Here is a 258,285-nt window from a genome sequence, read left to right as displayed (position 1 = left end):
GTGCTCAATTCTATGTGTGAAGGGTCAGTTTCCTTCCCTTCTAACCTACTGAAAAAAACTTGGTATATCTACTGTGTTCGATGTTTGATAAATACTTCGTTTTTTCTTAGTGTATGATTGTTTGATACTCTCTTTGTAAAGGATTTATCTCATGCTTCCCCTGCAAACAAGATCTACGAGCAGAGGTTCATGTGAGGATTTCATGTGAGAAACTGTTGGCAAGAAACACTGATTTGATTTGACTGCAGTGTTTATTGGGGTGCCAAACATTACGTAGGCTACAAGAAGATACTTCGGGCTGTGGTTTCAAACTAATCTAACTTGCTAATATTACTCTCTTCTGAGGCATATAGGAGTGCGATTTGCATTTAATTTAATCAAAGTACTAGCCTCACTGGGTGTGGAAAAAAAACGCATGACCACTGACCACGTGTTTCCAGTAGTTGCTCAGAGATATAGATTGGGAAGATTTAAGTGCTAAACCACCCCCAGGCTACTTTTGCCACGTCTTATTTCATCGGTCGCCTTGCTAAGTAATTCAGGGGACGATTTGCCTAGTATGATTCAAGACCATGACATGCAAAACAGAACTGTAGGTCTAGAAACTTTTATGAAGAAATATAAAGTATTGTTCAACAGGTTCTGGGGTCACTACAATTTACTAATATAGGCCGCAAAAAAATGGAAGTTGGAGAATAATCCATTTACGCAAGGAAGTTTATAACGCTGACTTGGAGCACAAAAGTAAAATAAGAGAATAAGAATGCGGCAGACTGCATTTAGCAGGCACCCCCAGATCTACAATGAGAGCAAACAAGTATTCCTCTACAAAATGTTCGCAATAGTTTTATCACTTCTCTATTGACATATGACGCGCAACTTGAATGCTAACAAAAAAGGTTCAAATTAATATTGTGGACAACGCCGCTACCTATGGATTGGAAAATGATGGGCGTAGGTTTCAGAGAAAGGAAGAGGGTGCAATGAGTGAGGAAAATATGCGAGTTATTAATAACGCAGGTGAAATCAAGCAGGAAACTTGTGCTTCGGCGGAGCATGCCGTTAAGTAAATTAGAAAGTTGGGCTAGTTGGCAACTATCCATCAAAAAACGGCGCACAAGAAACATGAAAAACACAGAGATAACAAGACGGAAAAGAGCTCACTAGCAACTGATGCGTGGTCGAAGAAACACCTCTCACTAAGTGAGCATGCGCACTGAGTGAAACCACGCATCAGTTGCTAGTGCGGTCTTTCCGTCCTGTTCTACGTGTGTTTATCATGTCTTTAGTGCGCTGTTTTTTGATGGAGCATGCAGTGAGAAGGCAATAATTCTGATGGTACCTTGGGGTAACGATGTGAATTCCAAGAGAAGGCAAACGGAGCGGGGGGTGACAAAAAGTAAGGTCTGCGGATGAGGTTAGAGAGTTGGCGAGGCAAAGGTGGCCGCAGCTAGCACGGGACAGGGTTAATTGGAGGAATATGAGAGAGGTAATCGTCCTGCAGCCGACGTTGTTAGGATGAGGATGACTGATTACACTCCGTCGTGATAACGTTTTAATGTGGATAGGTTTCTTGTCACTAATGTCAGGTTGTTTCGAAAGCGCTACTTTAGATATTTCTGAAATTATTTTGCATAAAGTACTGTGCTGCCAGACTTATATACCGTAGACAATGTTATGTTGCGCAGGAAAACTCACCTGGTTTGGAAGAGCGACATGCGTCCGTGTCCTTAAAACATTCAGTAGCTTCCAAACAAAATTGGTGTCTTAGACAAAGGATTGACCTTAAATTTGCTATAGATACAAGACAATGAATATTTACAGCGCTAGCTCTTAGAGCCTAGCTTCCCCGGCTTCGCACAGTTGTTAGCGTCCGCTCCTCGTCCCGCATCCGTCAACTGATCGCCTTCGAGCACTCAATATCTGACAGTACGTGGCACGGTCTCCTGCAGCCCCTGACGATCCCTTTCTTTTACTTGACTGCCTTCAAGCGGCCAATTTGCGGCTGTGTGTTGCACACACTTGCTGCACCGCCGAAGTTCTTTTATCCTCTACCAGTAGCACCGTGTGACAGTGCTTAACGAGTGACAGGCATCATGTGGAAGCGTGGCACCTGCTGACATCCAATGGTATGACATGTGCAAGATACAATCACACGGCGCCCTTGTGGTCGCAAGCTTTTCTGGCGCTGTTCCGCTGTAGCATTATCGAGCGACCTAACGACTTTGCGTGTCAAACTGAGAATGCCGACGTGGTCATCGGCGACGATCAGGGTGATATTTAGACACAGTCGACGCCGGCCGAGGCGGATCGGCATGTGGAAGAGTTCGAGCACAGGATGCTGTGGGAAGGCGGGAGACCAATGCCTGAAAGCTTGCTTCGCACCGCAGAGACCCAAGAACGGGCTGAGGACGCAGTTATCAAACATGCGACTTCTAAGGCAAAGTGAGCAGAACTGTAATTGAGCAGAACTGTGTGTTGACGAAGCGGCAAGCGGATCTTCTTATCTCAGTCACGATCACCTTGAATCATTGCCTAACTCCTTATATATTGCGACATAATTTCGTCATTATTCCGGACCTCTTTCCACTTGATGAACCGTTGGGACACGCGGCAATCATTTTTTGCCTGCCGTCCTGCCCCATTTTCGCGGGGCAATTTTATTGTCATTAAAGACCTTCTGCAGAAATGTGAAAATTAGTTTTTTTTAGGCTGATACATAAATTGCGTTGTTCCATGCAATACTAGGCAATTGATATTAATTCAGGGCGGCATTTTTAACAAATATTTTGTATTTATTCTTTGGTTGCCCTTGTTTTGTTGTGTAAGGACCAGTAAGTATTTTTCTTTTGAAGCCCTTTATGATAAAAATAACCGAAAACAAAACTGATAAAGCTCAAAAAGATCCCTTTATTTATATCTTGGCTAACTTTTCGCGCTGTCGTCCTTTCTTTTGTGATAAAAAAACGAGGAAAACGGCCGACAGCACAAAACAGAGCCGTAACGTGATATACATATTCGGATGTCGTTCATTTACTAGCTATAGGTTTCAGCATAATTAGATTTTTCTACACTTTTCCCAGAATTACTTGTGGCAACAAAAACACTATAGCGACTCCATCGGAATGAAAATACAGTGCACAAATCTTAAGCTGGGCTCTCTTCAAGACGTTTGTGACCAGTGATCACTGCGTCATGCAAGTTAAGCTATAAGAGGCCTGTCCCTAAATAATTGTTGGCAATCCTTTTGGCGAACGAAAATTTATTCAGTGCCGTTTCTTCTATATGCCGACATACCGGTATATATTCATGGAAGCAGAATTTGGACAAGATAAAGAATTCGCAGGTGTGGAACTTGAGAAACCGAAAGCCATACGGACAAAAGAGAGATATGCAGAGGTGCCGCCGCGGTGGCTGAGTGGTTACGGCGCTCGGCTGCTGGCCCGAAAGACGCGGGCTCGAATCCGGCCGCGGCGGTCGAATTTCGATGGAGGCGAAATTCTAGAGGCCCGTGTGCTGTGCGATGCCAGTGCACGTTTAAGAGCCCCAGGTGGTCGAAATTTCCGGAGCCCTTCACTACGGCGTCCCTCATAGCCTGAGTCACGTTGGGACGTTAAACCCCTATAAACCAAACCAAACCAGATATGTGGAGGTATAAGTAGGTGAAAACGGTAAAGTACAAAGCTGCGCTTCCTCGCAACGGCCCCGACGGCATTAGGAAGCCTGTAGGCGTATTGGCCACTATAATAGAACGCAATGCCATGCTTGCAAAGCCGACCACAGCGCATGTAAGCTGCTCATGTCTGTTGAGCCAGCTGCTTATCAATCGCGTCCTCATATACGGCTGCTTTAAAAGAGTTAAAAGAAGCTGGTCCACACAAATACGCTATGATGGCCTTAAGAGCAGGATTTAAACGAAGGCTTTTGTCACTATTGTTCGAAGTACACGTGTACATGTGCCTATCGGCACATAATGCATTAGTATTTTGGTCCATAATCCCTGCTTGCTCTTGCTTTCGTGCCTCCGGCTGTTATGATACGATTAAGAATTGTTTTTTCCATAACCGAAATGCAACTACTCTGAGGCGATGTGGATGACAGTCTCAATTCTGACAGTGTTTTAAATGTCATTAGACGGTGGTTTCTTTCAAGAGAGCCCTGCAGCGCCAACGGCTGTTTAATTTCTACTCCCAAATCATGCTCACGTGCAAGCGTTAGACAGATCAAAAGACAGGCTCTAAAAGCCGATGACATCAAGAAGATTAATCGCGAGCTTATGAATTAAAAAGGTATACTTGAGTTAAGGTCACTTGTCTCCGAACGAAAGTCTAAAGCCATCACTCAGTTCAAGGCAGGAATGACAAGCTAACAACAGTCATATACGATATTGACCACACTATTTACTGCCTCTTGCGCAGTTTGGACGAATACAAACGCCCATCGCGATGCAACAGTCTGGTCTTACGCAAGCGCTCTCATATTAAAAATATATGAAAACACGATGATGCAACGACCATCGGCAGAGTGACCAAGAAAAGAGATAACGCTGTCACCTTTCTTGCTCTCGTTCCCCATCACATCATGCCAACTCGCCAAACTATTCTAATTAAAGATTTTATGGGAACAACCCTTAGCAAGATAATTTAGACCCTGGGCTCCATTATTAGCCTTTTCCTGCGACCATGCAACCTTTTCACGTGTGAAGTCTATTCTCCTCACTGTGAACTTTCTAAATGTCAAACTAAACACAGCCACGCTCACCAGTCCAGAGTAACTCCGCACGAGTCTTCCCTTTAGAGGTGCCCGCTGAGGTGCTCAAATTTGCAACTTTTGACGCATCATTCCTTCCGATCTTCGCCGCAAACTGGAAGTATTCCATACTATGTCGTCTCATTCACCTGCGAGTTTTCGTTTTTCAGCCCTATAGCGTCTATATTTGACCATAATGCTATGGGTTTGTCTAGACAACGGTTATTGAGGTGCCATGACCATTTTTGGTTTTCGGTGACATTTTTGTACGTGATGGGAAACTTTCGGGACACAAGGGAATCACACTTAGTTTTGCAAGAAACGCTGCAGCTTTGGAGTAAAACATCGTATGTCACTGTAAGTGGAAAACGTCGACTCTTCGATTGAGAAAATCGCTAGTTTGGATCCTTCAAGAAAAGAAAATAAATTTTGTGGAGCCGGATTATTTTTCTTAATAAGTGTATGCAGACTTCTTTGTTTAAAGCAAATCCAAATATTTTTGTTCGTATAATTTTTCAGCGAAAAAATCGCAAACATTGCTGAAAAATTAAGGCATTCTAATAACAGGTGTTTTTTAGGAGAATAATGGGACATGGAGGAGTAAGAACTTGAGGCCAGAAATTTTATCCATATTAATCCGTTAATCTTATTGTCGTTCACAAAATTTGTGTTTCTAGATGGTGCAGACGATTTTAACTATACGTCTAAATCATCTAGAATTCGGGAAAGTCTAAAAACGGTGAACTTTGACGGGGATTTTAAAAGAAACAACTTCTGTGATTATCCCTTTTTATTTCCTTAAATTTCTCTGTAACATCTTCAGCACGCGTTACTTCTTGACCAAGAAGAAAGTGGCAGATTATATGGTTTTAAACTATACAAATAAAGGCATGACACGGGCCATATTTCGTTCACTCACCACTACTGACTATTGTGTGTTAAAAAGAGCAACATTCATGAATCCGACCTGGAACTGAGCGCATGTAGTGCATTTTATTAGTCACAATCACAAAGTCTATGAAGATACCATGAAACCCGGTTTTGCTTGTAAGCCTTGTTTTAATAAGCAAGATCAAGAACACGTTTCCTTCTTCACGTGGGTTCTATACGTCTGGCTAATGGAATTGTGAATATTGCCCTGCTTGAAAGCAATTAATGACCATTTGGTTTGAAATCAGATTTCTAAAGCACCCGCCTAACACTTTCATATAATTTACGCCAACGGTAGTTCGTTGAATTCAACTACAGCTAAAAACTGCTCGAAATGGTTAGCATTGCCTTGTGCTTTTGGTACTCCAAAGTGAGCCAAGAAAACCCCTTTGTGTCAGAAACATGAATATTTTGTGCATACATTGGCAAGCTAGTGCCGTCTGTGCCTTCGATAAGGACAAGAATTGCCGAAATAACGACTTTCGCCACAAAAAAAAGAAATTGAATTTTGTAGAGAGCACGAAAACCAAACGGCAGCTTCCGAGTCTCGCTTAGATGGTTGAATAGCTTAGAGTTCTTTATTGGTATCGCAGTAACTTTTAAGGAAGGCCTCTTAATTACAGCCCACCAGTGCACCAGACCTATTCCAACAGGATGGACGAAGGAAGGAAACCAGAGCAGTAAGTAGAAAATATAATTTTTTATTTTCGCTTCGTATAATACTGAACAGTTGGATTTACAAATGCACTCAAAAGCATACCATTGCGAAAAAACTTACCTTTCTTCACATGCATTTGCAATTAAAAAAACCTCCCGCTGTGGCTCATGGTTATGGCACTAGGCTACTGATCCGAAACAGGCGGGTTTGATCCCGGCCACGGCGGTTGAATTTCAATAAAGGCGAAAATCTAGAGGCCCATGTACTATGCGATGTCAGTGCACTTGAAAGAACTCAAGTTGGTCGAAATTTCGGGAGCCCTTCACTACAGCGTCCCTTATAGCCTGAGTCGCTTTGCTGCGTTAAGCCCCATAAATATACCAAGACCTAAGACAAATCGAAAAACGAAAAAAAAGGACACTCGGCGCCGTGATGCGTAATCATTTCCGACCAGCTGTCTGACTGCCCGGCACGTACACAGCGGGTTCCTTCTAAAACCAAGGGGCAACATGCATTAACACAGCCTGTCTATGTACCGGGTGTTTCCACGATCACTTCCAAAAGTTCTGAAAAATATGTTTTTTAGTGTAAAAATATGGCTTTGGGGTAAAGTATGACTAAAGTTGGCCAAAACTGGTAATAATAAGCCACAAAACCCATCTTTTTACCCCAAAAAGCATAGTTTTGAAAATTTTCGAAAGTGTTCGCTGTAACAACCAATATATGCTAAGGCATTTTTTTGCCATTTTTAAGGATTCCCAGTACCTTTCAGAGTAAATATTATCTGCACGGACTCAAACTCACAAGTAATAACATATAACAAATCGCATGTTTCCAGCCACAGGGCACAGCACAAGTGCGTGCCAAGGACATGTTGGCCCAGTTCGGAAACGCTGCTCACCTTTATCTTGATTGGAAATGAGGACATTGAAAAGCCAGTGGCATTATTCGCGTACTCAAAGGAAGACTGGGCGCGGCGAGAGCTTTGGAACCATGCGTCTAAAGAATCCGTTCTTGCTCGTGATATAAGCTGTGATTTGCATCAACTACAGCGATGCAGCCTCGGTTACGGAGTGCAACAAAGATACGGTGAAGCTGACGGAATTAATTGCACCGCCACCATTGCAATGCATCCACAAGCTTTTCCGCTGACGACACGCCGAGTCCGCGCAGCTGGACGACGCATTTGGACGGACACCGAGCGCCACAATCCACTACGTCACCACTGTCAGAGCGTATAAAAGCAACCTAATAGTGACAGCCGACCAGTGGGAGCGGAGAGAGCTTTGGAACCATGCGTCTAAAGAATCCGTTCTTGCTCGTCATATAAGCTGTGAGTTGCATCAGCTACTTTGATGCTGCCTCAGCTACGGTTTGCGACCCAGCTACGGTGAAGCTGACGGAATTAACTGCACCGCCACCAGCGCAATACATCCACAGGCTTTTCCGCTGACGACACGCCGGGTCCTCGCAGCTGGACGACGCATTTGGACGGACACCAAGCGCAACCATCCACTACGTCACCACTGTCAGAGAGTATAAAAGCAACCCAATAGTGACAGCCGACCAGTGGGAGCGGCGAGAGCTTTGGAACCATGCATCTAAAGAATCCCTTCTTGTTCTTGATACAGACGAGAGACTACCACCACGATTCTGGCTACAGTGGTGAAAATGTGGGCCTTTTGCTCTTGCCGCGCCCACGGCCATGCATTGATGCGTTAAAAATGCGTACCATTGTTTTGTTAACTGAGTAGCTTCCTGCGGGGACGTTGAATTGAATACAGGCCCCTCTATCGAAATCATGCTGCAATCAATTATGGACGATTGAGAGAAGCGTTGCCATAACAAACCGGTGCCAAGATGAAAGCATTGACAAGTTGGCTTCCATTGGCCGAAAAGTGGAAGTTATTTCGTCTATTGTTAAGACCTACACAGACAAGGTAGACGACCTGCAGAAAGCTGTTGACAGCCTACTGTTGAAAGTAGATAACCTCGAAAACCGAACCCGAAGGAACAATTTAATACTTTATTGTTTACCGAAACCAATGAAAGAGCCATCCCAATCTTTGGAACATGTGGTTTCGACAAAAATCCTTGATAACATACTAAAATTAAATTTACAAATGGTTCAGTTCAGCGCGTGCAACGAATAGGGAACTCTAGGGACGACAAATGTCGCACAGTAATATTCAGGCTTGTAAACTATCCAGAAAAGTTTAAAATACTGAAGGAGTGCAAAGCTTTCAAAAATTGGCGGTGGTTTAGCTCTGCTCAGACCTGGAGTGATGCGATAGCTACAGGTGGCCGAGTGGAACTTGGTCACGTGACCAACCCACGTGACGAACCACATGCTAAGCCACATCGCCGCGCCGCCGGCAGCTGCTCCGCACCACGTGACACCGGGACGGCGCAGCCACAGGGTGGCGGCGCCGCCACCGCCACAGCGCCGCCTCACTGGAGGCTCGAAATGCTACCGTAATGTATCCATCGCTACAAATACACTCCATGCAGCACTCCAGAGGACTTCTCTCCTAGGACCCAATCTATAAGAAAAAAACTTTGGACCTGGACATAAAAAAACCGAGACAGGAGCGACAAGATAATTCACCCTTCGATAAGGTTATAATCGATGATAAAAAAAAATTGGAGGATGCTTAAGCTTCGTCTTTAAGAGTGAGACGCGACAGCGTGTTGAAGCGGTGCCAAGGAGTGCACGGAACGCCATCGCCCGTTCGGCGCGACGCGTGGCCGGTTGGACATTTTAAGGAAAGGACGCCTCTCTCACATATTTCGGTGGACACCCGAACCGGGCCGTAAGGGAAGAAAAATGGAATGAAAATTGCTTTTAAGGAAAGGAAATGACGCCTGTCTCACAATTCTGGCTGGACACCCGTACCGCGCCGTATGGGAAGGAAAATTTCTTCTCTTACAGCGCCGTTCAGGTGTCGGCCGAGATGCGCCATTTTTCGCTCACGGATAATGGCGCCGACGACACCGGCTTTTCTGCAACACGAGCTCCTTAACGCTGTCGCGTTAAAATTTTCATATGTGACGAGTGGACAAGGCAGTTCCCTCAGCAACAAATGGACATATCCGGTCTATTTCTACTGAAAAAGAGCACAAAAGTAAAAGTAAATCTCAAGTCTTAGCACCATCCCACGTCTTCAGTCCGCTAACTCTTCTAAATGTCAACATCCGGAGCGTTGTGAATAAGTCTGGGGACCTTGAAAGACGCTTTCTTAGTTACAATCCTGACATCACGCTTCTAACGGAAACGTGGCTTCGTGATGGTGTCCCGGACCCTGACACAATACCCGGCGCGTACAACATAATTTGCTCCAACCGTGGCTGGAGAGGGGGAGGTGTCGCGGCCATCAAAAACTGCATTCCATTCACATACATTCCACACAATACTTGTGTTGAAATGGTTAGGATTGTAGTGCCGTTTTTGAAATGTAACGTTCCAATGGGTGTAGTACACAAGACTCCGTAAGCAGACATTTTGGAACCACTGCACGATTTTCTTTACGCCCATAGTAAACGTTACGCTCATATCTTATGCGGTGACTTTAGACTACTGGTGATCAACTGCAACGATCTGTGTGCCCGGCCTTCTTGTCAGCACGCTGAATTACTGCTCGATTTCGCGTTTTCTTTTAGTGTAAAAGAAGCAGCACGAACACCTGCACCTGTTACTTGAAGCTCAATAACTATCCTCGAACTTGTTTTTATCTCTGAAACAGTCAGTAAAACCGTATTCACAGTAGAAGTTTTACCAGGTACATCTGATCATGAAGAGATCATGTTTAAAGAAATTCTACAGCAAAAAATTATGCGTTGTCCAGACAAGGAATTCTTGGATTTTAGGAAAGCGGCTGATGAAAGTGTACTCGACTGCTTAGAACAAGATTTCGACACTTTTCTTCAAAAATCACTTCAGGATGTGTACAGTGTCAATGATTCATGGTTTCAACTTAAAGACGCACTGCAGGAATGCATGCACAGGTACATTACAACTGTTGTGTATCGGTCGGACGCCAGGCTGGAACAGAACAACGTTTATTGAAGCAATGCCTTTTTATAGGCCGATGAACATGTGATCTGCCGACGGATGCTTGCGTGTATGATAAGTGATACATAAAAAATGCAGCGTGCAAAACATGCGCATGCGCTATCAGTACACCACACTCCTTTCTCCTAGGATTATTTGCACAATTCAAAACTGACTGGCTAAGCATCACTGTCATAACGCATGACAGGTCGTCGAAAACGTGATCTTCGCGGCTCGACCGGTACTTGGGTGGCTTTGCCCGGACTTGCCCCTGGGTTTGCTCCTGGGCTTGCAGAAAGCGGCTGTGGCTGCCTGGCTGTAGGAGGAAGCCTGACGTGGTAGTTCTCACTTGTGACTGGGTGAACTTCGAGCCGTGTCCAGCGCTCCTCAACTGGTTGCGGTGCCTGTGATGACGCTCGCCGTTGTTAAGGGGTTCCACAAACGACACTCGACCTCGGACTGCCACAACCCTGGAAGCCTTCCACCCTGGACCTGGACAAAATCTTTTAGCGTAGACCGCGTCACCGACAAGAAACCTCTGTCTCCGGTCGTTGTAGCTCAGGCGCGTGTTGCCGGTCCGGATGGAGTATGCCTATAATGCGGACCTAAGTCCTCGTCCAAACAATAACTCTGCCGGAGCGTTTCCCTTGACCCAAAGTGCCGTCGTGTGTTGCTTAAAGAGAAACCGGGAAATCTTGCACTGCGTCGAACCTTCATGCTGCTCCTTCAATGTTTCTTTAACTTCTCCTACCATCCTCTCCGCCCTACCATTGCTGGCTGGATGATAACGTGCAGTGAAAATAGCACACACGCCATTACACTTCAAAAACATTTACAACTTTGTGCTAGTGAAAGCCGTGCCTTTATCTGAAACGATAACGTCTGGTACAACACATGCCGCAAACATCGTCCTTAAGCTGTTGGCGGCAGCCGTAGCTTTCATGGATGACATGACTTCGACTTTAGGCCAATTGCTATACGAGTATACCACGACTACGAATACTTATCCTTTTACTGGGCCAGCGAAATCAATTTGCAGTCGACAACATGGCAAATCTGGCTTAATTCAAAAATGCACTGAGCCTTGGGATTGCTTTGGCGGTTAAACTCCTTAATTTCGTGGTCCATCCTCGGCCACCACAAGAGTCCTCTAGCCGATGATTTCATGGCACTCATCCCTGGATGATTTGCATGCTGGAGTCGAAGCACATTCTCTCTTGCTGCGGTTGGAAGTATGACGCTATTCCCCCACAGTATGCAATCACGATGCAATGACAACTCCGACTTTCACACCTCACAAGACACAAACTTGCTGTCCACTTGTGTTGACGACCAACGGCTGAGCAGCCATTCCTTTACCACAGATAGAACTTTGTCCTTTTTGAGCAGCGCGGCAATGGCCGCCGCTTGCAGCGGTGCGCAGTCGACCGCTTCCAACGACAGCACGTACACAGGTGGTCTTGGCTCGTCCTCGTCTCCCGGAGCTGGCAGAGGACTCAGTGCATCGGCCTTGGAGTTGCCTTGACCTTGTCTGTACTCAAGTTGGTAGTTATACGCAGACAACAGTAAAATCCAACGAAGCATTCTGGGCGACGCAACTTCGGGTATTCGCTTGTCCGTATTAAACAGGCCCAGTAATGGCTAGTGGTCTGTTATCACTGTAAATTGTCTGCCAGCCAGGTACTGGTGGAACTTTTTTGCGCCAAACACCACAGCCAAACCCTCTTTATGAATCCGAGCATAATTACGTTCACTGATCCCGAGAGTGCGAGAAGCGTGAGCTATGGGCTGCTCCTTCGCGTCATCCGCACGATGAGCTATCAGTGCCCCTACCCCTACCGGAGATGCGTCGCAGCACAAAATTAAAGGACTCTTGCTAACATAGGCCACAAGTATGGAGTATGAGCTAAGTAAATTCTTTAGTCTCTCAAAAGCCCGCTGATGCTCACCTGTCCATTTCCATTCGTGGTCATTGTCGAGCAGTCGATAAAGCGGTTCTGCCGCTTCAGTATTGCCCTTGAGGAAACTGCTGTAAATATTCAGCAACCCCAAAAAGGCTTGCAGCTCATTTTTGCTTGCGTGCGCAGGCGCTTGCTGGATGGCGTCCGTCTTGCTTCGGCTCGGATGTATTTCTGCGTCACCAATCCTGTGACCCAGGAATTCGATGCTCGTCTTGTTAAATTCGCACTTGTCCTTGTTTATTAGTAACGGTCTCTAATCTCTCGGCGTGCTCTTGTGCGTTACATCCAGAGGTTAGTATGTCATCCAGATGAGCTTTCACTCCAGGGATGCCTGCTAACAGCGTGTCTATGACTCGTTGAAACACCCAAGGTGCCACCTAAATGCCAAACGGCAGCCATTTAACCTTGTACAATTCTTTTATCGTGCTAACTGTGAGCACCTCAGCCGACTAGTCGTCTAGCGTAAGCTGCTGATAAGCTTGGGCTAGATGCAACTTGGCAAAAAAACTTGCTTGAACCTAGAGCTGTGAGCATTTCAGCTGTAGTGGGCAGAGGGTATTCACTGATTTTAATAGCTTTGTTTACGGTGCTGCGATAGTCACCGCAAAGACGTAATGTTCCGTCTTTTTTTCTTACCACTGCCAGTGGTGTTACCTAGTTGGAATAGGCGATGGGCTCTCATACCCCTTGTTGCACCAAGCGTTCCACTTCTTTGGCCACGTCGTCCTTGAGGGCCAGTGGAACTGGTCGACTCTTGAAGTACACCGGTTGGGCGTCATCTTTCAGTTCGATGTGAACTGGCGGTCCGGTGAAGCCAGGAAGGTCCCTGCGAAACACTTCGAAAAATCGTGAAGGCACGTCCTCCACGTTTACTTGCTGTATTCCTCACAAGCCAATGCCGAACGGTTTAAACCAGTTTCGCCCAATCAGGCTTTTGCCTTGCTTCTGCACTACGAGCAAAGGCAGCTTTGCCTTCCTGCCTTCGAATTCCACCAAGACAGTAGTTCGACCCAGCACGGGCAACGCCTCCTTTGACCACGTTATAATAGTTGTTCCAGAATCTTGCAATGGTACTTTACTGTGATTCCCCTCAATAACACGGATCAGCTCTTCACTCACAATTGAGCACGACGCGCCAGAAGCAACCTCTATGGGAACTTCTTGCCCTTCAATCACTACTTTAACCATGAACTTCTGTTCTTGCTCATTTACTTCGCACAGGGAAAACAGTGCACTCATTTCGTACACACCTTTGCTCTTATCTCCTTTTTCCTTTTGCTCATACGCTCTCTTACGAGCCGTTCTACTATCGCCTTTCGATTGACAAGCCTTACCTATATGTCCACCCCTTTTGCAGTTGAGGCATGTCGCCTTTCTAAAACGGCATAAATGCGGAGCGTGCTTACCGTTGCACAGGTAACAGCCGGACCCCTCCGCTGGGGTATCTTGCTTCATACGGGTTCCTTGTATCATGTCCTGCCAGCCAGTCTCGCATCGGCCGTGCTTACGTATGTCTCGTTGTAGCTTGGCGGTCGCTCCTGCAGTTGTGGCCAAGTCATACGCAACCTTAAACGTAACGTTGTGCTCTGCGAGAAGTCGCTGTTGAACCCCTTCGTACCGGAGTCCGCATAGGAAACGATCCCGCATCATGATGTCCAACGGGAGCTGGGCGCTGCCAAAACCGCAGTCTTCAGCTAGCTGCTGAAGCGCTGTAACGTAGTCCGCAACCAATTCTTCGGCAGCCTGGTTTTGCCTGTAGAACAAAATCCTTGCATACAGATCCAATGGCTTTGGATGCAGGTGTTTGCGAACAGCCGTCTTGATTTCTTTGTAGGTTGCTGCTGTCGGTCTTTCTGGCTGCACCAAAGTTACGATTAGCCCGTACACTTCTTCGCCGCAACAGGACTGCTCTTTTCTGCTCTTCTTTTGTCATCTGGTTCGCTTCGCAGAACATTTCCAGGAGCTCGACGTATCCGTCCCATGACGCGTTCATGCCGAGACGATACTCGCTGATCCTGACGATGGCCATGGCCGTCGCTGCCTCGTCGTCTACTGTCGTGTATCGGTCGGACGCCAGGCTGGAGCAGAACAACGTTTATTGCTGCAGTGCCTTTCTATAGGCCGATGAACATATGATCGGCCGACGGCTGCTTGCGTGGCTGATAACCGATACATGAAAAATGCAGTGCGTAAAACATGCGCATGCGCTATCAGTACACCACTTAGCAAAACGCAAGAGAATGGCCCGCAATAATCATTGGATCACTCGTGACATACTGCAGCTAAAGCGCCGCTTAAACGCTTGTCATGCTCGAATAGTTGTATCGATCGTTCTCTGCTACCGTCAGTGCGTGCCGAACTTAGGAAAAAATAAAAAGACTCAAAGTAGCAGTTTTTCAGTGTTAAGCTACAACATTTTTTTTTTATCGCGCCAGAAAAGTTTTGGATTGAGTAATACCCATTAAAAAATACTTTTTAGATTAGAATAAAAAGTTCGGATTGAATAATACCAAGACAATATTTAACCAGAATATTGCGGAAGCGTTCGACGAGTACATGGCTTCGGTATACGACGGCAGTATAGAATTTTAAAGTTCTGAGATTGAACTTAAGGACCTTTTTGTTTCCAAAGAAGGTATTCATTCGTCCCTAGTAAACATACACATAAAGGAATCTGCTGGTCCCGATGGCATACCAAATAAATTTCGTTTTAGGTATCCGGAGTGGCGCACAAAGTATCTGCTTATAATATTTAACGAAAGTCTAAAGCAAGATGTCCTTCCTAACGATTGGAAAGCAGCAAAGGTAATTCCAATCTAAAAGTCCGGAGATAAACTCAGTATTACTATCACAGACCCGTCTCGCTTCTCTGAACCGCTAGTAAGGTGATAGAGCACTTCATTTCGAAACACTTGTGCTTAATAGTTTCTTTTCCGAAAAATAACATGGAATTCTCCGTGGCCTATTTGCAGTTACTGAGCTTCTACATGTTACCAATGAAGTCATGGCAGCACTTGAGCGTGGCGGGCAAATAGTTATGCTCTTTCTTGATTTTCAGAAATCATGTAACCGTTTTTGTCACTAAAGACTAGAGCTGAAGCTACAATGTGCGTTAAAAAATGAGCAAATTCTTCGCTGGCTTGATTCTTATTTAACTAACCGAACAGAATATCTCCTAATAGAATCTATATTTCTTCACCTGCTCCCGTATTTTCTGGTGTACCGCCAGGTTCAGTACTTGGAACTCTTCTCTTTTTGATTTATCCAATAATTGGACCTTTGATCCCCCGGTACGATGCCGGTTCTTTTCTGATGATTGCACTGTGTACCACAATACTCAATCAATCCATTATCAGATTGCGATACATGATTACCTTAATGCAACCGATAATTGGTGTCAATACTGGCGTATGAACTTAAACGCCTCAAAATGCCCTCAAATGATGATGACAAGAAAGAAAACACTATTAGTTTCTACATATAAAATCAACAATGTAGCAGTTAAGACGGTGGACAGATTTAAATACCTGGGTGTAGTCACTGACTCGAAGCCAACCTGGAACGCTCATGTCCAATTCGTCGCTCCGGCGTCGCTAAGGAAGCTATGGCTAATTAAACACCGGCTGAAAGGTTGCACCAGTAGGGTTAAACTCGCTGCCTATACGACACACATTAGACCATTGATTGATTATGATTATGCCGATGCTGTGTGGGATCCCCACACAAAGACCGACGTCAAGAACATTGAAAGCGTGTAAAAGGAAGCCCTTAGATTTGTTTATAACATTTATAGTAGACGAACTTCGACCACTAATCTCAGAGCATGGTGTGGCCTCCCATAGCTAAAATTTCGCCGCAGACTACATCCCTTACAAACTGCGTTGAATATTGTTAATAAACGAACATAAATAGAATTGATATATACATCAATTTCAAAGAAACAAGAGAACCAGAGGCAAGCACAGCAAAACAATTGTGATGCTACAGAATAACCATATTGCTTATCGCTTCTCGTTTTTCTCTAGAACTATAGCAGAGTGGAATGCTCTACCGTTAGAAGTCGCTAGTATGTCCGCGATCTAATCCTTTGTCTCTGCCGTGCAACCTTTTCAATGAAGCGCGATTGTTTTAGAGTCACCAGTTTCCTGTTTTTTAAACTATGCAATGAAGTGCTGCTTCTTTTTCCTTCTTTTCATGATGTTAGTGTCTGTTTTATTGTAATTTTGTATAAGCTGCCTTTACCGACGCAATAGTCTGTTTTTCTAAGCATTTCTCATGGTTCCTTGTAACTCACGTTTTTGTTATTTTGACTTGCAGTGCCGACATTGTACTCGCTCACTCCTTCCTGGACTGCCAAAAGGCAATCGACAGTATTGAATAAATAAATAAACAAATAAATAACTAAATAAATAAATAAATGATATTAGCATTCAGGACCTTCAGCGTAGCCAGCTTACTCATTTTCAGGACACTATGGAAGAGAGCTGAGAAACTATGAAAAGGAGCAGCACCAAAGCATCCACCCCAGACGAAGAAAGGACAAGACACAAGCTCTTGTATCTTGACCTTTCTTCGTCTGGGGTGGATGCTTTGGCGCTGCTCCTTTTCATAGTTTCTCAGCTCTCTTGCATAGTGTGGATTGGTGGATTTCGCACCAAGGAAAAAAATCAGCGCCAAAGCAGGCAACTACAGACGAAGAAAGGACAAGGCACAAGCTCTTGTGTCTTGTCCTTTCTTCGTCTGTAGTTTCCTGCTTTGGCGCTGATTTTTTTTCTTGGTGCGAAATCCACCAATTAGCCCAAGAAGAAGTCGTACCAGAGATGAGAAAGTACACGTGAACCATATGTATCCAGTGTAAACGTGCTGAATGCAATTTAGGCAATGCGTAGGTGGCCTACACCGCTTTTCCAAAGTGAAATCATTTCTGTACTAATGTACCGTTTGGTGCAGGGCCACGTCGTGTGGGTATACCGAAATTAATGGTTCCCGTTTTTTTAGTATTACATTTTACGGAAACTGAGCCATGCGCCTGAAAAGCCTTTTTATTTGCAGAAGTCCCCGCTTAGATTAAGACATTGAAATAGAAATGATTACTCCAGTATAAGATACATTTTGTACACACATGCTGTATGCGCTAGAGACGACAGCGTTATTCGACGAATGCCCGCTGCGATTTTCCTGTGCAAAGAAAGCCCATGGAGCAATTAAGGCCACTCTTGGCTTGTACTTCAGCGTAAATAAACTCGCCAGCTAAAAGATTCTTTTCACATAAAGGTACCGATATTTACGTTTGAAAAAGTTGTCCGTCTTAAAACGCGCAAAATAATACTTTCTGTGGGCTACCGGTGGTCGTATACCACTCGTTTTATTATAAGTATGATATATAATGTCTTTACACTGCTCGTAATACCCAAAGAAGAATAAAATGCTTTTATATGATTCTAGTTAGGAAGGACGGGATATAACTTTACTGGCATAGGGAGACCTTGAGAGAATATTGCGTGTCAAGTTTTTTATTTGTTTTAACGTCCGTACGCGACTCAGGCTATTTGGGACGCCGTAGTGGAGAGCTCCAGAAATTTTGACTACCTCGATTTCTTTAACTTGCACTGACATCGCACAGAACACGGGCCTCTAGAATTTCGCCGCCATCTAGATTCGACCGCCGTGGCTGGGGTCGAACCAGCGTTTTTCGGGTCAACAGCCGAGCGCCACAATAACTGAGCCACCGCGGCAGCTATTACTGCGTATAAATAAAATACTTATATTAGCGTTCAACGTGATTAAAATTGAGCTTACAAGCAAAAAGATGTTTACGAGACATTTGCTGAGGCTTTGAAATTGTGATAAATAAATAGCGAACACATGCGCTCAGTAGTAGTAGTAGTAGTAGTATGTTTATTTGGACATATTATATACAATATGCCCTCGAGGTGAGAAAAAAGGAGGCTGACCAAGCATACCTCCTGACAAGGCCTACACCCCGATCACACATCATGGAAAACGGGGGCCGAATGGACAAAAGATAAAAAAACAAAGAGCAAACATGATCACAATAGAAAATAGTTAATGATAGACAATAATAAATATCAATTAACAATAAACGACACATTTCATAATATGCACATTCAAAAAAATAATAAAGGAAACAGAACACAAACACACACTCAAAAAAAAAAAAAAACAAGTATGCAGAATTAGCTGAAATTTAACCGGGGGGGAAAAGAATCGTCAGTTTTTTCTTGAATGCAGACACACTATAACTTTCTAAAGCAATCTGAGTAAGATACTGGTAGGCATTACACAATGTTATAATTTGATAATCAGTTGTTTGTTTACCATAATTTGTTCTGGGTCTTGCAGTAGATAGGGCAACGGAACGTAGACCATACGCAACGTTTCTTGAATTATAAGTATTAGAAAAAGAGCTAAAGTCATGCTTGACTTTATAAAAAATGTGAAGAGCCAAACTAAAATTGTATGAATTAAAGAAATTGCGAACATGAAATGTTTCAAAAAGATTTGCTTCAACAGATGAACTTGCACTTAATAAATGTAGAGCTCTTTTCTGGAGAGAAAGCAATTTGTATGAATCAGTTTTGTTGCATGTACCCCAGACTAGGTTGCAATACACCAGGTGAGAATGAACAAGGGCAAAATATAACTGTTTTTTAACTTGTAACGGGAGGAGATGTCTAACACGATAAATAACATAAATAGATCTGGCCATTTTTAGTCTAATGTAGTTTATATGATCACTCCAACCCAAATCGCTACGAAAAAACACACCAAGGAACCGGCAACTATGAACTTGCTCGATGTTAAAGTCATTAAAAAATAGTTTGATGTGATGATCTAATGGTTTGTTTTTTGGATGGAAGAGCATAAACTTTGTTTTGTTTACGTTTAATTGAAGTTGATTTACATAGAGCCAAACCGCTAACTCCTCAAGCCAGGCATTACATTGGTGTTCAATTACTTGGAGACTGGAGCCGGAAAAAAAGACATTAGTATCGTCGGCATACATCATGATATTAGGAGTTAATGGAATGTTTACAATGTCATTAATATAGAGAATAAATAAAAGTGGTCCCAAAATCGAACCCTGAGGAACACCGAATTTTATCATACCAAAACTGGATTTTACATCATGAATCTTAGTGTACTGTATCCGTGCAGTTAGATAACTTTCCAAAAGTGAATTTGCCACTCCACGGATCCCGTAAGTCTTTAATTTATGGAGCAGTATTGTATGTTGCACAGAATCGAAAGCTTTGCGTAGGTCAAGAAAAATTCCAACAGAAAAAAGCTTAGTTTCAAAATTGTTAATTATAGAGTTTTTAATATCTAACAGAGCAGATTCTGTTGATTTACCGGCCTGAAAGCCATACTGTTGGGGGCAGATAAGATGTTTAGCTTGTAAGAAATTGTTTAGTCGCCTATAGAGTACACGCTCAGCTAACTTCAAAAACAGTGGCAATACCGAAATAGGACGGTAATTATTTGGGTCATTTTTGTTGCCTCCTTTGAATAAAACGGTAACGCGCGCGACTTTTAATTTGCTAGGGAATACACCAGAAAGTAGCATTCTGTTACAAATATGCGTAAGAGGGCCAGCAATAATATTTACAGCACATTTGATAGGAAAAGCAGCAACTTCGTCATCTCCAGGTGAGCAGGTGTTCCTAAATGAATTAATGATAGAAATAACTTCATCCACTGAAGTAGGGGACAAAAATATAGATTCAGTACTGCAAGAGGGTAAGTATGAGTCGACAGTCCGGGTTGAATGACAGCTAGCAGAAGGTCGGTATGCTCCGGCAGCTAAAAAGTGTTCATTCAGCATATTGGCAAGTGAAACTCCAGCATAATTCACCCCATTGACTTTCAGCTCAGAGGGAAGACAATTCTTCCTGTTCCCTATAATAACGTTAATACCTTGCCAAAGTAATTTAGGATTGTGTAAGATTGACGAAAACTTATTAATATAAAAAAAAGATTTAGCTTTCTTTAGATCTGAGTTTAATTTATTTCGAAACTTCTTAAACTTAACTAAATCATCCGGGCATCGCGTTTCCAAAAAACGAGAGAACATTTTGTTCTTTTCTTTAATTTGTTTCAAAAGTGCTCCTGTCATCCATTCTTTTCTAGCCTTTCTATGTTTTTTTATAGTTTGAGTTGGGAACGCGGCGTAATAACATTTAAGCAGCTTCTGAATAAATATATCATAAGCACGGGACGAGTCATTTTCACCATATACATCTACCCAATTAATTGTAGACAACAAGTGACAAAATCTGGAGATGCTCTTTTCATCATTAACTCTACGAGCGTGAACGGGTTTATTCAATTTGGTCGTATCAGGAAAAAGTGAAAAGAAAGGCAAGTGATCACTAATACCAGAAGAAAAAACACCGGATATGCAACTCTGAGGTGGGAAATTAGTGAAGCACAAATCAATTAATGTTTCAGAGTGCAAGGATATGCGAGTAGGCAATTCAATAGTATTGTCACACCCATTAGACAGCATTATTTCATTTAAATTAATCTTCAGAGCGTTATCCTCCAAAAAGTTAATATTGAAGTCACCTAGCACAATGATACGCCAGTTGTTTTGGTTTGCAAACTTCAGAAAACAATCAATGAAGCGAAAAAAATTGTCAGAATTTCCTTGAGGGGGGCGATACACATCCATAATAGCAACTCTATGAAAAACAATGCAGACAGTTTCAAAATCAGTACAAACAAGTGAATAATCCGACAAGACCTCAAAGCACAAATAATTTTGCGCATATAAAGATACACCACCACCACGCTTTCCATCTCGAAATACTGAAATGGGTTTGTAACCAGGAAACTCGCTGACATCTGCATTTGAGGTAAACCATGTTTCAGTGAAGGCAATAAGGTCAAAATTAAAGTTCAGTTTAGTTAATTCAGCTTCTACTTCTTCTGATTTATTTTTTAGGCTTTGACAGTTCAAGTGGTAAAGAGATAGTGTGTTGCGAGGATTGTAAGCACCGTCCTTTAGAAATTCGGTGAATGACTCGGCAGTAAAATAAGCCATTGTTGAGCAGGCGTACTACGCAGACTCGCAGCAACAGTGATTAAACCATCTTATCAATGTCCTCCTCACAAGCGATCCTGATGGCTCGTGCACCAGGTTGCTTTCGAGCATAGATCTTTCCTTCCTTAGACCAGACGAAAGCGTACTTCATTTCCTTAGCCTTCATTTTAGCGAGCCACAGTAAATTCCTGCTAGAAGCCGTCAGGTTATCAAAGAATCGAATGTCATCTTCGCATTCTTTGCGCTTTGAAATCCAGTCTGTTTTTGTGGATCGGTTGGCAAAACGGATCAAAACCACAGGCACCTTATCTGGTTGAGATGGAAGGCGGTGTAGCCCTTCAATGTCCTTTGCAACAAGTGTGGGCAAGTTATTGGAACTTTACAATCCTGGCCTGCGTTACGCCTTAAATTTTATAGTTTAAAACAATAGTATGCAAACTTGTTTCTTAATATAGGTTTACTAGGCACAGAAGCTGTTCCAGAGAAATGTTAAGGAAAATCGACAAGGAAGTTTTTTTATCTCTGTCAAAAGTGGCCTTTCTTCGAAGTTCTCAAATTCTAGATGATTTCAACGCGTAGTTCAATTTCATCTGAGCGTTATAGAAGTGAATATTTTGTCCGGCTGTAGAAAAAGAAAGGATTAAGACTGAAAAATTTCATGCTCAGGATCTGACACTTTCTTGTCCCATTATCGTCCTTAAGAGTGCCCCTGTTGGAGTGCCCTACGTGTTCAGATATGTTTGTCATTTCTCTGGTGCAGAACTAAAGGAGCCAAAATATATGTTTGCATCCCATGCAACATAAACGTTTTCATACAATTACTGAAAAAATAATCATGGTCCACAAAGCTTTATTTCGCTTTCTGCAGAGATCCAAACTAACATGTTTTCGAAATCGCAAAATGGACGTTTTCCGTGTAACGTAATACACATAATTAAAAAAACTAGGCCGTTTCTTGCGCAACTATAACTCGCTTGTGTTGACACATTCGCAGGCATTCAATCATAATGCCTAGGGCTGAGAAGCCGAATACCACAGCCACTAAACCACAAAGGCAAGTGTACTCAATTTCATTTAAAAATAAAATGGCCATCGTGAGGAGCATCAGACCACGATTACAGTCCTTATCTAAAAACACCAGTATATTTGTTTAATTTATATCTATTTATGTTACCCACCTCTTATGCAATACTCCAAAATAGCGTGACTTTAAGGTAATAAACTCAAGCCAATTCATTGAAATTGATTGCGAAACAATGAAAGAATGTTAATCCCTTCTTGATTACCCGATAAAATAAATTATTCGTCGGAGGTCAACCCACTCCTTCTCGCTTCTTAGTCAGCCACAAAGAAAATAGTTTGAAGGGACAAATGCAGCGCTTCCAGTCGCAGCTCTTATAGTGAATACAGTGCATATACAGTCGAGTCATAGATAAGGAAGGATCCCTTTATTCATCAGTTGGCTGTACCACATATTTAGACCTTGATATTATCGATGGAAACTGTTTTTTTTTCTGCCTCTGAGCATTTATCTTCAGTTTCAGTTTTTACTTGTAATGAAATGCTATGTGGATTTGAAAGCCCCACATACACGTACCCTGTACATCTGATACGAGAGACGCTGTAGGGTTCAACTCCGTAGCAATTTCGTCCATTTCAGGTTGTTTAACGGGCAGAAACTTCCCACAAAACGAGGGCGTTTTTGATATCGAATGCATCGAACGTCGACCGTCGCAACAGGCATTCAATCATGATGCCTAGGGCTGAGAATCCGAATACCACAGCCACTAAACCACAAAGGCAAGTGTACTCAGATGGCTGCTTCACTTCTGATTTATTTAAAATAATCCTGTTTCTTACAGGAAACGGCAGGACTGGGGGCATGTTTGTATTTCAATGTGACAAAAATAAATGTAACAAAATAAAATATTTGAACTCCTGAAATCTGAGAATACTACTTCCCACAAAACTTAATCGAACGTGAACACTTTCGCTAAAACGGAAACAAGTACGAATCGAATAGTCAGCGACCGAGTTCAAACACTAAAGTGTTCAAGAAAATTCGCGGCATGTGCGAATATTCCTACAAGAGTAATGATCGCGAAAAAATGAGGATTGGGAGAAGCGATTCGGCGGAACGGCGTATTTGAGTCACAAGTTCTGTTATGAAGAGACGCAACGCTGAATGATTGATTTCCGCAAGTGGGGTACGCGACCCGTTATCAGTGTATTCATGTAATGACCGTCATCCACTATACAGAAAATAATTACACGAAGGGCTCTTCTCAACACACAAAAAAAATGTAATGAGTGGTGGAGCGGAGCCCGAGTGCGCCAGTCAACGTTTCGACATGGGGACCTGTCTGCGCCTGGGCAAGTGCCGTCATCATGGTCACAGAACTCATGCATGCGGCTTTCACTCCAAGGAGGAAGCTGCCATGCATCTTAGGTCAACATCCTTACCCCCTGACCGCTGCTTCCTCCTCAGTGTTAATGCTCTACTTCATCATCATCATCGTCAGCCTAATGATGTCCAGTGCTTTGCAAAGACCACAACCATATCCGTCCAATTAAGCATGTCCTGTAACAGCTACGGGACCCTGTCCTCGGATAATTGAATATTTCATCCTCTCCTATTTTTACCATCACTTGCTTACGTTTGCCTTATCTTGTTATCGAGTCAGCTACCTTTAACGACCATCGGTTTACACCATCATTACATGTACCTCTATAGAAAACCCCAGCGTATTTCAGAGCGAAACCGGCATATTTCGATTACTAGGTCTTCGAGGAGATACTAGAGCACTTTTAATTTCGCAGTGACGCTTCTGTATTTTTGGGTCACAGTGGACTAGACGTGATTTTGGTGGGACCGCAATAAACCGCAGTACGTACGTCGCGTGTTAACCGCACTGCTAGGCGGCAGGCCTGCGCCGGTCGTGGCCGCAGTGTCTGGAAATTTGAGGTGGAAATTGCCCACTTACCCACAGCACCAACCTGATTGCTTGCAGTTACCCGCAAGAGGTGTTTCAGCTGTGTAAATAATGTGTTCTCTACTGTACCGGCTGCGGATTTACTTGCGACCGCTGGTCAGGGCAACACGATGACCCCTCTGTTGACACCTCGTAGGTTCTTCGCTTCCTATTGATAGTATCGTATTTTCACATGTAATCATTGCCTGGTTTTGAAACTCTTATGTGAAAGCGCGTTCCGTGACCGTTTGAGTTAATTAAGTTGCCATAATTTCGTGTCCACATGTGACGTGCCAGGGACTTTCCCCGCCCGGCATTATCAATTCTTGGCAGACCGGATCGCTGCGCCTAGCATCGGTGCTAGCAACTAATTTATGTACACTCAGCGATCTAAGCGATCTAGTCCAGGTTACTGTTTCCAACACTACGCTTGATGGGTATTTATTCTCTAAAACTTGTAAATTCAATCTCCACAACTGGCTATACGGTAAACCTGAACTCTTCGGATTCGCTCGTACATCCATTCAAAGAAGGGGCCAGCGCCCGCTTAACTTCGGGTAGATTGTTTCTGCTGCTGGGCTTGGAAGTGCAATGTATGATACGTAGTCGGTTGTTTAACTTATCAGCATTATACTTAAGGTAGAGACGAGCGGTGCTATTCTAGCCGGGGTCTCAACAACGTGAACTTTTCACTCGGCCCCTGAGGGCGCCGGCCGGCCGTATGCTTAGCAGTTTCACAGGCGCAGCTGGCCTATAAAGCTGTCATTATGACGTCGCCGCTGCAAATACTGAGTGGAAATGCGTCATAATAAACCTGAAGTCTAAGCAGCAAGTAAAAAATATACCTGCACAGAAAACAGCTGTTGCGATTGGCCGAAACGATTGGTACATGTCGTGAAAGATCGATTCATAGCCAAACTCCTTCCGAGATTAGCGAACGCGTTTAGAAACGAAAATTAGTGTCACAATAACAATGAAACATGTTCAGCGCACAATGCGCAAGATTACAGCGAAAAATGTTGCCGAAAATTTTGACAACACAAATTCAAGCCCAAAACACTTGCGCTTACGATGGTTAGCAACCGATCGCATATCGTGGTAACTGCTTTGTTTTAGAGGGCAGCTCTTATGCTCCCGTTCCCCGGGTTCAGCGTAGCTTCTCACGGACACGGCGACACCGGAAAAGAGCGCGAGGAAGAAAGCGGATGACGATGTTTCTTTTTTATTTTTGAAGCAAGGGCATTAAGGCCAAAGGCCTCCAAACACAAGGCTTTTGGTCGACTCAATTTTAAAAACGGCACATGTTTTATTCTACACCGGGTGTACAAGGCCCAGGAGTATTGATTATGTGTATGATTTTAGTGTGTCCAGAGGGTGTATTAGTCGGTTGGAATGTCCTAGAGTGGTGTATAGCATACAAAAATTGTGGTAAGACTCTTTACATATAAAAGACGAAGCCAGACAGCCTTAACCACAATCCTTGCTTCGGCAAAAAGGGCGAGGCATCTGGCAGCTAAGGCGAAGCTGAGCATTCTCCTCAGGAATGAGGAGACACCGAGGCTACTTGGAATAACAGATCTCTGAGAAACAAATTAAAAATCCCATCTGATGACAACATGCGGTCATAACCTAAAACTAACGAAGGGTGCAATGGTATTTTAAATCTGTATAATTCTGCGAAGTGCTGACGCCTCTCTCCTCTAATCTCGAGCACATGATTGATATGTGAGCAAGTGAAGTGTCGGCTCCGCATTTCGCGCATTTTGGTGTAGCTGTATCCTTTAAAAGATACGAGTGTGGATGCATGTATGTTCTATCTTTTTGTCTGCAGAGCACAACTTCATTGAATATATTTTGTTTTTCTGTGGCATACCTTGCAATCCTTGGTTTTATTGTGTGCAGCTTGTTTTCTGTTTGTTTGTCCCAGTCCTGCTGCCACTCTTTGCAGAGTGCAGTCCTTATATGTGGCTTGAGGCTCCGGTATGGAAGTAGGTTTACATCGATACGAATCAGTTCGGCAGCTGACGCAGCAAGCCTATCAGCTTCCTCATTTCCATCTATGCCACAGGGACCTGGTACCCAACATATTGTAATTTTAAGGTTCAATGTGCGTGCAGACATCAGACACTTCAGCAGGAATTTCGCTACAGGGTTTTTGTAGGGTTTCCCCGAGGACGGGTCCATAACCACACCTAAGGAATCTGAGTAAATAAAAGAGGTTAGGATTTTCCTTTGGAGGATAGATCTAACAGCGAACAGGATACCATGACATCCTTTGTTAAATATGCTTGTCGGTCAATTTATTGATTTTGTTTCGGAAAATTGACAGCTGTGAACTGCACATGAAAGTGACGACGTCTTGCAGGCATCAGTGTAAAACTCGGTGCACTAATACTTTGCTTGTAGCGACCTGAAATGCTCTTTAGGTAAACAGGCGACCCATGCTTGCCAGCCTCTCCAAAAGATATGTCACAGTCGACGGGATGCACTTCCCAGGGAGCAATTATGCCTTTAAAAGAAGTCTCCAGAATGTTGGAGACTGGTATGTTTTTGTCTTGGACAAGTTCGGCGACTCTAATGGGTAAAGGTGGGGTTTCAGACGGTCGGTTTGAAAACGGTAGTCTAATGGTTAGGTTTCTCAATAGCGCGTTGCATGGGTGGTCAGCATGAAATAGTACCTCCATAACGTAGGATATACTTTTTAAACTTCCGCCTTCGTTAATGTGACCATCGGTCCACCTTAACGTACCAACTGGCTTGTTCGGAAAGCAAAAGTAGGCGACCGCAGCCCCAGGTGGTGCACTGCTTCGAGCATTTTTAAGGTTCTTTTTCGTGCTGACTTGTACACTACTGAGCCGCAGTCTATGCGTGATAGAACTACGCTATTTAAAAGACTAAGCAGGCAATCTCAACCTGTTTCCGAAGACTGGCGTGGCAGGATCCTTAGAAGGTTCATTGCCTTCATGCACTTAAGTTTTGACTGCTTAATGTTTGTGATGAATGTAAGTTTGCCATTGGCTACGTCGCCAAGAAATCTGTGCTCTTTTTGGACAGCAATACTCGGCCTGTTAAGTGTGATATCGGGTTTACGTCTAACATCACATCGTTTTGTGAAGAATACACTGACTGTATTCTATGAGTTGAGTCTACATCAATTTTCGTCTGCCCATGTTGCTACTTTATTTACTCCAAGCTGAATTTGCCGCTCACAGTTGCACAAATTGCATCACTTGTAGCCTATTTGTACATCGTCCACATAAACAGAGTAGGATACAGATCTAGGTAGGACGCTTTTCAGCGAGTTCAATTTTGAGCATGAAAAGCTGAAGCTAAGAACTCCGACTTGAGGGAAACCATTCTCTTGTAAGAATTGCTTAGATAATGAATACTCTTCGCGGGCCTTGAATGTTCGTTCACACAGATTACCCTGAATGGTGGTCAGTATATTACCCGAGATCACAAAGACGAACAGGTCACGGATGATACCGTAGCTCCATGTTTTACCGTATGCTTTCTCTAGATCAAAGAAAACAGACAAACAGTGATGCTTATTCAGAAAGGCGCCCCTTGCGTAAAATTCGAAGGCAACGAGCTGGTCAGTGGTTGACCAGTTAGCCCTAAATTCACCTTGGTGCTGATCAAGAGGACCGTTGAATTCAAGAAAATGCACAAGGCGACGATTGATCATTTTTTTGGAAAAGCTGACAAAAAGAGCTTGTTAGGGCAATTCGCCGATAACTGGCCGCAAGTGTGGCTTCTTTGCCTTGCTTTAATACCGGGATTATAATCGCTTGTTTCCAGGATTTTGGAAGCCCTTATCTTATTAAACAGGCACAGGAGAGTTTCAAGGGTTTCTTAATGCAGGCGCCTGAGCATTCCATATGTGACCCTGTCAGGGCCTGCTGCTGTTGAGTTGCCGCATGTGCCTATGGCAACTGTCAACTCTTGTAAAGTAAATTGGCTATTGTGTCCTCCTACAGATGGCCTTTCATCGTAAATAGGTTTCCGCTCCTCAGCTAGTTTGTATCGCAAGAAGGAATCGCTGTTATGCGCTGAGCTAAAAGTGTGCTCGAATTGTTTTCCTTGTGCATCTGCCTGGTGCTCCAGTGTATCGCCAGCAGTGCTAAGAGGAAGTGGATGTGTATTATGACCTTTACGTACTTTTAGTCTACTGTACACCTAGAATTTACAGAAGAAACTAGTATGGCATGCAGCAATGAAGGCAGAAATTAGTTCCAAACAACGCGTGACAGAAGGATAGATTGCAGTGCTCAAGGATACAGTATATGAGGAAGGCTGGACCATTAGGAACATAATCATAGCGGTTAAAGAACTGCACGACCGGAGTGTTGATTTATAAAACAGAAGCCGCAGAAAAAACCTAGTTTTTTATCGCGGCAAGGATAGCGAACCGGAAACGTGGGAGCAGTCTGAATAGTTGCTCAAGAACATTTGTAAAGATAACTTAGACATTGACTTGCAGTCAGTGGAAGGAGCGCACCGTATAAGTCTCTGTGAAGAAATGGAGAAACAGCCGATCATCTTAAATTTGGCTCCTACAAAGAAAACTCTAACGTTCTCTCTAATGCTAAGAAGTTCAAAGGAGCTTCATACAGCATCGACTAAGATTATTCACCTGAAACAAGATATATTCATAAGAGGGTTTAGCAGTATGCGAAGGTTATTAAAGTGAATGGAGAGACTTGAGTTGAACTAAGCATCGTTGAAGTGGTTGTTAAGGACAGGACGTTTAGGTGGGACAGAGAAAAAGAAGTCCTTGAAATTGTATAAAATAAATGACCCACACATGAAAAAAATGGGGGCGAAAATTGCTATCTGGCTACAATAACAGTGAATTGCAGAAGCGTCGTTAAGAAAGCTGAAGACCTTGCTGCTCCTATCGACTCTGTGATGGCCTATATAAACTTTGGGACTGAATCGTGGCTAGACCCTTCCATTAGCGATAGTGAATTGTTTCCCGATGACTTTATTGCATATCAGAAAGACAGATACCGTGTTGGTGACGGCGTCTTTCATCTAGTTCGCGGCTCTTTACACTCATGTGAACTAGACATAGGTCAGGAGGCTGGGGAAACAGTATCGCGAAAAATTACCTTGCCAGACAGTTCTTCATTTGAAGACAATGCCTTTTACCGGCCACCAAAATCGACCGTCGACATACTTGCGATTTTACATGATATCGTTTCCGAGGCCTCTTTTAATACGTTTTTACTGGTAGGCGACTTGAACTTGCCTGACCTTAAGTCGCACTACAGAACTTGTGAGCACACAGCGGGTGGAAGCTTAAATTTGGAGATGAAAAGACTTACTGATTCTTTTGAACTAAAGCAGTACGTCGTTGATCCAACTCGTGAAACTAACATATTAGATTTGATTTTTTTGTAACTCGCCAAATTTTGTAAATTTCGTAGCGATAGCTACATTACGGTAGCATTTCGAGCCTTCAGCATGGGGGCGCCGTGATGGTCGCGGCGCCGCTACCCTGTGGTTACGCCGACACGCCTTGGCTGCGCTGCCACGCTGTCACGTGGTTTGTCACGTGGTGCGGAGCAGCTGCCGGCGGCCCGGTGCCGTAGCTGATCACGTGGTTCGTCACAGGGTTGGTCGCGTGCCCTAGTTTCACTCGGCCAGCTATAGCTATCGCGTCACTCCTGGTTTAACCAAAGCTAAACCGCCACCAATTTTTATGTATGTGTCATTCCGGGAATATGCGACCATCATGCTCTCGTCGCAAGTATTAAAGCAAGAAGTAGCAGGCAAAGGAAAAAAGAAACCGGAAAAGTGTACCTATATGAGCGAGAGGATTATGCTAGCATATCAATGAAGCTTTTTGATCATCTGCCAGTTTTTGAATGCCTTTCTGATGACTGCGACGTTCAGAAATTTTGGAATAACTTTCAAGAAAAACTCAAGGAGCATATCAATGCCAACATTCCTAGCATCGAGCACAGTAAACTTAAAAAGCGTAACAAACCGTGGATGACGGCGCGTACCTTAAGAATAGTTCAGAAAAGAACGCATATATTTTTAAAATGGCACTGTACTAAGAGTAATTGTCACTTGGATAATCTGCGTGTTATAACCCCCGAATACATGAAAATATAAAGGCAGCTAAGAGGGCGCTATTTGGAAAAACTCGGCAGTAAAAAAAAACGAATGGCAAGGCGTTCTGCCAACATATGAAAGGATGCGGAGGAAAGCCGGCTGGCATCACCGAAATAATAAGTCATTATTAGCCGACAGTGAGAAGGCTGCTTGTATAAATCACTGCTTTCGTTAAGTATAATTACAAAAACAAAGCAATAGTCCATTATCATACGTAAGTTCAGTCCCGACTATGGATGCAGTAGAGCTAAATGAGAATGGAATCAGAGCATTACTAAACAAAATTAGCTATGGTAAGGCAGTTAGACCTGACGGAATTTCTCCTAAAATTATAAAGAGATGTGCGGAACCAATTACATTTTATCTCTATGTAATCTACACCTAGTCTCTCTATTTCGGTACCCTTCCAGACGACTGATAATGTGCACATGTTGTTCAAATTTATAAAGTGGGTCAAAAAAGGATGTAGTTAACTACAGACCAGTTTCGCTTACGTCCATACCGTGTAGAATTTCGGAACACATTCTATAGGAAGAGATACCTATTTACAAACAACTTGCTGGCTTCACAGCAACAAGTTTCCGTAAGGATTTATCTTGCACAACACAAATGATTGAATTTTATTATGACCTCGCATCTGATATGGACAATGGTGGACAAATAAATTGAATTTTCCTGGACTTCCACAGCGCGTCTGATACTGTTTCCCACTCTTTGATTTTAAATAAACTTGTCGCACTAAGTATTGACCGTACAGTTCTTGCCTGCATTGAAAACTAACTATCGTTTGGCGGACAGTGCGTGTTATTGAACGGAAACCAATCCGATTTTGTAGAAGTTACATGAGGTGTCCCACAGGGCTCAGTTCTGGGGCAAGTTTTGTTTTTAGTTTACATAAACGGCATCTGTTCAGGGATCAGTTCTAATATACGGTTGTTTGATGATGATTGTGTTTTATACAGAAGAATTATAAATGAATGTGATGTTACCCAGTTACAAAGTGATTTATCATGTGGGCTGAATGGTGCTCGAGATAGAGACTGAAATTAAACAACAAAAAGTTGGTTCATGTTATCTTCACACGTAAAAAAAACGAGTTAACATCTCTGTACATCATCAACAACAATACACTGGCGCAAAAATTACGCTCTAAATATTTGGGTGTGATATTCTCGGCCGATTGTTCTTGGAATACTCATATTGACACGGCCGTCGCGATGGGTGCAAGGACCCTAAGCTTTTTATAACGAAACCTGGGTCACGCGCCGCCTCCCCTAAAATAAACTGCTTTTGTCACATACGTTCGACCCGTGCTCGAATAGGCATGTGCAGTGTGGGACCCCTGGCAAATAACACTGAGCAATAAGCCTGAAAAAATCCAATACAGAGCTGCAAGTTTCGCCCTATGTCGATACTCCAGAGATGGTAGCTGCACCAACATGAAAAACGAGTTTGGGTGGGAATGTCTTTCTTCTCAAAGAAGAAAATTGCGCCTTAAACTGCTGTATCAACCATTTCATGATAAAACTGGCATTCAAAAGAAAAAGCATTTACACAGGCCTCATTATGTTTTTTCTCGTACTAATCACTGCTTTAAGATTTTGGAATACCGTACCAGAACTAATATGTATGCAATTTTTTTTTGTACGTTCTATCAGTGAATGGAATCGCCTTTCAGGTCAGCAAGTGTGCTGTATGAATAAATATGTGTTTTTTCCTCATTGCAACCCCCTGCTGTAGTGCCTTCAGGCTAAAAGGGGTAAAATTGAATAAGTAATTAAGAATAAAGCTTTTTCGTTTAGATATACGTCGAGTACACCTGCCATTTGCTTTAGGACGCTTAAAGATTATTAAGTTGTTGACCGTAGGATAAGGAAGGAAATTTGACCATGCTTTATTTTGGTTCTGCCAAGCTTTCTTGCACTGCGCTTTCCACCATGGTTTTGTTTTCATTTTACCTGATGTCTGTGGAATGGATTTCTGTGCAGTGTCTATGATACGAATTTTGACCAAGGAAGTAAGAAGCGAGAGCTCCTTCCGGGCTTCAGAGAATGTTATGTTTACAGTTACTCTGATCTGAATTACTTTCTTCTCATTCTTGAAGGCCTGACATGTTCGTGAGCACGCGGCGTGTGGCCCACGATAATAGGGACATTTTGCTTGAGCAGCACTGCATTTATCAGTTGGGTGCTCATGGGCACCTCTCTTTGCACAGCAGAGTTTTGCACGGCATGTTTTATATCCTTGTCCGTACTTTTGGCAGTAGAAGGTCTTCTCGGGTTTGGGATATAGGGACCGTCTTTGCAGTGAATGAATTTTGCTTTGACAGCATCTGGTAGACGGGACATCTCAAATTTTAAGACGATATGGGGTGTCACTACCGCTTCATCATTTCGCCTTATTGTGGTGTGGCGAAGGGTAGTGACACCCTGATCTCGGAAGCCTTCCAGGAGATCAGATTGTTTCGCGGATCAGATCGCATTCTTATATGACACTTTGTACGCTGTTTAGGTTTCGGTGCGGGTGATGGTCACCAGGAGATGAAAGCTCATTTTGTTTTAGAAGGGTGGCAGAGTGGTCTTTTTGCGAAACTTCAACAAGAAGATCTCCGGATGAGAGTTTTTTGCTTTGTAATTTTTTCCAATAATATTCGCAAGAGTCCTAGCGATGACAAAAACTGACATTGTAGCTACTGGTTCCTTATCTACTAGACAGTGAATAAGCTAGAAATGAGGAAAGTGATCACCGTCAGACCGAGTACTGGTGAAGCTCTATTCGGTGCAGTGCCTTATCAAGGACCGATTAGGTTTTTTGGAAGAAGTACTCATGGGATGTGGGTGTTCTGAGGGTCCCTAAAATGTCGCCTGTGTTTCACCGTCTTGTTCACAGGAACGTACCGGAGCCCCCTGACTGGTCGGGTGGCTCCGGGACGATGGCCCCGACCGCCACAGTTCATGGTTTCTACTCTTCACCTTAAAACCTTTCGCCACAGTATGAATGACAGATTCGGTAATGGGCCTAAGGGTCAGGGCTGGCGCTATGCACCGTCCCCTTGAGACTCAGAGTGCTCTTGCGAGAAGCGGAGGACGAAGGTGGCAGTAGCCTGAAGGAGCTTGCGCAGCAGCGACCCATGGCCCCTGAGTAGCGCTCGCCGTAGTGTGGTCCTCGATATCATCATCGTTAATGTATGAGTCACTCGCGATATGGTGCCAGAGTAACGCGGGCTGCAAGCGCGCTGGCCGTTCACTCGAAGCGAGGCTCATTGGTGGCGGAGCGCTGTAACCACTGCCCAAGTGGAAACCAAGAGCTGCCTCCATTCGACACTGTGTGTTCGGTATGTGGTCGCTTACGGTTCGAATACCGCCGGAGATACGCCGATACGTCGTATTATCGAGGAGCGTAATTGCAAGCAAATTTTTCCTTCATTAAAGGGTCCCTGAAATGGATGTTTGAGGCTGCCTATAAAATGCTTGCCTTATGTCGAGTACAGGCCGCCGAGCGTTCATGCCACGTACAAAACCTCAAAAGCGAGCCGACTATTTACAACATAATTTTAAAAACACCGCTTCCGCGCGACCAGCAGGCGGCATGTAGCGCTCGTTACGTCATCAGTGGACTGCTAACATTGATTCACCGTGACAGCTCCACCATACGCCAAACCTGTTTATGAGGCGTTGGCTCCGCCTCCTGTGGAATCCGCGTGAGCGTAGACGGCCGGTGGAGGGTCCGAGAGGAGAGGGAAAGGTGCGTAGACGCAGAAATTCAAATTTTGACTGTATACAACTCAGCTTTCACAAAACCCATAAAAAAGTTTTTCCTCGGGGCTATTTGTGGCGCTCAGTCCTTTAGCATCCTAGACATATCGCATCTTTATTGAGACCCACTTTCACATCCCCTTCTAGAAAGGCAACAAAATCGTGGTGACCAGGGAAGGTAGTGGGTTTTAATCTCCCGGCAGTACGTATTTTGTTTATATTCTATTGAATATCGCATGGTATAGTTTTCCTTTCTCGTTTAATTACAAAGTGCATAGCTATAAAACAAATTCGGTTTTTTCGTCCTCTACAATGTCCATTCTCTATAGCACACATTCCCACTGCAAGTACCCGCGCCACACTGGCCCGATAATCATGTATGGCACGCATTGGCTCTGAGTGGTGCTGGTTTCGAGCAGCCCTTGTCGTTCTCATTTCTTCTTGATTTCGAGTAGGATGTCCTAATCAGATGTGCCTGCACTGTTAAATGTTGTTGAAGTCATATGCCTTCTTGCCCAGCTAATCTGCAGTGTACATGAGTTATCCAGCATGTTCTGTCGTTTTCATAGTATTTTCCCTTCTACAACGGGGCCCGGGCGGCTTCAAGTGAAACTTGTTTAAATTTTTTGCCCGGGCCTAGATGTATCCTAATAATTTAAATAAAGACGACTTGAACTCGCGTTAGTTCCTTCACCAACACTGCTCTCTTCCAATCTCTCAACGTTGCACCTACCATAATATTTTGCATAGCTCGCTCAGTTGTACTTAAATCAAGTTCATCGCTTTTCGATACCTTCGCGTTTCGGCCCCACTGCTGTGAATCGGTAAGGTACCGCATTTATGCATGGTGTTTCACGTAAGACTTTGAACAATCTTTAAAAGTAGGCTTTTTGAGTTAGAAGAGCGCGTTTTTTCACATAGCATTGCAATCGATGTAGCACATCAGAACACAGCTAAGACATGCTAACTAGCAGGCTGGCGAACTATTATAGTATAGTTAACTTTTCAACTATTTATGCTTGGTTAATTAGTGAGAGGCGTGTAGCCGACAGTGAGTAATATCTATATCAGTTCGTAGAATTTCGAAGACGCGGTTACCTCGGGCGCTGTGAGGTTACAAATTTTACTTGCATCGCGGAAAATACGTGCGCTTTCGAGAATGATTGCAGGCAAAATAACCTCTTCAGTGCACATAACTCGTCGAAATAGCCAAAATTTGCTGGGCCACGACGCCGAGGGTAATCGCATTGTGGAAATTATAAAAACTGATATGGATATTACTTATGGTGGGCTACACGGCTCTTAATAATTATGAAGTCTAACATTGATATTTAAAAAAATTAATTGTTCAATATTAAAAACCGGCCTTCTAGTTGGCACGTCTTAGCTGTATTGTTATGTACTTAACCGATGATTTTGCTATGGCGAAAAAAGCGCTCTTCCCAAGCAGCACAAGTAATTGGCCCAACATTGGAACTGTATTGGCAAAGCTGGCCCTACAATGGACCAGGATGGGACCATCCTCTTGCAATATTGGGCTGATGACCTGTGCTGCTTGGGAAATAACTAAGAAAGTCTGTTAAAAAAAGTCTCAAACCTTAGGTAAACACCCAGTATAGTTGCCGCTTGAGGAATATTGGTAAAGTACTATTCATCACCAAATAGTGCTGGCCAAAACCCCTCAATCTCATTCTTTCTCTCCTAATTATTTCACTTGAGTGGTTCGGATGTGGCGTCATTACCTACCATAAGTAGATGTGATGTTTTGTCAATTAAAACGCTTCGCTCCCTATCGTGGACCTTTTGAAGATTACTTTGGAAAGCCCTATTCATCACCTGCAAATGATGAGCGGAGTTGACCAGACAAAGACAATCCTCGTCGAAACGTTGGCTAGCGGACTGGAGCTTCGCCCGACCTTAGTTTCACTTTGTGTTGTTATGTATGCGACCATCGTGCTAAAGCTGCAGGAAAAATACCGTTTGCTGCTCATAATTAAAGGGAACAATTTAACGCACATCTCAGTAGGTAAGAGGGACGAGAGCGTTTTATGAACTGTTGTTTGTAGGATCAGCCTGCACAGCAGGGTTTGCTAAACCTGCCCGAGCCGTGCCCGACCACCCAATTTAGGACGCCATGTATGAGCATTATAAATATTACACGACTCGAGTAGGCGGCGTAGCCCGGCTGATTCCCACATTCCCAGCAGACCGATTCAAGCAGCATGTTTGCGACGTCGCAGTTAACGCTGGTTTGGAATAGTACTCGAATAAAACGACGCCATGTCATGTTAGAACTTCGCACCAATTGTTCGAAAATCATTAGAAAGTGTCAGAACGCATTCGACTCGTTTGCAATAATTTTTGCCACGCATGGTTTCATTTCTTTCAAAGAATACAATAGGAGACGTAGGGGTGGATGAGCCAGCACCTGGTGCGTGGAACGGTGGGAAGAAATATAGCAATCCTTCGACCTATTTGCCTATGTGGGAAGCGGGACCGGTGAGAGGCGTCACCGTGCGGCCGGATGTCAACGGTGCGTCAAAGGTCAAGACCATTGACTTTGTGCCTGTAAACCGAATAGCCCCCTCGACCGGCCACGTCCCCTTCAATGAAGCCGCTAGCAGCAGCGGGGCGGAACAATAAACCCCTTCCCTCCCCTTCCAAGTGGAGACTCCATGAAGGTGCCTTTCCGACCCTTTGGAATGTCTCAAGCGTGGGAGCTGCACGCGGGTTATAGCTGGTTGTTCAAGGGAGGCGCCGGATTGACACCTCCGGAAAGGGACTCCGCTTCCGTCTAGTTTGCGTTCGTTTGTGTTTGTTTTACCTTGAGAGAGGGTCTGACATGTACCATCAAGGTTGTAGGGCGGGACGCGCGATTCGGAGAGCCAATCGCTTTTGCGAAGATCGCTCTGTGCATCGCATTTTGTAAATAAATTGATTATTTTTTTGGGTTTCATGTTTTAGGAAAGAGTGTTAATATGGTCAAAGTTGAAGGGGGCAGCAAGCAACAAGCCACCAATTGTGTTGATGCTTCCTGCTACTGGAGGCTTCTTAAGCCCGAGAGGGACTCCAGGGGGTTTAAAACCGAGCCCGGGAGCCCAATCCGTCGTTCTTGGCTATGTTTAGACTCTCTGCATCTTAGACTATGCCGAGGAGGAAAGATTTCCCTCTTAGCCAGTTTCATCATAATTGCCACTGTGTGTAAGTATGCTGTTCTTGTAAATAATATGTATTAAATTCAAGTTCGTTTTCTCGTGAACTTCCGCCGTCGCAAGTCATCATTTCCTCGGTCACCGGCGGAGCACTTCAGGTGCGACTAGCCTTTCTCTTCACGAAACCGTCTCGGACGGCGCACCTCAGAGGCAAGCAAAAGGACCTAGCAACAAACTTTACTGGTGGATATGCAATTTGCAATTTTAAAAATTCGAGTATTTGTAAACCTTTGTGTAACGAAAGTCATACGTAAGTGGGCGTTTAACGAACTCTTCGATTTTCAGTGAGTTTATACAACTATCTAGGTGGTCGGTTAGTAAATTGGTTGCGACACAATCTGAATATTTTGTGTATGTGCATGCGTGTATGTCTATAATGCATGTGTCTCTCTAAAAGAACAATGTTCAACGTGTTATTTCATTTCGTCGAGTTGCGCGCACTGAGAGAGACAAGAGCTAAGGCTGCTTGGATGTGCCACGGGACAGGTTAAAGACCTCGTGCAGCATGACGTGGTCGGACGTGCGTCTATTTTTCAAAGCGTAGCGCGAGATAGCGTAACAATGTGATCATGTTGAGAAACTGCGGCCACAACATGTCTTTCTTGTCGACATCTTCACTTGACTTTTAGCCCACATGTTCGTCTGTATGCACCTCTGTCTGCCCATATACCCCCAGTAGTAAAAGAGCCGGCAAAATAACTACGCTTCATAAAGATGTAGGTTTCAGTAGGATTCAAACCAACGCCTCTTTGGTAAGCAACTAAAAGTGTACTAACGGGACTTTTGAATGCGAAAGCATTATATGGCTCACCGGCATCGAAACTCGGCGTCACCGCTGAGCAGCAGTGGTGGTCCCAAATATCTCAGATGTCACAGCGCTATCAATGGAAAATAAAATACGTGCTCAAGGTCAGCGGAACTCCCCTACACGCTACAAAACCAAGTTGTTCCTTTGGCGAACAAAGGCGGACCTATTACATGCGTTGCCTTAAAACTGTACGCTAATGATAGGTGTGCCATTAGAAAAGAATGTAAGCCACTTGGAAATGAAAATAAGACAAAATAAGTACAGTGCTTTCGCATTCAAAGCACGTAAGTAGTCTTAAGTGCCCTCACTATCTCAACAGTCAGCAACCTCCGCCAGGAGAGCGCTGATGTTTCTGTTTGGCGGTTTTATTGCGGTATAATTTATTTCCAATGCGTCTTTAGAAGTGAACAAAGTATTCGGTTAAATAGAGCGCTCATTACCCAACGACGACTTGACGTGCTTTTGCGATACAGCGCTAAAGCGTTTTCCATTTCTCGGTTTGCCGAGACCACGCATCACGAAAACTGTGTCTGGCGAGATGTTTATTGATAAGCGGTAAAGGAAACCCGAGGATACAAAACGCAAAAGGATGCGACGCTGTAGCCAACATGTTTAATTACTCTCTTGTGGCGGAGACCTGGAGTTTTACCTTCCATGATGCTTGCTAACAATGCCATATACTAAATGCACCAGTCGTCATTCTGCACTCTACCCTTTTCCTCTCTTGGCGGAACAGCTGGGTCCTTGAACTACACTACTCAATCCTAATAAGTATCCTTACCTACGTTAGCATAGCATGTCTGTAAAAAAAAAAGAAAATGTGCTTTATGTTTAAATGTCGCTGCGTTTACCATTTTAAGGAGTTTAGGAAAGCAACACATGATAAAGCGCGCTAATACAAGCACGAACTCTGGCTGACACTTTAATTTATGATAGACCGTTCGTGGTTGTTATCTTGCTTTTTCGCCACTTTACATTGGGTTTACTTTGTGTTTAGAGGAGACAGTAATCGTTGGGGAAAAGTGGATCTGACACACCGTGCGCTTTCCATTTTTCAGCAAAAAAAGTTCTTTTCTCAGTACCGAGAGAAGGGCTCCCCCGTGATATTTTTAAAAGAGGTGTACAAGAAAGGCCAATGTCCGCTCTCTTGAAATGTGAAAGCGTTTAAAATTTCCGACACCACCGGACAACTCGAAAGGTGAAATAGCGACAAAGCACGGTTGAGCGAAAGGACGAGCATGCACGCGCCGTGCTGACGTCTTAAACCGTTCGCGGTTGTTGTTTTTTTTTGCTCCGCCGCTGCTATAGGTCACTTTTTTAACTTTACGCTTAAAGTCAAATAAATCGCTTAATGTGCAACACAGAAAAGACTGAACATTAATATTATTCCTGCTTCGAGGGTTACAGGAGACTGAGTCAAGTAATTTATCGTTTATGTATTATAAGGGTTTGACGTCCCTAAGCGACTCAGGCTATGAGTGACGCCGTAGTGAAGGGCTCCGGAAATTTCGACCATCTGGGCTTCTTTAACGTGCACGTACATCAAACAGCACACGGGCCTGCGCGATGTCAGAGCAGGTTAAAGTAAGTTTTGGAGAATGCTGGCAACGGCGTCATCACCATTAGGCGGAGCTTCCCCGGTGCCGCCCGATCCGCAAGATCACAGGATCGTCAGGCTTGTTCTATCTATGGCACCTGGAGAGGCGAAAAGGTTTTCGCGAGGCAGATTTATCCTGGCGCTCGTGGAACGACTTCGATTGAGTTTCGCCCCCGAAGATGACGCCGGCTAGCGTTCCTTGCGGTCGTGCCGTAATTAGCTAAACCAATGACGCGTCTTAAGCACAAAAAGTAACACTGTCGACATCCGCGGAAGATTCTACTACTACGGCAGATCGGCGGAACTGCGCGGTACGCATGCGTTCTATAAGTGATGGGTTTATGCCAAGAGCGCGTTGAGATGCATTTTTTTAGGTTGAATTTGAAATGTTGTATGAAACGGTAATTAGAAAAATTTATAGGTGTCATTCAATATGGGCCGCCCAAAAAATAACAATTTTTACATTTGCCGGGATCCACGTTCATTGTCTCATATTCATTCATATTCATTCATATTCATTGTCTCATATTCATTGTCTCATATTCATTGTCTCACGTTCATATTCCTCATCGATGGACCTCAAGAGCGGCTACTGGCAAATTGAGGTCGACGAAAGGGATCGCGAGAAGACAGCCTTCGTCACTCCGGATGGGCAGTTTGAGTTCAATGTGATGCCATTTAATCTCTGTTCCGCACCAGCGACGTTTCAGCGAGTAATGGATACAGTACTGGCAGGCCCGGAGTGGCAAATTTGTCTGGTATATTTAGATGACGTCTTTGTCTTCGCCTCGAACTTTGAAGAGCACCTCAAAAGACATCGAACAGTACTAGACGCCATCAAGTTGTCTGGCTTAACCTTGAATACATAGAAGTGCCACTTTGCATACGAAGAGCTGGTGTTTCTAGGCCACATCGTTAGCAAGGAGGTAGTACCCCCAGACCCGCAGAAAACAGCTGCTATTGAACAGTTTCCACCGCCGGCCAATAAGAAAGCAGTGCGCAGATTTCTCGGGCTGTGCCCATATTACCGACGATTTGTCAAATACTTTTCGCGCATCGCCGAGCCCCTGAATCAACTGACGAAGGCAGACGTGCCGTTTAAATGGGAAGCGCCGCAAGCATAAGCCTTCAAGGAACTTCAGCGTCGTTTACTGTCCCCGCCGATTTTCGCTCATTTTGATGAAAACGCCGATACTGAAGTTCACAACAACGAAAGCAGTGTGGGCCTAGACACCGTCCTCGTTCAAAAAAGCGAGGGGCTAGAGAAAGTCATCACATACGCTAGCCGTGCCGTTTCCAAGGCCGAGCCAGCTATTCGAGAAATGAGGAGTGCCTTGCCATCATCTGGCCTATGTAAAAATTCCGCCCCTACCTGTACGGACGACCGTTCAAGGTGGTCAGCAATCACCACGCGCTGTGCTGCCTTGCCAATCTGAAGGACCCTTCAGGTCGACTCGCTTGATGGAGTCTACATCTCCAGGAGTTTAACGTCACCGTTGTTTACAAGTCCGGACGCAAGCACTCTAATGCCGATTGATTCTCACGAGCCCCTGTAGATACACCGCTGTCGGACGACGATAAGGACACCTTCCTGGGACCCATCAGCCCCAGCCCTTTTACTCACCAGCAACGCTTGGACCCAGACCTAAAACGCCTCATCGAGTACCTGGAAGGCAAGGTTTCTGAACACGCCGCTTCATTCAAGCGAGGACTGTCTTCCTTCTGTGTGCAGAATGAGGTCCTTGTGAAGAACTTTGTAGCAAGCAAAACAGCCTACCTCCTTGTTGTACTTGCTTGTCTCCGCGAAGTTCTACACACTTCACAAGACGAGCCGACAGCTGGACATCTCGGGTTTACTCGCACCCTCCGCCGCATTCATGACAAGTATTACTAGCCCCGACTGTTTGCCGATGTCGCACATTATGTGCAAACCTGCCGAGGTTGTCAGCGACCAAGGACACCTCCCACTGAACCAGCAGGATTCCTGAACCTCATTGAACCTCCCTCAAGGCCCTTTCAGCAGATCGGCATGGAGTTTTTTGGCCCTTTTTCAACGTCGACGTCTGGAAATAAGTGGATCATCATAGCGACCAACTACCTCACCCGCTACGCCCAGGCGAAAGCCCTACCGAACATAACAGCAGAAGTCGCCAAATTTTGTGTGGAGTGCATTCGTCTTCGACAAAGCGCCCTAGATGTGCTCATCACGGACAGAAGAACAGCATTCATGGAGGAACTAACGCAAGCCATCCTGCTTTACATCCAAACCAGCCACCGGAGGACAACTGCATACCATCCGCAGACCAGCAGACTGACCTAGCGCTTGAACAAAATCATCGCCGATATGCTCGCCATGTATATCGATGCTGAACACAAAACCTGGGTTGTCATCCTGCTACGTCGTCTTCGCCTACAACACCGGCAGTGCAGGAGACCACCCAGATGATACCTTTTAGGCTCGACCATGGCAGGGAGGCCACGACCATGCTGGACGCCATGCTTCCCAACGTTACACAAGAAGAGAACGTCGACGTTACCACCTACCTTCAACGCGCAGAAGCTCGAAGGTTTGCCCGATTTCGGATCAAAGGTCAGCAGCGGTCTGACGCCAGACGCTACAGCCTACGAAGACACAATGCGGAATAAAAGCCATGAGACCAAGTCTAGGTTTGGACGCCCATTCGCCGCCGTGGATTGAGTGAAAAGCTTTTGCGCCGCTATTTCAGCCCGTAGAAGGTTGTTCGTCGGCTAGGTGAACTGGATTTTGAAGTCATCCCTGACGCAATGAGTGCATCCCAGCGACGCCGCGTACGACCAGAAATTGTCCATTTAGTCCGTCTGAAGCCGTATTATGGGCGCTAAAGGCCGCGGCATTTCTATACTCTGTTTTCGCAAGATCAGGTTTATCTCTTACTAGTTGCATTATTTGTTTTAGTGCATCGGGTCGGTGCTTCTTCGAGAGGGGAGTAATGCCGCGAGTATTTGCAGTGTTTGTTCTTCAAATCTGCCGCCACACCACTTTACCGCTTTGTTTTCGACGCAAGACGCGACTAGATTTATCTCGATTGATCACAGCCAGGCAGAGCTGATTCTACATTCTTCCGGAATGTTCTAGTAAATTTGCACGCTTTATCTCGAAAGTTCACTATCACCATCAAATTGAGCATGGCCGACAGCGGCGGGCATTCTGTTCGACGACCGCTGAGCACGCTTGTCGCCTCGCCACCGCCGAGTGTTTCAATCCATTGTGGGCGCACGTCAGCCCAATAAACAATTTTCTTTTAGAACACCTTTTGTCCGTTTTCATCGCTCCTTCGACTGCCGTCAACACGACGTGACAATATGCATACGGTATTCTGAGACATGTTCTTGCGCGTAAAAGCAACAAGCACGCGCGTTTCGGTTGAAATCTGTAGGCTTCTCGGGTAGAGGTAGGCTTCCTGAATACTTGACGCCTTTTGAAGTCTCGCTCGAGCTTGTGGGCGCGTAACTCCGGATTCCCAGATACAGATGTCGTCCGCATAGACTGAGAGTTGCGACGACTGTGGTAGTACGTAGACAATCCCAATAAGTGTAAGGCAGAACAGCGTTCTGCTAAGCACTTCACCCTGCGGGACTCCACGGGAAGTGAAATGAGCTGTTGTGCCATTCTCAGTCTTCACAATGAGAGATCTGTTGGATAGACAACTTCGCATCCTGAAGAATACGCGGCCGTCATGTTCGGCAGCTTCCAGAGCGTCCAAAGAGACTGGTGAGTTAGATTGTCGCATGCGCCCTTTATATCCAGGAACATTGCCGCGGTCAAGCACTTCAAATGTTTATGGCGCTGGACGGATGACACCAGGTCGACCACGTCTGAGGCTCGTCCATGGCAGCTCCGGTACACGCTCGCGACAGCCGGTCTATATATGCCCATACGACTATGTCCCTATCAAAAAATCTCGTATGATTTCAGATGTGTCTCGTATGAATTCATATGCGCTACATACGAGCTATAAGTGTCCATATGTGTCCCGTATGAGCTCATTTGGGGAGCATAGGAGTTACAAGTGTCAAAATATGTCTCGTATGAACACATATATGCTTCATACGAGTTCATATGTGTCGCAAATGTGTCTCGTATGAGCTCAATGGGCAGCATTGAGCTATATGTGTCTGGATATGTGCCTCGTAAGAATACATATATGGTTCATACGAGGCCCTATGTGTCAAAAATGTCTCATATGAACCCGTATTAAATATATGTGTCGAGAAACGCGCCTCGTATGAACACATATTCATACTAGTCCATATGTGTTAGAGATGTGCATCGTATGAACTCATATTGGTTCAATACGAGTTCATACGCGTTGCGAATGTCTATGCTGAACACATATGTCTCGGGTGAATACACGTACGGGGCAGTCGTGCGCAGACAGGAGCTCCGATGTGCAGCGGATCAGCCTACATCTACCTCCTGGAAACAATAATTGTCGTTCATGAGTGCCTCGTATACAGTCGGGTGTGCTTCGTGAAATGCTCGGAAATGTAGCGACCAAAAAACAAATAACAAATTCGACCCAGACCATGAAAAAGACAGAAAGAAAACGCTTGGCCTGTTTAACACAATTTTGTCCTTGTCTCACTATTTGTACCCTCTATCTTGCTTTGAACACCAGTTACCGAAGCTGTCTGTCGTTCGGCGTTTTCAATGTGCCCGGATACGCGTTTAGTTGGCAGGTAAATATGGCATTCCCTGCTTTGCTGAGCCGCTGTAAAGCTACGGAACGAATAACGAGGTATTTCTTCGGCAGAGCTCCGGGTGTAGAAAAAAATACTTGCGGGTGAGAAAAACATGTTGCAATGCTTATCGCAGTACACATCAAGTTTCACAGTATTGGTGGAGAACCAGTTCTCTAGATTTGTTCCTTCAATGTACAAATGTTAGCTCAAAAATAAGAGACAATCACAAGAAATGTGGACAAGACAACGCGCGTTGTCTTGTCCACCTTTCTTGTGATTGTATCTTATTTTTGCGCTAACATTAGTACATAGAACTATGCACCAACTAGCCCCACAACAAGTGTTCCTTGTTCCGTCAACCAGGCAAATAATCACTTCACCTCACACCATACACTGCCGTTGCAACGTAATGAAAAGGACAGCGTGAGCTTTCTCATACAAAAATAACGCAATAGTTACATGCGACAGTCGTGGATTAAAATCTTTGTTTAGCGAGCAATGCGTTCTGGTGCTCAGAGCATGTGTTGCTCTGGAAGAGCCGCCTAGCTGGCGCCCTTAATTGGATGCATGTGTGTGCCTCCCAGACTTTCGATTTTTTCGATGGTGGGGTTGTGCATGGTTATTGTAGCCTAGTGTTTTGTGGCGTAAGCTTGCTTAGATTTTTCTTTTCGGCATTATTTTCATGCACTAAAAAAATTCCCCAGTCCTGGAGCAGTGGTTAACGTTGTGTGCTGCGGATGTGGAGGATGGTGCTTCGAATCCTGTTCAGCACGGTGTTTGTTTTTTGCCCAGTATCTTTTTAACTTATTTAGTTTCATAAATTGTATGGCAGCTATTTTATGGTTCCCATCTTTTCAATTCCAGCCCAGCGTTTCTCGGTCCGGATTGATTTATATACGAAACACATGACACGCACGACATATGGGCACATATTGCTTATGTGGGCACATATGATACACATTTCATAATGTCGTATGGGCTAGACACATACTACATATATATACGAGATTTTTCAACAGGGGTGGCTATAATGTGGTATCACTACCTATGGCATCCCCATCGGATGTCATCACGTGGCTTCACATCACTCCATTGGATGTTCTTAAGGTCAATGGTATACCCAAATATCACCCACTGTCTAAGGTCAAAGGCCGACTAAAGGTTATGAGTCAAGGTCAGGGGTCAAGCGTTCGACACCACAACTGCCCCACATATGGTCATACACGGCTATCCCTATCTTGGCTGAATGTCGCCCACGGTCGCTGTGCTTCCTACCCGAAGACTGATTTACCTAGCGTAGTCAAGCTTTTGGCTTCAAAATTCAACTACACAGACCGTGCTGACTTATATCTCAATGCTTTTGAAATAAGAATCTGTAAAAGTTAACAACAAAACATCCCAAAAATTCTTGCCAACGTGCACCATGTCTACAGCACCCATCGTAGGCTTCAGAGATTTGAAAACGGGTGTTTGATGTATCATATTATTGATGACAGAGACACACTTGTTTAGAACGACCACGAAGTAGACGAAAAATGAAATTCACATGTGGTCGTCTATTCTTGTCTTGTAATCAAATACGCTGTAATAAAAATATTACGCTACTAATCTATTGATCTGCAACACGCAAAAAATTAAAAACATTCGCCTGCTCTTGTCCTGGGTTTAATGACTGTCGGCTTCCTTCATATGTATATTGTGACATTATTCCATTTTTCTTAACCTCGTCTATTGAATACCATTTTCATGATCGCTTCTAGGGAGGTGGGAGTTCCACGGTGTGGCCCAGAGTGCACGACATAATATCCTCGAGCGCCTAGTGTTTGCCATATAATTGGCGCACATATCTGTGCCTGCGTATGCAGACGAGATCAAAATTAACGGGCCACCGTTAGTTGCGATTCCACTATTCACGTGAGCTGACCTCTTTGCCCAACTTCATTATGCTGTTACTCATAACTGAAACTGTTTAGTGCATATCTTCGACTGATGCTCAAAGCATTTTTATAGTCTGTTCCTGACTGAACATAATAAAACACACTGGTTTGTGTCTATTAAAGGCCGGATCGGCACCCGTCGCGGTTAACCTGCCTCCTAAGCCCAGTGGCCTACGCTTCCCGACTGTGCTTTGCTGACAGCTGCGAAATGAATAGCCATTGTCTCATATATGCGTCGGGAGCTTGCATGTCAAGAACCTCTTGCAATTGAAAGTTGAGCTCCATGACACACTGAGTGGAAAGGTCCGGTTCAGAAAGGTCAGAAGTGTGTCCTCTTGAAATGCAAATATACCACCGTCACTGCAACTGCGCCGCACATCATCGGTCACTTGGAAAACGAGAAATAAAGAGCACGGGGCAGGAGACAGTTGAGAAGCAAGTGTACGTGAAGGGAAATATTATGCAAGGCAGATTTTTCTCTCCCATGCTTGAGTCGATAGGAGGACTCTCGTCTCCCTCAACCATGGCCTATGACGTGGATGGACGCGCAACCGTCTGGTCAGCTCAGTGCCGTCACATAGTATCAGAGCAAAGAGCTGCCGGTGTACTAGCGACGGCACATATGACAGAAATGCCATTGTTCAGAGGAAGTCATTACTTTCCCACTTTTATTACGCTGTTCAATATAGGACAAGGTTTTGCGATCGAAAGGCAGCGTCACCGTCTATTACCTTGAAGCTTGACCGTCACCTTTCTCGGCTGCCTCAATCTTTTTGAGAATGTTTGTGTCATGAAATATGCCGGCTGCACATTTTGCGGTGCATGTTCCACGTGTCAAAGCCGAAGATAAGTCAGGAAGCACGAACAGGAATAACGTTAAGTCAATATGTGAGCAGTGAGCAATCTGAACTTTGTAACAGGCGTCCAAATATTCGTTCTTCGCCTTGCGGCCTTATTTACAGCTAGTAGCTGTGCTATTGGCAAGAAATATCACTGTTGTCCCCCTTAAGGCCAATTCCGCTAGATAGAAGCCAGGCGCGGCGCAAGTTGAGTTGTGCACACTGGCCATGATGCCAACATAGCTGTTGGAGGTATTATCTATAAGTCAAGAAGCGTCGCCGTGCACGTTGGTCATGGTATGACGTCTCCGAAAGCGCAAGGAATCACTTGCAGGCTATATGCAATCTAATTTAAGCTGCACTTAGCAACAAGAAACAAATAGGCAGGTATGTGCCTTGTACCTATTGTTTTCGCTACTAGATTCGGGAAAAAAATCACCGAGATTTCTCCACATGTTGCTTATAGACATGCAGGTAATGATTTCTCATAGCATCTAAAAAAAGTATGAAGCGCATTCAATATGTATTTAGATAGCTTTTTCCTATTGATAAATGCTGAGGAACAGCAGTGCAGATCGGCTATTACTGCGAAAGACAGAAATCACGGCTCCCAGAATGAGGTTTTCTGCGCCTTCGTTACTGAATTGTGAGCAATCAGAAGCAGCGATGGCAGACAGTCTCATTAGAAGAATATCCATGCGAATGGAGATTTGAAGGCTTGTTGTCGTCCACTTGCTCTGGTAGACAACATCATCTATGTCAGTTTACCGCTGGGTAACCACAGCCATGGGTGGCCGCACAGCACATGATCTTTTTCATGGCGTGCTTACTTAGAACCTAACTCTCTTCGGAAATCCATGAGATTATCAGATGACGCATCTAGTCCTCTGCATTGTCCTTGGGTTCCATGATTTGAATAGTGGAGCAGATACCATCACTAGTTAAATTTTTATTTTTATTTAGTTCAATACATACAAATAGGACTATTTGGCATTCGTATACAAGCCCAAAGAGCTGCAAATGCGCTGTGAACAAGACTATACCCGGACAGATCCAGCAGGAGCAGCAGCAGCAGCATCAGCAGCAGCAGCATCAGCAGCAGCAGCAGCAGCAGCAGCGGCGGCAGCGGCAGCGGCGGCGGCAGCGGCAGCAGAGAAAGCAGCAGTAGCAGCAGCGGCAGCGGTGGTGGCGGCGGCTGCGGTAGCAGCAGCGGCAGCAGAGCAAGCAGCAGCAGCAGCGGCGGCGGCGGCGGCGGCAGCGGCTGCAACTTGCAGAGACACTCAGGGACAAATATCTCTGCTGCAAAGAGGACCTTCGCGGTCAGGAGTATCTTTACGCAGGCAAGGATAATCCTGAGTTGGAACAACCATTCCAATTATTTGATCTCAAGGCAGCCCTGACCAAAATGAGGAGAGGCACTGCGCCTGGACGGGACAAAGTCACAGTTAAGCTGCTGGCCAATCTCCCTGACCAGGCATATGAGGCCCTTCTGAAATACATCAACACTATATGGAAGGGCGAGAACCCGCTCACCCTTGATTGGAAAACAGCTCTAGTAACCTTCATCCACAAGGCGGGAAAGGAAATCAACACAGGCAACTTGATGCCTTTCTCGCTCACCTCGTGTGTGGGCAAGCTGATGGAAACCATGGTGCGGGATAAGCTCTCCGAATACTTGGAACAACGAAACACATTTCCAGACAGTATGCTCGGCTTTCGCCTGCATAAGTCGGCACAGGACGTACTCCTCTAACTCAACAGAGACCTAATACAACCAGTCGAACACCCACATAATGGCAAGGTCCTCCTGGCCTTGTACTTGAAAGGAACCTTCGACAACATCAAACACAGCGTCATACTGACACACCTCAATGAAACAAACTGTGGCCGCAAAAATTTCAACTATGTCAAAGACTTCCTGACCGATCGAGCCGCACTAATCAGAATCCAAGAGGCAGAATTTGGTCTGTATCAAATGGGTACGCGGGGGACACCACACGGCGCGGTGCTATCTCCCCTACTCTTTAATTTGGCGATGCTCCATCTCCTGGACCAGTTGAATGGTATCGAAGGCATACGGCATGCGCTGTATTCCGATGATATCACGATCTGGGCCAGAAAGGGAAACTTAGGGCGCATGGAGGAATGCCTGCAAACAGCCGCTCACGTATTGGATCGCTATGCAGGGTACTGTGGTCACCAATGCGCACCCAACAAGTGTGAATTTTTGCACCTTAGGGCATCCCCTAAGGACACTACCCAAATACATCTCTCCTTAACAAGTGGCCTCATACACGAGACGCCGCGGCCCGAGCATTCATTCACCGGGCGTTCCCATTGGCTCCTGAGCACCTGGAACTTGAAGGTAGCTGCTTACTCTCCTTCAAAGCTATCAGATCCTATTATAAGGATAGGCATCGCCTCTACCAGGCCCCTGCAAAGAGACTGGGGAAAGCAAACGAACGCGTTCTACTCCGATTATTCACGAACACAATGCTGTGCCCGGCAGTACTAAAACACTTCGATCCCGCGTTCACTGGCAGGTGCAAACAATGTGGGGAGGTGGCCGACACCTACCACATGGTTTGGGCTTGTCAGCGTAACTCAGCTCTCTCCCCACTCCCCAACCCTACCAGAGAGGAAAGGGAGGCAGCCCCGCTTGGCTGTTCGAACCTTCAGGCCCAAACGGCTTTGGTCAAGAGGGCTAAGCTCGCGACTTCGACTAATGGAGTCCCGGAATAAGGACTCCACCCATTGCGGGGCTCTTTGAGAGCCTCACCTCTTTCTTTCAATTAAGGCTTTTCACCACCACTGGCAGCGGCGGTGGTCGCAGCAGCAGCGCAGCAGCCGAAGCAGTAGCTACAAGAACATGAAAAACAATTCGGAAGCAATCGCACCGAATATGTACTGCAAAAGACGACCTATGGCAGAAGGTCAGTTCTTGAAGCAGTGCCAGCCAAGGGCTGCGGCAAATGGGTGCACATAGCCATTGGTGAAAAGTGCAATATACACTCGATGTTTGGGTAGTTTGAGTGCGCAGTGTGTAAGAACGCATTTCTTTACTGTAAAGCGGGATCCTCAGTACATTAACTCCAAACGCATTGCAAGACATATTGAGTGTGATAATACAACGCCTGTAAAATATGCAATGTTGACTGCAGACTTGCAAAACTGTAATCAAGTGTTAAATACAAGATAAGGGAAACAGTGACTGGGATATTGTTAGGTGGGTAGTTCAGCAGCAGGAAAGACAGGGCTCACACACATTGAACGCCAAAAACCCAGTCACTCAAGCACTAGCTGCAGCGTCCTCGTCGTCGTCGTCAACTGCCCAGCGAAAGAACAATATCCCCTTCGCTTCGTTACTGTGCACCGTAACACTACCCCCCCCCCGCACTCTGCTCCGCGGGCGAAGGCACAGTCCCGGGGTGGCCTAAGGGGGTGGGTTCGAGTGGTAGGGTCTAAGCCGGGCGACATGCACAAGCTGTGGGGAGGGGACGGCGGAAGAAGACATCGGGTGCAGCGCCGTGAGTTCCTAGGTCACATAGCGCAGTTGCCTCAAGACGCGGTAAGGACAGACGTAACGAGGCAGAAGCTTGTCACACAGGCCCACATTGCATGCAGGGAGCCAGAGGAGTGCCAGGGAGACGGGAGAGTAGTGGACGTCAGGAGGATAAAGGTCTTAAGGACGCTTTCGAGCTGTCTGAAAAGCGTGGAGACGATTCCTAGTGATTTCGGGGGCGACGTCAGCACAGGCAATGGCATCACAAGTATAACTGCTGGTGGAAGGGTCAGAAGGCAGTAAGCTGTCAAAGGTTAGCAACGGGTCACGACCAAAGAGCAGATAGGAGGGAGAGTATCAGGTGGTATCAAGGCGTGAGGAATTATAGGCGAACGTGACGTAAGGTAAACTGACGTCCCAGTCAGCATGGTGGTCAGAGACATACATAGCATGTCCGTCGAGGTGCTTTTAATGCGCCCCCTAGGGCCGTTTGTTTGGGGACGTTAGGCAGTCGTGAACTTGTGACGGGTGAAGCAGGAGCGGAGAAAGTCGTGGACCCGTTCAGAAAGAAAGCAGGGGCTTCGATCTGTAAAAAGTTGACGAGGAGCGCCGTGAAGCAGGACGACGTCATGGAGGAGAAAGTCGGTGACATCGGACGCAGAGTTGGTTGGAATAGCGCGCGTGATAGTACCGGGTAGTGCAATTTGTCGCAACGGCAATCCACGTGTTCCAGGAAGTTGATGTGGGGAAAGATCTGAGCAGATCGAGACCAATACGAAAAAATAGGTCAGTCGGAATGCCGACGAGCTGAAGCTGGCCACTATGCAGGAGTGGGGATGTTTTGCAGCGCTGACATTGATGGCAGGCAGCAACGTAACCACGGAGAGAGCAGTAAAGGCTAGGCCAGAAGAACCACCGGCGCACGCCGTTCTACGTGCGGGACACGCCGAAATGCCCGGCAGCAGGAGCGTGATGAAGCTTGGCAAGTACTGTGGAGCGGAGATGCGTTAGGACGACGAAAAAGAGGTCAACGCCATCAGGGTCATATTGCGACGGCTCAGAATATCGTAATGCAGCACAAGCATGCTCACACACAGCAGGATCGGAAGCGGCGCTTCGGAGACGGTCGATTATGGGGCGCAGAGATAGATCACGGCGCTGCTCGATGCCGATGTGTAGAATGTCCGAGACGGACAAAACACAGTCGTCGGTACCATGGTTGTGGGAATAAAGAGAATCCACAGGATGGCGGGACAGCCAGCGTCTTGGTGCAACTGTCCGGACTTGTAGACAACAGTAAATGTGTATTCCTGAAAGCGCAAGGACCAGCGACCGAGTCGGCCTGTGGCGTCTTTAGGAGAGGACAGCCTACACAAGACATGGTGGTCCGTAACTACGCGGAAGGGCCTCCCATACAAATAAGGGCGGAATTTTGTTAACGCCCAAATAAGTGCAAGGCACTCCCGCTCAGTAGTGGAATATTTACGTTTGGAGGGAGATATATAGCATGCGGCTCGCGTAGGCAATGCCACGATAGTGGTCGTGCTGGCTCTGCGCAAGGATGGCGCCAATACCATGGCCACTGGCTTCAGTGCGAAGTTCCTTAGGCGCAGAAGAGTTAAAATGGGCGAGCACTGGTGGAGCAGTGAGCACCGCAACAAGGGCGGTGAAGGCGCGAGCTTGGCCAAGACCCCAGGAGAAAGGCACACTTGTCTTCAGGAAGGTGGTAAGAGGACGGGCCGTGTCGATGAAGTTCGGAATAAACCGGCGGGTTATCCTGGCGGGAACACGAGCAGAGCCTGAGGAAACTACGCACATCGCTTGAGGAACGGGGTGTGGGGACTCACGAACGGCACGAACTTTGTCAGGGTCGGGCTTCACACCAGAAGCATCAACCAAGTGGCCGAGGACCTTAATTCGGCGCTGGCTGAAGCTGCAATTCTTGGAGTTGAGTTGGGGACCAGCACGGCGGAAGCCGAAGCTGTAGTTCTTGGAGTTGAGTTGGAGACCAGCACGGCGGAAGATGACAAGGATAGTAGAAATACGGTGTAGGTGTGTTTCGAAAGTTGGGGAGAAAACGACAACACTATGCGGGTTGCACGTCGTCCATTGAAGCCACACAGGAGTGAGTCCATCATACGCTCGAAGGTGGCAGGAGCTTTGCATAGGCCGAAAGGCATGACTTTGAATTGGATCAGGCCATCCTGGGTAACCAAGGCAGTCTTCTCACAATCCCGTTGAAGGCTCGATGATGTTATTCGCTAGCATCTTGTCCACCTCTGTCTGCATGACACGGCGCTCAGGGAGCGAGACACCATAGGGCCTTCTGTGTATGGGGCTGGCATCGACAGTACATATGCGATGCGTAACGACTGTAGTTTGGCCGAGAGGCCGAGTCCCGAAAACGAAGACGTCACTATAGAAACTTAAATCGGTGGTCGAAAAATTAATTTTACCAGCCGAAAAAAGACGAGGCACCAGAGAGAACTACATGGGACAAGGCTGGACTATCAATTGACATCTTTATTGTGCACATTCCTTCGAGTAACCGTCACGCATGCGCCAAGCCAAAGCAGACAACTTATGATTAATCGTCCAAAAATCAACCTTATTCGTTGTCAGTCCAATAGATGGAGAACTGAAGCAAGCATCACCATGTTTATCTAACAGATAGGCCTCAAGAGATTCACGTGCCTTTCTTGTTTTTCCGTGGCCTAAAATAGTTACATGGTTGAAACGAGAGGAAGACTTACCGGGCCATCTACTACAATGCAAGGCGGAGAGTGCGCTGGAGTGCTCATGTGCCAACCCGCCGCGATCATTGCAGAAGTAAGGTCCGCGCGTGAAGTGGCCGAGCGGGGGTTATGGAGACCAGAATGAGGCTCAGCGGGGAGATCAAAAACTGTGCATTCGGCCAAAGAAAATCGTTCAGCGAGTGCCACGCCACAGGATAAAACTTGAGTAGAAAGGCTGAAGTTTAGAATCGGAAAATAGGTGCGGTCTTCGCAAACGGTCAGGACGGTGTGTGGAAGGATGATGTGACGCTGAAGGACAACGTCCTTGATTGGGTAAGTGACGTAGGCACCATCAGAAACAGGGGGAACCGGGGACATTGGAACATAGACTGCATCATCGCGCGGCAGCCGGGTAAATTCAGCGGCACGTAAGCGGGGCGGCTTGGAATCAGCGCTTTAAGAGCAGAGCGGCAGGGCCAAGTGAAGAAGGCCAGTAGAGCAATCAATTAACGCGCGTGGCTTGTAAAAATTCGATGCTGAGGACCACATCGTGGGGACAGTGGTCGAGGACCGTGAAAAAAACGGCTGTAGTACGACCGGTAATTGAAACACGCGTAGTAGTGCACAATCCAACGACGGTAGCAGCACTGCCGTCACTGTTGTCCCCCTTAAGGCCAATTCCGCTAGATAGAAGCCAGGCGCGGCGCAAGTTGAGTTGTGCACACTGGCCATGATGCCAACATAGCTGTTGGAGGTATTATCTATAAGTCAAGAAGCGTCGCCGTGCACGTTGGTCATGGTATGACGTCTCCGAAAGCGCAAGGAATCACTTGCAGGCTATATGCAATCTAATTTAAGCTGCACTTAGCAACAAGAAACAAATAGGCAGGTATGTGCCTTGTACCTATTGTTTTCGCTACTAGATTCGGGAAAAAAATCACCGAGATTTCTCCACATGTTGCTTATAGACATGCAGGTAATGATTTCTCATAGCATCTAAAAAAAGTATGAAGCGCATTCAATATGTATTTAGATAGCTTTTTCCTATTGATAAATGCTGAGGAACAGCAGTGCAGATCGGCTATTACTGCGAAAGACAGAAATCACGGCTCCCAGAATGAGGTTTTCTGCGCCTTCGTTACTGAATTGTGAGCAATCAGAAGCAGCGATGGCAGACAGTCTCATTAGAAGAATATCCATGCGAATGGAGATTTGAAGGCTTGTTGTCGTCCACTTGCTCTGGTAGACAACATCATCTATGTCAGTTTACCGCTGGGTAACCACAGCCATGGGTGGCCGCACAGCACATGATCTTTTTCATGGCGTGCTTACTTAGAACCTAACTCTCTTCGGAAATCCATGAGATTATCAGATGACGCATCTAGTCCTCTGCATTGTCCTTGGGTTCCATGATTTGAATAGTGGAGCAGATACCATCACTAGTTAAATTTTTATTTTTATTTAGTTCAATACATACAAATAGGACTATTTGGCATTCGTATACAAGCCCAAAGAGCTGCAAATGCGCTGTGAACAAGACTATACCCGGACAGATCCAGCAGGAGCAGCAGCAGCAGCATCAGCAGCAGCAGCATCAGCAGCAGCAGCAGCAGCAGCAGCGGCGGCAGCGGCAGCGGCGGCGGCAGCGGCAGCAGAGAAAGCAGCAGTAGCAGCAGCGGCAGCGGTGGTGGCGGCGGCTGCGGTAGCAGCAGCGGCAGCAGAGCAAGCAGCAGCAGCAGCGGCGGCGGCGGCGGCGGCAGCGGCTGCAACTTGCAGAGACACTCAGGGACAAATATCTCTGCTGCAAAGAGGACCTTCGCGGTCAGGAGTATCTTTACGCAGGCAAGGATAATCCTGAGTTGGAACAACCATTCCAATTATTTGATCTCAAGGCAGCCCTGACCAAAATGAGGAGAGGCACTGCGCCTGGACGGGACAAAGTCACAGTTAAGCTGCTGGCCAATCTCCCTGACCAGGCATATGAGGCCCTTCTGAAATACATCAACACTATATGGAAGGGCGAGAACCCGCTCACCCTTGATTGGAAACAGCTCTAGTAACCTTCATCCACAAGGCGGGAAAGGAAATCAACACAGGCAACTTGATGCCTTTCTCGCTCACCTCGTGTGTGGGCAAGCTGATGGAAACCATGGTGCGGGATAAGCTCTCCGAATACTTGGAACAACGAAACACATTTCCAGACAGTATGCTCGGCTTTCGCCTGCATAAGTCGGCACAGGACGTACTCCTCTAACTCAACAGAGACCTAATACAACCAGTCGAACACCCACATAATGACAAGGTCCTCCTGGCCTTGTACTTGAAAGGAACCTTCGACAACATCAAACACAGCGTCATACTGACACACCTCAATGAAACAAACTGTGGCCGCAAAAATTTCAACTATGTCAAAGACTTCCTGACCGATCGAGCCGCACTAATCAGAATCCAAGAGGCAGAATTTGGTCTGTATCAAATGGGTACGCGGGGGACACCACACGGCGCGGTGCTATCTCCCCTACTCTTTAATTTGGCGATGCTCCATCTCCTGGACCAGTTGAATGGTATCGAAGGCATACGGCATGCGCTGTATTCCGATGATATCACGATCTGGGCCAGAAAGGGAAACTTAGGGCGCATGGAGGAATGCCTGCAAACAGCCGCTCACGTATTGGATCGCTATGCAGGGCACTGTGGTCACCAATGCGCACCCAACAAGTGTGAATTTTTGCACCTTAGGGCATCCCCTAAGGACACTACCCAAATACATCTCTCCTTAACAAGTGGCCTCATACACGAGACGCCGCGGCCCGAGCATTCATTCACCGGGCGTTCCCATTGGCTCCTGAGCACCTGGAACTTGAAGGTAGCTGCTTACTCTCCTTCAAAGCTATCAGATCCTATTATAAGGATAGGCATCGCCTCTACCAGGCCCCTGCAAAGAGACTGGGGAAAGCAAACGAACGCGTTCTACTCCGATTATTCACGAACACAATGCTGTGCCCGGCAGTACTAAAACACTTCGATCCCGCGTTCACTGGCAGGTGCAAACAATGTGGGGAGGTGGCCGACACCTACCACATGGTTTGGGCTTGTCAGCGTAACTCAGCTCTCTCCCCACTCCCCAACCCTACCAGAGAGGAAAGGGAGGCAGCCCCGCTTGGCTGTTCGAACCTTCAGGCCCAAACGGCTTTGGTCAAGAGGGCTAAGCTCGCGACTTCGACTAATGGAGTCCCGGAATAAGGACTCCACCCATTGCGGGGCTCTTTGAGAGCCTCACCTCTTTCTTTCAATTAAGGCTTTTCACCACCACTGGCAGCGGCGGTGGTCGCAGCAGAAGCGCAGCAGCCGAAGCAGTAGCTACAAGAACATGAAAAACAATTCGGAAGCAATCGCACCGAATATGTACTGCAAAAGACGACCTATGGCAGAAGGTCAGTTCTTGAAGCAGTGCCAGCCAAGGGCTGCGGCAAATGGGTGCACATAGCCATTGGTGAAAAGTGCAATATGCACTCGATGTTTGGGTAGTTTGAGTGCGCAGTGTGTAAGAACGCATTTCTTTACTGTAAAGCGGGATCCTCAGTACATTAACTCCAAACGCATTGCAAGACATATTGAGTGTGATAATACAACGCCTGTAAAATATGCAATGTTGACTGCAGACTTGCAAAACTGTAATCAAGTGTTAAATACAAGATAAGGGAAACAGTGACTGGGATATTGTTAGGTGGGTAGTTCAGCAGCAGGAAAGACAGGGCTCACACACATTGAACGCCAAAAACCCAGTCACTCAAGCACTAGCTGCAGCGTCCTCGTCGTCGTCGTCAACTGCCCAGCGAAAGAACAATATCCCCTTCGCTTCGTTACTGTGCACCGTAACACTACCCCCCCCCCCCCCCGCACTCTGCTCCGCGGGCGAAGGCACAGTCCCGGGGTGGCCTAAGAGGGTGGGTTCGAGTGGTAGGGTCTAAGCCGGGCGACATGCACAAGCTGTGGGGAGGGGACGGCGGAAGAAGACATCGGGTGCAGCGCCGTGAGTTCCTAGGTCACATTGCGCAGTTGCCTCAAGACGCGGTAAGGACAGACGTAACGAGGCAGAAGCTTGTCACACAGGCCCACATTGCATGCAGGGAGCCAGAGGAGTGCCAGGGAGACGGGAGAGTAGTGGACGTCAGGAGGATAAAGGTCTTAAGGACGCTTTCGAGCTGTCTGAAAAGCGTGGAGACGATTCCTAGTGATTTCGGGGGCGACGTCAGCACAGGCAATGGCATCACAAGTATAACTGCTGGTGGAAGGGTCAGAAGGCAGTAAGCTGTCAAAGGTTAGCAACGGGTCACGACCAAAGAGCAGATAGGAGGGAGAGTATCAGGTGGTATCAAGGCGTGAGGAATTATAGGCGAACGTGACGTAAGGTAAACTGACGTCCCAGTCAGCATGGTGGTCAGAGACATACATAGCATGTCCGTCGAGGTGCTTTTAATGCGCCCCCTAGGGCCGTTTGTTTGGGGACGTTAGGCAGTCGTGAACTTGTGACGGGTGAAGCAGGAGCGGAGAAAGTCGTGGACCCGTTCAGAAAGAAAGCAGGGGCTTCGATCTGTAAAAAGTTGACGAGGAGCGCCGTGAAGCAGGACGACGTCATGGAGGAGAAAGTCGGTGACATCGGACGCAGAGTTGGTTGGAATAGCGCGCGTGATAGTACCGGGTAGTGCAATTTGTCGCAACGGCAATCCACGTGTTCCAGGAAGTTGATGTGGGGAAAGATCTGAGCAGATCGAGACCAATACGAAAAAATAGGTCAGTCGGAATGCCGACGAGCTGAAGCCGGCCACTATGCAGGAGTGGGGATGTTTTGCAGCGCTGACATTGATGGCAGGCAGCAACGTAACCACGGAGAGAGCAGTAAAGGCTAGGCCAGAAGAACCACCGGCGCACGCCGTTCTACGTGCGGGACACGCCGAAATGCCCGGCAGCAGGAGCGTGATGAAGCTTGGCAAGTACTGTGGAGCGGAGATGCGTTAGGACGACGAAAAAGAGGTCAACGCCATCAGGGTCATATTGCGACGGCTCAGAATATCGTAATGCAGCACAAGCATGCTCACACACAGCAGGATCGGAAGCGGCGCTTCGGAGACGGTCGATTATGGGGCGCAGAGATAGATCACGGCGCTGCTCGATGCCGATGTGTAGAATGTCCGAGACGGACAAAACACAGTCGTCGGTACCATGGTTGTGGGAATAAAGAGAATCCACAGGATGGCGGGACAGCCAGCGTCTTGGTGCAACTGTCCGGACTTGTAGACAACAGTAAATGTGTATTCCTGAAAGCGCAAGGACCAGCGACCGAGTCGGCCTGTGGCGTCTTTAGGAGAGGACAGCCTACACAAGACATGGTGGTCCGTAACTACGCGGAAGGGCCTCCCATACAAATAAGGGCGGAATTTTGTTAACGCCCAAATAAGTGCAAGGCACTCCCGCTCAGTAGTGGAATATTTACGTTTGGAGGGAGATATATAGCATGCGGCTCGCGTAGGCAATGCCACGATAGTGGTCGTGCTGGCTCTGCGCAAGGATGGCGCCAATACCATGGCCACTGGCTTCAGTGCGAAGTTCCTTAGGCGCAGAAGAGTTAAAATGGGCGAGCACTGGTGGAGCAGTGAGCACCGCAACAAGGGCGGTGAAGGCGCGAGCTTGGCCAAGACCCCAGGAGAAAGGCACACTTGTCTTCAGGAAGGTGGTAAGAGGACGGGCCGTGTCGATGAAGTTCGGAATAAACCGGCGGGTTATCCTGGCGGGAACACGAGCAGAGCCTGAGGAAACTACGCACATCGCTTGAGGAACGGGGTGTGGGGACTCACGAACGGCACGAACTTTGTCAGGGTCGGGCTTCACACCAGAAGCATCAACCAAGTGACCGAGGACCTTAATTCGGCGCTGGCTGAAGCTGCAATTCTTGGAGTTGAGTTGGGGACCAGCACGGCGGAAGCCGAAGCTGTAGTTCTTGGAGTTGAGTTGGAGACCAGCACGGCGGAAGATGACAAGGATAGTAGAAATACGGTGTAGGTGTGTTTCGAAAGTTGGGGAGAAAACGACAACACTATGCGGGTTGCACGTCGTCCATTGAAGCCACACAGGAGTGAGTCCATCATACGCTCGAAGGTGGCAGGAGCTTTGCATAGGCCGAAAGGCATGACTTTGAATTGGATCAGGCCATCCTGGGTAACCAAGGCAGTCTTCTCACAATCCCGTTGAAGGCTCGATGATGTTATTCGCTAGCATCTTGTCCACCTCTGTCTGCATGACACGGCGCTCAGGGAGCGAGACACCATAGGGCCTTCTGTGTATGGGGCTGGCATCGACAGTACATATGCGATGCGTAACGACTGTAGTTTGGCCGAGAGGCCGAGTCCCGAAAACGAAGACGTCACTATAGGAACTTAAATCGGTGGTCGAAAAATTAATTTTACCAGCCGAAAAAAGACGAGGCACCAGAGAGAACTACATGGGACAAGGCTGGACTATCAATTGACATCTTTATTGTGCACATTCCTTCGAGTAACCGTCACGCATGCGCCAAGCCAAAGCAGACAACTTATGATTAATCGTCCAAAAATCAACCTTATTCGTTGTCAGTCCAATAGATGGAGAACTGAAGCAAGCATCACCATGTTTATCTAACAGATAGGCCTCAAGAGATTCACGTGCCTTTCTTGTTTTTCCGTGGCCTAAAATAGTTACATGGTTGAAACGAGAGGAAGACTTACCGGGCCATCTACTACAATGCAAGGCGGAGAGTGCGCTGGAGTGCTCATGTGCCAACCCGCCGCGATCATTGCAGAAGTAAGGTCCGCGCGTGAAGTGGCCGAGCGGGGGTTATGGAGACCAGAATGAGGCTCAGCGGGGAGATCAAAACTGTGCATTCGGCCAAAGAAAATCGTTCAGCGAGTGCCACGCCACAGGGTAAAACTTGAGTAGAAAGGCTGAAGTTTAGAATCGGAAAATAGGTGCGGTCATCGCAAACGGTCAGGACGGTGTGTGGAAGGATGATGTGACGCTGAAGGACAACGTCCTTGATTGGGTAAGTGACGTAGGCACCATCAGAAACAGGGGGAACCGGGGACATTGGAACATAGACTGCATCATCGCGCGGCAGCCGGGTAAATTCAGCGGCACGTAAGCGGGGCGGCTTGGAATCAGCGCTTTAAGAGCAGAGCGGCAGGGCCAAGTGAAGAAGGCCAGTAGAGCAATCAATTAACGCGCGTGGCTTGTAAAAATTCGATGCTGAGGACCACATCGTGGGGACAGTGGTCGAGGACTGTGAAAAAAACGGCTGTAGTACGACCGGTAATTGAAACACGCGTAGTAGTGCACAATCCAACGACGGTAGCAGCACTGCCGTCGGCGGCACGAACTGCTGATGAAACGGCGGATGTCACAACCTTCTTCAGACGACGGCGAAAGTAGAAGCTCAAAACAGAAATCTGAGTGACACTGTCCACCAGAGCGGTAACTGGTGCACCGTCCACGCCGATATGGAGAAGGTTGCAGTGAGGAGCGGGGGTCAGGAGAAGATTTTCGGGCCGGGTCGTCAATGCAACGTCGCTTCCGAGAGCTGAATTGGTTACTTTTTCGAATTAGAGCCAGGTAAGGACGGTGTGGACGGGTGTAGAAGTTCAGCGAACGGAGCGGTGCACCTGAGGCGAAGGCGAGTGGCTGTACCTGCGCGGGGTCGGAGTGCCGTGAGCGTGTGAGAACTGACCACGACAAGACATCTGGCGCGGTCCGTAGTCGACACAACGATCGTAATCAGAGCGAGGTCCGTAGTCGGCCCGACGATCATAATCAGAGCGAAGTCCGTAGTGGGCACGACGATCGTAATCAGAGCGAGGTCCGTTGTCGGCCCGACGATCATAATCAGAGCGAAATCCGTAGTCGGCACGACGATGGTAACCAGAGCGAGGTCGTTGTCGGCACGACGATCGTAATCAGAGCGAAGTCCGTAGTCGGCACGACGATCGTAATCAGAGCGAGGTCCGTTGTCGGCCCGACGATCGTAATCAGAGCGAAGTCCGTAGTCGGCACGGCGATCGTAATCAGAGCGAGGTCTGTTGTCGGCCTGACGATCGTAATCATTGCGAAGTCCGTAGTCGGCACGACGATCGTAATCAGAGCGAGGTCCGTTGTCGTCCCGACGATCATAATCAGAGCGAAGTCCGTAGTCGGCACGACGTTCGTAATCAGAGCGAGGTCTGTATTCAGCACGACGATCGTAATCAGAGCGAGTTCCGTTGTCGGCACGACGATCATAATCAGAGCGAAGTCCGTAGTCGGCGCGACAATCGTAATCAGAGCGAGGTCCGTAATCGGCCCGACGATCATAATCAGAGCGAATTCCGTAGTCGGCACGACGATCGTAATCAGAGCGAGGTCCGTAGTCGGCCCGACGATCATAATCAGAGCGAAGTCGGTAGTCGGCACAACGATTGTAATCAGAGCGAGGTCCGTAGTCGGCCCGACGATCATAATCAGAGCGAAGTCCGTAGTCGGCACGACGATCGTAATCAGAGAGAGGTCCGTTGTCGGCACGACGATCATAATCAGAGCGAAGTCCGTAGTCGGCCCGACGATCATAATCAGAGCGAAGTCCGTAGTCGGCACGACGATCACAGAGCTAGGTCCGTAGTCCATACGACGATCGTAATTACAGCTATTTTGAGGTGGCGAAAATCAACGGCTGTGGCAGTGGCGGGAAAAGTGGCCGACACGCGAGCAGGTGAAGCAGATGGGCCGGTCATCCGAGGTTCGCCAATCCACAAGATTCCGGTAGTGGTAACGTGGTAGGATGTCCGGAGTCGGTGAAGCAGCAGCAACGTATGGAGTGGTGGTTGGTGTACCGGGCGACGCAGATCGCAGACCAGAATTGTGTCCCACGTTCGCGAACTCCTGGCGAACAACGGTCTGGATTAGAGCAAGCGTAGCGTCAGGCGGCTGAGGGGTGAAGGCGATGGTAGTCATAGCCTCCAGTTCTCTCTGTAAAATTCTGGTTAAATTGGCAGGATGGAATGGCTGTTGCAGTGTCGGCAGGTCTCCGCAGGAGGATGACGTCGCCGTGTTCGGAAGGCGGTAGAAACGGTGTGAAATGCGCCGGTGTTTGGCTTGCGCAGTCTTTGCAGAGGAGCAAGTTAAAAGCATCGTCAGCGATCCCCTTGAGATGTGGCCCACCTTGTCGGTCTCTGACATGGCGCTGTCTACCTTACGGCAAAGAGCCAGGACGTCCTGGATGTAAGCGATTTAAGACTCGGTGGACGACTGAGCTCGAGAAGCAAGGTCTTTATAGTGCCGAGCTTGCGTCCAATTAGCTCGCCAAATAAGTCGCAGAGCTTCTGCTTACAGGTATCGCACGAAGTCAGGTCTTCTCCATGCGTCTTGAACCAGACGCCCGCCGTGCCAGCCAAGTAGATCATGCTAGCTAGCATGAGGGTCGTGTCCCAGCGGTTGTGCTTACCCGCACGCTCATACAAGGCTTGCCAGTCTTCAACATCACCGTCATCGGTGCCACAAAAGGTTCCCAAGTCGCGAGGCTGTGCCACGACAGCGGTCGGCGCTGTGGTTAACGCTGCGGCCGGAGGTGTGTTGGACGGCTTAGTGATCGATCCGATTTTGAGGGCGAGGTGTAGTACCCAACACGACCTCCACCAGATGTTACGAGGTTAGTTCAGCAGCAGGAATGATAGGCCGCACACAGAAGCCACACAAAAAACCCAGTCATTCAAACACTAGCTTCTTCTTCTTTACCTCAGGAAAATATGGCACATACCACGCGAGGGGATTGGCCAAGATACAGTGGAGAATTGCAATCAAGTATTTGCGCGGGGAAAAAAAAGACGTCTGAGTAAAGATACAAGTTGTAAATCCAAAGAAAAAAAGAAATTTGAATTACCAGGATTAGAATCAAGCACACTTTTCGGACATGCCACAGAATGTTTTACAGTTAACAAGGTAACCGATCTGTTGCAGTTACGTAATCATGAAAGTAGCAGCAAGCACTGCTTAACGGCCATCCTTTGGCGCTCTCACCCAACGAGAGAACTGGAAGAGACAGATGGAGTCCTAAAGTCGAAAGAGGGACCTCCAAATTCTGCTTTCTCGGAATTACGAACCGCCGCCAAGAGAGGAGAAAATGATCTATGGTTTCAAGTTGTCCACGTGAGACATAAAGGTTTGTCGTAGTGAACCCGCATCTGCACAAGTAGAAATTTAAGTGAGGGATTCTGCATAGCAGAAGCGCGATTGACACCTCACAAAGTTTTTATTTATACCACCGTACATTCCATGAGTACTTTAATTGTTGAAAATCCACGGCCTTGAGCGATCGATCACTCAAGCTGACTGAAATATGTTGCAGCCAATAGAAACGTGAAGTTTCCAAAAGAATAAGGTGAGGGACGGCATAGATTACAGGAGCGCTGAGAGATGACGTTGCCAATAAATTAGCCACCTCGTAAAAATAGACACTCGAATGACCAGGTATCCAGACAAAGCGGATCTCACGCTCTGTGCGCGGAACAAAATACCAAAGGGAACGATTTAGTAATGATTTTCAGGAATTTTGAGAGAGACCAAAACTGAAAGGCAGGCTGCAAGAATAAGAACCCGTACCACCTGCCGTGGAATTTTGAGACGAGCCAAACCAATAGCCAAAATCATTGTGAAGAAAATAGCAGTATAATTACGGATACGAACGGAAGAGCTCCAAGCCAGCTCCTGCGAGTATATCCCAATCGCCGCCTTCTCACAGCTGCCGTAGGCATCATTGGTGATAACAGTATGATGAGGAAAATTCTGTAGGTATTCAGAAAGAAAACATTTAGGATCTGTGCGGGCATGTGATTCGCATGGGACGTGAAAATATGGTCGTAATAAAAGACGGACACAGCCTGCGTATCAGCAACTCGTTGCAAGGAGATCCTACCAACCTTAAGCGAGTTTAACATTCTGCGTAAACCTAACTTGCGGAAGCTGATAACGTGGCCAATGATTACAGAAAAAACAGGCGTGGTTGGGATAAAAATATAGGGGCATTACAGCCGGGAGCCGGGTCAAAGCACCTGAGGAAAGTAACCACTCTTAGAAGTTGGAAGCGAGAATAAAGATCGGGGATACGGGCTTACAGATAAATTAAGCGTTTGAAGCTGATTATGGGAGCCCGAGGCGGAGCTGTAGGGCACGCCTTTCTAGTAAGGCTAGTGGCTGCAGCTTTTAGTTTGCGCTACCAGAGAACAAGACGCAACCAAATTTCAGAATCTGTCTCGCATAAGCCTTATAGAGCAACAGTAACGTGTCACGACGCATGCTTAAATTTTATTGCCTACTCGCGTCAACCGGCCCCGAGCACGTTCCCCTTTATTAACATAATTTTAAATATGCTGGCGCTAGTCCAAACTTTGACCATAAGTAAAGGCTGGGTAGTTAACCGACAGCACCTTAGGAGCAGGGGTGGCGCGATAGACCAGCGAGATGTACAAAGGAGTGTCGGGCAGAAATACCAGCTCGCTACATTTGCTGACATTAAGTGGTAAATAAATTTGGTCCAACCAGACTTTAATAGCTTTCAGGTATGCCTCCCAATACTGGTAAAGTGCATGCATATCCTTTGCTGATGTGAAAAAAGCTATATCATCTGCGTATACGAAAACTGTAATCTTAGGATGAATGGGTATCTTTCGAACCAATATTTTGAAAAACGGCGGAGATAGAACAGGTCCTTGCGGCATACCTCTTGATTGAACATAGGTATTAGAACAAAGATCTGTCTGTACAGAAGAAAAATCTATCTTTTAAATTTCACAAATCCAGGTATAAATGTTGTGCTGTAGTTGTAGCTGAAGAAAGTTGTTAATGAGGACCGTGTGCTCGACACTGTCATAGGCCTTAGCAACATCAAGTGTCACCAGGCCGAAACTTCCCTCTTGCGCATTGAGAGTCTTATTCGGCTCTCAAAGTCCACATGCGCGGACCATGTGGAACAACCGCGACGAAAGCCAATCTGTGCGGAGCTAGGGCCCTTAACGTGATGAACATGCTTACTGAGGCGACTGTGTACTCTTCCTTCTATTAACTTTACTAAATTTGAGGTTAAAGCAATTGGCCGTATACTGTCTAATTGAATTCGTCTCCGCAATTGTGTACCGTAACAATAGTACAATTACAAGGCAGTTAGCCGCCGAAGATGTGTTTTAAAAGCGGCCGGAGAGCAATTGTCATCTAAAAAAACTGTTCCGTTTGGAAGGCTGTTGCATTCATATATTCTATCTGGAAAAAAAGCTGATTTAAACAGATATGCCACAGCAAATTGCTCGTATTTTACGGCTAAAGTCTCTTCTTAGGGAAATGTGCCTGGAAGCTCTGCGTAAGAGTCATGGTCAATGCCAGTTCTTAGAGCGAAAGCACTACTCCACGAGGTCAAACGGGCTCACCGCTTTGTGCGATGCTTGACGTTGAGGGCGACCTTGACAATCCAATAAATAAATAAATAAATAAATAAATAAATAAATAAATAAATAAATAAATAAATAAATAAATAAATAAATAAATAAATAAATAAATAAATAAAATAAAGACTGCCGTGACTTGGATTAGAATCCGCGGCGGCGCGCAGAGATCAGTTTCGCTGATTACTGCACGAGAGCACTAGGCTATCGCTGCATTTTTTCTTAAACATGGCATTTATTACAGGGAAGCAATGTTTTATGTACGTCAACTATGTACAAACCCTGAAAAAACAATCGCAATTCAACACAATGTATCTTCCGACGCATCTAAACAAAACACGAGAAAATACGCAACACAGAGCACATAACTACAGAAAAACAGCGTACCTCCCCAGGTGCGCCCAGAAAGGACGGAATGTCCCAGCCCCAGTACTTTTATAGAACATTTCCAGGCCGTAGAGGCAGGACACAGAAACACAAGCAAAAGGGCAGTGCGCTCACTAATGGCCTAAAAACGTTTTTAGAGGTTGTTAAGCAGAAACAAATTCAAATCACAGCATTTTGGTCCCAGAAAGGTAACCGGGAGAACGTTTTTGGGACCAATGCTTTTCAACAAAAAATAAATTCAGTCCTCGCTCCCTTTTCTCTCTCCCTAACGCCAAGAGCTGCGGGGAGAGAAGGTTTTGCTCTTGCACTCGCCATTTCGAGAGATCAAACAGCCGAAGGAGCTCGAACAGCCGAAGGAAGCGCATTTCACACCGCATCTCTCTCGTGGGCCGTCGGCTCCATGCTGCAGGCAGGCGGCGGTGGTCTGCCTTTTCATCGCACCGCCGGGAGCGGCGGTCACCAACGTGTCTGTCTTCCGCCTTTTATAGTGTTTCCAACTTCAGCACGGTGCGGCGGTCCCTGCAGGCATCTCCAACTACCAGCAGTCCTCTTTGCGCCGATGTCCAGCAGAGGCGCAGTAATGGCTTCCCGTCGCTCGCCTGGCTTCCTAGCTGGATGGAAGCCATCTTGCGCACACGTATTCGCGCAGCCCCTAGCCGCACGCGCGCAAGCGCGCGGTAGTTCTTGCTCTCATCACTGGGCTGTCGTGAACTACGTAGGTACGGATTCAAGGCAGCTTACCCGCGCACCTCGGCGTGCCCACATAATTTCTTTTGGAACTGGTGCAGCGGCGCGCGGCGCATCGCAAGTCTTTTGTGCAGCTTCACGGCCCTACACCATAACGGCGCTCTTACAGGCGTCGTTCGCGGCAGCGGATTTCAAGGCAATGTGCGACTCCTAGCGTGCACTCTGCATCCCTCAGCGCCTCCGACGAATGTGGCGTGTTGTTATTAGATGTAGTGCTCGTAGAATTAATTTTTTTTGCTGTTTTGATAACACGCTCAAAAATGCTTACTCCCAGCGGCAAAGCGAGAGGGAGGTTTTACCCTGCAGAGTTTCCCTGACCTGAAACCGCGTATCTGTATTGTACGCCCATCTCGTCTTTTCTTTTGGCTCCCAGGTTGCTCTTTACATGCGTTCGCTTTTGCGTGTGCATATATGCTTTTGTACCCGTTAGAATGTTTGCTTAAGGTGCACCAACTTTCAGCCTGTATTAAGTTTTTATTGCTTCATTTTTTCAGATTTCTCAGAGCTAGAGAAAAATTTGGCCATTATTATATGCTGGTGCCGTAGTGATCCGTACACTGTATGTTAAATGGTGCATACATATGCGTCTCCTGTTTGTATTCATTTAAATGCAAAGAGCACATCTAACAAACTGAAATTACCACTGTATTACGCTGCAATTTCCTGTTATATGGGCGGGATCGGGCGACTTTTTGAATTCATATTTTATTTGTGTGTAAAATTCTACCACATTTCATGTTCTTTTGGCGGGAGCTGCTCAGCACGAAACAAAGAGAGAGGCGGGAATCACCGCTGACTAACAACCAGATTTTTAATGCGCGTTCGTCGAATATATACATCTCGCTCGGGCAATAAGGAAAGGACAAAAGCATGACAAACGCATGAGATGTACACGTGGTAAAAGATTAGAAAAACGCACGGAAATAATCAATTTCGCTCTCACGAAACGCTATCGAAAGTATGCTGACGCATATACGTCGCTCTTTTGTCGGACGTTGAAGGCTTCCTCAATCTCCCTGGTCCGCTGAACAAAATACGACGTGATGACCATTGTGTTGCTAAGCTGCAGGTCTCAATCGTGCTCTCTGCAATGTTTTGCTTATTCACTGCTGATGACATCCTTTAGGGATCTTTTGTGCTCTCGAAGCCATTCATTCAAACAGCACCCTGTTTGGCCAATGTAGGTGCGTGCGCATGACAGGGATATTTTATAAACCCTCTTTTCACACATTTCACATGTTTTTTCCCCGGTGCTTTTTATTGCATAGATTTTTCTTTGCTCGCTGTTGACTTTGGCGCAAAGGCTTCTTAATTTTTTGGGTGCTGACATGGGCACTTTTACACCAGCTCTTGCGCCTACCTTTTTGAAACGGGGGAAATGCTATTAATGGGGGGGGGGGGGGGGGGGGGGGCGGGTAAGGAATGACAGCGTACAGGTTTCTCTCTTCTGATGTGGTTGTGACTTATTTCCTGCCTATAAGAGCTTGCAGAATCCCTTCTGCCACACTAGATAGCAGTCTCGTCGTGTAACCTGCTGCTTTCAGCCGACTGTTCTGGGCGTCAAAACTGCCTTGAACTTCATGATGACAGGATCTCGTAAATGCGGCTCTCATTGCAGCTTTTGCAAAGGACTAGAAATAACAATTGAGCTCCCAGCAAACAACGTTATGCGATTTGTTGACTTGACGCTAGCCTTTCTAGACGCTCATATATGCGGGCGGTACGGACCACGAAGCTAGAAAGGACTGCTCCCCTACACATCTGCGCACTCTAAGATCATCAAGCGGTGGTAGAAAAAACAGCAATGAGAGCCGCATTGACGATATCCGGTCATCATGAAGTTCAAGGCAGTTTTGACACCCAGAATCGTCTGCTGAAAGCAGTAGGCTGCCCGACGAGACTGCTATCCAGTGTCGCCGAAGGAATTCTGCAAGCACTTAAAGGCAGAAAATATGTCTCAACCACATCGGAATAAAGGAAGCCGTACGCGGTCATTCCTTGCATTAATGGCATTTTTCACAATCTCAAAATGGTAGGAGCAAGAACTGGTGTAAAAGTGCTCGATGTCAACACCCAACAAGTTTAGAAGCCTGTGCGCCAAAGTCAACAGCGAGCAAAGAAAAAACCAGTGCAAGGAAAAACATGTGAAATGTGTGAAAAGCGGGGTTTATGAAATACCTCTGTCATGCGGACACACCTACATTGTTCAAACAAGGCGCTGTTTGAACAAACGGTTTCGAGAGCACAAAAGATTCCTAAAGAGCGCCCTCAGCAGTGAACTAGCAAAACACTGCAGAGAGCATGAATGCGCTCCGCAGCTTATCAACACAATGCTCACCCCGTCATATTTTGATCAACGGACCAGGAAGATTGAAGAAGCCTTCAACATCGGGCAAAAGAGCGACGTATATGCGTCAGCATACTTTCGATAGCGTTTCGTGACAGCGAAGTTAATTATCTACGTGCGTTGTCCTAATCGTTTACCACGTGTACATCTTATGCGTTCTTCATGCTTCTTTCTTTTCCTTCTTATACGAGCGAGATGTATATACTCGACGAACGTGCATTAAAAATCCGGTTGTTATTCATCGTCGTGTCCCGCCTCTCTCTTTGTCTCGTGCTGCGCTGCTCCCGTCACAATATCATGCACCAACCAGCCTTAATTTTCACCCTGTTAAAGCACATGTCATGTAAACAAGTAAGTCTGAATGGCCTAGCCAGCAAGCATTCACGCGAGCGGACTGATGTATTACACCACCTGTAACGTAAGCATGTGCCTGAAATTTGGCTTAGGTTCCTGAAGTCTGCATGAAAAAGAAATAATTTTATTGAGCAGGAGCCGAGAAATGTAGCATTAACCTTTTGGGGCTGTCCCTGGGACGCACATCTTTTTGGACACGGCTAGTTGTGGGGACGTTTTTAGGATGACTTCGGGAAAAATGAGCACCTCCTGAGGACATTCCAAATGTCCTGATGGGATATTTCTGGGAAATTTTGAGGAAGTTTGTGTTTGTTGGGTATAGTGCATCATAATACTACAGACCTCAGCAACGGAGCACGAGAAAAGGGGCAATGAAGAGCACAGTACTAGGAGTGGTTGCCAGTCAGGTTTAAACTCGGTCTGGACATACATTTCCTCATGGTGAAGAATAATTACGCTGAAGTGGACTTTTGAAGAGACAACAGATTCAAAATGATGGTCGATCATGCGCGTTTTACAGAGGCAATCAGAAAGAACATGTCTAAAAGTTCGTCAACAAATGGAAGCATCTTCTGCAGGTGCCCATCCCTACATTCCAAACAAGAGAACCGCAACTCTTTGAACGATTAATCTGAGCTCCTACCACTGAACCAAAGTCCACCGTTAAACGAGTAGCCTAATCGATGCTTGGCTTATCACTGCGGAAAAATTCTAGGTAATCTGCACTAATAATTTCAGTTCGTGACCTATAATAAGGAAACCACTGACGGCTCTTCTGTTATACCATTTCTGCAAAGTGGTTCAAGCATAGCACGAAAAGGAAAGGGGCGGTGGGAAACATTGTTTCACAGAGGACGGAATACAGACTGGTTGTGAGAGCCAGGTATTTACAATCAAACGTGTGGAACAACTTTTATCACAAAGGCATATCCCAGAAGAAAGCACTAAACCAAAATCGACGCTATTTACAGGAGAAAAGAATTGCTGATGGTTTAGCTCCGGTTAAATCTATGTGTACGCGATAGCTTTAGTTACACGTGGTAAAGCTGTTAATTGAGCAGAAACTTTGGTTTATGGTTTAGGGGGTTTAACGTCCCAAAGCGACTTAGGTTATGAGAGACGCCGTAGTAAGCGCTCCGGGAACTTCGACCACCTGGGGTTCTTTAACGTGCACTGATATCGCACAGTGCACGGGCCTCTGGAATTTCGCCTCCATCGAAATTCGACCGCCGCGGCCGGGATCGAACCCGCGTCTTTCGGGCCAGCAGTCGAGCGCCATAACCACTCAGCCAGCACGGCAGCTTATTCAGCAAAAACTGTTTCCTTGGTTATAGCTATGAAGATACTGCGATGACCCGTGAAGAAGTACTTCTTGGTTTGAGCGCGGCGTATGTGCAGGTATGACTGCAGTTTCTAGTCGCAAGATTAAGTCTATAAAAAATCCCCACTACGTTGTACACCTTGGTTGAGCCGTGGCTATGTTGAACCTTGAGTTTACACTTTGTATGAGATCGCTGTCTAGCTTAGGGTGTTCGTTGAAGTCCCCTACCACAAGCACAAGTTCCTTTTGAGTGGCGAACCGTTTCGGCGTCCTATTCGGGGAAAGCCTGAGACTGGATACATGCTTTCAGTCTCCAGGCTCAAGTCATTACAATGCCACAGACGCTCACACACTCTACACACACTCCCAAGCGGGCTGTCCGTGAATTTGTGGTGAAAGTGCCGCGTACCAGACTCAAGTTCGTTGAGGTGAATCACATGGTCCGTCCGCCGTTTCTCCAAAGCACTTGTTTCCATTGGCTCGTCCACTGAAGAAGATACGGCGGTTTCACTCATGACTCGCCATGTCGTCTCTCTGCTTCTTGACGGCGTCGTTTGGCGAGCCGTTCCTCTCATTGTTCCGGCGTCTCGGTCCCGCGCTTGGCCACTGACTTCTTGGCCTCGTTGTCGACTCGCCTTATACCGCCGCGACACAACTTCTGGATCTGTCGACGTGCCTTCCCGCAGTCGCCGTTGATGACGGTCGCAGTATACACGCGTAGTTTCCACTTCTTCACCCATCGTTCATCTGAAGAACGACCGCTTCCCGCCCTCTGTTTATAAACCGGCCGAGCAAACTGGGCATTCGCAGCACGCCTGTAGCTACTGTGCATGCGCGAAGCACGCAGCGAGGCTGCTGCATCGCCTTCGGCAGAGGCGCTACTCTGACGTCACGCACAGCGCGCCTGTAGCTACTGCGCATGCGCAACGCGCGCAGCGCTGATGCTGCACCGGCTTCGGCAGCGGCGCAACTCTGACGTCACGCGCGGCACAACTGCTGCTTGCCGCATGCGCATTGAAGGCTTTCAGCTCGGCCCGGTGACCATGGCTTTACATGGCGTAGTGAAGCTAGCGCTTCAAAATAAATTAATGACACGCGTTCGAACGCCTTTGCCAGGTCACTTTGCAGCATTGCTAGTTGTTCGTGAGTGTCACTGAAATACCGCAATACCGCGCGCATAACATGCAGACTAGACTGTTTTGACGTCTCCTGAAGTCGCATGTTTGATGAGGTTCAGCCAAAATAAACATTGCCAGCTGTAGCTGATTAGAGAGGACTTCAGCGAAAATCTTGTAATAAACATTAGGAAGCGCTATTTTTCTGTTGCCATCAACAAATCGTAGTTTTTCCATATCAATTTTTTGGTATTAACAAAATATGACTTTTGGTAAATGACGGCGGCTAAAATCTCACATCAATGCTGGTCTCAGATATTTGGACGTGGACAGGGGGTAAGACATTTAAATGCCTTGTGAAATTTCCCTGAGGTGCTGTCAGGACTCGGATGATTTGGAAGTTCCAGTTCACTCAAGGTTTAAAGACCATTTATTGCCGCGCACTCATCCTCCGTGCCGCCGCGGTGGCACAGTCGTTATGGTGCTCGGCTGCTGACCAGAAAGACGCGCGATAGATCCCGGCCGCAGCTGCCGAATTTCATCGAGGCGAAATTCTAGAGGCCCGTGTACTGTGCGACGTCAGTGCACGTTAAAGAAATCCAAGTGGCCAAATTTCCGGAGGCGTTCACTACGACGTCTCTCATAGCCTCAGTCGCTTTGGGACGTTAAACCCCCATAAACCAACCAAAAACCTAGGAAAGTGGAGTAATCATAGACAGTCAGCGCGCTACATGAATATCAACAGCTATGGTTTAAGTGGCACCAAGAATAGAGCCGCTTTGATTTACAAACTCATCAACTATTTTATCTGTGCTCGCAACCAGGACAGCACTACAGCAGAGCTTAGAGACTGGCTAGGAAGTCACGTGGAAACGCTCAGAAAGCAGAGCCGGCCGAGTTTGCTCAGTAGTGCTTAGTTGGCTCCGTATTTGTAACGCGTCCCTGACTGCCGAAGGGGAACGTTATCGCGTCCAGTTTCGAACAAGACAACAAACAGGTCATGCAAAACAAAACGAAGACATATTTATATAGAGAGGAAAAGAGCCAATAAGAAACGAAAACACAAAGAAAACACACGCTCAAAACGCGTACAATACTACAGGTTAAAGGAAAGAGTTCACCAGATATTCAGAGTCCGAGGTGAAGCGGGGATGTCTTGCAGACAGGACGGACGCGGTGGATTAACTGCGACACGCCGCTGGCGTTGCGTCAAAGGAAGCGGCGGAAGAGAGCCAAGTGGCAGTAGGAGCATAGAGGACCACTGGAAGACGCCGGTGGACTCCCGTCAGTATCCTCATGAAGTTGGAATTAGCAAGAGTAGCGTAGCTAGGAGACGTTATCGGCGTCCCGAAACGCCGTAGGCTTAATGCAGGCTATCCAAGAGAGCCTTTCCGCAGCACGGAACCCCAATCCATCGGCTGCCACCTCTATGCTTCAAAGGGACAGGGACGCAAGAGGCTTGCGTCAGTCCAAGGGAGGCTCGCGTCAGCACGGACCCAACGTCCGACGGCTGCCGCTTCCATGCTTGAATGACACCACCAACGCTGCGCAGTCTCGCTTCATTCCTTGGTTTTCTCACACGTCAGCTCTCCGCTCCTCGCGCTCACGACGCTCTTCGTCGCCGCCGCCTTGCAAACACCATTCGCAAGAGCACACGCCCAACGCTGGCACGTTCAGCGCTCCGCTGTCGACACACCGCTGTCAACGCTCCACACTCAACAATTCCCTCCCCCCCCCCCCCCCGGTTTGTTGTGCACCTGAAATTTGCGCCCCCCCCCCCTCTTTCGGAAAAGGTTTTCCGCAGAAAAACCTGCCGTCGGTGCACCCAACACGAATGTCCACCTGGGAAGGAGACAAGTTAAACGCCATTGAACTCACTGAAGGCACTTTACACAGCAACACATGGAGGCACATAGAGACGCGCACAGAGGGAACATGGAGCCCAACATTATACATCTCTCACAAAAGGAAACATAAGCCTCGCAAATAATTGGACACACATTTTGCACACGTCTATACCATAAAGGTTAATATTTACACACTGAGGAACTAATAACCGGAAATCGAACACAAATAAAAGCAACTCGCAAACATTCCTAGACTTTATTTGCACCGGTACCCATTGCACACACACCGGGCAGTAGCACTATACATTTGGCATCACCCTCCCGCAATTTACAAATGGCTCATGCAATCGACGCCTATGTTTTCCGAGCCCTGGATGTACTCTACACGAAAGGTATAGTCTTGTAATCTTAAGCTGCAGTGCAGTACCGTGCTGTTCAAGTGTTTTGTATTTGTTTCATATTGTTATGGTTGGTGGTTAGTCTGAATGATGAAGACGTCCCATACAAAAATATGTGGAATTTCTCGAAAGCCCAGACTATCGCCAAACACTCGCATTCAGTCGCTGAGTAGAGAGATTCGCGACGTAGGAACTGTATACTCGTTTATGATACCGTGTGGAGAACTCCATCATGCTCCTGCAAGAGAGCGGCGCCTATGCTGACCTCGGAAGCATCTGTGCGCAGCAGAAACTGCTTACTGAGAATTGAAGCTCTTAATACGGGCCTGGAAGTTAATGCGGGCTTCAGCTCGTTAAAAGCGGCTTGCCTCTGTGGTGTCCAAGCGACAAGGTTGCGTTCCTTTTGCCTGTCATCTCCACTACGGTTGGACTGTCGGCATTGCCAGGGATGATATCGCGGTAGTATCCGGCAAGCCCTAAGAAGAAACGTACTTGCTTCTTGGTCTTAGGAAGTGGTATGTTGACAAGCCTTTCCACCACTGTTTTCAAAGGTCGGGTGTCCCTTGTCCAAGCTGGTGTCCAAGAAAAGTGATGCTATTGGCGGCGTTTAGGGGTTTATGAAAAAAATGATAAAAGGAAAGGATAAAATTTTTGTTAGCCCCGGCATCTGCCATCGATACTGAAGCACCTGGGCTGGGGCAGCAAAAATAAAGGGCAGAAGACAGAATGGAGAAATGAAATAAAAGAGGTGAGGGGACAGGAAGAAAGGATAGTGAGAGAGGTAATATACACAAACTATTTACACAATAACAAATGTGCACAGGTTGCGCGCGTGATTAGTTCATGACGAAGCAGATGTTAGTGGCTAAGATTTCACTTTTCTGCGGTTTAATTGTGAGGCCAGCCTCGCGTACCCTGCTAACCAGTCTGTTTAAAGTCCAAAGATGTTCTTCCCAGGAAGAAGTCGCTACGAGAACATCATCGACGTAATAGACGGCATTGTGTATGATCTGTAACCGAATACTCATCAGCGCGTAAAAATAGCGGATACTGTCTTAATGTCGAAGGGCATGTAGACAAACTTGTAGAACCGGATTGGGTAGAGAACGCTGTTTTCTGTCTCGAAGCCTGCGCCAAGGGTACCTGCCAGTAGCCTTTATCAAGGTGTAATTTCGAAAGGTACTCATTGGTTCCAACCTCGGTAAATATTACGTGTGCTATTGGAATGGCTTCTGCATCAGGCACAAGAGCATCATTGATGCTTCGAAGGTAGTTGCAGTACGATAGGTGTTGTCTTTCTTTTTAATCACAAAGAGGTGGGAATTGTTCAGAGATTTCGAACGTTCAGTGACCCTTAATTTGACCACGTCGTCTATCCACTTTTCGACCACGTCATTCATGCCAAAAGGCAACGGGTAGTGCGGGGTATTCACAGCTTCAGAAGTCAAGTGCATGAATGTACACTCCACTAGATTAGTCTTCCCGGGAATCTCAGAAAGGATGTCTGCGTACGTGTCAAGTAAGCCCCGAATCTCCTGCTGTTTGTCGTAATCAAGCTTGGTGGAGATCTGCACGGCTTCAATCCCTTTACCGTGGTCCGAGCTAAGGGTAAGCAGTTGTTCTTCTGGGTCACCTTCTTCAATTACGACGAAAGATGACGCCTGCCCAGTCTCTTGGGACACACGATCGACGTATCGTTTAAGCATATTTATGTGGAGGTGCTTCTAAGAGTAGCATAACTCGATCCAATAATCCATGTCGATCTTTTTTCCAGAAACCACAAAGGGACCTTTCTACTGCATTAGCAGTTTATTGTGGCTACCCAGCAAAAGAATGATGGCTCGAACTCCATCCCTTAGATGCCGCTTCTTGCTGTTCCTCTCATAATATCCCTTCTGTGACTGTTGGGCACGCAACAAATTTTGATGAGCTGCTCTCACAGTTTGCTCGAGACGTTCTCTTAGGTAGAAAACATAACCTCATGTCGTCTTCGTGTCTCCTCCCAGCTCTTCCCTGGCCCAGACCTCTCACAGGACTGCGATCGGTCCTCGCACATGTCGTCCTGATATCAACTCAAAAGGAGAAAACACAAGACACGCCTGCGGCCCCTCTCTGTATGCGAACAGAAGCGGAGCGATATAATGATCCCATATTTTGGGCTGCTCCTGACTGAGCTTCCGCGGCATCTGCTTGAGTGTGCCTTTAAATTTCTCCACAATCCCAATGCACATTAGATGGTAAGGGGTCGTGCTGAGATCTTTCACCGCCATGAGATCATTCAGCTCTCTTATCAATTCGGAAGTGAAACAGGAGCCACGGTTACAAAGGATCTCTCTCGGTAACCTATCCGTGAAAACATTTCCACCAAACCCACTGCCATGGTTGCTGAAAGTACCTTTGGCAGAGCCGCGGCGTCGGGATACCGCGTGGCAAAATCGACGAGAGTGAGAAGATATCTATTACCTTTCGCTGATGTGGCCGACAGCGTATCGACAATATCGACAGCGACCTGATCAAATGGAGTTTTCATAAGAGGCATGCGTCCCAACGGAGCTTTCTCTACTTTGCCTGTCGGGCACGCCCTTTGGCAGGTGTTACACGACCTAACATACCTCTTGATCGCGTCCTGAAATCTTGGCCAGTAGAATTCTTATAGAACTCGATCTGTAGTCTTCTTAATTCTCTGATGTCCCGCCAACGGGCTATCGTGGGCAAGCCTTACACCTGCAATCTACACGACTTTGGAAGTACTGCTTGTCGAACCTCTCTGTCAGAGCCGAGATGATGGAGGTGGTGCAGCAAGCCCTTTTCGACAGAATACGAGTGCGAAGTGACATGCTTGCTATGCAACACCTTTCCAACTTTCACCCAACACGTCTTCAATGACTCATCCTCTCTTCGCTCTTTTTCTAGCATTGTATTCGTGAACCGCATGGGACCAACGCAAAAAGCAATATTTTCTCTACTTCGGCAAACTTCCTTTCCAGCCAGCACAACTTTTGAGCCCTCGCCTTCGCCATCTCCACTGGCAACCTCGTCATTGTCTATGCAAGGACATAATATAGCACCGCCCTCCGATTTCTTACAATTAATATATGAATTTGACGGCTCACAGGCCTCCGGAATATTTCCAACTATGGCATCGTGCAATGGTGTCTCTATGCATTTGACAAGGGCCGTGTCAGTGAGATATGGGGAAGAGATATAAACTTCTGCTACGCGAGTCCAGACTACTGCCATCAGCAAGGAACATCATATACCTCGAGCCGGTGAGAGCTGAGTCAGTAACTAGGGCTCTCCGCACAACCACCGTATTGCCTCCCGGTCCTGTAAAGCACGTACGGGTAGGCCTCGGAGCTCTCCCTCTAGGACAGGCATGTGTTTGGCGTCTGCCGGATTCTTGAGGACAAGTCCGACCACCACCTTATCATCAGCTACTTCAAGCCTACCTTCTGTTGTGGACAACTTTTCAGGGGCGACACACTCTGGCTGAACACAAGACGATTGCTTCTGGTTTTCGTGCTTCCTTGAGCAAGAACTTACATCACACCCCGCCTTTCGGCAATAAACGCAATAAAGCTGTCTTGGCTTAGAGCGACAATCGGCAGCCTTATGACCAGGTCGATTACAAATGAGGCACCTTTCTGACTGTCTACTTGATGGAACATTCTTTTCTCTCGGGATGCCCACCTCGAACGATTCTTTGAACGAACACAAGTTCCTTTTTCGCTGGGCATCTAGAAAATTGTCGGCTGCCTCTCGCATTTTATCTAGCGTCTTGCACTCTCTTTCGCGAAGGAAAATCGCCGGACGTCTATAACAGTTCCCCATGAACTGTTAGGCCACCACAAAATCACATAAATCATAGTACGTTGTCGCCGTACCTGAAGTCTCGACCCATCGATCAAAAAGAATGAGCAAGCGTGTCGCATATTACTGGCCTGTTTCTTTATCATGCGGCTTACATTCACGAAACCTTTCACGATAACACTCTGCTGTGAAATTAAAATGTTGTAGCAGGGCTAGTTTTGCTTTATCATTGTCCATTGAATCTGTTGGAGACAATCGACCAAGCACATGGAGAGCCTTCTCAGTCAATGACATACTAAGTGCTGAAGCCCATTTTTCCCTGGGCCAGCTGTGCCCTTCTGCGATACGATCAAAACGTTTGAGGTATGCATCTAAGTCATCCCTGCGATCGTCGAAAGGAAGTATTAACTTGTGTGGGCTAACTGCGGGTGAGGGCCCCGGTGCGGGTTCTCGATTACTCCCCCCCCCCCCCTCCAACCTTCTGTGAGCCTTAATTGGAGCTGCAATCTCCGCTCGTCAGCCTCTGCCAGCGAGTTTGCATGCTGGCGTTCGGCTCCTGTAGCGCCATGGATGCTTGCGTAGAGCCTCACGTTTGTCTGCACGTGCTGCGCATTCCTTCTCTTGCTAGGCAGCCACCACATTGCGCAGCTCGGCGTTTTTCAGCCCCATGGGTACACCCAAGTCTGCCAAATCCTTTTGTGTTGCCATCGTTTCTTTTTACGGACCCATGAAGGGAACGAGAAAACCAACACGGCTTCGTCCAGTCGCGAAAGCCAATTGTCGCGAATTTGTAACGCGTCCCCGACTGCCGAAGGTGAACGTTATCGGGTCCAGGTTTAAACGAGACAACAGAGAGATCAGACAAAAGAAAACGAAGCCGTATTTATAATTTAAAGAAAAGATCCAAGAAGAAACGAAAACACAAACGAAAACACACCACACACTCAACACGCGTACAACGCTACAGGTTAAAGGAAAGAGTTCACCATTATATTCATATTCCCAGGTGAAGCGGGTATGTCTTGCACACAAGACGGACGCGGTGGATTAACTGCGACACGTCGCTGGTGTTGCGTCAAAGGAAGCGGCAGAAGAGAGCCAAGTGGCAGTAGGAACGGAGAGGACCACTGGAAGACTCCGGTGGACTCCCGTCAGCAGCCTCAAAAACTTGGCATTAGCAAGAGTTTCGTAGTTAGGACACGTCATCGGCATCCCGAATCGCCGTGGGGTTAAAGCAGGCTATCCAAGCGAGCCTTTCAGCAGCACGGTCCACTTATCCATCGGCTGCCACCTCCATGCTTGCAAAAGGCGTACGAGTCTGGCGTCGGTGACCCAAGAGAGGTCCACGGCAGCACGGACCCAACGTTCGACGGCTGCCACCTCCGCGCTTGAATGACACAACCTCCGCTGCGCAGTCTCACTTCACACCTCGGTTTTCTCACACGTCAGCTTTCCGCTCCTCGAGCTCGCCACGCTCTTCGTCGTCGTCGCCTTGCAAACACCACTCCCACGTGCACACGCGCAACGCTGGGCTGGTACGTGTAGCGCTCTGTTGTCGATGCATCTCTGTCAACACCACCACACTAAAAAATCTCCGACAATTCGTTGTGCATCTCACAGAGTGCAACACACGATTGCTGCGGGATCTTACACGTGCCACCCGAAAGCTTTCCGTATCGAATTTTTTTAAGGTGGCGCTTAACAGTAGCGATTTCCTCAGTGTACAAGCATGGAATCTCGAATTCAAGTTCATGCGAGCTATACAGGCGCCGAAGCAATCGTTTCTCATTAGCGTGCTTAAAATAAGACCTCGTGTAGCCGATCTGATAAGCTCAGTCGCGAACTTCTTGTTTGAACATCTAAAAATCTGTAAATAATGAGACTGTAATGATAAAACAAGTTTGCTAAGCTGCCCTGACTCGCTGCTTGAAGTCTTGGTCATCTCGCAACAAAAAATTATGATTAAACAGCGGTAACTTCTGCTGAAACCTCGTACGGGCACATTTTACATGCAGCTCAATAACCATGGCGTGCTCGGAGAAAGAAAAAGGCATGATATCGTATGAAACGCGCTTTACAAAGAGATCTACGGAAAGTGAAATCAGATCCAGATGTGAACGTGAGGCACTTCTAATATATATGAAGATAGATGACAACCCACTATTGATTTAGCCTGAGGTTTCAGTGATATCCCATAAGATACCAGGGCTCTTATCGGCGTTTCCGCAAGGCCCTGTACGGTCGCGTGCGTCGCACGCGGTGTTACAACCGCCATGAGTACATACACTGATCACTGTCTTAAAGAGTTGCCATACCTTCAAAGAAAACAGCTCATTCAACCCTATTCTTGGAAGCGTCTACGTTAACAAACCCCCACAATTCACCATGCAGGCAAAAGCCACAACATATCAGGCGCCGTTTTGTGGCAACCAGTTGCATAAAGTGAGGAACAGAGAAACTCTCTTTGAAGAACAGAAAGTAACCCACCAAAAGGCCCACCAAGTGCGACACGCACACATTGTGATCTGTTAAGAAGGGCCGCAGGGCTACCTCTGTATGCAGTTTACTTTCAGTCTTAGTGTCTTGAACAGCCACAATGTCTAACCGACTGCCGAAAAACAATCGGCGCAACTGTGCCTGTTTCTGAATAGACTGGAGCCCACAGATGTTGAGTGTTGCGGCGACCAACTGCTGGTCGTTCACCATGGTGGTCAACTACCGCCTAAGTCAAGCATCCGTGACAAGTGGAGCCAATCCGGAACGTGAGACCTGCCTAGAGGCTATCGCTGCAGTCGATCATCCCCCGTACTTAAGCTGCCACACGCTCGCGCAGTGCATTGCACATCTTACTCAACAGCTAATACTACTATCAAACTAAAATTTGCGCTTTGAGCCATCTGGTGGTAGTGATAGAGAGACGTGGGCCGCGTGCGTTGGAGTGCACAACGTTGGGGCAGAAGCAGGGCACTAGAGCAGTACGCGTTGGCGTTTACAACAATGCAGCAGAAATAGGGCACTGGAGCACAGGCCGCCGACGTATATTCAATAGAGTAAATTAGTACTGACGCTGATAAAAAGTGTGAGGCTATATATTTGGTTAAACCGATTATAGTGCGAAAGCACGGGCGGTATTAGTGGACGAAAGAGACGGTGTGCAGTGCTCAGCGCGAGACTAGCCTGCAGTTTAAAACTAGGCGTGTTCAGCTGCGGCGATAGCGTAGTGCTCTCTCGCAGCGGCCTGCGGAGATAGCCTCTCATCTGTTCGCGCCACCGCTCGTGCTACTCCGATTGCGGATATTGATTTCATTTGCTTTTCAACCTCACATGGCTTCGCTGTTGCTAGATGACGGCACAAGCGCCAAAGATGACAATATTCTTGGTCGGTGCTGGTCAGCGTATGAGTGCTTTCGCGCAAGTTGAAGGCGCGCATTACTGGCTTTCCGGGTCAGTGGACACCTCAATCACGCTTTCAGGCATGTGGCGGTGGTGTCACTTGCGAAAAACTGAGCTTTCGCATAATACTTTGCGCTTAGCAATCCTAAACCTTTATCCAATTTTTTTTCGCGTTAGCTTGGCTTCAGGCGAAGAAGACGAGCGCGTGGAAGTGCTGATAACTTGTGGTCTTCTGTTAAAGGCTAAAATGGTTTCCCCGAAAGTATTTATGCGAACCAACTGAGTTTACTGAATTCAAACTATATGCCTACGATTCCGAAAAGCAGCTACTTGGGTGCGCCAGTGATGCCAATTCTGCAAATATTTTGTGAGGTAACAAAATCTAATACATTTTAACAAAGAGATAATGTTGAAAACATGAATATTTCAGCAAAACCCATGTCGCATTTTATTTCGGCCTCCACAAACTTATATTTCAAAAATTCAGTGAATCGCAATGAAAGAAAGCTCCGTAATGATCTCTCAGTTATTTACTCTTCATTAAAGGTTAAAGACACTCCGTGTAGTTTCTCCTCAAGGCACATTAGAACCACTGGACGGCGGGACGAATGATAACCAGCCGATAGTGCTACTTACAGTGACTCAGTGACTAGAGCTAGTTAGCCTGGAAGGCCACAAGACAGATGGGCCTTTGGTGTATCTCGTAAATAGAGAGAGAACGGACCTGGCCTTCCAACAGCGAGCATGCGGCACAACCTCCACACGCCACCACACAGCTGTTGTATGCCTTGTTCTGTCTGGCTTAAACGGCAGTGCGACGTACAGGAGATTTGTTTCAGGGCCGAGAGCTCAATCTGTTTTGAAAGATTTGGTAGAATGTCAAGTCCCAGCTATGATAATGTCAGCGTTTCGTGTCTGCATGAACTTCTAGAGAACATTTTAGTTACTCCGCACATTGTGCTCCGGATATATCCCTATAATTTTGCGGGACGTTTAATTTTCTAGTATGCCCGTTCTAAATAGGCACAAATATATCCCTCACATCAATAAGCGGCGTTCAGCATCTTGAACTTTAGACAGCGCTCAAGTATGAACACCAGTCGGCACTTTCAATTTGGGATCAAGCGTATTCCAGCAGGAAAAGTGGATCTACCAACGATACAATTGTACCAGAGAGTTCATTGCGGTCAAAGCGGTTCCGGTTAGTTTGTGAACGGTGCAAACAACAATGGAGAAATCCCATTATACCAGTGGGCTGCCTCTCTTTAGTACGTCGTTTGGTTGCAAATATATTGTTACGAGTACCAGCCTGTTACGAGTACGAGTAAAAGAGAGCCCGAATCGTTCTCTTTCGCACGCGTATAGCTCTTCAGCGTATTAATGGCCGGTTTTCGTTCGGTTTTCATTGAACGGCGACCAGTGGTGGTGAGACGTGCAGTACTTTAGGTCATGTCACTAAGCCGTGTAATAACGGCATACGGCGCATCGTAATGCGCAAACAGCTTCTTCTGCAGGCCGCACTGCCTGAGCAGTCGTGAAAGCCCGACCCGCAGAGTACGTGTCGCGCCGACAACGCTCATCGTAGCGTGTCATGGAGCGCTATTGCGAAGCTATTGTCCTCATGTGGGCGACACGCAAAGGTCCTTCAGCAAGGCAGAGGGTCTCGGCGATACAGGGGTCGTCGTTGGGGAAACAAGTGGTGTCCAGATTGTAGCGCAGTGCCCGGGCGTAGAGGAGAAAGAAAGTGCTATAACCTGTCGTGTAAGGGGTCGCAGTGTAGAAAGCGTTTGTGCTATATAGGCAGTACGGTGCCCCGGTTCTTGTGGTCCGAGGTCACTTACATCGACAGCATGTTGTTTAAATTTTGTTGATGCGCTGATTCAAAGCGTTCTTCATGGGTGATACGGCGTGGAGTAGCAGAAAGTTGCTGTGCGCAGTGCACGATATCCGCAGTGAACTGACGGCCTCGCTCACCTAATATCACTCGCTGTGGTTCATGGCGCAAGATGACAGTGCTCAGTATAAACAGCTACGCTTGGTATGAAGTAGCCGGTGGGAGGGAAGCAGTTTCACACCAACGGGTGAGATGATCGGCAGAGTTCTTCGAACAAGCACCTGTTTCGGGTTTTTACGCACTGGTCATTTGTCCTGTCGAACCTCGTCGGAGTCGAAGTTCTCAGGGTCTCCAATCTTCCTTACCTAGATGTCCCTGGACGCACTCTGCTCCAAGGCACACGTGCAGTACCTCCTAGCCGCATCACCGTGAGCCCCACTTCTTTGTGGGCGCAGCCGGCGAGGAACCAAACGAGTGGCTCCTCCAGTACCAACTGACCAACGGGTTAGCCGATATAACAAGTGGTACACAAACGCGCAGCTCGGCAGCCCTGTGTTCCCGCCGACAGACACGGCTATTAACTTGTACGAGAACCACGAAGATGTCCTCACATCCTGGGCGCGCTTTGTGGAGGAACTTATGAAGTTGTTCGAACACTCTGCTGTGAAGAAGTGACCCGAACATACACTGGCTTACAGGGCACATCTCTCAGAAACGACTTGCACCCGATATACCGAGGAAGTGCTTCAACTTTGCAAGGTAGTCTGTCCTCGCAAATCCGACGAGGGCAAAATGCGTCATTAACTCAAAGTATTCGCCAAGGACATCTACACATTCCTCGCAAACAAAGAGAACCTGAACTTTGTCTGAAATGTGAGCAAGCGCTACCGCACAAAATTTTGGTCGCCGGTTAAGTGTGACTACGGCTGCATCTAATGACCCCGCTTCTTCCAGTGAACTTCCCGCCACCATTCGCCAGATTAACCGCGAGAAGTTTTTCTGTTTCCAAGATCTCACTTTTCGCCCCTTGAGCACTCACCTCCGTCATCGCTGGCTGTCCGCAGCACCTATCTCCCAACGCGCCGGACCATGTCACATCGCACGCTCACCCCAGCAAGAACGAGTGCACTACAGCTTGTAGCCGCCGGCAGTTCCCGAAGCGGACGCACAACGAGATATTTTCCCTCTAGGTGCCGACAGCAATGACGAGTTATGGGCGTGGATTTTTGTTCATCCGCCTGCGATTTGCTGCCAATGTGGGAATCCTGATCATATCTTGCGGTTTTGAAATCGCCACCTACAATATTGCTACGTCTTCACGAACTTCACTGCTCAGCCACCCTTGGCACTGCAGCTTTCGGACACCTTCTCCGTAGTTTTATACCAGCGTGACTCCTCCTCCACCACACCTCCCGCGTCGGTACTGGTCACTACGCAGGCGCTCCTCGTCACCTAATCCAGAAAACTAGTCAGCGTGGCCGATGGAGGTGAACACGTTGCACGTCAGCTGTGCCAATATACCTCCACCTGTTATTCTTAAGAACAAAGTTCATGTGTCTGTCGATGGTGTGCCTACATCCGCACGTGTTGGTGCGGGAGCAACTGTTTCCGTGATGTGTCTGAGGTTTAAACGCTTGTTGGGACAGAAAGTTAAATATACATCTGACCGAATTGCAATGTTTTGTGCATTGAGTGGCGATTCGTTGTATTGTTTGGGAGTATGTAGTGTGGAAGTATCGTTGGGTGGAGCAGTTCTTCACGCAAAATTCATCGTTCTTTCTCGCTCTACAAATTACGTAACATTGGGTAATTACTCCCTGAAATTACGCGACGGTACTGCCGGTGTGGAGTGGTTTATTTTGGGAGAACTATTGTGCCTCGCCAATTGAAAAGATCTTATGGCAAAAAAACTACTTTGTGCGTCCTAAGACAGTGGTGTCATTGGGGTGTGTAGTTTGCGTTCCGATTTCCTCATCGCCTTTCAACGCCTGCACGTTTGAGGCTCAGTGCGACCCATATGCATCACCTGTCGGAACAACGTTATACTACCACATTGTCTTATCTCTGTTGTGTACAACACCGCGTTGTTGCGGACAAATAATTCCTCCACAGGACTCGCTATTTTGCCATCTCGCCAGAAACTTTCCTCCTGTGGATACGATGCGCCTACTGCTGTAGCATTGTGGCTGTGGAAATGGTGCGGGACGCTCCGAGCGAACCCGTAGAATCTTCTTCCGCCTAATATACAGTTCTTCGCATGGTGAGCACCACCCTGAGCTACACTCGCAGCTGAGCTCCGGTGGACCTTATACTCCAGTACTCATCTGTTTTTAACTGCTCTCAGCCAAATTGCCCGCCGTCAATCCCCACATCTCCCCCCCCCCCCCCTTCTTAGTGCATCGACATCGGTTCTCGGTGTGCAATCCGCCAAAAGCCCATTTTATGTTTCCAACTGAACGCAAGATAAATAACGAACTAGTTCATGATATGCTCTAGGTGGTGTTTTTTAATTCAGTGTTATGACTTTCCGATTTTGCAATGTGCCTGCGACCTTCTAACCAATTATGGATAAATCCTGCGCAGCTTAAACTGGGGAATTTATATCTGCTACCTTGTTTAATGCCTCTTTTGATTTCAATTCGACGAAAGTGCCAGTTTGGCGAGCGTCAGGCATTGGTGCTCGGACATCTCTTCCACGAACATGGTGTGCGGCCTGATCCCCAAAAACGGTGGCTGTTGAGTCATTTAAACCCCCACACAGCGCCAAAGAGCTCCGCAATTTTCTGGCCCCTGGTCGTATTCCCGCCGTTTCACGCGTCATTTCGCTGGCATCGCGTACCTGCTGACGTGTCTGCTATACAAAGGCTCTTTTTTTTTACTGGACACCAGGGTGCGACTGACAGAAATGAAATGGATATGATACAAGGGCAGTTTCCGAATTGTGGTCATGGTCATGGGCATGAATAACGGAAACATGTGTCCGAAACTGTTTGTATACATAGGCCTCTTCAATGAGAAATAAACAGTTGTAAAATTGCCGTTGTTTCGTGTGTCGTATGTCATTTTTCCCCGTGTGTTGCTAAGTAGCGTATTCGTTGCCAAATATGTAATAACGTTCCTCGCTGCACTGATGACTGCTCGTAAGTAATCTTTTGCCGCAACATGATAAGCACGTAATCAGAGATTAGACCCTTGCGGAAACCTGTTTGGTGAAGATGGAAAACGAAGATGTTTTCTAGGAGCCAAAGAAGACGCCCAGAACCATACGCCCCTAGTGTTGTAGAGATTGCTTGTTATATATATCAGCCACAGATTTCCAGTATCATTGCGTGGTTTCCCGCGTTGAGAATTTACGTAGACAGTGATTCGCTCCAGGTGCTTGGAAGTATGCCAGTAATTCAAACATTCGTTGTGGGATTCCAGGGCGAGCTGTATGCAACCATCCAAGAATTCAGAGTATTTAAACACAAATCTTCTCTGTCCTTGGTCAACACGAGGTATTATCCCTCCCTCAAGTAGAGCGAAGCTTGGACTTATGAAGAGATTGGTATATGTCCACGCTATTTCGCACATGGCAAGCCCAGGTATTCTGAGGCTGGCAGTCATTCAAGCCAGCCTAGCCGCTCGTGCCGCGTTGAGCCTCGTGCCGCGTTGATGAGGCGTCAAAACAGTAGAGAAGATAATGGCATCCCGGGTTGGCGCCACGGCCTCTGCAGGCAGATAGATAGATAGATAGATAGATAGATAGATAGATAGATAGATAGATAGATAGATAGATAGATAGATAGATAGATAGATAGATAGATAGATAGATAGATAGATAGATAGATAGATAGATAGATAGATAGATAGATAGATAGATAGATAGATAGATAGATAGATAGATAGATAGATAGATAGATAGATAGATAGATAGATAGATAGATAGATAGATAGATAGATAGATAGATAGATAGATAGATAGATAGATAGATAGATAGATAGATAGATAGATAGATAGATAGATAGATAGATAGATAGATAGATAGATAGATAGATAGATAGATAGATAGATAGATAGATAGATAGATAGATAGATAGATAGATAGATAGATAGATAGATAGATAGATAGATAGATAGATAGATAGATAGATAGATAGATAGATAGATAGATAGATAGATAGATAGATAGATAGATAGATAGATAGATAGATAGATAGATAGATAGATAGATAGATAGATAGATAGATAGATAGATAGATAGATAGATAGATAGATAGATAGATAGATAGATAGATAGATAGATAGATAGATAGATAGATAGATAGATAGATAGATAGATAGATAGATAGATAGATAGATAGATAGATAGATAGATAGATAGATAGATAGATAGATAGATAGATAGATAGATAGATAGATAGATAGATAGATAGATAGATAGATAGATAGATAGATAGATAGATAGATAGATAGATAGATAGATAGATAGATAGATAGATAGATAGATAGATAGATAGATAGATAGATAGATAGATAGATAGATAGATAGATAGATAGATAGATAGATAGATAGATAGATAGATAGATAGATAGATAGATAGATAGATAGATAGATAGATAGATAGATAGATAGATAGATAGATAGATAGATAGATAGATAGATAGATAGATAGATAGATAGATAGATAGATAGATAGATAGATAGATAGATAGATAGATAGATAGATAGATAGATAGATAGATAGATAGATAGATAGATAGATAGATAGATAGATAGATAGATAGATAGATAGATAGATAGATAGATAGATAGATAGATAGATAGATAGATAGATAGATAGATAGATAGATAGATAGATAGATAGATAGATAGATAGATAGATAGATAGATAGATAGATAGATAGATAGATAGATAGATAGATAGATAGATAGATAGATAGATAGATAGATAGATAGATAGATAGATAGATAGATAGATAGATAGATAGATAGATAGATAGATAGATAGATAGATAGATAGATAGATAGATAGATAGATAGATAGATAGATAGATAGATAGATAGATAGATAGATAGATAGATAGATAGATAGATAGATAGATAGATAGATAGATAGATAGATAGATAGATAGATAGATAGATAGATAGATAGATAGATAGATAGATAGATAGATAGATAGATAGATAGATAGATAGATAGATAGATAGATAGATAGATAGATAGATAGATAGATAGATAGATAGATAGATAGATAGATAGATAGATAGATAGATAGATAGATAGATAGATAGATAGATAGATAGATAGATAGATAGATAGATAGATAGATAGATAGATAGATAGATAGATAGATAGATAGATAGATAGATAGATAGATAGATAGATAGATAGATAGATTTAATGAAACGAAACCAAACATGTCGACCAGAAAGATTGATATCTGGCCTGCTGCTGTGCACTAGGGAAGGCGAGGAGGGGTTGAAAGAGGGTCGTGATGGGTGACGATGTGGTGAGAAGAAAGATGAGGGTATGTGTACGCACATTGATGGCATCAAAACCGCGAGTCGAGGTCCATGTCACTCAAAAACCTTGAAAACGCCCAAAATACCTGGGCTGCTTACCTACTCTGCAGCCGAGCAACTAGCAGTAAGCCCTCAGAAAGTGGCCTGCTGTCTAAACACTTCAAAGAACGATCCAACGTCAGACTTTGGCGCACATATACCGGAAATCTGCTGTTGCAAGAGTGGCAGATCGTGCCAGTTGGTATTTCATTATGCGATACAGCGCGAATGGAGAAAAGGACGAAGACACGAAACCACAGCCCTGACTTCAACTCCTTCAGACAAGCAGTGGAACCCAAGAAATCGCCACTGGATCTACTGGGCATAGTCAGGAAAGTGGCTCATCGTGCTCAGGACTCTGATTTCGCTAGCTGCTTGTCTGAAGGAGTTCAAGTCAGTGCTGTGGTGTCGTGTCTTTCTTCGTCCTTGTCTCCGTTCGGGCTGTATCGCATAATAAATTACTAACTAGCCCGATATGCCACTCTTGCAGGCTACATTTCTTGTTCCTCGGGCCCTTTCACGTGTTTCTCTGCTGAACCTTCTTGCCTCATTCCTCCTCAATACTGCTGTTTGCCGCGCCCACTCTTCCGCCTTTTGCATCCGTGTCAAGTTGCTTCCTGACGCGATAAAGACCCTCCTGGGAGAATTTCAGCCCTCGCTCCATCATGGCACCAGAATCATGAAGATCCTACGGTCAGAGTGGCAGCACCAAGCACGCTTCTACCGTGAAGCTCTGTACTTGCAGCTTCACCACCTCGATAGTCTCCCAAGAGCCAGGATGAAGTGGCGTGAGCTTTCCGCGCTTGCTGAGAGAACTGCTGAAGCCTTATGGCAACATGAGCTCTGCTGCCTACTTGCCATCGTACCGAAACAGCGCTCCAGCCACACTAACCGAGTGCACACGCTCGAGATGTGGTGCTCCCGGACAAAGTGGCTCGCGTTCTCAACCTGGGCCTGAAATTCGCCGTGGAACCCAAGAAATTGCCACTGGATGTACTGGGCATAGTCAGGCAAGTGGCTCATCGTGCTCAGGACTCTGATTTCGCTAGCTGCTTGTCTGAAGGAGTACAAGTCCGCGCTGTGGTGTCGTGTCTTTCTTCGTCCTTGTCTCCGTTCACGCTGTATCGCATAATGAACCTGCTGTTACCCTTTTCTTGAGCAGATGGAACAAGCTCAGTTATCTCTACTGCCAGAGACTGATAGGTGGTATGGCGTAGAAACTTTCATAAAAATTAGCAGTCCAGATTTGGAGTTCGCGAATGTACAAAACCGCTCAGGTTGCTCACCGCAGATGCGCCGAATCGTTTCGTAAGAGCAACAGGCTCAGCTGCGGTGAATGCTGAAATATATACTAGAACGAATTTAGGAGTTCCTCAACACAGCTTCGGTCGATGCCTTTGGTGACAGATCCGTCAATGCATACATGAAAGCATTTCTGTGATTCTTACAAGATATACGCAGGAACAAGCTGCTATAGCGCACTGATTGGTATCACGGATTTCTTTAGTATTGCGGGAACATGCAGGAATACTGAAGGCTGCGCCATCACGCACGGTTTCGGATGATGTGGAAGGGCATAATCTGATGGTATTTCAGGCTGATGGCAGCGAAGTGCACTTGAAAAACTGCTATTCGGCCGCTCATACAAAATCTTCGTCAGTGGGTGACAATGGTTTCGTGTAAGTAAGCGTAAACGCACTCGAAGTGGTTACTGTGAGAAATATATAGATATTGGGCAGACACGTGCACTCTCAAGCGTGCATTTGTTGGAGGTGCACCGCGGCAATCCAAGGTGTGCCTTGAGTGCCCGCACTTGAACGCTTTCTAAAGACTGCAAGCAAGTAAAGCCCATATTAGGCAGTACTTGGAGGCGGTATCAGATGGAGCCCACGAACAGAGCCTGGCATAAATTTAGTAGATACCGTTTCTTTGGACACCATTTCATGCCTGCTAGAAACCGAAGAACATAGAAAAAACAGTCTTATTTTAGTATATTGATGGGCCTAGACCAATACAGATCGCGGTCAGAAATAATGCCCAAGAATCTGTGATGGGAGACATAATGAATCTTCACTTCGTGTAGTGTTATCGCGTAGCGAAAAACAAATTTGCGCGTGAATGCAACCACAGCACACTTTTTCTATACTAAGCTTAAACCTTGCCACCCTAATTATCTCAATGCAGAAGTCACAGCTGGGTGCATTCTAGCACACATTTGCGGGCATGTCGAACCAGAAGTCCAGATGCAGATGTCAACAACATATTGCCACGAATCTTTGTAGTGTTTGTTTTCTCCTTCTTTAAAGCGGCCGCCACGCTGCTTTATCACTTTATTTGTGGATGCAAGGCGCTACGAGATTTTTCTCGATTGATCGTATCCAGGCGGATCCGATTCCACCTTGCTCCCGAATGTTCTAGTAACTTAGCACGGTTTATCTCGAAATTTCGCTATCAGCTTTAAATTGAGCACGGCTCAGAGCGGCAGGCATTCTGTTCGACGACCGACTAGCACGCTTGTTGCTTTCGCCACCACCGAGTGATTCAGTCCATTGTGGGTGCAGTTCAGCCCCATAAGTAGCTTTCTTTTAGAAGAACTTTTGGCTGCCTTCCTCCCTGCTTCGACTGCCGTCACCACTACGTGATAATATGCGCTGATATGAACGTTGGCCCGTAGATCGCGCAACAAGCCGATAAGAACAATGTTAAATAATGTTGGGGTGAGGAATCCTCCCTGTGTAACTCCGCGGTTAACCGAATGACGAGTGGTCTCTACATCAGGCGTACAGATGTAAACTGAGCGGCCGCCGCTGATGTAGCTCATAATTCACAGGTAGATCCAGCCGCCAATACCCAAGTTCTCAAGTTCATCATGAATGACGTCACGAAGGACGTTGTCGTAAGCCCCTTTCATGTCCAAGAAGGCATCCGCTCAGAGTCTGCGGCGACGTCTTTCAGGTTCCACTTCCGAAACACGGTCGCTGACGGTGTCGTTTGAAGATTTTACCCGCCGAAATCCGGTCATTATGTCCGGATAAAGGGAATTGCTCTCTAGATACCACTCAAGGCTCTCTAACACTATTCGCTTCATGACGTTTCAACGCAGCTTGCAAGGGCAACTGGCCCACATGAGGCAAGCTCATAAGAGGGCTTTCCAGGCTTCAAAAGAGAAATCAGGCGGCTGATCTCTAGTGTTCTGTAACATACCGAAAACCCATATTTCATTGCAGTATTTAAGCAGGGAAAGAGAGAATATCAGCAATACATGCTGTGATGGCCGCACGTCGCCCGGAGAGCAGTGGCACCTTTCCAATGACTATAATGGGTGAACACTAAATTCAAACAGCAGATTCCCAGAACAGTTCACTTCTATAAATAGTACAAAGAGGAACATTTGCAATTACATTGTACGATTGGAGTCTACCAAGACGGCGTAAGCGAATCGGGTGAGGTGAAATTCGGATGCGGACTATGCAAGTCCACTGAACACATCCCTAATTCTCAGTGTACAAAGAGAAAACAAAGGCTACAGCTGGCGCAAGATGAGCGAATGAATCGGACGATGTCGTTAGTAGTGCAGAAAAGCAATTTTGTTCTGTAAGCATAGCTTTCTACTGGGAATTTTGTTGAAGTTGAGCGAATAATTATGCACAGCCAAGCCATCCTTTGCTACAACACTCCAGAATGGAGCCGACGCACGTTGCAGACGGGTTAATTCCCAGGACTAGAGGACTGAACACGCCAGTAGGGCGAAATAGAATAACACATTTCAATCCTCACTGCTGAGACTGAAAATTTGCGCCACAAAGAAGAGCGGCTAGCAGAACGTCGTAAGAAAAGTCGAGATCGCCAGACGGAGATGACTGATGCTGGAGCCGAGCAAGGCTGGCTAATGTCAAAAAAGGTAAATCAGCCGCTAACACTACAATATGTGCGCTGGTACGAACTAGTCTGCCCTGCGCATCTGACACTTATTAGAAGCAGTGTACACATTTGCTAGACAGGACTTGAAAAACATCAAGGGATAACTCTAGGGAATTATAGAGGGCTCTCAAGCAGGGGCGGGGAAATTAGAAGGAATTTTTTAAACGACAAGCTTCACTCTTAGGCACTCCTGATTCAAGAACACGCTCGGTTGTGTGTAATCAAGGCACTGAATGCCACTGCCCTTTTATTCCTGATAAAAGAGCAAGAGCAGAGACAGAAACGCCACGAAAAGCTGCTGTATATTTAAGGGCCAAGACTTTCTAAGCACAAATCGATTTCGGCTGGTGGTGCAACAGTCGGCAGAAAGACGTTGCTGTGCACACGCGCCCAAATAGAACATCACTGACACTAGCGTCAGATAACGTTCGACCAAATAACGCGGTAATCAATCTCGGATGGGTTAGACACATTCGTCTAACGTACCCCGGAACGGCTGTCCTAATAGGCTAGGAGTCTAACGTCCAGCACACGGCTTGGGGATACAACCACGACTCGAGAAGAGTGGCTCAAATTCACATTATGCTGACAGACATAGACTCCACACTAATAAACCAACCCTAGGTCACATCGCTGCCCGAAACATGAATGCACTCACACATCTGAGATGATGGAAGGGTCTTGGTGCACCGGAATGGGAGGCAGAATTAGATGCAGGGGGTGGTGACCGTAAAGCCATGAACATTTCTTTTAATACGGCACGAATGAAGAAAATCTGAAGAAAACTCCCCATAGAACGCTTCGATGGTGTTCGACAGGATATCCAGATCAAAACAGTAAGCCCAGTACGCTTGTGCAACATCACGACCAGTTCTCTCAGCCATCAACACATCAGTAAACAAGCACAAGCCTTCTTCCGACATCTGCTTTATACAGGTAAAGGCTGTGTGAAAGTGAACACGGTAGCGCGTTGCCGCCACATTTCGCGAAACGCTGCCCCCGACAGCCGGCGAGAACCGGCGGAAAACACGCGTCTCTGATTTTCATGGTTGGGTGCTCTTTCCACGCATGCGACCTGTGCCGCCCATTCGCACTGACTCCCTTTCGTAGTGTTTCTACCTGTACAATACAAACACGTGCAAAACAAGCGGACAGACAGACTACTGGCCCCATGAAACGGTTCAAAGAAATTTAGCGGTCAATCGACTGATAGTTGAGGCACGTCGCCATGAAAGAGGCACTACAAAACAAGACACAGGCACAAGGTATACGCACGTACAAAACAAGCGGACACACTGACAACTTGGCTCCCTGAGGAAGTTCAACGAAATGTACCGGTCAATCAAATGGCAGCTGAGGCCCAACTCCGTAAAAGACTACTGGCAGATAATAGTTGGACTAGCTGGTGCAGTAGTTTTGGCGCAAGAAAGTGCAACATATCCCTTTAGAGGACTTTTAGTGGCAATACCGGAAGAAAGATTACACCGAAACTTTCCGGATCGCATCACAGACGACACGGAAGGAGTTTGTGGATCAAGCAGCAGTCCTTTCTTTCCCAAATCATGGGTAGTCTCCTGCCCTACCACCTGCGAAGGACGTGGTAGAGAAGACACTAGCACATTAGAACTATAGAAGAAAGAAGTGCTGGAACAATAACGGGACATGAAAATATTCAATCCGATGCCTTTAATAACTTAGAAGGATGCCCTTTTGGGTGTGATAAATGAATTGGGGCAAATAAGAGAAATTCCACAAGACTGAAAACACTCACTCGTCTTCACAACACTGAGCGTGGCTACCATGCCACATTTGCTTCCCAATTGAAAAAGAGGAATCCTGTCAATTTCAGTATAAAAGGCATAAAAGGCAGATTGCATTACGGCTTGAGTCGGTCGATCGCCACAAGTTAACGCCTGCAGCGCCGCAAGCAGCTGAATAATGTGGTTCAAAGGAGAATTACGGTGGATAAGACAATTGGGACCTTGGTCAAATTTAAAAGCTCTGCGTGGATCCTATATTTCAAAAATAATTTAAAAAATATCTGCTCGCAGTAGCTCGCGACCGAGTACAACACCTCACCGCCCATTTCCTACCCAGATGACGTCAGTAGGCAGTCCTGGCAAACTATCTCATCGGGCGTGCCCAGGTGACGTGACCGGGATGGGCAGCGCATGAGTGCAGTCCTGACCTATTTTCTTTGTTTTTTTTTCTGGCGGCGGAGGAGGAGGGGGAGGGGGGGCAAGCCGGCGTGTATGAGCTGAAGCGGGTGAAGAGGTGCGTCTTTTGAATCGCAGATATCTGCGGTGTTAATAAGGTAGCTTAATCGTTTTTGCGTTGATGAATGATGAAATACCGACCGTACATGCGATTTTCTAACCTCGTGTATATACTGTTTATTGGTCCCTTTAAAAGAAGTTTCGTGGAGAGGCCGGCACTGGTTGAACGATCCCAAAGCCACAGGAGTGTGTCTGGTGCAATGAATAGAGTAATACTGTTGGGGATGTCAATGCGCTTCTGGCGATTGTGCGCGTTATAAGAGATTTAGAAAGCTGGCAGCACTATTCAGCATACATGGCTTCCTGATAAATGGTCCTAGACTTGGAGGCATCAAGGCGAAGGGGAACACGGTATCCATGCTTCAGGTGGGCTCGCGTCCGTAAAGACCGAAGAATGGAGAGAAGTTACGTTCTGCGTGGCAATGTTGCAGGCTTATAGCACAAAGGGGAAAATCCGGTGTCAATCTGAGTGCTCAGATGCAACATACATGGCCAGAATATCACGCACTCAGCGGTTGAAACGATCAGTCAATCCATCTGTTTGAGGATGATAGGCCGTTGTAGAGCTGTGTACAATTTGAACGGCCCCAGTTGCTCAGAATTTCTCCAGGTGAACCATGACACAGACCAAGGTGATAAACTATTAAAGACGCAACGTCTTGAGCAGACGCGCATGGTAATGATGAGGTTTCTGTCTAGCGGGCGACGCTGTCCACTGCTACTACGACCCAGCAATTTCATACAGGAGTAATCAGAAACGGTCCGTAGAGATCAACGCCAACGCGGTCGAATGGTCGTGCGGGGCAGGACAAGGGCTTCATCGGCGCGATGGAACGGCGAAGAGGTGTTTTGTGACGATGGCATGGCGGGCAGGAGCAGATATATAGACGAGCAAAGTAATTTTGGTTTATGGTTTATGGGGTGTAACGTCCCAAAGTTACAAAGGCTATGAGAGACGCCGTAGTTAAGGGCCCCGGAAATTTCGACCACCTGGGTTTCTTTAACGTCCACTGACATCGCACAGTACACGGGCATCTAGCAATTCGCCTCCATCGAAATTCGACCGCCGTGGCCAGGATCGAGCCCGCGTCTTTCGGGCCAGCAGCCGAGCGCCATAACCACGCAGCAAGCGCGGCGGCTCTGCCAGCAAAGTAGTATATCTCTCGGGACTAGATGAGGAGACGAAAGTACGTGTAAGCCTTCTGCACGCCGGTGTGAGCACGAAGGGAGTCGGCTTGAAAAGAGGCACATATATGTTGGAATCGAGGCGACTCGCAATGGCAAGGACCCATTTGCACCTGTCGGTTAAGAGGTAAAACATGGTAAAGTGGTGCTAAAGCATGCTTCCCCGTTTGGCAAAGTGGCGCAATTGACGGCAGAGAATCCAGACCGCAGGACACGTGGATGGTGCAGAGAGTAGAGCGAGGAGGGAAGTGATGCAATGGTCCAGGCGTTTTTCAGAAGGCATGTAGGCAATGTGGAGGTAAGAGGAATGTCTGGTGATGAGAGAGGTGTAGGCCGGGTAACACTGTGCACATGAGCCAGAGTGGGCGTCGGATTCAAAATGCGTATGGTCAAACCGATAAATGACTTGAATGTCGTGTTCCTGTAAATTTAGCGCCCAACGCACAAGACGGCCAGAGGCACCTTGATAATGGTATCGATATCCAGAACCTCCGCAAAATGTAAGAGAGGGTTTTGGCCGAGTTGTATTTACGTAATTTGCGATGTCCAACGAAGGTCCAGAACAATAATGGTATCGATATTCAGTACCTCCGCAAAATGTAAGAGAGGGTTTTGGCCGAGTTGTATTTACGTAATTTTAAATGTCCAACGAAGGTCCAGAACACGTTTTCGGTCTGCAAGCCTGCCTGACGCTTCTGTGTCATCGTCTTCCTTCAAAGTACTGCCTGAGCATGGCTGCTATGCTACAAATTGAATTTAGCTTAAAATTCACCGCAGTTTGAATTGGGGTTGATTGATGCTAGTGCTAGCTGCGAACCTTTTATTATTAGACAGATTTTGCATACGGTTTACCGCTTTACCGTTCCCGTTAACGGGGTACCGGGAGCCCGCACGCAATTAGTGCACATTCGCAGATCGCTTTGAGGGCGCCAGATGGCGCCAGGTAGACGGTAGTTTTTTTAAGCGATATTTATTGCCTCAGGGCGCAATGGTTATGAAATTAAAGATGACGAAAATGCCTAAATAAGTGAAAAAGGTGGGATGATCTAATGAAATCAAGTAGTGAACGATGATATGGACCCTGTGTTCCGGCAATATAGGAATCCGGATTTCCGGTGAAGTACCTACCGCCGCCAGGTGCCGAATTCTCGTCGGCTTCAGCGCCGGGCAACCCACAGCAGGTGGTGGATATCCGCCTCACAGTCTCTGATCTTGAATACTAGACACCCGGGGCGGGGATATAAATCTTTGAAATGCGGCCACTTTCGTGTCCTGGAGTTAGGGCAACCCCGACCCGTATTCTACGCGGACACCTGCCGTATCAGGACCAATCAGCGCGTGCGCAGTGGTGGTAGGTGTAATCTCGGGACTTCACTAATGGTAACCGCAACAGGGTACATGGTATGTTAACTGGGTTCATTATGCTTCAGAAGTGCCTCTTATCAAGCTTACAAGAATTTCGATTTGTAAGACCTTAAAACGAGTTGCAAACTTACACAAACACTGTAATGGTATACCATTACGATGTAAATAAAGAGGGGCACCGCATGTGCAGTAGTGCAGAGGAACTAAATTCTGGTGCGTGATTTTCTGGGCCTTGGTGATATTGAAGGTGCATAATGTAACTGCCACCTCATTTATAAGAACGGTACTTCAGTTGGATGTACTTGAACTCGTTGTTAAAAGTTATCATTATATGTTGTGGAAACTAAAGGCAAATTGTTATTAATAGCCTTATTTTGTACGCTACTTTTCTACGATCAATCTTTGCACTGAGGTCAAATTTAAGATGAGGATCTAGAATAGCTCTCAGGAATAGAAATTCTTGTTAGGGGAGTAAAATATTAGTCTCTAATAGAAGTGAAGGCAAAATCTCAAAAGTACGTTTCGGGCTATGCAATGAGATGTTATAATATGGGAGATTATTCCGAAGGGTATTACGCGTACACCAAGCCAACACATTGTGTGAATCCTGATTTAACTGTAAAAATAACATGTTTATGTATTGCCTTCATGATTTTACGGTTATGTCGTCTGAAAACAACACTATCCTACAAAAACTAATACATTTAGTTAGGTTGTTAATGTATATCAAGAAAAATGGCTGGTCGAGGATTGAGCTTTGTGGTGCACCTTGGCAAGAAGACTCCGCTCTGAAAAAGCGCCGTTGATATAAACTGTCTGAGTTTTATTAGATAAAAAGCTGTGAAAAAGTGATAAAGCAGGACCACGCACAGTGCCCCAAAGAATGCAGTTCGCCCCTCAGGAGATTACGTGAATCCTGAATAGACGCCTACAGTTGCACTCACAGATCATTAACCATTGACCTGAAATTTGACTCCACGATACAGCAATTCAGAGCGAGGAAAGCCAACCCTTGCGTAGGCACACACGACCGTCTATCACCACTATCACAAACGCCCATACGGCAGAGATTCTGCTCTAGTGAAAATCGGATCAGTGGTTCTGGAGTTCCAAAGCCTCCCCGAGCGGTCGCGTGGGTGGACATCAACCATGCCATGTAGTGAATACGTATCCCTCCCCATCATCGATAACGTAGACACTGCGGCGTCAGAAATTATAGCGCATCTCAAAGCAGCACACTGGACTGTTTTTTCTCAACAGCAATTTAGGCGCGTGGACTCGTTCTGTGCGCAACAAGCACGTTAACTAATGAGCGCGAACCAGCCCGTATACTCTAAGATTGTAGGGAATTTAGTAGCTGCATTACAACAAGTGAGCCCCGAACCAAGCATAGGTGTCTGCCCGCACAGGTATCGTAGGCACTTGTGGGCGAACAGCGCAGTGCGAACAGCGGCATGCAGGTGCAACCGTGCGAAACGCACCTACCACCTTTGCTCACACTGTGGGTAAACCCACACCAGCTGGCTAGAACCTTCAACCCTGAAATTGTTAAGGAACGAAATCGCAACGCCTTCAGCACTTCCGCGGTAAACGAAAGGAAAGCTCTGAGGAGCAGGCGTGCCATATTCCACCTGTGCGGGAGGAGCTACAGAGGGCCACGCACTCTCTCGTTTGCCGTCTCGCAACAAATACTGCATTATCGCCCGCCTAACGAGGCAAGCTTTCCGCATTTAATACGACAAAGGAACGGGCCATCGCTGCCGGAGCCCACCCTTCGCTGTGCTTTGTGCAAAGACCAGAATTTGCTGCTGAAGGCTCGAGAAAATTTTCTTTTGTACCAGTCAATGGCGAAGAAATAAGCACTCACCTTGGCTGTCGTGACACCGGCGTGGTCACACATCCGCCTGTGTGCCTGAAGAAAAGTACACATAAAGGGTATTTAATACACAATTTCAATCGAGAAATCAATTATTTAATGTATGTATGTTACTTTATGCCTTTTTTTTTTTTGGCGGTAGCCATTGCCACCAAGTCATATTGAATGGTCTGACGCGACATCCACGGAGGCAGAAGAGCCACATGGAAGCCGCTTCACCGGCGCAGTCGTTGTGGTTCCCAGCGGCTGATCCGAATGACGCGAGTTCTATCCCGGTAGCGGCGGTCGCATTCTGATGGAGGCGAAATGCTAGAGGCGCGGGTGCTCTGCAATGGCAGTACGCCTTAAGAAACCCCTGGTGCTCGAAATCATCCGGCGGCCTCCACTACAGCGTCCCTCATAGCCTGAGTCGCTTTGCGAAGTTAAACCCTATAAAGGGAAACCGAAAAGCAACAATGAGTCGTGACCGCTTCGTCTAAGGACGTTTCAGTCTTATAGTGACGTTGCAACGTTGCCTGCTGATTTCCTCACATGTATGCTTGAAGCGTACTAGTCCCATATCGTGGTTCAAAGAGTGATTGCGAAGGACTGTAGGGCAGAGACCATTTCCTGGCCTCGCCGGATGGGAGCAGTATTCGTATGCACGCCGCTGCATGATCCTGCACCTGTTCATAGCAATCAACAAAAAACATCTACGGCGGTTCGTTCCGAGAATCTAACACAATGCTATCTTATCCTTTTGCGTCAAACACTAGGCGGGGATAGCACAAACAAGGCCGCAGAGACACTCAGTCGCCTGTACACTATGGCGGCCGGTGCTCTCGTAGCAGCTCTGTGGACCGTTCTCTCCGAAACCTACAATCAAGGAATAGGAATATGGTTGGAAAACGGTAGGTGCCTTGCCTTTCTTCTGCGCAAGATAATCTATTTCCTTGTTCAGGGAAAGGAAAGAAAGCATTGGAGACGTTCTGGTGCGGCTATTGGCGGTTACTGTACATTTATTAGGGTATCAGGGGACGCGCTGGAAAAGGTGTTAAAAGTCTGGTGTCGGGAGTTCAAAGAGGCGACAATGTTCTAAAGTTCTTTTCCTTTTCCTCTGACACTAACAAACTCGCGAATACCGGTTTGCGCCGTCGATATTGTTTTCATGCTGTGTCCCACTTAGTGCGCAACGTCGACTGGGTAATGTTCATAAGAATATTTTTACACGTAGCCCCGATATAAAAAGAAACAGTAAGCAATACAAAATACAAAAATGTCGTGTTAATTCTACACTGAACGCTAAAATTCCTCATCGACGTCCGCAGTCCGGATAACGACTATATTTAGCAAAGGGAAATCATTGCGTTTTGTTCATAAGTCAAGTAGTCATAATTGAAATGTGGCTAATGTCCTGCCTTTCTCATTGGAGGTATCCGAATCTGTTGCGCCAGTCGGTGAATTTGCAGCGAACTAACAGTGGTGAGCAGTGGTGAAAAACGGTGAGCCAACAGTCGAGTTTGTTCAATCGGTTGCACCAGTCGGTAAATTAACAGTGAACTAACAGTGGTGAACAATGGTGAAAAACGGTGAGGCTACAGTCGAGTTTGGTGAATCTGTTGCACCAGTCGGTGAATTTTCAGCAAACTAACATTGGTGAGCAGTGGTGAAAAACGGTGAGCCTAGAGTCGAGTTTGTTAAATCTGTTGCACCAGTCGGTGAATTTGCAGCAAACTAACAGTGGTGGGCAGTGGTGAAAAACAGTGAGCCTATAGTCGAGTTTGTTGAATCTGTTGCACCAGTCGGTGAATTAACAGTGAACTAACAGTGGTGAACAATGGTGAAAAACGGTGAGCCTACAGTCGAGTTTGTTGAATCTGTTGCACCAGTCGGTGAATTTTCAGCAAACTAACAGTGGTGAGCAGTGGTGAAAAACGGTGAGCCTACAGTCGAGTTTGTTGAATCTGTTGCACCAGTCGGTGAATTAACAGTGAACTAACAGTGGTGAACAATGGTGAAAAACGGTGAGCCTACAGTCGAGTTTGTTGAATCTGTTGCACCAGTCGGTGAATTTTCAGCAAACTAACATTGGTGAGCAGTGGTGAAAAACGGTGAGCCTACAGTCGAGTTTGTTGAATCTGTTGCACCAGTCGGTGAATTAACAGTGAACTAACAGTGGTGAACAATGGTGAAAAACAGTGAGCCTACAGTCGAGTTTGTTGAATCTGTTGCACCAGTCGGTGAATTAACAGTGAACTAACAGTGGTGAACAATGGTGAAAAACGGTGAGCCTACAGTCGAGTTTGTTGACGGACGTGAATTGTGCTTTGTGACCTACAACTCTGCCAAAGAACTTTTGCCAATGACCCCTGAAAATGCAATGGGCTGCGTTCCTGAAGTCACACTATTCAAAACAACAAAGCAGTATTGAGTTCTGGAATTAATTTTTGGGGGCTTTTGCAAGTTGAGCCTTTATAGAATGTCGCTGAATTTCACAACATTTAGGCGCCCGCAATGCGCCTGCGCTTTCGGCAGCGAGGAAAATATCAGGAGTTCGCGCTTTCTAACAAAAAGATATAGGTCGCCACGTCAGGAGTAAGGTATATTTTGCCCTGTTAAAGACTGTTCCATCTACTACAGTGAAAGCCCAACGTAGAGCCAAAAAATGCAACAGATTTATCTTGCGGCTGGCGAAATCCTTTTGGTTTTTTCTTTTTGTATTGTCGTTTTTATCGAAATATTGAATTGACAGCTACTATTATAACAGAACATGCAATGCGCAAGATCACCACAGTGCCCCATTGTGAATCGTCTGTGATGCACACCCTGTCTCATTTTCGATTCAGTCAGTCTAATTATTTACCACCGCAGACCTGGCGCGGCGTCTGGCAATATATGCAACCAAGAAAAAACAATATAACCACAGAGAAAATTTCTGCAGCCAACATAGGTGGCTGTGAGGAGCCTTTCAGATATCGGCAAAAATAGCCCTTTCGCTTTATCTTACCATTCGCAGAGCTCATTGATGTTAACGATCTCAAATCATACATTGCCCTTGTAAACGCAGTAAATGAAACGTATTTACTACAACGTTCTTGCAGTGCCACAAATACCAAATCCACCATACTAGCACCCCGACCACGCCGGCCATTAGACTTGCCCGAAATTTATATCAGTGCGAAAGCTTTATTCCGATTCACAAGCAAGGTGTTGCGATGTTTGTGGATTGGTGCCCAAGTGTAATGCATAAATATAAAACAAATAAATATCCGTGAATGGGATTCGAACCCGCTGTAGCGCGATCAGATTAGCTTCGCTGGCCACTGCGCGAGAGCACACAGGCTATCGCCGCAGCCGAACACGCCGCGTGTTAAACTGCAACGCACCTCGCCTGTGCATTGTACATCATCTCCTTCAGCAGCTAATATTACAGTCGCACTAATAATCACGCTTTGCGTTACGTGGCGGTAGTGGCACAGAGATGTGCTCTGCATGCGTTTGCGTAAATAACCCTTTGGCAGAAAGACATCATTACAGCAATACGTGTTAGCATTGGTAACATTGCTGCAGAAACTCGGCTCTGGAGCGTAGGCCACCGCTGTAAATTGAGTAAATTCGCACTCACGATGAAAAAGATGAGGACGCGCTAAACTAGCTAGCTAGGTCAGCGGACTTGTGCTTTCAGGTACGTGGCAGTGGTGCCCAGCTTCTTAAAACCGTGCTTTCGCACAGTATTTCGTGCTTAGAAATGCTAAACCACCAGTCTTATTTTGTCTAGGTAATTTAATTCCTAATGATGTACTTTTTTGTGTTTCTTCAGTAAAATAAATGCTGACTAGATAATATGAAGCATACAAAAGCGCTCAATTTATTCTTCACAGTTCTTATAGCTTGAGTCAGAGAATAAGTGTGATACTTTCAGATGTACTTTTAAAAAACAAGCAGTTTATAAGCTCTCTGCAGCGTAACTTCACTGAGATTTTAATACAAACTGCCTTAATAAATAGATGTGGGAGTTTCACATTAAGCTAACTTGGTCGTGATTTTAATGCGATTGCATTACGGTGCCCATGCCGCAGAAAAGTCGGCCTCTTTGGCCGGGAGCGAAAAATCCACGAATATATCGCCACGCAAGTAACCCAGGTAGCAGCTGGGCCATATTAGCTACGTGGCGTTGTGAATTCATCAAATCCTGCCCACTGGACTGTGAGCAAACACCCTGCTGTGGCAGGTGGCAGATAAACTAATAATGGATCGCGACATGTTTCTCGTGGAGAGCAATCTTTTGTCTGACAAGCTCCAGCGGTGGCAGCACCTGCCATCGCAAAGCTGCGCCGCGTCGCTTAACCGCTGCAACACTGCGCTAGGAGTGGTATGAGGATTCACAGGGACGTTTAATGTAGAGAACTATCAATTCTTCATATATGGGCATAAACCCATTAACGCTACCGGGTCATACCACTCAGGAGAAGCTCAGGTGGCCCGGCAAGTTTTATGGCCTATCATATCAACTTTGTTATCAAGCAATAGTTTGTTGGCATTCTTCTGTGATTAATGCTCTGTTTTGCAACGAGACATTTTCGTGGATTTGCCTCTGCCGCAATTCATGCGACTTTTGAATTTCTCCAATTTTTTTAATTTCCACTCAGTTCTTCCTCTTATATTGATGGTAATTAGCGGCGAGAAAAGTGTTCAATTTATCAAATACAAATCTAAACCGAATATTTAGCTTCGAAAAGCGATTGTGGCTGTATTGCCTAAAAATAGCCTTTTTGTAATCAAAATAGGGTATAAATTTCTCTCGTTTTTGTAGAGGCCTATTGTTTGAACTTTGATCTTTTACCAAACATTACGCCAGGCGTCGAGACGGCGCTGCTGTTGACGTTTATTAAAAAAAAGGCAGCTCCTCTACTCGGACAAAAGGAGGCATTCTTCTTGTGCGTTGACAATATCTGCATCCAGTGGGTACATGTGTTCGTGCGGTACTTGAATACCTGAAATTTATGCATTATATTTTTATGGTGTTATGTTGAAAACATTGCGCAGATTGCAGCTAGCTCTGCAAAGGTGAATTTATTGCTCGTGTGATCTCTGCATGTCGCATGCGTTGTGGCTGTTATCGGCTGTGCCAGTTGTTGTGCATCTATTTGGCCTAACATCATTATTATGGGTAAAATGGTTCGCAGCTACTTGATAGAAGTTTAATGGGAGCAACACAATGAGTGCGGACTGAGAGGGTGGAAGGCGAACGTCGTAAAACCGCATATCTCGCATGTGATTTCTACATGTGAGCAACGAACGCAGCAGGAGTGGTACTACTTTCAAAGGCCTTGCTTATCTTCTTAACTCTAGCCACGTGTCAGCAGAAATATCCGGCACAAGCACCGGCCCGAGTGCGGCCTTTGTTAGCAGGTAATATCCGGAGCTTCTGTCGCATGCTGCGTAAAACGATTCGCTGTAATAGTAGTCTGTATACACCATAAAAACTTTTGCAGCATGGACAAAAAGCGAGAAAATACACCTTACTAAGCCCAAACACAGCATAAAATAAATAATAAGGACAGCGCATAAAATAATAAGGAAACCACAAGTGCAGTTAGAATATTTTATCAATTGAATCCCCGCTACATCTGTAGGGGCAATTCCACATGTGCATAAAGGAAAGTATTAAGGGCAATGAAATATACGTAGTTCGAACATGTGCACACATCAACAAAAAACACACAGTAATGAAATTTTTCTTCCGTGGAAAAATGCATGCAAGTTTAACCTTACATAACAAATGATTAAAATACATCGGGAATAAATATTAGACGAGAGACGAAATGTGCAAAGCAGTTCTAAAAATAAGAAAACCATGGTGATATTCGAGTCCCCTACATATATTTTGCGCAGGCTCGTTAAAAAAAATATCTTCTATACAGAAATTGCTGTCCTTTGCAGAAAAATTTAACCACGTTGCCAGTGTAAGTTCACACTTTTGTTTCCCGAAACCTGTAAGGCATTCATCCCCTTTCTATTGTTCTTTGTGGCTCATCAGGTACACGGAGCTGTGCTTTTCCAGTCCGGCCAACAATTTTACGGCATCATTATATTTAGTTCCTTCTTATCTATATTACGATAAGTCTATAGCTATACATAGATTCTACGCAGACAATATAACAGCATAATAGCACCTGTGCAAATTCCTCGAATGGTTTAACCAGGGCAGTGTTCCAATTATACTGATGGTGCGTTTCTGTAATAACTGAAGCCAGATATACTGCCTTTCGGTGTGGTTAGCCGCAAATGTCTGGCATACTTGATCAATTATGAGAACAATTTTAAAGCATGATATTAACTGCTCTTGAAATGTTAAACAGTGATGTCGCATGAGACCAATAGTTTTGTCGTTTAGTCAATATGCCAGGCCGCGGTGGCTGAGTGGCTATCGTGCTCGGCTGCTGACCCGAAAGACGCGGATCCAAGACCGGCCATGGCGGTCTAATTTTAATGGAGGCGAAATGCTAAAGGTCCATGTACTGTGCGATGTGAGTACATAATAAAAAATCACAGTTCGTCTAAATGATCTGGAGGCCTCCACTAAGGCGGCCCTCACAGCCTGATTCACCTTAGGACGTTAAACCCCATAAAACCAATCTATCTGCAGATTTCAATACAAGTTTTATTACACTATTTCTTGCGCTTGTCAATCAATTTCAGTTACCTCCTCGCCTGCATATTCATATCGAACGTTCTCATTGATGTCGCAAATCAAGTGATTTCTGCAGTTTCATTTCGCTTCATTCGTTTGTACGGTTATGTGGCATACAGTGTTGCAGCATTCAATACATTCCAGCTTGGAAAATGAAACTAATTATTTGATAGACTTCTTAAACTAGTGAATCCGGTATTTGATTGCCTAATTATTGAGCGATAATGAGAGCTATGTTTCTTGCATCAAGAGATCGCTTGCTCCTTGATGTGATGCGTCGAATATCTGTAAGTGTTACTTCCTTCACCACATCATGAAGCATGCTACGGAATGTATTTTTTTCATACAGGACTGGGACACCTCCTGCGCTACCTTGTCGCCGTTGCCCGACTGACATACCTATTGCGGAAAAGGCATCGCCACTTCGAATACTTGCAGCCTCTAAGCCATGACGACATTGTGAACATTGGCGCGGTCTGTGCGCCTGCGGAGTGGGAGAGAGAATGCCCTTGCCAAAAAGAGCATCTGAAGAAGGTGAGCTGATTCTGTGAATTCAAGGAATCAATTCGGAGTTGATTCGGAGATGTGACATGTCCTTATGACATACCAAGATATTCTGGACAACAGAATTTTTTGAAGGAAACTTTGTGTCTAAGTACAATTCTTGCGTATCTTAAAATTGAACTGTAGCAATAAATATATCCGCGAATTGCCCTTTGGACAGAAGCAGTTTTTTGCTATTAATTACCAAAAACGCCCCCCTTTGGTTTTCTATGGCAGAATTATCTAACTGGTGCGAGCGGAGGGCAAATTTTGAAAACAAGATGTTGATACCCATCAGAAGATTAGGCCATTCCTATCAGTATGTTCACAACAGTAGCTCCCTATATTCCACAGTTGCTGCACAATTAAAACCGATGTCGAAGAAAGCTGGACTTCAAAACTAAGAACAATGCAGATATATCCGGCTAAGTCAACACTATTACGGGGTTTAAAGATTTACTGAATGAATAAACACCACGCATTAATTCAGAAAGTGCTTTGAAAAATGCAAATGAAATCTAAACACCTCTATCGCTTCTGCCATTAAGTATGCGCGAAGGTCGAAAATGTTTCTTGTAACGCTGAAGGCGTAAGTAAATAACCAAAACTTGTCTTTTGCAAGCATTTGAGTTGCAGTTGAAATACTGGTCCTGTGCAGCAACCTCTGTTCCAGCTCTTAACATGGGTAATGTTCTGGCGGGTCGTTACTAGGTCCTTTTTCTGCGTAGAACTTATTTGGTTCTATTAAAGACTCAGCTTGCAAGTGCTTTGCCTGACTGCTCGCATCAGCACATTTCTTTTTTCGTTCGATGACCCTGCCACCCATGTTCCTCTGCGCGAATTTTAGAATTTTTTGTTATCGGGCTTGCATCAAAGCTCCTGACAATATTATCACCTCAAACATGCACCTCAACTCTTGAAAACCGATAGAACGGGATCCGCATTGCTTTGCCTGATGCTTCCGGCCGCAAGTGGCAGTGTGTACAGTTTTCTTTGGCGCCCCTTTTAGCACTTGGCTGACCAAAATGAGCTGCGGACTTCCAACTCCCCTTGCAGATGGAAGACAGGGTACTCTTCTGCGGGATGAACACCGATGGGGAGCGGGTGATAGCCAGTGTGCGTCGCTTTTCGAACCACGTGGCCGAGCTTTGGCTGGCGCTGTGCACCTCAGACGGAGCACTCTACACACTGCCCTGCTCCTTCACACTGGACCGCAGTGCGGGCAGCAGCTTCTCAGCGGCTGGACTGCGGCTCCAGTGTCTGGCCCCCAACCGCCGCTGGCGAATAGCCTACAACGGACTGCTGAGGTAAAAAGCGTTAGTTTGTCGGGAAACACTACTGCATTACGGCTTCCATGGAACCCAATAAACGCGAAAGCTGCACGTAAGGATCTCCCTCGAAATTACACATGTATTCCTACTAATTGAGTGTTCGTACACCTATCGTTAACTATAAAGCAGTGTGAGACCCGCGTGAAGCCGCTTGAGAAACTGAAGGCTTTGTCGTGGTTCATTTGCTTATTAGCTTGAACCGACCAATATAGGATATTTTTATTGCAAAAAAGATATTTACATAACTATTATTGCTATAAAAACGCAAACTGAGCAAGGAATAGGGGAACTTCATTGTGCTTAGCCAACGTTTTGGCAATACGAGTTGCCTTCGTGTGGACGCCAATGTAAAGTCCTCTAGTCGGAACGTTGGCTGAGCACCCTGAAGCTCCCCTCTTCTTTGTTCGCTTTCTTTCTGTTGTAAAGAAACCCATCCTCCTGCCCTATCTAAGCCATATGACTACAATTATTATTTTAAACAAGTTCTACCCACCCGCACGAGACATAAACTGTCCGTTTTTTAAACAATACTTGGTTCTTCTATTCCATCCTGGCTTTCTCCCAATACATGCCCGGATTAAGATTGCTGCCGCTACCCTCCATACCATGAAAGCGACATTATAAAATACGGCTGTCTTTTGGAATCAACGTTCTATACATATAATCAATAGGGGCAACGACCTTCCTGTAAACAAAAAATGGCCGCTGCCCGTGATTTAAGTAACAGTTACCTTCCTGTGCACGTATGACTTTCCTGTGAACCGAGAAATCCGCATCGCTATTCAATACACTTTACTGCCCTTCATTCGAATTTTATTTGCTTTTCCTCCCAATAATTTCTTAAGGATAAGGAGCTGCTTTGTAAAGAGCCGACCTTGCTCCCTTTATAAGTTTTAAAGCGTTCATTAAATACTATTTCAGAAAAAAGTGCTCTTTTCTGAGTAAACACCAATGACCCGCAAGTCCTGAGTTTGGCGCATCAGTTCCCCACTCTGCTCTATCTTTTTTTACAAGCTGCTGTGGTGGCTCAGTGGTTATGGGCCTGGCTGTTGACCCGAAAAACGCAGGTTCGATCCGAGCCGCGGCGGTCGCATTTCCATGGGGGCGAAATAGTACGTGCGCGTGTGCTCTGCGACGGCAGTGCATGTAGAAGTACCCAGGTATTCGAAATTATTCGGAGTCGTCTAGTACGGCGTGCCTCATAGCCTGAGTCCCTGAGAGCCTGAGACCAATTACTGCTTTTAATACTCCCATTTCCTGTGTGTGTGTGTGTGTGTGTGTGTGTGTGTGTGTGTGTGTGTGTGTGTGTGTGTGTCTGTGTCTGTGTCTGTGTCTGTGTGTGTGTGTGTGTATGTGTGTGTGTGTGTGTGTGTGTGTGTGTGTGTGTGTGTGTGTGTGTGTGTGTGTGTGTGTGTGTGTGTGTGTGTGTGTGTGTGTGTGTGTGTGTGTGTGTGTGTGTGTGTGTGTGTGTGTGTGTGTGTGTGTGTGTGTGTGTGTGTGTGTGTGTGTGTGTGTGTGTGTGTGTGTGTGTGTGTGTGTGTGTGTGTGTGTGTGTGTGTGTGTGTGTGTGTGTGTGTGTGTGTGTGTGTGTGTGTGTGTGTGTGTGTGTGTGTGTGTGTGTGTGTGTGTGTGTGTGTGTGTGTGTGTGTGTGTGTGTGTGTGTGTGTGTGTGTGTGTGTGTGTGTGTGTGTGTGTGTGTGTGTGTGTGTGTGTGTGTGTGTGTGTGTGTGTGTGTGTGTGTGTGTGTGTGTGTGTGTGTGTGTGTGTGTGTGTGTGTGTGTGTGTGTGTGTGTGTGTGTGTGTGTGTGTGTGTGTGTGTGTGTGTGTGTGTGTGTGTGTGTGTGTGTGTGTGTGTGTGTGTGTGTGTGTGTGTGTGTGTGTGTGTGTGTGTGTGTGTGTGTGTGTGTGTGTGTGTGTGTGTGTGTGTGTGTGTGTGTGTGTGTGTGTGTGTGTGTGTGTGTGTGTGTGTGTGTGTGTGTGTGTGTGTGTGTGTGTGTGTGTGTGTGTGTGTGTGCGTGTGCGTGTGCGTGTGCGTGTGCGTGTGCGTGTGCGTGTGCGTGTGCGTGTGCGTGTGTGTGTGTGTGTACACTCCCTAAAAGTCTTCCCGGATCCAGAAATTTCTAATGCAGAAAAGGGCACACGAGCGGAAACAGAGATTTATTAACGACGTTTCGGCCGGGGCCCGGCCTTCGTCAGGTAATGCACAAAGCATCTGTGCTTGGTCCTTAATATATATATATATACATCAACCAAGACGGCCTTTGTTGACCCATGAGCAACCACTGAGCTGTAATGCAGCTAGAGCACTCATCACGCGCACTGCCCGCCTAGTGTTTTCTGAGGATCACAGCAGAGGTCCCGCGTGGCTAGGTTAATAGTTCGTGTGCCGGTTTTCTCCCCTTTCTATCTCTCCCTCCTTTCCCATTCCCACGTGCAGGGTAGCATACCGGGCGCTGCCTAGTTAACCTCCATGCCTTTCCGTTTGTCTTTCTCTCTCTCTCTCGTTTGCCGGTTGATCGCCGGGGCTGCTGGTTGGTGTTGCTGCAAGATCACGTGACAAGGCCTAGAACACCTCGCGCGCCTATGTCCGCTTTGCGGCTCAAAGCAAAGGTCGCGCAAGGCATACAACTCCTACGCCACGGTAGACGCCGGATCGGACGCATCAGCGGCAGTCAGTGTTCAAACATCAATGCCGGATGAATGCTGTATACGTCACGAAGTATCTCAAGAGCGAGAAAGGAGTATCCGGAGCACCTTGCACGTTGGCTGTGCCCGCACAGAAGACGTTGCCGCCACCTGCTAACCGCGGGCTCAAGGAAGAGTACCGTGGTCTCATCGTCAAAGAGCAGCGGGAGCGCCGCTGTATTTCCTGTTTAAAGTAGTACCATGGCCGTTATAATCTTACAGTCTCCGTTGTCAATCGCCTCGCGTGTTGCCGAGGACCTCAGCCGGTTGTAGCTTGCGCAGTTACTTTTCTTTACTGTCACGCAAGAAAACCCCTCTTACAACACTATCTTGATTGGTAGTGTGGCAGACACCCATTGCCCTCGCCGGATTCAGTATTTTTGATCACGCGATGCCTGAGCTGAATGTAACGAATGATTTCTTACTGTCGCTCCCTCTTTGTGAACAAGTCGCTCTGGGCAAGGCAATGTATTTCAGATTGAAGATATTACGACGGCGTACTCAAAATATTCAATGTCATAACAATGCAGTCTCAATTCTGCTATTTGGCCACTTCACTGAGGCATTTTGTCTGCCGGGCTTCAAGAGTGTGTTTTTAGGCTGTTAATTATATTATGGAGAGTAAGAATATTTAATCACGAGCAGAAGAAAAGCAAGGGAACGAATAAAATTCGATGGAAAATGGAAAGAATGGGTCAAATAACAAAGGAGAGTTTTTTACATCGTGGCAGAATAGGGCACGGGCAGGGCATACAATGCTAAGGCAACGTAACCGATAGCCCCTTATGGTAATGAACTGCATTCTGAGAGAAAGCCAGCCTAGCAGGGTCGTTACATAATCACTCGGAAGAATTAGATTAGGAAGTTAGCGGAGATAAGATGTCCGCACCTGGCACAGGACAGTGCTAATTCGATTGAAATGGCTGATTCCTTTGTTTTCCAGTGCATCATAGTTAGACTGATGAAGGCGAAAATTATGGGCAGAAAGTTAAGAGATTTACTTTTGTGTTATTAGCACACGCTGGGAAAGAAAATTGCACAGAGACTATGTACTTTCAATAGCATTTTATCATAGAGTTTTTGTATTGGCGGCAGCAACTGAGCTGCGAATAGTGGTCTCAGTCACAAACACATGGTTCAACTCAGACGTGATGCAATGTTAAACATTATGTCAGCTGCGAGAAGCAGCTCTATATACGCAACCTGATTAGACAAAATATAGCGTTTAGTACCCCTTAGCAGACACTTCAGCGTAATACATTTTTGCCTTCAAAGAAACAATGTACGCTTTGGAAAACTCTTTATTGGAAACTTTGGAATTAATTTCTGTCATGTGTGGGGCACTTCGTGCAACGCCATCCGGCTCCATGCGCATTTTTTCCATCGTGCCTCTACGACTAAGCCGTAGCTACTGCGTCCCGCCGCACAATGCTAGATGGAATATTCACTACTGTTCGTGCAAACTATAATCAACGCGGCTTGGAAAACTCAAGCTGCACATACTAAGGCACTGTCAACTTTTCTGGGCGAACAGAAATTGCCAACTTCTTGTAAATTACTGAGTAAAGCGTCAGATGCTTGCATTTTGTTTGTACAGGGATGAAAACCTTAGTTTTAACTTCCTAGGTACAATTTTTTGCGAGTAAAATCTTGCAATTTATTTCGCAAATATATAATAAAGGAAGCCAGCATTTATTAAGGGTGTAGACAAATGAGAGGAGTCTTTCTTTGAAGTTGTGATGCTCATGAGTGGCAAATAAGTACTTTGATCATTATCATTATATGATTAAACAAACAATATGCAACCTGTGAAATCCGAACCCTCAGCCTGCTCGAAAATGATTACTTCAATAGTTTCCTATACATCATACCCCAAATAAAAAAAAAACTCCCTACGCTTTCCATGGATTCATGGTTTGTACACTTTCTGCAAATATATGTTGTCACAAGCAGCTTAATACCCTGCGCTTGTTTCTGCAATGCGTGAACAAAGAAAGATGATCTCATATGACTCTCCCACTGCTTACTAATTCGCTCTCGTTCTGTCTATCCTGTTTAACAATTAGTCAGAAATAGCACGTGATTGCCCCCTGGAGTAGCAACTGTTGCTACGTGAGAAGGCTTTCCTGATGTGCACTAAATGTTATTGCGATTCCTATGGTCTCAGCCTAATGAATATTTTGTTGTGCACATAAACGTTAAACGCGTCATTTTATATTTTTCATGTTTTCTTTGGCTGACAGAAAGCACTCTGAAGCTGGAGGTTCGACAACACAGGAGTCTGACGTTCACGTGAAGGTCGGTCTTATGTAAGTAACGCATGTTGCATTTTTTATTATTTTTTTCTAAATAAAGAGCACTCACAAATTTTTGAATCCTGCATCCTGAACATATCTCAATGTAGCCGATATGATAGAGCGATATGTTAGAGCAATTTTTCGATAAATTTTGATATGTTCGAACATAAATAAACATTCTGTGTTTCACGGCCCTTGACCATCGCCATTGAATTTATCTACCATGCTGGCTGAGGTAAATGCGTTTCCCCAACGGGCGCTGCCCTCGAGTAAGGTCGTTCTATTTTAGTCCAGATAGTCAGTGCCTCACGCTCCTCTCACCATGGGTATAGCGAAGTTTTTGCCAAATGATTTGAGTGTGAGCGAACTTCTGGCCCTAGTATGTAATGAATCGGTTTCTTAAATTCGTTCTGGGTCCACACTGAGCATGAGGAGATGGAAGCGTCGACTCGGGAAATTAATTTTAGATATATTAAATTAACTGGCTTGACTTTCCTACAGGACTTCTTGCGTTCGTCGTCACTGAGGCTGCGTCGGCGTGGCGTCACACGGGCTCAATGAACGGCTCTATGAACGTATCGATGAAGGGCTCGATGTCTGCGGCTAGACACAGGGATCTCAGGTCGTGCCGGTGCCCTGGTCTTCTGTCTTGCTGTCTTCCAACCGTCTCGTTCCGCTAGCTCCAACCGCTCTCCCTCTTTCTCCCGTCGGCTCCTTCTTTTCAAACCTCGGTTTCTTTGTTCCCCCACCCCTCCTCGTTCGCCATTGCCGCTGGGCGCTGTCTGCATTCCTCTTTGCGGCCGCTGCCTTTGTCCGCCCCCTTTCCCTCCTGATCTACTCGCCGGCGGCTAACAAATATAGCAACATGGGTGGTCGTAATGTCCAAATATGGGAACCATTCCGAGGGAACACAATGACAGGATGGCGCGGTCAGTGGCCATAAGTAAACGTCACTGTCCGTGGTCTTGCCCTGGTGCACGTGCATGAAGTGTCACAATGCATACCACTGTAACGGGTAAAAGGGCACAATGTCCTTGTGATGATTGCAATGGGCGCGAGAAAGCGCTTTATCCCACCAGGTACTCACGAAGCACAAGGCTTCTGTAAGCACAATTTTAGAGCTGATTTTCCTAAATATCGAAGAGTTTGGAATCTCTTGGCCAAGTTCATTTTACTTGGAGCACGCTAGGTAGATTTGTTTTATGATGGAAAACATGCGTATATTCCGCCTTTGTTATTTTCACTCTTCAGCAACGCAATCTGTCACGTGAAAAGGAACGCAGCTAAGCCTGCAGAACTTCTGCTTGCCTAGCTCACCTTGCTTCACTGGCCAAACGACGAGACGCTCGCGCACGGGGCACCGTTTGAGTCATTCTATGCCACACATGTGCTACGCGCTATTAATCAAAGAACAGTATCCTCCGCAAGTAGCCTATGTGCAATAGCAGTCAGGGGTCTGCGGCTAAACGAAGGCAAGCTAGAGTATATTCGGCCGGCCAACGTTGTCGACGGAGCCGTGCGTAGCCGAGAACGAATTGAATCCACACCTAGGCCTACGACGCAAATTGCACAACAGTTAGCACAGTCGGCCTCGGATGTTCTAGCACTTCGAATACCGCATTTAGCGAAGCCAATAGTCACAGCTCGCTCGATCCTGCATGCGAAATTGAGGTGTAGGTTATTCGGTGCCTATCAGTACGGGTCGCGAACTGCGAGTGGGAAGATATCGATAATGCGAGTGCTTTCGCTGATGCGGAAACCCGATAGGTCCTCGGACTGCTTTGTAAACATGGGGCGCGTGACAAGATAAGCGAGCTGAAGCCACTGTCCTACTTATTTTTATTTCTTTCTCGCGAGGCAGAGACCATATTGGTTTCAGCTGTATGGGGTCAGGTAAACATTCCTTGAGCGAGTACGAAGAGGTCGCTGTTTGGAAATGTTTGCTTCAAGTTGAGAGTTATTACACACATAAGAAAGTGATATCCACGAAAAGCATACAGAAAGGTGTCTCGAGTAGCAAAAACGGAGGGCAATACACACTCTTGCAAAACGGGCAGAGAACCAGGTGTTCGATGCAGAAGTGTAGTTAGCAGGGTTAAAAACATTTATATAGTATGACAAATATAATTATAAATTTTACTGCCACACCTACCAGGCAGCCAATTTCTCGCTTTTAGGCAGCTAAGCTATACGGCAGAACTCTAAATTCGCCATTGTTCATTTAACACACTCCGAGAATAGTCTTAGTTGGTACAAGCCACTTTCTCGGATCCTGAAACTTTCCGATGCTCGTCAAAGAAGATTATGCGTTCGACGGAAATGCGGCACATTCCCTGCAACTGCGCCACTGATGTGCATATATGAAGCTGCTAGCGTGTAACAGTTTGGGCATTCAAAGTGGCGCGTAGGTAAAATGGTTTGGCAGGCGAAAAGAGAAGGCTTTCTCTCGCGCTGGATGCCGTGTTAAAGAAAGACGGAGGTTGTACAGCAGTAGTGCAGGGGAGCTGAGTGGGTGTAGATGGGATGGAAGTGTAGCAGCGTAGTGTACATTCTTGACTACCTTACCACGTGAAGTGTTCGAGTGAAAGCCCACGGCCAGCACGTGCATCACAGTGAAGTGCCATAAAGAATGGGCCACTACTCTCCTGCCTTTCCCGACCGCTTCGAAAGCCAACACTGTATATCAGGCGTCTGTACTTCAGCAACCCGTAGTCTTCAAGCGAGAACAGCAGGTATTGTTGGTCTAATGTTTTAGGAGAATCCCTCAAGGTGGAGTAAATTTTTGTAATAAGGGAGCAATTACGCATTGGCGTCCACCCCTGCGCATCCTTACGGCTACAAAGGAAAGCTATACAGCATCCACAGAAACTTTGTAGCTAAAAAAATCCTTCCTGGCCTGGGGTTCGAACCCTGGACCACCACTCCAAATGAGCAGACGTTCTACCGACTGGGCTAAGAGGGAAGACTTCATAATAGTGCAAGAAATTATTTGACCAGTAATGGACGAACACTGTTCCCACTTCTAGCTGTTAATCAATTAGCTTTCGCCCTACCATATCCTAGCCGTCCCGGTTAGCCTAGTTGGTAGAGCGACCACTCCGCTGAAGTGGTGTTCCCGGATTCGAACCCCGAAACAGGGCGATTTTTTTTGAACTCGAAGTTCCTGTGGAAGCTATATTGCTTTTTGTAACCATGGCTGCCCTTGGGTGTAATTGCTCCTTTATTACACCCGCTACTGTACAAGCGAGATAAATTTAAGATAAGACGTCTTTGCACCATACATAAACTAAAGCTATGCGACAAGCGATTACATGGTTATTACACGTTCATGGAAATGCGGATAATAAGGGCTAGTTTCCCCTGTTTTTCTATTATTTATTTCCCTATGCATGCTTCTGCATAATTAGAAGATTTGGTTTATGCATACTGCTGCACTTGCGCCCCTTCCCGTATGTGGGCCCTAAGCGCTCAGTTGCGCCCCGCGTTCTTCGCGCGAGCTTCTGCACGACATTGCTCCTCAATGCGTCTCAAGCGAGCTTCACACGCACATGACAACTGCGGGACTAGCAACAAAACCTCAACCAGCTATGAAGTTTCCCAGTGCGCTAACGCTTAGCCTAGCGACCGAAGGAAGCAACTCTGGGTTAGACCCAGAGGACTGTTACGACGCCACCATTCATACATCATAGGTTTTTCTTTGCGGAGGCGGCTGCGTCCGATCACTTAAAGAGAGAGTTGCGCTAAAACCACAGAGTGCGTGTCTGCATGTGTGTTGTTAGTCGTTGCACGGTTCTCTCAGTTTTCCGGTGTTCGGTTTTTCTGTCTGATTCCATTCTTCAAATGTATTCTATTCTCAATGAAGTCTTAAGCTTCTCTAGGCGCCATGTTTCTTGTAGAAGCCGTATGCCAGCCAGCTAGGCGGGGACAAGCCTGCTAAATACGCTTGGAACAAGATTTGAAGTACCGTACTCGTACACAAGGTAATTTCAGTCCTTTTGGCATTTTTTCAACATGGCTGCTACGCGGCTGGCTCGCTCTAACACATTGCCGAGTTCCTGATGCGCCTAGAACGTCTGTTTTGGGACCTCGCCAAAATCTTTGAAATTTTCAACGAGGACGAGCTTCTGCAGCAGTTTCGTTTTGGCCGGGCTGAAAGAGGCTATCTCGCAGAGCTGCTCCACGAAAACCTCCAACATCCACTTCCACAGAGCTCCGCTTTGAGCGTTGAGCAGTGGTTCTCACGCTGAGGGTTTTCGCCAACGGCATCTTTTACTGTGAAAGCCTAAGTGAAGCCTCCAGCTAAGCTAGGGGCCCCCACCACCATCCTCCAAGAGCGCCATCCACAAACCACCTTGCCCCTTACCCCCTAGGCGCCTTCTTCTCGTGAGAGTGGAATTAAATTTACTAAATAAAGACTTCGTTAGTCGCCTATAAGTTATATCAAATCCATCTCCTCGTCTTCCGTCCAATGTTCACTTTTGATGCGCTTTACTGCATGCTGGCTGTTCATGCTTGCTGTTCCATGCGCGTGAAAGCAGCGACGAATATGGCAGTGTCTTTGCGGATGTTTTCCTCTAGCAACGCCCTCCAATTGGCCAGTATGGTGATATAAACGAAACGGCCGACTTTCTGCACATTCCCCGTTTCACATCCCATCAGTGGCGAGGTTCCCGATTGTCTAGCAATAGACTAGACTGAGGATCAGTCTTGTACTGTATTGCACGCGGGCTACCCGGCAAAAAAAAAAAAATCGGCAGACGCACTTCAGATTGCTTACGTATGGCAAATCGAAAGTATTACTGTCCATGAGTGCATTTTTACGTGTAGTGTTTCACATGCATTAAAGTTCTTTTCTACGAGTTCATGAAATCCACAGCCTCTTATAGCCTTTCAGGTGCCTGTGACAGCGATTCAAACCGACAACGTATCCACCTGCAATGTTATGCCTTCTCAGACAGTCGTATCAAAATTGTGAAGCACCAGTTTCTTCGTACAGCGTTCCAGGTGGTGTGGCACCATCCGGAATGCTGTACGACCCGTCGCATTGTAACTTTGACACGACAGTCTGAGAAGGCATAAAACTGTAGGTGGGTTCGTCGTTGGTTTGAATCCCTGTCGTTAGATCTCCTTCAACGTGACTAGCACATAAAGGCTATATGCAACGAGAAATAGCACGAGACACCCAGAACTCTGTACGACAAACGGATTCGTCACAATTTTGGTATCTCTGGAAAACTGGCGCCCCTTGGAGGTCGACCAGTGGCGAGTACATATACTAACGACATCTACTGGATTATCTGAAGTGGCGGTACTCGCCTTGCTGTGTGCGTCATACGGCCGCTTGATGACGTCACGCAATTTTTCTTGCCATCATTGAGATTTTCTACACCATCGGCGAGTACACAAACATGCCACCGGCTTTTCTCGTAATGAGACAAGTAATGCTTTCGCATTAATTATTATGGCCTCATAGCAGATTTGAATGAGAGCCGACTGGGATACCAGAACGCACTTAGTGCAGCTTGTCCGTGTTAGCGGGCTGTGAACTATGCCGTGAATGAATACGAAAAAAGTGAAAAATCTAGAGCGTGATGCAGAACGGCGCAGTAAACCAAGCGTGCTCTCTTTCTGCACAACGCTTCCTTATCGCGTACTGTGCTCCGGCCTGACGCGCGACGCTGGCTCATTTCAGGCCGTGGTGGCCTTGTTTCGACGTAGGCAAAATGCAAACAGACGCACCTGTGCTGTGCATGTCGGAGCACATTGGGACCTAAAGCGGTCGACATCAATGCGAGCACTCCATTACGGAGCCTAGTTTCATCCTCTGTCATCTCTTTCCTCACAGCGCTGTTTAGTTGTTCACCGAGGAGACAGTGCACCCTTCCCTTCCTAAAGAAACAATGTTCGCAGCCACAACTACGCAGAGGCAGGAAATCTTAGCCTTAGAACATATCGCTCCAATTAAGGTAAAATTGAAGCTCATTTTCGCGGCTGAAGGTTTTCAAATTACAAATATCTGCACTTCGTGCAAGGACCATTACTGTTTAGAAATTCTACACAACATACCAGAGAATCACTCAACCCATTTGTAGAAATCACGGCAAATGCATAAATTTCCAGCACTGACGACATCACCCGCCATCTCGCCTATTGCGTCCTTTTTGTATGAATTTTGTCAAAAACTTTAGATATCAATTCGGCGACTCGCACTGGAAGTTGACGCCTTCTTGGCACTCGTCGCCTCGCTTCACATTTACTCTGATTACACCTTTATTCGCCTCAATCACACACTTCGTTTTTTCGAATTTGGCGCCATTGCTGCTTTCCCCTCCCCATACTATATCCCCGTCCAGCCTACTCTTCCGTCCAAAGACTTTTGTTTCAAATAGATTAACAAATTATTTCTTGTCAATCAAACTTTTTGTTGGATTAATTATTATTCATCAATCACGTTTCAACCCATTTCAAACTTTTTTCCACATCTTTCCTATTTTTTCACTATTTTGCCGTGAACGGCTGTTTTTCCGCCCACTAACTATATCGACGTCTGTGCTGTTTCGACGGTTTTTCGGCATTTTTGGCCCTAGTTAATGAACTAATCACACTATCGACATAATTTTTTGCGCATTATCCTATATCGATTAGAACCATTTGTTTGATCGTACCTCTTCTGAAAACGCCACAACTGCTGCGGACAGTTTCGATGACACGACCACGCCGACATAGCCAAGTAATGCTTTCGTATTATTAAATAGGAGTGCCGCAGATTGGCTGAATATTAAAGCAGCCGCCTCTGGCGATAATTTATCGACGAAGTCATTACTCCCTCACGCTCAAATTACTAAGTAATGCCGTCAAAGGTTCTACGGATGTATATTCTTATGCCGGGATGCGACAAAGGTGTGAGAAAAAGGGATAAGACCATGAGACAATTACTACGAATATTACATCACGACGAAAAATCTTAACATTATGACATAATTCCCGTCTTTTGAAGGCAAGCCTCCATGCGGTTGTTGTTAGAAACCGCGAAAAATATTAAGCTAACCGCACAGCTTGTGTTCAGTATTTCTCTTTCGCAAATAAAACAGGGAGCTATGACAAAAGATGGTTAGGCCTGAAGACGTCACAGTTGCCTAGTACAGTCTACAGCAGTGCACAATACAGAAAACTAACCTTAGCAGGGCATTATAGCAAACGACATATTTACAACATACAACAGTATTACACCAAAGAAATTACATGTATGAAAACAAAGTACACTATACAGTCGAAGCGAACTATAAACATGACACAAAAACACTAAAAAAATCATAAAATCAACTCGAAAAGGCAAAAACATGCGTTCGCTGAGGACCAAACAAAGACGTAATTAGTTTACGGCACCATCTATTAACTGCTTTTTTATGCATCTTTTAAATTTGCTATTAGAGAGATAAAACATGAAACTTGTGACTGATGTTAGAGGACAGTTGGAATCTGGTAACTTAGCGTTTTTTTTTTAGTAATTTGCCCTCGTGTTTTTGCGCTGTTTCAATGGAGCCTTAATTTAGAAATAGGGGCCACTGCCGCTATAGCGAAAGGGCGTAAAATTTGCGGCTCCAAAGCTTGGTTGTCCAGGTTTATTTCCTAAGGGATCAGATCCACAGATATGTCATTGGTAACGACCAAGTGCAGTAGTCTTTCCCACCAACCTCAGCACTGTAAAGTCGTGGCGCGTCAGAAAATCACATAGAGAAATTAGAACAAATTGCCACCTGAACCATTTTCAATCATTATCCCCACCTTGTCTTCGCTAATCATTTGTAAAAAAGCTCCTGAATAAACACCGTTATGCATGCACTTGAGAATCTATAAAATAAGATTTGACATATTTCGTAAATACAGCTTTTGCTTGAAAAATTCCTTTCAATATCGCCTGATGTTTCAGTTTCAGAGTGTGAGCGCTTTGCGTCTCGTACTTTATAGTCGCGTTTTTGTGAACACAATTTCTTCTAAAATTAGGCACCCTTCCAAAGCATACCTTCTAACAAGGCAGCTGACGTGAAATGCACGAACTGCTTGTTTGCTAAACGAAAGCCTACAAGTCACTCACGGTATTGCCATCAAGAATACGGGCGCGGTAAAAGTTACTGTCCTTATGCATACATGTCATATTTGCTCTGTAGGCACTGGAAAAAAATTTAGTAATCTGAAAGCTAGATTTCGCAAAAACAAATTGTTTTATAGCCGGATTTACTTAACTGAGCTCTTTTTGCCGTCTTCAGACTTTCGAATGTGAAAATCATAAAAGAAAACACAGGACACACGTTTTGAAAACAGGGCTAGGACTGATGTCGAAATGACATTCTTACGGTCGACTTGGCGCCATTGACTAAGGAAGCTCTACTACATACATTCATTTTATTTCAAACTCTCTCAGCTTGTTTCCTCAGAATGGTGAAAAGAAGAACTGCAAAGCACCCTAAGTCGCCGCAGGTGGAAACCATGATTCAAACTTTTGGTGCAAGGCATGTCATCATTACATAATTTAGTAAACTTTTTAAAAAAAATTAAGAATCGATTTTAAGCGTAAGAAACCGAAGGGGGTATTTCGTTCCGCCTTAAGGGTTTGGCGCTATGCCATTAAGAGGTAATGCCCATATTTGCGGAACTGGTCAATCTATACATTACATTCACAGACCCCGGGAAGTCCTCACATCATTTGTGGCGCAGTGGTGTAGCTATTAAGCGATGCGCCACTGCCCTGACGGGTGGTTGCTTGAAACAAAGCCACTGATGGCGCTTGCGAAACTTAGATTCCTCTTCCCCAGCAACATTCCGCTATAAATCCTCAATTTAACTGCTTGCCGTCATGATGAATATTTTGCTCACAATCCCGTGGGAAGGATGCCACTTGCCACGGTGTGCAGGCTGTGATGACGTCATAAGGCAACGTAACCTCAGGTGGCAGTTGCGCCACTTGCTTCTCTAGGGAATTTTCGTTCATGACTCCGACGACGACGCCGGATTTTCAGTTGAACGGAATCCTTAACGCCATCGCGTTAAAACTTCATATAAAATAAATAAGTGGATAAATTCCTCAGGGGCATACTTCAGCTGATCAGTCTGTTGCTTAATAATTGCATAACTATATGCCAATAGGGAATTGTTGTGGGCAGTCTGTTCCAACTTAAGTACTGAAGTTTCTCAGTCAAGAAAAAAGAAAGCTTTCGTTGCTTCACAAGCATGGCTGTTATATATAACAATTTCGACGCATTTATGTAATTATTAAGGCAAGAGCAGTAATAGAGCAAAATACCAAACGCAAGAACTGTGGAACAGCCCCTAAATCAGTTTTAATTGATATCGTTCGCAACATAATAGCGAAACTGTAGTTCTCGAATGAACATATGGGTGCCGACGCCAGTACAATAAAGTTGTGCTTAACCACTACCGGATTTGCATTCAATATTAATGGCTTTTTCTGACCGCAAATGCAGTCGTGTAGTGTCATAAACGGCAGCGCGCATGGAACTGGATTGAGGCCACGACCGCTTCGGCCTTTAAAGGCTGAATTTTGAACGCCGATCTCCCATGTTTATATTTGGTCGACAGTGTGTGAGACTAGTTCCAATTTCTTCTCCATAGGCAAGTGATATGTGCGCTGTTTATTTTTGTTTCAAGAAAACGCGGTTTTGCGCCCTAAATAATTGCATATTGTCCTATCTTCCTTGAACGCAGTTGGTCAACGGTGTCGCACACTCTCGAGATGCCGACAGAACTGTGTCCCTCACACCTTGCATCAAACATGGCCAAGCTGCCTTTGGTGAAGATGCTTCGTAATATCAACAAGTAAGACCATTCACTTCCAACCCTAAAACCCTTCTCGCCTTTCGCTCGCGCTCGCCATTCTCACTACGTGGCAATTTACTCTTTGGTTTTCCCTTCAGTGCTGAGGTGGAAGAAGCGACAACATGCTAACAAGCAGTAGTGTTTCCTGAATAAGCATCAAACGGGCTAAAATACTTTGTGCCACAAGGACGTTTTCACAAAAGGATCGTCATTATCCGGCTCCTGCTCAATTGCCGGGGACATACGAACAGAACCCGTAGCAGAGATTGCGATAGGTAGCCATAATAAAGAAGTACTTGGCACATACATCCTAATTTTAACACCCGAATTAAAGCAAAAAAAATTAAATGCCCATACAAAGGGTAATAAATCGCGCGCCTCGCACGAGGTAAGAAAACCACAAAATAAGAACAGCCAGCATTGAATAAATCAAAAATCAGTTAAGGTGAGGAAAATATTTAGAGTTCTTTTTTACATTACTTGTATAGACGAGATCCGAGGCAGTGCAATCTACAAAGAAATATTGTGGTCGAGCTCGCTGGTTGGATTCGAAAACGTGGCTGTATTGGTTTAGTGAAAGGCGAAAAAGTATGTGAGTCTGTCAGCATTCTTCAGGTAACCTAGCATTGAAGAATGGGAGATAATACGTCGTACATTCCTCATTACCCTAAAATAGAAGGTTGCTTTAAATAATAATAAGCCACCGTACCCATTGAGCAATGTTACGGTGAAATTTGTCCTTTCTCTTACTTCACTGCAGGTTTTGAACTAAACGTCATACATTAAGGTGTACGCCAAGCAAAGCGCCCATGGAATTTTGTGATTAGAATAATATTACTCTCTGTATTAAAGAACTTTGGTGTAAAACGAACTGCTCCGAAACTCACGATGCTTGCGAATATCCCCTGCGTTCAGCATGCCTGCTCTTTTTCTGGCAGGCTGGTTGATGACTTGGACGGGCACGATCAAGCCGGCATGATGGCCGGGGAGTTAACAGTGGGAGGCCAGACCAAGGAAACATGCCTGTGGGGTTACAAAGTGAGGACACAAGGTACTTTCTGATTATTCCGTGGTTTGAGTCAGAGGTTTTATTTTATCACCTGGCAGAGAAAAAGTTCACTACCATTACCAACAATTTTGCTTGGAGCCTTTGAATTATTCGGCATCGTTATTTTATCAAATTTTCTAGGTGCCCTAAACACCCAGTTATTTGCTGCATGCACCTAGTTCACCCACCCTTGTTTGGATGTCCACTTCTTTTTTGAAAACTCTTGGGCTCCAATTTAGATCCCTTTCCACGCCATTCCCCTGTTTCCTTCGAGCCCGCTCATCTCTGCCTCCTGCTGATATTATTATCAGTGCTAATCAGTTGCTGTTGCTCAAAAAGATCATCAGCTTTTTCTCTCTATAACTATATGCAGTGCGCATTTCTGTTTCAACATTTCGCGGATATTTCTCTTAAGAACTCCAGTTTGAAAACGTATTGTTATGCTCCTGTGGCTCCAGAAGTCCTGGAAAACGCTCTGCTCTAATGTTATTTTGGTGCTCTCGATGTCTCAAATGTGTTGTCCAAAGGCCCACACAAAAATGTGTTTTCATGAAAAGGAAACCTTTCTTCAAACAGGAACTGCACACATATGAAGTTAATTTGAACCCTGAACTTTCATGAAGCTTCCCTTCAATCCCCCTGCTGACATTTCCTTTTGCCGTGGATCGTGCACATTTGAATTGCATTCAATTGATTTCAAATAATTGTATAACATTCGATTGCAGTTTAGCATGCGGCAAATTCATAGACTGGAGCCAGATGTCTACTTTACTCCCATTCAGAATTCGTTTCGTTTGTCATTACAACCAAATAACCCTAGCCAGTGCCCAGATGCTGGAGAGAGAAAATGAAATGTCGCACTGCAGTATGTCGGCATCGTTTTGTAGGTTTCGGATGAAGAGGTTCGCACTGCCTGATAATATAGACAGCGAAGGTCGTCTGTCTTCCAACAAACGATAGACCAGCGGAAAAGTGTCTATACATTTGATTTACTTACAAACAGCACTTTACAAAGGCTAAAATTGCATTGGAAGCTGCGACCAAAAACCATTACTACAGAAATAAATACGGATAGTTAGAATTTCGCCTTCAAGTTCGTCCCCACGATGTAGCCGACTTAAAATCGATTGAACTACAATAAGCAGAAACGCTTATTTTCACAGTCACAGTTATATCTACGGAGTAAATGTTTACACAATGTAATAAAATCTTTGAGATTGCCATTCTGCATATTTCCAACCTTTATTCCCGCTCTCTGAATCGGCTACACCTCACATTTCTATTCCAGGCCGCATTGCTGATGATCCGCAAAAACAGGAGCACCACTTTGGATATTTAGAGGTGAAGTAAATTTCCTTCTGCATAGGCACGTGGTCTTGCACTTCAGGTACAACTTTGTGGACGTCTTGACAAAATCTGCATAAAACTATGGGCATTAACATCGCTTACCGGATTACAGCACCATAATGGGAGCATTGGACAAATGAAGTCGCTTGTACAGTTCGTTTTATCCGCCCCTTAATAAACTGCACCACTCGAACTAAGAGGTTTTTCATGAAAATATTTCTTGTTTGTTCTTACCTTTGTATGTTTCGCTTAGATGGTTTGTTCTAGTGGAATATAAGGATTCGAAAGCACGAGTCAGCGCTCTTTCATGAACGTTTTCTTTGTTTCCACTGCGACGGTGTCGACTACTTCGAAAATGACGAATCCTGTTGTCATAGAATTGCGCGCTGCCTGGTTTATCACGGCCTTTGAGGAACGGCTATCTAGTCACCAGGCTTGTTAAATGCCTGAACGGCCAAACCGATACTAGCTATTTTTCTGCCTCTAGCATTAACAAGAAAAATAAAATAACTCTGAACAGAGCTCTACGCTGTAAAAAGGTGTCCTTTTGCGTGTCAGTCTCTGCGGGCGAAATGCAAGCTCTGACAAATCATCGTCATTCATTTTAATTTCAACTGCCGAAGAAAAGAGCCGTCAAAGGCTTGTTTAGTGCACGCAAGAATAATCAGGTCCTCTCGCTTTTGCACGATCGGCAGGCTAAGCCAAGTGTTAGGTGGATCGGCTTGATGAGTTTTGAACAATCGTATTCAAGCACTGTACACACCTCTTATCTGTAAGTAGTCTCTGTCATCAAATGGGAGATAAAAGCAGTTTACAATTCTTATCTGCTAGATGAAATCGATTGCTATGATTTAAAAGGCTATTAACACGTTCGCACCTGCTCATAGACGCAGTATTTGCCTCTGAAATAGAATGATCGGTGGACTAACCAACATTTGCCTTCTCATCCCACCACGTTGCATCCCACCACGTTACAAATAACGGTTACAATAAGAACAAAATAGGCGCTTATAGATAGTTGAAGGTAACAATTATGATTTCTGCGATTCTTGGCTTCGATTTTTTGAAAAATATTGCGGAAGGAAGACAAGTGGTACGGCGTTAAAGAATGTCAATTGAGCACACATTGAATACACATCAAGGGTGAAAAATACTCCCCATCTGTAAATTGAACATGCGGCCGTTTGGTACATTTCGTGGAAGCAAATACAGTCGAGCCCAATTATAACGGCCGCAGGTGTAACGAACTCTCGCTTATTACGAACCAGTGTGCTAGTACCGTCAAAATTTAAATTAGAGAAATGGCAATTCCTTTCACATATAACCAACAATTGTGTGCGTAACACTCGTTTATAGCAAAATAGGAGGCGCCATAACTTACCCCGAAGTTGAGAAACTCGTGCTGCCAGCAAGACGGAAGATCGAAAAGCGTGTCTCAGTCCCGCGACGCCACACTGGAAAGAACACTTCGCTTAGCACTAAAGTGCTAACCGCCGCAGTGCACGGGTTGCCTACAAGGTCCATCATTACCTGCGTGTGTGCCGGCTGAGTAAAGCATCCTAAGTGGAAGAGGAAGCGCGGGGGGTCGTAACATAGTGCCAGCGGCGAAAGCGAAGCTACTGCGCATGGTAGCGGGTCTGCTAACAGCAGCAATCTGAGAAGTGAACGTATTGCTGGCCACGCTGTTTTTATGGTATTTATCTCCTGCCCAGTCGGCTCCACCTTTAGTGCAGCTACATCGTGCAAGCAGCGCCAGATAGCGGAGAGCGCAGCTGAGAGTTAATCGCGCACGAGCGCTGCGCTACATTTATTGTTGCATGGTCCCAGTAATGATGCATGATGCTGTCGAAAAACACGTGATTATGCGCATGTACGCTTGTGGCAACGCGTCGCTGATGCCTAGCTGGCTGGATGTTGCTTTTGTTCATTACGCTCTCGCGGGCAGCATCCCAGATCGGTGTTGTGCCGTTTGTCCAATGATTCTGATCAAGACGGTGTACCCAAAGTAAGAGGGCTCCCCCACCGCCAGGAATTTCGTTGCTGTGGCAGACCATCAACCAACTGCCTTGGACTCTTCATCCACGATTAATTATATCCCGTCCCTAAACCATGTTTTTTGCGGCAACAATATTGGCGAGGAGAACATGACAGCTCTGGAGATCCTGAAAAGTCACGCGGTAGAGTCTGCTTTGAAGGAATAGACACGCATGCTGCAAGTTTTACGAAATAAACACCCACTTCGGCGCATTTAGTATTCTTTGCTCGAGTACGCGGACTCCACTTGCTACAAACACCGGATGCAAGGAACGCGATCCGCGTGGCCATCACGTTCGTTATAAGCAGGCTCGACTGTATGCCACGCATTTTCAGGGGCCTAACTATAGTCTTTGTCGAAGAGGTCTAGTCTAAATGTTCTCCATTGTTCGGTGCACACTAAGTTAATTATTAAAGGCTCCAATGCCAACCATGCGCTGGCCATGCGGAACCATTCCAGTCATGTCGTATGAGAAATTATACCGCTACCTAATAAGTTCTTGTAAATCTTAAAATGTGTCTGTTCTTTCAGGATGGTGACATGTACCATTTGGTGTATTCAAGCAATTACGGCGGACAGAATGGGTGAGCAATATTATTTCGTTATATGACACCGCAGTAAGAACTTAGCGTATAATTTGCCATGCAGTGAATAATAGGTTGATTCGATATTACCTTTTCTGCCATAAAAGCCACCTATTGGAAGTATGCTACCAGATTGTTGTAATCTCTTTAGTCTCTTCGTAATTTCCTCAAAGCAGCGAGGAAATTAATTTCTGAACATATTATTTAGCATCAGCATCATCATATCAATGGAAGCAGTGAATGTTTCTCCTTCAGTTGTCAGCGAATGCCGTGGACTAATGCATTCACTGGCTCTTTTTCAGGATTTCCTACGGCTCTGTGTATTCGCCGTCTTCTATTATGCAGCCACTCACCAAGAGTCTTCTAGGAACGCAGCACTTGAAAGAATCTGGGCGCGGCAGGCTCCACGTTAAAAGCCGTAAGCTATCTTATTCCAAGAGCAACACAAGCGAATGTAGCCTTCATAAATATAGCAAACAAGTAAACAGATTTGGTCAGTACTGCTCTGAATACGTTATAATTTGGAAATGCTATGTTCCCTTTAGCAACAGAGAATAGATATTCAACTAGTTCTCAAAATAACTTTTGTATGCCACCTGGTTACCATAAATTTAATGATCTTTCATAGAAATGCACGAATATGGGCAGTCTAATTTCAAGCCAAATAGTTTCTCAGAAACTCCGAACTGAACAAGGAGTGGCTAGGCATCTGACTGATCTTTTGAATTACATGAAACACATGGAAGCGTCGCTTTTCCTGCCAAACAATTGAAATGAATAAAGAAATCGCAAAGACAATATTATCACTAATATGCTTCACAGAGATCTCTTTTGTTCGTAAGCTTTACGTTGATAAAAACTCTTACCGGCCCTGCGCATGCCCATAGAGCGGAGATTTGAAGCGGGAATTTAAATTTGAGATTTTCCTGTGCAAACAGCGTGTGGAGGATTTTAGTGTCACTGAGACACTTGAGATGAATATGAGGAATGAAGAATAGGGCCCTTTAGCATAATGGTCTGTAATATTTCCTTGGTTCCACGAAGAGAGAAACAAAAGGGTATAAAATATTGACTTCCTGTTTAACAAAACCTTGATAGATTGTGATTGTAACATTTACCTGAAACAAGCTCTTTTCGTTCAAGGTTGCAATTAAACAGGGAAATAAATCTTGACTGCAACGGCACAAGAGTGGTTATAGGCGCTGAGCAGCATACAAATCCGCACGAAATTATTGCCAGATTCCTTAATGCTCGTGCGGCTCATCTGACCAATATCGAGCAATGTTTGTTTGGGACGATTGCATCAAGTGAGATTCACCTCTGGTAGGCAACCTCGCCTTGAAATGCAATTTAAAATTCACACATCGTCTCATTTAATATTAGTAGAGAATATATTTAGAAGTAAAAAAAATACCGAAAGCGGAATGTTTTTTACGACACTAATGAAATAGAATTCTGTGAATCAAGGTACCGATATTCTCATATTGTATGGCGTGGCACAGATGAATAAAACGCTAACAATTTTGTCAACGTACATAGGAAGCGTCACTTCTAAAGCTCTTGTGCCGCTAACGCACCTTAGCCTTCCCTCCCTTTGTTTTTTCCGTTACCTGGCCGTGGTTTCAACATACAATATACGATAAAAATCTGGAGAATAACCTTTTTAAAAACAACTCTTTAAATAAAAAGCTAAATTGTATGAATTTCCATGCAACGCAGCCAGCTTTGAGCACATGTCACGGGCCGCAAGCGAATAGAGCTTGCCGGGGAACTGTATTGCGATTTGGCATATTGACAGGAATGAAGAAAATGCATTAATTACAGTCTACTCTTCACATATTCATTTTAAAGCATTGATTGTTCCCGGTGCTAAGCATTCATATTGGCGTAAAGCTTGCTATTGTAAAGTACAAGAAATTCAGCACGAATGCATTACAAAAGGCCTTTAACAATGCCTACTTAAGCGCCATGGTTTGCTTAGCCCTTCGAAAACATCACTCGTCTATTACGTCAATGCAATTTGGTTTGCCTTCGAGATAACTCAAGGTTATGCTTCCCTGCTAAAATAAAATGCTTCGTAACTTTTAGAATCTTGTGACCTTAAGATTGGATTGTGAAGCAACCTTTCTTTCAAGAAAAAGATTGGTTGTGATTTAGCTCTGGTTAAACCTGGAGTGACGCGAGAGCTACATCTGGCCGAGTGGAACTCGGTCAGTCAAATTGCAAAGTCAGTTGTTCGCCGTTCCGTTTCACTGGGCGTTCCATCTTCATTTTCGTCCCTGGACGTGGATTCACTCTCTCCCCCTCTCCACTCCCCCCCCCCTCTCTCGGCACGGCGCATGCGCACAGCTCTTGCAGCTCGGTATCGCCGGCGCGCAGCGCTGCCACAAGAAGCAGCTCCTGCCCACCACGTGACCAAACGTGGCCACGTGGCCACGAGCCGCCACGGAGCTCAGTGGGTGCCGCTCTGAAGGCTCGAAGAGATGGTGTTGCGTAGCTCTCGCTACAAAAAAGGAAACAATAACCGTCGAGGCAGTGGTCTTTCTAGACAAGTATCGCATGGGAGCTGTTATTTCTCGGGAAGATTGTCAAATTTTTTCGCTAACAGGTTAAGCACAACAGAAAACGATCATGAGTGAGACGCACAGAAGGCAAATTTTCGATTGAAAGACATGCAGTATAAAAGGCAGGCGGCAGTAGTGCATATCAGCCGCAGTAAAGGCCCCACATGATACAAACACCTATAAAAGGCATAAAAAAAGCAACACGTTATTCAAGAACTCGCACGGTCATAGAAAAATGGCCGTAGCTCGGTACTGAAGCAGGGATGGTCATTCACAGCCGTTCGTCACAGAACAGGTGACTAGGCTAAATAGGTGCGGCTAAAGTGTCGTGACCTCTGCTCCCTGGAGGGAGTAAACGGGCTCTCGGTTTCTAAAAAAACGCTTGGCTGGAGGTTTGCTGTCAATACCGTCGTGACACTATTCTAGACAATGAGGCTTCGTTTGTTCCAAGGGAACATAGAAATGAATTTTGTTTGATGCAGTTATGTATTTACAATAAAAAGGCCTGTCGTGCGGCCGGAAACGTGTTTAAACCGACAGAACTAATATCTGCCAATACAAGGTCAAAACCGATTGCCCTCAGTAAGAAATTGAAATTCCCTTCTTTCACAATGTGTGGTGGCCCCTGGGGAGTGTGAAAAAATTCGTCTACTAAGCAGAAAACCCGTTTAAAACTAACACTCGCGGACGGCGCGCCGCGCACCGCATCCAGGAGACCCAGTGGTACTTGCGTAGGCTCAGGTGTCTGCTTTCAGATGTCTCCATCTGTTGCATGTGCCTGTCGCCAACACGAATGGCGTATGTGCGCTGTGAGCCTGAGGTTTCTTTTTGATCATTGCGGTTCAGAAAAGGGAAAATAATGAGAGGTGTGCGTCGGCATAGCGGGCTTGTGGAATAGGCGAATTGTAAAAAATTGCAGTGAACTCGCAGAAATCATGTGAATTTCCATTCCATTTTAAGTGGGCGGGAATCGTGAAAATTTCTTCTAAGTCATTGCCTTGAAAACGTATCAAGCTGCTACATATTACGAGTCCCTTCGAAAGAAAACGTTTTTCGAAAATAGGGCGTTTTATTAAGATCGGCATGCAGATAGGTAGCGTTTTCTCCATGGATATCAAGTATCTATTGGACTTCGTCCCCCACAAGGAAATACTCGCAGCTATAAATCTTGTTTAGTGAAGAATTTTAGATCGTTGTTCGGGTATATCTTAATTAAAAAGATGTAAAATTTGGAACGGGTTATATTGAATTCTTTTAATGCGTCACGCCGATGTTAAGTAATCTTTTCATTGCGGCAGTAATTGAAATGTGAACGAGAGTTTTGATAAAAAGAAGTGTTTAAACGTTCTCACGTATGTGCACTATTTGTTAAAACTTGTTTTAAACAAAAGGAGCTCTGGCTTTCTCAGGCGCAGTGTTAGAGATTTAAAAATGTTTTAAATACAGGAACCGTTTGAAATTCACATGTGAGCTATCCGAAAGCGATAAATTGGAATATTTAGACTTAGAACCCTCGATGGCAAAGTGCATAATTTTGGAATGTGTAGCATAGCCGCGCCCGATAGGCCACGACAGGAACAGAACGAGCTTACACGCCTGTGAACGAGACAGGTAACAACCAACGTTTATTGTCAACCGGGAGTGGTTATATAGAAAGCAATAGGAGGCAGAGGGAATGAAGAGGAGACACGGCGAGATGGAAAGAACTTGACGCTTGCGCAGTGTGTAGCCCGCACAATGACACAGCGGCCGACACAACACTTCTTCCTCCTAAAATCGGTCAACTTGTGTATCGGTCAACTGGTGTCCTCGTCCTCGTCGAACGTCGTAGGACTTGAGCGGGTTCGCTTGGCACTACTGCTTCGGCTGGTGCAAGTGCTGGGGAGGCGCTGTCAGAATGATGGTCCTCAACTGCAGGCGGCAAAGCAGATGCTTCCAGTCTCATATCGACCTGCGATACGGATTCCTCTGGCCTGAATCTAGCGCCGTCCGGGCGCGCGTCTTCCGCAGCGTCGGGTGACTGTGCTTCTGTAGGCTGAAGACGTACCTCGTCCACGTGCCGCCGGACAATTGCTCCAGGTGTTTCTACTGTAACCATTCTGGTTCCAGATGTAGATGTCACATGTCCTAGTATCCGTTTGTCTCCTGTCCCATAGTTGCGAACGTGCACATGACTCTTCAGTTAGGGCAGCCAATCCTGGCTATCAAACGGTGCGTCTCCACATTCCTTCGGGAAACACGTATCCAGGCGCGATCTAATCTGGTATCCTAGAAGCACCTCTGATGGCGACTTCCCACCCTTCTGGGGCGTCCTTCTGTAATTGAGCAGTAGACGCATAAGTTTGTGCTCCAATTTGCCTCCCCCCCAACTTCCGGAGACCATCTTTCACCGTTCGGACAGCTCTTTCAGCAGCAATGTTTGTGGCCAGCTTGCGGGTGGAGCGGCTGGCGGCATAGGCAAATTGTCTATGCAATTCTTGCACTGAGCCGACATTCTCTCAATCTCTCGGTCTAGGCCTGGCCACCAAAACAACGATCGCGCAATGGATTTCATCGGCGAAGACCCTTGGTGGGTTTCATGCAGCAGCTGCAGCAATCTTTTTCGCGCACCGGCAGGTATAACCACTCGATGGCCCCAATAAATTCACCCATGTGCCAAGGACAACTCAAGTCGACGGTCAAAAAATACCGCCAAGCACGGCTCAAGGCCTTTCGAGCTTCTAGGCCAACCATGTAGCGTAGCACGTAATGCTTGACGCGATCTAGTGTCGAGTCGACGGCTGTAAGGTCATTCAGCTCTCGTGTCGTGACTGTGCCTTCCTCTAGGCTTTCCAAAGAAAAAAACGTACTCTTGCGGCTCTTGGGGCTCTATACTAGGACCGCGTGATTGCAGCGGAAGCCTGCTGAGGGCGTCCGAGTTCAGCAGTTGCCTTCCGGGAGTGTACTGAAGTTTGTAACGATATCCTCCGAGATAGAGTGCCCAACGCTGAATGTGGGTTGCAGCCATATAGGGTGTCGGGCGATCGGGCCTTATTAATCCGAGGAGCGGCTGGTGGTCTGTAACTAAGGTGAATTCACGGCCCAACAGATAATCTCGGAACCTCGTGACACCAAAAACTAGTGCCAGCGCCTCACGCTCCAGCTGCGAGTAATTCCGCTCGGCTTTCGTGAGAGTCCTTGAACGGAATCCGATCGGTCTGTGTACGCTTCCTACTGTATGAAACAGTACTGCGCCAATGCCGTGTGGGGAAGCGTCGCACTCTAGTTTCAGCTCCTTTGACGGGTCAAAATGGGCAAGCACTCCGGCATCCTTCAGACACTGCTTGGCCTTGACGAACGCAGTTTCCTGGGGTGGTTCCACTGCCCTCGCGCATTCTTTTCTAGTAACTGATATAACGGGGACAACACTGTTGACATGTTCGGCAGAAACCTTGAATAAAATGTTATCATTCCGACAAATGAACGCAGCTCGCTCACGTTACGAGGGCTCGGTGCGTTCATGATAGCTTGCACGTTCTTTTCCGTCGGGTGAAGACCGAGGCGATCGATACGGTGTCCCAGATAAGAAACCGATAGCTGGCTGAAATTGCATTTGTCGTATCGCAGCTTTACGCCGTGCTCTCGAAATCGCTGCAACACTTTTCAGCCGAGCTCCTTTGTGTGCCGCCTTTTCAGACACAAGCACGTCATCTAAGTATGCCTGCACTCCAGGCAGGCCCGCTAGTATGGTATCCATCTTCCTTTGAAAAATAGCAGGAGCAGAGGAAATGCCAAACGGCAGCCTGTTGTAACAGAAGAGCCCTTGGTGCGTATTAATCACGCACAGCTTGCGTCAAGCTTCGTCTAGTGCCACCTGGTTGTAGGCATCTTTCAGGTCGAGTGCACTGAAGACTTCACCACCGCTTAACGATGCGAACATGTCTTCAATCACCGGAAGGGGATACTGCTCAACTGCACAGACCTGATTCAAGGTGGCCTTAAAATCCCCGCAAATCCGGACTGTGCCATCTTTTTTAAGCACTGGTACTATGGGGGTCGCCCAGTCCGAATGTTTTATGGGCGAAATTATGCCTAGTGACACTAGGCGATCCAACTCTTTAGCCACTTTGTCGCGGAGCGCGTACGGAAGAGGTCGCGCCTTGCAAAACTTGCTAACCGCTCCGTCCCTCAGCACCAAGCTGGCTGGCGGTCCCTTCATCAGGCCCAATTCCTCCGAGAAAACATCCTCGTAGTTACTGCGTAAGACGTTGATGTGGTTGATGGCTTCTCCCGCCACCGGCGCTTCTCTTTTACCGACTTGCAGTACCGGAACACCAGCCCTATCCAGCAGGGTTAACAAGTCTCGCCCGCACAGGCTTGGTCCGGTGCAGTCTAGTACTATGAGTGTGCATTCAACTGACACACCTTGGTGCGCCCCAGTTAGCTTAAGCTCGCCTAAAACAGGCAGCCGTCCAGCGTAGCACGAAAGTTTTAAATGTGAAGGCTTCAAATTTGGCCAGTGTTTGCAATGCCTATCGAAAACCTGTCGCGCTATGACGCATACTGGTGATCCTGTGTCAACTTCCATTGCCAGTTCTACACCGCCCCAATTGAATGTGCGGCGAATTGGCTGCTAGAGACACCTTCTTCGGACCGACAGCAAAGTCCAGATATGAGCATTTTCATAGCAATCTTCCGATGTGGTTTCTTGAAGTGTTAATGTTTGGCCATGAGGCGCAGGTGCAGCAGGCCCGAGTTGCTTGTCGCGGCGATTGGGACACATTTTTGCGAGATGTCCTCGTTGACCACAGCGATAACAGCGCGATTTGGCCCAGCTGCAGCTGTTAGCGTCATGTTTCAAGCTTCCACATCTGCCGCATTGCCGACACGCTGCATTTTCGGCGCTGTCTCTCGGTGTTGGCCGGTGGCGCGCTTGCGTTTTCAATAGCGGTGTTACTTCTGACGAAATTTCTTGTGCATCGTTTTCCGCGGATTCAGCAGCAATTGCTATCGCTTCGGCTTCTTCTAGGGTTAGATCTTTCTTTGCCAGGAGTTGCTTCCGTACTGCACTTGAGCGTACACCGCACACAATCCTATCTCGGATCATTCTGTCAAGGCAACTGCCGAAGTTGCAGTTGTCTCCGATGCGGCGGATCTCGACGAGGAAAGCCCGAATAGATTCTCCTTCCAGTTGGCAACGACTGTTGAATTTGTAGCTCTCCGAAATTTCGTTCCGTTTAGGGTCATAGTATTCACTCAAAGCTTTGACAACTTCTTAATAACCCAAAGCGTTTGGTGCGCGGGGAGCCACTGTTCCGGCAAGGATTTGAATAGTCTGCATGCTCAATGCAGCCACAAGAAGTGCTCTCTTCTTACTTGACTCATCGATGCCATTTGCTTCGAAATATGCCTCCACTTTGATCAAGTACGGCTTCCACTTATCTGTGCTTTCGTCGAAACTCGGATGCATCTGGGCGGCCATGGAAGTTGCTGGCAGGGCTGTCTTCAGGACCGGAGTGTCTGGGTCTGCCATGACGGCGTGGGTGTCGTTTTGACTCGTCGCCACTGTAGCATAGCCGCGCCCGATAGCCTACGACAGGAACACAACGAGCTTACACTCCTGTGAACGAGACAGGTAACAACCAACGTTTACTGTCAACCGGGGGTGGTTATATAGCAAGCAATAGGAGGGAGAGGGAATGGAGAGGAGACACGGCGAGATGGAACGAACTTCACGCTTGCGCAGTGTGTAGCCCGCACAATGACACAGCGGCCGACACAACAGAATGTATCTCTTTCGTACTGAGATAGATTTCTTGCGATACGAGTCAGCTCACTCAGACGCAGTGAAACCGCCCATTGCGACATTACGTTTCGAAGCATACGTCATAACGCCGTGTTGTATAGTAGACATGCAAAAAACATTGATTTTATAGTTGTAATCCCCTAATCGCAGACTTATCTCAATGTTTCCTGTCGGCGAATCCCCTGACCCTGGTTCAAAAATTAAAAGACAAAAGAGCAATCATACTCGGCAGCCTATTTAAAACGTACAACTAGAATTGGCGCCCCACTCCCACTGTGTTGCACATAGTCTAAGTTCAATATCCCGGCTGCGTTTACTCCCCTCATGAGGTATACATTTGTCGAGCACGGTGGCGTATGAATGAGAGTTTCAGAGAGCATTATTTGTAAATTTAGAGGGGCTCGAGATCACCTCTTCATTTTCTATGTAAAGAATGTGAAGACCAACTGTGCAAGCCCATTTTCGAGAAAACTTCTAAATAGAAATCCCGACCTTCCTGCCCATGACTCTACCACAAAAAAGGAGCTTGGTTTGGCAAAAAAGGCTGCCGGTGTCACTGCATTAATGTAAACTTCGTTTTAGAAGGAATTTTTTCACGAAGCATCAGCACTTGCGCTTTTCCACCTACCCATTTCTTGCCAATTCAATTAACAGAGCAAAACCTGTTGTTTTATGCAGTTTAATGTCTTTAAATTACGTTTTGGTGCATCTTCTTTTACTGCTTCTCCATAGGCTGTCACTCCTTGGTACATGTTCCTTTGGGCCCTTTACACAGCGTGTCATACTTCTCTTCAGTACCTTTTTCAGCATCATCTTTCATTTCTACCGCTTTAAGGCTCTCACCCAGTTAAACATTTTTGTCATCTATAGCATTGCCATTTCTACCACCTCTGGCGTTTACCACAGCAGAAAACACTGTTTTTTTATGGACACATATAGTGGGCGTCTTTCAGCTAAATATAACTTGTCAGTACTGTCTGTGCCGTGTGTGTCGCATCCCTTCATAGTCTTGTTTCTCGAAAACTAACGCAGCAGGAAGTTTTACTTGTGAAGATTTGACATTGCAGTCTTCTGGAAAAAGCCCTCTAAATATTTTTAGGCTCTGCGTTGCGGTTCTCGCTCACTTTTTTGAACTGGCGAATATTTTTTCAACAGATGCAGCAGTCCTCGCACTGAATGTGAAGTGCCGTCTGCCTTCGTTAAGTTTGGAAGGAAAAGACCGCTCAAGCCAAGTGGAACTTACAATGATCGATCTGGAATGCGACAAGGCTAAGGGCTCTGGTTTGGTTATGTCTGAGCGGACGTAAGTATTAACCCGTGGAACTTGGTCCATCTGTGCCAATTACTGAACACGTTCCTATAGCAAATGGTCGCAAACCCGCTCGAAAAAACGAAGCATCACATGCTCGCAACTGCAAGCGTGGCCAGGCTTGTGACTTGCCTTGAGAAGCATACATATCAATAAGAGCCACTTACTCGTAATAAAGTATGCAAGAAAAACAAAAAAAGACACATGCCCAACATTCTCGAAAAAAGTACTGAATTTTGAAAAATTGTTATATGCTCTCATAGAAATACTGAAGGCAATGGCCCATTCTTCATATGTGCAGGAAAATCGATATTTTAACGTGTCTCCATCAATCGCATTGACCAGTTAAGACGGGCATAGAAAAGCAATGGGGAACACATTACGCGATAGCAAAAACGCTAATAGCAAAAAAATTCAAAACTGCCGTCAAGCGGTGGCGGAAATATTGATTGTTACACTGAAATCTTACATTGTATGAAAAAATTGCGCTCATAATTGTTTCCCGCTCAAAAATGCTTTTGTCTAAAATAATTGGGCATGAAATGTTACACCTTTTCCACCAAGCTCTTTAACGAGCGCCATTTAGAAGAGGTTGAGATGGGGACACTCGTTGCTTACAAGTGGGATTAGCTTTGCGTTAAACCTGGCGGCAATTGCTCCTCCTTATCGACGCAATAAAAAATATTTCAAGAGAATAGTTTGTTGCACAGTACTGTAACCCAACCAAGCACAAAAACGCCCGCAAGACACAAACTGCCGCTGTAATCATTTACGTCTAGCTCAGTTTCCTGAAGAATTTGTAGAAGAAGCGCGAAGCCTCCCATTTAGTTGACCGGCTCACACGATGGTAAATAATGACCTGCAGAGATCCATGTGGCGCCCCTAACCTGATGCAGCAGGCGAGCAGGGCCCGCGGCTCCACGTCGTATGTGGGGGCAATCCATGACGTTGCGTTGTGATTGATTGTAAACATCGCAAGATTAACACAGTGGAGACGATGTAATCCTGTCTTATACATCTACGCTGTAGTAAGAGCTGAACCAATGCGTATACGGTGTAGTAGGATGGCTCGAGCTTCCACAGTCTCCTCGTCACGCGGGGTTCGTTGGACGGGCACCACAGATAATTGAAATGGTTTACGACTGCCTCTTTAAAGCAGCGCTTACAATTTTGGTAGCCTTTTCTCGGTGTCTAAGCCCACATTAATTGCGAAGTTGTTGAAGATATCTTTGTTATCATAAAGTTATTGCGGGATAATTATGTTCCTTCTCAAAACCCATGACGTTTTGAGTTTGCTGGTGAGATCTGTGCGGCTGACAACTACACCATAAAAATGTCCTGAATACTAATTTATTCACATCGTTTGGATAATTTGTTCAAGACAGAAAATTTGCGTAATATACATAACGTCTTGTATGAGCGTTGAATTATGCTGAAATTCTTATTATGTAATTTATGAAAAACAGAATCGCAGTGTCTGTGTGCCGTAGTAGTCTGAGGGCAAAGGATAAACAAATGATATTGACATTGAATTAGAAATTTTTTTTGTCAGTTCTGGTATAACAAGCGCGATATCTTGAATTAAACAGGAAAAAATATTTCGGTATTTATATGAATATAGCCAATTAAGCAGTGCAGAAAAAGTAATAGGCACGAGAACCCAGCAAGGCGTTCACGACCTGTTGTAATCAAAGTGAAGCGCACGCATATAAAGGAACGACGTACGTACGCACCTTGCTCTCAGAGCGATTTCATGTTCTTTTGGTCGCAGGCAAGGGCCGCCAACAAGACTCCCAACTGGAAAATTTAGGCATAAAATTGTTCAAGGTAAGCGGTTCAACTCATTTAGCCTTTCAATTCTGTTAACTAGATAATGTTACAATTATAGCTGCTGACCAGGTACGTATCAGGAAACTATATCAAACGTGGGCGTTAAAGGCTTTGTGCACAAAAATCCTGCACTCTAATAGATCCAAACTCTGGTGGGCTCGTTGGTATAGACTATCGTATTCTGAAAGGGCAGGTAAAGACGAAGCACCAGAGAACAAAACGGGAAAAGGGCTAGTCGCGCTACTCGGTGAGAGCATATGCATTGTGTGAAGAAGACCCCCCTTATTTATTCTACAAAATAACTTTCTACGTAGCGCCGAACACGGTTATTTAGAGTTGTGTTTAGCGGCCACTGAGCCGAACACATGTTTCATAATTTCTTATATGGACTTCAAACTCTGCCAAGAGTACTTCCCTCGCGTTCAGAGGCAGTTGTTCGCATCAAAAACCCCTCCAATGAGGCTGTTGTTACTTTGCATCTTTCAACGGCTACTGAAGTCGTTAATATAGGGAAATTCATAATACTTGTGGGAGGATTTTATTCGTAGTTTGCAAAATACAAGGCTGCTATAGGGTTCACAGCAGCTTTTTTTTTTACTTTGATAAACGCATGAGCCGTCATTAAGGCGACCAGTGACCAGCATAGTTAAGATAGCACAATAGAAACTGGTGCAATTTATTTTCACGTGACATACGCAGTTTCTGCTAGTTCCAGTGGCTCTTCAGGTGGTCCGTGTGTGTTTGAATGAAAAACCCCGCAAGTGGAGCTTTCGGCTATTAAGATGCACTCCATATATCATTAATTGCAAGGCCTTCGTAAGCATTTCCAAAAAGGTTTGCTAACTTAGGTGTTCAATTCTTTAAAATAAAACTAAATGGCAACACTACTGAGCCTGCCTATGTTTGGGATGATAAGTTCCAGTAAATGAAAGGATAAATATCATAAAGTCAAGCAGTTTCTGCCACGTACCAGTTGCAGTATATAAAAATTTTTTTAACACATGAGATCATTAGCAAAATCAGATGTGCCCATCACGGAACTGCGCCAGCGCAGCCGCTGGTGGCCGTCGCGACTTTTAAAAGCTCACGGGGCTATTTTGAGTTAGAACAGAACACTCTGTCATTAGCCGCGCAAGGTGGGCCTTAGCCGCTTTAACACAGCATTTACAGTTCTGGAATACACGGTAGCGAGAGTGTTTCGGAGTCGTTTGTACTTGTTCATGAGTGGAATTTCATTTGCGTCTGAGTATTAGCCACCAACTAATGAACTCCACGCATGTGCTTTTGGGAAAGCTAAAAGAGCTTGAGGACTCTTTGTTTAGGGTCCTTTCACAAATTGCTGCCAGATCGCAAGATTGGCTAGTCCGTTCGCAGTGTGGTAAAACTTGTCCCGATCATGCCTGACCAGGCGGATGTTCCCGTAGTAATGAGATTTAATGTCTAATTTTGTGACGTCATGCACAGAGACAGACGTCCCCGTGGCGGCCCCGCTTGTATCGGATATCCACGACGCGTGCAGCAAGGTTCCTGAACTCACCGGCGGAAAAGGATCTTCGCTTGCCGTGCTGCAGGCCATCGCCACTGAGCTCGGCACGGTTAGTGAATCACCGCTACTTAAACATAACTGCATCTTGGGTGTTGCGTAAAACTAAAACTCTTTCATGTAAAACGCAAATTGCCAATCTAGGTAATGATCTGAGCAAAGCAACCGGTTTCTTGAAAAAGAAGTTTAGCACTGGTCAGTATCAAGCGTCCAATTCGCTCTTTTATTCGCAACATATACATTGCATCCTTATGGAGCGTATGAAAACGCATATAAATGTTCGCAGGCCCATTGTCGTACAAAAAAGGGTGCTAAGGGCATCTGAGAGTATTACGGAAGATGAAGAAATAAGCTTACTGCACCATAATTCCACACACAAACGTGAAGAGACAGCATGCTCAAAGCGCATCAGGTTTATTACAGTACATCCATCCACACAGATTACATGGCGCAATTCTCGATAACAGCCTTGCAAGATATGGCCGTCGTATTCACAGAAATACTACCGAAACAGTTTGTACAAACTATGGCAAACAAACGCCAATTGATCAAGTCGTCTATATTCTTAACACTTCAATCTGGATTCTGACTTTTCCGTCAGCTAAGTTACATATTAACGCAGCGTAAAACAATACCTAAGTGTGAATATTATTGAATTTTGTTCTCTCTAAAACGAAGTTTTATTAAATATATATATATATATATATATATATATATATATATATATATATATATATATATATATATATATATATATATATATATATATATATATATATATATATATATATATATATATTCTCTTTTCTTGTCAAACAATGCGACTGACAATACTGCATCGATCACCAATGTTAGCAGTTGATCATGCGCATGTCCATTGACGTTGCCTCTACACAGGATTGTAATTATTTCGTTCCTTTCCATTTCTCTGTATAGTTAGTACGTTCTTCTATAGCTCTTGCGTGTGTGGCAGTTTCTGTAATGTATGTATATTTTAAATAGTGTTGCATCTATATTTTTTTCGTCACAAATCATGGTTCTTGACTGCTCTGCCAAATTGTACTGGGTGCCTAGGTTTTTTTCAGGTTTCTCAGCCTTCTTCTTCGGCTGCATCTCTCCGCAAAATAAAAAAGAAAAGAACGAGATGCTGGACACATAGTGGAAGCATGACAGCGAGGCCTCAGAACATATTTGCCAAAGTCATGATAATAGTCTGAGATGGAACACTTCTCTTCCCTTGGTTACCATCCACTTTATGCACTAACAAAATTGATGGAGAGAGTTCGTTAGGGCCTACCACAGCTACAGAGGAAGAGACGGGACAAAACGAAAGGGCACAGCACAGCGGTTTGTTGTGTGTTCTTTGGTTGATTCCATCGCTTCCGCTGCAGCTATGGTAAACGCAATATCTCAATCCCTGCAGCTTTCGGCACGCGCGAAAGGTGTTGACAATTTGACTTCAATCAATACAGCATTTGAAACCCTAACTTGGCGACGCAGTGCATAGTAAAGTTTTATATTCGGTATCTCTTTCTGTACAATGCACTGAATTTTATTATTCTCTAATGCATAATCCGCAAGTTGCAGTAACAGTCTTCAGTAAGAATATTTTCAGTGTTCTACGAAGCAAATTTTTCTGACCAGGAACGTATCGCTTTGTTCATAACTGGTCTCACACAACCTGTCGTGGTGGCTCGGTATTATCCGCGTTTGGCTGCTGGTCTAGTATAGACGGATAGAATCCCGAACACGACTGCAGCTTTCCGATAAAGGCGAAATGTAAGACTTCACGTGTGCTGCGCGGCGTCAGTCCCTGTCAAGGAACGCCAAGTAGTAGAAGCTAATCCGAAGCCTTCCACTACGGCTTCTCTCGTGCCCAGTGCGCAGCTTTGCGCCGTTAATCTTGGCATGCCACTACTGATGGTTTTCAAAGCAAAACATAAGGTGTGCATGAAGATACGCGACGCATGTACTCAAGAAATGGGCGTCCAGACATGCTTCATACATTAGCTAGAAAAGAAAACTTGTGCCTCCTGGGCCTTGTCGGTCATGAAAAGAAATGCGCTTTTGATAAAGCGATTACAACGCAGTGCAAAAACAATTATTCTTTGTACCCATTAGTCACAACTCAATGTACAAGGAGAGAAAAACGTGGCAATCCGCTTGACAAATTTCTCAACCCCCCCCCCCCCCCACCCACCCGCACAGATGGCGGGAGACGAGAACCACGTGTTCAGTATTATTGAGTAGATTTTTGGGCCTGCCACGAAAAACATTCAATATTCAACAAAACATTCAATGAAATAAACATAGTAATGACTGCAGTAGGCCAGACTACTTAGTTATATTGGGGCGCAGTGCTAACAATGTGCGACTAAGCATCAAATACAAATATAAGGCTGGAAAGAACATTACAGAAAAACATAGGATGTATTAGGAATAACCGCAATGTACAATAAAACTTCAGAGAGGAAAGAGCAGTTTTAGCGAAGCTAACGCCTGTTTCCAAAACCAGTTGTCAATTACGCCTTTCGCGGCCGCAGTTACTTCATGTGATGGGTAAAGAGCACTGTGGTTGGTGAGGACAGGGTGCGTCACACTGATGCAACAGAGGCAGAGGGAAGGGCTTTTTATATGTCATTCTTTTCCTAATTTATTTAAGTGCAACGGTGTATCAGCATAAAGATTTGGCATGGTAACGGTTCCAATGTCAATTATCAGATTCTGGGCTATGTCACTGCTGAGTAAAGGAAGTGGCGACGCGCAGAATCGTTCATGAAGAAGAGGCATCTTATGTAAGTTTGAAGGCGCTGTTATTGCCCACAATACACAGACTAAAACACAACAGAAAATTTTTTGTCGTCACTACAGATTTTTTGGAATGTTTTTGTCCAAAAACTAGTAACAACAGAACTTTATGTAGTTAATACAGGAAAGTACTGCCAAAGTACAGGCTACAGAAAAGTACTGCACGAAATATTACCGTACTGCAGAAAAATACTACAAAACAAGAGAAGTGTCTGAGACAGAACTACATAGTATTTTGCTGCATTTTGACACGGCTGTACCGTTTTTTTGACTTTGTAGTGTACAGCAATTTAGGAGAGAGCACAACATTGTATTATGTATTGCATCTTTGAGTTTCCTATAAAAATATTCCCCGGGCGTGAAAGGAAACCTTCAACCTTTTAGTACTTGAGCATGACGTAATAACATCGCCATACCAACCAACGTTTTATTGAATGTACACGCCGAGTGATTTAATTGACTTCATTGTTTCAATTACTCATGTTGAATAGCGCTATTTCTGCGCTGAAACTGTTATTCTTCGGGGAAAAAATACACCTTTGATTTTTGTTACATTTACAGAGAGGGGATCTGTGTCTGACCATTCTTCTAAATTGTTCAGTATACGATTACTGCGCAAGTTTATATTGTTGCAGGTGACAGCAGATATACTTGTATAAATCGTATGCATAAGTTATAATGCGGGCGGAAGAGTCAAATGTAATGATATCATAGGATATAGACATTAAAAAGGGGAGGACCAAGGAGCTACGCCAGTATAACTGAGGAAGACAGTGTTCACTGAGTATTGTGAAGTTTTGGAGTTACTAATCTTAACGCAGTGTTTTCGGGTTGACAAGTAAGATTTCAGGGGACGTAAAGCTTGCCCTCGTATTTCTCATATTCCTAGTTTTCTAGAAGGGTGATATGATTCATTTGGTCAAGAACATTTCGAACAATGTCCTAACAATATCCTAACAATGCCCAGTGAAGCAAGAGAAACGTAAGGTTACGTATATTTCAACGGCAAAAATCTAGATATTTTTGGGAGATGTCTCCTTGAGTAGTGAAAACAATGTGCATTTATACCGACATATATGCGCGCTAATCCCCCATATGCCTACCGAAGTTCACGCCACGAATTCAGGGATATTAAACTCCAAGCAGTTCCGAGGAGTAAAAGTACAAGAACGTAATCGGTTCACGGAGATTTTGGAGGTCTTGAACGCGTTGACTGTATCAGACTGCTCAATAAAGACCTAACGAATGGGAACTGGATATGTTCTGCATTAAATAAAAACCCGGCAATGTGCAGTGGCTGTCAAGGAAAAATAGCGTAAGTTTCACTTTAGTCAAATAAACCCAAAAAATATGGCAGACAACATGCGTTAATCTCAAAAGACCCACTTGCTAGCACTGAGTGCAGTTCGTTCATTTTTGAAGCGCGCGAAAGCGACAAGGACAAAACACGCTAAAAGAGCAGGGACCGCGAGGAGACACTTTTGGTATATATGGGCTTGGCGCATGATAGCCTTAGATGCTCATGTGCCACTATACTCAACAGAACGTCTGATATATAGTTGGCATATTAAACAAAGCCCCGCTGCGAAAACAAAGCAAACAAAACGAAAAATAAATTCAAAGCATGCAGATAACATTAGCGTCTGATATGCCGTTGTGCATGCCCTCAGGAAAGCGAGAAACACGGCTGGTTCATATATTAAGGTAATGCTTCGTATATTAAGATAAAATTTAATCATGAACGATTAAATCGTTCATCATGAACGAGAAGCACCAACTTATCATGAACGAGAAGCACCAACCAAGCATCAACTTAATCATCATGAACGAGCACCAAGCACCAACTTAATCATCATGCTCATTTTCGCTCTCAGCGCAACACGAACGGGACACAAGAGGAAGGACTAGCACTTGTGTCCCGTTCGTGTTGCGCTGAGAGCGAAAATGAACGCTTACCAACACGCCCAAATTTCCGCCTTGCTAATCTAATCATCATGAACGAGAATCATCAACTAGCCCACCAGAAAACCCTTTAAACAGAGCACGAGTAGTAGCTTTTTTATTCTTACACCCATAGCGTGTAGCTGTATATGTCACAAAGCCACATATTTGAACGCGCAAGATAAGGTTATCCCACCTCTCTTTTGAGTACTTTAACATCGACTACCTTAAATACATTCTTATCAGGCTGTCACTGCGGTCCTCATTCAAGAAAAATTTCCTTGCAATGCAAAAAGACTTTTAAGTTCTATTTCCACTGTGATTGATGAGTTTCATACTTCACACAGAAACTTACCTTTTCATATTTTGCAACCGACTAGCATGCTGCTCGAGGCGCTTGCTTTCTAACTGATGTGCCGATGTTACCATGCCTAGTCTGGCCCGCGCATGCAAGACCCACTAAAGTTTTTACTCGCCATTAGGCATCAAAAATGCGTATTTTTACGTGTCAACCCATCCTTAATGACAATGCATCACCATGTTAGTGAATTTGCTTTCTTTGCCTTCGCATCTAGTTTTCAGTTCCACGTGGATTTGTGGTCACGACGAAGTCCTATGAACTTCAAGCCTCCAATAAGGAGTTCAAGAAACTCCTTCAGGAGATTGAAAACTCAAGAACTGGGTAAATCTCTTCTTTTCTTCCCCAAAACAATGATGCAAAGTGAGTTCATGCAGGTGGTAGTGGTGATGGCGTAAATGTGCAGAGGATTAGCCTTACAGTGGCCATGCATTTATAGCTAGGTTTGTTCAGCAGCTGCGGCGAGGTCGCTCGAACCGGATGACGTATTTTAGGCCCTCGATACGCATATATTTCAGCGATGCCCTAGTAAGGGAGCCGTATTACGGCTTCATCAGAATTAAAGCCCAATGGCGCGAAAGAAATTATTTTGAGGAATCGAACATTATTGCACGCCCCCCAGTATGCCTAGGTTAAATCTGAGTATTCTGTGTCTTGCCGGTTTCTCGAAAGTCTTCATACATTTAACTTGAAATGCATGCGTATGCAATACAGTATGTCTATTTAAACAATACACTAATGGCAAAATAATGGCACTGGAAGGAAAAGAAAGGAGTGTGCGAGTTACGCATTTTTCTTTATTAGCAAATGCTATCATTCTGAAGTGACGTGAGCGAAAAGTCAGTTCTAGTTTTCTGTTATTGTGTTTTTTTACAGGAACGATGGTGCATCTCTGCTGAAAGAAGCTTGCAGCCGGTGGGTGCACTTCTGCTGCAGTGACTCCAAAAGAACATTTTACTAAACATTCACAATCTTAACACATCCCCATTTTCTTCAAAAAAGTGAATACAGATCAATAACCTGCCAATATACTCAACTTTTGGGGATGCATTTGAGAGTATTTAAATAAATCATTAAACAGATTCATGTTTAGGGTAAAACGAGTGTTTAAATCGTAATATGGTTTATTTTGTGTATTATTTTTGAAGGACCTAACCTTCCTAAAGTCAACTTCTCAGCTCTCTTGTATCATTAGCAATCATGCAGCTATTGAGTACGCATTGCCTGCAAAAACGGCATTGCCAGCTACACGCTTGGCTGCAATGGTCATCCAAAAATAATATCTGAATTTTCCTAAATTTCTAAACATGCAGGTCTTCCGAGATTGTTTTTCGCAGCTGGTAAATATCACTAATGCAGTCAGTGCGAAAAAGAAAGTTTTATTCTCTGAGTTACACGCTGAAAAACAAACCCAAATACAGGGTTCTGTAAGTTTGCTGTAAGCATATATTTTCGTTAATTTATTGTGGAACATTCACCCAGTGTTCATTACAAATTAATCGTTCACCGCTCCGCGTTGTTCCTGTAGACCTTTATATCGAAGTAGGGAGTCCCCGAAACGCCTCCTGTGCGAAATGGCACAAAGTGATTGCACTGTTACTTAGACTGTGCAAGCACCAGGTGCGCAAACAGCCGAGCGATCAACATGGCCACGCCCAAGGAACCCTTTTTAGAAACCTCTGTAAGCAGGTGTAATATTCGCCATTCTACTTAGCATATACAACATCGGTATATGCATTCAACACATGCAGTTGATATAGGCTTTAGTGGAAATTCACGGTCTCTGTCCGGGAAGCAGCAGGGGGGAACCAGCCTGAGTAGAGCGTGTGAACGTTATTCAACGCCGCAAAATTATGGCACAGAAATATTACCCATCACATCACCTGCACTACGAATCACATATTACTCGAAATTACTGTACATTAGGAGACGGCAGAAATTCAGGCGGGCGGATAGCATTAAGATGTTTGCGGGGATACGCTGGCCGCAGTTGACAATGGACAGGAGAGAGATATGGAAGAGGCCTTCGCCCCTGCAGTGTCTGCAGCCAATCTGATGATGATGATGACTGGCAGTGACATCACACTTCAAATATTTGTCTCCGGCACTCGAAATATTGGCCTACTTGTTTCGCTACTGCCGCTCCGACTACTCTAGTTTATTCATTTGAATGATGTACCGATTGGAATACGAATACCTTCATTTTACTCCTGGCATATTTTTCCTAATTTTCATTCGCACTGCCTCATAGCCTTCTTGTCTCGTTTGCCGTGTTATGCAGTCAACATTTTTGCAGTACTGATGCTTTCTGTTAATGTGCTCTATGTTGCTCCACGCTCCGGACCAAGGCCGAGATCTGCAAGTACAAGTAATTGCAATGTTCACGTCCTCGAAGGATATCATGCGTGCTCTCTTTTCTAGGAACTGCGGGCCCTTTCGGCTGCAGTTGAGTTCATCAGCCAAGAAACTCCACGTGAATGGACACTGCGGTAGCAAAGGAAACCGCACTGTTTTGCTACCTCAGAGCGATTGATTTGTAGGAAAAATGTTGACTGTACTCGTCACCCCTACTCTCTTTCCCTTTTCAATCCCCTCATCTCTACTGCCCAGTGCAGGGTTGCCAACTGGAACAAAACTTCTGGTTGCAATCCCAGCCTTCTTTCTACCTCTTTATTTCTAGCTCTATGTTGCTCACGCATTGTTGATGCTTATCTGTGCTGCGTGGACACGACTCTCCTTACAACGTTTTTTTTTCTCTTCTTTGCCTTCATACTTACCTCACTGTTAATGTCGCTCTGCAAAGAGCAATCCACAACCTTTGAAGCAGGCATATATATATATATATATATATATATATATATATATATATATATATATATATATATATATATATATATATATATATATATATATATATATATATATATATATATATATATATATACTTCCTATGTATAATGCCTTCAGCGCAATGTTGCAAGTGAAAATTTCAAACCGCCTGGTATTCCTCGCGTTCATAATGGTTTATGATATATGTCGCGAAGCAAACTCTGCTGTCAAGCCGAACGCAAACACGAAAACTTCTTGAGAATATAGTACAACTTGTCCCCTTACAACGAGCTATAGCGAAGAACAAGCCGGATTCGTGTTTTGCTAAGGGTCTGGCGCATTGTGAACACTTGAGAACTAATTCATGTGACTTTTTGCTTTCGAACTCAGCCAGCTAGTACAAAGTACATGTGCTTCAATAAAATAGAAATGTTACTGAACTTGCTAGTACGGAAAGATTTATGACCTCTTGCTCTTTCCATACGTGGTTCTCAAATCGTCATCCACAGGGTGGTAGCTGCAATAGAAGATCTAGAAATGCCAGAAGAAGTGCACAGAGCGATCACTGAGAAGCTTGCCAAGTTTCCTGCGGACACAAGATTTGCCGTAAGGTCGTCAGCGTTGGGTGAGTCTCTCACTGAATGCTGCTAATAAATTATCAGGCTAAACTCAAGACCGCCGATATTCTTTTAATTGAAGGAGAAGACTCTGAGGATATGTCAGCAGCCGGTCAAATGACAACACTGCTTGGGCTTGAGGGCCAGGAGAAGGTGAGACAAAAAAGTGATGTCTTTTTGCATACAATGTAGCAGTGGATGCTTATTATGCATGTTTTTCTTTATTTTCAAGATTCTGCGTGGCGTGGTCCGGTGTTGGGCCTCTCAGTTCAGCTTCACAAATGTCAATTACAAAAGGTAAGAGGCTATGCCAAAAAAAGACAGCAGATAGGCTCAAATATTATCAAGAGAACCACAAAGTAACTGATCTACACGCGGTAGCTCATGGCCCTACAGTACCGCATTATAGAAACCGGGTAATGCGATTAATGAAGGCAAGTTTCGAAATTAGGCTCCTTCTCCAAAATTTAAGTCTACGCCATGTACAAAAAAAAATATTCTTATATTAACCTTAGTGCATATGTCCGAACTGCTGCATTGCTTTTTTCCCACAAAGCACCCTTGCTTACCATGATATCTCCAAGGCTTAAATATGACAACATTTTTTTTTCAAAAAGAGAGCCCCAATAAGAAACTTGCTATGGTACCGACAGTCATCGGAACATGGGGCTGATGATTCAGAGAAAAAAATGGCAATCTGTTTTTCCGCAAAAGAAATTCATAGCCTGAGATACTTGGGACGCGGTGCACAAGGCTATCGCAAACCTCAAGAGAGTGCGAACAGGGACACACATCTGTACGTATTTTTGTTGATTATTACCCCGCCGTTCATAACTTCTACAACTTTAGAATAAAAGCTGGCTGGATGTAGAGCTGATTTTGATGTTGTGATCCGCTCGGTTTTTGCTTCAATAGTTGCACGATGTGCACATTTTCCAAGTGTGCATATGACATTGTTTTAGATCGCAAAATAAAACTGTCGAGTTGTGCTGTCGGCCTAGTAGAATGCTCTCTAGTAGAGTGTGGGAGTAAGCCCTGTCGAGATTGTACATTATTTGGTGATGCAGTCAATTCGAACATACCCGCTGTAGCTCATGAGGCTAGCAGCCTAGTGAATGCGATCGAAATGGTACTCACACTGCATTCATGTATTCGCCACCCAGGAGGCCGAAAAGAGGAAAAGATACTTCACAGTATGAAAGAAAGGGATATAAGACCGGACACCGGACAGGCGTTGGCCTTGAATGAAAATTTCGTTACGAGAACAAGTGCACATCTATGCGCTTCAAAACTGTGCAAAAGAAAGAAATAATAAAATATCAGAAACGCACAGATAAGAATGCAAGCACATGCCACCTGCTCCAAGAATTTAATGACTTTCGCGGTTACTGTTATGAAAAGCAGACTCACGTACTCAGTACCTGCAAACCTTTTCTGGGAAGATTCAAGAGCTTATCTTGTTATGTGGTTTGAAATGAGGTCACTTTTAGTTCCTTGACAAAGGTCCAGTTCTACTGCGGCGCCCTTTAGTCAAATATTCTTTCAAGTGAATATTTAAAATTGTGATGGTTTCGCCTATTTAGATCTTTCCACGTGTTAACGGCAACTTGAAAACGGCAACAAGAGGAATATACTTCCCTCTGGTTGTTGGTGCAGTTGGTCACGTACTTTCTGTCTGAGTAGCCGGTCTTGCGCAAACTTAACACCTTTTTAGAAACCGAAAACATCATACTGTCGTATGTGCTCGCTGCCTTACCTGTTTACGATTACGCGAAATTATACGCAAGTAGGAAATTACAGCCACCTGTGCCTTTTCTTCTTCCTCGTGAAAGCTGCAAGCACTGGTGTTTACGCTGGTTTTGTATTATGCTGCGCATGTTTCAGGTTTTCGGGGTCAAAACGAGATAGGCAGCTCACAATGCCGTGTAAGCTCTACCGTATCTTCCTGCTCTTGGCTTCCCAGCTAAATTTGATACACAACGTAGAGGGTAGCATCCATTGTTACTTTGGTCAGATTACAGAAGCACTGAAAACGCGAGCACATTGTTAGCGTATGTGAAATGCGACGCCCTGGGTTCGAATGAGCCGCTACATTTGAGCGTTTTTTTTATGTATTTCTCATTAACAAACTTGATGATTCTCAACAGTCCACAGTCTATGTGAGATGTTCAAAATTGAGAAAACTTCATAAAGCCATTCTGAGGTTCGGTAACTGATAATATAGCGAAATGTCTGATGCTGTTGAGGTTGCAAGAGTAACTTGACAGAGCTTCCTGTTAGCACTGGGTTGCTTTAAGGGGTTTAACGTCCCAGAGCGACTCACGCTATAAGAAACGCTGTAGTGAAGGGCTGCAGAAATTTTGACCAGCTGGGGTTCTTTAATGTGCACTGACATCGCACACTACACAGGCCTCTAGAATTTCGCCTACATCAAAATTCTACCACCACGGCCGGGATCGAACCCGCATCTTTCAGGTAAGCAGCCGAGTGCCATAACCACTGAGCCACCGCCGCGGCTTGGTATTAGTACTGGTCTCTACAAGCAGCGAAACTGTGGAGGCGCCGCACTTTATTCTGACCATGCATAGAAAATGAGCTTAGGCTATGGAAAATGGCTGCTCATTAATAAACTATTTTCGAAGCACCCAAGGAACGCTGGATATTGTTTACTCCAGCTGAAGGCCAGTATTCATTACTGGCTGGTGTGAAAGGAAACCTTTCCTCCTAGTAAAATAGCGAAATACTCGCAGGCAGTACGGGCAGCCTCTGGACGTGCCAATGGCAGTGGTGGTGCAGGAACTGGTTGACGCAAGCTCTGCTGGCGTCATGTTTACCTGCGACCCACTCACCGGGAACCCGGCGCTCATCACTGTTACGGCCAATTACGGTCTGGGCGAGGTATGTGGCGTTTATTTCTCTGATGGACAGCCCTCCAACCCTTCCTTGTCCACCTCGTAGCTATATTGACTACACCGTGTTCTTGTTTATTGCAGTAGGAAATACATACCGGCTTTGATATAGGGCAGCACAAGTTAGTGCGGCTACGGACTCATCGTTTAAGACGACATTCGCCATGTGCGTGTAAAACATTTCCAGTGATGTGTAAAATAGACGCTTGGGCTGCAAATTACATTGCTAGTGCGAGCAAACTTCATCGTATCTTCTATTATTCTCAAATGCGACTTGTAGTTCCCGCTGTTGTGGAGGTATGAATTAGAAAGCGGCTTGTATACACTGCTAAGATTATATGCTTCTTGTTGTTCCCGCCGACTCCCGTCTGTGTTTTCAAATCATACCTATTTATTCAGCACATGTCGCTTATTCTCTTACGCAGTCGGTAGTGTCTGCATCTGCTGATCCAGACACATTTGTGCTCAAGAGAGTGGGAGAAGGGAGACCCCACATTGAGTCTCTGCAGCTGGGCCGCAAATCAGTCTACACAGCCTCACCCGGTGCGTACACAATTTCATATTTGTCCGTCGTTGATATTAAAGACTTCTGATGCACTACTGCTTCGGAAAAAATTTCAAGATTTGTGCAATGAAACCGTCACGCTGAATGGAACTATGAGTGACTTGTTCAGTTAGTTGGAACTCCATAATCCAGACTGAATGGAACGGCTGCGCGATAATATAGTAACACGGGCAAAAAATTATAAGGTGTAGTATAAGGATCTTATGTTGGTACAGTGCTGTTGGCCACCACTTGAGCCATTCAAAAAGATTGTATCCAACACACCAGCCTTAATAACGGAGCAGAGTCACTTTTAAACCTCTAAACGCGTATTCGTTTAGAGAAACGCAGTCGCACTTCTTTGATGTCAGGAAGAGAGGAGCAAAACTTTAAACGCACGCCACTACAAACTAAAGATTTTTTTTGTTCACTTCACATGAAGCACAAAACAAAGAGGAAAATAGATTTTATAACGACGTGACGAACAAAGATGACTACAAGACCTTGATATATGCTTCCCTGTGTAGATATATGGACAGCAGACAACTTCATGTGGCTACGACGAGGTAGCCCGACGTTTTGTCTGGTCAGAAAAATCTTACTCACACTTAGTAACTTAGAAGCACTTACCGCTGCCACTGACAAACCTGGACATGTGTGAATCACACAGCTTCAGCTTCAGCATTTGACATATTGCAATGAAAGCTGCATCATTATGTTATCAGTAATGCAGGAGAGAATGCTAATGATTGCCTTGTAATAATGTCTAGAAATCTATCTCTACTGCACGATTTTACTTGGCCAAGATAGTCGTTCGTTCAAAGTGCCCTCACAACGCTAAGTAGGCTGTGGTTTTAGATTGCCGGACGCTTGCAACACCAGGTATTTGTTTTTGTGCTTCCTTGGCCGGCGAGTAGCGTAAACGTCCTCAGCGCTGAACGCATTACTTATCAAATGAAAGGGGGATTTTATGCCCACCCCCTCGAGTGCTGCACGAATTTTCACGCCGGCCGTGCACAACAGCTCTGTTGTACTTTGTCAGCCGTTCCTGCTCTCACCCTTAAATTTGTTCGAAGTGTCACACAACGCTGTCCGTGCAATATTTTCGTTTTTATTCAATCACTCTTACGATCCCAACATGAAACTTTTAAAATAAGACTGTTACATAATGATTGCATTAGTCTCGCCCGGCAAGTTCTCTTCGTATGTTCGAATAATCATTTCCCCCCGACCTTACTAGAGAAACCGTAACATTGCTAATGTTAAGCGCAAGAGGAGCTTTTTGGAGTTTTCAAGTGTTGGTCATGCCAATAAGACCCCGGTTATGTCGTAGCGGATTTGCGAGGCTTACCTCTGTTCGCTCCACAAGAAATGACCCTGCAACGGCCTGGCCTGTCCGAGCTCTTAAGTGGCACCCGTCTAGGCTGTTGTCGGACATATCTTTCTATGGCAGTCCACCATTCTGTACCACTTCCTCTACCCTTTAGTGGGCTGATCCTGCAGAATGGCATTAAGGCTGGCCAAACTAGTAAATCTCTTAAGCTACCAATGCATGTCGCGAATGCATGCAGGACACATAATTTCCCTTGAAATTTAGGTTACTTTAAGAGAGCAGTCTGCCAAGCGCCAATTACCAAGGCGCCCAGATTCCACCTATCATACCGTTTTCATAGTACCTGACAACTTTTGTTCTTTTGATAGTAATGAACGAGATAAACAGAGCCTAAACACTCCCTCTCTTCCTACGCTTTGGAACATACATATTTTGTGGTTGCTGTTAACAGTTCCCTCTTGAAATGCAGCGTACGTTTAAATTCTCTTATTTACCGCTTATTTGAAAAATAACTGTCAACTTTTACTGCTAGAGAGACAAAGCAAAAGCAGTTGTATCGATTGTAGATGAATTTCTATGCACGTCTTCTTGCACTAACTTTCAATAGATTGCGTCAGCCATGATCAGCGAAAAACCGTGGTAACCGCGCAAGGCTCGCCAGGCCACCACACACACCGTGCAGCGACCTAGTTATTTTTGGAAGTGAAACAGTTGAAATTCCCTTCCCTACTAGTCTTTCAGCTTCATTGCCAAGGAAAGTTGTAATTGGCTATAGCTACTGCGAACCTTACCAAAGGGTTCATTGCCGATTTCCCGTCTTCTTTCCGTAGAACGTTTAAGCAGTCATCCAGGCAAAATAAAAATCATATTGGCGCGAGGATTTGTAGCGCTCATTTATTTATGCTCAAAACTGACGGTATGCAGCTTTCTTACTGGTGTCTGATGAGAGATGTGAAAAGACTTATCTTGAATGATCACAACCACGTTCAGCTGCTTCTAGGTTGTACGAGAATATCGTAGACGCTATTCGCACCTTATCCGCAAATTTCTCTGTCTGGTTTAAATTGAGCACGGGTCAAAGCAGCAATGATTCTGTGCTTCGACGACCACCGAGCACGCTTGTTGCTAGCGCTACTGCCCGTCGTTCCTTTCTTTATTAGTATGTCTTGGATTCACAATGCAACGAACAACTCGACGACGGCGATAGCAAATATCATGCTCCACAGTAGTCGGTGCACAGAATCAAAGCCCCTCTTGGTCACACTCTATTTGAAGCACGCAACGAATTTTCTAGATAAGGTGCGAAATGCATTGACGATAATCGCATACAACCTAGAAACTGGGGTGCGTGGTTGCAATCACTCGAGGTAAGGCGATCACATGTCTCATCAAAAATAAAGTGATAAAGCCACAAGCCCACCCCTCGCTTAAAAAAGCATAGACCAGATACTTCACAGTACAAAGTGTTGTAGCCGAGAGCGAAGAGGCAGAGCCGTGGTAACGAGCAACGAGACGATTTATTGGCATTCCCGTGCCGGGCCGAGAATGTACTATGGCCAAGGTAGATGCTATGGCCGCGGAAAGCAGCGCTTATATAGCGCTGAGAGACGCGCTATCAATGTGATGTCACAAGCGCTTCGCACGACCCCACACTCCTTCCCACACTGCTTCCCACACTGCTTATGGGCTGTACCAATCGGGAGGTTTCCTTGCACGAGCACTGCCTCGAAAAGTCTGTGCCCATTGAGGGGATGCCGGTCTTCGAAGAGGAGATGGCGGTGCAAAATCTTGGCGTGGACTGGCATTCCGCTGACACGCGGGAGCCGAGTCTTCGAGTCGCTCGGGCGATGCTGCCGCAGGGCTCTTAGACTCCATCACGGGAACAGGAGGCCTCGCAGCAGACGCCTCCAGCACAGGACCTGAAATTGAACTTGGCCCCAAACAGGGAGGCTCACGGTGCCCTTGTTCGTCACTGTCAAAAAAGCACAGACGTTAATTGTCTGCATGCACGAATCTGTTCCCGAGTCCTACCCGCACAATGCACGTAACGGCACTGCACCTTTTTCAATGACCCCAGGCAACCAGCTGCCCTCACCCGGACAAAGGCCTTAGACCAGAACCCTTTCGCCCTCTTCAAATAACCTCCATGGCCCTCTTTCTTCACCGGCTTGGCGCTTAACTTTGGACAAATGTTTTTCTATACGTCTCTCCAGGTCTGGCTGTAGCAGAGATAGGCTAGTGCGGTGTCTCCCCCAAAGGAACAGTTCGACTGGCGTTTGCTTCGTTGTGGTAGGGGTGTTTCGGTACCTGAACAGGAACATGTCAATGCAGTGTTGTAGGGTCTTACTGATTCCCGATGACCTTTCGTCCAGAAGCTGTTACAGAAGATCCAATTTAACCGTCTGGACGCACCTCTCGGCGCTTCCATTTGACGGCGGGTGGTACGGAGGCGTCCTGGTATGACGGACTCCGTTTTTCAGCAGAAAGTCTGTGAAGTTCTTTGCAGTGAGCTGTGGCCCGTTGTCCGTAACTACCTTGTGCGGCAGACCATATGTTGCAAACACACTGCGCAGCTTTTCAATAGTCCTCTCTGTCGTTGCTGAATTCATCACGAACACTTCCACCCATTTCAAGTGTGCATCCAGCAACACTAACACCCACTGGTTGTTTGTGAATGTGAAATCTAGGTGGATTCGCTGCTATTTGCGACTAGGCCAACCCCAAGTTTGTAGTGGGGCCTTCGGCAAAGCATTCTGCGTCAAGTGGCAAGTGCAGCAACCTTTAACACCACACTCAATGTTTTGGGTTAACTGAGACCACCAGACATAGCTACGCGCGAGAATTTTCATACGCGTAACTTTAGGGTGACCTTCGAGCAAAAGTGACAATTTTTTTGAAAGCAGTGGGGAACAATCACACGATTTCTCCACGTAACGCACTGCTGGTCTACGGACAGTTCATGCCGACGAACAAAGTACGGGGACAATTTACTGTCAGCTACATGTGTAGGCCAAACACCCATCGTGTACATCAACACTTTAGATAGCACTTTATCCGTGCTCGTTTCCTTCCTAATCGCGTCCGCAGACAAGAGAAGTTCATTGACAATCGAGAAAAAACGTACGTAATCTGAGACATCTTGATCATTCGCCAACGGCAAGCGCGAAAGTGCGTCAGCGTTTCCAACATCGTTGCTCTTACGATACACCCATTTTAATTGTACGCCGCTAGGATCAAAGCCCAGCGTTGCATGCGTGCCGCTGACATTACTGGAACGGGCTTGCCTTGCGCCAGAAGGGCAGCTAATGGCTGGCGACCTGAATAAATTATGAAGCTACGCCCAAACAGGTGCTTGCGAAACTTCTTCAACCCAAATACCACGGCGAGAGCCTCTTTTTCAATGTGAGCATAACCTTGATCTGGTTTGCTCAGCGCCCTAGGCGCATATGCAATTGGCTTTTCCTCTCTACCAAACTTATCAAAGAGAATGGCGCCAACGCCATACGTGGATGCGTCACACAAGCCCTATCGCTTTGTTGGGGTCGTATTATGTCAAAACATTATCTTTGGTTAGCCACGTTTTACTTTCCTGAAACACTTGCTCTGCCTCATGCGACCACTTAGAGCCTTTTCTTGGTTTACAATATCGTACAATGGCCTCAGCCTTGCAGCCATGTTGGGAAAAAAACTTTCTATAAAAGTTAATCAAACCCAGGTAGGCTCGCAACTGTGCCTCATGCTGTGCGGCCAGCGCCTCCGTTATCACCTTCACTTTTTCATCTGACGCGCGTATGCCCTTTTCGTCAAGAATGTGCCCCAACTACAAGACGGACGTTTGAAATAGCTTGCACTTTTCTTTATTCATTCTTATGCCTCTGTCCTAAAACCGTGACAGCACACTTTCTACTTTATCAAAACAATCATCAAATATAGCCCCTTCTGTCAGCACGTCTTCCAGATAGCACACTACACGATCAAGTCCCTTCAACACGGCATCCATGACTGCTTGAAAGATTGAAGGTGCACTCGTAATGCCATTGTATAAAAGCGTTTACTTGAACAATCCCTGGTGTATGTTGACCACGACTAGCGACTGCGCCTGCGGATGCAACTGCAGCTGCTAATATGCAGTAGACAAATCAAGCAGCGTAAAATATTTACTTCCTGAAGTTTTTGCAAACAGATCCTTCATAACGGGAAGGGGGTAGTGTTCGTTATTAGGCATGCATTTAGCGTCACTTTGAAACCCGCACACACCCTGATCTGGTTGTTCGGTTTAGGCACGACAACTTGTGCTGTCACCCACTCACTCTGTTTGACTGGTACTAACACTCCTTCCTTCACAAGATTCTACAATTCTGAAGACAGTGCTTCCCTAATCGCAAATGGCACTGGTCACGCTTTACAAAAAACTGGTGTACTATCATCTTTCAGCAACAATTTAATGACGCTGTTCTCTATCAGGCGTTTTGACAACAGTGAAGGCGGACAGGCGGGTGCAGGTGGAGGATTATTCAGGGAAGTGCATGGTAGATGCGATGGCCAAAGCCCAGGAGGTTGTAGGAGACAACATGGATGGCGAACATCTTGTCGTTGTCCATTCTGGTCTCAACGATGTGCTGAAGAGGAAGAGCCAGAATCTCGAAAAGCAATTAGAAGTGGGGACGTGTAGGCTTAGAGATGCCTCTGGGAGTGTGCATGTGACCATATGCACAATCCCAGAGGTCGAGAGGCAGTCTAGCGAAATAGAAAGGAGGTTTATTAGACAAAAACATAGTCCCAGCAAGGCCAGCAGAGCATGCGCCAACGCCGTATCACAACTCACAGCGCATAGGGCACGCAAGATACACCTCTACCGTGACCGGCCTAGAAAGGAGGGTCGTTGAGGCTAACCATGTAGTTAGGTTAATGAGTCGACGATTAGGATACGGGGTAATGGAAGTAAACAGGGAAGTGTACGAGGCCCGCCCCCACCCTAATGCACGGGATGGCATTCACAACGGTGGTGTCACTGGCAAGAGGTTGGGTAGTAGGATAGGTCGCCAGGCAACAGCTTTTTTGGGGGGACCCAGAGCTTTGAGGGAACCAGAGTAGAGAAGTATGACCCAAGGTCAATGAGGCGATAGAACCATAGGAGAAAAAATAGACACAAGCGCCAGGGCCAAGTTAATTCAGATATAAGTTTCATAAACATGCAAGGTGGCAGGAATAGACTGAAATGGGAGGAAACAGAAGAACAATTAAAGCAGGAGGAATTAATGGTATATGGTTTAGTGGAACCGCATCTTAGAGGCATGGAGCAACCACCCTGTAACCAAGATTACGCATGGAATATTGCAATAGAACAGAGGGCAGCAGAAAAGGGGGTGGAATTGGGGCATTAATAATAATAATAATAATAATAATAATAATAATAATAATAATAATAATAATAATAATAATAATAATAATAATAATAATAATAATAATAATAATAATAATAATAATATAATAATAATAATAATAATAATAATAATAATAATAATAATAATAATAATAATAATAATAATTGGTTTTGAGGGGAAGGAAATGCCGCAGTTTCTGTCTGATATATCGTTGGACACCTTAACCGCGCCGTAAGAGAAGGGATAAGGGAGGGAGTGAAAGAAGAAAGGAAGAAAGAGGTGCCGTAGTGGAGGGCTCCGGAATAATTTCTTCGGCCACCTGGGGATCTTTAACATGCACTGACATCGCACAGCACACGGGCGCCTTAGCGTTTTGCCTCCATCAAAACGCAGCCGCCGCGCTCGGGTTCGAACCCGGGAGCTCCGAATTAGTAGTGTAGCGTACTAACCACTGAGCCACCGCGGCGGGTAAAGCATTTATTAATAAAAGTAAAATTTTCAAAGGCTTGAACTGAGTTGCAAGGAACATTTATGGCTGAAAGAAAAAGTGGGAGGGGAGCAAACACTCCTTGGCTTTGTATGCCTGTGGACAGGAGCTAATTCCAAAGAGGAAAGCAAGAAAATGTTAGAATGTATTGCATGCGACATTGATGAGCTAGGAGGACAGGGCGAGACAATTATATTAGGCGACATGAATGCACACATAGAAAACCTGGATGGGTACGTAGATTCGACAGGACGCATGCTGCTGGATATATGTGACAGGCATGATTTAATTGTATGCAACAGCACCGATAAGTGTGAACGGCTCATAACATGGGAGGCGAGTAGTCTGCACTCGACTATAGATTAAGCTCTAATGTAACAGGCGATGCAGATTAGATTAGGGATAATGAGCATAGATGAACATGGTTCCAGAAATACAGGTAGTGACCAAAAACGTATCAAGTTTAGTTTCAGAAGAAAAACCAATGTAGGACTGAAGCGAGATGAACAATCAGAGGAGGTTTTACTGAGAAAAGCAATTGGAAGCAGCAGCCAAACAAACTGAGAAAGTACTTTTTGAGAATAATGAAACAGAATGGACTTATACCAAATTAACTCGATTACTCCAGCTAGAGGTAGCTAAGATAGGAGTCAAGCCAAAAGGGAAAAGACGCAAGCCCAAGAGTTGGTGGCATGAGGAGGTCAAGGTGGCGACAGAGAAACGTCAGGAAGTGTGCAGGGAACACAGATATTCCAAGAACAGGGGGGAACCAGAAGCTGAAGTAGAGAGAAAATGGGATACCACCATAAAGTGCAGACGGGAAGCATCCGATTTGATTTATGAAAAAATTAGGAGAAAGGGCGTCCAATGCATGTCAAAATAAATAAAAAGGATAGAAAAGCAGCACATAAAAACTTGAAACATCTAACTACAATGAGTAATAAGACAAGACCAGAGCAAAGGTTTATTGTTACAGATCAGAGTATTCGACTAGAAGAGGATGAACCAATGAAACACATAGGAACAAGGATGACAGAAAAATTTAAAGAAAGTGTTGCACATAATTTTTCGAAAAAGGAAAGACCGGTTACTGCAATTGCTTCACTTGAGCAAATAAAGTGGGAAAGGGCAGAGAAGAAGGTTCCTAGTGGCACGTCAACAGGAGCAGATGGTATTCTGATTATGTTAATAAAGAGGCTAGGACCGAAATCCAAGCAAACATTAATACAGGTAGTGAATAAAATGATAGTGGATGGCGAAGTCCTCGATGAAAGGAGATTGAGTAGAATTAACATGATAGATAAGGAAAAGGGGGACAAAGCTGGTGCAACTACCGTCCCATACAGCGATATCTGTGGTTTACAGGGTGGTGATGCAGATTATAAAGGACTGGCTGCAGGCTTGCGTGGAGAACGACGGTGTGCTAGAGGAACTACAAAATTGGTTCCGAAAACAAAGGAGGTTGGAGGAAAATCTGTTTTCATTGACGCAATGATTGAACATTGCTGAAAAGGAACACAGGCCCCTATGGCTAGCATTTCTGGATATTAGGGGAGCCTATGACAACGTTATTCAAGAGTATTTGGGGGACATACTGGGAACATTGGCTGCGGAAGATGGAGTAATGAATCTTTTAATAATAATAATAATAACAATCGGTTTTGGGGGAAAGGAAATGGCGCAGTATCTGTCTCATATATCGTTGGACACCTGAACCGCGCCGTAAGGGAAGGAATAAAGGAGGGAGTGAAAGAAGAAAGGAAGAATGAGGTGCCGTAGTGGAGGGCTCCGGAATAATTTCGACCACCTGGGGATCTTTAACGTGCACTGACATCGCACAGCACACGGGCGCCTTAGCGTTTTTCCTCCATAAAAACGCAGCCGCCGTGGTCGGGTTCGAACCCGGGAACTCCGGATCAGTAGTCGAGCGCCCTAACCACTGAGCCACCGCGGCGGGGCATCTTTTAAAAGATATATATAAATTTAACAGAGTGTTATAAAATGGGAAAAAATGTATCAGGGCCAATAGAGAGAGCGGGGGTTTAGGCAAGGATGTCCTCTGTCTCCTGTGTTATTCATGTTGTACCTGCAAAGGTTAGAGACCAAACCAGAGAGGAGCGGACAAGGCTCCAACCTTTCTTTTTTCAAGCAAGGGGAATGGATTAAACAGTCATTACCGGTTTTAATATACGCGGAAGATACAGTGCTAATGGCTGACAAGGAAGATTTGCAGAAGTTGATAGGCATTTGTGGTACAGAGGGAGATAGATGAGGTTTCAAATTAAGTCAGGAAAAATCTGCAATCTGCAGTCATGATATTTAATGATGAGGGCGATGAGCCCGGAATATAGGAGTTCACGCTAGAAGTAGTGGATGAGTACAAGTATCTTAGGTTGTTGATAAATAACGGTGCTGAGTATCTGAGAGAGCATGAAAAATATGTAATGAAGAAAGCTAGTAGGAATGCAGCTGTCATGAAAAATAGGGCACTGTGGAATTGCAATAGGTATGAAGTGGTAAGAGGGATCTGGAAAGAGGTTATAGTTCCTAGCCTGACTTTCGATAATGCGGTCCTGTGCATGAGATCAGATGTTCAAGCAAGCTTAGAAATCAAACAATGTGGCATAGGGAGGTTAGATTTGGGAGCACATGGCAGTACACCAAATCAGGGGGTACCGGGTGATAAGGGATGGGCGTCGTTTCGGAGCAGAAAAGCTAGCAGTAAGATAGCTTTGAGGGGCGTTTGAAAAAAAATGGGGGAAAAGCAGTGGGCTAGGAAAAAGAATGCAGCGCGAAAAAAACAAGGACGAACAGAAGTGGACAGGACAGGGCGCTGACTACCAACACATTTAATCAGAAAGATGAGCAGCTTATATAACGCAGTCCAACACCCACGTGACCAAGTAAATAGCAAGCGCGTTCAACTATCTAATACAAAAAAAAACAAAACGAAGTACACAATATCAAAGTGATACATATCTGGGTAACGCAAAGTCAGCCAAGACCCGATAAAACCGAGAGGACCACGACGAACCATAAGGTGCACGCATGGAAAATGAACAGTCAGCGACCTTTGCCGCCAATGCAGCACGAGGCAAAACGAAGACGACAATAACAAAATAGTCACCGAACAATATGTAAAAGTCGAAGCTAAAAGCAGGGTCGGGGCCAAACGCATAACAAAACAATACAAAACGCAACGCAAAAGCTGAGTCAACCGTTCACAGTCAAACTGAGTCAAAAAAGTTGAAAGTTCTCTAGAACAAGAATTAAAAGCAGACGTGTCCACTTCTGTTCGTCCTTGTTTTTTTCGCGCTGCATTCTTTTACCATGTTCACTGAACAACAAGCCCAAACAGCCGCTTTAGTGGCTAGGAAAGTTTTCAGATACCTGTACATAAAAATATTGACACGAAATTAAGAAAGCGAACTAGAACATTGACAAGCATATATCTGGACAGCAGTAGAGGATAAAATCAGCAATTATCATTTAAGAAAAAGGTAAAAAAAAACAGAGAGCTCTGAGAAAGACAGGGATGCTGATGAAATTGGAACTGGGAACACACAGGATTTTTAAGCAGAAAATTGCCAAAGAAAATATCTATAATAATTGTAGGGGAAGCTCTTTGTTGTTTGAGGCCAGGACGGGAGTTTTGCGGAATAAGAAATATAGAGTGGGTACCACAAGATAGACACGGTGTGTGTTGGTGCGGAGAGGAGGAGGAAACGGCTGAACACTTGATACTTTTCTGTAAAGGGCCTCACCCTACAGTGGAAAGCAGCGGGGCTGATTTATCCAGGGCATTGGGGTTTAAGGACAGTGAAGGGAAGGTGGATTTTAAGCGGGTAGAAGTAACCAAGCGTAGGTTATCTTATTGGTACCTAAAATCAAGACAAGAGTAAAATTTCACAAGTCATGGCTAGGTAGCATGAACCACCGCCTGATTTAAAGGGTTCAGCCTTGTCAATTCATCCATCCATCATTTCCTAGCGTAGGCTCAAAAATCTGGGCGCACTTTTCAAGCAATGCAGATACTTTGTCCAGGCGAACCACATGCACACTATACCAGTCTAACTTAAGAGCCACCAGCCTGTAATGTCTCAACAGCACAGTGTTGGTATTCTCTTTTGTCTTCACGACAATTAACGGCAACTGCTTGTGCAGACCGTTGTGCTTTACCGAGACGGTTGGCTTCCCCGTTACCGGCAGCGGTGTGCCTCCGTGAGTTTTCAGATTTAGGCTGCATGGCTCTTTGGGCAGGGTGAGCCAGTGTTTCTTGTATAGCGCTTCTGGTACAACTGATACAGACGCTCCTGTGTCAATCTGTATGCGAACATTTTTCTGCTTAATCTTCAGAGAAATTTCGTAAGGTTTGGTGCACCCCTCACATGAGTAAGTATTGTTCAGAACCAGTTCATGTGTATCGCTGTCGTCAGCCATGGCGTTCGCAGAGTCTGTACTTCTGTACCTGCACATCTTCGCTAAGTGTCCAACACGGTTACACAACCGACAATGATACTTCCGAAATTTGCTGGTAGACGCTTCATGCTCTGAGCCGCATCGGAAACAGTCCAGCGATTTCGTCGCATTTGCTCCACCGGGCACCGTAGCAGTTTTTTCTCTACTACGCGGTAAGCGTTTTCCGGCGTCTTGCTTTCGGTGAAGAACGCTGACGATCCCTTGCCTCACGTTTGGCTGAAACTCCTGGCTTTCCTTGCGGGCCGACTCGATATTCCTCGCGATATCGCAGGCAGTTTAAAACTTTAGCTTGCTCTCCTTCGGCAATTCCGCTTGCGTTTCTTCGTAACAGAGCCCGGCTACAAAACGGTCGCGAAGAGCCTCGTCCAGAAATGTTTCGAAGTCGCAGGACGCCGCCAACCACTTCAACTCTATCGCGAATGCTGCTGCTGTTTCGCCTTCTTGCCGCAAACGCCGGTTAAATTTGAACCGCTCTACAATTACAGAGGGTTTTGTACATACTGCTCTCGGAGGGTTTGCGCTAGCTGTTTGTGTGTCTTGCTTTCCGGCTTCTCCAGTTCCAGCAAAGTTTTTAGAGTCTTGTAGGCTTTCTTCCCAATTGCGTTATGAACACTAATACGTTCAATTCGTCGCTAACCTTAGAAGCCTTAAAGAAGTGGTCGAATCTCTCCACGTTGGACTCGATATCTTCGCCGCCGTCTTCGATGAACTGATCGAACCTTCCACTCATCGCCACCCTGCCAGTCTCCTCGCAGCACGCTCCGGGATCGCTGCTAGTGGTTTCTTGACCCAACGGGATTGTGATCCCATCCTCGTCGCCAGTATGTTGTAGCCGAGAGCGATGAGGCAGAGCCAGGGAACGAGCAACGTAGACTCTTTATTGGCACGCCCGTGCCGGGTCGAGAATGAACTATGCCCGCGGAACGCAGCACTTGTATAGCGCTGAGAGGCGCACTATCGATGTGACGTCACACGCGCTTCGCACGAATAGAAAGAGAGGCAAAAATAAATGCTGGTAATGCAAACAAAAGGCGTCCTTTGGCGTCATGACAAGGCTTCAGGCGCACAACGTGCACAGTTCTGGACGCGAACGGCGCCGCTAAAATGCTGCGAATTCATCGGGGACAACCTCGTAGTGAAGTTATCCGACTAGGCGAAGAATCTTCTACGGCCGAAGTAGAGGCACAAAAGTTGTTTACTAAACCCGCGGCAAAGAATGGCCGTCCACCCCCAGACATGGTCCCCGGGTTTGTATTTCGTGTAGCTTGGGCGTGTGACGTCGGCGTAGAAAGAAAAAGGAACAAACATGCCAACATGACATATATCGATAAAACTGAACATAGCATATTCTTTAAACATAGATAAAAAGCATGGCAGTGCCGCAAAACCAGTGTCAGCAGACAAGCTCTTGCATCATCTTTTGGTGCGGAGGAAAAATATTTAGCCAGGATTTTTCTTCAACTACAGTCCCTTACTTTTCAAGAAAAATCTTTGCAAGAAGAACTGTCGTATGGGTCTTTTACTCATAAGCTTTTGTTATTTTTATCCCTTCCTTGAGATACATAATAAAACAGGGACAATCAAACATTTTTTCTTTTTTGGAAGTACGGACTATCCAAACATTTTGCGCTTAACCTTTTCTGCGCAGATTATCAAGGAGTAACTAAGAAAAATCAGTACCTATCAAATGTTAGCTAATGCGCCTTCATTCAAAAAGCAATAGAGATCTTTATCATAGCTTATACCGCTACTGCACACCGCGTGCCGCCACTGGGAATGCGCAGATCGCGCTGAGGGCGCTAGGTGGCTCCAAGTGCCGGCAAACTGCAGGCGCACCTCCCGCGTCGGTACCACCTTTCGCAGTGACGGCGCACGGTTAGCGGTAACATTAACATCAAACACTTGTTACTGCTCACAAAACGTGTGAAACCGGTAGGCCGCTAATTCCCTTTCCTTGGCAACTTGTCCGAGCTGTGTGACAGACTAACCCAAATGCCTTAAGCAAATTTGAAGGTCCAGAGGCAGCAAAGAATTTTTTGCCCCAAAAAATGCCTTTCATTCTGTTAAGATTTTTCAGAAAATAACAATCGAGTTTTTGAATCCTGGCTAGAAGTCGCTCGTTGAAATCCTCCCCTTTCTTCAAGCAGATTCCTCAAAGTTACGCCAAACATTTGGTTGGAAAGCGCTGGCTACTGAGAACACCTTGTCATCAAACTGTTTGTGAGCTGTATGTTGAAACAAGAACCCGCCGTCCAAATTGTATGTGGATAATTCACGACACTCCCCGACACAGGGTTAACTTAATAGCTAAGCGGGAAATTAAATTTGCCAGGAACAAACCGGGCTGCACGTTTTCGAATGCTGTCAAGCTCGTCAACGCAGATCTTGCTGTCAACATACCAAGCACAGCACGCGTTTTTGAAGCTAGATGTAACATTGGTCGCTAAAGCTCCTCTTTACGTGTTGTTAGAGGGGTTTGAATCTTCTGCACAGAAAGTTGAGTACGCGGCTAATTTTTGTAGGTCACGAATGAACGTGGCCATTCAAACAAATATTGCCAGAAAATATAGCGCACCAGTGCTTATAATTATGAAGAGCGATAGTATTTGTGCCGACAGGAAGTATTCTAAATGTAGTAGTCGCCTTGCATTAATAAATTGCACTATATGCATTTTGAAAGACTGGAGCCCAGACCCTGAAAACTTCAGGCAGCCTTTCCTGTGGTGAGGCAACTTTATGTCAATATGAAAGCTTCCTTAATAAGGAGCCCTCATTCATGGCTTGCTTTGCGGCTACTCTGCGTAAAGCAGCTTAGAAGCTACCTTCATGCGTCCTTTCACCGCTCCTGGCCCAGGGCGAGCGCTTCACCTCAGTGCTGCCCCACATCATGCTTACTTGTGCATGCGCCAGTAGCTGCTGCTGGCAGGCGGCGAGAACGCAGTCGCAAGAAGCGACAGTATGGGCAGGCGGAGTTGGAGGGCGCCGGAATGCTAGTATTGCTAGACAAGCTTTTCGTTTGTCTATGCTTATCGCCAAGATGAAAGTTGTGGCTGTTTTTTAGCAATCCGGAATTTTTTTACGGAGGATGCATAGCGGTGAAACAAATGATCACCAACGTACAGCGTGATACTACTGGCCACATTGTCAGACTAGCCGTTGACAAATATTAAAGAATTAAAGAACGTAAAAAGACCCCTGTGGAACACCGGAAGACACAGTAAACATGCATCGCCTTAAACGCTATTTAGCATTCTTTCAATGAGACAGGCTTATATCCAACCACTGAAATTGTCCAGGAGGGATATTCACTGCAGATGCACAGAGTTTTAGAAGTAAGACGGCATAGGATACTGAGTCAAGTGGCTAGTGAATGACTAAGAAACAGCCCTCAACTATGCCATCAAAAATTAGGGAAGAGACGATACTATGCGATAATTCCGCAAGCCAGGTATAAGAAGCAAATGTCCTAAAGTCATGTTGAGGTGAGTTAAAAATGTTTGGTGCCACTTCAGTTATTTGTCAGCCTAGTTTAAAGACAAAGAAGGTGAAACCGTCGAAAACGGACGCAGGACAAAAAAAAATGGGCGGCACTCACAGAACACAGCACTGTTGTGTGTGCGCCTCCTATTTCTTGCTCTGCGTCCGATTTCGCTGGTTCCACATTCTGTGCATTCGAAACCGAATAGCCCTCAAAATTACTCTCCTGGTTTAAATGATACGTTCTGGCGTTTTTCATTATGTCATATTAAACAAAGAGGCCAGTTTTGAGAGTTCCAGCTTTGTCGCCATTTTGGGGGATCAGGCGCGCTTTGTTGGTCTTCCAGTATGTAGCAACGCACCCTGTACTAATAATTGCAAGAAAACCCGGACAGGCTAAGGGCCCAAAATTTTGCAATAATCCGAATTCTAAGAACAATTGGAAATTTTCTTTACCTAACGGTTCTAAAATGTGGCGTTTCATCGGTGAATGGTAGCGCAAATAAGACAGCCGAACAGGAGTGAACGACCACAGCGTAAAATAGAAACGTTTCCGACGAACGGCCGGCTCTCAGTCAGCGCAGAAAGAACTCCGGACAGAGACTCGAGGAATGCCACGTCATGTGCTACCGGACCGTTGTAAGTTTATGATTGCTTGGTCCTTCCTCTGCAGGGACAGGTGGTGTGGTCACCCTAACCGTGGAAGCGGAGAAAGCCCAAGCTGTTTGCATCTCACATGAAGATGTTGAAAGGCTGGCCCATATTGGAGTGCAGGTAAGCATAAACATCCATATAAGGCTCGACTGCCCATGTCAAGATCCCTGGGCATTTCGAGGGAGACACAATCCAAAACCGCCTTTGGCATGAATGAATTGGATGGGTCACAGGAAACGGACTCTGATGGTGCCATATACTATAAGCTGTCAATTTTTAATTGTTCATTTCACGACCACTCGGTCCTCTGTCAGTGGCCATTCAGATATACCCACGGCTTTCAAGAGTCTGTGGGAATCGACCCGGCCATTTGGTGGCTTGCGAGCGAGCCTCACCATTGGCTTCATATCGCAGCCAGTGGCAGCCAGAGGTCAGCTCCGGTTGCATGCTGTTTACAGAGCGCTGCGATGCACCTCACCGTTGGCTGCATGTTGTATCCAGTTACATCGAATGGATGTAACATCCATATGGGCTCGAAATGGACAACAGAAAATGGACAGCTCACAGAATACGGCGCCTGGTAAAGAAAAGGGACGGAGGACTTTCTCTTTTGTTTTCAGTGTTTTCTCCATTCCATTTGTCGTCGCTCGTTGTTACTTACAGCGGCTGCTTACACGGTGCTCCTGGGGCGCTGCGTCGGGGCTGCCTTGTTTTTAACGCGAGAGCGTCAAGGAGCTCGTGTCGCAGAAAAGCCATTGTCGTCGGCGTCGGCCGTGAGCGAAAAATCCCTCCTCCTCCTCCCCCTCGCAATGTACGCCACTGCCCCAACAGATAGCGCGCGACGCCAGCGCAAGGAAAGGAAGGGATGCCTGTCGCATATTTCGGTGGGCAGCCCGGGCCGCACCTCAAGGGAAGTAAAATGAAATGAAAATTGGTTTTATTTAAGGAAAGGAAATGAGGCCTGCCTCACATATCTCTGTGGACACCCGAACCGCGTCGTAAGGAAAGGAAAATGAAATGAAAATTGATTTTAAGGAAAGGAAGTGACGCGTCTGACATATCTCTCGTTCGGGCGCAGGGCGGCCGTGCGGGCACGCAGGAATCATGCGGTGAGCGGCGAACAACGCGGCGCACATCCAAAGCGCGTTCACCACGAAGCTTGCGGCTTGCTGCCCGTTCGTTCCGCGCGGAAGCTATGCTGGCATTCGTGGCATCGGGATTGTCGAGAACGATGTGCCGACGAACTACGACTGTAACTTGAGTCCCGCGCGTTTCGGCAAGGCGCCTGGCAGCGCTTCTACGTGGCTTGGCACTCCGCGCGTCCGTTTCACCGTGCGTAGCATGCAGAGCGATTTGTCTAACGGTCACGCGTCGCGCCGAACGGGCGATGGCGTTCCGTGGACTCCCTGGCAGTGCTGCAACACGCGATCGCGTTCCACTCTTAAAGGCGAAGCTTAAGCGTCCTCCAATTTTTCCTGAATAATACTCGCCCTCTGCTCCTGTCTCCCTTATCTACTTGCCATGCTCTGCACCTGTCTTAGCTCGCAATATATTTTCGCATCGAAACGCACTTCAGAACAGTGCATCCCGTAGAAAAAATTCAGCGGGAGAAAACGGGGCTTGAAGTACAGCTTTTCTTGTATCATGAGGTAAACCTGTTGATAGGTGCTCGAGACGGTCTCAGATTCACTTACAGTTTGGAGCAAAGCTAGACACCACCGTGGCTTCGTGGCTGCGGACGGCAGCGTACCAAGTAAAAAGCACACTAAAAAATTGGCAGTTACCTAGCTGAGCTATGCCGAGATATACGTAGCGAAAGCAGCAGCGGCGCGGTTCAGGTGTCTGCCGGTATTGAGACAGCTACTGCGCCATTCCCTTTCCCCCAAAAGCACATTTTCATAAAACGCCAGTGCATTTTCATGCGTTCAGTGGAACGCTAGGTGTGACCCATGCGGCACCAGCCGTGGAGACCGACACCAGAACTGCGGCCGTAAGAGAAGGAAAATGAAATGGAAATTGGTTTTAAGGAAAGGATATTACACATGTCTCGCAGAGGTCACGGTGGCATCGCATGCGCAGTTCATGAAAGTGGGTTCTGCAGCGGCGGTTCTGTGGTTGGGGCGCTCGGCTACTGATCCGGAGTTCCCGGGTTTGAACTCGACCATGGCGGCTGCGTTTCGATGGAGGCGAACGCTAAGGCGCCCGTGCGCTGTGCGATGTCAGTGCACGTTAAGGATCCCCAGGTGGTTGAAATTATTGCGGTGCCCTTCACTACGGCGCCTCTTTTAAAGAGAACGCTTTTCTACGCCAGCGAGCGAGCCATTTCGGCTAGTCGCGCCGTATGCCGTATGTCGTATGCCGCGGCTGACCGAGCCGCCGTTGCCTAGCAACGCCGTAGCCGCGGTTCAACAGATGGCGCCGCCGTCGACGCCGCTGCCGTCGCCGCCCGATCCTCCAGATGTGCTCCGCTGGGGTAGAGGGAGAGGAGGTCTCCCCTCGCGGTGGGTATATATATATATATATATATATATATATATATATATATATATATATATATATATATATATATATATATATATATATCAGCAGACACGTTAAAGGAAATGAGGGGCCCGTTTGACAAATTTATGAAGGGAGCCAGCCAACAGTCACCGAAACCAAGGTGCATCAGCAACTTGACTGCTGATAGCTTAACGAGGGTCTCGGTTCTGGCAGTCTTAATGCCAAAGGTAGCATAAGAGAGCTCTCGCACAGTTTCCGCCCTCGCCGTTAGATGACGTTCTACGTCACGCTCGCGGTATTACAGGACGTGCTACGTCCGCCGCTATGGTCGAGGGTGGCGCTGGTGAACACTCTCAAGGCTCGCTTACACCCAGTAAACATAAATACCCACGAGAGCAGCAGATTGGACAGCAGTCGCCGTAGCTCAGTTGGTAAGAGCACCGGACGCGATATTCGGAGGTCGTGGGTTCGGATCCCACCGGCGGCATGGTTGTTTTTTCTGCTGCTTTATAAGTAATTTTCTTTAAGCAATTTATTAATCTAAGAATTATTATCCTACTGATAAGCATAACACATTTAAAAAAAAGAAATTAACGTTCCCCTATGCACCTTGGTTTCGGTGACTGTTGGCTTCCTTCATAAATATATATATATATATATATATATATATATATATATATATATATATATATATATATATATATATATATATATATATATATATGCGCTTCGGCTCAGTGTATTGTATAATAGTCGTTGTGGAGAGCGCGAAAGAGATGCAACCACGACAGAACGAAGCGAGGAAGAGAGAACGCGCTCAGGAGACGCCAGAAGAACGCGCCGCACGACTCGAGAAGTTTCGTAACGAGAATGCGGCTGGAATTCGTGCCGCGTCCCGGAGTGACTCTTCGACTGCGGAAGAGACCAGTTTGAGTTCTTGAAAGCGTCGGAATGAGGTGCGGCATAGACGACGTGCCGAGGAAACGAAGCTTTCGCAATTCGACTAGGTTTAACCACAGCTAAACCACCGTAATTTTTCCTTTCTTCTTTCACTTCCACATTTATCCCTTGCCTTACGGCGCGGTTCAGGTGTCCGTCGATGTGTGAGACAGATACTGCGCCATTTCCCTTCACCCAAAACAAAATTATCATAAAACGCCAGTTACATTTGTGCGTTCAGCGGAACGGTAGGTGTTATCCATGCGACGCCTGCCGTGGAGACCAACCGAAACGCGCCCGTAAGGGAATGAAATGGAAATTTGTTTTAACGAAAGGAAATGTGCTCTTTAATATTCTGTTGAGCTCATATCCTCTCCATCGACATGTACGCACTTACGTCTATGCGGACGACTTTGCGTTTATTGCGGCTGCTGCGTAAAAAGCGCATGGTTTGTTGCAGTCATATCTGAGTATACTTGAGCACTGGCTGAGCAACTTACACCTGAATTTAAATGTTAGCAAGTGCACCATCCTTGTTTTCCCTCTACTGAATCCTGTAGTGGTCTCTCTCATTTTCCACTTACAACCAATACCGCAGATTCAATCCCTAAAATAACTAGGGGTTATTTATGACGAGGAACTGACCTGGCGACGCAACATTGACCAGATCGCGGTGAAGGGGGCTCGGGCTGTGGGCATGTTGCGTAGACTGTGTAGTCACTGGTACGGCATGCGAAGAGATGCGCTATTAATGATTTACAAAATGTATGTCAGGTCAATTTTGGAATTTGGGTCTGTATTGTTTTCAGGCTCGGCTACATACAAACTTCGTCCTCTCGTCCTTTCGGAGAGGGAAGCACTTAGGATGTGCCTCGGCCTCCCAAAATTTGTGGCTACCAGTGTGCTGTACCTTGAAGCCCGCATTCCCCCTCTCTTATCTCGGCTTCAACTTTTAACTATGCAGACCTACCTGAGAATCTACGAATCTCGTTTTCTGTTGTCAGCATTTTCTGTTGTCAGCCGGCCTCCTTTTTTAGTGCCCTCTGGTCTCGTTTCCATACCCCTCAAGTAGTGTTTGTGCAATGATTACTTGAGCCTTTAGATGTGAAAATTTATTACATCCTTCCTGCGCTATGCAGAGGGCCCGCTGCCAACATTGTTTTCGATGATATTTACCCCCAAAATGCAAACCTTTTGCCACCTTGTATTCTAAAGGGTCTACTAGACGATCATCTAAGGACCCTACCTACAAATATTGCAACAGCAAACGACGCATCGCAGTGCAATGAAAAGGCAGGTGGGGGAATATTCTGTTCGCATTTAGATTGGTCCTTTTCACGGCGGCTTCCAGATTTCACCCCTATTTTTTAAGCAGAGTTTCGGGCAATAGTACTTTCTCTACGCAAGCAAGACCCCTCTATTACCGCAGTGGCAGTTATTACCGATTTTCACCTCTGTGTTCGTCCCTCGCCGCGCATCTTCACGGTCCCATTTTCAACACATTCTTGTCCCTGCTTCCTCCGCATTTGAGTCTTGTTCATTTAGTATGGGTTCCCGGACACAGCAGTGTGACAGTTAATGAGACTGCTGATACGCTCGCAAAGGCTTCCCTAATCGGCCCCGTGTTGCCAATCATCCCGTGTACAGCCTATATTACAGCATCTAGGTTTCAGGGACGTGCGATTTCAAGCATCATGCAAGACAAAACACTTGTAATGTCGGTGGATTATCAGCACCTCAGTTATTCTTGGAACTGGCAAGTTTAATTGTCGATCTCGGTAGCTTGAAGTATCTTTGACGAGGCTGCGGTGCCGTATACCTCCTCTAAATTTCTATTTACACAGGTCGGGTTTGGCGCTCTCTCCCCTTTGTGCATTTTGCAGTGAGCCTGAGTCCATTGAATATTTTTTGCTCTATTGTCGCCGATACACCTCTTCGAGAAGAAGGTTGCTGGAGACGGCCCCTTGGTCTTAGTTTAAGCAGCCCGCTCTTGCTATCATTTGGTGCCACCATATTTGGGTTCAGCCAGAGATCTGGTTGTACCCAGGTTCTAAATTTCCGGCTAGAGTCTCACCGACTGCCATGCTAAGGGTTACAAAATTTTGTTTCCTCTCAATTAGTACATTTTGACTATATAAACCTTTCCAGTCCCTGTCTTTAATATTATTATTACTAATTTTGAAATCAAAGCTTTCATCCCTTTTCTGTTCATGAGGAATAGTCCCCTGGTGTTGCTTTCCCGCGTGCTTTTCATTTCAATTACGTGAATACACGTGAATAGTCACCCAATCTTGGCCGATCCCCCAGTGTGGGTATGTGCCACCTTTTGATACGCTAACAACAACAACAACAAAGGAAATTACACATGTCTCACCTGACTCACATATGTCGGTGAACACCCTAACCGCGCCGTAAGCGAAGGAAAATGGTCATGTGCCGCTCATGTGCTGCTCCTCTCTAGTTTCGCGCATGCGCACTATCGGCCTCCCACACTCACAGCGAAGTTCTCGACTGGGTAGCGTAGTGAAGCTCTCGCTAAAAAACAGCGTTGTCCACGATTAAACATGTTTCTAGCGACGCTGTAACCTTCATTTCGCGATTGCATACCAAGTTGGCGGTTGAGACATGGTAGGCAGCGCTATTAAGTGGCTCGAAAGAAACGTTCTTATGGAATTTGCGTAATAGCAGCCTCAGAACTTAGCAGACTGTTAACATGTTGCAAAGCAGCAGTTTTTGTAGAAAAGATCCTTAGAAATATCATGGGGTTCTGGTTTTTCGCATGACAGTTACTCATCGAACAAGCTCGAAAGATGGAGGGGCACTTTTTCACGCATTATTAGGCATATTGTTGCTGCCTTCATGTTGCGTCTAAAAGAGCAAAAATTCACAGCGGATTCACGGTGCTGAAGGTGCCCGACATTTAAAGTATAACCAGGTAGCAGCTCTGGCAGGTCTGTGAGCCGAAATGCCGTTGTAACCGACGTAAAGCCTATCATCATTGCCACAGCCGCCATTGTCATGTTTAGCATGTCAAAGCTGGGGAGTCGCACAATGTGCTTACAGTCGCTTGCATCGGTGACATTCGCAAGTCCCGCAATTTTCACTCGCTTCCCCCGTGGTTATGGGGCCATGGCCTAAGCTTCCTTTAAAGGAGCCCACAAAACGCCTTCAAAGAGCTGTTATAACAATAATATTAGTAGCCCGATGAGGCGTTTTCCCGGCGTTGTTTCCTTGTCACGCCCGGTGAGGCGTAGTTTCCTGAGGTAAAGATTGTAGGCTTACAAAACGTCCCAAACGCGTGGGAATAAATGCGTTCGAATCTGAATGAGATGTAGCGCAGAACTGCCAATTGTAAATTGCGATAGCCGTCAGTAAGAAGTCGAAATGTCAATCAACACATTTAACTTTACCCTGTGCCCCGCTTCTCTTGCCATAATTTCTAAGGAACACTTGGCTTCCCCATTCCCCCCCCCCCCTTCCTTTCATACGTTCTCTCAGCTCGCCCCTCATGTTTTCTCTTCTCTTTGTTATTTTTTTTCTGTATTTCATTCCGCCATGCTGACCAATTCCTTATGTAAGTAGTTCCAGTCGACACAGCCAGTAACACCAAGCCATTTCGCAGCTGGACACACAGCCTTTTAAGCCCACGTTTGCTATCTCTCCGTGTTCCACACCCCCAGATTCCTTTCTGTTGAGCTGGGCTTTTTCTTTTCACAGTTTTGCAAGCCAACCGTTTAATCAACTTTAGCAGCCATTATGCCTGGACAAGAACTTGCCTGGCCTAATACCATTCACGCTTTACACCCTCCTCCCCCTCACCGTTTCTTCCTCCTCGGACGGATGACCCTATTTTAACCCCGCTAATTACGAGCGCTTTGCCCAGACGTAGTGAAGTCCTCTTGTCGAAATGTTGGCAAGCACCTCGAAGTTCTTCCTCGCTTGTTCAATTTGTGTTTATAAGGAACCATCTGACCAACCTCTCGGTATCATAAACACAAGCAAAGGCGTTTGTGAGAGCAGATCAATCTATTCATTGGTGTGTATGGGGAGTGGATATGCTATCGCTTTTTCACAGATGGTTAGTGATTAAGAGGCATCTTTGGAGTAATGATTTCGCTGACCTCGGGCTCGACCGCTCGTCTATAGACAAACAGCGAATGTTATACATCAGTGTTCTCCGCAAAGTAACCACGACCCGAGGCTCCTTTTGTCTGGCTCCCCGTTCATTCCTTCTTCGCTCAAACCGTCCACCCTGGCGAGTTAGTCACCATGGCTCTCCGATCGTCAGGTGGAAGCCGCAGATTCGATCCCGTCCGCGGCGGGCGCACTTCGATGAAAGATAAATGCGAAAACTCCTGTGAACAGAGCTTTTCTTGCGCCATATAGAGCCTTAGGTTGTCGAAATTAATCTCTTCAGCAATGCACAGATTCGTAGGCAATGGTGTTGCTTTGCCACATGAACGTAAGGCAATGAATAAGTCCCTTTGCTTCAACCCAGATCCGCGGCAGATCGTCTGTCTCCTCAGTCGGTGCCGACGCGTAGCAGGCTAGAAAAGCCTTCTTGATTTGGTCCGACACACGGTGCTAAAGAAATTTTTTCTTGCTTTCTTCTTTTACACGACAGTGCTGAAATAAATAAAGCGGCTGTATACTAAGCTCTGTAGCTATACGGCTCAAGTATCCCTTGGCGCGAAAGCAATAAGTTTTAGACTAATCAGTAACAAGAAATCAATTTTATAATCCTCTTGTCTCATTCCAATGCTTGCTTTTACACAGATCGAAAAGACTTACACCACACCTCAGGACATTGAATGGGCAATCAGAGAAAACAATTTCTTCATGCTTCAGGTAAGCTTCTGATTATTTCCAGAAGATATTTGGTGGTAGTAAGATTTAAGGGCGCCGGAAGGTCGAATCCGGGAAGCAAGATTTTTTTTAAGACAACGGTTCTTTCACGTGCTCGGAAATGCGTCTGTCATGAGTGAAGGGCACGGTGCTCCACCTTGGCGAGATAGGACAACAACTTAGCCATTTCTCGCATTACGCTTCAATTTCTGCACCTCGACAAGTTGACGCGGAGCGCCGGTACTCGCAGTCAAGTTATGCAGCGTCGATTTTAAAAAGCATGGCGCCTTGAAGGCGGAATCGCTTACCAGGGGACGAGGAAGACGAACGTGGCTCTGAATAAATCGAAGCTACACGCCGATAAATGAGTGGCGAGGACGTAAAGCGGCAGACTAGAGAGACGCAGCGGAAAAAAAGGACGACGACCACTAGTTACCGAAAGGAGGTGCTGGTAATAGATAGCCGAAGCAGGCGCGAAGTGGCCACAGCCTGCAACCGGCGCGGAATCAAGCCGTCATCAATACGAAGTTGGTACAATTTCGTCAATCTCTTATAAGTGCTATTTGCGACATTTGCAACACAACAGCAGCTGAGGCTAATATAATGCTTCACTTCAAATTGTCGTCCTTTTTCATTAGAATAAAAACAAGTCATATGTAATACGTCGTTTTACCGAACAGTAGTGTAGTTGTATTTTGAATTTGTCTTTGCCGCGTTTTTCTTGTGGCGGGTTTGTTTATGGTCATTGCTTCATTCAGGTATCCGATGGAACTGTTACGCGAGTGTTTGATGCATTTGCAGTATTGTTGCCTCAAACATTATCCACATCCTGTGTGAAAACGACATGCGCTGCGAAGCTCTCACACTTTTATTAAAGCATTCTTGAAGAGCTCATACAAAAACTGCTGTGTAAAGGGGGTGGGGATCCAGTCAAGCTTCCCTCAAAGCAACTTTTTCCCGCTTTACGCAATTTAATCTTTGTAAAATTGAAAAATTAAAAATTGACTTGAATTCTATACATATCGAGCAAGCAGTAAGTTCAGTTCCACTTCATAAATACGTTCCGTTCCATTCACGTTCCGTACTGCAGTGTCGACCAGTCACAACCATCTTCAGGGAATCCGACTGCGAGATGATCCATGAATTTGACAACGGCCTGAAGTCTGGGAAAGAAATTCTGAGCAAGGCTAACTTGGCGTAAGGCTTCCTAGTTCCTGTTACTTTGTTTAGCAGCTTGTGTTAATGACCTTCAAATGGTTTGCGATTTCGAGCTTCTCTGTAAGATTTTTCTTACTTTCGTAGGCTAGAGAATTTACTCCAATGCCTTTTCATTTTGTATATTTAACTCTTGTAAAAACGGAATATCTTTGAACCAACCTCTATTGACTTGTCCGCTCTCCTAAAGCTAACTTTTCAAGGCGTTTTGACAATGGTTTCTTCGTTTTTCGCAGTGCATTGAGGTTACACGGAATACAAAAAGACGGAACAAGGAAAACTCACTTAGACAATGCGCGATAACACAACTTACAAAGCAGCGCGCACAAACGAAAACGCTATACAAGCTAGTGCCCAGTAGCAGAGTTATTCATAGTGCTTCAGTCACCAAAACAGCTTGTGTTAACATGACAGCTAGAGTATCTACTTTTATGGTAGCATTTCTTGTGCTATTTTGTACTTAACGTTTGTCGTTATATTCAAAAGGAATATGGTACGGTGAGTAACACCTGGGTTTAAAAAGCGCACAGATGATTCCAACTCTTCCTTCTTTTTCTAGCGAAGTGCTTCCAGGGGCAACGTCGCCGCTCAGTTTATCTTTTTTGCGTGTACCCTTCGAAGGATATTGTCGGGTAAGTGCACTTTATGTACACCGCACTCTTTTGGACTGCTAGCAGACAATATTAATTACCCGTGTTAAGCCTTTTCTCTCCGTTGACGCACATGCAGTGCCAGGCGCTGCCATCCTACTTAAACAAGCTTCCTTATCTCGAACCTTAGCTCTCTAAGGCTCCTCGTTCTGTTCTATTCACTTCGTGTCCTATGTTGTCCTATTGCTACGCTGCACAGTCGCGAAGCGAAGATGTTGTGTCGCTGGGCAGTCGACGATGACAAGGACGCTGCCACTCGTGCTTGATTTACCCGTTTTCTGGTGTGTCTTTTGTGTACGGCCTATCGTTCCTGCTGCTGAATTAACCTCGTAATATTTGGTGAAGCTTGCGGGGTATCTTCGACACCCTGGTCCTGGAGCTTCGGCATCCATCGTCATCTGTCATTTAGTCCTGTCTTCACCTGTTTGCCGTGTCATTTAACATTATTAACAGACGGTCACTAAACTGCTGAGCGCTGTTTAGGTCTTGCGTCACTTATTGTCTTTACTGGGGTTAGTAGTATGGTCATCTCGCTGAAAAAGCCGTGAGGTCACTGTGTACATGTATTTGTTTTCGTGGGTGTGCACGCGTGTTTGCGTGTGTTTGTACATGCGTGCAAGTCTCTGCGCGCGTCTGCGTGTGTGTGGGCTTATGAACGTGTGTTCAGTAGGTTTCTTTGCATTTTATGGTTTCATCAAGTTCAAAAGAAAATAAGTATCATTGAAAACTCCTGCACTCTACTCGCCTCAGATTATTCCACAGCGGCGATGTTCAGCTGCCAAAAGTGCATCATTAAACCTTGGCTTGCATAAGCTGAAATTCAGCGAGGCGAATCATTTTACTAAGGCGGTTTGTTGGTGATTGTATTTAAGCACAATTTATTTCGGCTTTTTAGCTCCGACCTCCTCCTCTGCAGCTCACCATGCAGCGGTAGCCGATACCTCAAAGCACAGTTCGGTGCAGCCGGTAGCGCACTTCCTGTCTGCACCTTTCCTGATGTCCTGTTTATGGAGCTTCTTTGCTTAAATATATGTGACGAAATTGTCCCGTCATTTTAGACTTCTAACTTTAGTTAGTAGGCTTACTCTAGCAATAAATTTGCCCAAGGAGGGTCTTCCGTAGCTAAAGGTTTCAATGCGGAGAGCCGGTCACCAATGCATGCGTTAACAGTTTGTTTTCCACGTTCTTTGTATAACAGGAAGAAGGCACAAAGCCAGTGCTTGCATACAACCCAGACCCCACCCAGTATGTCCCCCTGTGGATGCCGGTACACCGCTACAACTACTTCCTGTGGTTCTCCGATGTAAGTCATAACAATGGACTCTTAAGGGTTCAGGGTTCACAATCAAAGGAATATTCACAAGGACTAGCAGGCGCGCAGGCTTTAGAAATTGAATATTCATGCAATAGGGTTATTCGATGTTCAAGCTATTATAATTCCTTTCCTGAAGGAATGAGGAGTTATAACAGCGACGAATGAAATGCTTATTTTTGGTGGCTCAGTGGTTAGGGCGCTCGGCTACTGAAACGGAGTTCCCAGGTTCGAGCCCGACCGCGGCGGCAGCGTTTTTAAGGAGGCAAAACGCTAAGGCACCAGTGTGCTGTGCGATGTCAGTGCACGTTAAAGATCTCCAGGTGGTCGAAATTATTCCCGAACCCTCCCACTACAGCACCTCTTTCTTCCTTTCTTCTTTCGCTCCCTCCTCCTTTATCCCTTCCCTTACGGCGCGGTTCAGGTGTCCAACAATATATGAGACAGATTCTGCGCCATTTCCTTTCCCAAAAACCAATTATTATTATTATTATTATTATTATTATTATTATTATTATTATTATTATTATTATTATTATTATTATTATTATTATTATTATTATTATTATTATTATGAGATATATGAATAACGAACAGGAAAACGTCATAAAATTCGATTTCATTCCTGTCTTTTGAGTCTGGCTGTTCAATAAGACCTGATTTATTTAATATTGCAGCAAGTTGCATTACAATTGATAGTGTGAAAGTATTTATATTTATGAGTTTCTCCCAGGTATTTCTTACCGCCGTTTGATCGCACTAGGAGAGCTCCCTAACGTATACCCACCACACGCTACAAATTATTTCCTTTGCGGCAAAGTTTATACCAGTGATTCTGGCATGTAGGGTAGAGTTATGGTTCTATGATATCTTCGGAAAGGTTGCAAACTCTCTTAGATCTATGATTCAGTGTTGATGAAGCAACTACAGCCATATCTATAGGCAATCAACAAAGATTATCTATTTCAAGAATGTACTTAGGTTCAAACCGTGCTACAGACAAAAATTCAGGGACTAATCACTAGAACCAAAGCCTCACACGCAGATAAACACGGGGCTTTGTTTAACCAATAGGTAGTTTCAGTCTAGCACACTTTTAGCGGCTCCAAATATAAAGGACACTCGCTTATTACGAACGAGATATTTGCTACCATCAGATAATATATAAAGGTAAAGGCAGCTCGTCTAAGATATATAGCAAACTAGGAGGCGCCGTAAACTCGCCCTCGTGGTGGATCAACTGGCGCTTCCAGCAAAACGCGGAGACCTAAGAGCGTATCTCAGCCCTCGCTACGCGACCACAGAAAGAAAGAGCGACCGAAGACAACAATATAAAAAGCGGCGTTGAAACTGCACATAACCACTGGCCCAGCGCCCGCCAGTGACACAAGTTCAGCCATTGCGTCCGGGTGTGTATACTGAGCAAACAATCTCGAGAGTACGGAGAAGCGCGGTGGGAGGCGTTGAATTAAAATACCTACTGCGCAGGGTCGTGTATCAACGGACAACATCGAAACGAGAATGCCTGCGCCAGCCACACAGCGAAGCAACCGCGCAGAGAGCAACGTCACAGGCGGCCGTCATGCTGCCGAAATCCTAGCTGAGCGACAATTTACAACCTTGCCCTTGTTGACTTTCGTTTATCGCCGCGAAAAGAAGTCGCCAAGTCTAGCAGGGCGCCGGTTAGGGCCTTTTTCTTTTCCTCTCTTTCTCTCTTCATTTTTCGTGTTTTGTTTTTGTTTCAATATTTCATTGTTTATATTTGTTTTCTTTTAATTTTTGTTTTTACTTTTTTGTTTTTGTTGCTGTTTTCGTTTGTTTATCTCTTACTTACCGTTTTTCAGTTTTCTTCTTATAATTAGTCTCTTAGTCTTTTAGTCTTTTAGCATAATTAGTCTCAGTATTTAGTCTGTCTTTTCTATTACATATTTTTTTTTATTTTTTTTATTACATATATGTTGCTTATCGACTGTTGCTTAATCAACTTATACTTATAATTTATTTCCCATGCAACTTATGAATGACAGTTCGTGCGGACAACTCCCGTAAACAAATTTCCGTTCTCAAACACCCGTCTACAATTTTCGTCCACGCCACTCATGAGCCAAGCAACGCTTACGCCTTAATATCACAAGCGAACAGAACGTTGCTTTTCTCAAAAAGAGATCTACATCTTGACCGTCCGCATTTGAAGTCAGAACCTTACACGCAGCGATGGCGTAGAGGTACAGCATCCGCCTCGCGTATAAGACGGCCGGGGTTCGAATACCGGTGCCCCTCAATTATCCACCGGATTAAAAAAAATTGGAGGGGGCACATAAACTCCGCCTGAAGGGTGTGACCCGATAACGTAATGTGTTAATTCGCATATATGCCGAGGGTAATTCCCTACAATTCATATATCCCTGCAATTCCTCATACCACTTCTGGCGCAGTGGTGCAACGATCACGCGATGCGCCACTGACTTTCAATGGCAGGTGGTCCCAGTGGTGGAGCTTGCGCGGTCCAGATTGCTCTTCCCGAGCGCCCACTCATTAATTTAATTTCCACCAGCCGCAGTGGGCCGTATGCTCACATCTGATGCACAGGTTGTGATGACAGGTCACGTCACGTGATCTAGGTGCCTGGTCACGTGACCTAGATTGCTCTCTGGACACTAAGTACCAGAGTGATGCTCCTGATTTTCCTCTAAACGCCGACAACGCGGATAACGCCGACACCGGATTTTCGTATAACGGAGATTTTAACGCTATGCGTTAAAAAAAACTCTGTGTGTCGATGGAATTGCAAAACCTGGCCCGCGGTGCTACCTGATCCTGATTACCAGAACCGACCACGCACTCCGTCACCAGAACAGGATTTGGCCACCCTTGTGCAGTACCTGGCCACAACCTCCTACATGACTTAAGCAATTAACCCTCGGCCCTCAGTGCCCAGAGGCTGCGGAGCAACTGACCAAGACGGCGGTCAGACTTGTGACGCAGCGGAGGGTGCTATGAATCTCTGGTTCCAGACAGGCCGCCATTGGAACCGGAACCGGGCAACATTTAACGCTAGAACCTTATCCAGTGAGGCTAGTCTAGGAGTGCTGTTCGGGGAACTAGTGGGTATTAAATGGGATGTCATAGGGCTTAGTGAGGTTATGAGGACAGATGAGGCGTATAGTGCTAAGGGGCGGGCACGTACTATGCTATCCTAGATTAGCCGACAGAAGAGAATTAGGTGTGATTTGTCATGAATAGAGATATAAAATCGAAACAAATCAAATTTATTCCGCAAAAAAGATACGAAGACCGGTAAAAGCTGTGATAACAGCTTGAGGAGCCATGACCCCCTAGCACACGGGGCAGCATAGAAGTGTGCGTCTAAGGAAGTACAATACACTAGGACGAACACATACATGAGTTCTGCAAAATTGCACGAGTAGGGAAGTGCATTCAGGGAAGTAAATGACAACACAGAGGAATTCTATTGTATTAACAAGAGGGTGGCAGTTACCGTAGTCAGGCTTAATAAGGGGTACAAACTGAAGGTTGTACATGCTTACGCACCTATTTCCAGCCATGATGACCAAATCGTTCAAAGGTACTGAGGACGCGGAATCGGCAATGAGCAAACTAAAAACGCAGTGCACTGTACTGATGGGTGACTTCAATGCAAAAGACGAAGGCAGGAGGCAGGGCAGTAGGCGACTATAGCATAGGCTCTAGGAATAGCAGGGGGAGTTATTTGTCGAATTCTTAGAGAGAAATAATTAATGGATGCTGAATAGCTTCTTCCGCAGACGAGAGAAAAGGAAGTGGACATAAAAGAGCCCCAAATGATGAGGCTAAAAACGATATAGACTTCATACTATGCGCAGAGCCTCCCACAGCGAGGGATGTGGAGGTTGTCGGAAAGGTGCGGTGTAGCGACCAAATGATGGTAAGATATCCAATTAGCTCATTCTTTAAGAGGTAACTGAAGAAGCTAGTGAAGAGGAGGCTCATTAAAAAGTTTGCGGTGAGAGGAAGTAGAGAAATTACAATAGTGCTTCAGAACCAATATTCGGCTTTAACTGAGGAAGAAGAACTTAATGTTCAAGTTAGGAAAGATAATCTCACTGTTATAATTATGGAGTGTGCACAAAGATAGGCGTTAGGATGGTTCTCCAGGATACGGACACGCTCTCTCAGGAGACGAAAGATCTGACTAAAAAACCCCAAAGCATGAAAACATCAAACCGCAGACAAAAAAAATACAACTGGTGGAGGTATCAAAGTTAATCAATAAGCAGATAATAACTTAGATAATGAAGTATAATATGGATATCATCGAGCGTGCTCTAAATATTCGAGGTAGCCCAAAAGCGGTGAAGAGCAAACTAGGCTTAGGCAAAAATCAGATGTATGCGTAAAGAGACAAAGAGGGCAATGTGATTAGCAAAATGCATAAGATAGTTAAAGTAACCAAACAGTTCTACACAAATTTTACAGTTAATAATGAAATCGAAAGGACGTAAATAAGATAGGCAGTACCACACACCGATTGGACGTCCAGTCAGTAACAAAAGAGGAAATAAGCAAAGCCTTAGGTGCAATGCAAAAGGAAAAAGGAACTGGTAAGGCACTGGTAAGAGCACTGTTGAGGAACAGGTAAGAGCACATCTATTGTAGGACGGAGGCGATATCATGCTGGAAAAACTACCCACACTGTATACGCTATGCCCTATGGCTTCGAGTGTACCAGAGGCTTGGAATGACGCTAGCATAATCCTAATCAGTGAGAATGGAGATGTCAAGGACTTAAAAAATTGCATGCTGAACTGCCTGTAGCCTACAAGGCATTTCCTAATGTAACCGCTAATAGAGTAACGACAATCTTAGACTTCAGTTAACCAAATGATCAGGCGGGCTTTAGTAAAGTATGCTCGAAAATGAACCATATTCACACTATCACTCAGGTGATAGAGAAATGTGCCGAATATAACCAACCCCATATATATAGCCTTCATAGATTACGAGAAAGCTTTTGACTCATTGGGAACCACAGCGGCAATGCACGCATTGAGGAATCAGGGTCTAAAAGAGTCTGTGTAAAAAATACGGTAACATATACCAGGTGTTTAAGAGAATTTTATCACTCGTGCAGAAAAGTAGGGTTTTTGAGGTAAACAGAAGCTTTTTTCCGGCATAGCAATGCCAGCATTGGCCGACGTAAAAAAACAGGCGAATCATCTTAACTAGCTAAGTGATTAACTTAATTCTAATGGTTAACTTTTTAACTATTATTAATAGGCACCTTATTGCAAATATAGATTTGTAGCCGGCCGTTAATAACAGCCTTGTCAATTTTTAGGATTTCGAAAACGCCATTACTCTCGCCGCTGTGGCAAGATAAAATTTGGCTACATCGTGCAAATATACATGCACTTTCGAAAAGCATGCAGGCAGAGAAACCCCTCCAGTGTTAGTAACTAGTCAAAATAGCCAAATTTTGTCGTGCCACACGGCGAGTGAAATGGCGTTTTCGAAATTCTAAAAACTGATATGGCTATTACTAGCGGTCGGCTACAAATCTCTAATTGCAATCAGCTGCCTATTGGTAATAGGTATAAAGTTAACTATTGCCGCGAATATTTGCAGTGTCTGTTCGTTTTTCAAGTCTGCCGCCACACCACTTTATCGCTTTTTTTGCGACGCAAAACGCGGCTAGATTTATCTCGATTGATCACAGCCAGGTATAGGTGATTCTACGTTGTTCCGGAATGATCTAGCAACTTCGCGCTCTTTATCTCGAAAGTTCGCTATCAGCTTTAAATTGAGCACGGCCGACAGCGCCGGGCATTCTGTTCGACGACCGCCGAGCACGCTTGTCGCTTCGCCGCCGCCGAGTGATTCAGTCCATTTTGGGTGCAAGTCAGGCCAATAAACAGTTTTCTTTTAGAAGACCCTTTCGTCCGTCTTCATCGCTGCTTCGACTGCCGTCACCACTACGTGACATCTGGTGGAGGTGCTGGGTAGCCTTCCATGTTCCGGACGCCCCCTTCAAGTCGTGAACACAGCCCTCAGCGATTCGCACCCGAGGACGAGCCAGCAGCTCAGCGAGCCAGCCGACGTCTCCAGGGAGAGGAGCCTGAGTTCGGGAAACTGCCGGACCGCACCAAACAGCGAAAAGACGCTGCTACGAGCACCGCAACCTCGTGAAGATGTCGACACCGATCATACTACAGCAGCCGCGGGTGCCGCCAACTTTCAATGGATCCCTAGGCGAAGACCCTGAAGAATGGTTGGATCAATTTCAGCGCGTGGCGTCATTCAACAAGTGGGATGATGCGGCAAAAATTGAAAACGTGTTCTCACTGGATGGCTCCGCACGCACGTGGTCCGAAAACTACCAGTCGTCCATTACGACATCGGAGCTATTGAAGAGAGAACTATTGAAGGTATCATCACTGTCGTGAGGAAGGAAAGAGCCGAACGACTCCTCGAGTCCAGAATGCAGCTTCCGAATGAGCCCGTCCGCGGTTACGTCGAGGAGATGAAGTGCCTATTTTGCCGCGCCGACCCCGGGATGACCGATGAAAAGAAAGCTCACTTTTCAATGCGTGGTCTAAAGGAACAACTCTTTGGCAGCCTCGTCCGCCAGCCGCCAAAAAAAGTCGAGGAATTCATGCAAGAAGCCTGCACGATTGAGAAGACCCTCGACGTCCGAGCTCAGCAGTACAACCGCCCTTCCTCTGCCTGTGCAATCCGTTCGGACACGCCGGCCACCTCCAACGACAGCTTGCGGGAAGTTATCCGCGAAATCGTCCGAGAGGACCTACGCCGATTACTGCCATCCTCCCCACAGCTGCAAGCAGCGACTCTGATGGACGTGGTACGGGAAGAAGTGCAACAGGCACTTGGCACCCCGGCGACCACAGAACCCCAGGCCATGACCTACGCCGCTGCAGTAAGGACTGCCCAGCCCCAACGACAACCCTCACGTCCTCCCCGAGATGAGCCACTCGTTCCACAACGCCGCCTCCCAGCCCCCGCCCGCCCAGCCTATGACCGACGCTGAAGCCCCAGGAAATGCGACGCCTGGAGGACTTCCGCCGTTGTGCTTCCATTGCGGTGAGGCCGGCCATATTCTTCGTCGCTGCCCGTACCGACGTATCGGTCTTCGAGGATTTGCCGTTAACGCCCCACGACCACGCTTCGGACAACGTCCGCAGGAAATAGACGAGTACCTGCGTCGAGAAGAGTACACGCCGAACCGCTTTTCGCGCTCACAATCGCCGTCAACCTCGCACTTTGCGTCGCCACGCCACAGCTACGCAGCCGCGGTACGATGAAGGTCTCCCAGCCCCCGTAGGAGAAACTAAAGGCAGCAACCTCTGGAGGTGAGGTTGCTCAAGAGCGAAACGCAGAAGATCCTCCACCAACCACGCCCCATGAAGACGCTGCACCCGCGACGCCGCATGAAGAACCGGCACTCGCTGCACCGACGTCGACACAATGAGAACGCCGACCACGACGCAGGCTGCCTTGAAAACGACGCCGCCACCCAGAAGAGCTTCGACCACACGCCCCACCCGCGACTCGCATACGCGACGAAACCGTGACCCGACGCCGAGAACGACGTGCAATGCAAGAGCCAGGACCTCCGACTTAGAAGTGACTATCGACGGCCGGAAAGTTCCCGCTCGAGTCGACACAGGAGCCGATTACTCGGTGATGAATGGAACATTCGCTGCGCAGCTGAGAAAAGTCACAACGGCTTGGGACGGCCCAAAAATTCGCACCGCTGGGGGCCACCTCATTACGCCATCAGGACAATGCACAGCGCGAGTGACTGTCAAAGGACATACCTATCCTGCGACCTTTGTTGTGCTACCGCAATGCTCCCGCGAAGTGATCTTGGGTATGGATTTCCTTAATGAGCATCAGGCGATCATCGACCTGCGATCCAAGCTGATCACGCTTTCGACGGACGAAGCCATCGCTTCGATGAAAACTCGGGAAAATCACGTTGCCCTAAGTGTCCTGGAGGAAGAAGTGAGCGTCCCACCCCATTCAACCGTTATCGTGACCGTAGGCGCCACGAAAGCCATAAACACTGAAGCCATCATCGAGGGGAACATGCAGTTGCTACTAGACCGAGGAATCAGCATCGCAAGAGGCATCGCACATTTCCGCAATGGCCAGGCCGAAGTACTGCTGACTAACTTCAGCGAAGAATACCGGCATATTAACAGAGGAACGACGATTGCTTTCTACGACGAAATATCTGACGTACGAGATTCCTTCGCCCTCTCCGACCCCTCCGCAGAAGATCCATGCAATCAAGGCGGAAAGCTGGGCTAGTTGGTGTTTCATCATGAATTAAAAGACTAGCGCATATAACAGAGACACAGACAAAGAAGTAGACAGGACGAGCGCTTGTCCTGTCTACTTCTTTGTCTGTGTCTCTGTTATATGCGCTAGTCTTTTAATTCATGCAGAAGATCCGCCTGACCAAGAGAACTCGCCCACTTTCGACATCAACCCAGCCCTGCACCGGAACAGACAAGACCAGATCCGCAATCTGCTTCAAAATTACAGTGAGTGCTTTTCGACATCGCCGAAGGTGCGACAGACGCCAATTGCCAAGCATCGCATTATAACGGATCAACACGTCCGACCTCTCCGTCAAAGCCCCTACCGTGTGTCTCCGTGAGAACGACAAGCCATCCGGGACCAAGTCGAAGAAATGCTTCGCGACGACGTCATCCAGCCTTCAAACAGCCCATGGGTGGCACCGGTTGTTCTAGTGAGAAAGAAAGACGGCGCACTTCGATTCTGCGTGGATTACCGCCGCTTGAACAACATAACATAGAAGGACGTCTACCCTCTCACCCGCATTGACAACACACTGGACCGCGTCTGCAGCGCCAAATATTTCTCATCGGTGGACCTCAAGAGCGGCTACTGGCAAATTGAGGTCGACGAAAGAGATCGCGAGAAGACAGCATTCATAACTCCGGATTGGCTGTTTGAGTTCAAGGTGATGCCATTTGGTCTCTATTCCGCACCAGCGACGTTTCAGCGAGTAATGGATACAGTGCTGGCAGGCCTGAAATGGCAAATTTGTGTGGTATATTTAGATGACGTCGTTGTCTTCGCCTCGAACTTTCAAGAGCACCTCAAATGACTTCGAACAGGACTAGATGCAATCAAGTCGTCTGGCCTAACTTTGAAAGCATAGAAATGCCACTTTGCTTACGAAGAGCTGCTTTCTAGGCCACATCGTTAGCAAGGAAGGAGTACGCCCAGACCCGCAGAAAACAGCTGCTATTGAACAGTTTCCACCGCCGGCCGATAAGAAAGCAGTGCGCAGATTTCTCGGACTGTGCGCATATTACCGACGATTTGTGAAAAACTTTTCGCGCATCGCAGAGCCCCTGACCCGACTGACGAAAGCAGACGTGCGGTTTAAATGGGAAGCGCCGCAAGCAGAAGCCTTGAAAAAACTTCAGCGTCGTTTACAGTCCCCGCCGATCCTTGCGCATTTTGATGAAAACGCCGATACTGAAGTTCATACCGACGCAAGCAGCGTGGGACTAGGCGCCGTCCTCGTTCAAAAAAAGCGACAGGCTGGAGAAAGTCATCGCATACGCTAGCCGTTCCCCTTCCAAGGCCGAGGCTAACTATTCGACAACTGAGAAGAGGTGCCTTGCCATCATCTGGGCTACGTCGAAATTCCGCCCCTACCTCTACGGACGGCCGTTCAAGGTGGTCAGCGACCACCACGCGCTCTGCTGGCTTGCGAGTTTGAAGGACCCCTCTGGCCGACTCGCTCGATGGAGTCTGTGTCTCCAGGAGTTTGACGTCACCGTCGTTTACAAGTCCGGACGCAAGCACTCTGACGCCGATTGCCTCTCACGAACCCCTGTAGATGCACCGCCGCCGGACGACGATGAGGACGCCTTCCTGGGACCCATCAGCCCCAGTTCTTTTGCTCAGCAGCAACGCTCGGACGCCAACCTAAAAGGCCTCATCGAGTACCAGGAAGGCAAGGTTTCTTCACTCCCCGCTTCATTCAAGCGAGGACTGTCTTCCTTCTGCTTGCAGAATGAGGTCCTTTTGAAGAACTGTACAGCGAACAAAACAGCCTACCTCCTTGTTGTACCTACTTGTCTCCGCGAAGTTCTACAGGCTTGACACGACGAGCCGACAGCTGGGCATCTCGGGTTTACTCGCATCCTACGCCGCATTCCAGACAACTATTACTGGCCCCTACTGCCTGCCGATGTCGCACACTATGTGAAACCCTGCCGAGATTGTCAGCGAAGAAAGACTCCTCCCACACGACCAGCAGGATTTCTGAGCCCCATTGAACCTCCCTCAAAGCCCTTTCAGCAGATTGGCATGAACTTGCTCGGCCCTTTTCCAACGTCTACATCTGGAAATAAGTGGATCATCATAGCGACCGACTACCTGACCAGCTACGCCGAGGCGGAAGCCCTACCGAACGGAACAGCAGCAGAAGTCACCAAATTTTTTGTGGAGTGCATTCTTCGACACGGCGCCCCCGATGTGCTCATCACGGACAGAGGAACAGCATTCACGGCGGAACTAACGCAAGCCATTCTGTGCTACAGCCAAACCAGCCACCGTAGGACAACTGCATATCATCCGCAGACCAACGGACTGACCGAGCGCCTGAACAAAACCATCGCCGATATGTTCGCTATGTATGTCGATGCCGAACACAAAACCTTGGATGTCTTTCTGCCTTACGTCGTCTTCGCCTACAACACCGCAGTGCAGGAGACCACCCAGATGACGCCTTTTAGGCTCGTCCATGGCAGGGAGGCCACAACCACGCTGAACGCCATGCTGCCCAACGTTACAGAAGAAGAGAACGTCGACGTTGCCGCCTACCTTCAACGCGCAGAAGAAGCTCGAAGGCTTGCCCGATTACGGATAAAAGATCAGCAGCGGCCCGACGCCAGACGCTACAACCTACGAAGACGCAACGCGGAATACAAGCCAGGAGACCAAGTCTGGGTGTGGACGCCCATTCGCCGCCGTGGATTGAGTGAAAAGCTTTTGCGCCGCTATTTAGGCCCGTACAAGGTTCTTCGTCGGCTGGGTGAACTGGATTATGAAGTCATCCCTGACGCAATGACTGCATCCCAGCGACACCGCGTACGACCAGAAGTTGTCCATGTAGTTCGTCTGAAGCCGTATTATGCGCGCTAAAGGCCGCTGCATTTCCATGCTCTATTTTCGCAAGATCCGTTTTTTTTTCCTTACTAGTCGCATTATTTGTTTTAATGCATCGGGTCGATGCTTCTTTGAGAGGGGAGTAATGCCGCCAATATTTGCAGTGTTTGTTCGTTTTTCAAATCTGCCGCGACACCACCTTATCGCTTTGTTTGCGACGCAAGACGCGACTAGATTTATCTCGATTGATCGCAGCCAGGCAAAGCTGATTCTACGTTGTTCCGGAATGTTCTAGTAACTTTGCGCTCTTTATCTCGAATGTTCGCTATCAGCTTTAAATTGAGCACGGCCGACAGCGGCGGGCATTCTGTTCGACGACCGCCGAGCACGCTTGTCGCTCCGCCGCCGCCGAGTGATTCAGTCCATTTTGGGTGCAAGTCAGCCCAATAAACAGTTTTCTTTTAGAAGACCCTTTCGTCCGTCTTCATCGCTGCTTCGACTGCCGTCATCACTACGTGACACTATTGGAATTTAGTTAGTCACCTATAGTTAACATTTTTCACCTGTTTTTGACGTCCGCCAACACTCATATTACTATGCCGCAAATTGCTTCTCGTTACCTCAAAAAACTTATTTTTAAAAGTTAGTGATCACCTTCCCTGAAACACCTGGTATATAGCCACTACACAGCTACCATCGTCCTCCATAAAGTCAGCAATAAAATTCCAATTAAAAAGGGTGTCAGGAGGAGAGACACGATGCCACGATTGCTATTCCCCGCCTGCTTGCAGGAGGTATTTTGAGGCCTCGACTGAAAAATGTTGGGGATCAGAGGTAATTGAAAATACCTTAGTAATATGCCATTTGCTGATGATTTTGCCTTGCTAAGTCATTCAAGAGATGAACTTCAAAGCATGAATAACTTAGACAGCCAGAGCAGAACAGTTGATTTAAAAATAATTATGCAGCACACCGAAGTAATGTTGAAGTCTCTGTAGGGAACAGCAGTTTGCAATTGATAGTCAGGTGCAGGAAGTGGCCAGGTAATACATCTACGTAGGTAAGGTGGTTACCGCAGATATGAATCAATGAAGCAAAATAACTAGAAGAGTAAGATAAAGGGTGGAGCACATTTGGCACGTTCTCTCAGATCATGAATGGAAGTGTAACAATATCCCTCAAATGAAAAGTATATAAGAGATGTATCTCACATGGCTGCCGCGGTGGCTCAGTGGTTATAGGCGCTCGGCTGCTGACACGAAAGACGCAGGTTCGATTCCGGCTGCGGCGGTCGAATTTCTATGAAGGCGAAATTCTAGAGGCCCGTGTACTGTGCGATGTCAGTGGACGTTGAAGAACCCCAGGTTGTCGAAATCTCGGGAGACCTTCACTACGGTGTCCCTCATAGCCCGAGTTTCTTTGGGACGTTAAACCCCCATAAACTAAACTAGATGTATCTCACCTGTACTCACCTATAAGGTATAAACGTGCAGGACAAAGAAAAGAGACCTAGTTAAATTGACGACCACGCAGAGAGCTATGGAAACGAAAATAATAACTGTAACGTTAAGAGACAGGAAGAGGACAGAGTGGGTCAGGGAACAAATGCAGGTTAATGACATCCTGGTCGAAATCAAGATGAAGATATGGGTGTGGGCAGGGCATGTAATGTGAAGACAAGATAACCGATGATATCTAAGAGTAACGGAATGGATTCCACAAGGCGAGCGTAGCAGTGGTGGCAAAAAGTTAGGTGGACGTATGAGATTAAGAAGTTTGCGGGCATACGCTGGCCGCAGCTGGCACAGGGTATTGTTTATCGGAGAGGTATGGCAGAGGCCTTTTCCCTGCAGTGGGCGTAGTCAGCTGCTGATGATGATCACCCTTCAAGTCATTGGTCCGGTTTAAGCTGCTTCTTCATATCACCCGCCTTTATTGCTTCTCAAGCTAAAGTTATTAATCCGCTAAACTTGGTTCATTCATTCATAAATTTCGTACGAAATCAGTGCTTCCTTGAAAACAACGTCCGGTTCACCTTTCTTATAGACCCATTGTCGTGCTGCCAGCCTATCTTTATATTTGTCGATTTCCCCACTGTCTGTCTGGCAAATCTTTTTCTAGGTGGATCATTTAGGTGGAAGGCGGAGAACCTACGTTTGTGACCTTTTGATATCATCACAGCATGCCCACCGAATTGTGAGCAAGCTGCCTGCCGTGACAGGCAGCAGTCAAATAATGATTTTTCGTGACTGATTGCTCGGAAAAAGCAACCTGGCTCTCACAAGCCTCACCGGTCATAGCACCTTCTTTCGCAGCGCAGTGGCGCATCCTTAACCGCTTCACCACAGCGCCAGGAGCGGTATCAGCCCTCTCAGCGATCTTTGAATGTAAAGTATAATGACGAATTTCGCATATATAGGCATTACCTATTAACGCTATCGCATCATGCGCTAAAGGGGGAGCACAAGTGTGACCTCCAGGTTTAGTGCACTATCACTAAGGCCTCCACTTACCGACTGTGGCAATCTTTATCTGAAGCCTGCTTGACCTTATAAAGCGGCCCTCTAACCGAAACTGAAGTGAAAAGCCAAGTGTTAGCACACACCAATTGAAATTGTCCGTCATTTTTTTTTTCAATTTTCAACAGCCGCGTGGGCTCCGCTCCTGGGGTTCGCTTTCCCGCACGCGTAAAACACGACATGAGCCATTGGCTACAAGTTGCCCGCCCACGTTCACGTACTGGCGTATTCTCGGGTCCCTTCTATTTCTTGCGGCTGCGGACTAGCATCTGCACTTCCAAATGTTGAACCCTCTTGATATAAATTCTAGAAGATATTGTTGCGGCCGTAGAAGTGGGCCACACGCTGCGCTCGTGCTTGGAACGCGAAGAGAATGAATTCCGGTAAAGAGAACGAAAGGTGTTGGTTGTGGTGGGCCGCACTTGTCCCGGTTGTTCGGCTGCGCCGTGCTGTGTGCTTTTCTTCTGTAAATATATTCACTGTTTGTGTTAGACGCCTTCACGCTACATTATCGGTGGAGGCGCTGGGTTTTGAAAGAAACGGGGGACATTGCCTGTAGTTCCTGGCGCACAAGTCGCGTCAGGATCTGAGATGTCGGCGGGATGCGCGGTGAAGTCGAGTCTACACAGGACGACGTCGCAGTCGTGCTCACTAACCGCGTGAACTGCGATAAGTTCAGCGACCTTCCATTGCTCGAAGAAATCTTGCTGCCGTTCAAGTTAGCTCAGTTGGTAGAGCTACTGTTCCAGTGAAGCGGTGGTCCTGTGTTCGGACCGCGGACCAGGACGAATTTTTCTCTAACCGCTAAGTTTCTGTGAAAGCTGTATAGCTTTCCTTTGTAGCCGAATGGCTGCGTTCAGGTGGATGCCAATGAGTAATTACTGCCTTATTACAAATCTACTTCACCTCGGAGCATTCCCCTAAATAGTTGACCAACACTGTTCCCACTTCGAGTTATTGATGAATTCCCTTTAGCCCTACCATAAGCTTGCCGTCCCGGTTAGCTCAGTTGGTAGAGCGACTGCTCAGGTGAAGCGGTGGTCCCCGTTTCGAACACCGGACAAGGATGAATTTTTCTTTAACTGTGAATTTTCTGAGAAAGCTGTATATCTTTCGCTTGCAGCCGTACGCCTGCGCTTGGGTGAATGCCAATGAGTAATTACTTCCTTATTACAAATCTACTCCACCTTGGGGGATTCCCCTAAACATTTGACCAACAGTGTTGCAGTGAGTGCAGTGTATGAAATTATATATCCTTACTTCACAGCGGAAAACAATAAAATGCAAGACCTTGTGAAGAAGTGCGCTTTGGATTCAAACTGCGCAAAACGAATTTCATTCTTTGCCCTCTCTCTCAGTAGGATTTGTTTTCAGCATGAAATAAATCGTTACTTTTACGAATTACCCTCTGAAACAACTTTACAAGCTATTTAGATTGTAATACTGCGGCCATTATTGCTGCTGAGATCACTTACCATTGAGTGAGATCACCAGTGAGATCACTTACAATTGAGATCACTTACAATAGGATTATTACGCTTTCAGTGTCTAAAGAACACCGTGAAATATTGCAATGCTGCGCGCAATTGTCTTTAGGGTCACCGAAACGCCACCTCTGGCGCGACCCTTATGGACAAGGCGATGATGTACAGCATCATGGGACGGGACACCAGCGACGAGGTGCAAGATGGAGTGAAGCGATTCAGAACTCTCCAAAAGAAGAAGGTCCCTCTGCAGCTTTACTGCACTGCAAAGGTAAGACCTTAAATCACGTCGCAAAAGTGCCGGCTACATTGTTTCCTTAACAACATTAAGTAAACTTGTGCTCATTATTTATTAATGTCTTGTCGTCCACCGTGGCTCCTAAATTCTAGTGTTCATGCAACTATGTGTAGTACGTTAGAAATTCATAAAGGTTTTTTCCCAAGTAGTTTGATAAAAATACCACAAGCGTAAGCTTGGGCCCACTTTCCGTAGATACGCGCTGGCCTGTCATGCACCAGAACACATCGACAAGATTTATATGGGAACACAGCAGCAACAGCAGCGACTGAATGCTGCAGTATAAAGTGAGCTTTGTCAACTCAGTTACAAGAAAGCGCTCTTGTTTCGCCTCATAGGTGGATAACCGTGCAACAGCATGTAGCCCAGGAAGTCACCCTCTTCCCCTGGCCAGCTGATGACCTTCGGTCTAAGTCACAACCTCAGTTCTGATTGATATTTCAACTTTTAAATGTAAATCATGCACTTGGAGGCCCCTGTAAATTTCTTGACTGCAGACTACAGCAAAAACAATGATGCTCGGCTTTACACCGAAAGACGCGGGTTCGATGCCTGCCACGGCGGTCGAATTTCGATGGACGCGAAATAATAAAGACCCGGGTACTCTGCGATGTCAGGGCATGTTAAAGAATCCCAGCTGGTCAAAATTATCCGGAGCACTCCACTACGGCCTCCCTCATCGCCTGAGTGGCTTTGGCTTTGGCAGGTTTAAGCCAGTGAAAATAACCATCCATATTATGTGAACGACATAAATATGAAACCTGGTATAAATAAATAAACGTGCACCCATGTTCTATGGGTAGCTATGGTCGCGGGTAGCACTGGTGAAAACTCACAAGGTTCGCCTACACGAATATATTAATACCACCGAAAGCAGAAGATTGGACGGCCGTCGCTGTAGCTGATTTGGTAGAGAAGCGGACGCGAAATTCTGAGGTCGTGGGTTTTTCATCCGACAGGCGGCATGGTTGTTTTTCTTTTTATAATTAATTATCCTTAAGCGACAGATTAATCGCATCATTATTCCCCCATTGAACAACACCGCAAATTTAAATAAAGAGACATTCACCTAGGCACCTTGGTTTCGGTCGCTATTCGCTTCCTTCATATCTATAGGTAGCGAGTGTTGCTCCCAAAAGGTCCGTGGTTCTACTACCGAATAAATACGCCGATCTGTTTTCAGCAGAATTAATTTACTTTATATTCTTATATGTCGTAGTGACGTTTTAGTCATGTCGCAACCTTCTAATCAGGAGTTATATATTTTGTTAATGACTTCTAAAATGGGACGCTTCCCGTGTGACATAGCCATCTTTTCGACCAATCCGGATTTTTTGCTCATAACTTAAACGCCGCTAGATTTTCTCCTCAACGGAAGCATTACAGCTATCGCTTAAAATATTGTCTCTCACGGCGAAAGTAAGGTTTAGTTTTCACTTCAAGTGGGCAGGAATCCTGGGTTCCGCGCTTCGGCCCGCAGCTTGAAGAAATCGAGTCGCGTTCAGTCATACAAGCACTGACGCATTCTGCACTTGCATAGAAGTCGTTATCGACGTGTGCACATCACGTGGCATCGCGCCACGATTGAGTGGATGCACTTGTGTCAAAACCTGATAACGAAGATATACGTCCTTACAAACGTCCTAATGGGAAGAGCACGAAATGTCTCCACTACTGTCACACAAAAACGGCACGGCAGGAGCAAAGAGTACTAGGAAATCACCTGAGCTGTGAAAGGGATATCAGCAGCTTGAAAGTGGCGCTCATTTCGTCTTTATCGCTCTGCCATAGACGGCGTATTCACTTGCTTTGGCTTCGCTGTGAAGCTCTCTCATGCTGCTAGCGCCCTCCATAGGTGCGCTAGGTCGATAGTACCAATTGCCAACGTACGAATCCTGCTTGGCGTAGAGGAATCCTATCCTGGCGTGCACTTTCAGTAAACCTTCCATACTATGCTATCGCTCGTAACACTAGTCGTCCTGTGACAAACAAGATAAAGATTAAAAGCGAGATGCTTTTGAAGATCCTCCAAATTTCGCTTGAAAGGGCATGGCCATAATCATTATCTGGCGATTACTGTGCCGACAGCACCAACTGTGACGCACTCTCTACCAAAATTTGGCACACATGAGCAAATGGCGTCGTATGTTGAATAACCAGTATTAATAGCGACCTTACCTTAATTACAGTAACGCACACTGCATCACGTTTAAGTAATCGGTAAATATAATTTTCAAGCAGTCTTTTGTTCTCCGTTAGTTCAAGACAGCGAATTGTTCGTGTCAGAACCTAGCCTCACACTGCCACTTCCATGATTTGGTCTTTAATCTTTCCATATTGCATGGGTACCCAACAACCGTCCAAGGTTTCTGAAAGATTAAGAGCTTGATGAATTTTAAATCGTGCCTCTGGAATTCCTCTAATTTTGCGCCACTCATTCTATGCTCGTCATTTTTGTCACGTTGCACAGATGATGCTTGCTGTAGGCCAAGGTTTGAAAGAAGTTGCCGAGAAAGCTGCGGACCTCCGTCTATGCGTGGATGGAACGGCAACGTCATCTGAGATATACGAATACATCGCCTGCAATTTCCCCCACATTAAAGAGGTAGGAAGCGCATTTCTGCGAGTCAAATCTATGGACTGCGATAGAGTTCCACCTTCTCAAGAGCCTGCTGAAAAGAACACAATTTATTATGAAGTACCAGGGTGGTCGAATGCGCAGTTGAATCATTTCAACGGGGCTAGTTTGGTACAGGTGTACGTAACTCCAGATTTTTTCATAAAAATCTTAAAATTACAGAGCTACTTTAAGTATCCTAGACCGGAAAATGCAGCGCTAAATATGTGAAAGAAAGGAGTCGTGAAAACTAAATAATAGGTGACCCCAAACAGCACAGGTAATCAGCAAAATATAGCAAATGTATTGGCAATGGCCCGTCCTACAAAATCCACAGTGAAAAAATTCACTTCCAATATTGGGCCAATTAGCTGTGCTGTTTGAAATAGGGGCACATAAATTCGCATCTTCATAGGTGTCTCGCGGTTTTAATGCGATATCATTGGAAGTGCCATGAAGGACGAAACTTAAAGGCGTCTGTGTGTACTCTCCGTCTGCCAAACATGACAGGTGGTGTTTAGAGGGATCTCCCTCACGCTACTTGCGACCTGCCAAGCATCCCCTCCCCATCTCTATTTAAAGGGGAAAGGCGGCAGGCGTTGGACCACGAATGACTCAGCAAAAATTAATAAAAGAAGCGAGCAAGAATGAAAATAGAATAACAATATAATTAGACTTGTATCATAACCGGAATTCGAATACAATCAGATGTGACATAGCATTTAGATCGAAATATATCGACGACTGAGAGAAAAATGCTTTCGCATTTCCTTGGCATCAATCCAATTTGGTCGGCCGCAAATTTTCGCCAGTTCTAAGCTATGAGCCGGATATTTGCCCAGCTAACTTTTTCTGGGATGACTCAGCAAATTCCGCTTGCCAATCCTACGGGGGATGTGCACAGGATCGTGACTAGCAATAAAATTTTGGATGCATTCTCGTTTATAACCTTTCAATTAACTCTGAGTGCCCCTACAAACCTGTGGACAACAGAAATATTGTAGCGGAACAGGTAATTTAAAGGTTTATTCTCCTGGAATGCGTTAGCCTTACGCAGAAAACGCGTATAGTTTCCTAATTCTTGGTTTATTTTAAAAGGACTGCACTTATCATTCTTTCAAAAATATTCTAGAGCAAGAATTAAGAGTTGTCAGTGTGTGATCAGCATTTTGAACACCAAAAATGCAACTTTTGGACAGAGCCATTCAAAACTATATTTCAGTTAACCTAAAGACGGTGGTTTGCATACATCAATTCTGAAAACTGATGTTCTGCTTCGGTCGATATATGACGCAGAAAGGCTCAAAGCACAAGGTTAAATTAAACGTACGCGTAGTAGGAATGCAGTGAAGAGCGCCACATGCTACCACTCGAAACCGGCCTCAAGATGCCCACAGCAAACTGGTGAAAAATTTCACACTCGTTCCAAAGAACTCTGCGCACCTCGACATTGAAGTCGCTGAGTGAATTCTTACAGACAGGCTCCCAGAGAAAGAGGTTTTCGTCTTATGCATGTCTGCATATCCCTAGAGAAGTCACATGCGGTTCTATAGCGCGAAATAAAGGGACAATTTTGCACTAATGAACCTCATGTGAATAACCACCTAGGCCCAACCATCACCCTTCTACAGGACTCGGAAGAGCGGTACTTAAAGGTAGAGTGAAGAGAAACCGAAATAAAGATACAGCGATTGATTACCAGATTCTAAATGTCACACTATGGCTACGATTATGCAGCGCCAATGTTTCAGTGTTAGTTGTGTTGTGACAGTAATGAAAGAAGCTGGCCGCCAGGCCGGGAGACGCTTGTAGCCATCCTAGTCCGACGCTGGGTTTGGATCAATCAGCTTCCAGAGCCAAGGCGGACGCCCGAACACTAAGCTTCAATTCACCACCAACAATCGTTCCCTCTTCGCTCTCCTTCTATCCCGCCCCTCCACTGAAGGGGAGTATCCTTTCTCTATTTTTTCTGCCCTCTGCCTCCCACCGTCTCCTTCATGTCACCAAACAACCGAAAGAGTGATTTCTCTCTTACTACATCGCCACGCGTGGCCTCCCACCTTCTCTTCCTCTCCCGTAAAAGTAAAAGGAGAATTTTCTATTTTCTCCACTTTTCCACCTGCAAACCGAGGCGTGTTGCAGGTAGCGCTGCCTAAGGCGACGGCGGTGGTGGCGTGAAAGTCAGGAACGAGCTACTAAGAGCTAACTCTGTACCATCAGAGAGGCTACTTTCACTGCGAACAGATTTCATAAGAAACAAAAGTCAGTGCCATGCTAGCCTCTTTTCTTATCTTGCCTGTAGCGCTCTAGAGAGTGTTTTTACGAATGATGCACCCACTATACAGGAGGTTGCGTTCCTGCAGGTAGCAGCTGCTGTCAAGGATTGCCGTTACTTCCGCGCACGACAAATGTTCAAACATCCTAGATTGCTCGATCAATCAGACAGCAAAGATAATATATTTAGCCCGAATTTCTCCTTTGCTGCAAAACCAGTGCACTGGCGTTGGCGCTTGAATCCTTGATGCCGCTACTAAACCAGTGGTGGTGATAGTGGTTATTTATTAAAATAATAGTAAAAAAGAAGGAAAAGATTTTTGCTAGCCCCGGTATCTGCCATTGATACTGAAGCATCTGAGCTGGGGCAGCGGAAATAAAGGATAGCAGGCAGACTGGAGAAATGAAATGAAAGAGGTGAGGGGACCGGAAGAGAGAATAGGGGGAGAAGTAATATGTACAAGAAATGTGTTCAGGTTGTGTGCGTGATTAGTTCATTTTAGAGGAATTAAAACACACGCGCACAGCACTAAACGAGTGTACAGAGCATTTTTGATTATTTGCCACAAGTAATGACCCGCCGCGGGGGCTCAGTGGTTAGTGCGCTCGGCTACTGATATGGAGTTCCCGAGTTCGAACCCGACCGCGGCGGCTGCGTTTTTATGGAGGAAAAACGCTAAGGCGCCCGTGTGCTGTGCGATGTCAATGCACGTTAAAGATCTCCAGGTGATCGAAATTATTCCGGAGCCCTCCACTACGGCACTTTTCTTCTTTTATTCTTTCAACCCCTTCCTTTATCCCTTCCCTTACGGCGCGGCCCCGGTGTCTAATGATATATGAGACATATACTGCGCCATTTCCTTTCCCAAAAACCAATATTATTATTATCACAAGCAATGATTACTACTGCCATTTGTTGCAGCCCGCAATACACCTCTTCTCTGCGGCATTATCATCTTCAATCTACAACCTCATCGTTCTTCAGGTGCTTGCAAAAGCCAATGGAGGTTTGTAAACACCTTACTAATCTCACTTTGAGTATTCGGCTAGATGGTAATGCCTTAGAATCTCAGTTCTAGCAACGTTGGGAGAGAGAAAAGCTCTTACGTAATGAAAGAAACCTGTCTCTTTTCTCAAAACGAAAATATCTATATGGATGCCACAGATAAGTGTTAGAAATTGAAGTAATGCTAGTGCACTGGACCCTTGGCCGCAGATGAAATCTCTTTGGTGTTCTGGGAGCTGCAGCGGCCATAAGAGTTAAATTAATGAGGTCTGAGAGAAAGAAACAAATTTATGTCACTGTAAAGGAATGAAAAGAAATGGGGAAGGGTTTAGCCAGTAAACCTTGCGCCACCTGTTCAAACAGCCAAGGAACTTCTAAGTATATGATATCCGTTTGTAATGAAGGACGCAGGTTTACATGAGGTTAAAGATTACACAATTGTTTTTGTAAAAATATGTCTGATTGTAATAGACGGTTATCGCTGTGTAATTGTTTCGCTTTCTAAGAGACGCGCTGTTAAACACTGCTGAAACCAGAGTATACGTAGCAATTAACCACAATTTGCCGTACAGCGATACTCGCTATTACTGGTGAAAAGATCCAATTATCTAACGACGCTCACTTCAACTAGGCGCAGTCAAATATGTTCAGTCAAATATGGTCACCTTTCAAATATGTTCAGTCAAATATATTCACCTTTGCGCTAAATGGTGGCACCTGTGTGCTGTTTTCAGAACTCAACAACGACGTATTCAGTGTCCTGTCCAAGATTCTACAAAATGGTGACGTAGAGAGCGCACAAGTGCCTAGAATGATTCAGGTGAGATGACTTGTAATGACGTATGTTCATTACTATTTGCGCACTGCTCGGTGCAGTTACCTATTTACAGCAATGCAACCATGGGTTTATTTGTTCTCAAATGCGGGCAGAGCGCCGTGAGCGTCAATGTTGCGAAACGCATTTTTCGTGCTGTATGTTGGGCTACAAAAGCGCGTTTGAGCCAATAATAAAGTCTTGTAAGCAAGCTAAGGTATTTGCTCAAACTGCCTGTTTTCGGGCAGAGAAGGTAAAGTGTACGCTCGGCGTAAGCGTATGCCGCTTCTTTCAGGGAAAACAATAATAGCCATTTGCTTACAGGTCTTACCGCCCTAAAATACCTGCAACTCCTTCTGTGCGTGGTCGAATGCAGTCTTATTCTCTATTTTTCTCGCATCCTGCTCTGCGCTTTGCTAACTCCGGAGGCCAAAGAATTGACGAGTGACACGTTGGCGCCATGATTCCTAGAGTGTGAAAAAATATTCAGCTCTAACTGCAGGCTTTGAAGAAGTCATGCTTGCGCGGCACCTTAGTCTGTTATCGCCTGATTTGCAGTTACATCTGATAGATGTAACCTCACACGACCGGTACATTCGGGAGTGCTCACGTGGCGCCTGTCGCACCCCATAATGTGGGTAGCAATTAGCCAGCGCTGTCCAACGCCAAGCGGCGCTGCCTTCCACATATTTATCCTTCTCTCCATATGCAGCGCTTGCTCAAAAGTGCCCTAAACATGCCGTAGGCTTGCGTATGACCTCCTCTCCCTGGCTGGCGTCCGCAGGCGCGAGCCTATAGGCGCTCTACTTGATAAATTAGTGTGGTCAGCGCATCTCATGCTCGTGCCTGTTTACGTAGCACCGTTCGAAGTGAACATTGCCGCCACCGATCTATCACCGCTTCGGCCATTCGTCTCCCATCAGCCTGAGGAAGACGTAAGAGCTCAAACAAATAATTGTTGGACAAGTAGTCAGCTCACGACGAGAAGGTAAATACTACACGGCTGCAGTTGTACCACGGCAGCCGAAGAAACTATGTGCACAGCAATATATCAAGTTTAATATGGTGCTTACTAGCCAAAAAAGTTGCACACGTAACAGAGAACTTCAGTTTTCAGTTGTGTGCACGTCTTTCTTGCCTGGTAATAATCATTTGAAACAAGAATTACCAACGGGCCCACTTCGTTGTTTCAGCAATAATTCAGGCAGGTATTCAACCATGTTGAGCATGCTGTGCGTATATTAAAGTTTGGCTTTTAAATTGTGTTTTAGGCGCGGTCTTAAAGCAAAGCGCACTAATGTTCAAAGTTGCCAAATTTAAACTCTTGGAACAAAACTCTTCCACAGTTTTGCTATACGCAGAAGGTTACAGCAAGTTTCAAAGTAATGAAACGCTTCGAAGGTCCTTATGTAACACAATGTACGCCTACGTTTAATACACCTCAGTGAAACTATGGCCGCTTTTTTGATTCTGCACCTTTGTGTTTTGTAGAGGTTTCTGGCTGTCGGCAATAATCAAGAAAAGATTTTTAATCAAGCTCGCAATAACCAGTAGGACAATTAATCGCCAAATTATAAAAGAGCAAATGAAAAATACTCTCACTTCCACATTATGACAGCGAACATATCCACATTTAATAGCCAGTATCAACATTTTGTTAGCGTGGATGAAATATGATAAATCGTTAATTCTCCAGTTCGCTGCAGTTAGGATTTGTTCCAATTCAAGTAGCTAGTGCAAGCTGTGTGAAAAAACAAACCAAAGCCCACGAGCCAAGTTTAAAAAAGCCAAGGGACAGTCGACAAGGTTTTATTCAACGAATGGTTTCCTATTTCTCCAGGAAATGTCGCAAAAGGAGAGACGAGGAGTAGTTGGACGCCAGCTGGAAATCGCACATTCGCGCACTTTTTTCTTCAAACCGCTTACTCGCAGTGACACCCTGCAGCTTTACCGGAAAGTGCTGGCGACTGAAAACATGCAATACGATGACCATTAGTACGATGCGCCCGAGTGGAGCCTCACGGCTACGAAAGGAAGCTGCCCACTCTGTTCTTACATCGGATTGCGGATGAGTTCACTCCATAGACCTGCCATCGGCTAGTTGACCTGTTTAGCTCAGTAGGTAGAGCAACCGCACCGACAGGTGATGGTCCGAATTTTCTATCCCGGTGCAGGATCAATTATTCGTTAACTATGAAATCATTGTGAAGCTGGGTAGCTTTACTTTGCTGCTGTATGGCTGCGCTACGGTCGATGCTAAATCGTAATTTCTCTCTTATTGCAAATCTACTCCACGTATGGAGATCCCCCAAACACTGGCCAACTGAAAACACGTTTCCATCACTTTGTGCGCGACCTCTACTTAGTAATGAGTACGCGGCGCGGAAACAATTCTGTATGAATTGGTGACAGTGGGCAATACAGAAGTAAGGAATGCAGTTGACAACAGAACAAGGCGGCGTATGGTGGGGTGGCGCATGTCTGGGCGCAACACGTTTATCACGTGTCACCACCAGCCGAACCCATAGGCTGCGGACTTTTCTTGCCGTAGCTCTCGCATCTGGTGCAGAACAAGTCCTACATAAGATATAATTACAATCCTAAGAGCAAATGATGTGCATTAATTTGAGTTATCTTATATATTCCTAACGTCTCTGGGATGGTTTATGTTTATTTTTTGTTTGTTCTTTGTGCCGGCACATTAAAACGTTCCGCGTTCCTCTCTCCTTAACCTGGAATGTTTTTGTCGGTTCGAAGAGAATTGTTTTCAACAGAATAGTTAACACGAGGTGTCCTAGCCTATGCCGTGCGCTTTTCTCGGCTGGTAATAATTGCTTTTCCTTGGATTTCAAAACAATATCTTAAATGGAATTAGAAGACAAGAGATAAAAAATGAGGAACCCTAATTTGTGGGTCACTTGAACACATGCTCAAGACCGTAATGCTAACTTTATGCACAACATACTTTATGTACTCTGTCCTTAATTTTTTTTTTCCTTTCAACCGCAGGAACTGGGTTCCCTGCTAAGAAAGTGCCCTGAAAAAGAGAAGTTCCTCAGCATGAGCAACGAGGTAATTGTTCGAGAAACCTTACGGGGATTTTTTTTTCTTGCGCAGGCGACTGGCAAAGACCTATCTTGCCTCTGGTTACCAATCCTGTCGCTTGCATAACGTTTTTTTTTTTTCCGAAAATACCTTGTTTGAATCAACTATTCATGAAAGCAGTCGTCTCTAATAGCCTTCTTTGCAGGTGGTATGGTGCGAGCCGTCACAGCGGGTTTTTTAGGAGGATACCACGCTAACCTCGCCTTCAAGAGACACATTCATGTCTAATGTTGTTTTAATAAACACGAACAGGAAAGGTTCTTTTTTCTTATCCACGCAGTTATTCCAATCATAACCTTTAATGCGATAGCATTAGAGGTCTCTTTCTCGAGAAGAGTCGACGGCGCTGTACGTCTGAGTCGCAAAAGAGCCCATTGGCTGATAAGGTCGTGACGTCACTGCAGCAATTTTTCTGTAAAGCGTAATGATAGAGCGGAGAAGTTTTTTTTTTAATGGAAGGCTTGCCATTCAGCATTACAAGAAGCTGACGATAAACCAAAGTAGGTCGTGGTGCCTACTTTGCTTATCGTACCTCCTATAACATAATGCAGTGACAATGACTGCAATTTTATTATGGGAATGTGCCTTAGACCACAGTCGTTCATTCGGAATACACACGCAGAATACACTGTCTCCTTTTGACTCTGTTTTAGAGTAATTCCACGCAAGATTGCCAGATAAGAGAGGTTAACAGAGTATTTCTCTACTTTTTTTTGTTTGAACAGGAGGCATCTAAGTGGCTGTCGACTGCAGAAAACGAGTGTGGCGAAAAGTTTCGAGAGTTCATCGAGAAACACGGTCACCGCTCGGTTAAAGAGGTACGTTTGATCAATTCGCCAAATACTTTGGTTTTATATAGTCACAACACAGGTGCCTGGCTGGCATTAAATGTGTATAAAGGTTAGAAGTTCTTCTAACGATGGCGGCTATCGTCTTGACTTCGTACAAGAGCATTTTTTTACTGCATCAATGGTTCACTTCACGCAGACAATCATGTCAAACATCAGAATGTTTCGTTACTATAGCCGTTTCTAGAATAACTACAACACGAAACACATTAGTAGCGCAACACAGGCGCACGGGACGGCGCTGACTCAGTAATCAAAAATAAGAATTTCATCGTGAGTAGAGGTCATGGTTGGTACTGCCAGCAGACAAGAAATATAGCCTGTTTTTCTAATTCACACTAGCAAAGGCACCTAATGCCTTTCTTTAAACCAATCACCTTCCCTTGCATTGAACTATAAACTATTTGTAATTAGCACGACAAAAGTTTTGCGTACAAAACTACATGAAATCGTCATGAATCGAACGTGTTTAGATCAGCATTTACAAACTTTGGCGCAGGAGGAGGAGGAGGAATAAACATTTTATAGAAATAGCAGACTGAGGTTCTTGCGGGTGAAGCCTCTATTCCACGGCTCTACTGGCTCTAGCCGCTCGTTCGGCTTGGTCCAAAGTTGCCTGCTGGCTTCCCAGGTCCTGCCGGGCGAGTCGCTCATCAGCGTTGATTTTCACTCGTTCCGATGGCATCCAAACGACGCGCATGGCAATGAGAGTACAATATAGGTGTTGGCGTTGTCAACGTTGTAGAATTCGTTGATTCTGAGTAAAGGAAAGGCGCCCAATTTGCTCCCTGGGTCAGTGGGCACCTCAATCGTGCTTTTATGTTCGTTGCGTTGGTGTCTATCTGCCAAATCAACTTTCGCTCAATATTCCGCCCAATATGTTTAGCAATACTAACCCTTCAGCAATTTTTTTCGCGTATGCAGAGAACAACATTATCTTTGGACAGTCTTCAATGGTAAACATTGATTTGTTACGTGGGCGCCGCCAGCACGATTTTACGTATCTTTGCTTATTCCGCAAGTCGTTTGAATAGGCCGAAATCATTAGGGGCCCTGTTTGTGTGTGCTCTTTCTGAAGATGACATGACCCAATGAACGCCGGCCGCCTATGCAAAAGTTGAAAGCTACTTTTTGAGTAAACGAAATGGCACAGTATCTGTCTCACATCTCGGTGGACAACTGAACCGCGCCGTAGGGGTAGGGATAAAGGAGGCAGTGAAAGAAGAAAAGAAGACAGAGGCGCCGTAGTGAACGGCTCCGAAATAATTTCCACCACCTGGGAAACATTACGTGCACTGACATCGCACAGCACACGGGCGCCTTATGTGTTTCGCCTCCATCGAAAGTTCCGCTTTCTCAACGCATACGCAAGCTGAACACATCTCTCTCTCACTACTGCCACGTAGCTCAAAGTGCGATTCAGGTGTCCACTGAACCAAGCAGCCAGTTATGCGCGTTTCGTTTCCTTTCGTGACTTTCCCGCACACAGGGAGGCTGATTAAGACGACGACATGCAATTCAAAGCGCGAGATTGTGTTGTTTAACACGAGTCGTGGTCGGCTGCGGCGATAGCAAAGCACCCTCCCCCACTGGCCAGCGAAGCTGATCTACTCACGCCGCCACAGTTTTGAAGCCCCAGTAAAAAAAATTTGGAGAGCGTTAAGCTTCGCCTTTAAGAGCAGGACGCGACAGCGTGTTGCAGCATTGCCAAGGAATCCACGGAACGCCATCGTCCTTCAGTGCGACCCCGTGCCCAGACAATTTAAGGATAGGAAGCATATCTTGGAGGACACCCGAACCGGGCCGTAAGGGAAGGAGCAGCTAGGCTCAGTGGAGCCCTGGAATAGGGGCCCAACATTGCTGCAAGAGGTCAAGCGTCGACAGCGATGAAGACGAAGACCAAACCGCCAATCTCTTAAGAAACCTCAATAAAGTTTTTTTCTCTCTCTCTCTGAAATGAAAATTGCTTTTAAGGAAAGGAAATGGCGCCTCTCTCACAATTCTCGCTGGACACGTACCACGCCGTAAGGGAAGAAAAATCCCTTCCCTTACGGCCCGGTTCAGGTGTCCACCGAGATGCGCCATTTTTCGCTCACGGCCAAAGACGCCGACGACACCGGCTTTTCTGCGACACGAGCTTCTTAACGCTCTCGCGTTATATTATAAATCTTATTTCTGCAAGTATCTGAGAGACTTCAGAGAGACATCAGATTTTCCAGGATTGCTAGTGTAGCACTGCTTTCCCACTTAACGGTGCAGTTTTCGCCCACCACTGCTGCACCTCTTTCCCTCTTTCTACTTTCACTGTCACCTTCTTTCCTTCTCTTAAGGTGAGGTTCCAGTGTCCACCGTAATACGCAAGAAAATTACTGCGCCATTTCCTTTCCCCTAAAAACCAATTTCATTTTCTGGTTCGCCGCGGTGGCTCAGTGGTTAGGGCGCTCGACTACTGATCCGGAGTTCCCGGGTTCGAACCCGACCGCGGCGGCTGCGTTTTTACGGAGGAAAAACGCTAAGGCGCCCGTGTGCTGTGCGATGTCAGTGCACGTTAAAGATCCCCAGGTGGTCGAAATTATTCCGGAGCCCTCCAATACGGCACCTCTTCCTTCCTTTCTGCTTTCACTCCCTCCTTTATTCCTTCTCTTACGGCGCGGTTCAGGTGTCCAACGATATATGAGACAGATACTGCGCTATTTTCTTTCCCAAAAAAACAATTATTATTATTTTTATTATTTTCTGGTTCGCTGACAAAAGACAATGCGGCGATCAACGTGCTGACCAATGTTTAAAAAGAACTCAACCAGAGCGAATGATCACGCAGTGAGGCAGCATCACACGCTTCCTTTTTCTTTTCCTACTTCATGCCGTGCGCAGCGGTACCTGCCTAAAAATCCACGTGAGTGACAATGAAGTTTAGCGAGAAAGTTGCTGCCCTTTGTTTTCACACAGCTGACTCCATGTTAATAAGTCATCGATACGAGCTTTACTGATTGACGAGAGTATCTCAATCATACATACATACTACTGACATTCGGCAGTCTAATTTCGGTTTTTAACAAAAAAAAACAAGTAAAACGATCTACGAGTTTCATTTTCTGTTTGAATTCATTGGAAGAGTTTAAACCTCCCAATTCGGCGTCGTCTAGTGGATGCGAAGAAACAGTACATCGGTGATGTTCAATTCAATTCTTAACCTCCTTTTCGAGAGGAGGGGGCACCACTAAAACCCGCGCAAAAGGCTTGGCATGCGGCTGGCCGTGTGAAGCTAGCATTCACACAGACACGGCTATTGTATAATTGTTTCACAGGTTAGAAAAAGCACAGGTATTACAAGCAAACGTTTGAACCAGATTGAGCAGGCAGTAGGTACCGAAACTGATACAATTAAATAAAGAAACGATAGTCTCCGATCATTAAACATAAAGCAACCGTATAAACAATAATTAAGCGCTGATATTTATTGAAATTCAAACAATGAAATATAAAAAAGCAAAGGCACTGAACATTACACAGTACATGGACGCTAAGGCATGATATTCATATCGCAAATGCAAACATCACAAAAAAAACTTAATTACAGAATGTTAATTACAAAACGTATCCAAGAATCCATTTTCTCGGCAACGCTGCCATCTTTCTGCGCAGAGCCAACATCTGTAGTGTTCCTGAGAAATAATCTCTCTATTTTTGGTTTGTTTCATATCTCTCTTAAACGCCCCTTCAGTGCTTCACTATCAAGGAAGCCAGAGTTATCAAAACTCTTCATCTAATAATTCACCTTGCGATTTCCTTTTCTTTTTACATAAGAAGAAGAGCTTTAACAACGCATTACTTGTTGTTGCGGCGGGGTTCTTGATGGTGGTCCTGAACAAGAAGGTAGCTTCACTGCAGACCTATGTTGTATCTGCCTGTACTTTCTTAAACATACAGCCCCTGATAGCATTGTGGATCTGTTCGATCTGTGGCGGTGTGATAGCCTCAATAATTCTTTCTTGCTTCAATTTTTTCTAGATATTGCATGCTTTCTTAACAGAGAGGAATATCCTAAATGTTCACTTATTTGGATGTAAATTGTGTGTAGAGTTGTGAACTGACGTTAATGATCGTTATAGATACCTTTGGTAACTACCTTCCTGCGTAACTTCATTCGGTTTAGTAATAAAATTGGTAGACCCACAACATGAAATCAGTGATTCAATTTCTTTTCGAATATAAATAGACGCTAAATGTTCACAATAGTGACCGCGCCGAGATTTACGTCCAGGGCTTGCTTCATCACAGGACCGAAAAAATCATCTACGAATGAAACTTTGCGTCGCCTGATAGTTGTGTCAATACAAAAGAAAAATGCACCTCTCACTGTCTCACTGCGCAAATACATCTCATGGTCAGATCTCATTCTACAAAATTCAATATTGCCTTTGCATTTGATACTGCCTATGACTATAACTTCAATGTCGCATCCTAAAGTATCCGCACGGTTGTTAGAGGATACTCGTTACTTGGAGGATGAAAATATATTATTCCTGCGTGTACTAATCTGTATGAGCATGATTATGTTAAAAGAAACACCGATGGTTTCTAAAAGTACTGTCATGTCGTCTTCTTTGTTAGAGAGCCAGCGAACGTTGAGATGTAAAAACGAGAAACGCGTCTTTGTTGCCAACAAGGGCTTCACGCTGTTCTTGGAACTCTTAAAACCCACTTCTGGGGGTTCCACAATTTAATTTTCTACATGGACCACTCAATACTTCATGCGCTCTTAACTCTTGCATATGCAAGCAAGGCTGGATTTGAATTCTTTTAGGTTTCTTGTAGATATCGCTGAAGGGTTTCGCTTACCTCCCGAAACTGCTGTTTGAGTTTACGCTTGAGCTACTGAAACAGCTTTGCAGCCTTTTGGACATCCTGAGAAACAGAGTTTAGACAACACCGCTCAAGTAAGTAAAGCACAAGAAACAAATAGCATGCCTGAGCTGAAAATAAAACTGGGTGAGCGCCGGAAGCAAAGTAAAATAACAGCAGCCGCAGCAGCAATTACGGCACAAGAATATAATACTAGGAATCACATAGGTATTGGCCATCAACCTGCGTGGCAGCACGGTAGATTCATTCGAGTCCAAACAGCCCTAACTGCTGTTCCAAAATGGGCGAAGCGCCTTCAATAAATACTTTCTAGAATTAAAACGACGGATTGCTCGTACACACACTGCAGCTACTGCCTACTGTCATGGCCGTCGCGGTAGCTCAGTGGTTATGGCGCTTGGCTTCTGACAGGGAAGGTGCGGGTTCTATCCCGTCCGCGGCAGTCGAAGTTCGATGTAGGCGAAATTCTACAGGCCTGTGTACTGTGCGATGTCAGTGCACGTTAAAGAATTCCCGATGGTCGAAATTTCCGGGGCCCTTCACTACGGCGTCGCTCATAGCCTGAGTCACTTTGGGGTGTCCAACCCTTCTTGTCATAAACCAATCTTTACTGGCAGCTTTTTAAAGGCCTGCCTTCAGAGTGAATGAAGCAGGTTTCAGCTTGAGTAAAACACTACAAGTGGTCACTTTCCATATTCTTTGAGGATAACTGAAAATTTTCTGAATATAATACCAACCCTCCGGTTCAGCCCTGCTGCATTAGAACGTTCTTGCGGGCTAGTTGGTTCATTTCATTAATAGGTAGGACAGCGCGAATAAGACAAAAGACCGCAGACCAAGGAACGAAAACGTCCCCACGTGGTGTTGTTTTCGTTCCTATGCCTCCAGTCCTTGTCTTAGTCGCGCAGTCCTACCTATTGAGGACACCCCTTCTGGTTGTGGTTCTATTTACAGATGGTGGCTCAGAACAACGCGCATATGTTATATATTTTTATGGTATATATCTGGTTCGATTGCATAATATTTGAATGTAAACTGAAAGCTGACTACAGAAGATGGGTCTAAATGTGTTTCCAACAAAAAAGATGTGCTATGTAATAACTACCTTCAGCATCGTAACAGGCCTAAAAATGATATACGTCGTTTTGCTTGTGAAATTCTAGTTCGATGTGTACACCAAGCCATGGGCGATGGATTCTTCGTCACTGGTGAAATCCTTGAAGGTAAGAAAACCAACATGATTTCTCTCAGCAACGCGGGAACACATTAGGTGCCCGCACCTCACTAACAGTCAGAGCACTGTAAATTTCGAGGGTATATCATCCTCTAAAACAAAGCGAAGTAAAATTTTCCTGTGCATAAGAAGGCTCGAAGCTAGAAATAAGAACCCTTTTATTATAATAAATTATCATTATCTTCCTGCGCGTGCTTGCGCGTGCTGTATTTTGTTTCATTGCACAAAAGAAGCGCCCTTCGTCATCCCTGTCAGATTCAGAGACACTAATCGCTTAAACACATTTGTTTTTCTGGTGTCTAACAAATATTCCAGCCGTAATCACAGGGCCCCGCAGGGCGCAATACAAAAATAAGCCGTCATAGAGCAACCCTGAACATTCAGAATATTGTCAGGAAGTGGTGACTTCAATCCGGAGCGCAGAAAGATAGCGAGAATGACGTCTGAATAAAACTGTTTATTTGGTCTGACTTGCGCCCACAATGGACTGAATAACTTGGCGGCGGTGTTGCAGCAAATGTACTCGGCGATCGTTGGGCAGAATTCCCGCTCTCTGCCGTGCTCAATTTAAAGCTTATAGCGAACTTTCGAGATAAAGCGTGCAAAGATACTACAATATTCTGGAACAACGTAGAATCGGCTCCGACTGGATGCGGTTAATCGAGATAAACCTGGTCGCGTACTTCATCTCAAACAAAGCGATAAAGCGGCTTGCCGGCAGCTTTGAAGAATGAACAAACCCTACAAACATTCACGGCACTACAGCAGTACGCGTAGAGCCGCAAAGCGCATGGAGATCGCATGTTTCGTTGCACTAGAATTAATATTTGAGCAACATTTATTGGCCATTTCCTTTCTATCACTTGAGACGATTCCTATCGGCGTGTTTATTACTGCGAGGTGGTGTCTAGGCCACGTCAGGGGCTTGGCGCACCGCTTCAAATTGATGCTAGGGGCAGCACAATTAATTTTTAGTGAGCTAACACTAAGTCACCATAGCTGATTTCGCCACTGTCTGTCTGGCTCCAGCGGCTACCCACCGGTTACCTAGGTGGCCCATCTGCAATCTAGGTCACGTGACCTTGTGACGGCATGACAACCTGCCAACTGGATTTTGAGCAAACTGCCCACCGGGGCAGGTGGTGCTTTGATTACTGATCAGTCGTGAGCGATTGCCCGCGTAAGGCACCCTATGTCTCCCAACCCCCCTGGTGGGAGCACCTGCCTTTGCAGGGCAGTGGCGCATCGCTAAACCTCTGCCCCACTGCGCCAGGAATGGTATCATGACTCCCAGCGATCTGTGAATGTAAATTATAAAATAACCTATTCCGCATTAGTCTATATTAATCAATTAACGCTATCGTGTCATACCCTTGGGGCATAGCTTAATTGTCTCCTGCAGTTTGAGAGAGAGAGGCTCTTTAATGAAGAAACAGAGAATTTAGCCGGCGTTTCAATATCACCCACTCTTTTTTTGCCTTGAGATTATCTGCTTTATTGACTCCTTTCCGGGCTGTCAAGGATGTGCGCGTTGCCAATAGTGTTTAAAATGCAAACAGGAAATTTTTTCCCAGACTACGTTGAAACTCTTCAGTTTAATTATGGCCTCTAGACTACTACAGACTTCGTGGTTATTGACTCGTAGTACATATCGGTGACGTATAGCCTCAAAGATCAGCATTCAAAGTATTGATATCATGGGACTTGAAAAAATGGCAGCAGGTGGTGCATTTGTTTAATTTCTTGGCCCTGTTTAGGCCCTCTTTAGCCGCCTTCAGATATATGAGCCTCTATGTCGTTGTATGCTGTAGTCTATCGTTACAGACGTACTTGAAGTTTTCCTTGATGTCTTTAGTATGTCGTGAAAACGTTATGCACCTCTCCATTGGCATTCACGTAGTAATCTGCGATAGCATTCCAGATCTTGAAGGCGCTTTCTAGCTATTAATTTACATGGCTCCAGCATTAATGGCGCCCTCGGCGATGCCTGAAATTTCTGGAAGGGATTGGTTGCGAGTAGTGATCGTGTGCGAACGTTTCGCGTTTCGTGGTCTTCTTCGCGCTCTTCATTACGAATACGCACCATCTCACCCAAATTCTCACTTTATTATCACACAAATGGGTGGCTTGTTCTGTTAAGCTTCTCCTCTACCTGTAAACACCCATCAGCGAGTTGTGATGATGGGCGTCAGTCTAGATGATCACAGCGCTCCAGTCGAATCGCTGCGAACCCAGCTCTTCATGAAGTTTGGCGTAAAATGCGGCGTCCCGTCGTGTGTGTTGTTGTTTTGCGAAAGTGCGGATTACTCGTAAAGGTTTGACATCGCAAATGGAGTGGCGGAATTCAAAAGCGGATAAAACATTATATAAATTGTCATTCCTAGGCCACAACATGACTCAAACACCATTACTATATGCAAGTATATAAAATAAGAGTGTTGCGCTGAAAGGAAAATCGGGACACGTTGTCGGGAATGTATCCCGTTACCCTTGGGATGCAAGTCAGAAAAGCTATATACTGTACTCTGAAGTATATATGCCTGATTGTAGAGGCACTCCAAGCAAGTGGTGATTAAGCGAGTTAGAAAGTTAATTTCGGTGAGGGATGAGACCAATCGAACGATTGTATGCTTGTGTCACGTAGCATTGGTGTGTCATGTGGTCTAGAAACATTAGTAGAGCATACGATCGCGCAGTATGATAATGAGATCAAGTAGATTGAGTCGCTGAAGGGACCATTTAACGCTATCAAGCATCGCTTGCGATGCTACAGATCGCTCAGCAATGTGTAGCATCGTTATCAAGCATCGCCACACATGTCTTTGAGGGGAAAACCTTGACATGCAGATTATAGAAGGAAGTTTTCACAGGAAGCTGCACAGGCATTCGTTTTACACGTTTCAATACATTTTGCTACTGTAGAAAAGAGTACAGTAGCTGATACGCAGGAACAGGCAAGGTTATTTCAACAAACTTTCTGTAGGGCTGTTTTTTGGTAGCACTAAATAATTGTTCCATTAAGAATTGGCCTTACGCCCGAACATACTGAACTTATTTTGTAGAAAAAAATACTTGATAAAAAAGGCACAGAGGGGGCTGGAAATAGTAGCATCGCTTTGAAGGAGGGGCTTAAATGTCTGCCTAATTTCATTATCCCTCTTGTACGTTTCTGGCAGAACATCGCCGTCGGTCACAGCTTTAGTTTTGGGTGTCTGCCTTGGGTGCAGCTTTGCCGCGACAAAGGAGTGCAGAGTTTCCCGAGAAGGGCTCTAAAACTTCATTATGCCCTTAAAATTTGTGATGTGAGGCCCTTTTCTTGTGTGCTCGCACACTTATCAAACGGAAGTTAGTTTATTTCTTATCACTGACCGGCGACGACAAGATTCCTGGAGCGTCCTTTGCCTCCTATGCCGGAAATATGAGGTGAATATTCTGGACGCCGACATGTGCTTTTTTTTATGTGTGATCGACATCCTTTAGAAGAAAAGGAACACCCGCGTCACTTTTACTTTATAGGCTGCCGCCAGGGCACCAGAGGTTGAAGACAAAAGTGCAACTGCGTCTTGGGAAATTAAGGATATTCCGTACAGGCTAACAATGCTGCAGAGGTAAGATCTACGTTTTATACTATTTATATTGTTGCACAGTTAAATAAATAGGCGCACGTTATTGGTATGGAAGTACAACTGCGTAGCTAGAAGTTATAGTGTAGTCTATAGTCTTTTAAAGCCTGTTTCACGGCATTCTAAAGTATAAATAATTCTTTGCGTCCCAATAATATGGAACACTCTTTTTCTAAAATTTAACCATGCAGGGCCATACGCTAGAAAATACCAGCCTGCAGATTTCTTATTACCGCAGCATTAGTACAATAACAACGCACAATCAATTATATTGCACTGTTTATTTTATTATACATTTTGCGCTATTAACTTTACTGTGACTTTCTGACGCTGCAAAAACTCGGTGCTATATCTAGAATGACCATAACATCTGCTTCTTGAACCGCATCGCGGATTATATTTGTTCCTTTTTTTTGCAGGCTTATTTTGAAGCTGGTCATTCCAAAGGCACGCATAGCTGTAGCAGCACGAGAAACATCAAAGGTGAGATCAGCAACCACATTGCATGGAAATGATTGTGAATGACGGACGTTGGGTAATTACCACTCAAATAAAACCTTGCATCGGAATACCATTCATAACTATCGGAGTTGGAAGAGCTTTTCTTGCATAAACGAAGACACCGGACTAGTATTACCGTCCCTGCACACCTTACGTTCGAACATACTCAACTTCTTTTGTAGAAAAAAATGTTTATAAATAAAGGTCACAGAGAGGTCTAGAACTAGAAGAACGGGGTGCGGTCACTACGGCGTTTGCTCTAGGCGAACCGTTCGCTGATCGGTGGCCTGCCGGTTCCTGCCGCTGTTCCTGTCTTTTATCTTGTTGCCTCCTCAGGACTCCCTTCTTCCTTCTACGGCGAGGCCATTCCACGTGTTGGGGTTTTGGCCAGGTGTTTTTTATTGCTGTACCGATAGTTAGGGTCCATGTCCCCTTAGGCCTCGTGCAATGTCCTTAGCTTCCCTGGGTGGGGTCCGGCTCCCTGGTTCGCCAGCCTGCCGGCCCAAAGTTTTCCCTTGGATTCTTTCGGTCGGAATGGCGTCAGTGACATCCCAGTGGCGCTTGTAACCATTGTAGACGGGGCCCTTAAACTGAAAAATTCTAAAATGATGCAGGAGCAGCTGAAGGCTGTTACCAGCCGCCACCCGGAAGTCTCTGAAGTGCGCCCTTTCGGCCGTAGGGGCATTCTGTGCCAATCCTCGGATGTGCAGTGCGTGTCGGAGTTGCTGCGTTTCACATCATTCGCATCATTTTCAGGAAAGCCTTTTATTCCAGAGCAACTCGCATGTTCAAAAGGGATCATACGCGGCGCGGACCCAACGGCTTCTCCTCAGGAACTACTTGACGACTTTCAGGACGCCGGTGTTGGCGTGCTATCAGTTTACCGCTGCACCAGAGATGTTAATGGCTCACGTGTGCCGACAGAGTCTGTGATAGCAACATTTGCAGGATCTTCATGCCCGTCTGAGCTTAAGGTTTGACCCATAGTGCACCGAGTCGACCCGTTACATCCTCGTCCGTTACAATGCAGGAACTGATGGCGCTTCGGTCACAGCAGCGAAGCTTGCAAATCTGCGACGCGTTGCCGACTATGCGGGGAGAACCATTCCGCAGACCTCTGCACATCTGAGGGTCCCATTTGCCGTCTCTGTGGCGGCATTCATCCGGCTGATGATGCTGGCTATCCCAAACGGTCAGATAAGGAGAATGTTCTGGACGTCCTTAAGCAGAGAAGGCGCTCTAGAGCTGATGCTTATGGACAGTTAGACCGGAAGAGGCAATCTTATGCGGGTCTTGCAAGGTCATCTGGTCCTGAGGCGGAAGCGTTGCTGACAAAGTCTGTGGTGTCAGCTGTCGAGAAGGCGCTTGCAGATGTTGTGGACCGTATGCTGATTACATTCAGTGAAGCTCTATCCCAGGTCATTTCAAGTCAGGTTGCTCATTCAACTGTTGGCCTTCCCGTTCTATCAACTAGTCCTTCCCATAGCCTCTCTGGTGTCTCTTCCCTGGCTCCTATTCCTGCTGTGTCCTCGTCTGTGCCTCTAGATGGTGCCGGGAATATCTGCCTTTCTACCATTTGCACTACGAATGTCGAGATGGCGAATCCTTCCCAGAAGCGTCGAGCTCCTTCCTCTCCGTCGAATTCTGCCCTCCGAAGCAACAAAAGCAAGAAAGGTTCCCCCCGTAATACACATAAAACTGATGTGTTAAAGGAGGCTGTCACAGCCTTTCTGCATATATAGTAACAATGGCGGGGTTAAAAGTGGAATTGCCGTTCAGTCGTATCTTCTTTTCACGATTTACAGAACCTTAATTGTCTCACAGTTCGACCCAGACAATATTTTACTTCAAGAAACTTGGCTTACTCCTATTTGGTCATTCTCACTCAAATATTTCCGGGTATTCCGAGCCGATCGCAACTGCGGCCGGGGTGGTGGCTTGTTAACATTAATTTCTTCTAAATTTCATCGGGCGCATGTGTCACACCAAATTCAAAGACCTGCTTGCGAATTGTTGGCTGTTGATAACGCGATTCAACAGTGTGGTCCCCTTACCGTTGCTGATGTTTATTTTCCTTCTGGTGTCCAAAGCACAGATCATTTAATTGTTCTTTTGCGGACAACCACTAGAGTTGTGTTTGCTGGTGACTTCAATTCTCATCACGTAATTTGGGATTTTCATACTGATGCATGTGGGCAGCTTCTTTGGTCATGGATGTCAGCAAGGAACGGGCGTTGCTGTAACAGTCCAGGAGCTACTTTCTTGCGTTCCGATTCTCGGTCTCTCGTTGACTTAACATTGGCTGGGAACGTGGTGAAGGTTTCTTCATGGTCTACAGTAAATTGTGGTACTTCCAGTGATCACTTTCCGATATCTCACAATAGCAGCTTCTCCTCTCAGGGCGACAGCTTCTCCACAAAAATTCGTAAACCACACACTTTTCAAAAAACCAGTGCAATCGTTTTTCTCCTCCACTGCATCATCCGATAACTTGGATTGCGCTCACCAAGTTCTCTATTCCGTGTTAGGGGCCCTTGAGCGTTCCGTGTTCGCGGTGCAGTCTACGGTCAAAAACAAACAGCTCTCCCTGTGGTGGAATGATCAGTGTGAGAGTGCATATCGCCTTATAAAAGCTGCCTGGAAGACCCTTTCTCATAATCACTGCCCGCGGAATTAGATAAATTACAAATTTTTTGCGGCTTCATTTGAAGGGACCATTCGTAGGGCGAAGGAGTACAATCTACTAATCCCAAATAACCGCAAAGCTCTGCACCGATTCATGGAACGCAACCATAATACGCCATCCTCTCATGTTACACAGACAGCGGTTTTACCACCCGAGGATGCAAAAAAAAAAAAAACTTGACCAGATAGCACAACACCTTGCTCTGCGCTAAGCGCTGTTGGCGGATCCATTCGTCCTACCCCTCCGCGCGCAGACTTCACTGTGGTTACACCCTCTGAATTATTCTCCATTGTTACTGGCCTCAAACTTGCAGCTTTCAGACGCGATGGGATCTCTATCGGTATGTTTAGGTCTCTTGTGGAAGAGGTTACCTCGGATGTATTGCATATGGTTAATAGGTCCCTGGAGACAGCTTGGCTCTCTTCTGAATGGAAAATTGCGAAAATAATCTTGCTTCTCAAAGACAAAAGAAAAGGATTTTGTAATTGATAACATTCGATCGATTTACCTCTTGTATAATTTAGTTAAACTTATTGAATGCATTTTTCACAGCCGTCTTAAAGATCACGTCCTTGCAATAGAAGCCTTCAGTGCTTCTCAGATAGGGTTTTGTCGGGGGTGCTCGATTTGAACCGCACATTTAGATTTGGAAAGCAGAATTAGAATTGCAATGGAGAAGAAAGAGGACGCGGTTTTAGTCACTTTGGATATCGCTAAAGCATATGACAGCGTAGAGCATTCAATACTATTGAACAATCTTGACGAAATTTGGCCGCATTTTAACATTCTTGCATGGGTACAGGAATTCCTAAAAGATAGGCGTTTCTTGTGTTCTGACGGTTCCTTTACTTCCGAGACTTTTTCACAGACTAAAGGTGTGCTTCGGGGTTCGGTACTGTCTCCTTTACTTTCTAATATACTTATGCAGGACATACTAATTCAGAGTGACGCAAAAGTGTATTTGTATGCGGACGACATCGCCTTTTTTGCTTCTGCTAGAGACATTAACTCACTTTACCAGCTATTGCAGGCCTACCTCAATGCCCTGGAAGTATGGCTGGGCAAGCTACATTCTATTCTCAACGGGAACAAATCTTCCGTTCTCGTTTTCTCTCTAGCGTCCCCTCTTTATATCTGTCTACTGTAATGTGGCGCCCAAATCCCGCAAGTTGAGTCTTTAAAGTGCGTACGAGTAATCTAAGAGCCTCATCTAGACTGGCGACTTTATATCAGAAGTATAGTCATCAAAGGTGGGCGAGCTCTCGGTCGCCTGACGCGAATCAGCAATAAGAAATTCAATAGGCGCAGAGACACTCTCTTATTTCTCTATAAGACTTACTGACCAATTTTGTAGTTCGGTTGCGTTCTGTTCTCCGGTTGTCTTAGATACAAAACTCAACCTTTGGTTCTTTTGGAGAGGCAAGCTCTACGGCTTTGCCTGGGTTTACCAAAATCAGTGGCGAAATGTGCCCTTTTTCTAGAAGCTCGCATACGGGACTTGAACTCTCTCTTCCAGCTTCTCACAGAGCACACCTTCTTACTTGAGCCAATGTCTGGAGTGGCTCCTCCAATTTTTTTGACTAACCCAGCTTTGTTTCTTGATAAACATTGGCCGCATTACAAACTGCCTCAATTTGTATTTACAGAGCGTCTTTTGTCTAGAATTGCAGTCTCGCTTATGTCTGTGCAATGCGCAGCAGTTTGCAGGCTGCACCAGCTGTTTGCTTCGACCATACGCTGCCGCTATATGCAAAGCACTTATCTGCCAATGTGCTAAACGGTCTCGTGGAGGATTATCTGTTTCAGTATTCGAGCAGTGGTGTAATCTTCACAGATGCCTCTCAACAAGGCGAAAAGGCAGCAGTAGCGCTTATTCCCGCACATTAGATTGGAGTTATTCTCACCGGGTCCCTGATTATACACCAATTTTCTCTCCTGAATTTCTCGCTATTGCTTTGGCCCTTCAAAAAGTTCCCCGCAATATTTCTCAAGTTATCATTCTCTCGGACTTCCTCTCAGCCTTGGCTGCACTAGAAAGTTCGGCAACTAGTCTCCTGTACCGATCCCTAATGTACTTTGTGCCACGTCATGTCCTAGAGGTGCGCTTTCAATGGATCCCAGAGCACTGTGGCATTACTTTAAATTCGATGGCCGATTTCTTAGCGAAATCAGCCATCAGTGGGCCTGTTGCCCATGTAGTTTCAAACCTCACCCTTCTGACCACGTCACGTTATAAACGTTACCTAATACACCGTTACCTGATCCAAGAGCCCATCCTTGGTACAGTGGATTTCGAACATTTGAAATTCCGATGGAACATACGTTCCTGCGCATCAAGACAATGTGAGGTTTCCATGACGCGGTTGCGCTGTAGGATTCCTCGCCTTAATCTGTAATTATTCCGTTCTGGGTTCACACCGTCGAATGTATATGCGTCATGCGGGGACGTTGAAGCGATAGATAAATTCATTCTCTACTGGCGGTGGTTTGCACGGCAGATAATTCAGTTTTTGCAAAATCCTCTCGCTCAATTAGGGCTGCCGTTTACTCTTCCCGCCCTCCTCTCCTTCGGTGCAACCGTCAAAGGGCATGCCATTAGGCAGGTGTGTCAGCTTCTTTCCAAGTATATCATTGAAACCGGGAGATTTTTGTGTTAACTTCTCGATGCCTTTATTTCCTCTCAAAATTATTTTCTTTCTGATTAATTCTTATAATTTAGTTTTTACACTCGAACCGCTTTGTTTCCTTGATTTTCATTTCGATTTCTTCAGGCTCTCTCAAAATTCGTGATTTTCTTTTTCTCTCAATGTCCTGTCTATTTATGAGCCGCTTGAGATAAACCTGGATGAGATTTTCCCTGTTTGAATCTGCACCAAACCATAGCCAATTCCCCACCGTGGGTATGAGCGATCGTATTTGAGCCAACAACAACTAGCAGCATTGAAATTTATGCTCGTCATAAAATTTCTTTCATAGTTTCTACCTAAGTTCTCTGCGCAATATTTTAGGGCACTTTTACAGCAGACTAGTATAAGTTGCATGTAAATAGAAGAAAAGTGGTCCGTGATACTCGCTTCTCAACATAAATACATTATGATCTAGCACGGGACACAGCCGCTGCCATACAGTGTGTGATAGAGCACTGGGCGCGACAACATGCGAAAGTTTCGGTTATGGATTTATGAATCCAACCGGCAGCAAGTACTTGCTTTTACTCGACATGTTTTCAGATTACTTGTGATCTAAAATGAACAGATAGCAAGGCGGGCGGGTTGGTGATACATATTTGAAAATATGTCCTGTGTTTTCTACCCTAAAGTCCCCGTTTTCGGCGCTGTATATTTTCAAAGATCTAAAATTATTTCACTCACTTTGGTCAACTCCACAGTATCAATTATGAAAACATTCACCTATGGTGTACTTCTTTGCGATGCCCAGTAAATTGTACGCTGTAAATGTCCTAAGCAGCCTTTCATTTCGCTGCCCTTGTCTCCTTTGTCAAAAGTATCTGGCTCTTTCTCCCTACCAGGTGGAAGCATGAAGATGCGAACATATATAGTGCTGAGAAGACACGCTGAAGTTGCGAAGTTCGTAAAATTTTCCGCACACACCTGAGAGCTTCCCGTTCTATCGCATGAACTTTATGTTCCGAGAGCACGTCTATTCCTGCTGAATATCGAATGCACACACCGTGTGTTGCTGCGCTTTGATGAAAAGGTTTAGATAACTCGTTTCTTTTTTTTTTGCCTGGAGCACGGTTACGTGTATTTGGCAAAAGACCTGGCACCATTACTGTATTGAAGAACGTTAGTGTATAAATTTGACATTTGCCCCGCACTAGTCATTGCTGAATAATTCTGCTCTTTTTCGTCATATATGTCGGCTTTGTGCCGCTTACAGTGTCGTGCCTTTTTAGGAGAAAGCGTAGCAGCGCTACTAAACCTTAAGAGAGGAACTACAAAAATCTTTTGAAACGCTTATGGTAGTTACGCTTTGACCTCATATTTCGAAGCAGAGGACCTGTTCGAAATCGCGTGCGCGGTTAGAAAAAATTATTTTATGACGTGGACAACAGTACAAGCTTCGCTTTTTTTTTCAGTATAACAGCTAAGCGTTACTCAGAAGAGAAATTAGAGTCTCGCTATGGCATATATATGAAGGAAGCCAAGATCCATCAAAACCACAAAGCATAGTGGATTGTTTCTATTTTTATATTTCTGGTATTGACCAATGGGAGATTATTAGTGAATATATTTTAACGCTCACGGATAATTTATTAGAAAGCTGAAGAAGAAAATAACTACATGCCGCAGGTGAGACCCGAGCCGGTGATCTCCGAATTTCGCGTCCGGTGCTCTACCGACTGAGCTACAGCGACATTTTTTTTCCTCATTGCGTTCATTTCAAAAAACAAAATACACAATAGGCAGACCCAAAAGGCGATCTCGTTTGCAGACAGGTGGTCCCATGATAAATGATACAAGTTTGTCTCTTTTTTTTAGTGTGCTGATTTTCTAAGGTACACACGGTTCAGCTTAAAAACCTCTACGATTCCAAAAATAGAATCACGAAAACACTGACGAATACCTATGACATAAACATAAGCATGCCGAAAAGCCATTCGGCGTTTCCACATGCTGTGTAAACCCGTAGCATTATCATATCGTAAGGCACACCGTCATCAATCTCGACTGCCAAACATTGAATTCTGTTAGGATCCAAAAGGAAACTTTTAATAAAAGTTATCTTTGGAACGTCCCGAAAGAAATTCTCATGACAGTAATCTAAAACTGTATATTAAACAGCCTCTGGCTTTCTGCACAAAAGAGAAACGACCCCTCATGGTGCAAAAATTACCTTTTCCGCCACCGATGCCTTTGCTGGGAAAACTGTGACATGCAGACTATAGAAGGAAGTTTTCACTGGAGGCTGTACAGGCATTCGTTTCACACGTTTCAATACATTTTTCTGCGGTAAAAAGAGTACAGTGGCTGATACACAGGAACAGGCAAGGCTATTTCAACAATATCTCTGCAACGCTGTTTTATGTAACATGTGTTGCAGCGCGAACCACAAGAAGGGACGACGACAGACAGAGTGAAAAGAGCGCTGACTTCCAACTATTTATTTTCCTGATAGGCCATGCATTTATACACATTTGAACCTCCAGCAGGAAAGGGCAGGCAAAGCAATCAGCATGAAAGGCATAGGAGATTAGGACAATCACCATCGATCCAGAAACTTCAGCTCTTTCTTGGTTATAACAACACTCTGTCTGTCGTCGTCCCTTCTTGTGGTTCGCGCTGCAACACATGTTAGATATGAACCAACTAGCCCGCCAAGCAACCATGCTGTTTTATGATAACACTAAATAAATGTACCATTGAGAATCGCATAGATAAAAAATTGGTTGCTTGGACAATTTCACGGAAATAACCATACGTTCCTCTAACAATATCATAAACCGTTAATACAGCTAACATCAGTAAAGCTCTTGCCAAAAGAACCTGACAAACAGTGTGTAAAAACGGATCCTCAGCATCTGGCAAGAAGACGAGCCGGTTAACGACTTGACGAAACAATAAGTATGACAAAGAAAAGCCACCGGAGCGTACGCTACAAAAAAAAATCTTCAACTTTTTTCATAAGATGAAGCCCCGATAAAGGCTGCAAAAATTCTGTGTAGGTTCTGTATATTCATCTCCGAACAGGGCAAAATCTGCCGCACATACCACAGCTTGCTGGCAAAAAAACAAATTGCATGCAGTTAAGCGAGTAAATACTGACATTTTCTTTGCCGCCCATTTTTCTTTGTTTCTCAACACTTCTATGGGTCGCTCTCCAGTATGGGTCACTCTCCCTTTAGTTCCCTCGTGGGCACTGACGTACTAAGGATGTAGTGGTCACTGCCTAGTTGTTCCCCCAGGAACAACATAGATCTTCTACATAGATCTCTATGTAGAAGGCCAACCGATTCGAGAGGTCTCGGTCATTAGAATTCTCGGGCTTTGGATTCAAAGTAACCTACGCGCAGGACATACCATAAAAACTCTCAAAACAACCACCCACCAAATTACACGTATGATTCGTCGTATAACACGCCACAAGAAAGGCATGCGCGAGGAAGACACTCTTCGTCTTGTACAGTCCTTGGTTATCTGCAGAATAGCATACGGCCTTCCGTATCATCATTTCACAAATGGAGAACTTAAGCAGGCTGACACTGTCATTCGCAGCGCGTACAAAACAGCTCTCGGCCTTCCTCCAAGCACCTCGACCGAACGTCTAATCAAGCTTGGAGTCCACAACACCTTTGAGGAGATCAGAGATGCGGTCTTAGCATCGCAGAGAGCCCGACTCCAACAGACCACCACCGGAAGAGCCATTCTTCAGCGCATTGGTACACCACGAGATCTACAAGAGCTCTGGCGACACACTTCCCTACCTGCAAACATAAGAAGACAGATCTCGGTGGCTCCGCTCCCAAAACTTATGCATCCAGAAATCCACAAAGGCAGACGGGAGGCTAGGGTCACTCATCTACGCCGGCGTCTAGAGTCAGATCGCAAAGCAGTCTATGTAGACGTGGCGGCGTACTCTGAACCGAGCATCTTTGTTGCAGTCGCCCTTGACCACAATTTTCAACTACTGACGAGTGCTTCACTCCGGGCTGAGGATCCTGCAGCGGCGGAAGCCTCCGCCATCGCCTTTGCCATAAGGAATTGTGATCTGGCGGACAAATCAGCTCACATAATTTATTTATTTATTATTTATTTATTTTATTTACAGAATACTGCAGGCCCTTCTGGGCCCTAGCAGGAGGGGCAATACAGTGCAACATGAATATACAAAAAACACTGAACGAAAATTTAAAACACAAAGCAAAATAAGTTTGATGGCGTCAATCTTCTATTTTTTCAATGGAATCTATGTCACATAGTGCTGTTAAAGGTAAAGTATTCCATTCAGTTACGGTGCGAGGGAAGAAGGAGTATTTAAATAGGTTAGTTCTGGCGGTGAATGGAGTTAGTGAATCAGAGTGGCGATGTCTTGTTGGTCGTGGAGCGGAAAATGGCTTGACGTAGGGATCCGGGCACATTGACAACTTGTTATGTTTGAGAAGGAAAAGAAATTTTAATCTGAGAATTTTACGTCGTACCTGCAATGTTTGAATTCGGTGTGCTCGCATTATGGCAGTAGGTGAATCGGTTGAACGGTATTTTGAAAAGATAAATCGAATGGCCTTGCGCTGGATCATTTCAAGCGCTTGAATGTTAGTTTTAGCAAATGGGTCCCAGACAATGCAAGCGTATTCTAACTTAGGTCTGATTAATGATGAATAGGCTAAAAATTTCAAGTCTGCAGGAGCATGCTTCAATTTGTGCTTGAGGACACAAAGTTTACGAAAACCTGATGCACATACGTTACCTATATGTTTGTTCCAGCTTAGATTATTAGTTATCGTCACGCCAAGATATTTATATTCAGTTACCTCCGAAAGTGGAAATGATGGAAGAGCATAAGGGTATAAAAGGCTGTTTTTTTTTTGGTTAATCTCATAAATACAGTTTTCTGAGCGTTAAGTTTCATGTCCCACTGGTTGCACCAATCCAGAATATTCTTTAGGTTTAAATTGAGTAATAGTTGGTCTTCACGACAAGTAATTACATTAAACAAAACACAGTCATCTGCAAATAGCCGGATTTGAACGGGATGAGTAACTGCTTTTACAATGTCATTCACATATATTAAAAATAACAGGGGACCGAGGACACTTCCTTGGGGAACACCAGAAGAGACAGGCAGGCTGTTTGAATAATGGTCGTCAATACTAACAAACTGCTGTCGGTTAGATACGTAAGCTGAAACCCAGTTAACTATAAAGTTAGGAAGACCAACTTGTTTAAGCTTGTCAATTAATTTAGAATGGGAGACAAGGTCAAATGCTTTACTAAAATCCATAAAAATGATATCAGCCTGGCCGGATTTATCAAGTACAGATGCAAAACTATGAACAACCGATGTTAGTTGAGTTACAGTAGAAAAGCCCTTCCTAAACCCGTGTTGAACGTTAGAAAGGATATTGTTATCATCAAGAAAACCGATGATGTACTTGGCGATTATGTGTTCTAGTAATTTGCAACAGGTTGAAGTGAGAGAGATGGGACGGTAATTTGATATCAGTGATGCGTCCCCTTTCTTTAGAACAGGAACAACACGTGCAGTTTTCCACTCTGAAGGAATCACAGCCGATGAAAGAGATAATAACTGACTCGAAGCGAGCCTGTCAATATTACGTTACAGGGAGAGTCCCAAAAACTACAGCGGCTCTACTCATACCGTCGGGCCTCTCACCTACACTTCAATGCCCCCATAACATTACTTGGACCCCGGGCCATTCAGGTCTTGCACGCAACGAGGCGGCAAACGATCTAGCTCATGAGCTAACAAACCAAGCGGATCCTTGCCCGTACCTCACCCTTCTACCATCAAACTATGGGGAACGGCTGGAGATGCTTAGATTAAATTGTAGAGTATATCCCCCTCCCCATAATAAACTTACCACAGAAGAAGCCACATTTTGGAGGCGAATACAAACGAATACCTTCCCTAACCTGTACTTGTATAGCTTCATTCACCCCTCTAAATACCGCCTCTTTTGTCCATGGTGCGGCGAAAAGCCTACGCTGTTTCACATTTCCTGGAATTGTCCCAAAAAACCACCTCATTTAAAAACATTACAGACATCATACGAGCAGTGGGAGGCAGCCCTGACCAGCAATGGTCTGGAGGACTGGAGGACCAGTGTCGCATCATCAGACTGGTCCAAGCATCCGCCCAAGCCACCGGAGTCCTGAACTGAGGAGTCCGCCTACTTGACTCGTAGAACACTTCAATGAAATAATAAATGTTTTATCTCTCTCGCTCCCTCGTGGGACTCCGAGGTACTAAGTTGGAAACAATAATCAAGCGACATTCTCAGATATCCGACGTTTTGTTTCGCAGTCCAGATGCCACACCTCTGCATATTTTTCCATTTGACAAAATTTCTTGAGGGTATTTACTGCGTTACTAACAATTTTCTTGTAAACAGGATATGGCTAATCATCGGTATATGCAACACTCGTACTTCACATGACTGCAACACAAGCCCATAAACTGAATTATTTGCTAGAATACTTATGCATTGGGCTGAATGGCTTTCCAGTGTTCTGCTTTCGGGGTATTTATGTGGCATGTAGCCTATCCTTGAGAGTGTTCACCAGCGCCACCCTCATCCACAGCGGCGGACATAGTACGTCCTGTATTCCCGCGAGTGTGACATGGAGTGTGACAAGCGCATGTATGTCATTACGATCCCCACGTTTCTCTTACCTAGTCTGCTGAATAGCTTAACGAGGGTCTCAGTTTTGGCAGCCTTGATGCCATAAGTAGCTTAAAAGGATTCTCCAGCCTCTCGCTCCGGCGTCTGAGTGATTTGTTGATGGTGTGCGCGAATTATAAGTGGCCATGCGGTCGTTAGTACCCACCGGACCAAAGCCTCAGGTCTTTTGTAGTGGTCTGTACCTCCGCCCTTTATTTCCCTTCCTTTTGTTTTGAGAAATGAGACTGTTTTGAAGAGCGAAGCAAGCAAGAACCATGAATGCCACCAATAGACTGGCGTGCAGACTACGTTTAGGTGTTATATCATGATAATGCATTTCTGTACCTCGCAGTCTGCCGTGGTACGTGTAATCCACCAGCTGCGACTGATGTTCCACCAGCTCTCCCTGCGCATGGTGCACGAAGGCAGGCTGCCCGACTCTGAGCTGCTCTTCTTCCTCACTTTCGAGGAGATCGGCCACCTGCTACGGACGAGATCCCCCGAACTGGTGCTTAAGTGAGCGTGCTTTTTTTACTCTGCGAAAGTAGCGCCTCACTGGCATCGCTTGCCATGCTGGCCTCCGCATGCTAATTATGTTTGAAGTACAGCCATCTGACGCTCGCTTCTCGACGTAAGGTATGCACTCCTAAAACTTACACAACAGATTTCCAAATTCATGGCCGAATCTAGAGATTTATTGCAGCGTCAAAATTCATGATTATTTGTTTATTTTTCCCACACTCCGGTGATTTGAGGCCGCTGCTGAGGGCAGTCATACACAGCCAGCAATAAATGGGTTAGGGCGCAGCTACAAAGAAAGAAAAATAATTCACTTTCATGACCAAAATATCGAGTCGCAGCCATGCTAAAAACAGGAATGACAAAATTCAGGAGCACCGCACAAGCACCTTTTTCAAAAGCAACGGCGTCACATGAGGAAAATACATTTCTTGGAAGTCAACCATCTGCTCGATAGCACGTGGGGAAAACTAACTGAGCAATGTATTCATGTGGACGGAATTCAATGTGACGCCATGCGGATGAGTGTGCCGGGTCGGTAGAAATGGCGACGATGAATCGACGATTATGAATTGGTATTTAGGTGATGGTCATAAATTAGAGGCAGAAACAATAACATGTGTTCTTCCTAACGTCATAATGTTATTACGAGCCACGAGTGACGGCGACGAATCTAGTCTGGAGTTGAACAGAAGCTAATACCATTTTTCCTTTGCAATTATGTTTAAGTATAAAAAATTATCTTGAACGCCTTAACATTTGAGGTCACCTGAATGTAGCCCTACCAACGATGCGTCGGCATAAATTATGCTATGGCTCTTTTTCTTCACCATCTCCATAAAGAGGTACCCTACAGATGATTGAGGACAGGAAAAATAAGGGATGTTTTGGAGGCACTGCGAACGTCACAGCATGCTTGTGGTTATTGCGGCAACATAGCGTCATAAAGCAGGCTTCCCACATCTGCTGAAGGCTTCATGTGAAGTGTAGCTTGCTTGAAAGTCCAACAGAAAACAGTCGTATGCGGTGCCGTTTTTCCAGGGCTCAGCGACGGAAGGGAATTCACGCAAAACTGGACATGGACCGTTACCCGTCTGTCTTCGTCGGCGTCCCGCATCCGGTATGTGTCAGTTTGTTTAGCCATGCGGTGCCTCAGTTCCGCTGTTTTTTTTTATCGAAAAGTTGCTTTTCATTTTTACATTTGAGAGATGCTAGAAAACGACGGCAACACAATTGAAATCATAGCCTTCAATGTAACAGCATCGATCCGGATGTTGATGCCGGCACAGTCGCTTTTCTTGAGGCCCTAGAGTTTAGAGGTAATGGTCACGTGAATGATTCTAAGTTAGAAATCAGCACAACGCGATTATAAGATTAGTGGCTCAAAAGGAGGGCGGTGACGTACGGTTAGAAGCTCAGAATTCAAACTGTACTTAAAGGAAATGGCGAATTTATCCTTTATATCATTAAGTTTAACAGATTCTTTAAAGCAATGCACAAACAAAAAACATAGAGCTTGGTGGCAGCTGCCATTGCCTTGTTCCCCAGCGGATGCTTTATCTTGCGTCCGTCCATCAATCCATGAAGTAGAACAAGTTTCAGTTCGTAAGGATTACTACAGCTTCTACATTTTTGTTAAGAGAAAATCTATTTTGCTAAGCTTGCGAACAGCTACATCCTCTTTTCCTTTTTCTTTTATTGCTTCAGAATTTTTGCACACAAGTATACGCGCAAGCGTTTTCCACTATAGCAAGTGTAATTATTGCCTGTGTCTTGTCTGAAAAATTTAAATATCTAACTTCAGGTTTCTTTTCCGGAATCAATAAACTCCTGAGAAAGTCAAAAACATTTGTTCGCTGTAACTGAGAGCAAAAACTGCACTTTTATTGTTTAAAGATCCACTTTCTTGGGCGGTATTTCGTGAGGAAGGGGGTAGCAATAAACTGGTATAATTTTTTTTTCATGATGACAGGCGCGGTGTAACTAAGAAGTTTGACGAGAACATGTGTGTGAAAGATGGGCTTGACAATGAAACCTTGTATTTCGCTACTGAAACAGCAGCCATAGATGACTAACTTGTTTTATTGGTGAAATAATCGCAATTTGTATATGTGCAAAGGAACATTTGTAATCTGTTCCTGATTTACCATGTGTAAATAACTGAGCTACGATGGGGATATCAGGCAATTTGAAATGCAGGTCAAATAAAGCGGTAGATAGCTGTGAAGCCAGGCAGATATGATCAGCTTCAAGCAAAATTTTAAATGAGCGATTTATTTATGCCGAAAACGGTGAAGCCAAATTTAGGCGAGAACAATGTTCGACGGATATGAACAAATACCAAAAATTTTATGTCTGAAAAATCGCATCCACACCTATAAAGAAGATGCACAGAAGAGACCATAAGCGCTGCTTTGTAAGTATGCACGGTATTGTTTGAGCTGCTAGTGAGCAGAATGGTTTGTCTTTATAATACCCACAAGGCCACCGTCACAAATACGTTCGTAGGAACGACAGCAGCGAAACACTTCGATGTTGAGTAAGAAAACGAAAACTCGCACCAGGGAGGTCAGAATAATGTCACAATGCAAAATTAATATTATTACGGATCAGTTAATAGTCGGAAAAGCGGCGGAGCATTGATGCCGGGTACAAAAAAAGGGACTGAAACCTTGCGCTTGCTCGCAGGGTTTAACATATGTACGCACAACATTTTTCTTGGCCTACGAGCTATGTAAATTACTGACAAAAGAAAATTACAACTACGAAATGCTTTATTCCTTTAGACCTTCCACGGTAACGCTACTCTCTCAACAATCCGTTCACTGATGTTTTCGCAGATTGAAAGAACGAGAAAACTCGTTGAAGGGGACTTCGAAATCAAAGGCAAGTGCCCTACTCATTCCGGCTTTGTTTTTATTTAATTATCGGGAGGATACGCCACTTCGATTCCTTCCCTACTTCGTAACGAGCGTTATTGCGCATTTCTTTTGGGCTGAAAGAAGACGGAAGGAAAAGAATATGACGCAACAAACGTTAGACAATGCATAATAGAGTGTTAGACATCCAGTACCTTGGGTTATTTGAACATCGCCTTGTGCGAAAGCTTCCTTGAGCTCGAAGGCAGCTGCTGAATGGTGTTTGCGCCGATTCTCTTTATTTATTACACATATGTGCTCCTGGGCGCCGAATGCGTTGGCACAGGTGGATAGAGCGAACGTTGAGTGAGGAACATTGTGAGGTTGGTACATGAAAGGTCCTCTTGCAGCGAGGCTCTTACATCGTGCACACATTAACTGCAACATAAGTGAAGTGTAGCTAAATTGCATGTGAAACCCCGCCATTGCTCATTCGGCTTTCACTCCCCCTATGCCTCACTGCTTCGGTTTGTGTGGAAAACACTGGGAATACTATATGCTGAAGCAGCCTCGCCTTACTGTCGGCAGTTCTCACTGAGTGTTTCTGAAGCCGACGCCCAATGGCGTGTCATTCTGCGCTGCATGAAGTGTGGGTTCAAACTGATTTCCGTCGCTTTCTTTACGTGCCTTCAGTACGTCATAACACAAGGTCAGCAGCGGGGTCTGTTATCGCTGGTGCACGCCGTATTCTGAGCGAGGCTCGTTACACGCAGTAATGCGGAAGAAAAAAACGAAGAAGCTCACTGTCCCCAACAATACGCAGTGCATTCCTCTTATTAGCATTTTCTTGCTCCCAGCACGCGCGCGACCCCTCGCGCTCTCTCCTGTCGTGAACAGTGAGGAGGGAAAAGTAGTTTCTAACTTTGTGTAGCCCTCTGAGCAATAAATCATTAGGCCGTTTATTCATTTCTTGCGAATTACAATCAATGATGAGCAGTATAACCAGATAGATAGATAAAGAGGAGGAGGGAAAGGCAGGGATGCTAACCAGAAAGGGGTTCCGGTTGGCTACCCTGCACTGGGGAAGAGGAATTAAGGGACTAAAAGGAGGAAAAGAGAACGAAAAAAGGCATATCACACACACGCACAACGCTGTCACAATCTGTCACTCAATCCAGTCGCTCTCAAGTAGGCAAAGAGTGCCTTGTATGCCTTGAGGGCAGTCGACTGCCGTGGCCACGGGCCGAGGATCTTTTGCTCTGTTAATGGGCGAGGATCGAGGCGGTCCAGGGCACAACACAGTGTATGTCTTGCACTCGCAAATGCAGGGCACTCACAGAGAAGATGAGCGATGGTCTCCTCACAACCACAGCTCTCACAGGCAGGACTGTCGGCCATCCCCATCCGGAAAGCATAGTAATTGGTAAATGCAACACCGATCCATAAACGGCATAACAGTGTTGCGTCGCGACGTTCTAAGTTACGTGGGAAGCGAAGGCGCAGTTCAGGGTCCAGTGCCTTGAGGCGGAGGTTGCAAAACTCTCCCGTGTTCCACGCTGAAAGTGTGAGCTCCAGCGCCAAAGGGCGAAGCCCACACGCGGCGTCAGGTCTCGATATTGGGATCCTCACTGGAAGTCCGTCGTTGTGAGCAGAACGCGCAGCCGCATCGGCCTGGTAATTACCGTTAATACCACAGTGTCCTGGCAGCCATTGAAAAATGATGTCATGACCTTTGGAAACGGTGCCGTGGTACAGTAGAGGGATCTCAGCAACAAGTTGCTCCTGCGACCCGCGACGTAGCGCAGCTTGCAGGGCTTCAAGGGCTGCTTTACAATCGGTGAAAACCGTCCAGTCATGTGGAGGTTCTTGACTGATGACCTCTACCGCAGCCCGTAATGCTGCGAGTTCCGCACCAGTTGAAGATGTTGGATAGGTCGTCTTGACTTTCATGAAGATGGATTTGGCCGGTATCACCACCGACCCCGCTGAACTGGTCGAGTGAACTGATTCATATGTGTAAATATGTATGCGGTGACTGTGGTAAGAATGTAGGTGATTCAATGTCAGTTGTTTGAGAGCGGGCAGTGATACACCAGCTTTCTTTGTAATGTCAGGAATATAGAGGTGAACACGAGGTTCATGAAGGCTCCATAGGGGTGAGCTCGGTCTTGACGCAGGGGTGAACTGCGATGGAAGATATGCGCGATGGGCTTCAATGACTTTGGCGAATGCAGTACGCGGCCTAATTATTGGGAGTGTTGCGAGGTGATGACAGGGAACCCGTGTGAGGTGCCGAATATGTGTTCTTATGGTGGCAACAGCAATGTATGTAGTAACAGGATGTTCCCGGGCAACAAGAACAGTTGCTGCTGTTGATGCACATTTAGGCAGTCCAAGACATACGGAGAGCTTGCGCTTGCACACTTCGGAGAGTCTTGGTATTTGTTTTTGTAATGGAACTGGATATCGGAAGACTGTACCGCATGTAGCCCAGAAATAGAGAACGGTACAGTTGGAGCATCGAGCGCACTGATGCGCCCCAGGACTCTCCCCCCTGAGGAAGGAGAGGACGTGGACAATCGAAATTAGTCTCTTTCTCATGTCGTAGATATGTGGACTCCACGAGAGGTTCATGTCGATGACGGCACCAAGGAATCTGTGGCTTCTTTCATATGGAATGGCTTCGCCATTGATGCCAATGGTGTAGCGTGACATTATTTTGCGTGTGAACGCCACAAGTGAACACTTTTCGGTAGAAATGTTCAGGCCCTGCAAGCGAAGATAAGATGTCAATATCGATGCCGCTTTTTGAAGTCTTGAACGAACTTGTGGACGGGTCACCCCTGATGCCCAAATACAGATGTCGTCTGCATATACCGAGATCTGAGCAGATTGTGGCAATACGTCGACCAGGCCGATAAGAGAAAGGTTGAGGAGAACTGGGCTCAGCACTCCACCTTGAGGGACTCCGCGCGAATTTCGGTGTAAGGACGTTGGTCCGTCCGCAGTCAGGACAAAAAACGACCTCTCTGATAAATAGCCGCGTATCCAGCTGAACGTGCGGCCTCCGATCTCAGCAGCTTCCATTGAGTCCAAAATGGCCTGATGCGTTACGTTGTCGTACGCGCCCTTGATATCCAAAAACAATGCCACGGTAAATCTTTTCAAACTTTTGCTGTAGTGCACCGACGTTACAAGGTCAACCACGTTGTCGATAGAAGAGCGGCCCCGTCGGAACCCAGACATGAAGTTTGGAGAAATCTGATATCGCTCCAAGTACCATCCCACGCGTCTGAGTAGCATTCTTTCCATGACTTTGCCGACGCAGCTGGCGGGTGCAATTCGACGGTATGATGAAAGGTCGAGCGGTGATTTCCCCGGCTTAAGGAGTGGAACCAGACGACTGGTCTTCCAATCATGAGGAACTATGCCAGCAGTCCATGACTTGTTATAAGTGTCCAAAAGAGCCCGTCGAGCTTCTTGGCCAAGGTTGGCAAGTGCGGAGTACGTCACACCATCGGGCCCTGGTGATGATGACCTTCTACAACAAGCCAGCGCAGTATCAAGTTCTTCCATGGAGAATAGTGCATCCATCCCAGAATCCCGTGAGGGTGGAACATTGTTGCAGTGCAGCTTTGCGCCTGGATTCCGAGGGCCTGTTATTCTTGCGCAGAAATCTTCGGCTACCTCAATCACACTGCGCCTTTGGTGGAGCGCTACGGATTTGAACGGGTAGAGCTGTTAAGGGTACGTGCGAAGACCCCGAATTACACTCCAAACGTGTGACAAAGGCTTCCGTGGATCAAGTGTTTGGCAAAATGTCCTCCACCGTTCTGTTTGCAGTGCCTGAATTCTGCGCTGAATTTTCTTCTGTATGCGCCTAGCATCTCTTAGGTCTAGGCGCGACTTTGTGCGTCGGTATCTACGCTCTGCCCTGCGGCGTTGTGATCGCAGTCGCTGCAATTCGAAGTCAAAATCGGTGTAGTTAGCGACAGGGTTAAAGGGGCAGGTGGCGAGTTCCATGGCCTCCTTAATTTGGCCTCGGCAGAGAAGCCCTGTGCGCAAGGAGCCTCCATAAGTAATTTAAAAACTGTCCAGTCAATGCGCTGCCTACACGTGGCTGGGGAAAATGTGGAATGGCCGGTAATAATCAGATAGGTTGGGATTTGGTATAACACACCACTCGAAAAACATATATAGGCGAAGGCCCCCCCTTCTTTTGAAAAGATGGGGCAATATGCAGTAGACACTTATTTTACATCGCTTCAAAGCGCCATCTGCGAATTTCAATGTGGAAAGAGAATTTAATGATATAGCCTCTATATGAACCTCTTTTACGGAAGAAGCAAAACTAAAGTTGGATATTGCATCGACGCTGATAGATCTCACAGCGCATAAAGTGAGAATCTTGAAGTTCGTGCGGTAAGAGAATTTAAATTGTCGAAAGAGAATTTAATAATATAGCCTATATACGTACCTCTTTTACGCAAGAAGCAAAACTAAAGTTGGATATTGCATCGACGCTGATAGATCTCACAGCGCATAGAGCGGGAATCCTGAAATTTGTGCGGTAAGGACTACGGAAGCATGCACCCTACATCCTTCGACAAATACAGCAGAACTGTTGGCTTGGTAGGCACAATTCCAATCGCATTCTCGGTAAAGCATCGCAATTTACAACTCCTGTCCGCTTCCGTACAGCAGGAATCAACCGTGTTGCTTTACTGGTACCTTGTTTCCTTTCTTTATGGCTTTTTCTTCCTGACCAACATTTTTCAGGGAACCCGATGTCCCAGGGCGTTGCAGAGGGCAGGGCTCGTGTGGCGCCGACATTTGAAGAGGCGCATCTGATACAGGTAGAGCATCATCGCATGCTTTACTGCAAATTCCGGTAAAGAACATGGTTCGTGCTGACGACGCAACCCATCGCATTTTAACTGTTTAGCCCTTACTATCCCGATCAGAAGGCTCAAGTAAATTATCACTTGTCATTTAGATATCCTTCCGGCGCAAGTGCTTCTCCTCTTTCCCCTAGGTTCTGCTTACACGCCCATATATGCCGAACTATATTCTATATTTTATTATTTTCTTATTGGTAAATGAATGCAATTTAAATATTTGAATGGGCACCCGCCACGGTGAATAGATTTCTCACTGTCAAATCACAAGGTCACGTGACCTCGCTAGACCAATCCCCGTGGCCCATTGTCGCAGCCGGGGCACCTGTTTTTTCGTGACACGGAGGGGGCGCGCGCACGGTCGCCGGCTTTTCTCGAGAACATGACCTCTAAGACTATCGCATTAATACTCGACTGGGTCAGTTCTACACAAGTGAACATGAACGCTATCAACTGGTCAAAACCACTCAGCGTCCTCATCTTCAGAGCCGGTCTGCACTAGGTAACAGTGAACCCAGAGAATTCCACGGTCTTCCTCGGAATCGCTGCTCCTTTTTCTGCAGCTCGTTTTGAAGCTATCGAATTCAGATTTGATAACCCGGAGGTGGAGGTAAACAGTTGCCGTATGCAAAAGCACCAGAGCTCTCAGGACCACTTGACCAACATGGAAGGACGGCAGGATTGCGTACCACATTTTTTTAAAGCTGTGGCCACTGCCTCCTCGTCTGCAATCAACAGCCGTAGCTGTTTGCGTTGATAACCCAGCGAAAGCACGTAAATGAAAAAATGCCTACAGCCGGTCCAACTTTTTTTAAATACCTCCCGAGCGTCGTGTGGCCATAGCGTCAGCGTGTCGTGACGGTGACTAAATATACCAGCACCATCTCGTCAATCATGAGCCTATCCTCGCTGGTTTTGCCACTCAGTGCCATGACAACCTCCCGGCACGACACGCAGTCAACGATTGCGCGATAAGGGTAAAATTTTGCCCTTGCGCAAGAAACCACATGTTGTCAAAAAGAGGCAAATGCTGACTTGCATGTGTGCTGCGAATTCAGTGCGTGGTATTATTGCGCCTTCAGGAGAAATATCAGGCGTAAAAAATCAAGACCGTAAGGCAGCATGAAATGGGCAATGGTTATAAATAAATGTACAAGTTTGTGCGTCCACACCTGAGGTAAAGGTTTGGCAAGACTCGTAGAGAAGGCCACTGGAATGACTTTGTTCGAGTAGGTTCTTTCAGCGGAAAAGATTAAATATAAAGCCGTATAGACATTTCAGCTTTATTAATCTTATGCCAACATAAGTGTGGATCGAACCTGCAACCTTATGGTCAGTAGCAGAACATCACAACAACTAACCCACCACGGCCGTTGTACACTGGCAGGTCCAACGTTGAAAAAACAAACTGTACTAATAACTTAAATGTATTAATAACAAGAAAATGCAAGCTAAAAGTGTTGTCATAGTAATCATGAAGAATTTCTTCTCAGCCTCAAAGAAAAAAAACTGATGTGTTACTGAAACAGTTTGAACCCGTATATTTTATGTAAAGTTTCGAGCGCTGTGCGTTGTTTGCCTCTACCTAAAGTCTTCAGATCGCCGAAACGTGGTATACAAATCGTGTAAGCCCTGCAGTGTTCTGCAAATCGCTCATCCTATTTTTTTTCTATATCTTTTCCATGTTTTGAGAATCTGCACGTTCAGTGATGCACGTGAAACATTGAAAGCCTTTTACATCAAAAATACGTGTCCGAAAAGCGTCAGTGGCACATCAGTTTTTCTCTGTTAGGTTGAGAATAAATTCCTTTAACGCCCTGCATGATAGTTTGCATTTGCTTCTTGCCTTGTACGCGTGCGCATGCGCACCGGTTTTGGGAGTACACAAGTCGATCGCTTTCCCTTCAATGGATGACAGCCATATAGCCCAGCAGCTCTTTTAAAGTAGCTTTTAATGCTTGCTTGCTTTTCCTTGTGCGAACAGAAAGGCGAAATACTCATCACCACAGCAACGGACACTGGTTGGACACCCTATTTCCCGCTTCTGGCTGGTGTGGTGACTGAAATAGGTGGTCCGCTGTCTCACGGTGAGTTTTTGCCGGTGCATTTTGTAATGAAGTATTTTGAGGATGTCATGAATATTTAATGTGATTCTTGCATTTTCCTAGTGCCTTTACCAAATTAATTGTGCCGCGGCTGTTCATGCTCCCAGAAATTGCTATTGTTGGACATCAAACGTAACGACGCTAAAAATTGGCACCATCGGAATTTTTACGCTTTGCTAGTAATGCGAGCAAGCTAAATCTATAATGAAAGGTACAATATGAGATATAAATCTACGGTGAAAGCTCAATATTTCAACGTGGATAAAAGTTACAAAGAATTCCGTTTTATAGAGTAAGTGAGGTGAATCAAGCCATCATCATCACCATCAGCCTGACTACGCCCATTGCAGGGCAAAGGCCTCTCGCAATCTCTCCAGTTAACTCTGTCTTTCATCACCTGCTCCCACCGTATGCCCACAAACGTCTTAATCTCATTCGCCCACTTAACTTTCTGGCGGGATGTACCCTGTGTAGTGAGCCGGTTCAGTAGCTTGGCCTACAATGCAAGAGGTTGAGGAAGAAGTTGCCTGTAGAATAGAAGTGTGTGTGGAGAAACTCGAGGCATTTTTCTGGGACACGTTCAGCAGAAGGAAGAATTTTCCTGGGAGGTGCTGCTCGCAGCCATGATTGCAGAATGCAACCACAGATCTGAGAAAAAGAATGGCAAAAGGTGCAAATGATTGACATGAGAATGCTTAAAGGCACATGCCGTGTGACGAGGCTGGATTGAGTGCAGAATCGCCACATAAGGGGTAGGTTTAAGATGACAAGCATCGAAGGAATCTAAAGGAGTCAAGGCTTTGTTGGCTTGCTCATGCGATGACGAATTAATCATATGACGCAAGAAGGGCTTTAGAGGTGGACATAGAAGTCAAGAGGGCATGGGGACGACAAAATAGGAGATTGGCGAGAACCGCTGAGCCTAATTCTTCGCAAGTGCTTCGCAGTGGTTACCGCTCGGGGCAAGAAGTGGTGCACCTTCATTTGGAACAGCGGCCCCACATAGACAAGTGAGACTAACTGAAGGTAGAAGCTTACTCTATACCTTGATGCTAATATATGTCATTTATTGGCCAAAACCGCAATTACAAGCACAGATGACACCTGCTGACGTGTCACCGTAGCCAGCTACAGTTCCACTTCTGATATATAAAAGCACTGTTACAATTAACTTAGTAATGAAAGCATCGAAGAAAACCCACTGCTGGACTTCCAGCCTTGACCGATATTGTTTCTGAAGTATGTCGACGACTGCTTCGGCATCCTAGACAAGAGGCAAATTTGACGCTTCCTGGATCACCTGACAAAGTAGAGGCCTCCATCAACTTCATGGTTGAAGAGGAAAGCAATGAACGTATCCCGTTTTTTGACGCTCTGATAACACGCACTCCTACTGGCCTGAAGTTCAGTTTTTATAGGAAGCCCATTCACTCCCGAAAGTTCCTCGACATCAGATAGGCGCATCCATTAGCCCACAGACACTCAGTCGTGATGTCGCTTGTGAATCTGGCAGTTTGCACGTGTTTCGATGAGAAAAATGTCGAGGATGAGCTTGAGACGATAAAAAGCGACTTGGAAAGTAACTCATGCCTGGGAAAGTTTATTGGAAGTCTGCTCAGAAGCCAACCAGACAAGCATTCGCCGCCGGAGCACCCGTAAAATGAAACATAATCATCACGTCTCAAGCCAGGAGCGGTTCCGTACATTCCAGGCAACTGGAAAATTGCTTATTGATCGTATAAATGTAAAGATGCTCTGTCTCGCACGAAGTTCCCCTCCGGAATTGTTTACAAGATACCCTGAGACGATTGTGACTCAGTGTACATCAGGGAGACAATAAATTTAACCCAGGAAGCTGGGAAAGCATCGCAATGATGTCGGCAGGAGTCGAACAGCCTCAAGTGTTGCGGCAGAATATCCACAAATACGGCACGAAATTCTTTGGAATGACAGAGAACTCGTTTCCACTGAAAAAATAAAATATGTCAGCATGGCTGCAACTAGAATCCGTCGTAATACAGAAGACGCCGAATGCTGCCAACAGAACAAAGGAAAACCTCAAACCGGCCTATGCAAAATAATTACAAAGATTAGTTAAGGCTTCGTAAGCTGCTTCTTTCATGACCGGTTCATAATTGCCAAGGATACCTTAAGGGTTCTGACACGTCAACTACCGTTTTTGACAGGGTCAGAGACTGAACTTCCATTCTTGTGTAGGTAAGATGGGTGCTGAGCTATGACTGTATATTTCTGCAGCCGGCAGCTTTTCCTTTATAGCAATGTTTCGTTTGTCGCCCATTACCAGGAAATCAGGACAGCAGCTTCCACTTCCCTTGGCTACCGCCACGTGGCGCATGGCTTTCAACATTCAAAAATAACGCTTTGCATCATCCGTGCCGTAAGAAAGAAAATACCTGAGTGGCTGCTATTGAAGCGCTATTGGCCACTAGGCTTAATATAACTGGCTGAACGCAGTTTCTGACTTCCTGGCAATGTCCCCTTCTCCATTTCCGCAACTACCTGAGCGTTTCTTCTGTCCACCTCAGGTGCTGTCGTTGCTCGCGAGTACGGCCTGCCATGCGTAGTTGGGATTGAAGGAATCACCTCTATGTTGGCTACCGGTATGTATCCCCTCTTTTGCATGCGTCACTTCATGCTGTTCTTAAGCAGAAAGCAGACAAAAAATTTAATTATTTTATTCAATGCGGCCTGGCTCCTTTTGGTAGCCAAGGCAGGAGTTGTATCATATACATCGTTGTACATTGCGATTCCACAAAGAAAGAAGCGAGCACAGAATTACCAACGATAAATGCCCTGCGTTTCTAGAACAAGAAAAAGAGGGGGAAAATGAGCAAGATCACGCGCACAACCTGGACACATTTCTTATTGTGTAAATAGTTTGTACATATTACTTCTCCTCCTGTCCTCTATTCCTGTCCCCTCACCTCTTTCATTTCATTTCTCCATTCTGCCTGCTGTCCTTTATTTCCGCTGCCCCAGCTCAGGTGCTTCAGTATCGATGGCAGATGCCGGGGCTAGCAAAAATCTTTTCCTTCCTTTTTACTATTATTTTTAATAAAACCACTACCACCACCACCACACTACGCTTATAAGTAATACACGAAATTAGATATGAAAGAATCATGATTTGTCACACACACCGCGTCACGCTGAAGCCCGTCCAAGTCGGATGCCGTCTTTGGGGAAAAAAAAAAACCGGTAAGCTTTCGTTCGGCACTGTGAAAGCACGCTTGTCGAGTTCTCTTTGCTGCGTGTTGGACGTGATGTGTTATATTGCATGTAGGCCTGAAATTTAATTTTTGTTTGATTACATATTTTAAAAGTGTTTGTACTCACGATAAAATTGCTCATCTAAAGCACGTTTGAGTTAAAACCTCCATTGCCTCAGCTAAGCTAAGTGTAACGATTATGATATGTTTGTGCTAGGTCCAGACAATATCAAAGTGCAAATTCTTTACTTTCTCTAAAATAAGCATGGGAAATATGAAGCAACGGTGCGCTTGGCGAGACTTCAGATTCCTTGTATTTTCTGCAGTACAGTAGAGGAAAAAAACTGGCTTTTAAGGAAAGGAAACGGCGCAGTAACTGTCTCACGTGTCTCGGTGGACACCCGAACCACGCCGTAAGGGTGGGATAAAGTGAAAGAAGAAAGGAAGGAAGAGGTGCCGTAGTGGAGGGCTCCAAAATAATCGTGCACTGACATCGCATAGTAGACGGGCGCCTTTATGCGTTTCGCCTCCATCAAAACTCGGCCGGCACGGTTGGCTTAGAACCCGGCTACTCCGGCCCAGTAGCAGAGCGCCGTAATCACTGAGCCACCGCGGTGTCATAAAAAGAAAAATGTTTAGAAAGAAAAAGCTCGCATATTATGTAATAGTTGGACATAACAGAGCATAAAAGCATTACAGAAAATTATATGCTGTTTGCACACGCAACAAAAGAAATAAAAAATACAAGACACTCAGCCAGAAGTAATGGTCGCACAAAAGAAAGAAAGGAAATATTCGTTATATTGTAATGTAAAAGCGTTCAAAAACGAAGGCAAGCAACTTTGAGGCTGTTACACGAAATTATCTTTGAAATAGCATTTCATACTTTAATAAAAAAGGTGTTAATATAGAATAAATTCAACATGTAGAGAGAGAGAGACCATTTAGAGCCCGAGGTACTTGACAGCTGATTTTCTGTTTTGAATAGTTAGTACAAGTTGTAGGAACAAGTTTTTCTGTGTTCTTTCTGCAGTATAAAATGGTATGAAATATTGCAGTATAGTCGGTTTTTATTGATATGCTCTAATAGATGGTGAAAATGTACCTTAGCTAGTTTAGGCACACTGTCTAAAGTAGTTAAGGTACATTTACGTAAAGTAAAAAGCGGCGCTGCATAAAGTATTCTGGATGACCGTAATGAACTTCTTGGCACATAGCACCATGTTTTTCACGATAAATTTGTTATAACTGCGTTCAGTCAAAGCACCCCAAATAAAAATAAAAACAGTTCAGAATAGAAAAGTGCTTAATACATCGATAACTTAAACCTTTATGTCATGAACGGATGATTCTATTAGAAAATAAAGTGTCTGAATTATACGTTTCTGAATGACACAAAAAGCGAAAGCTCTGCAGGAGGGTAGAAATATGGGTCAGTTGGTGCATACGTAACAGGTAATTAGCCAAACAGACGAGATACGAGAAAACGGAGGCACATATATTACAACTCGTAAGGCAGATCTGCTTTCCTTAAGCTAATACGTCTCCCACGCAAAATTAACAATGCATCTCCAGAACCACCAACAACAGTCAGCCAACACTGTTATGTAGGCTGCAAATCTATTGTCAATGGTCTCCGCCGCGGTGGCTCAGTGGTTAGGGCGCTCGACTACTGATCCGGAGCTCCCGGGTTCGAACCCGACCGCGGCGGCTGCGTTTTTATGGAGGAAAAACGCCAAGGCGCCCGTGTGCTGTGCGATGTCAGTGCACGTTAAAGATCCCCAGGTGGTCGAAATTATTCCGGAGCCCTCCACTACGGCACCTATTCTTCCTTTCTTCTTTCACTCCCTCCTTTATCCCTTCCCTTACGGCGCGGTTCAGGTGTCCAAAGTTATATGAGACAGATACTGCGCCATTTCCTTTCCCCCCCCCCCAAAAAAAAAAACATTTATTATGGTCTAAAATTCAAATCTTTTTCCAAAAAGCAGGTAGAGGTTTCGCTGATGCAATCTTCACCATCCATACTGGTATCGAGAATTCCAGAAATTCGTGTTTTGCTGTGCCCCAGCCTCCTCCAAGAAAGCTGGCGTTACTGAACAGCGGGTAGCAGCCGTACCCATGGCGAGAATAAAGTGAGGCAAGTTTTCTCCGTCAATACGATCCAAGGAAGCGTGACATTCGCGCAGCCTATCATTGATACAGCGGTCTGTTTGCCTGATTTTAGCGTTGTCGCATACGATAGCGATGTGATACACCGCACACGTGGCACATGTCTCCATAAAGTTCGCATGCTGAGTCATATACACTGGATTCTCCGACCTGATTCGTTAAGTTTATGACAAATACATTAGAAGAGACTTAATAAAATTTGTGTTTTCAGCTCCTCGCAAGGTTTTGAGATAGTTCTCGCGTACTTCACGCGCCAGGTAAAAGAATCCAGTCTGCACAAAGTGGCGTGAGAACTTTTCTGCGGTATGTGCCGCACGTGTGTGTATAAGATTCCTCTGACACCAGACCAGGTCGCACCGGCCACTGTATAAATTATAAGCTGCACGAAAACCGTGCTTTTTGGATCCTGCTGCGCAGCAAACTTGCCTTGGCATTGTCATATGTGAGCTTGCTATACGCTGTTCACCATTGTCAGCTTCATTGGAAGAGCCTGGGGCAAAGAACAATGCTAAATTCTCCGAGCCTATTACATTAGAAGGGATGGCAGTCGCATCAAAACATCAGAGGTCAGTTGCCTAGAAAAAAAACAACTTGGTTTTCTAGAGCACTGGCAATCGATTTCCTGGCTATTTATGATTATCGGTTATTTATGGTTGGTTGCGCTACGCATACTCTGTTCGCTTTGCTGATGGAGGTATTTGTTGAACAAGGCGTAGCTGTTAGTCCTGTAGTTCTGCATGTGTGCCTGCCATTTTCTCTTCCTGACTGTTTGGCTCGTTCACTCTTAAGAAATAGCACCTATAAACGTTTCCCTGCTTCCGCTCATGCAGGGAAGTCGCGATATCTTGCGAGCACAAGAGATAAATATATATGCAATACTTTAGGCGCTAAAAGTTTTCAGCAGTGCACGTCATTCATTTCCCTAGGTGATTATATCCAGCTGGATGGAAACACTGGTGTCATCAGGAAAATATCACCGCCGGCAACAGAGGAAGTCTGAAACCTGCCAAAAGTTGTGCCGATAGCGATGACTACCTCATATGCTTACACCCTCAAGAATCATGGGAATAACTCAGCGGAAATAAACACTTTTTTAGGTTTTAGGTATAAACAATACGGAACTCCGTACATGTCTTGAATAAGTGTTTTTGTAAATAATAAAATCCCACCACCTATCCTCCGCAAACCTCCCTTACAGTGGCAGTCAAACCAAGTTCACTCTGGCTGCATTCTGTTATATATTATTTAAAAATCTACATCCACTATTGTAGAAGACTGGTCCCTGTCTGCTCTTGTTGCCTGAAATGCCCGAAAGCACTCGCCACCTCTTCTTCGGCCTCAGTGACGTACATGGCACCCTTTGCTTCCTTCGCATATCCGCATGTGGCTACATAAAGCTACCGCTAACAGCAAATGCGAGCGTATTTCTGATCCCCTACAACGCATAACACCACGAGCGCTATGTGTCCCTGTGTATCGACCACTGTTACAACATGTGACGCTGATCTAACAGTTCAGGAATAAAGATGCGATATCTGCGCTGGAAGCGATCCGAATCCTGCACGACACTTCGATGTGCAAGTTGTTTTTCTGCTGGTTGCAGTTCAGACGAAAATATTCGCAATTCTTTTTGAAAGCTCCGGCTTCAGTTCGGCCTGTGATTCAGATCGATTCAGTTTTATCTTCCCCTGTGACTAGTAATTCCTAGTCCAAACAATATTACATGACGAATAAATCAACCAATACTGAATCGCATCAGCTAAGAACGCAAGGGACACCGCAAAATTTCCTAAATTCTTCATTGGAGTTATATACATGTTTATTTACTATTTCTGAATATCAGCCCACAAGGGTTCGCTGCTGGTAGGAATTGTATATTTATTATATCGCGTGATTGGCAGGCCAAGCCAGAGTTGTAAGCGCATAGCGCGCCAGTACAGCAAGAGCGGCTACTTTACTACGCGCTCATAAGTGTCCATTCAGGGTCACGAGGGATCCGTCTCTCATTCAAGACTCCAGCCATCTGCAATGCTATTACTTCTGTCCCGCTCATTCTGCATTCGTTAGAAATCATTATCGACGACTGAGACAGCCAAAAGAGAATGGTAGGTCCAAAACGCAATATGAACACAATTGTTGAATAGTGTCGGAAAGACTCAGCAATTTACGATACTCAGCGGGGCATGGGAAGTTGTCAGAGAATAATTCTACTTAGGGCATGTGTAATTGCTGACCCTAAACGCGATAGTGAAATGACTAGGAGAATAAAAATGGAGTCGAGTGAGTATGGAAGGCATTGAGGTGGTTAATAGTAGCTTACCACTAACCTTCAAGAAGAAAGTTTTCAACAATGGTATCTCGCCGGTACTGACGTTCGGGGCAGAAATCTGGAGGCTAACCAAAAGGCTTGAAATTAAGTGCAGGACAACTTATCGAGCTATAGAAACGAGAATGACAGGTGTAACGTTAGCAGATAGAAAAAAGCAGAGTAGGCCAGAAAAAAAAGAGAATTCATGACATCCTATTCGAGATCAAGACAAAGAAATGGACCGGACATGTAATGAGAAGGCAACGCAACCGATGGCCGTTAAGGCTAATGGACTGAATTCCAAGAGAAGGCAAGCATAGCAGCGGGAAGCAGAGATTATCAAACCTGCGGGGATTAGGATGCCGAAGCCGGTACAGGACAGGGGTCATTGCAGGGATATCGGAGCGGGTTTTGTCCTGCTGTAGTAGTAGTTAGGCTGCTGCTGATGATGCCTCAGATCCACTTATTACATAGCGGCACTTTAACACATTAAGGTTGACTGCCACACACTCAAGATTGCACAATCCAACTATCAACTCTACAGACAGTACCCCGGTCTTGTGAGCTTATACGCGATTCGTGTACATTCCTATTATGCACCTAATATTCACATGCATACCCGGACACATGTTGATGCATGCGACGACCCGCCATCCTCCCGACTTCATTAAACCCGTTTCTGTGCTTGGCGTCTTAGTCAGCGGTCTTGCACCAACGAACACGCCCATCAATTCCTTAGTGCACGCAGACTATTTCCCTTGTCTTACTCGAGATAAGGAGGTGTACGCGCGCTAAGTTCGTGTACCCCGCCTGTCGATCTTCGATGCCCTGGCAAACAGCTCTAACAGCTGACAAGTGCCAAATTGTGGCGCTTCGCTGGATTTTTTATTTTACTTGTGGCAGCTGTTGTACGCGTGCGCAGTGACACCTTTCAGCGAAAAATCTTAGCGAATTTTTTCTATACTTCTTACAACCCGATCCATCTTTCTACACTCGTGCCTTCTGTACCACTCATGGAATGAAAAAAGGAGACTACGGTAGGAAATTTTTAATAGTTTTTATGCCCAAGAACGTGCAATCATGAAATTCTAAGCAAGAGAGTAAACGGCGCCACGGAAGGCAGTACTGAACTCGAGAAAACAGGGGCAAACAGCAGGAGCCGGATTAGTATAGCAGAGCATTGGCCATGCTTTGGCCCGTTTCGTGACTAAATGAAATGGGTTCAACTGTTCATCCCTCAGTAGGTGCTTCGAACACTTCGTTTGCAGAAAAACCTGTTTAAACAGAAAAAAAGTTATCTCGAATGGTTATATCCGGTGTACTTTTTGCGTGATATTGTTATTGTAACCGTAACTGAAGGATATGATCAGAGTTGGAAGAAACATTAAATTTACATTAAACATTAAGCGCGCGCTGTTCTGTTTTAAAAAATTCAACTTACCTTATTTGATCTCGCGGTCTTCAAACTGGGAAGACTTCTGGGCTTTTTCTTTCCACGTAGCATTTGTTACAGCGAAATTTTTTGTGTACAAGAACTGTTTACATGAAAACAAGGAACCAACAACAAATCAGCCCAACAACACAAATCACTTCGTAACACACGCACCCACGCACGCACAAAAAGGGGCAAGGCTGAGTATGCGATAAAAATGCAGGGGATAGTCTGGTTTTTATTTATTTTGGTAGTAGAAATCTGTGATAGGTGGTATTGTCTGGCAAAAGTTTAATTTTGGTAAGCCAACCAGCTCAGAATGGCGGTTTATCATGAAGTTTTTTTTAGGCTGTGACTCCAACAAGAAAAACGTGTTGGGACGCCAGTACCCAACACGTCAGGCAGATACCCAGCGTATGCGAAGTCAAATTGACGTGTCGCTTTAGAACCTATATGACGACATCCCGGAAGTGCATCGCATCTTTAAATTAATAAAACAGTGTTTCATACTTTCGAAAACGTCACAAACACGGCAATATACAGACAGCGCAAAGCGTCCTGTTTGTGAAGTCGCGTTTATAAGAAGGTCACAGTGCACGCAATGTGAAAAAGAGCAGAATTCGTAGCACTCGTAACAGCATTAGACTTGCGCGCAGAGATGTGCACGCTGGCCACCGTACATCCAGCAGAACATGGGTAGAGGCAAGCGTAAAGAAATTTTTCCACGTCACTGTAGATAAAACCTGAGCAGGAAAACTAACTTGAAAGGAATAAACAGCAAATTACAGCTCAGTCGTGCTTTTCGCAGGTAGTATAGTGTAGTGTAGTGTAGTGTAGTGTAGTGCGGTGCGGTGCGGTGCGGTGCGGTGCGGTGCGGTGCGGTGCGGTGCGGTGCGGTGCGGTGCGGTGCGTGTGCGTGTGCGTGTGCGTTATTGCAGAGGTAAACTTTACTCAAAAATCGCCGCAAAGAAAAGCAAGGGCTATCACAATAACTGCATAAGATAAGTACGATCTGCAAATCATGGGTACATAAGCCCGCAAGCACGCACGAAAAATACCATGTGAAGCGTCTGAGAAGAGCATGAAACGCATGTAGCAGATAAACATAGAGTAAACTACAGCAATGACAGACCTCAGAAAGTCGGCAGTTTTAATACGCTCAAAGTAAGTGCCAGACCCATTAGTCGCAAAGGCAGTGGATGCGCTGAATACAAAGCCTAGCCTAATGAATGATTGAAAAACACTAATACATCGTTGTGGCTAAGAACAATTTTCAGGCAGAAGTGGCTCCAAATGTCCACAGAACATTATCGACAAACTTTGGTTACAGGCGCGAAAACAGACACAACACAAGGCAGAAACACGGGACGGAGCGCGCAGTCCCTTGAGGGCGCTCCGTCTCGTCTTTCTGCCTTGTGTTGTGTCTATATTCGCGCGTGTAACCTAAGATGTACAGTTACCAACATGCCCAGCAAGATGTTCTTTAAAAAAATGATAGACAAAATCTCAGCATAGCGCTGAAAATGCGCTACGCGTAATTCGCAACTTTATGCATCCGGTACGCCATGATGCTCGAGTAGCACAGTGTCCATGCAACTACGGAAACCACCGCTGGGGCAGATCACCATAATCCAAGCTATAGACCAGGACACTCGGAACGATTTATATGTGCACTAGGAAGCGAGCGATACTCTCCTGTTAACAAAAAATTTCATCGATGCTTTGCTTCCCAGTACGGAAGAATGCAAGGTCATCTCCACGTACTAATGCCTTAATCTGGTACCTAACATGCGAAAACCTTAAATTGCAGCAGTATTCAAAATGCTGTCGTGCACAGCGGTTCTATGCAAAACAAAAATAATCGAGGGAAGACCAAGGAACGTGGTTTTACAGAAAAGATAACGTCTGCAAATAGTGAATTACATTCATTGGAATTTATGCAGTGTAGTAGCTATTGAACATAGGAAGGAGGAGGAGGAGGATTAACTTTATTTCCGTCCAGAAAAGTAGCAGATGGTATTGGGTTATAGCTTAATCAAGTGGTCATGAGCCCGTGGCATTCGTGACTTCTGGGGCTCTTGTCACAACCCAGATCTATATGTTCGTGTCGGAACTGAGCAATGCGGCCTCCCACTAGTATGGATTTGAAAGCTCCGGAAAAAGCATAGATTAGAATTGGCTTGAAAATTTGCCTCTAAGGTCATTTCTCGTGACATTTTTAAAAAGGGCAATTTATAGCTCTCATCGTTACGAATTTCGAACGTTGCAAAGCCACGCAACTGCGTGCTCTCATCACCCGGCAGGGGTTTAACAAGATACTGGAAGTGTGCAACGAGCTCATCCTGAGCATTTTCCAAGCAAGCAGTAAAGAGGGAGTTGTATTTTCCAAAACTCGAAATGATTACACTCGTGCTTGTGACCAGGCAACATCCGCAATGGTGTGCCTAGTTTTTCTTGAAAGCCGCGTGCCAGCTTTGGTTAAGCAACACCTGTCTAGTGTGTTTCTCAGAACACAAGACACGACTTGTGCGGGACAGAACACAGGGGGTCCTGTACCGTTCCACAAGAAATTTTATAGGCGATGCCTCACAGCTGCAATCTCCTGTCTGTACGAGACAGGGCCCTAGAATTTAAGCTTATGAAGGTTATAAAGGCTCTTGAGGAGCACATTCCCTTCGACTTTTTTTACGGCAAGCATATATGGGCGATTCTCAATGGCTGTCATTCAAACTTCCTTTCTCAACTCCTCCCAGGCTGCATGTAATAAAATTCGCATGAGCATGCGAGATTACAAGGCTGTCTTAACTCGTATAATAAAGACGCCATCGCTTATCAGAAAAACATTAGGCTTAAGAAGAGCCTATCTTGGCGATTAAGGCACGCTGCAGAAACCTATATTCTGTCAAAATGAACGTGGCAGCCTCTTGGTATGCGCTTGAAAGAGAAAGCTGCCTGTCTCAGAATACCAATACCTGTACCTTGTGCGTCTTCTTTGATGCATGGCCACTATCTGGCACTCTGATCGCTACTTCAGCTGTGCTCACGACGGTCATTTCGATAACACGTGTATGTTGAAATCTCATACAAGAAAAGCGTGACGATCATAATCAAGGAAAGTGGCTAGCTATGTCGTCAAAACAGACAGCATTCACATTGATCAGTGGCAGGAATATCATACGCAAATAATAGCCGAATTACATGAACAGCCCCTCGGCACTGCCTGCGCAGACGTCATGATGCGGGACAATTGTTTTCAAGAACCGAAAATAACCGCCTGAGAGACTGCCATAAGGCGACCTGAACAAATTATAACCTGCAAAAAAAAAGTCTTTAGGCTCTCATTTCCCCCGTGATTTTTAGTCTCACTCTCTATCCTGAACAATCAAAATGTATTACTGCAATAATGTGCGATGCCGCAGTAGTGCTTGCTTTTGCCAAGACGCGAGCTCACAAGCATTCCGTGCTGTCCAGGGGAGTTGCTGGAGGTTCCGCATGATAACCACCTGTCAGTAAAGTAAGGCATACGTGAGGTACTGCGGCGAACGATAGCTTTAAACCTTCTTTGAGACAGCACATTTTCCTCTTTCCGGAGCTAAAGGACGCTTTCTTGTCCTTGCCCCCCCCCCCCCCCCCCCATTTGGCACATCTGATCTCGGGAAGGCCCGCATAGCTCCTTTTTTTCTTTTTTTCCAATTTCTGCTTTCTGGCTACTCTATAACCTGACGTCGTTTACACTTGCAACTTTCCTTTCGGCACATCCCTCCTTCGGCATCTTTGCATTGGCTGCTCCCGCCAAGCTGCAAAACTGATGGCGACCTTCTCGAAGACACAACTGAAAGGGCAATGTGATTCTAAAACGACACCTTTCGTGCGTGGAAGGCAGTATTGTAGCATACCCGGCCACTGTTTACATGCTCCACGAAGCTTGGTATGGACCACCGTCCCTCTGACATTTCACTTAGCTCCCAGGCATATTATGAATGTATATTCATCCTCTTGATAGATGGTCCCAAAAAAAAGCTTCTAATGCGACTGCTTAGGTTCTTCCCAAACATTTTCTGACTTCTCTGTCACGAAATGTGCTAATTGGCCGAGAGAGGTAACGCAACCATATGACGTCATCACAGCCTGCCAACCGTGGCAGTTGGTAACCTGCTCACCGGATTTTGAGCAAACTGCCCACCGCTGCCAAATACAATGCAGTTGCCATATGCCCACCCTGGCGCTGCGTATGAGCCATACAGGACCTCGGGAAGAGCGACCTGGGTCCCACAAGCCTCTCCGGTGGCTGTGTTCGAAAGGGCCGCCTACCGAGACCACATCGCTTTTAGTGGCATGAGGACTCCTGCGATACATTAATGCGATTGAGAGGGTCGCTTGAGAAACCTAGACGACACTTCCATCACAGCCCTCACCGACTCTGCGAACGAGTATTGAAGGGAGGAAAAACTCTCAGCTTCCTGGAAACATGTCATAGCTAAATTCATCCCAAAACCGGGATGAATTTAGCGGATGAATTGAGCGGGATGGATGTAATGTCCCCACGGGACCCTTAAGGGTTAATAAATGATGATGATGAAAAAAGCTCGCGCTCGAAAACCTCAGACCTATTTCGCTTACTTCTTGCATAGGAAGACTGATACAGCACGTCATACCAGACAGACTGCAGTCGCACATGCCTAAGAGAATTTATATCTAAACACTATGGTCGGCTTTAGACCACATTTATCAACACAGGATATAATGTTCAGTCTAGCAAACGAACTCCTATCTCAGGAGCACCAAGGCAATCCTAGCTCTAGATTTAAACAAAGCATTTGATAACGTCAAAAACAAAGCAACCCTAGAATCTCTTTCACCGTTGAATGTAGGCGAAAAAAACGTTTAACTACATCAATGACTTTCTCTCCGATAGAACTGCTAAAATTCAAATTGACACAATCAAACCCGACAATTTAGGTTTAGCAGACAGAGGAACGCCGCAAGGATTGGTCCTCTCACCCTTCTTTATTCAATATAATTCGCATGAAAATGGCATACGAACTCGCCAAAATCTCAGACCTAGAACATTGTTTGTACGTGGACGACATCACCCTTTGGACCAACAAGAGGAGTATCGGCACGATACAAGATACGCTGCAACAAGCGGCAGATGTAGCAGTAGAGGAGGAACAAGCCGCGGGACTTGCGTGTTCCCCCAAATAATCTGAAGTCCTCATCCTACAGCCAAAACGTCAAAGAAAGAATAAAGCGCCTGAGATCAAAATCTACGTGGAAGGGGCAGCCATCACAGAAGTGGACACACTAAGAAGCCTCGTAATGCTGATGCAGTCAAACAAAAAAAAGACATACTAATTAAGAAACTGAGAAACACCGTCATACAAATCTCCCTCCTCATCAGACGCATCGCGAATAGGCGAGGAGGAGTTAAAGAAGCCGAGACCAGGAAACGAATCCAAGCCTTCATTTTTAGCAGAGCCATCTACTCTACACCATACGTCACCCTGATAGTCACAGAAAGAGACGACCTGGATTCTCTAATTCTACAATCCTACAACATTGCGCTCAACCTCCCTCGTCATACCCCAAATGAAAAACTACTAGTTAGGAATTGATAACACGCACCTTAGCGGAAATGATGCAAGCACACTTCATCCCACAATACGATAGACTATCAGGCATTGAAACGGGACTTTTCATCCTGAAGAAAGCAGGAGTACAATATGAAGGAATCCGTGCACACACCTTGCCAATTCCAAGACACGTGCACGAACACTTAGTAGTCCATCCTCGGCCCAAAAACATGCATCCACACATGTTGCGGGCAGAAGAAAGGCTAGGGCACAAAAACTGCATGAAATATTTTCAATTCAGAAAGACAAGGCGCACATGGACGTGGCAGAATATGCGGACAGAGACGCCTTTTCTTTGGCAGTTGTCGATCATCGAGGTTCTCCCCCCGCTTCGGTGGCAATCGATAAAACAAAATTTCCGGAGGAGGCCGAATCAGCTGCCATAGCTTTCGCCATTACCTCCACCGCTGCCAAACACATCATCAGCGACTCTAAAACCGCAATTCGAATTTTTGCCAAAAAAGCGCCTACTCCGCCGCCATAAAAATCTTACAAAAAATCTCCAATACCCGCCACATCACATTGATCAGAGTCCCCGCCCATTCGGGCCATCCTGGAAACGAGGCGGCGCAACAATTACTCCGAGGATTCGTAGTTAACTGGGAGGTTAACTCGGAGTTAACTACAAATCCTCGCTCCTTGGCCGAGCTCAGGTCGGCCAAGGAGCGAGTGACGACCTACAAATAAATTGCTACCCACTTCAAGAAAGAAAACCAAATCTTCCCTGAACCACATAGATCTCTAAGTAAAGAACAAGTGAATTGGCGACAGCTCCAAACAGACACTTTCTTCAATCCGTACATGTACTCCATATGCTTCCCAGAGCAGCTTAGCCCCGTCTGTTCTCTATGCGGACGCCATAAGGCACACACCACACATTCTATACTCATGTAATCAAGACAAGGCATCGAAGAGTCTGCAGCTCTCTGCCCATTCGCAGTGGGAGGCCGCGCTGTTCAGCTCGAACCCGGAGGTTCAACTCCGAGTCACGGAGTGGGCCGATCAGGTCGCCAAACGACATCGTCGGTCGGCCACCTGGCGTCCGGCCTTGAAGAGGAGCCCACCGCGGTGATGGGCACGTCCTCCAGCCCATGCCTAAGACCTCTTCTTTAATGAAGTTTTCCTCCTCCTCCTTCGCTATGAACACCACGTCACCACCAGTGGAGCAATCAAACGGCATCGCCATATTTGAAAATCTGAGGACCCCCAGAATTTGGAAGTTGACCTACTCCCAAACATTACAAAGGACTTTAAAATTTGGAACTAGGCCCACTCCAGAAAATGAATTAATGTGGCTTAATTTGCTGGATTAGTATAGTCACATATAATAATCCAATTTAAGGTACTCAAACACTCTAAAAGATGACCACTCATCATTGCTATATATTTGTTTTATTTATTTATTGATGCTGTTAACCCTCGCTTGAGGGTCGTTACAGGGAGAGAACATCGAACAATGCAATCAAGTTGGGCACTTCATAGCAACAAGTGAAACGCCCCCGAGACAAATTGTCAAGAGGACATTCAAATTTGTGCACGTATGTGAGATCGGCAACATCACCAGGAACGGTGGGTCATAAGACATAAGGCAGTGCAGAACAGTGGGTATAAAAACTAACATGCAGAAAACCAGTGATGTTCAAGAGTCTTGAAAGGGAACAGCAGTTCACGATTGATAGCGAGGCGCTAGTGGTGCTAAAGGAATACTTAGGGCAGATAGTGCCGCTAATCCGGATCATGAGAGGGAAATAACTAGAAGGACAAAAATGGGGTAGAGCGCATATGGCAGGTTCTCGCTGATCATGAATGACAGTTTACCAACATCCCTCAAGAGAAAAGTGTACAACAGCTGTATCTTACCGGTACTCGCCTACAGGGCAGAAACGTGGAGTCTAACGAAAAGGCTTCAGCTTAGGTTAAGGACAACGCAGTGAGCCATGGAAAGCAAAATGAAAGGCGTAACGTTAAGAGACTGGAAGCAGGCGAGTGGACGAGGCAACAAACGCGGATTAATGTCATCTTATTCAAAATGAACAATAAATGGGCTTGGGCAGGGCATGTAATGCGAAGACAAGATAACCGCTAGTCCTTAAGGCTAGTGCAGTACGTTCCAGGAATAGGCAAGCGTAGCGGAAGGCGGCAGAAAGTTAGGAGGACCGATAATATTAAGAAGTTTGCAGTGATACGGTGGCCGCAGTGGGTAGAGGAAAATGGTTAATTGAAGAGACATGGGAAATGCCTTTTCCCTGCAGTGAGCGTAGTCGCGCTGATGATGATGATGGAACCGATTCCATCCGGAGTTTTCGCGAGAGAAGCGCAAGACCATTGCTTACTCATTGTAGACACAGAAGGATGTAACCTGAATACTGGTGCATTTTTTTTTTAAGAAAGTGGTTAAGAAGGTCCCCAAAATATTTTTAGCTATATTCGCGCGGAATACATACAGATATTCAATTTCAAATGCAGACGTAATTTAGTCCTGAATATACAAAGCAACCAACCGGCCATAGTCATGCGTAGGGCATAAATCCTATCACCTGTTGCGTCGTTTCGTTCCGTTGGAAAGGCATTGCAGTTAGTTTCACACATTGGCGGAAACAGTATGCCAAGATCTGAAGGCTAGAATGCAAGGAATTTCAAAAATGCACCTAACCGGGAGCCTCGATTTAGCATTACATCAAAGGAATCCACAACCGGCCGTTAATTACTGTGTACCTTTAGTCTTATACGGCCTTATTGCAACAAAAAAACGTCCCCTAACATTGTTATGATTCCTTATGTTATGATCTTTACGAAGCTTTGCGCTTTCAAGAGAACCTACTGCACTGTGAATGCGAACCCTGTGGGTCGGACACTCAATATCTCGGCCTGCAGTGGGCATCTCTTCTGGACACTCAAAGGTAAGGGCAAAATTAGAATGAACACATGAGCCGTCATCAATGATCCTGTTACACTGCGGTGGCTAGTGATGTAACAAGCTTCTTTTGTGCAAGAGGACGTTTGAAAGCAAGCACCAGACCAAAAATAAGGGTTCATTTTTATCGACTCTCAATGGGAGGCAAACCCGGACGCAACCCCAAAAATCACATCCAGTGAACGCGGGGACATCATAAGTCAGTGACAACCAGGCCGCTGCCGTAATTAACAGCTGAAAGATACAAGCATGCATCGAACACAATAGCACAAGGAATCGCTCAAGTCAAATACGAACAATAGCATGTGCTCACTAACTGTTGTATAGCAGAAAAGAGGTGCTAAGGAAGCGTGTAGAGTAAAGATGCCCGAGAGAGCCTACACAAATGTCTATGAAGAAGCGACGGGCGCAGCAGTATGGAATTAGACGCCGTGGCATGGGCCGCGGCCAAAACCTAGTCCGCGCTACAAGCTTGACCATGGCCAAAACACGACGGAAAGATGCACCGATGCACTCGATACTTCAGGCAAGTCACCAAACCACCAACGACCGAATCTGTGGCGAATACGGGCTGTATCTTCTTCAGGACATTCGCAAAGGCACATAATCCAGAAAACCACATAGAATGGTGTGCTGGCAGTCATGGGGATACAGGGAATGAGCGTGCGTACAGTCTAGCTGTCGATGCCTTCCTCCCCGACCAGACTGAGGCTTACACCGACGATCCAACCTCCCTGCGGCGACGACGTAAATAGAATGTAAGGCTGCCATACGAATGAGAATACGGAAGGGCGAGGCCCCGAGCCCACTCAATATCGGCAGATGTATGGAAGTGTTTATAAACAAGGCTATTGTCAGACAATCTTTGACCGAAGATATAGAGCGCTGATGGAAAGGGCACAACAAAGTTTTCAAAAATACTCCCAAGGATCGACGACCACCGGATCCGCCAAATTCCTGGTGCTCGCATTGTACACAAAACAGCCCAAGCATAATGCCTCACGTGTTTTGCCTCAGAAGGAAATGAACGCAAATCCCAGTGTGTACAATTGTACCAGGACTGGGGTTTTCCCAAAAAGGATCCGGACGTAACAGTGACGAGACCACGGAGCTTTTCCTTACTGTGTAAGCTCCATTTGGCGACGTCAAGAGATCAATACACGGATGTAGCAAGATGCTCAAAAACAACATCTCATCGAATCCAACTCCGTTTTTCCATAACGCACCTAGTGGCTTTAAACTGATTCGTTCGATATCTGGTCAAGATGGTCAAGGGGAAACCT

General features: G+C 45.7%; 1 protein-coding gene and 2 pseudogenes across 2 annotated transcripts; 1 reads left to right on the top strand and 2 right to left on the bottom strand.

Moving 5' to 3' along the window:
* Positions 1-100,588: 100,588 nt before the first annotated feature.
* Positions 100,589-245,836, top strand: LOC144121877 (rifampicin phosphotransferase-like). Of its 2 annotated transcripts, none has more exons than XM_077655296.1 (40): positions 100,589-100,721; positions 106,854-107,038; positions 108,104-108,354; positions 113,307-113,372; positions 123,084-123,194; positions 124,133-124,245; positions 125,531-125,583; positions 128,156-128,208; positions 128,511-128,626; positions 137,713-137,860; positions 139,638-139,693; positions 141,161-141,291; positions 146,564-146,670; positions 147,223-147,261; positions 149,685-149,800; positions 149,875-149,945; positions 150,025-150,089; positions 152,543-152,690; positions 153,127-153,244; positions 169,079-169,179; positions 177,277-177,348; positions 178,436-178,542; positions 179,120-179,192; positions 180,409-180,513; positions 195,813-195,971; positions 198,469-198,603; positions 201,812-201,896; positions 202,630-202,715; positions 205,719-205,781; positions 206,540-206,632; positions 212,692-212,751; positions 216,279-216,370; positions 216,805-216,868; positions 229,289-229,452; positions 230,497-230,575; positions 232,296-232,341; positions 237,093-237,169; positions 239,196-239,298; positions 241,863-241,937; positions 245,642-245,836. In XM_077655296.1, the coding sequence occupies exons 1-40, from the start codon at positions 100,637-100,639 to the stop codon at positions 245,713-245,715; spliced, it is 3,945 nt and encodes a 1,314-aa protein (XP_077511422.1). In that variant the 5' UTR covers positions 100,589-100,636; the 3' UTR covers positions 245,716-245,836. The 2 variants fall into 2 exon arrangements, with proteins under 2 accessions (XP_077511422.1, XP_077511423.1); XM_077655297.1 differs by lacking the exon at positions 100,589-100,721 and adding an exon at positions 105,168-105,222.
* Positions 132,479-136,284, bottom strand: LOC144119019 (uncharacterized; annotated as a pseudogene).
* LOC144118986 (uncharacterized) lies at positions 162,525-167,817 on the bottom strand (annotated as a pseudogene).
* Positions 245,837-258,285: the final 12,449 nt, after the last annotated feature.

Source organism: Amblyomma americanum, chromosome 2 (assembly GCF_052857255.1).
Source record: "Amblyomma americanum isolate KBUSLIRL-KWMA chromosome 2, ASM5285725v1, whole genome shotgun sequence".
Taxonomy (NCBI): Eukaryota; Metazoa; Arthropoda; class Arachnida; order Ixodida; family Ixodidae; genus Amblyomma; species Amblyomma americanum.
The sequence above is the reverse complement of the archived record's forward strand: the minus strand, read 5'-3'. Positions and strand labels throughout refer to the sequence as shown.

Coding starts and splice junctions, on each gene's coding strand:
- LOC144121877 (XM_077655296.1), top strand. CDS start 100,637: ATGGCGGCCGGTGCTCTCGTAGCAGCTCTGTGGACCGTTCTCTCCGAA. Junction 125,584..128,155: donor ACCACTTTGGATATTTAGAG/GTGAAGTAAATT, acceptor CTGTTCTTTCAG/GATGGTGACATGTACCATTT. Junction 198,604..201,811: donor ATTTCCCCCACATTAAAGAG/GTAGGAAGCGCA, acceptor CATTTGTTGCAG/CCCGCAATACACCTCTTCTC.